The 288,358-nt window shown below is 40.2% G+C and overlaps 1 protein-coding gene across 1 annotated transcript; it reads left to right on the top strand.

The window, feature by feature from the left end:
* The first annotated feature begins 65,227 nt into the window (after window positions 1-65,227).
* On the top strand, window positions 65,228-251,719 carry EXOC2 (exocyst complex component 2). Its single transcript, XM_045006233.1, has 28 exons — window positions 65,228-65,322; window positions 87,204-87,363; window positions 94,282-94,458; window positions 95,916-96,042; window positions 106,932-107,045; window positions 111,080-111,204; window positions 131,390-131,470; window positions 135,380-135,525; window positions 135,636-135,717; window positions 136,698-136,800; window positions 140,774-140,892; window positions 162,842-162,967; window positions 173,378-173,502; window positions 181,431-181,499; window positions 182,247-182,404; window positions 185,585-185,706; window positions 190,199-190,260; window positions 193,334-193,414; window positions 194,612-194,671; window positions 195,685-195,746; window positions 197,085-197,151; window positions 199,536-199,652; window positions 206,404-206,545; window positions 237,074-237,129; window positions 241,024-241,146; window positions 244,933-244,994; window positions 245,995-246,054; window positions 249,935-251,719. Exons 2-28 carry the CDS (start codon window positions 87,246-87,248, stop codon window positions 250,023-250,025), a joined length of 2,775 nt encoding a protein of 924 aa, XP_044862168.1. The 5' UTR covers window positions 65,228-65,322; window positions 87,204-87,245; the 3' UTR covers window positions 250,026-251,719.
* Window positions 251,720-288,358: the final 36,639 nt, after the last annotated feature.

The raw sequence follows: 288,358 nt of genomic DNA, 5'->3' as shown, positions 1-288,358 counted from the left end.
CTATAGATGCGTTTCTTTCCCATTGTGTGACTATACAGGGTTGTTGTTGTAGAGTTGTGCTCCTGAGCACTGAGCAGCTGGGCTGGCTGTGTTTCTTTTTATTTTGAAGTTCACTGAACCATTTGATCTAAAACAAAACAATATAGAAAAGGATAAAACATATAGCCTGGGAGCAAACATTTTGAACTATAGAAAAACAAACCAAAAACAATGAAGTTACCAGTTTTTGGTACTGCTTCTGCTCTCACTTCAGTGGACACTGTATCAGGCCTTTAGAGAGAAGAAATTATCTGAAGTTGACTGGCTGTGTTTTGAAACTTCACTGAAATAGAAGATAAAATTTCCTGGGGACTCCTGTATCAGGTTGTGCATAAGATGAAATACTTACTCACAAAGGAAGAAGGTCCAACTGAGTAATCAACAATATGTCCATAAGATTTTTTTTATCCCATTTTACGGTGTGTCTGTGTGTCTACAGACATGAATGCCTCAAAAACTACCTGCATGGAAATGCTTACCAAATTTGCATAATTTTCAAGATCATTTACTGAAGCCACTTCAGTCTGAGCAGTTTGAGTCTGATCCTACAAACACATTATTTGTAGTAATACTTAGGGTCTTCATTGCACACAGCGGCGGCTCCAGGCACCAGCGCTCCAAGCGCGTTCCTGGGGCGGCAAGCCGCAAGGGGCAGACTGCCGGTCCCTGCGAGGGCAGCAGTCAGGCAGCCTTCGGCGGCATGCCTGCCGGAGGTCCGCCGGTCCCATGGATTCGGTGGCAATTCGGCGGCCGGTACGCTGAAGCTATTGGACCGATGGACCTCCCGCAGGCAAGCCGCCGAATCCGCGGGACTGGGGACCTCCCGCAGGTGTGCCGCCGAAGGCTGCCTGACTGCTGTGCTTGGGGCGGCAAAAAAACTAGAGCCGCCCCTGATTGCACAAGGTCCAGTGCAAAGTACCTACATGAGGAACAAATATTTCATAATGGGCCCTTCAATCTAGCAGAGAAGGTACAACGTGATCCAATGGCTGGAAGATCCAAAGTGATCCAAAGCTAGATACATTTAGACTGGAAACAATGCATAATTTTTTTTTACAGTGAGATTAATTAACCATTGCAGTAATTTACCAGTGGTCATGGTGGATTCTCCATCACTAGACATTTTTTAATTGGGTGTTTTTCTTAAAGCTATGATCTAGGAATTATTATGGGGAAGTTCTATGGCCTGTGTTACACAGGAAGTCAAACTAGATCATTACAATGGTCCCTTCTGGCTTTGGAATCTGAGTCTTTAAAATATTTATTACTTTAAAAAAACAACCGCTAGATTACTCATATGCACATGATTGCAGGATCAAGTCCTTAGTCAAAATAGGTTTATTCTCATACATACATACACGCATGCACACAGATTTGGAAAACATTGAAACAGACCCTGTGAAGAATCTGGAAACCTCTGATATTATTGAGTGTTCTTTTGTGACCCCTGCTGTTTGGATTTAAAACTGTACCTTCAAAAAATGTATCTGAAAGTGAGTGTTGGTTATAGTTTCATTCCCATCCCAGCAAAATCAGAGAAGGTACAAACACATATTTGTTTATATTATTTACTACATTGTTTATATCTGTATTTTATACTTCAGTTCAAGTGACCTCTCTTCTTGAATACAAAATACAAGATGTCACAATTCCCAGCTAAAATGACAATATAAAATATGTAGTCTATTTATTTGAACTTTTTTGTGTTCATGATTTCAAGTTTGTGTTCAACTAGTTGTTACTCTGATGAAAGAATAAGTGTTTAAAATAAAATATTTTCTATTTAAAAATATTAATGCATAAAAAGAACTGATGTTCTCAATGAGAGAAAAATCACTCTCTTTGTGCAGTTGGTGCTGTAGCATAAGCCATGTAGGTAAAGCCTATCCTCACCCCAACATTGTTATTAGGTCTTGGGGGGGGAGGGGGCGGGAAGAGTCTGGTTTTTGTATGGAAAATTGCCTTTCTATGAAATGGAAATTTTTGTGGAGGTGGGAAAAATCCTATTTTCACTGACTTTTTTGAGGTTTTAAAATATATATTTTTAAAAAACCTGAATGTCTTGATGTTTCAGAAAGTCAACAATTTTTGACAGCCAAAGACAAATAATTGTCAGTTTTTCAAAGGACAGTTTTTGAAAAAATAATTGTTATAACTGAAATTTTTTGTGGGAAAGAAAATCCTTTTTCAGGCAGATCTCTAATTATTATAAGTTCCTAGAGTAAGGGAGACATCAAGTACCCTAGAAAGAGAGAGAGCAAGAATTGCAGAAAGAAAAGAGTTTACAAATATTGGGTGTAGAGAAGGAAATAGAAGAAGAGGCTTTAGAAATGGAAAATCCCAGCTAAAATGTGGTGCTGTGTATATGAATTATTTAACCATTCTAAAGAGAATGCTAGGACTGATTCTGCTTTCACTTACCCCACTGTAGATCAGGAATTACTGATGTAAAATCCAGGATCAAACCTAGGGTAAATGAGGAAAAGCAGAATCACATCTAAAATTCTCTGCCCCTCTTCCAGGACTTAGTATTTTGGGATCTATTAAGTTTTATAGTACCTGTGCTTGCAGGTATCTTAATCATTGCTCGTGAAGCACCTGTGATTAATATGCAGCTTTAGGCATATTCTCACTACATAAGGCTTGGTTCCAATCTTGCTTATGCTGGTATAAATCAGAAGTAACTCCAATTAATTCAACAGAATTACAGTGGTATAAAGTGGATGTAAATGAAAAGAGAATTAGGCCCCATAGGGCCAAATTCTGTTTTCTTACACAGGTGTAAATCTAGAGTAACTCAACTGAAGCCAATGGAATAACTAAATCTATGTGGCTGCAAGCAACAGCAGCAGATGGTCCATATTGTGAACAGAGCCTCCCCTTTCTCTCTCATAATTAGTCTTTTCCATCATTGGCAATTGCTGATTGCCAAGATATGTCCTGTCTGTGTACATAAGTTGTCTCACTCTGTGAGATTGCGCATTTGTGACATCACAGTCATTTTCAAGGTTCTCTACTACTTTTGAGGAGGTTTGCGATAAAGGAGATCCCACAGTCTGGTCTCAAATGTAAAGATAATTAATATTCCTTCTGGACTCATGATCAAAGAACTGAATCCAGTTGCATTCCCACATTCTTATTTCCCCTTTCAATGTATTCCAAGCTCTTTTTTTAAACTCAAAGTGTTGTGTATTTTTTTCAGGGGACTTTCCTGACCCATTTCCAATAAATCAGGAGAATGAAGTGAATATCTCTGGCCATTCTACAATCCTCTCCTGGCTAGCCATTTGGAAAATGGCTGTGTCCTTTGTGTGACGCATATGATTGTTATTGCCAGGGAAGGACAGTGATTTCCTTTTTCCTTGCTGGTTTTACATTTAGTCATAAGACCTGGTTGACATGGTGACTATGGAACTGTACATATTTGGGTATAATATAGTAAAAGCAGAGAAGGGCTCAACCTGCAAATTCTGATTCAGACCCAAGCTTTCTCAAAGTCTGGGAGCATTTGATACAGGGTGAAATCTGGCCCCACTGAAGTCAAAGGGAGTTTTGCCATTGACTTCACTGGAGTCAGGATTTGAGCCCCCGTGTTTTGGTTCAAGCCTATCTCTGACTCAAATATTTCTAGATGTTGTTACTAGGCCCTTTCTAAATCAGGCAGTGGATTACTGAGAGCAGCATAAAAAGAAGATCCTATCAGGATGAAAGAGGAGCCATGTTGGGTCCTCTTGGCTTTTTTCCAGATATCCATCCACTATGGTTATTTGGCTTTTAGATGAAACACATGATAATTACCTCTACTTTAAAAAAATGGTCCATTCTGCAGATGAATGTATTAAGGCTGTACTTACATAATATACAAAGGGTCATATTTTTACTCTCAGTTTTGGCACAAAATTGCCATTGAACTTGAATAGGAGATCTGCTTCTGGAACTGAGGTAGGGCATGTCCCTCAAATAAGACAACACACAGAAGACTGTTCTTAATAAGATAGCAGGGCAGCTGATGATATATCAACAGATCCTCAACTAGTGTATACCAGGTTAGCTCTGTTGAAACCAAGGGAGCTACACTGATTTACACCAGCTGGGCATGAGGCCTGTTTGTAGTTGCAGGAATAGCAATGACACTTCCAGTATATTTGGTCTTCTCTAGTAGTCATGGGAAAAGTATGAAAGGTTACAAGAGTTTGTTCAGATACGCATCCAAAAGTCCGGGGGCCAGATCCTCAACTAACATTAACTGGTGGCAATCCATAGGGTCCAAAATGCTTGATTACTATTTCTGCCTCCCAAGCGCATTGTATTTCCATGAACCAAGCTCCTTTTCCTTGCTCCCACCTACAGAATTCCTCCTCCTCACCACCATTTATCTTCAGAACCCTCTAATAAGCCCTCTACTTTTGCTGATTCCATTACAAGGTCTGACGAGTCCAAGCACATGTTCTCCTTGCATGGGATGCTATTCATAGCTCATGTGTTCAGAGTATTCTCCAATCAGAGTTGCCCTAGAATGTTTTGTGTGCTCCTGAGGAAAAAGCCCCAATATGTACAATATTTTAATAGAACAATATGATGGGCCCAAGACAGAGTGGGACTGCCAGGTCTTGAAAATGGTTTGGGGGGGTGTGTGCTGGGAAACAGTAGGTAAGAAGGATGTTTTAAAGCAGAAGTGGGCAAATTGTGGCCCGCGGGCCACATCCTGCCCACGAGACTCTCTTGCCCAGCCCTTGAGCTACCAAGCAGGGAGGCTAGCCCCAGCCCCATCCGTGCTGTCCCCGCTCCTTGCAGCCTCAGCTCACCATGCCCACAGTGCTCTGGGCAGTGGGGCTGCGAGCTCCTGTCGGGCAGCGTAGCTGCAAGAGCCACCAGCCTGCCCTGGTGCTCTAGACTGTGTGGTGGCATGGCTGGCTCCAGCTGGGCGGCGTGGCTGCCAGTCCCGGTGCTCTGAGTGGCATGGTAAGGGGGCAGGGGGTTCCAGGGGGGCGGGCAGGGGACAGGGAGCAGAAGGCAGTTGGATGGGGTGTAGGTTTGGGGGAGGGGTGGTCAGGGGATGAGGAATGGGGGGGTTAGGCGTGGGAGTCGTGGGGGGCCTGTCTGGGGGCGAGGGTGTGGATAGGGGTTGGGGCAGTCAGGAGACAGGGAGCAGAGGGGGTTGGAGGTTCTGAGGGGAGCAGTCAGGGGGCAGGAAGTGGGAGGGGGTGGATAGGGAGTGTGGGGCAGGTGTGGGCCTTGGCGAAGCACAGCCTTCCCTATCCGGCCCTCCATACAGTTTCGGAACCCTGATGTGGCCCTCAGGCCAAAAAGTTTGCCCACCCCTCTTTTAAAGCATTCAGGTTCAGTTCAGGGGAAGAAACTGTAGTGTGAAACAGTACTTAATTTGCTAGATACAGTTCCTCCACTCCAAACTTTCTCTTTCAATCACTCCTCTGACCTTCCCATCTGTTACTTGTCAGTATCTTTGCAACAATATTTTTGAAAGCTTTCCTAGAGTAAAATGGGCCAAACCAGTGATGTCCAGGTGAAACACAACAGCATTTGTCCCAAGACCTGGACCATGAATAGCCATGTTAGAAAGGAGTTAGCTGTTCACTGATAAATATATTTATTTTATTTATTTTAAGTTTGAGATATTGGGCCAGATCCGCACCGGTGTAAATCATGTACCTCTGACATCAGTGGAGCATCTCTGATTTCCACCAGCTGAGGATGAGACCCATGGATCTGATTCTCTCCTGTCTTATGCCTTTTCTTATCCCTGTGCAAAGTGGATGCAAGCTGCTATCAAATCAATATTCTCGCCTCACTTTCAGTAGTGGTAGTGGTTTACATTCACTTTGCACAGGTGCAAATGACTGTGCAAGGCAATGAAGAATCTGCTTTTTGCATATGCTTGTTTATTGATTTTTAAGTCTGACTATATTCACTGATTTTTATTATAATTTTATTTGACTTTTTAAAGTTAAACAAAATAAAAATCCATAAGTCGGACCCTTAATTGGTGTTGCAGCTATGCAAATGTACAGGTGCTGAGCTTCTGTTTATTTAGCTTAAGTACTTTTAGGGACCCCTTTACTATAGTATCTGAGCACCTGAGAATCTGGCCTCATGCAATTAGGGCAAACTTCAGACCCTTACTGGTGTTCATAAACTCACATGTCGAAGCTCTACTTTGGGGAAGAGAGGGACTAAAGGCTTGATTCAAAGACAGTTAAACTCACTGGAAAGTATCAGAGGGGTAGCCGTGTTAGTCTGGATCTGTAAAAGCAGCAAAGAGTCCTGTGGCGCCTTATAGACTAACAGACGTTTTGGAGCATGAGCTTTTGTGGGTGAATACCCACTGGATCAGACCTCTAATCAGCCCTTACTGTGCCTTATTTGAGCTGATCTTCTTTATATGGTGAAACTGCTTTTCTAACTTGACCTTGTATGTAGAGCTGGGCAGGAAACATATTTCCTAGCCGGTGAAAAATTCTGAGATTTCAGAAAAACTGTCTGAGTCTCCCACATCCAAGGTGAATGCCTTAATCAATGGGCTTTGATTATTCTAAGGTGCATGGGTGGGTTTTTCTCTCTCTCCAGTTATGACCAGAGAGTCCATCTGGGATGCTTTATCCAGTGAAAGCTTCTTCTAAACTGATATGGTCCCATACAAAGTTTTGGGTTTGACAAATCAGCATTTTCTGACAAAAAATGGTTTTGACAAAAAATTCTTGACCAACTCTACTTATAAGTAGTACACATTTTTTGGATAATTTAAAAAAAATCTGAAAACCGATGCTGAAATTATAAGAATGGCCATACTGGGTCAGACCAATAGTTCATCTAGCTTAGTATCCTGTCTTCTGACAGTGGCTAATGTCAGGTGCCCCAGAGGTAATGAACAGAACAGGTAATCATAAAGTGATCCATTCCCTGACTTCCAGTCCCAGCTTCTGGCAAAACGGAGGGAGGGACACTCAGAGCATGGGGGTTCCATCTTTGACCATCTTGACTAATAGCCTATCCTCCATGATGGACCTATCCTCCATGAACTTATCAAGTTCTTTTTTGAACCCTGTTATAGTTTTGACCTTCACAACATCCCCTGGCAATGAGTTCCACAGGTTAACTGTGCAATGTGTGAAAAAGTACTTCCTTTTGTTTGTCTAAAACCTGCTGCCTATTAATTTCATTGGGTGACCCCTGTTTCCTGTGAAGGGGTAAGTAAAACTTCCTTATTCACTTTCTCCACATCAGTTGGGATTATGTTTTCCAATGTACATTACTTTGCATTTCTCAACATGCTATGCTGTAGGTCAAACTAGATTAACATAATCCAGCCTTAAAAATTTATGAAAAGTAGTAAATTCACATTGATCTAGAATAGCATTGAATAAAGTTAATAGAATTTTTATTAAGACACAACCACTAGAATGGAACTCAGTACTCTGATGAATTAAATATCTATTTCATTTTTACAGTCTACAAAGTGTTTGTTTAGTAGCCATAGCAATTTACAGGTGTTAAATTAGTCACAAAGGGGCTTCCCAGTTCCCTGATGCAACAGAAACATTTTGAAAACTACAATGAAAAAATAACTTTAAAAATTCAATATAAAGACTATAAAGTTGAAAAGCATGGTAAGTACAACCAAGATCTATGTGCCTTTGACATTTCATAAAATGAGACTTAATAGTGTGAAATACAAATTGCTGCTTCAATAAAAAGACTTGTTTCAATATTTTCATTCAATGTAGAGTGTTTTGGGATAGTAATGGTAATTAAATGTTGTAAATGCAATGATCAGTTATTGCTGAGCAAATAAAAGATATTTTAATAAAAAATGCATTCATCTTGGAACTTCAACCTGCCTCTTCTGTACTATATGGCAGATACTCTAACCATTAGACTACAAAGAATTGGGTTAACAAGAATGGGAATTTCAAGGAGTAAAATTAGCCCCAGGAAAGATCTTCTCTTATTGCATGAATGCAATAAAGACATGGCAAGACTTATGTGGAAAAATGTAATAAAATTTTGACTATAAAGGCTACAGAGTTCAAAGTCTGTTCCCAAGTTTGTACTCAAATCTAGGTGTGTGCAAAACCTCATGGAAATTGGACTTAATTTACTTTGTGTTTTGCTTCTTCAATAATAAAAAGTGAGATTAATAATTTTCCTTCATCTGTAAATAGCTCTAAATAGAATGATTAGGTCTTGGCAAAACCATAAAAGGGATACAGTCCAAATACTCAAATGTTTGATGATAAGAAGCCAACACCCCAGATTTCTAATAAATTTTGGCCTTCTACAGTCATAACTCTGTCAGTTTCCCATAAAAGCTTGTCTCTCTCACCAACAGAAGTTGATCCAATAAAAGATATTACCTCACCTACCTTGTCTCTCTAGTTTGCCATAGGCTATTTACCTTTATCCTCTCAGAGCTATTCCAATATTCCTATAGCAGACTGCACAAATGGTCCCTCAAACCCTACTGCCTTCTTTCTACACCTAACGAGCATATGAGAGACTTTCACTTTAAATTACTTTTATTTTATCTGAAGGAAATTGGAAGAAAATCCAAGTCTCCAGGAGACAGATCACACCATGTGTCTCCTCTTCAACAGTTAGCAGCCAGAGCTGGGTGGGAAATTGTTTTCTCATCCCAGGATTATATTCAAGTTTTTGAAAAGTTTTCCCATCCCAAATCAGGACAAAGTAAAAATCTCAAAAATGTTCATGAACCTAGAAATCAAAGAGAATTTCAGTTTGGATCAACTGAAACACTGTGTTGAAATGTCTTGTTTTTGATCATTGCAAAATTTTTCATTGTTTTTTGGATCATTTTTAATGTTTGGTTAAAACTTTAACTCAGCCTAAATTTCTCAATGAAGTCATTTTGAACCAGGAAAGCATTTTTTTTTTCATTTTAAAAAATCCTAATGAATGTTTCAACAATTTTAAAACTTTTTTCAACATTTTTTGAGTTAAGAAATTCATCAAACTGACCCATTCCCGTGACCAGTTTCAGTGTTGACAAATCCACATTTTTGCGTGTGGAAAGCACCTACAGCGGTGGGGATCTTTTGACAAGACAACTCTGAGAAGAAAATGGTTTCTGCTAAACTGCTCTTAAGCATGTAAAAAAGTAGTACATGGAAAACAGTTTCAAGCTACATCCACCACAAACTATGATTAACTGTATTTATATGCTGGTAATTTATATATTATACAGTATTGCTTTTCCTATTGTAATAACAGTGTTCAAACATCATCACTTGGACTGAATCTGATTCTGCAGAACTAATGTCATGAGCCTATACCACTTAAGGAAAGCAGGAGAAGTACCTCCTCTAGCTGGTAGCTGTAGTGGACTAATCCCCTTTGTGGACCAATCACTAGACGGGGAGACACTCTACACAGTGAACAATGGATTACTCTGTTATACACCTCCAGCCAACATTCTGTAGAGAATAGTAGATGTATACCTCCTGCTACTAACATAGAGGGACAGATTCATCCAAGTTTGCACAGGGAAGAGTGATTTACAGACTGGCCTCTCCATGGAAGATTCACTTCTTTTGCGGTCTTCTGCTATGTAGGAGCTTTTAGGTTATGACTACACAGCCTACTGGTTAAAACTCCTGCAGAGATGTACTGAATCATCTCATTGTCACTTGCCTTGACCACACCTCTTACTGGCCAGTGCTGTCCACTTTTAGCACTGCAGCCATTCCCTACTGATCAGAGGGTGCATTGTGACTAAGTCACTTCCTGAAGGAGTTTCCACCTCAGGGGACCTGCGTGTAAATGTATGCCAATATAAGCAGAATTTAGCTGACTGAATGGAAATTATATATATAATGGATGGCAGTAACAGAACGTTATTTCACAATCCAATCCTGAACTCCTTCCTCAGGCGTACCTCTCAGTGAAATCAATGGGAATTTTGCCCATGGAAGCAATTCAGTATAAGGCCTTTTGTCCTTAGTAGTTTACATAAGAACAGAGGAATCATAACTCAGAACAACGTGAAGCCGCTAATATACAGGATAGATTTGTTATTGTATGCGAAAACTCTTATTCACCTCTTATATTAATCTGCTGTTTGCCTGCACTGTTTCAATGCAAACCATGGTGGTCCATTAGAGTTTAGCCTATATCCCAAACTGCTTTGGAAAGGTAGTCACATTAACTTCAGAATCTGCAGTGTTGGGGGTGCCAGCTTTGTCAATGACTCAGACAGTGATTAAACACAGAAGTATTTTTTCCTATGTTTATGAAATGTAAAGATATTTGTTTTGATTCCATCACTGTCACCTCATTAGGCACCAGGCAAGTTAGGTTATACACTGAATCGGTTTTGCACTAGGTTTTGTTTACTTTTCAAAAATTAACATGGTAATTCTCTGTAATAAAATTCATGGTTTACATAGATATCAAAAGCCATCGTCCATTATTCTACTTAATGTTACAGCTTTAGAATGTGCACTAACTGCTCTGTTTATATAGCAGTTGGATGGAGCACTTAGACCACTGTGTGTCACATCCCAGATCCGCTCCATTTTAAGAAACAACATGGAATGCCAAAATTAAAAGACCTTTCCATTTAAAATTTCTCCCTGCTCACAGAAAGGTGAAACTGAAGAATTATTTCCCTAAACTCTCTCTTTCCTCATGCATTGGCTACAAAAGCCAATCTTGGTAAAAAGATAAGTGTTTCCTGCTGTAAAATCTGTAGAACTTATGAGGATTCATTATTCAGAGCTAGGTTGGTGAGGTTTCTTTCCTTAAAATTCAGCACATAGCAGCCTAGAGTAAATGATATACATAGATAAGAGGCCTATTTTGGAGGTAGGTAGGTCGCTATATATTTTATACTTCAAGGCTAGGTCCTGGCCACCAGTACAGGTCCTCTTGTTGCTCAATGCAAATGGGCCATAAAGCTGATCTAACCAGGCAATTTGGGATTCATCCAGCATAGAGGCTGTATCAGGGTGTTTCTGGAGGCATGGTCACAAAGCTGCTGTACTCTGGCAACCCTTCAGCTGGCGTAGTTGCTCCTTAGGGATCATTACCAGTCACGGAGTTTACAGCAGCCTTTGTGAGGCTCCTCTAACTTAGTCCTGGTCTGCACCTAAAACTTAAGTCAACCTAGCTACATTATTCAGGGGAGTGAAAAATTCTTTCCCCTGAAAGACATAGTAAAGCCAACCTAGGACTCATTGTAGACACCGCTAGATCATTGGAAGAATTCTTCCATTGACCTAGCTACCTCTTCCTAAGGGAATGGATTTACTACAGTGATGAAAAACTCCTTTCCCATGCTGTAGTGTCTACAGTGCAGCTCTGCCACTGTAGAGCTTGTAGATATACATACCCCTACACTGGGAGTCAAGCCAGCCCCTGGGTGGTGTTTAGACACTTTTTGCTCTCCCCATACCCTCACCTGGTCCTGCACAAAACACAGCTCAGGCAGACCTGAGGACTGGAGGTAGGATTAATTGATCTGCCTATATACTGATCCTTATCCTCATCTGAGTTAAACCAAAGTAAAACAGGAGTAACTCTACTGAAGACAATGGAGTTACACAGGTGTAAGTGAGAGAAGAACAAGGTCCACTAACTTCTGGGTGCAGAAAGCCTGTTCATAGTAGTTAGAGCAGGAAAAATCTGGTAAGGAAACCAGATTTTTGGACAGACCAAACAATGTTATCATTGGCAAATAACTGATCTCTCACAATGACATTGTAGGCGATGACGTGATTCCATAAGGCCAAGGCAGCTTTCAAATTCAGGGTTTAATCCCCTATTTCTCCAAATTACTTTGTCATGACCCACAAATCTATCTTCAGGGTTCATGGGAGGAGCCACACACCAACTGGCAGCCTGCTGACAATTGCTTACCTAAGACCCATGAAGCCAGTGCCCAGTGTGAGGCTCTGCCCCTGAGATCCGATTGGTGGAGTTCCAGAGCAGCTGATTGGCCCACTGGCCCTACATAAGCCAGCAGCAGAACAGGAAGCTGTCAGAACACGTAGGTTCCATCCTGTTTGGACTGTGTGCCTTGTTCCTTCTACTCCTGCTTCCTCAGCTTCATTTCCTAGCATCCCAACTGGGCATGACTCCTGGGATCTAACTTGTGGTTCTGCTCTCCAATTTGTCCTGCTTCTGATCCCTGGTATCCTGGCCCACACGACTCTTGAATCTTATTGCATGACAGTGAACACTGGCTCCTCCTACTAGATCTGGCTTCCTATGACCCAGACATGACAGCTTGTTTGGACCACAATAACCCTGAAGGGCCAAGCCCAGAGCAAGAAGGATGGACTCAGCAGCAGCACCACCACAGCCATCAGACAGAAGCATGGGACTTTTTCACTACTAGGGTGGTGAAGAAATGGAATAGGTTACCTAGGGAGGTGGTGGAATCTCCTTCCTTAGAGGTTTTTAAGGTCAGGCTTGACAAAGCCCTGGCTGGGATGATTTAGTTGGGTTTGGTCCTGCTTTGAGCAGGGGGTTGGACTAGATGACTTCCTGAGGTCCCTTCCAACCCTGAGATTCTATGATTCTATGACTTGCCCAAATGGGCTTCCCACCTCCAGGTAGAGGCCAAGTTGTGCAGCTGACCTTGGACAACCAGCAGCTGCAGGAGCAAGCAAGACAGCTCAGTGCCAAGAATACTACTCTGAACACAGTGCACAAAGACTTACCCCAAACAGGGGCCTGCATTACCCTTTGCCCAAATGGTTCAATGAGAACTGCAAGCGGTTCTGGGATTTCATGACCCAATGCTGCCTTCTGCTTCTGATGCATCCCTGGACCTATGCCTCTGACAGGACCAAGGTGGTCTTGATAATCAGGCTGCTGAGAGACGTGTTAGACTGTGTCACCCACTGCTGGAAGGCCATAGCCTGGTGCTGTTGAACTGGGATGCCTTTCTCCAATCAATGTCAGCCATCTTCGATGACCCACACCAAGTTGAACAGCTAAAGCCGCCCTGAGGGGACTCCAGCAGGGGCAAGGCACAGTGGCTTCTATGTAGTGCACTTCTAACTCATAGTGGGTACAGAATGAAGCATCACAGCTATACCAGTTCTGATGGGGCTTGGAGGAAGAAATTAAAGACTAACTGGCCAGTTTAGAGATGCCAACAGGCCCTTGTGCATCTTACCATCCACATAGATAATCAGCTGCAAGAATGAAGAGGGGTGAAAAGAGGTTCCCTTCAGCCCCCCCGCACCCCCAACCCCACACCTGCATACCATGATCTCAGCTTCTGTATCACTTGCCGAACTCATGCAAGCTGATCTGGCTCGTCAGTGACTCACACCCAAAGAACAGGAACGGTGCCGCCAGTGCCACATGTGCTTCTACTAAGGTGAACCTGGACACCCCATCTTGGCCCTGGGAGGCCATTTTCATGGAATTACCAGAAACCAGTAGTTTGACCATCCTGACAATGGTAGATCGCTTTTCTAAGATGGCTCACTTTATCTTCCATGGAGGAAGCCACCTGACTGGATAAACAACATAGGCCATCTTCATGGCCTCCCTGATCATGTGACTTCGATCTGGGGGCTTCAGTTTACAGCCTGCTTCTGGCATAAGGCCTTACTTTTCTTAGGAGTCCACACATACCTGTCATCTGTCCACCATCCTCAGTCAAACAACCAAATGGAAAGAATCAGCCAGCTCCTTGAACAATACTCTCAATGCTACATCAGCTATCACCAGGATGACTGATCTTCATTATTACCCTATGCAGAGTTCTCAAACAATAATGTGGACTTTGCATCCACAGTCCTTTCTTTATCAATTATGGGTACCACACCCAATTTCACCTGCATCTACCCTTGTACTCCCCCCAACCCATCTGCCTTGGACCTAGTACAACACATCTATCACATTTAAGAGAAGGTAAAGGGACACTTTGAAAAAACAAAGGACTACAAAACGCACATGGACGAGCATAGACTGCATGGCCTCGTACTCCATAGAACAAAAGGTATGGCTTTCAACACACACTTCTGCAAGGACAGACCCTCTTGGAAACTAGATTACCAGTTCCTTAGCCCATGTCGGATTTGGTGACAAATCAACCTGGTCACCTTTTGAGCTCCATCTCCCTCAATCCCTTGGAGTCTACCCCATATTCCACATCGCACTTATAAAACCATACGCCAAGAACACACTTCCCCTTAGCGGCCAAATACAGAGTCAGGAGGAATATTTTGTTCACAAAGGCCTCGACTCTAAATTCAAGCAGGGCAAATTGTGGTACCTGAGTGACTGGGAAGATTACAGCCTGGAGGAATGTACTTGGGAGCCAGCTGAAACATTCATGCTCCTATCCTGGTTTCTGCCTTCCAGAGCACACCCCTAGGGTGGGAAGGGTGTGATGCTAACCCTGAGGTCTCGATCCCAGGTCCACAGGAGCAGCCACGCTGACAGTTACCCAGGAAGCCCAGCCCTAGTGTGAGGCTTTGAGGTCTGATTGGTGGAGTCCCAGAGTGGCTGGCTGATTAAACCAGCAACAGGAAGAAGAAAACTGTCTGAATAACTGGGCTCCATCCTGCTCCCGCTCCCACACCCCTGGCTAGATTTGCTGGCATCCCAACCCAGAGTGACTCCTGACATCTGATTCGTGGGTCTGATCTCCAGTTTGTTTCCTGCCTCTGACTCCCTGGTATCTTGACCTGGCCTGACTCTGGTTCCTGACTCGTTCTGATCTGCTTTTGACCTCCCGATGTCCTGACCCAGCCAATTTCTGACTCCTGTCTTATTACTGCAGACTCTGGTTCTGACTACTCGGTCTGGCTGCCCATGACCTGGCTGTGACAATTTAGCCTCATGAGACAGAAGATGGTTTGTGCTGCATGTAACCTCTGATCCTATCTGGAGTTTCCCACTAGGATATTTCATCCTCATATTCAATTGGCACTAGAGTATCAGACTGTAGAAGAAATTATCCAGCTTATAGAGTCTTCACGGGGTGGGGACTCTGTAGTGTAAGCAGAGCAAAGTGTAGATTAAGCTTCTGTCTCCATTTTTTTCCGTTCCTCTTTTATTGTTGTCTGTCTGTTAACCCAAGAAAATAAAAATAGATGCATGGTTTATCTGTGTCTGCTCTTAATTTGCTTTTTAACATAAGTTGGTAGGAAAAGAAAGATTCCATGGGCCAGATCCCAGTTTTAGCAAATGGAAAATCCACAGGGGGGCAGAATCTATTGTAAATCCGGAGCAGCTACAATAAAGTAAGTGGGATTGGAATTTGGCCCATCATATGCATATTGTGCATACAATATGCCTTCTAAACAATTAAATGTATCTTGTTAATAATACTTTGCTTCTTCCTTCTAAGAAGCAGCACCTTCCTTCTAAAGTTCTCAAACATTTTACAGACTCTAATTTAGCCTACAGCATCACTGTGAGATGGGGAAGTATTATACTAACTTTACAAATAGTGAAACTGAGTCACGGAGATGGTAAGTGATGTACCTAATACAACACAGCAAGTTTTCTAGTAAAGGTGGGCCTTTCACTAAAAGTTGAAGAAATTTTTCACTCAGCTGGTTGAAAAATGGGGTAATTTAAAAAAAATTAAGACAGCACAAGTTTATTGAGCTTATCAAGAAGTAGGCCAGCTCTACTTTCTAGAGGCCTTGAGAGACACTTTCCATTAGAGATGGGGCACTTTGGAGGTGCTTCTCAGTTCAGATTACACTGATTACACTGTAGCTGATTTTAAGTGACAAATTCATCGGAAAAGGCCTCTTTATAACAAAAAAAAATGGGTCAGATCCTGCCACTCTGAGGTCTGGTCTACACCTAAAACATAAATCAACCTAGTTACGTCCTTCGGGCTGTGGAAAATTTTCACAACTTGTGTGACGCAAATAGGTTGCCCTATCCCACTGTAGATGCAGTGAGGTAGAGAGAAGAATTCTTCTGTCAACCTAGCTGCTAACCCTTGGAGAGGTGGATTACCTAAATCAACAGAAACCCCCCTACCGTCAATAGCGAAAGTGTGTACTCTACGCTACAGCTGTGCTGCTGTAACTGCTGTAGTGTAGACTTACCCTTACTCACATTGTGTAGTGCCTTTATCAACAAGTTGTCCTACTGACATCAAGGCGGTACTCGGCATGAATAAGAGAGAGAGAATCTAGTCTTATATGATTGATTCATCATACCGCAGCAAATCAAAGTATTATAACAAACTGAACCAAACTGGTTTATCATCCACTTAAACTTCAGTCAGCGGTAATACTTTTTTACTATTTTTTTAAAGGATTAGTCAGATGAGTGGGATATATCCAGCTGCCATGTGAGCACAAAGGGCCTGATTTGCAAGACACACAGCACCTTGAACTTCACTTGGTTTTAATGGGAGCTGAGGTGTTCGTCACTTCTTATTAGTGCACAGTATGTTATATAGCTAGGCCCAAGGTTCCTGGGACCTGTATAAACCAGCTATCATGCAAGGAACAAAAACAAGAGGCAAACACAGTAGCTAATAGGAAAAATTCTCTAGCACACAAGACCAATTTTCAGATAAACATAGAAATAATCAAAATGAACTCAGCACTCATCCTCCAAATGTAAAATACTAAAGTACAATAGTTCCCTACCCTACTTTTCTAAAGAGGCAGACTGCTAGGGCTAGTACAAAGTGGACAAACCTGACTTCTCTAAAAGAGAAATCATGTGACTATTGCCCATAACAACTCTGAACTCTGAAATCATTTATTAATCCACCAAATCTTATTCTCCTGTCAGACAATTCTTTTATCCCGTGAAGTACCGTCTCAGGTCACATAGCCACTCCATCCAGCATTATGTCCTGCATTCAGATATAACACGCAGTTTAGATTTTGATCTAAATCTCAGTTAAGTCAGTGGAAATATTCTGATTGACTTTCAAAGGTGTTGGATCAGGTCGTCAGGGCGGCAGAGCTGTCCTCTGGGTATGGCAAATTGGGGCAACTGCTCCGGGCCCCGCGCTTCAGCGTGCATGTGTCATGCAGGGGGCGCTAGGCCAGTCCAGTGGGGGTGGGGTTAGGAGTGCCTGGGAACCCAGGGAGTGGGATTAGGGTTTGGGGGGGCAGGCTGGCCCGGAGGGTTAGCATTGTATTTCCTTTTGTTGCTCGGCATTGCAGGGCTTGTGGTCAGTCTCTGACAGCGGCAGCAGTGACCCCAGCCAACCCTGCTCTGCCCCTCCCCGCCGGCTCCCAGCGTCGCCTGCCACCACACAGCCACCAGCATCTTAGTGCTGCCGGAACACGCCAGAGCCAGGCTGACCCCATCCATTGCCCTCCCACCCCAGACCCCACCCTCTTCCGGAACCCCCAAGCACAGGGGGCCCCCTCACCCCTAGCACAGGTGCCACCCTGTGACTCTCCATCATCCCCCCCCCTACCCCTCCAGCACTGGTGTCCCCGCTCCACTCCAGAGTTCACCTGTATAAAAATGTTAAGGGAGGCCCATACGGGCTGCTTTGTCCCAGGCCCTGCACCCCCCTAGGGACAGTCCTGCAGGGAGGATACTGTTCAAGTATTTTAAATTAGCAAAGGACAGATCCTGCCAACCGTAGTCACATCGGGTAACACTGTACTCAGCAAATAGGAATCTGACCCTAAGTGAAACAAATGAACGTATACTGTAGAAGCATATAATTAAATCATACAAGTGCCATTTTTAGGATTTAATAATAAACAATGTAGTAGATAGACTAGGGTAATAAACTGACCCTGGGCTATGCAGTGGCCAAAAACTGCCCACGGATGGATGATCTGACAGTTAACAATTGAATATTATTAACATTAAGATTATCACATATTCAGGACAAATGTTAAGAAGTAAACTACATTCAAGAAATCAACAAGTTGTAGAATGAGTTACCACAGAGGTTTCCAAAATGTGGTCTGTGGAGAACTTGCTGTTGGTCTGCAGAGAGCCAGCAGGGAACCATGGGCACTGGTGCCTTATTTCCAGCTGCTAAATTTCATTACAGTTACAGATACATTCCTAACCTTACTTCTCACGTAGGCAATTTCTGTACCTACCACAGTGGTGTTACGCAACTTCTGTTGGCTGTGGAGGAGGGTGATTCCATTGCGAATGGGAGTGGAGGTAGTCTGCAAAATCATCATCCTGTGAAGAAGGTGCACACTATGAAAAAGTCTGAGAACCCCAGCTTTACCAGGAAAATGATAGAGGTGGGAATATTTGGGATATTATTTAAGAAACACACATAGGACCCTCTCCTATTCGGAGGGCCAATTCCAAGGAAACAATGCCCAGCCAAAGTATTAGGTTGTGTTTTGGCTATCCCCGCAGAGGGGCGACAGCTGGAAGGAACTTTCCACCTTAGCACTGAATAGCTTTTCTTTCAGTGGCTTTGGGTCAGAATCATTGTGCATGATTCTAAGGACTAGAGGATCAGACCCTCGTCTCCATGTGGGAGGCTAATGATGGTGTCAGGGGAGAATGATGATAGAAATGAGAATGAGTTTATATGGCCAGAATGGCTTTAATTCATTTTCCACCACCCCCTCCCAAAATCTTAGAACTTTTATGGAAAACACATTTGTAATGTATTCAATTGCATCTATGCAGGGAAGAATAAGATTGGCATAAAGGTAAACAACTGGCAAATTATTCATAACTCAAAATCTGCCCAGTAGTTTTTCTTTCCAAAACTTTAGAAATTAGAGACTGCGCACCAGATGTTATAAAAGAAATTACTAATTTAACTGCTAAACTGCTAAAAGGTTCACTCTAGTAATATTTTCTTGCCGAAAATGCCTGTGTCCTGTTAAATGTTTATTGAATACTATAATTATATTACATTTGCTGTTAAACAATAGTGACGTTTATGAATAAAAAAAAGTTGGGGGTTTTGGGGTTTTTTTTTAAGCCAGGCAGGATGTAAAGTGAACATCTGGTAGTAACCTTATGTGTGGTATTTGGGGGGAGGAGGCGGGGAGAAGAGCTTTCTTCCCATTTTTTTCTTTTTTTTGCGGTGTGCTTTTTTAAAACCATGTAGCCTTTGTAACAGAAAGTATGATTAAGCACTAGACTTTCTCACTATCAGTGAAATGTTTAAAGACAAGCCACCAGCAAATCCTCAGCGAGCTGGTGAAGTAAGGAAATATTTAACTATGAAACAGCTGTTTTTTGAGCAATAACCCAGCTGTTTGGCTTGGAGGATGCTTGTTAGAGTTGATTGATCATTATATTAAAAATAGAAAAAATAAACATCTTTGGAGAGCACAAAACAGGTTTTAAAAGAAATCAGTAATTCCATTTTTACAAAGAATGCAACAATAACAGAAAGGAATTTCACTTTTAGCGACACAAGTGCATTAGTTAATAGCACAGAAGTGGCTGAACAGTGCAAAACTAATATCACTGCAATTGATTGAGTTTCCTTTCGCCATTCAATGCTTGTAAAGCATTTTGCAATTGTTTGTGGTACAGAGTTTTTCATATCCTCTCCCTCCCCTAGCCTAGACCTTTTGTTGATTTGCTGTGAAGAGGCACAGTGGGTTTGTGTGGGCTGTTGGCTGACTGCCCCAGTAAGGCACTTTTTTTTTCTCCTTTTCCCATTGGGTAATGAAAGAGGACAGGATGGCAGGTATTTGGCTCTCTTTCCAGCCTTGGGCATTAGCCATAACTCAAAGATTTTGATTTGTGTTGGAGGCTGGAGCAGGGAATGCATATAGTACTGTACCATTTAGTTGGGATTTTAAAACAATCTTTCTTCTATAGGATTTCCCTGTCATGAAATAGATTTAATCAAGAGAATCAGTCAATTATAATACGTGACATTTAAAAGATCTTTTACTTATAACTTGACTCTTTTTAAATTGTAACTCACTGTTCAGAAAGTAATTTCTGCCAGGGAATGTTGTCAAAAACCAAAGCTTCTTTCTCTATACGTGGGGCTGAATCCTGGTTGCTTTACCCCCATACAAGCAGTACCGTTGACTCCATTGCAACTCCAGATGGCCCTCAATTCAACAAGGTACTTAAGCACATGCCTAACTTGAAGCATACAAGTAATCCCATTGACTAAAATTAAGCATATGCTGAAGTACCCTATTGAATCAGGGTCCATATGAGTAAGGCGAATAGGGTTTTGCCAACGTTAACTATTAAAAATTTGGAAAAGCCCCCTTCTTCTGGCTAGTTTGCTTTTTAAAAAAAATAAAAATAGAATAAAAACAGCTTGTTTAAAATTATTTTAAATCTGATCTATTTTTCTTTTTAAATTTATTTCTTTGGAATCCAAATAGAATGTCCAAAGACTCTATTATGATATAATGCATCTACCAGAATGAGGAAAATACTAGCTGAGGCAGAACATTGCTAAGAAAAGAGTCCTAGTAATAGCCTTTCAAATTATTATTAATAAAATTATATATTAGCCTAATACATGGTCATATGTGTATTTACCCCACACTCTGTAATTCTGGGGAATGCTTAATGACTCCTGATGCAGGTGTCTGTAAAATTGAATTTTCCTTTCATGAGACATTTTGACACTTCAAAAGTAATATTCTAATCCAAATCAGGACAAAATGAAATACTGAAATTTTTCATGAAATGAAAAAAATATGAAAATAATAAAATGTTGAAATCGATTTTAAAAAATTCAATCACAATGCAATGTTTTGACCTATCAAATGAATCTTTTTCATTTAGATTCTCCCAATTAGAAGATTTTAATAAAATGTAGTTGAAAGCTACATTTCCCCCATGAAAAATGTCACTTTAAACAAAACTATATTTTCCAACAGGAATATATTTTGGTTTAAAAAAATGAACTAGCTCTAGCTCCTACAGCAGAGTAAAATTATGCATTGAAAAATATATGTAGTTGTTCAGCCTGATTCTCATTTACCCTGGGGTAAATCATCAGTAACTCCACTGAAACCAGTGGATTTACCCCTGAGTAAAACCAGTCTAAAATCACATAATCTATCTGGGATGCTGAACACTGCACCCATGTCTGTGTTCACACACATGGACACTGCCCATGATACCAAACATCAACAAGAATACCATGAACATAGATCACCATTTCAAAAATGAATTAATCATTCATAATTTTCAATAATTTTTTATAATTTTCATAGTATTCCGTGAGAATGACAGTCAGGCTCACTTTTCAGTTGTATTGCCAGTTCAGACTACTTTAGTTTTTATTTTAAAGTGATAAATATAAAATCCCATCTAACTCTGTCTCCTTGAAGACAATGGAAAGACTCCCATTGACTTCAATAGGGGAGTTAAATCAGGCCCTTAGTGCTGCTGAAAAGTGTCACATATTCAGTACAGAATATTTAAGAGCCACTATTTATCCACAGAACAGCTACACCACATAGTCCTGCAATAAGCTCTTCACAGGGACAGGGATTTGCCTGTAGAGAGCTCATTACAGGATCTGGGCCATAATCTGGCCCTTACAATTCCTTTGTTTCTACTGTGGTTACTAATAAGAAGGCCAAGTGGTCCCAATTGCAAAGGTGGCATCAGGATATCTTCAGTAGCAATGGAATGAGAAGGTTTTGCTGTTTCCCAATCTGTCCTCCGTTAGCAACAGATTTAAACACTGGGAGTTAATTCAAACATGTACATGTGGGTTTGTTCCTAAAAGGAACAAGAGACATTAAGTGGCATTATAGTACTGTTATTCTTTGCTCTATAGATAAAGGTCTATGAGCATTTACACTATAAGCTACTTTTCTTGCATTTTTTAAAATTTATTTAATTGCAAAAATGGGCTCCAGACTAAAAATTGTCACACAGGCTCTCAACTATATAAAATTTAATATTTTTATTATTAAAGTGATATTTGAGCTATTAGAGTTCAAAAATATTACTTCCAAAGGGTTTTATTTATAGTCTCAGAATAGAAAACTCTCGCCAATCCAGGATTGAATCTAACCTAAATAATAAAAATAAGAATTGTTTTTCTAGTAATAACACCTATTATTAACTAAAATTGGTGCAGGAGATTCACAAAGAACAATCTAGAGTGGGTCTAGTGCCTATCAGCAGGCAGAGAGACAAATTAAATTTGTGGAGATGATACAGGATAAGAATAAGGAGTCATCAAGAACCTCTCAGCCAGCAGAATATTTCCTTAGTGGTCATTTGATGAATTAGACTAAGAAAGAAGACAAAACTCCCATCCTCCAAAGGATCCCTGGGGTTGTATCCTGTTGCCAGCTTGTGGTCTAAAAAAAAAAGCTACGTTAAAAAGAGCAGAAATTTATGAAGTGTAACAGAATTACTGCTTTCCTTATGTGTAAAATATCATCCTTCCTGAAATTAAATATATCAGCAAATCAACAGTTGTGGGAGAGCAGAGGGAGCGAGGGAGCTGTCTGCAGGAGAGGTGAAGCCTGGAGCAGGGTTGCAAAATGAGCCAACCAGAGATAGCTGGCATGCAGAAGGAACCTCAAGCAGCTGGTTCCTTGTAAGACAGCTGAAGCAATTCTCTTAAAGGGTTGACTGGGAAGTCTACAAGGATGTCAGCTTGGAGCAGGGCATTACCAAGCTAAACCCCACAGAGGGTCACCTCCTAAGAACCAATTTAAAAAATAAAGACTTAGAAGGAACTATTTTGCGCATCCATGTTCTGAGGTAAGAGCCAGGCCCCAGGACGGATTCAGGATTTTGAGTTTTACTTTTGAGTTTATTTTGTCTGAATAAACCCAGACCCTAATAAGGGTGGTGATTGGATGAGCAAGTCTGTGAAGCCTGTATAAAAGGGCCAGGAAGAGGGAAAATAAATAGAGAGCAGGGCAGTACAGAGGCACCCTGGTCATGGAGGATGGCCCACTTGTTTACAACAGTATACTATTCTATAGGAATAATTCATTTTGATCATTTCAATCACTGCTATGCACAGTGAATATCCACAAGCAGATTGTGATTTCCTCATATTTGTCATTTGGAATTATTTGAATGTTTTTGCAAAGCTTTTTAACTCTGAATTGTTAGTTAACGATTCTGAATATTCACTATTCAAATTGCATGGGTTAGTTTTGATTAGTCAGGTAAGTCACATGGTATTGGGAAGGGACAGCTCAGTGGTTTGAGGATTGGCCTGCTAAACCCCGGGTTGTGAGTTCAATTATTGAGGGGGTCACTTAGGGATCTGGGGTAAAAATCTGTCTAGGGATTGGTTCTACTTTGAGCAGGGGGTTGAACTAGATGACCTCCTGGGGTCCCTTTTAACCCTGATAGTCTAATCATGTTTCTGTGTATGAGTGCTTCTGCTGAAATATCTGTGAGTGCAAATTTAAAATTTGTTTTTCTGTAATATTTCCACATGCAACTTTGAAATTTGGACTCTGTGAACTTTCTCCTGGATTACTCACATGTCAACAAAATGCAAAGACAAGAGTCCCTCCAGAGGAACTCAACTGATCCATGAGCTGACCAAGAGCACCAACAGTACTTAAATATGATAATAATAACAATAATTGCTGTCAAGTCCAATCAATGTTTTCTTTTGTCAGGACTGTAATTTCCAAGTATCTTGAGCTAGTTATCTGCTCCTGGAACCATTTCAGTGCAAAAAGATGCAGCCACTGATATTTTCACATTGTATCTTTTTATACGGTTCGTCTACTTCCAAAGCAAATTCAGAAACAAGAACACATTTCTGCTCTCCAAATTAATGACATTTATTTAAGGCAGAGCCTCTCACCTTGACCATATTCCTTGAACACGTCTATCTGAGAGGTCCTACCCTACTCCCTTTTTAAAGACTAACATCCCTGAGAATGGTCTTACCTAGTGGTCTGCCACTTAAAAAGTTCCTGCCCCTTTTTTTTAGCATGACTACAAGGTTTTAACCATCGCAGTTACAGTTGCTGCAGTGCAGTAATGTTGACTTCTGCTCCTAAATTAAATTAAGGAATCTCTGCAAAAAGCACAAGATGATGTTTTCCCATCAGTCATTGAGTGAGAAATTAACATGATCTTCAACTTTTCTTTTTGATGTAAACAGTGGCACACAATAGATATCCATTGATCAGGGTATCAGTAGTAGTGCTTGCATTATGAAGCTGGAAAAAGACCCTCTGCCTCCTGGAAAAGTATAATTATTTATATTGCTGTAGCACCTAGAAGCCCCAGCCATGGACCAGGACCCCATTGTGCTAGGCACTGTACAAACACAGCGGGTTTCTTAACCTATCTACTGAGAAGGGATCATATTTCAGGAGGTCTCTTTTAAACTTCTCTATGTTAGCAACTCTGATACACTGATCAATATATTTATCCAGTTATGGATGAAAGTGTGGACTCTGCTTCTGAAAATGACCTGTTAGTACCATCAATCCTAAGTAACTATTGTGAACCTATCCAGTTAGAAGTGCGTGGGAACAGATTAAAGATGATACATTGCAGCCACAACTTCCTACACTCCATTTATATCAGTGGTTCTCAAACTTTTGTACTGGTGACCCCCTTTCACATAGCAAGCCTCTGAGTGCAACTCCCCCTTATCAATTAAAAACACTTGTTTATATATTTAACACCATTATAAATGCTGGAGGCAAAGCGGGGTTTGGGGTGGAGGCTGACAGCTCACGACCCCCCCATGTAATAACCGTGCAACCCCCTGAGGGGTCCCGACCCCCAGTTTGAGAACCCCTGATTTATATTCAAGTCTGGAATCTGAGCTATGCAAAATTTTGGCTTAAGCATTGTGTTTTTCCAAATAGGTGCCTTGTGATTTTTCAGTACACCACTTCCTCAGTTCTAAAAGATGCTCAACCCTAGAACCAGCTTCCTGATTTCCCTTGAGATTCTCTGAGTTTATCCATCCAATTCCATATAATCCTTGGTCATATTTTTGGTCTAGTTGGGGGTGGGGGAAGGGTTCTTTTTATACTTGAAAACTTTTTTTGAGAAAATAAGTCTGAAAGTACCTGTTTGGCAAGAACAGCAAAAGATTGGTTGAATATTAAGAAAGATTTATATTAAACGGGTCTTCAGAAGTTTGCGATGTTAACTATGTGTTCAGTTCTACCTGCCTGAAAAATGTGCTTTTTTTCCAGTCAGCATTTCTGTCATGCTCAGAGCTCTGCTCACTAGTTAACATTTGCATCTTGAATTCTTCATAAATTATACCCCTCACTTTCAAGTGTGTATGAAACAAAGTAACTCATCTGTAAATCTTCGTTGTTTCTTAATTGGTCTCCAGACTGTGGGCCATTGTAAATTGAAATAAATGCACTCTAGTAGCATTTAATCCTACTAACAGCCTTTCATTAGTGCTTTTATTTATTTATTTACTCTTACAGAGCAAGAATTAGGCATCAGTGCCCTGAAGCTTTATTTTATGTAACATTCATAAAGGCAGTTGAATCCAAGAAAATTATACTAGAAAGTGGAGGGAGCCAAAAATGTTACAAGCCTTTCTGTTTGATACTTCAGGATTAAACAAAGACTGTGAATGGCTTGCCAACTACAAAACCAGTTTCTCCTCTCTTGGTTTTCACACCTCAGCTACTAGAAGAGGGCCTCATCCTCCCTGATTGAACTAACCTCGTTATCTCTAGCCTGCTTCTTGCTTGCTTATATATACCTGCCCCTGGAAATTTCCACTACATGCATCCGACGAAGTGGGTATTCACCCACGAAAGCTCATGCTCCAAAACGTCTGTTAGTCTATAAGGTGCCACAAGACTCTTTGCTGCTTTTACAGATCCAGACTAACATGGCTACCCCTCTGATGTATGATACTTGTTAGTGTTAAAAAGATTTTGCTTTTAACATAGAATGCAAATTACCTAGCCTGGAGAATGACATCTGCAGGATTTCCAAGGGCATTGTTTTTACTATTCTGAGCCCTGATCCTGCAAAGACTTACCCATGTGCTTAATCTTACACACTGTAAGTAACCCCATTGGCTCACAGTATGTAAAGGTAAGCCTACGCATAATTTTTTGCCGGATCAGAGCCTTAGGGAGTAAAATGGAAACAGCTACCTGAAAATCAGAGTTCTTAACAAATCTTCTAGCTACATTTCAATACAAATTAAGCATGTAGGCCCAAATCCTCAACAACAGGAGTTAGGCACCTAAATACCTTTTGAGCTCTGGGCTACAGGTCCTGATCTTGCAATGAGATCTATGCAGGAGAATGCTTGCACCTGCGTGAAGTCCATTGACTCTAACAGAGCTGTGTGTGAGAGCAAAGGTTTGGGACCTAAAATGGAAAAAAAATCCTTTAGTCTGCCATCCATCACAACTGTATGCATTAGGATAGTATAATGTGCTACACAAATATGCAACTGCCAGTAACACATCACTCTGTGTGGCATCCTCCAATCTACTGCAAAGGCAAACAAAATACTCTAAATTAATCTTATCTGTTCTTTAAAAGCAAAATTTAGCCTTGCTAAAGCAGGACTGCCACTCATGTTGAATTGCAATGTGGTTTGTGATAAGAAAAAAATATAGCATTGGGAACTAGGATGAGATCACTGAAACTCAATGGCCCAAAATGTGGCATTTAGCCATGGGTCCCTGCTAAGGTTAGCAGGAAGCTGCACCTACCCAAGATGAGTGGAGTGCAGGAACTTCACAGGTGAGTGGCCCTTCTGTGGAAGAGGCAAGGAAGGAGGCTCCGGCCCCTTTCTCCCTGCATTGCAGCACAAGAGCCGCTCCCAATATGGTCCAGATTCACTTATGGCCAGCAGCAGGCTGGGTTTAAATCTAAGTCTCTAGAGTGGTTGTCTTGTGAATGAAACCTCCTTGTGTAGCTCAGCTTCTTTCGATTCTTTAGTTTGATGCAGTTAAAAATATAAAATATGTTCAATGCATTTTTTAAAAAAAAATACATCCATTAACACCACAGTAATTTTCTTATAAGGTTGAGGGGAAATGTCAACATTTTTACAGTCCCTGACCGAATCAAGGAGGTCGAAGTGCCAGTGGTCTGCTCTCTCATAGGTTTAGAGGGCAGTAAAGAGAGCGTGTTTCTTTTAAGAAGCTGTAGTGACTTTTTTTTTAACTCGGTGTTCTCGCATTACATTATTGATAGCTCTGATTTTGTTTGGTCCCTTGGGAGGGTCCGTATTTGGCTTCATGTCTTCAGAGCCTTTTTTTTTTTTTTTAAAGTATCAGCCCATTTTTGGAATAATGTTTTTTTTACACACTCGCATGCAAAGTGAAAAATTAAAGCCAATTACTCTTTCCTAATTAACACTCTCAGCTGTTGGGTCTGTGTATTTTGATGAGGACAAAGTCATCAGTGAAACAAGTATTGGTGGCATGAAGTAATCAAATATGCCCTTACAAGCCAATCTGTAGTATAAGCTGTTAGTACACCAGTGTTGATGTTAAAAATAACCCAAAAGGAGGTTAATAGGTTCTATTTTGAAAATACACATCAGGGGCAGCAGAAATCTAACTAGCAGTGCTGGCCAGAACAAAACCAAAAAAAATAGGTATTCCCCCACTTTTCAATTCAAAATTAACAACATTTCAACCAGCTCCATGGTTAATTAAAAATACTAAAATGGAGAGAGCTTCTGTAAAAATGGCACTAATTTTTCTCTTTTTAAAAATTAAAAACTGTATTGATGTAATTTTTTTTTAATTGCTGGTTCTACTAGTCGTTCATTAATGATGTGTATTGTCCTAGTGCCTACTTGGGGCTTCTTGGGGAGAGGTGCTGTTCATACAAAGAGCTTACAATATAAATGTATAACTAGAGACACCAGGTGGCTACAGGAAACAAAACGGGGGAGCACAAGTTAACGGTGAGATGTCTATGGCTATTGCAATAAAGGGGGACACACACTAGAAGCCAGTTCCAAAGATGATTAAAGTCAGCAGAGACTCCCATTGACTTCAGTGGAGTTTAGATCAGGCCCAGCTGCACAGCTATTTTCAAATGTTTTGTAGGCATTGTGACAGAGATGAGTAGGGCTGTGACAATAATATACCTGAAACCCTCAACAGTAAATGTTTTTGGAACATACTTTGTGGATCTGACATGATATGGATTTTTGAGAAACATATTTAGAAACCATTTTTTCTGCTAGCTGGCCTGCCACAGAGCCAGCTGAAGGGGAAATGGCTTCCCACCCCCTCAGACTCAGGAAGAGAATTGCTTATCTCAACATAGAGGTGTTTGTTTTAAGGAAGGAGAAGTGCAATGTTTCTAGGCAGTTCTGGAAATGCTGGGGGATAGGTGAGGAACATTCCCATGGAGGATGGAGTTCAGAGAACTCCAGAATCCAGGCGAACATGCAGGTGTTGATTCGCTGCCAACCTCTTTTGAACCAAACCGCAGAGTTTGCACAGATGTGTCCGCCAGCCTTTAAATTGACTTGCCTTTGTGAATTTAAAGCCACGAGTAATCTTCCTTTCACAACTCACCTTGAAATAATCCACCGTTTGGATGGTTTGAATGGGCTAAATCAAATGAAGTAAGAGGAAGGACTCCATGGCAGTGGGCTTTGGACCAGCCACCTGTGCAATAGTAGGCACAGAAGATTAAACTAAGGATAGACTTTTGATATAACTGTGTCTTTTGGTGGGGGGGTGACTTAATTCAGGCTAATGTTAACTGGCTTATATACTGTAGTGCTTTTTGCATTACTAAAGTTATCAGTATAAGAAACATACAGCTCAGTAAAGGGACAAGGGATGCAACAGCCTACACAATCATGGCTTGAACTACGCTTGTCAAATCTCATTTCATTATGCCTGGATACACATTTCCTCTTACAAAGTGCTTTTTAAGCTTTGGGACTCCAAGGAACTGTTTCTGCAGCTTCTCTCCTCATCCTTTCTCTTAATACAGCTCTCTAGGTACTGTATATATACAAAGCTAGCACCACTTCCAGTATCTCTCTGCTAATGTCGTCTTTCTGTAGACATCTATCCATCATTTATGCCCTTCCTCTATAGAGACATAATTGTTGTCTTTAGAAAGCTAATGTTAAGCCTCATTTCTTTCTTTCAGCACTTGGCTGGACTCATAAATCATCATGATGGAAGCTACTAAAGACTTAGTAAGAATAACATCATCCTGATGTCAGCCTTTGCTAGGTTCGCCCCCCCACCATTATGTCTACAATGAATGACAAGATGCAGACCAGTCAGTTGCCAGACTTTTATCATAGTGACTTATATGGAAGAAGGATGGTCTTTCAATTAAAGTACTGGGCTAGGACTCAGGAGAGCAGCATTCAAATCCCACTTCTGCCACAGACTTCCTGTGTGACTGGAAAGTCATATAATCTCTGTTGCAGGATAATGATACTTGGAATACACCTGTGAAGTAGCTGAGAATAAATTCACTGATACTGCATAATAGGTACCTATATAGATTTTTCTCCATATTGTCAGTGAAGTTCTCAGCAACTCTAGACCCATCTTTCCATAATTAATTGTGTTGTCTGGCTCAGTAACTAAATGAAAGGGGGCCTTTTTCTAACAAAAAGAGTAGGCACCCAGAGAGTTAAAATGGCTGAGGTCACCCAACTAGTATTTCATCATTGACACAAAACACCCAAAGGAGAAGGACATTCTCACAATTAGTCACTGCTGATGCTCTCACAATTATATACAGGTCCATTTTTTGCTGCTTTACAATCTTAAATCTCCGAATTATGTTGATTTCTTCTGCTGAGAGATTTAATTATTGGTATATGTTCACCACAGGAATGATGAAAGCAAGCTAGAATTACTACTGAGTGGTCTAAAGAAATCTAGGAGTATGATGAAAGTGAGTAGTAATTGATCACTGACTGATGTAAACAAAAGATTATTGGGCTTGAAACATTTGTAATTACAGGGCTATGATTCTTCAACTGAACATTTTCTTGTCAAACATAGGACAAACACTGTATTTGTCTTGTAAAACTGAAAGCTTTTGAGTGAGAAATTAGTCAGAAGATGACTTGAATATCTTACTGTGTAAGTTACACAGGGGGCTAAATCACTTCTCGTTAACTCTTTTAACTTTAGTGGAATTGTGCCTATCTGCAACAAGGCTGCATCTGACCTATGATGTGAAATGTTCCTACAAAACTCAAAATGAGCGTTCCCATGAGTTTCTATTTCATTACATACTAGAAACCCAGAGTTTGAACTGGGCCTTGAGAAGAGCCAAAGTTCTCAAGAAACTATAGTCTATAGCCATTTAGCATCACTGTGGGCTCTGGATCCCACCTCTCAAACCAACTACCTGAACTTTTGCCAGTAAAACAGGAAAGAGTGTCCGCAGTGGTGTTATCAAAGCCTAGAATGTCTCACTTCCTGAAGCAGATGTTGCCTTCCAAAGGCTAAGGAAAAAAGGCTCTAATCAGATTCATAGCTCTTTTAGTTATTGAACATTTGATAATTCATATTATAAATTAATGATAGCTTGCTTAGCAGTCCAGAAAATGAGCTTCTTGTCCAGCAGCTCCCTATACCGTTTAGTAACCCAAACTGATGATACTTCAGGAACATGGAATATTCAGTAATATGGATATTATTACTCTGTGCTTTGAAAGCTGCCTAAGGATAACTTTTTTGGCTGCCTGTATCCCAAACACTAGTTCATTATTTTAGGTTGCTTTGCCCAATGAAAGGCATGACTCTCACACTAAAGTATCTATTTCAATGTGCAGATATGCCAGAGCAGCAGTAGAAGACTCTCTTCTTGGAAAGTTGGAAACCTGTTCTGTCGAAAATGGCTTAAAACACCCTCCAAAGCTGCTGACAATGCCCAGAATTATATGATTTTTAAACAGGAAATCATGGAGATCATGGCCCCTATTTTTTTTATTTTTATTTTTCATAACACATTTCGGAAAGAACTCAAGGACTCTAAGCCAATACACAAAACTGAGCATGAGCATGTGTGTATAATAACAGTACATCCCTTCAAAGGTGAAACCAAGCATCTCACAGTAATTGGGTGCCCTGGCAAGTGAAGGAAAGCAGATTGGATGTCGCTGTTTGAAAGCTAAGCAGTAGGATCCCAGTTCTTTACCAGCTGTACAGCATGGTCAAAGAACTAATAGCACAGAGTAAATCTCGGAGTCAACTGAAACTTTTACTGAGATTCTTTTAATGTAAGAGAGGTGAGTTGCAAGACAGTATTCAATGGGGATATTTCAAGATGCTATTTAAAGAAGCTTAAGAGAAATAAAGCAGCATGTTAAAGTGCTGGGCCAGCTATTCTTTTGTGGCCACAGATGCTGTTCAATAACATCTGGAGAACAGAGTCAGTCCCATCCAAATGGCAAAAAAGCATTATTTGGACACACAAAGGCAACAAATAAGACTGTTGTAACTATCATGGAATTACTTTCTATCCATCCCAGGGAAAGTTTTGTCTTCTGTCTTCTTGGCTAGAGCCACTGAAATCTTCTATGGGTCATCTTAATTATCACTTCAAAGGTTTTTTTCTCCTGCTGATGATAGCTTATCTCAATTGATTAGATTCTTCCTGTTGGTATGCATACTTCCACCTTTTCATGTTCTCTGTATGTATAAATATCTCCTGTCTGTGTGTTCCATTCTATGCATCTGAAGAAGTGAGCTGTAGCTCACGAAAGTTCATGCTGAAATAAATTTGTTAGTCTCTAAGGTGCCACAAGTACTCCTGTTCTTTTTTTGAAATCTTAAGGAGCAAGATAAGACCAAAAAAATGGCCATTTCATGATGGAGCAAATCTTCACAGTGTGAGCTTATCGAGAAGGTATGAGAATTGAAGTGCCCTGTTCTCATTTCATTGGATATCAAGACTGTGTTTGACTCTGACACAGAATTGCTCTGCCTGATCTTGAAATTCACAGGCTTCCTGCACAAGCTCTGCAGATGACTCCTCCTCACACTATGTTCTTGTAAGTGGGAAAATAATCAACTTCTTCTGAGTTAGGTCAAGTGTTTCATAAAGATGTGTTGCCACCCCAGGACTCTTCAATGCCATCATTGACTATGTGCTTGGCCAGATACTAAGCAAATACATTTTAGGCATATGACCTAGGAACCTCACTGATGTCGATTTTGCTGATGACATTGTGCTAGCTGTTGAGTCAATGCAGCACTTAAAGCCCTGGACAGCTCAGTGGCAAAAACTGCCCTGAACATTAATTGGGGTAAAGAAAATTTTTTCCCACTTGGTGATTTTGAACACTGTGGGCTCTAGCATCTATCATCAGCTACCCAACTGAGTATGTCTGTCAGTAATTTCACCTCCCTCAGCTCTGTCAACAACATGGGTGACATTGAGAAAGAACTTAAAGCCTGCACTGTATAAGTATTGTCAGTAATGAGGCACCTCAAAAATATATTTCACAAACCGAACACTTAAATGATATGAACCTTTTTCTAACTAAATGGGTCATGTTCTCTCAAATGGTTGCCCAGTGCTCTCAAGGAGATATGGTCATCTGCTCCAAATGCCTACCAACTTTTCTCTGAAAATCACCTTTGACTTTGACCCAGTGAATACAGGATGAAAAGACCCTCCAAAAGACCTAAAACATGATGACTGGATGGCATCAACAGACATCTGTGCTTCACAAGCATCCCACTCTGTAGCATGCCAGATTTGGCTCATGACTGAACATAATGGAGGTACATAACACATTTGGTGGCGTATACACTGTTCAAGCAACAGCATATGAACTAACTGATATTTCAAGACCACACTAAGCAAGGATGTTTTAAAATACAGTAGGAACAAGGAAAAGTTCAGCAATTTGAATATTAGTGGCCCAGTTCAACCAGGAGAAACTGTATGTGGGACAACAAACTAGTCCCAGTACCAAATTAGTTCTGTGTGCATGGACTGGTGTTAACTATAGAAATACAGTGCAACCTGTGTTAAGCAACCACCCAGCTGGCAAAAAATATATGGTTGCTCCAATAGAAGTCATCTTACAACAAAATTTTACTGGAAACTTTGGGGGAATATCTTTAAATGGGTACTTGTAGGAACACCAACTTGAAATCTAGTCAATTTTTAAAAAAAAAGAAGTTAAAATTAATTTCAGGCACTACGCTAACCACTTGTGAAAAATTTGGTTTAAGTGATTTGCCCAGATCACATAGGAATTCTGTGGCAGGAATAGAATCTAGTACTCCAAGGCAGCATTCAATTGCCTTCACCATGAGATCTTCCTTTCTCTTTCTGCAATCCCGTGCCTCATTCACTACACTCCTTCCAGCTTCTGCAACAAACAACACTGGGGTGCCACAGACAAGTCTCTTTCTCTACACAACTTTGATTCATCCCCATCCTTTGAACTTAATGATGTGGGGGTCCTGTACAAAAAACTAGTATGTGATAATATAATTAAAGACTGTATCCTAATGCATACACCTAAGGGGGTCAGATTCAGATTGCACAAACATCCTTAATTTCTGGCACTTCCTGATCTTTGATTATTTGACTTTTGTGATCTTTAATGTTCTCTTAGTGTCATTTTTGTGTGTGCGATAAGGATATAAACTGACAAAATAAGAAGGGCTATCAAATGAATAAAATAAACAGAAAAATAAGGAAATATAACTTCCTCTAATTTCTTTCAGTTCTGATACTCTTAGGTGTTACTTGTAACAAGAGTAGGTAAAACAAGTTCAGACAGAAGAGTGATATTTTTTTTTCAAGTCGATGGTGTCCCTTTAAGAAAAGGGATTGGCTATTGGAGGTGGTGTTCAAGGCAGGTTTCACTACTTGTGTTTTTCTTTGTTTCTTTAAAGAAACATAGAACAAGGCCAACATGCTGTATGTTTTAGCAGGTTAACATACTGGACTATACTGACACTTTTTATCATAAATGTTTTTGGTACTACTTCAAAGTCAATGTTTACACTGAGTATTTTCTTAGTGCACACATGTGGAAATAACAGGTGGAACTTGCCAAAATGTATCATTCAATGCTGTGTATATATAGTAGCTTTAAAACTAACACAGGTGTCCTAGATCCCTTACAGAGAATAAACAGAATTACCTGATCAAGAGGGTGTGTAACTCCTCTCCTCTTGAAATAACTCATCCCTTCTTGCAATACTAGTTCTAAAATTGAGTCATCTCTGCTTTTCAAAGGAGAAGACCCTTGGCCTTTACAAACATAAAATGCTATTGATTCCTGCACACCCACCCTACCTGTGTGTTTTTAAATGCACATTTATGATTATAACTCTGTACTATTGCTTCCTAGAATTTGGATTTTTTTTTTCTAAATGAAGGGCAAGCAATAAATAGTCAATGAGTTTATTTTTTGAATAAAGTTCATCCCTGGATCACACCAGCAAGAGCATCAGGTCTCCGGCTTTGGAAAAAACACACAGAGGCAGGGATGGAGCAATTGACTTGCAAGGAGGATAGCTAGAAGCCAGTCCCCGCTAACGGGTCTCCTATGGAGCCCCAGCCACAAATTAAAGCTGGCTCCCTGGGCAAGAAAAACCTAGTGCACAAACATTTTGCCTGTCATCCTTCAGTGTAAATCTATCTGCCCTGAAACATAGCTGCCCTATTGCCAGCAGAGCTGAATCAACCCCAGTACATCTAAGCTAATATTTCCCTTTAAAATAAATACAGCAACCTCTTTGTCTTTCTTGAATCTTTATTTAGCTGTTTAGTAGGCTTGTTTGCTTTTTCTTTACCTGGAGGATAAATAATACAGAAAATGTAAGAGGACTGTTAGTGTACATTTAGGAGTATGTTTCAATGGGTTTGCACAGCTGTAACTGACTGGAAATTAAACATTAAAACAATCCTATTGATAATGCACAAGAAGGAATGGAATCTTGCTCCCTCTCCATCGCTGTGTGGGCTGTAGCTCTTCAAGAGTAACAGACTTCCTGTTATGCTCTTATTAAACTAGAATAAATATGACAGAATAACTCCCTCTATAGACACAGCAGTGGTGTCCAAGAGGTGAATGGAAAAGCCTTTCCTGCTACACCTTCTTTGCTAGCATAGGGGGCAATAATTTTAACATGGAGGAACATGTTGTTGGTTGATTTTTTTTTTAAATGCCTCTCATCCATTTCCAGTTAAACTACACGCATGATAATTTTTTGAATAAAGAGAAGCTACATAGCATCATGTCATGTGATTTGGAGGCATGTGTGTAGAGAAAATTCCAATGCTGATGAGGCAAAATATACAGAGGATGCAGTCCTGTAAAAGGAGGATGACACATGGAAGTCTGCACATATAGTTTTTCTCCATGCACCTTTTGAGTTTGGGCCATAAAAAAATTAAGATGCTTGAAAGTGGAAAAATATTATTTATGTAATGTCTTTCAACACTGCATTGATTTGCGCGCTTAATTTAAGTACTTAATTTATGTGCCAGATGGCACAATCAACATGCACTGTTGAAAGACTGTAATTTCACTGTTATAGAAAAGTCTGGTGTTATTTTTTTTTATATATCCTTGGCCTTATGATAAGATTTGTGGGCCAGATCCTCAGCTGGTGTAAATCTGCATAGCTCTACTGTCAGTGCAGCCACCCTGATTTACACCAGCTGAGAAACTGTATAAGGTCTTACAGACAAATTTTAATGTTTTATGTAGCAGAAAATAGCATAAATTTAAGCCAGGTTGCTGGGGAGTGGAGCGGGAGAAGAGTGGCAAAACAAATTGCTATGACGAATGAAGGAAAAATCCTTTTCTCTGGTATTTTGAAGTGAGCTAACAACTTCTTTTCTGTTTAACCACACAGAAGCAGATTCTGCTTTCAGCACTCGCATTGACTAGTATCCTGCCTTGTGAGTTGACCTTATAGTCTCACAAAGGAGCAGACCAGAGAACAAACTGTGATTTGAGTGACAATTCTTGGCATGTCCCCTCACCCTCTCACCCCTGTCATGCTTTGATGAAGAATGAGTTACTTCATCCTTTTCCTGCCAGGAATAATCACAGGTCTGATGCTATTTGGTGATTATTATTTTTTAAAGCCCACCTCCTGTCATCATGTGATTAGGTGACAATCTCAGCTTTCATTTTCAAGAAACAGTATGTTTCTAAACCTTGTTTGCTGAGAAAAGCCTGAAAACATGAACCCCAAAGGCACATAAAAAGAACCTCTGTTTTAAAAAACCTCATGATTTTTAAACGAATCACAATGTTTTGGGGCCTCACTCATGATTTCTGGACAGTCTGGGGTTGGCAATACTGTGGAGTAGCTCAACCACCCCTCTCCAACCCCCAGACATTGGGCAGCTACTCTGGCCAACAAGTGGGTGGAGCAAAGTCTGGGCTCCTCCTGCTCTCTGCCCCTCTCCACTCCCTTCCTGCCCATTTGCTGATGGGGAGTATTAAGCAAGCAGTCCCCGCAGTCCCCCCTGTGGCTGGAGTCTAGTCAGGGCTGAGAAGTAAGACACCAGTGTGACTCTGCATGAGCAAATGGGGCACAATCAGACTCCTAATTAATACCTTTTTGTTTAGTGGCATCAAAGGAAAACAAATGATATTTTCCAACCCTCTTTTATTGGTAGCTCTGAACCTTAATGCACGGTTTCAGAAAATGCTTTACTGAAAGGATCAGTCATGCTCTAAAGAGAAAAAGTGGGGGCTTAGAAGAAGATACGACTCATGGGCTCAAAGAGAAACAGGGACTAAGTTCCACACAAATGACCCCTCCACTGTGCAGAGTGGTGGGAACGGGGGTGAGAATGGAGTCCATGACTGGAGGAGCCCAAAGAACAGATGGGAGAGGTAGGTGGATATTAAGATTTTGCAAAAAATATTTGGAATAACTTTGCCATTTTAAATAGGTTTACTAGTATTATTATTAAAGAGAGAATTCTTCACAGGACTATGAAGTATGGGTGAAATTCTGCCTTGTGCAGAGGGCATAAAAACATCCTGTACACTAGTTAAGCCCGATTTTGGAAGGCTCAGGTTCGACTTCACTAGGTATAGAGGCCTCTCACTGGCTTTCTGCACAGGGATGAATTTTATCACACACAGTGCCTTAAAGCCCTGTTATATCTTACTGATTAACAAGCTTTTTTTCTACGTCTTCCTCTTCAGGATAATCTTAAATCAAGAATATAGCTTGTGTATTTCTTTTTGGACAGCTTGAATTTTATGAGTATTTGTGAAACTACACCTAGTCAGAATCCCACTTCTCTTCTAATTTATGAGGTGGTATTACATAAGCCATTTCTTCTCTCTTTGCCTCAGTTTTCCTGTCTGTAAAATAGGGATCATGATATTGATCTTTGTAAGCCACTTTGAGATCTACTGATGAAAAGCCCTGTATAAGAGCTAAGTAGCAGTATTATCATCATCATATATCCTTAACAAGAGGATACCTGGCAATCCCCTCAGTTACACAAAACATATTACATAATTCTCAAAATGTATTTCTTAATACTAGTACTGTAGGTGCCAATCAAGGTGCTAAGAACACTGGGAAAGATTCAGATTGAAAGTTATACCTGTGTAAATTGGAGAAACACCACTGACCTCAGTGGTCTTAGTTGGGATTTACACCGGTATAACTGAGATCAGAATCTGGCCAGATACATTTTAATCTATTTTTTCCCCCAATGAAGAAGCCGTAATGATCGGGACTTTGTGAAACTTTAACTGGGAGTTTCTGGGATTTCAAACTCTTTTTTCCCTCCCCGCCTCCCCCTAATTACAATGTTCTAATAATGTAGTTTAATTGATGGGCACTCTAAAAATAGGCTTGCATCTGAAGAAGTGGGTATTCACCCACGAAAGCTCATGCTGCAAAACGTCTGTTAGTCTATAAGGTGCCACAGGATTCTTTGTTGCTTTTACAGATCCAGACTAACACGGCTACCCCTCTGATACTTAAAAATAGGATGGATGAATAGACTAGCTGAGATTCTGGCCTGTGCCTCCTGGAGGGATTGGCACCTACATCTTTGCATCCTCTCTATTCTAAGCTACTCCAAGGGCCACATAATTTAGAGAAGCAAGGAGTAATTAATCATGTTCTGTATTTTGTATTTTTTTTGCTAAGATCAAAAGTACTGTAGGTACTTTCATTTGCACCTATTTTCAATATGCACTTTAGGGGTAGTTCCCATTCAAATACTATAAGAATATTTTTTTCCTTTGTATTAATTAATAGCCCATTTTTCAACGTACATTAATCAAGCATCCAAAGCTTAAGTATTGTACCTGTCATGTAAAACAACTCCCCAGAGAAATATGCAACACAGATTGAACAAATGGGAAAAAACCTACTTTATATATTGGTGGTGATGCAATTTTGGGGTTACAGCACACACTAACTTTCAGTGTGAAAACAGAAAATAGAAAGATAAGCACTACTGTAGTAGCATTAGGTAATATCACTTAATGCCCACCTCAAAAAACTAAATCACATAGACAGCTTATGACATATGGGTACAGCCAAATATGAACCTCATGTTGTAGTTTATTTTGAATATAGTTTTCAATACAGGTGATAACTATACCAGAGTGGAGATGACACACTTTTAAGCTCCTGGGGATAGCAAACTGTACCTTTCTGCTATGTTTGGAAAACACCTAGCACATTGTGGACACTATCGGACTCATGTAATGACAATTAGTATGGATTGAGACTCGTAATTCTTGGTTCTGGTTTCTCTGAACTTATTTTGCTTGGCTCTATTTTTACAATGAAAAGAAGCCAACACATCACAACCAAGAATGTCTACTGCTGTGTAATCTTATCAATCACCTGTCTTATCTATCTTCAGGCTTTGCTCTACCTTAAGATTTTCATATTGACTCAGACCTACATAACAAAGACTCTTATGGAAATCATATATAATATTTAAATTCAGATCCTGAGAAACTGAGTTCTTTCAGAACTCACTGAAGTCAATGATATTTAAGACAGCTAAGGATCTTATGGAAGGGACTGAGCATTCTGTAGGATTGTGTTCATACCTTTATCCAAAGAATCTAAATTTCTCTACTAGTTACTATGGCCCAATGTGACAATTTACAACCTGTAGATAGACCCCTACACCTATATGGAGTCCCCATTGTTGTCTTGTTAAAAAATGGCAGGACTGGGGCTTAAACCTGCTTCATTGTAATGAGCTCACACTGGGAAGTACAATTCTCAAGACACATAAAAGCAGCTTTCTTGAATGTTGTTATATATATACATATATATCATAAACCAACAATTCCAGACTGTTGAAAGATTAATAAATCATGATAGGGTGACCAGATGTCCCAATTTTATAGGGACAGTCCCGATTTTTCTTATATAAGTTTCTGTTACCCCCCGTCCCAATTTTTCACACTTGCTGTCTGGTCACTCTAAATCATGATGACTTCAAACATTCATCAGTTCATCTTCATTTATGGTAGATTACGTTCTAACACACCAGAACTTTATTATTTAATTAGCTGTGCATTCAGAGCCAGAATTTCAAATGGTTTCCTAAAATGCATCTGTTTGCGTATGCAAAACTCCACAGCTGACTGCATTTTTGTTTTCTATCCAGATCTACTTGCTTTGACATCACTCTCCAAAACAAAAGCAATACATATATAATTTTTTAAAAGGAATGCTAGTTATGGCAAAATATATAACCAAAAAGTATGGGACTTTAAAAAAAAATTGTTTTAGCAGCATAATGTGCAGTCAGCTTTGTCATTTTCTAGAAACTCTGCAGCTATGTAGATCTTGGTGTGCACTAAAGAAAATAGATTATTGTTTCTCTGCAGCCCTTGTGTTCCATTTTTTTAATTTAGATTTTTCTTGTCAATTTCAATGTGCCTCTGTTACTTATGTTCATGAGCGTTTATGGGCTCCCTCTGGTGGCCATTTGAAAACCTGAAAATTACTGAGGAGGAGGAGTAGTAGTATTTATTATTATTATTTTAACATACATCTCTACCAATAATAATAATCCTAAAACCTGGTAAATAAACAATCTTTGATATACTTGTAGATGACTGTATGGTTAACCCCTTCTCTGCTCACCACTATTCTGTAGCAGATTTACTTGGAGAAGTTTCTTAACCATTACACTGAAATGTTGTATTTCTAAGGTGACGTATCCACTAAATGAAGAAGTGCTTAAAGTGCACATTGATGCATTAAGAAGCAGCAGTGCATTTTAATCTACTTGGGGGCTGCGCTTTCATTAAAATGTGTACCATTAGTATCTGTGTTACGCTGTTTGACTTGTGGTTCTCTCACACTTGATGCACCATCGAACTGATTTTGCTTTCATGCTGATTTTATACCAGTGTAACTCTATTGAGCTTAATGGGGCTATTCCTGATTTACACTGTCGGAGAAAAACTCAGTTCTCGCTTTTTGTTTGGGTGCAGCAAAATCAAATACTTTATTATTTCTCCAGTAATTACAATGGAGGGAGAGAGTGCCATAGGACACAGGGTCGCCCCAGTCCTGGACAGGTCTCTCAACTGGTAAACAATTACAGCAAGCCTTTATACTTTTGTTACAGACAATAACTAACAATAATACAGACAATAAAGAGCAACAACTACATTTTGTTTATACATAAGCCATTCTGCTATCTTATTTGTCTCACTCCAAAGAAAAGCAAGCCTGCATATTTGGTTATCAGTTACAAGGTTGTAATAACTTTGTACACAGTTCTTGTCCTCTCGCCTCGCACTATCCTTGCTTCTACAAGTCTCACGTCATTAGGGTTACAGTATGGCCTGACTCTTGCTAACTGACTGACATGTATTAAAATCCCCTTCAAATCCTTGTTAATTATTTCCCTGCTTCCACAACACAGATATAAGGGAAAGGACAACCAGGCCCCATATGTTTAAATAAAATGTAGACTGTTTTAAACCTATTGCTGACTTGCATTGAATTATATTTAATTTTCTGACTAAAAACCATGGCCAACATTTTCAAACCAGGGAACTGTTGCATTAATTGAGAAGGACTATGTGGACCAAAGGTGTTAACATAACTCAGTCACTGCCCAACATTAAAAGGAGTTAAACAAGATCTGGGGTTTTGTATACAGAGACCTCAGCCTGCTTATACTATGGCAAACACATCATTAAAAATCCTTTTAACCTTTTATTAAAGATACTGAAAAAAGGAAAAATAGTTAAAGCATTTGAAATGTAAAGTATTAAGTAAGGCTTTCTTTTTAACAACATCCCTTGTTCCCTTTCCCTTTAGCTGGAGAGAGCTTTTAGAAGAAAAACCCCTTGTCTCACAGTCTCCTAGATAGTATTAAAGATGGTAATAATTGTCCTTTTGGGGAAAAGAGAAGAAGTTTGTTGAGAAGTTGTTGTTGTTGTTGTTGCAGTCTGACCCTGCTTTATCCCAGGTGATGTTTGGGATTCAGTTGGAGCTGATAGAAGTAGTGATATAATCTGTATCCCTCTTTTTTGGTCCAATCTGGTCAGGACATCTCTCAGGATCAGGGTGACAAAGGCCCTGGGTTCCCGGAAACAGTGAGAGTGGCAGCCATGATAGTGAAGCTTGCTCCAGTAGCCCCCATCTGTTCTTCTCTCTTTCCCCTACAAAGTGTTTTTCTCTAAAGACCCAAAAAGAGAGTCATGCGTGGAATAGTTCATGCCCTCATTATTTGATCCACCAATTAGGCCTAGTTTCCCACACACCAGTTTTGGTTCCGGACTCACATTTTCTTCTGCTCAAGAGCCTGGTTTTAGGCACCCTGGTTTCAAAATGTTAGCCCCTAGTCTTGGCTGAAAGATGTGTGAAATGTAGTTGATATAAGAAACTACCAATTCACTGTGGGCCATATACTCTTGTCCTAAGCACAGCACTCCCATTGACTCTACTGGATGGCCTCACAAAGCTTGTGGTTAGAACATGCCCCTTTACTGAAGGCTGTATTTGGAAGAAGACTGGGGAGGAAGAATGGCCCTGTTGTTGGTACATTAGCCTAGGTCCTAGGAGATATAGGTTCAAACCCCTCCTCTACCATGGACTTCCTATGCAACCTGGGGTGGTCACTTAGTCTCTCTCTATGCCTCAGTTCCCCATCTTTAAGGGTGCCCGGAGAGGAGATGGTGGCTACTAGTGGCATATTTAAAAAAAAAACAACAACCCACCACCCATTGAAATGATGCTGCCTTTGGCTGAGTTGGTCACAGGATACATAGTATATGGAAATAATTATATTTAAGAAATGTATTTCAGATACCTCCATTACAAAAGGTAGACTATCACCACCCCGTGCATAGGTAAGGCTATTGATCACATTACCCTCCAGGCTCACACACTTGAGGAAACTTAAACATAGGTTTAGACCTACAGAGCTATGCTAAATCCATCTTTAGCAGACAGCAGAATGCCAACCAAGCAAAAATTTAACAGCTAGGCTGCTGCTAGCCCTTCAGACATCAAGATTATTCCACGTATTGTGATCTGTGTTCGTATGTCTGAAGATAGGGCCATATCTTGACTGGCTAATTCTCAGTGCATTTATGAAAAGCTGTCCAGATATTGAAGTTTCAAAGCCAAGAGCTTTATACTGGAAGCCTAAAGGGGTTAGCATGCCATGGAATGATTTAACAAATATGCTTGCTCTAGTGGAAATATGATGATTGATCTTTGGTTTTTGTTTTTTCAATGAAAAGGCAGTACTGATTAATCAAGGATTGTGTTTAAAGCTTGCATGAACTATGCAGTGGTTTCCTAATGGCCTTTTTAAATTCTGAACTATACTTTAAATTACCTCGTAATGTCCTGTTACAGAATATATCACTGAAGATTTTTTTCCCCTCCTAGTAGGTAATCACATCACATATGGAGAGTCAGACTTTTCACTTCAAACAGCCATTACAGTCAATGTAGCCTCAGACAATAGAGAGTGAAGGGAGCATAAGAGAAAGTGTGAAACTCAGCAACAAGTTTCTATCTCCCCAGCTATGCCTTTTTGCAGGTGAAAACAGAGCTCATGTAGAAATGTGCCATATCCCTTTTTGGTCAAATATACATAATATAAAATGTGAAACAGAGAGGATGGTGGGAAATGGTTTTCCTAGCCTACAAATATTTCTGAGCGATCAAAAAAATGTTCCCATCCTGAATCAGGACAAAAAGTCAAAAGCTTGTAAACTTTCATGAACAGAAAAAAAATCTGTCAGTTCAAACATTTTGTTTCAATATTTGTTTTTTAACCTTTCTTTCTGTCAAATTAACTTAAATTTCTAAATGAAATCTTGTTTAGAACCAGAAAACCAGAATTTTTTGAGTCAGGAAATTTGTTGAAACGGACCTTGTTTCACAACCAGTTTCAGTTTTGACAAATTGGCATTTTTCAACTGAAAAATGTTTTGCTGAAAAAATTCCTGCCAATCCTGATCCTGCTTCCATTGAAGTCAATGGGTAGAATTCTAAGAGCACAAAGCCTGACTAAACAGGATGTGTGTTCAGTCATATGCATGTGAAGCTGAAGATCAGAATCTTGCCTCGACTTGTAGTTGCTAGCGTGCATCTGCTCCATGACTGCTATTGGAGTGTTTAGCCTGCAAGTTGATGATCCTTTCCCACCTGCCACCACACACTCAAATATAAATGTCTGGGGGCAATGCACCCTCTGTCTGTGATCAGATCCTACCCCATCGTGATTTTTTCCATGTATCTGTGTCCATGAGCAGAAAGAGACATGGGGGCATAAGTTCTACAGCATGTAGGATATTCCTGAGTCCCTTTATCTGTAGCTCTTCCATCTTGCAAAGTGGAAATGTATCATTTCCATCGTATTTTGGACATCTAATGACTTGGGGAGGGAAGGTGGGAAGAATTATTAGGTAAGTGAGTTTTATCTGAGCAGAGGCTGCAGGATTGTGCCCATAATGCCTACCAATTATTACCATGTAGTGCCTGGTTAATTTGATCCTTTTGTCCCATTTGACTATAGCTCAGGAAACAAATCCATTTATATTAACATAACATGATTTCCACCATTTATCTTGATTGCATTAAGCAGATATTATTGGATAATTTGGACACTGGCTATAGGAAATTGTCACTTAAGCCAAATTATGAATTAGAAGAAGAGTCTATATAAAACCTATTATATAATAAAGTACGATGAAATCCTGACTTCATTGAAATCAATGGCAAAATTGCCATTGACTTCAATGAGGTCAGGATTTTACCTAATACCTTCTAGTTAAAAGTTCTGTTGTTCAGATACTGCTCTGAGCTGTATACATACAATTGTCATTCTAAAATCATGTGCCGTTTCCTGAAACATAGCCAGACACTTCAATTTCTGTTCCAGTAAATGGCAATTGTAGAACACACTTTTTAAAAAAAAAATGCTTATTTCTGTTTTAGATGGATATGTATAGGTAACTCAATGATAAATGTACACAAGTATATAGATTTTAGGTGTGGCATGCATATGTAAATAAGTATTTTGTGTATTGTTTTTCTCCATAACAATATATACCGGTAAAATCTTTATGTGGGATATTACAGTATTGCTGCATACAAGTGTATGTGCAGGTATCTGGGGCAATATTGTCATATACAGTTATGTCTACAGATAGCTGGTATGTGAAATGTTAGTACTAATTATATGTATCATAGCACCAAGGTGTTGTAGTCATTAATCAGGGCCTTATTATGCTAAGCACTGTACAAACTCAGAACAAAAAGTCATTCCTTGCCCCAAAGAGCTTACAATGTAAGCATAAGAGAAGGGTGGCTACAGACAGACCAACAGGGGAGTACAAGAAGATAGTACTGATTGGCATGATAGACAGTGGTCTCAGCACACCAGCAGCCTAATGCACCATTGTTAAGTAAGTTTTGAGGAGGGTTTTGAAGGATAATAATTAGGTACTTTTGTGGATGTTTATGGGGCTGCTCCCGAGCATGAGGGACAACATGGCAGAAAGCACGAAGGTGCTTGTTTAACATGTGGGTGATGAAAGCTGGCATCATGGGCTGATTGGAGGCACAAGTCAACATTTCAATAGCAAATGAGAGGTAGGGTGGGGATAGACTCTGGAGGGCCTTAAAAGTGAGCCAATGGAGGGATGCAAAGAGAGGGATGACATGGTCAAAATGATGGGCTAGGAAGATGACCTTGCAAAAGCTTTCTGAATGGATATTAATGGGGTAAGGTTGCATTTATCACAGCCAGAGCAAAGGGTGGTGCTGTAATTGAGATGTGAGATGGTGAGAGCCTGGATGAGAGTTTTAGCTGAGTGGATGGACAGGAAAGGCTGTATCTTAGAGATGTTACGCAGAAAAAGGGCTGTAGTCGAACATCTACATTTGAGTTGGGAGGTGTTATTCACACTAGCTGCCCCCAATCTTCTGGGTATGTACTCAGACAGCTAGCCCGAACCACCACCCCTGCAGCTGTGGACACACTGCTATTTTAGGCACTAGCTCGAGCAGACCTAGCGTGGGTATATCTACACAAGCTGGGAATTAGACCTCCCACACCTCAAATGTGGGCACACCCAATGGTAAAGCCAGTTTACAGGCCTGAGTGACAAATAGTGTGGTGGAGTTGTCCACACTGATCAAGAAAGGAGGTAGCAGGTAGGCCCTGGAGGGAAGATTAAGAAGTCTGTTTTAGCCATGCCGACCTTGAGGTATTTAATACTTTCGAAGTCTGTATGCTTAGAGTGCCAGCAAAGGACTTAATCCTGGAAGGTACTGAACACTCTGGCTTCAGTCCAGCAAAGCATTGAAGCACATGCTTGACTTTAAGCACATTAGTACTCCCATTGAAACAGGTATTTAAGTGCTTTGCTGGATCAGAGCCACAGTGTTTAGGACTTTGGAGGATCAAGCCCTAAGAGTCTTTCAGAAGATTCTGTTTTCCTCAGATTGGTCATTTGCTGAATTCAGAGGGGTGGAAGCACCCTGCAAATGAGGGATAGGAGGAGGAGGAGCAAGGGGATATACTGAGACTCTGTGGTGGGAAAGGGGGCATCTGGCTTCAAGCTGGGAAGGAGAGTTTCAAGGGTTCCTACCTGCTCCCCGGCCTCATCCCGGGCCCCAGGGTGTGCACTCCAGCCCTCTAGGTCCCACTCTCACCTCCCCTAACTCCCCCAGGCACACATGAATTTATATAGGGGTGGAGCCCCCACAATATTTCCATTGCAGGGGGCACTAGGCCTCCTTGTCCCCCTGGTTCCACTGCCCCTGGCCGAGTTTGTAAGATTGCATAGTTTTGTTATAGAAATATGGTTAGAATTAAGCCAGTGGTATTCAAAGTATTGTTTTTAAAATGTTGGACAGTCCTGTACAGTAGATCAGATTTCAAACCAGGAAAATTAGGGGGTTTGGGGGGGGGTGATTTATAAAATATTTTCTTCCAGCTTCAGTTTCTTAATTCTAATTCTACAATAGGGAACACTACAGTAATTCCATCTAAAACAAATGTCACTTTGGCTTGCTAATATTTTATTTGATTTTTATATTGTATCATTGTGATGATTCTTTAAAGTTTTTTTTAATGTTTTTAATGGCTATACTGTACATTAAGAATCTTGGTGGAGAGGGACTTCTATTTTTTTTTATCATGGTTCTTCTGTTCAAACACAAAGGTAATGAATGTCTTTAAACCCTATCAGCAATCAGAAACATTTACCTTTTCATAAAAATTGTGCAATCAATTTAGGAAAACATCTTAATTCAAGATAGCCCTAAATCACATGCAAAGTTAAGCATGTGCTTGAATCCCATTATTAATGTCAATGGGAGTCATGCAAGTGCCTAAATTTAAGCATGTGTTCAAGTGCTTTCCTGAATTGATGCCTGTTCCATTTTGTTACCCTTAGGCCACTTGAATAAACATACTGTTCAGAACGTACGGCATGCATCTCACAGGAACAAGAATACAGACAAGTAAACTATCCCTGTGTCATCCAATGGCTTTGTTTGCTCTGCAATGATTGGCAACTCCTTTTATTTTCTTGATGTGATGTGAGTTACCACAAGGCAAATTACGTTTGATTAAATAATTATCATGTGTAACCAAAAACTGTATAATTAAATGTGAAAACAAATTAAATCGCACAAAATTCCCACCACTTCCTTCCTTGCTCAACTAATTGCTCTGGCAATTTAGACTGTAATATAATTATTTTTTTAAAAATCCAGTGTATGACACACTACCGAAAATATTCAAAGCTTTTCAGAATTTAAAAATTTGAAAAGCTTATTTAATAACATCTTTCCCTAGGAGGGGTGGAAGGCCCTTTACTATCCAGCTAAAATGTTTTGGATTCTTACTCTCAGAACACTCAACTCCATGTTATTGTTTTTTGGGAGCGATTGGGATTCAGGGTAGTTTTTTTTTTTCTGGTTAGGCTTGACAAACTTTGTCTTAAATGCAGAGCAGCTAGGTCAATATTGCTGAACCCCTGTGTGATGGGTTCGGCCACAGAGACCCCCTAGGGGTCTGTCACCTGACATGCTGACTTTATCTCTGAGCCCATTTTCCCCACCAGCTTGGGACTCCAGAACCCAGCCTTGTTGAGCCAGACACGCTAGCCTGCTGCAACACAGACCCAGGTCTGGTCCACGCCCACAAAGCTACAGACTTTAACCAAAAATTGCTCAGAAGATCACCTATCTCCAGCACCCAGACACCCAGTTCCCAGTGGAATCCAAACCGCAAATAAATCCGTTTTACTCTGTATAAAGCTTATACAGGGTAAATTCATAAATTGTCCGCCCTCTATAACACTGATAGAGAGATGTGCACAGCTGTTTGCTCCCCCAGATATTAATCACTTACTCTGGGTTGATTAATAAAAGTGATTTTATTAAGTATAAAAAATAGGATTTAAGTGGTTTCAAGTAATAACAGACACAACAAAGTAAGTTACCAAGCAAAATAAAACAAAACACACAAGTCTAAGCCCAATATATTAAGAAACTGAATACAGGTAAATCTGACCCTCAGAGATGTTCCAATAAGCTTCTTTCACAGACTAGACTCCTTCCTAGTCTGGGCCCAATCCTTTCCCCGGTACAATCCTTGTTAGTTCCAGCAGGCATCCCCTTTGTTCTGTTCCACCCCCTTTTATAGTTTTGGCACAAGGCAGGAATCTTTTGTCTCTCTGGGTCCCCACCCCTCCTTCTAAAAGGAAAACCACCAGGTTTAAGATGGATTCCAGTTCAGTTGACACGATCACATGTCACTGTAAGACCTCCTTCTTCATTACCTAGGAGCTGGCCTACATGTACACAGGAAGGCTTGCAGGTAAACAAACCCGTTCACAGTTCATTGATTCTGAAGTACCCTTAATGGCTTCCACTTAATATGTTTACATCAGTAATACAAGTTTATATCTCATTCTTCTAACATCAGACATAGAAATAATACATGCAAACAAATAGGATGACCACACTCAATAGATCATAAGCTTTGTAATGATAATTTACAAGAGACCTTTTGCGTTAAGCATATTCCAGTTACATCATATTTACACTCATAAGCATATTTCCATAAAACATTATGGAGTGCAATGTCACATCCTGATTTCATTTTGGGTAAAGAGCTTGCACAGCTTCTATTTTTTTCTTTGTATAAAGGTAACTATGGACCCAATTTTTCCAGGCCCCATATGGGCCAAACTGCCATTGACTGAAGTGCAATTTTGCCTGCTTGAGGACTTGCAGACTAAAGCCCCATTGTTCTAATGGCAAAAGACAATGTAATGGTGTAACCCTCCTAAAATAAATAGAGATAATGATATTAACATAGACAGATTGGGTGAAATCCTGGCCCCACTGAAGTCAATGGCAAAACTCCCAATTACTTTATTAGGTCTAGGATTCCATTCATTGTTGCACCGGTTTTGTAAATTTGTACGTCAACAGCTATTTGCAGTATCCTGTGAATCCATTACTCCTATAATGCAATGCTGCAGTGTAGGCCCAAGTTGATAAACACAGCATAAATGGGCTATGATAACGTAAGAGTGAATACGGTAGAGCGCGACCAATTAGATCTGTGAGTTCACTGCCTCTTTCTTTCCATTTAAATTCCTTTCCATATTCATTTACTCTTTCAGCGTAAGCCTGTTTCGTTCAGGGATATGGTCCGGTCCAGATCCCACTGAAGCCAGCGGGAATCTTTCATCTTTCCAATCATTTTCATTGGGAGTGCTTAACTCTTCACATGCTTAGTTTTGCATGTGCTTAAATATTTTGCTGGATTAGGTTGTTCCATACCAATATCCCTTAAAAGATATAGACCGATTTTTTAATTGAAATAATAAAACTACATTTAGTTCAGATGTGCTGGTGTGTAGCTTTTGCTAAAAGTAAAATGCTAGATTTCTACTTCTCTGACTGTATATTTGGGTTCTGCCTCTATCCATCTACTGTGGCAGAATGGTCCTTAAAGTGGCATGGCCCCATATTGGTCAATACTTACTGACAATATGCTTTCAATCAAGCCTGACGTTGAAATGTAACATTGTTCCTTATTTTTCACAAACTAGCCAGGCTGTTGCTATTTCAGGTGGCTCAAAAATATGTGCACAGTTTGTACTTTGAATGTTTAATAAGCTTAAAACATAAAATATATAATGCAGCTTGAACTTTCTAGTGTTATTTCATCACCAAAAAAGCAAAGTCTTGAGGATCAGCAATTGCCTTTGTCAGAATGTAAATTCCAGCTTGTAATACCCAGGCTGTATGTTTCAGGAAATCAGTATTAACCTATTAGCATGCAGTTTTCCTTGGAGAAGAGCCATCTTCACACTGAGCCTGTATTCCTGCTGCAAACCTTCCTGTCACTGTTCCGTATCCACGACCCAGCCTAAGGCAGCCTTTGAGGGTTCTCTAGCCATTTCCTGCATTCTGCACTAACACTAATTGAAAATTTGGGTGGCCTTGCTTATTTATTTTCATGGAATGCAGTGGGTTATATTTTCATGGCACTTTCTCAGCAGTGCAACGTTTCAATTTCAAAACCTGCAACATGATAAAAAGCACCCCAAAAAAATAAAAATAAAAAAAGAAGACAGCATTCCTTTGATTAATTTTTGTAGTAATCCTTTTATAAAATATAATGGAAAATAAGTAATTGGTATTTTGTTTGTTTTGCAAGATCACACTAACTTAAATGTGCATAGATCATTATCATTTACTATCGCTACAGACATAGTAGTTTAAATGTACAGATGCCATGGAAATGAAAAGATAATATTCAGTGTATTCTTTGCAAGTTTTGTAGAGTTCAATAGCTACATAGTTGGGATTTTGATTGAAAAAACAATGTCTGTATATGCCACTGGCAATGGTCCTAGTCCTGGACTCTGCCTCCATGGATTTCTGCAAGAATGTAATTCCACAAAAGCCAACTTCAATGCCATTGCTACTTTAGGTTTGCTTTTGTGTGTGTTAGATTTCAAGTAACCCCACTTCTACTTTTCCCAAAACAAAAAACCTATCCATTTTTTTATTTTGCGTGTGTCTTTGTTACTTAACCACATTCTTTCTGCCTATTGTTTTGTTGTATCTTTATTGTTCCTTGATTTTTATGCAAAAATAAAATGTTAATGTGGTTAAATTGACATTTAATGTAACCCCCCACCAGTTAGCAGTTCACTGATAGATTTTTTTTTAAATAGACTAACTGAAATATTTGAAATTAAACAACCTTTTGAGAATCATGCTTTCTTCATTAGCCGATGAACACAAAGAAAAGATGAGCAACGAGTATACCATTAAGATGTTGATTTATCTCTCACAATTTACTTGGCGGTGGATTGAGTCAAAAATGTCTGGTACGAGGCAGAGGCTAAAATCTGTTCTTACATTTATGCTCAATTCTAAATGTAGTTTCCATCAACTGGAGTTATGCATGTGTGTGACACCAAATAATAGATCCCTCCATCTGAATTTAGGTATTTCAGAATTGATGAAAAAAGGCTATGCATAAAAAAAATTAAAAATGGAAACTTCCCCGCCCCCACAGAATTATTAGTGGCATGTCACTCTGGAATTTTACCCATAACTGAAATGTGTTGATTTGAATCAGACACTGACCATTATTTTTACATAGTGCTGGTAACGAAACAAAATTTAATATAGATTTTTTACTAGAGATGGATTTGAACCAAAACTCCAGATCCAACCTCCTCTCCACTCCCAGGTTAGAAAGTTCAAATCTTTATCAGATCCAACTCCACTGCATTTACATATCTTTATAATGAGCCTGAATGGAAATCTGGGATCTGAGCATCCCCACACTGGGGGAAGTTCAGATTTGGAACTAAACTGCCAATTCTATTTTAAAACAAACTCGATATACCTTAAGGCATGCCTTCCAGAGAAGGGGCAGATTGTGGCAGTTAATGATTGCTCTGAGGTGGGGTTGGAAGAAACCACCTTCACAGGTGTATCCTACTTTATATTACTGAGTCAAATTTGTGAATATTCTGTATGCTACAGTTAATATTCTTTTACAATTCAGTCGGAAGTTGCAAACTACATAACAGACATGAGAAAAGATACATTTTTTCACTGTGATTTCCATATATCGTATACTTTTTTTTTTTTAAATGCAAGATATCAAGAGTTAAAAACTATCAGAATCTTTTATTTTTAAAGGGCAGCTGATGCCTCCTCAAAATGATTCCAGTTAGAAATGATTCTTCTAATGCTGCATATCATCTGTTTTCTTCATTATTATCGGGGACACTTGCAACTCACCAGGAGATTGTTCTCATGAATTAATCTGCACCTGCTACTTATTCATCACCTGAAGCATGAGCCTCCTCATAGTAATGGCCACAGCAACCATCTGTGATTGGTACCAATGGAGTTTCATGATATTAGATTGATTATAAGCAGCAGAAGCCCAATACAACTCTTTCAAATTTTAATCGAAAGACTCCCATTTATTTCAATGGGCCTTGGAAGTGGATGAACCTCTGAAAAACAAAGTCCAGTTATTAGGCAAAAGTCCTGTAATAATAACTGGGAATACAAACAACGCAGAAAATATGGCATAATTGTTTCCAAATAATGGCCAGGATTCTTTTTTAAAAATGTGTAAGTAATTTTAGGCTCCTAAGTGGGATTTGATGGACACTCAGCATCTTTGAAAATCAGGTCACTTAGGCTGTGATCTTGCAAACACTTAAGCAGATGCATAAATTTACTCACTGAGTAGTCACATTGTCTGCAACTGGATTACTCTTGTGAGTAAAGTTATATACATGCTTAAACATTTGCAGGACAGTGGCCTTATTTGAGGCTATGATCCAGCAAATCACTTAAGGACATGCTTAACTTTAAGCATTGGAGTAATCCTGTTGAAGTCAATGGTCGGACTACTCATGTTTAAAATTAAGCATGTGTATGAATACCTTCGCTAATCAGGGCCAGAGTGCTCAGCACTTTCCAGGACCCAGAACTAAATAGGGACTTAGCAGTCTATATTTAAACACGCATTTAAAAAAAAAATCTTGGAATTTTTAAAAAAGAATATTGTCTATGGAAATTTCTGTGGCTCTTTAAAGAGATTGGGTCAAATTGATCTCCCACTGACTTCAATGGAGTTACAACTGGGATGAGTTTGTCACATCGAGTTTTGGGAAAAGTTGATGGAGAAATACATTTTGAAAACAGTCTGTTCTATGTTTAGAATTCAATAGTAAGTCATATTTAACCTACAATTAATTATTACATTACAAAATCCTGCACCCATAATGCAGGAGCTGTCCTACTATCATTTCTAATTTTGGGCCCAATCCTATAATCTTTAATTTAGGAAAAACTTCCATTGAAGTAAAACTTTAAATAATGCTTGAGTGACCTGAAGTTCTGGTGAAATTAAATTTGCTTTAAAGCAAAGTTTATTACATTGATGATTACAACTGGTCTAGTATTTAAATCATATTAATCATAATAATATTAAGAGCGTGATTCAAAGCTTATTAAAGTCAAACATTCCCTTTTACTTTAAGGGCTTCAGATCAGGCACTACATGTAATAATTCCAGATCAGAAATTATTTCAGTTTCACATTTTAATGTTAAATGTGTTCTATTTTTTTTTCATAAACCTACTCTGTAATTATACAAATGATCCCTGATTACAATATGTACCAGTTTGGTATAACCTCCTCTAAATACTGTGCAATTATAAAATTCATTTGAGAATGATGGTTATATGAGAGTTGTTTGAAAAATGTTCAGCTAAATATTTTTTGAAGAAAAATTACTTTTCAACCAAAGTGAATATTTTCATTCCCTCCCCCACTCCTTTTTCCTCCTTTTTTAAGGGAGGGAGGGGAGAAATGAAAAACCAAATTCCCAAAAATTTTCAGTACTAAACAACATTTTTATTTCATTTAGTCAACAACATTAAAATGTTGTTGTGGAAAATTTTCAAAATACAAAATCTTTTTTTTCTTTTGCATTTATTTATTTATTTATTTTGTGGAAAACACTTAATTTTTTGACAAGTTCGGTCCTAAATATTTATTATTTGTATTGTGATAGCACAAACAGACCAACAATTAAAGTTCAGGGCTCCATTGCATATGTATAATCTAAAACAGACCGTGCCCAAAAGAGTTTGCAACCTAAGGTCCAGATTCTGCAAAGACTTACACACATACTTAATTTTATGAACTCTGAGTAGTTAATGAAGTCCATGGAAACTATTCAAAGGGTGTAGAGTGAAGCATGAGCAAGATTAAGGCCTAATCAAACTGGCTCAGTTTTAAAGCATGAGGTTCCTGAGATGCTGATGTTGCACTGTAATAACCATTAAAATTATTTGATGAAAGAATCCTGATTAGGAAAGACAAATCTGAGACACACAGTAATTTGACAGTATGTTCGTAAATGGTATGCTATGCAGAGCAAGTTATTTTTTGCTATTAAGATGTTACCCAATTCTACTTACATTATTTTCTAAAGGAAGAATGTAAAATGTGACGCACATAGTCATGTTAACATCACTTGTGCGAAACGCAGCCACTATTGCACCACTCTAAAACTAATGCTGTGGCCTGTAGATCTACAGTATATAGACTAATTGGCCTCCACTCTACTCCCATTCTGTGCATAATCCTCCCTATGCAAGTACTTTCAGAGAGCTACCACCTAGCACAGCTTTATAGTGCACAAAAGGTTGTTATGTTCTCCTTCCCTGGCTTATTCCTGTAAGAGTGGAACCCAGGGCAGTTCCGCTACTGTTTGGCCTTGCATACCAGGAAGGGAGAAGGAGCACATTTTACCCTGAGGTCCAGTGTCACAAAATGTGAAATGTTTTTTTGGTAGGGAGGAAAGAATATGGGACATTTCTAAGTATTTGCAGCTCTATATGTCTACTTTGTTCTTTAAAAATAAAGGCTGCAGATGAAAGTTGCTTCCAAGAAGTAGCATTAGAGCTGATGAAACCTAGTTTACATAGACTAATGACATTCTTGACTGAGCTGTAGTATACAGAATTCAGTATTTTTAGCTGCACAAAGTAAATGAACAATTTGTTTTGTTGATGCTGTTTAGAGAAACAATGCCTCTGGGTCAGTAGTGCACAGATTCCTTGGATAGGTCTTTAAAGGAAAGAATTAGTATACTGCAAACCAAGAAAGGAAAGTGGTGTGAGAATTTTGTATACTATTAAAGATCATTTAAAAATGCAAAGGCTACACTTTCTGTTTGATGTGGAGAAACTGACTACTTGTTCAGGAAAAGAATTCAAAATGTCTTGTGCATTAATTTACATTCTGTTTCTTTTAAAACATGCCAGAAATCATTTGGGGGGGGGGGGAAGCACTGATCAGTAATGCTTCTTTTTCTCTTCTCTTTAAACTAGCATAAATATATTTTACTTTACAATTAGAGTTGCTGGCCTAAATTGATATTTACTGGGAAAAGCACTGCCAAGGTCAAAGAATTTAACAGTACGTATTTGTTTAAAAAAAGAAATAAAACCAGATTTTTTTTTAAATCTCATCCTTGATATCAGCTTTATGCCTTACATCTAGTCAATTTTCTGTTACAAAGACTCACAAGGCAGATAATCTCTAGGAAACATAATATAACATACAGAGGTGGGGGGGAGTCTAAAAATTTTGACTTTGGAGAAATATTCCATGAATTTTCCAGCAAATATATGCCAGTATCTGAAAGCCCCATTTACAAAAATAAAGAACACTGGTTTTAGGCCTCCATATTTGATCCTGAGAAAAAGCAGAGAGGTAGAACCAGTGAGACCACAAAATGTTTGAACAGTAAGTCTGGATATCTTAGAGCAGGCAACTAGGAGTTAGGGCTCCTTGGTTCCATTCCTGCTTCTACCATTTTGACCTTTGACAAATTACCTAGGCCCTGATTCACAAGGTACTTGTTAGGCATGTGCCTAACTTTAAGCATGTGGTTTTAATGGTCTAAGTACCTTGCCAGATTGGGGCCTTCGGGGGCCTTTCTCTATGCCTCAGTTTTCTCTATCTGAAAATTGTCTAGTAATATTGAATAGAAGTAGGCAGGTGGTATCACTTCTGTAAACAGCATTCGCAAGACTATTCCTAGAATACTGTTCAGATGTCTGCACTTCAAACAGGGATGTTGACCTATTGGAAAGGGTTTGGAAAAGAGCTACAAGAATGATCTGAGGTCTGGGAAGCTTGTTTTACAGTAAGAGACTGAAGAAGTTCAATCTGTTTAGTTTCTCTTAGGCCTGGTCTACACTGGGAGGGGGATCAATCTAAGTTATGCAACTTCAGCTACGTGAATAACGTAGCTGAAGTCGACGTACTTAGATCTACTTACTGCGGTGTCTCCACCACGGTAAGTTGATGGCTGATGCTCTCCTGTTGACTCCGCCTGTGCCTCTTGCCCTGGTGGAGTACCATAGTTGACGGGAGAGTGCTTGGCGGTCGATTTATTGCGTCTAGACTAGACGTGATAAATTGACCCCCGCTGGATCGATCACTGTCCGTCGATCCAGCGAATAATGTAGACAAGTGCAAAGAGAAGGTTAAGAGAGGACTCGATCACAGTCTACAAGTACCTACATGGGGAAAAGATTTCTGATAGGCTAGTAGCATAATAAGATCAAATCATTCAAAGCTGAAGCTAGATAAATTCATTTTAGAAATAAGGTGCAATTTTTAACAGAGTAGTTGGAACAATTTTCTAAGCATTGTGGTGGATCATTTGAAGCCTTCAGATTAGGATTGGATGTTTTTCTAAGAAACAGGTTCTAGCTCTACTTACAAGATATGAGTTTGATGCAGGAATACTTGTTGAAATTCTATGACTTGTGTTATGCAGGAGGTCAGACTACATTATCATAACGGTCCCTTCTGGCCTTAAAATCTTAGGAATGCTTACCTAACTCTCAGAAGTGTTGTGTTATTTAATCTACAGAAACAGACTAGAAAACTGTAAGTGCAAACTTTTGTTCTATGTAACCCTTATTAGGGGTAAGACTTCACTGTTCAGCAGGATATAGTGCATTAAAGTTGCCCCTTTTCCATCCCATTCTTAAGAACAAGGATTCATCTCTTTATACTATCTTGAGTATTTTTAATAATTTAAATGTTATAGTCAATATTACTGTTTTACTCCACTTGTCCTGGAAGCATGTACGTGTGATGTGGGTTCTTGTGCCCAACAGGCCCTATCTACATTCCATTGCTGTTTTGCTTAGGAGCTCTTGGATGGGTGCTTACAAGATGGCCACTTTAAGTTCCTCTGGGTATAACTATTACCTGGGAAAACAACATGTGATGGAGTCAGAAATGCACTGTGCATGAACAGAGCTTCACTGACATACTTTCAGGTCACCCGAGTGGGTCAGAGTAATAAATTCCACCCTGGGGAGCAAGAGAAGTTGCATGTCTGAGAGAAAGCCACATGCCTGTTAGGAAGCATAGCATGTACCCTTTTAGGACCTAGCATTGGGTTGTGTTGTTGCAGAGCTCAACCTGGCTCTGCAGTTTGGACTGGATTCCATGTTGCTGTCACACCAGGACATGGATTTGGCCATAACTGCTGCTAATGTTATTTTATTGGCAAATTTTAGTATAAACCTTAATATGAAGATGACATTGGATCTTATTTTCAGAGGCTCCACGTTTCTGTAGTTTTCATAGAATTCATCTGGTGTTAAGTGCTCGACACTTCTGAAATTCAGTTCCTTTCCCTTTTTAAATAAAAAACAACTTTTTGTGGATACAGACTAACACGGCTACCCCGTGATACTTTTTAAATCAGTTACTTTTATAATGATTGTATTGCCAGTAAAGATGCAGATCCAGATCCAGATCCAAACAACTCTGAGAGAATTTGGATCCATTTCCAAAGTTTGCAGCTTGATTCAATTCTAAATTGCCAAATGTTCTGCATGGACAAACCCTTGCATTGAGCCCTACTGAAGTCCTTGGGGGCTCTCTGTGGGCACAGGCATCCACTTGCATGGAGCAGTTTATGGGATCAGGGCTCAAGTGCTGTCTACTGGGTAGGGGCCCTCTTGGATTAATTAATCCTTGGTTTGCTTGAAAATAGTGGTATTGTTGGATAACTTCCTTTTAAACAAGCAAAATGTACTGATGAACAGTCTGAAAATAAGGTGATACTCTCATGGGTGACAAAACTTAAAAAAAGAAAAAATCCAAAAGTTACATTACATCATCAGAGGGATCTGTCTTGCTCAGGTACCAAAGAGCACACCATAGCTTTCCGATAGCGAAAGAAATTATTGAATCAATTATTGAACATCATTGGAGAATAATACTAAAAAATTAGACTAAAGCAGATACAGTACAGGACTTCAAATGAGCAAAAAGACGAAATAAGGAATTTATCAGCCAATTAATTTTAACTTCATTGTTGGGTGAATTATTGTGGCCCAATCCTCTAATAGGGTTAAATGCCCTCAAGTCTAACTAATAACTATGGAACTACTTGTAGGAATTATTATGCCTGATAGCATCTGAGGCCAAGGTTTTGTAAAAAGGTGATTTTTTACAAAACAAATTTTTGGGCCTTATTTGACAGTAGTATAACTTTAAGTAGTTTCCCACTTTTCCAGTTCTTCCTGTTTTTCTTTCTAGTTTAATTTCTTCTCTGTTTAGGTTTAATTCTATTTAGGCTTTTGTAACCACGTGCCAAATTAAAATCCCAGCAAAATAAAGAAAATAACATTACCCTCCTATCTCACCCCCAAAAAATGTTCTTTATTTTTAGATCTCTCAAGTAGGCAAATCCTAGATGGTAAGATGGGTTCCATCATCTCCTTCTTTGTTTTATGTGGCATGAGACAGACACCTAACTTTTACTCCCTCAAGAAGCAGCTTAGGCATCTAAGCTGTCCAACTCCAGGTAGCAGGCCCCTGTTCATGGATCACAGAGCTAGGCACCTCCATGCAGCCCAGACTTAAAAGACTATTTCAGTGAAATGGGCAGGGCTTAACAAACACCTCTATCATCAGCATCTTCCAATGCGTAGCTTAGGGTGCTCTGTGCCTAGCATGCTGGCTTTTGCAAATCCCATTCTAAGGCAAATCCCTATTCATTGTATAGGGATCCTAGGAGCCTAACTTGGCTTTATTGTTTCTGTGATTTTCTAGTTAGGCACTGTGACACTCAACATTGCAATGCTTAAATCCCTTTGTGGATCCCACCACAGGCCCTGATCCTGAAAATTTGTAGGCCTATGATTAACTTTAGACACCTTGGAGGTTATATGGGACCCTTCAAGTGCAAAAAGTTAAGCATTATGCCTGTGGGCTGCTGTGTTCTGTAGCAGTTTCAGTTCTTGCATGAATGTAAAGATAACCTGGAAAGGTGAATATAAACCATACAAAACCCTTGAACCTATGTCCTTTTTCACTCCTTTATGATATAGGAAAAAATGCCTGAAGATGTGTTTTTTTTCTTTGTACTTTTAACAGTAGAAATTCAGATCCTGTCTAAGTGGACAACTAATGCAATGATGACCTCATAAAAGCTAATAGATGGAAAGCTAAATTATTAAAAAGGGGAAGGATTTTTACTCAGACTGCTTAAAACTGCTTTTGTTCTCTTTTAACTGCTATTTAACTTAACTGGCTAATATTTGGGATAAAGGAAGCTTTTGTTAAGGATTCAATAGCCTGGTCCCTTCTGTTAAGATGTGAAAATATTTATTCACTGAGACCTTCACCAGTGGAAGCCCAGAAATGACACTTCCAAGGTCTTGTCTATACATACTGGTTTAATTAAAGATGCATCATAAATCTAGTTACTTAAACTGATGCAAATCCCTGTGTGAACACTTAAATGGACTGAAATCTGGTTTATATCTATTTAGTTTATTCAGTAAGATTTAAGATAAATAGCTATAAACCAGGTTAAAATCAATTTAAGGGCTTGTCTGCATGAGAAAATTGCAGTGGTTTAACTGTGGGTGTGATTTTTAAACTAATTTAGTTAAATGAGCGTGGACACTTAGAGTATGTCTACACTGGCAAAGTTACATTGCCAGCAGTTACATCGCTGCTCAGAGAGCGCTGAAGGGAAACCCCTGTTGTGTGTTCACACAGTCAGCTGCTTGCGCAATAGCGTGTTCACACTTGCAGCACTTGCAGCGGTATTCAGAGCGGTGCACTCTGGGCAGCTATCCCACAGAGCATCTTTTCCACTTCCGCCGCTAAGAGTTGTGGGAAGGCGGAGGGAGTTGCAGGCCATCCTGGGTCCTGTCTCAATGCTCTGTGATGCATTGCTTTGCATCCCAGCAATCCCTGTGCGCATTTGGCGCCATCCTTCAACAGTTTGTGTACTGCACATTCTGCCTCTTCGGTCTGCAGGAATGGATCCCGCACTGTTGACCAATATGCTGCTCACTCTCACTAACATGTCACGAGTTATTCCTTAAACTACAAAGGAGGAGTTTGACACTGATCTTGCTACATGTAGTAGCTACAACACGAGATTGCTTGTGGCATTCACGGAGGTGCTGACCACAGTGAAATATTGCTTTTGGGCTCAGGAAACAAGCACTGAGTGGTGGGATCACATTGTCATGCACGTCTGGGATGATGAGCAGTGGCTGCAGAACTTTCAGATGAGGAAATCCACATTCATGGGACTGTGTGATGAGCTTGTTCCAGCCCTGTGGCGCAAGGACACGAGAATGAGACCTGTCCTGTCGTTGGAGAAGTGCGTGGCAATTACACTGTGGAAGCTGGCTACTCCAGACTGCTACCGATTGGTCGCTAACCAGTTCAGAGTGGGAAAGTTGACCACTGGACTCGTGTTGACAGAAGTGTGCAGGGCCATTAATCGCATCCTGCTTCGAAAGACCATGACTCTGGGCAATGTGCATGACATTGTGGATGGCTTTGCACAAATGGGCTTCCCTAACTGCAGGGGAGTGATAGATGGCGCGCATATTCCAATTCGAGCAGCAGACCTCATAGCACATTAATCGGAAGAGGTATTTTTCTATGGTTCTCCAGGCACTTGCATGCATCTTTCGGAACACTGGCCTGTTCAGGAACCTGCAAGAAGAGACTTTCTTCCTGAACCAGATGATCACCGTAGTGTAGGCTGACCAGATAGCAAGTGTGAAAATTCAGGACAAGGGATGGGGGGTAATAGGCACCTATATAAACAAAAGCCCCAGATATTGAGACTGTCCCTATAAAATCGGGACATCTGGTCACCCTGCTGTAGCGGAAGTCGAAATGCCCATTATGATCCTGGGAGATCCTGCCTACCCCTTAATGCTGTGGCTTATGAAGCCATACATGGGGAACCTCGACAGCAGCAAGGAGCAGTTCAACAACAGGCTGACCAAGAGCAGAATGACTGTTGAGTGTGCTTTTGGATGTTTAAAGGCCTGCTGGCACTGCCTATATGGGAGGCTGGACGTGGCCGATGACAATATTCCTATGCTTATAGCTGAGTGCTGTATGTTCCATAATATTTGTGAAGGGAAGGGTGAAAGCTTCACTCAGGGCTGGGCCGCTGAGGCTCCACTCCTGGAGGCTGAATTTGAACAGCCAGAGTCCAGGGCTATTAGAGGGGTGCACTGCGGGGCCATAAGGATCAGGGATGCCTTGAGGCAGCAATTTGAAACTGAAAGACAATAATATTTGTTGCTCTGCTCCACAATATTTGTGCAGTGGTTGTAATGCTAGGAAGTGATTGTGATTGGTGCAGATGATGCACTATGAAGGTTTAAGAAAACTGCCTGTTGCTTTGCAGGGCTCCATTTGCTTTCAATTAATGGAATAAAGATTGCTTTCAAACCAAAACATTTTTTTTTATTAAAAAACAACCACCAGAGGATAGAGACAAACAAAAAACCACAGCAGCACTATGGAGGATGGGGGGAAGAGAAGGTCCCAGGAGGAGGAGGGATCCCAGGACAGTTAAAGATTTGTGTATGTCCAGGTATCATATGCAATGCTTGTCCTTTGGAGTACAGTACAGCAGGTACTGTACTTCAGCAGGGCTAAACTTCAGAGGGACAGATGTTGAGTGCAATGGGAACTGGGAGTCCGCAGGGCTGGACGGTGACGGGGCAGGAGTAGAATGCCGCAGGTACAGACTAGATCCAGGAGATTGATAAGTGTGGGGAGGGCACATCGGAAAGAGTTTTGCGACAGCAGCTGCAGGAGAGGGCGGGCACAGAGCTGCTCAGTTTGGTGTACTAGTAGTGTCACACCCCAATGGCCCCATCCCTCAAGGAGTCCCCGGGGAAGGCAGATCAGCACTGTATGTGGCTAATGCTGCTTCGAGCATCGCAAAGCATTTTGGGGAGGGTCAAAGGCGTATCAGTGGGGAATGGAAGATTCCTTTGCAGGAGTATGAGAGGCTAAGGTGGTGGGGGGGGGGGGGGGGGGGGGGGGGGGGGGGGTGGGGGGGGGGGGGGGGGGGGGGGGGGGGGGGGGGGGGGGGGGGGGGGGAGAAGAAAGAAAAAGCAGAGAACGGGTTAACTCAGCACTTTAGTTAGCTCCATGTGAAGATAAGACGCTGGCCCCAGCCTAAGGTCATGGGCTCAACGAGAAATCTACAGACGAGAAATCTACAGCTGCCCAGTCGTGAGAAGAGGAGAACTAAATGGACCAAAGTTGCAAAGATAGCAGCAAAAACAGAGCAAATGAGGTGGAGCCAGTGAAGGCCAACAGAAGGGAAAACAAATTATCTGGAGCCAGTGTGTTTTGGGCAGCCAAGAAGGCCACACAGCAAGCTGATTGGGACTGGTACAAAGAGCACCAGACACAGAGGGTCCTGGAAGACAACACCCCCAAATGAACCAGGACTTAAAACCCTTCCAAGAGCTGGAGCAATTAGGAGATTACAGCAGATTGCCCGGATGACCTGGGCCCAGGGCAAGAACTCCTGTCCACCTCTCCCCCTCCTCTTCTTACGTTACACTCAGGCCTGGCCAATTTTGGGTAGTGCGTATGTGAATACGAAAGTGGGTTAGGGCTTGGGGCTCTAATGCTTTCTTTCTTCCCCTGAGTGACACGGGAGCATTCCCAGCACTCTCTGCTGTATTTTATTATTTTATTAATAAAACTTTAAAACTTAGACCCTTGGTGTGCTTTGTCATCTCCTCCTTGAAAAGATCCTGTGGCCCAGCCTGATCAACTGTGGCCCAGGCAGATTGTCACAGTAGCACCTGGAGCGTGTCTGCTTGGCACTCCATAACCTTTAAGAGCCGCTTTGTGTCTTCATTCTGGCATGCCACATTCTCCTTTGTCCCTCTTCTTGCTGTCCCGCCACTCCTTCAATTCTTGTTTTTCGGCCGTGGAGTGCATCATGACATCACGCAGAAAGTTCTTCGTGGCCACTTTCTAATTCTGCATATCCGTTCAGCCAGCGATAACAAAGAGGGAGGCTGGGCTCCCAAGGTCATATCTGTGAAGCCAAAATGCAATATTTTACAGAAGCAGTATTGTTTGCAACACACAGACCACTGATTCAATGATTTAAAACACAGCCACTATTCACATACCTGTCACTAACTGGATGACCCCAGGCAAGTACACAGGAGCCATAAGACCCCTAAAATGGTGAGTAACTGCAGTGGCAGGAGCAATCAGTGTTCCAGGACCATATCGTACACTAGGCATGTGGCTCCTGGGGAGAGACAGCACTGTAGGGGGAGCCTTATAATCATTAATGTCCCTGCATTTTCCAGAGGCTATGTTCAATACTGAAGATATCTCGCTGCTGAGGGTGAGCAGGGACTCAAGGGAAGGGTCTTTTCCAACACTACGGCTTCTGCTCTGGCCTTTATGCAGCTTGCCTATGTGCAGCAATGGTCCCCCCCGCCCCCCAGTGATGGCAGAGTGGCGCGGGAAAGTTACCCTTAATGGGGCAAGAAACAAAGCAGCTCTGCCAAAGAACTTGTGTCAACAGATTGCCCAGTATCTCCATGACAGTTTCATGGAGATCTCTAAGGCAGATTACCATGAAGTGAGGGAGTCAATCAACACCCTGTTCCGCCACTCAGACTAAGCATGTAGAGGTACGTGCATCATACAGACACAAGTTTGCTTTCTGCAACCCTTCCGCCCCCCAACAACTCGTTTCAGCGATTCCCAAAATCAAAGCCACTTACTAGGGGCCTCCTCTCCTGTTTGCGCTTCACCAAGCTCCGGCAGCTGTGACTGGCTAGCCTCCTCTGGGGTAGAGAAGAGCTCCTGGCCGCATGCATCTCTGACCTCCGAGCCCTCCTCTGCCTCTGGGTCCCCTCCTCCTCCTCTACATCCTCATCCAAGATTTCCTCCTCCTGGCTTGGTCCACTCTCAACTGGCACATGAGCCACTGAAGTATCCACAGTGGTCTTTGCAGTGGAGGTGGGATCGCCACCGAATATCGTGTCCAGCTCTTTGTAGAACCGGCAGATTGTGGGCACGGCACCAGAGCAGCAGTTTGCCTCCTGCACCTTCTGGTAGGTGTTCTGCAGCGCCTTTAGTTTGATCCTGCACTGCAGTGTGTCCCGGTTATGGCCACTTTCTGTCATGCATTGTGAAATCTGTCCATAGATGGTATAATTCCTATGGCTGGACCACAGCTGGGACTGGACAGCCTCCTCTCCCAAAATGCTGATGAGGTCCAGCAGCTTGGCACTGCTCCAAGCTGGGGATTGCCTGGTAGGTGGAACAGGCGTGGTCACCTAGAAAGATGCGCTGAGACCGCTGCACGCGTCACCGAGCAAACAGGAAGGGGACTTTCAAAATTCCCAAGGAATTTAAGCAGTGGGGCTCACAGTTAGTCACCTGAGGGCAGGGCAGTAGAGTTCAAACAGATGACTGGAGAGGCGAGAACAGGCATTGTGGGACACCTCCTGGAGGCCCACTGCAGCGCTGTAATCAACCAGGGTGTCTACACTGACACCACAGCGCTATAGCTCCGGTGCAGAAAGCCTGTGCACTAAGTGGCTTGGCAGTGTGTACACCTCGGGAATTACACCACAGAATCTTACCAGTGTAGAGAAGGCCTTATTTTATTTAGAATAAATTAATTAAAATAATGTAAACTAAATCACAATAAGCCCCTCTTAAACCAAACTAAGTGTTCATAGCAGGGTTTATATCAGATTAATGAGAGTGGGTTAAAAACTGATTTAAGTTAAACCAATATAACTTTCTCAGGTTGAGAACCTCTTCCCAACAGGGACTTGCCCGGGCTCATCTAAAACTGTTTTAAAAAATGAATAAATTAGGCGCAACTTTTGATGAAAACTAGGACATGGGAAAACAAAAATCCAACCTCCTGCCTCCCCACCAGGACCCTTATCAGACCTTGATTTATACAAATCAAGCCAGACGCCCAGTTTGAAACAGAAAAATATACTCAGTTTTAGGTTGCCCGTGCGCTGCACCCCCCTGGCAGAGCTTTGCAGGAGCGGGGCCCGGGTCCTATTTTGTTTCTTTCTCTTACTTTATTCCGGCTCTAAGCAGCATTTCCTCACTCATCCCCGGTGGGTTTTTTCCTCGAAGAGCCTTCAGTGGGGCTGGACAGCGCCTGGCCCATAGGGGCCCGCCCGCCCTGCTGGCCCCAGCTCCCTGGCCCCCGGCACTGTCTCAAACCCGGGAATCCCAATGGCCTCGCCCTGCACTTGAGGGCGGAGGGACCGAACGCCCAGGCCCTGGGCTGGCGGGAGGGGGAAGGAGGAGGAGGAGGAGAACAAGCGCAGGGGCGGGGCCGGGAGGAGGAAGCCGCGGCACGAGCGGGAGGGGCGGGGCTGCCGCTCGATTGCTCTGGCTCCGCCTCTCGGGCGATCGATTCATCCTGGCTCCACTGCGGCGGGCTGGCCGCGCGAGAGGCGGAGGCGCTGCCGGGAGGGAAGCTGCCCAGTGCTGGTTACAAACACCGCGGCGGCCGGTGAGTGACGCGCCCCCCCCCAAGTCAGCGCGAGCCGGCTCTGACCTGCCCCCGAGCTGCCGAGCAGCCCCCCCCCCCCCGCGCCTCTGCGGCTCCTGCCCCCCCACCCCCCGCGGGGGGGGGTCTCACTGCCGATCATAATAACGATCCGGATCGGGCCGTTGGGACCCGCCCGTTATCCTGCCCCCGCTGGGCGCTGGCTCTGTGCGGGGGAGGCGCCCCCCCCCCACGCTGTGACGGGGGCGCTGGGGCTGCCGGAGGCTCCGCCTCTCGCTGCCCGGCACAGCTGCGGCCGGCCACGCCTGTGCTGCGAAGGGCCGGCGGAGCGCAGGCTGCTGCGGCACGCGGGGCCCGGGTCAGAGCGTGTTCGGCTCCAAGCCGCTGTCCCCTGCAGTGTGGGCGCGGCCCAAGCCGCAGGCCCGACTCGGGAGGTCTGTGTAGGGCATCCGTGAGCACGGCCGCGCGGCCTGGGTCTGGCTGTGGGACCCACCTTGGCAGCGAGCGCTGGCTTGGGAACACTGCTGGGTATGTCTGCACGGCAGTTAGGCATCTGTGGCTGGCCCTTGCCAGCTGACTCATGCTGGGGGGGCTCCTGCTAAGGGGCTGTTTAATTGTGTTGTAGATGCTTGGGCTGAGGTCTGGGACCCTCACAGCTTGCAATGTCCTAGAGCCTGGGTTGCAGCCCAAGCCCAAATGTCTACACTGCAATTAGACAGCTCTTAGCCTGAGCCCTGTGAGTATGAGTCAACTGGCAGGGGCCAGCCACAGGTGTCTAATTGCAGTATAGACATACCCACTGAGTTCATAAGCCCAGGTCCCAGAGACCTGGGTTTACAATGCAGTGTAGACATACCCTTATAGCTGGCCACATAATCATTGATATTTTGTCAACTTGGCCACTGACCAATGTGTTGGAGAAGCAACCTGAAGGATGCAGCTGAGGCTGCAATGTGCTGTCATTTCTGTGACGCTTTCAACACTTTTTTGTTCACCTACTTGATCTCAAATCTTGGAGGTTGATATTAAAAAAAACATGTTTTTCAATTAAATGGAAGCTCTTGTTCAGTTTTTATTACGTCTGTGTCACTACAGATATATTCTTCACTGAAGAGTGAAATCATTGATACTACAAAGACTTTACATTCTAGAGGCCCCATAAATATCGTAAACGGGCAAGTAGTGGTGTTTGTTCTTCATTGTAAGCTACAGTTGAGGAGTACTTGACTGTACTTCCACACTTCGGGCAGTGGCATGGAGAGCCTGGAAACCTTCAGAGCCCTGTAGCAGGGAGCCTGGAAGCTCTGAAAACTCCAGCTCTCAGGGCTTCCAGACTCCCTGGCCAGCTGGCTGCCTGACCCTCAAGGGATCTGACTTCTTATGCTGGGAGAGCTGGGCAGCCCAGTGAGCCAGCTGGTCCAGGAGTTTTGAAGCCCTGAGATTCCTAGCCCTTGGGCAGTCTGCATCCAGGCCAGGGTCTCCAGCAGCTGCTGATATAATTCATGTCAGTTTCACGGCTGCCCACCCTTGAATAGCAGTGGTGAAACAACCAGGTCCCTTTCACTGAGCATCTGTGGGGATCAGGGAGTATATTTTGTTTGGGAAACACCATTTTTCAGGGGAAAAAAAATTGGTTTCAGTCTGAAGTGGACCAAAACCAAATTTTGAAATGATGGCATTTCCAGTGAAGCACAATTTCAATGAGCTCTGCTGTAAAGGGGTGTGTGTGTGAATTTTTTTGGATCAAGCTGTCAAGATAAACATGGTAGTAGCCCTGTATATTCTTTACCAAATGTATTAATTAGATTATATCCTTGATGACAGGTGAGTTAATTAGCATATTTGCTTGCTCTAATATCATTTAAACATGCAGACTTTTTAAGAGTCCTTCAAACTTGGCTGTTTCATGGTGTTGGTAAATACTTTTTCTTTTGCAAGCTTTATAAAAGAAGCTGGGGAGCTCATAGACTTTTGAGAAGCTTAGAAGAATGTAGTAAATAACTAAAATTAACCATCCATTCATCCAGAAAACATGTTTAGGAAATAGTTTTCAGTGAATTAGATGAGTCTTTTAGGCCAGATTATCTTTTGATATAACCCCCCTTACCTAGTTTACAATTCTTCAAAACTTAAGTGGCTTCTTGTCAAAGTACTGCATTTCTAAAATGCTATATCTAATTAACTCCAGATTTCCACACCAAAAAATGATGTTGACAGGAGATCATACATGACAGATTTCAGGCAGAAAGCTACTTATCTAGCCAGATTGCTCCCTTATTTTGTGTTATAGATGCCTGTATGATTTGAAGAGCTTATCTTCTACTAGTTAAGCAGGGTTGTATCTCCTCTTCCCTTTCCAACCACCAATTCACTCCTTGTTACTAATCTTCATTAAAACCTTGTAAAGCTTTTAATGTTTTGTATTAAATCATGAAATATTCAGAACATTGTGATCTGAAAAGAATATAATACAAATATTGTTCCTCTAATATATGTAGTAGTGTTCATAAAGTTCTTGTCATTTAGGTTACTCCTACACATGAAATGAAGGTGTACTTTTAATCTAACTAGTGCAGGTATCAATAGCAATAAAGATGTGGTGACATGGCTTTCAGTGCTGGCTACTTGCCACTGTATAACCCTGGTGGGACCCTGGGTAAGCTAGCCCTTGCTGAAGTCTGTGCTGTCATGTCTTTACTACTATTGGTACTCATGCTAGCTAGATTAAAGCTAGGGTGGGTATGTTTACTTGCTTTACAGCCATGTCTTCATTTGCTGTGTAGAAATAACCTCAGAATGTTTTGGGCTTTAAGATTTCTCATGGTTTTAAAACATGTTTACAGAACAGCATTGACGGTAGCTAAGGCAAAAGCAAACACTAAAGTAGGGGTAAGCAACCTATGGCACGCGTGCCGAAGGCGGCACGCAAGCTGATTTTCAGCGGCGCACTCACTGCCTGGGACCTGGCCACTGGTCCGGGGGGCTCTGCATTTTAATTTAATTTTAAATGAAGCTTCTTAAACATTTTAAAAACCTTATTTACTTTACATTCAACAATAATTTAGTTATATATTATAGACTTATAGAAAGAGACCTTCTAAAAATGTTAAAATGTATTACCGGCACGCGAAACCTTAGATTAGAATGAACAAATGAAGACTCGGCACAGCACTTCTGAAAGGTTGCTGACCCCTGCACTAAAGGTTTTCAGATTTAAAATATACTGACAGTCTTGCCATATTCCAGATTTAGAAATTTCTTTATCTGGTTGTATTTATATATTCCTTTATGTGTTGGACCACTCAGCATAGTGAATATGATCCAAAGTAGTAAATAAAATAGGTGATTAGATGAGAGAGTCTATATCATGAATCCTATCATGATGAAAATTGCAAAAAATAAGCAGTATGTAACACATTCAACTAATTTTTAAACATTTATTTAAATAGTTATGAAGTCGGAGTTTAAGGAAGCATATTTTCAAAAAACATAAATCAGATTTAATTTCAATCTTATTTTAAATATATTTCTACTTATGCAGAAATCTGAAAATATCAAAAATCCTGGTTTATCGCTAAAATTCTAAATGTAAAGTTCAGAATATCTGACAAAGATAGAGGGTTGAATGTGAGAGATGTTTTTAAAGTTGCATTATTTCAACTGCTAAATTATGTCAATTTATGTAAAGCAGCCTGGATGATAATTTACCCTGCATTTCTGTTTCCAGCAAAAACAAGCCTGTAAAGCAAAAAGATTGATATTGCCCAGAGCTACAAACTCTGAAAGGCTCTAGCATGTATATATATTTAGTAAGTTTTCTCTAAATGTATGTTGCTCACAGACTGAGTGACTTCATATCTGTGCTTCTGCTCTCCTAGTCGTTATATGGGAATAATGATAATGACTGCCCTGAAAAGCATGTTGAGATATATTGATGAAAACTGCTGTGTAAAAGCTAGTTGTTGTTGTTATGCAGCCTTTATCCAGATGCTTTTTCTAAAAATTGGTTGTTTGATCCAATGGACTGGTTCTTAGATGAGGTTTGTCATCATACGATGATATGTCCAACAGTGTCATGTAGCGACAATGGGCAGTCATTATCATTATTCCCATATAACGACTAGGAGAGCAGAAGCACAGATATGAAGTCACTCAGTCTGTGAGCAACATCAGACCACTCCCATGATAAACCCTGTGAGAGGAGATCCTGAGGAAGAAATTTTCTTGAGGATCCCTTCACTGTTGGGAGGAGGTGACTTTTTTCTTCCTCAAGAAAAAGCTCTTGTGCCCACCTTCCTCAAATCTACTGGATCCCCGGGGCCATCTGTTTGGAGGTCCAGAGTTTCAGGCACTACCTGACTCAACTCTAAATATACTGGTGGATATGGAGAGAAATTATGTTCATCCACCACTAGTCTTGCCTCTGGTCCATCCACACTTTCCTCCTCCATTCTGGTCTATCTACTTCTGTCCCCACTTACAGTGTGCATTGTGGGCTCATGGATTGCCTTCCACAGTGAAAGCAAAATGGTGCTGTGGGAGAAAGAACTGCCCTGGGAGGGTTCCCTTTACATGTTGATTGTGGGGGATGATCTGGGCAGTGATTTTAATATCATATAAAGTAAGTGTGATTAAAAATAAAAAATGTTTTTTTTCCTTGGATATTAGGTAGTGCATATGCATAGTGGTAACTTTTCCAAGTTAAAGACTTCACATTCCAGCCTCCTAACCTTAATGTAGCCAAAGGCACTAGTCTGTGTTTACAGCTGATAAACTATCAGTTGCAAAAATAAAACTGATTTCAAATTGAGTATAAAAGCAATCTCAAAATTAATCGGTTTGTTTACATTTCTATATCTCTGTATAGCTTGATAGAGGCAAAACCACCTGTCTTCTGGGATCTCATGCCAAAAGTCAGCCTTGGATACACTTTTTAATGCAAGATTACAAATTCCTGAAATTAGAGGTTTATAATGGGAAGGCTCAATTTACCTATAGAATCTTAACATCCTAGACTGCATATCAGTAACACGCTTAAAACAAACAAAATAAAACAAACAACACTATATTCCTCACCACTATATTTGACATATATATAAAATACAGATTTTTAGACTATTAATGGATGAGTCTAAGGCATCTTCTTCAGTAGGAAACTGAATAATTTAAACTTTTTTTTAACAATAGAGGTAATGATATGATGCTGACTGTTCAGTGTAGACAAAAACAAGTTGTGGTCAGCATTGTCAGGTAGTCATGGTAACCCTTCTGGCACTTGGGACCATACACAATTGTGTTTATAAAAAAAAAACCAAAAAAGTAAATCTCTCTTTCACCCACCCACCCCCCGGTTTTAAATATGATTGAGCTTCCTAGTGAAGTAAAGCCCTAAAGAGGTCTATATTCTATCAACATCCAAGGAAACTGACAATAAAATAGGGTCCTGACCTCCCAATCAGATTCATATAGCCAGACCTTGTGCATGTGCAGAACTGCAGAGTCAGTGGGACTCTGCGCTATACTGTATACAAGAATCAGATTGCATTGTATTAGGGGCCTGGATCTGACTGCAGTATTGGGACCTAAATGAATGTATAGGCCCCTAGAAGTGTGCTCAGGTATATATTTTAACCCTTTTTGGTTGAGCTTTACTGACTCTGTCATAATGTCTGTAACAATGTATTCTATATCGGTGGTCTCCAACCTTTTTACGCCAAAGATAACTTTTTGAATTTAGGGGCAACCCAGGATCTACCCTGTCCCTTCCCCAAAGCCCCGCCCCCCCTCACTCCATCACTCCCTCCCCCTTGCTCACTTTCCCCCACCCTCGCTGGGAGGGGGTGCGGGTTTTGAGCTAGGGCTGAAGGGCTTGGAGTGTGGGAGGGGGCTCCAGGGTGAGCCTGGGGCAGGGTGTTGGGATGCAAGAGGGGGTGAGGGGTGCAAGCTCTGGGAGGGAGTTTGGGTGCAGGAGGGGGCTCTGGGCTGGGGCAGAGTGTTGGGGTGCGGGAAGGGTACAGGGTGATGGCTCTGGGAGGGGGCTCAGGGCTGGGGTTTGGGGTGCAGGAGTGGGTATGAGGTGCTGGCTCTGAGAGGGAGTCAGTGCTGGGGTGAGTTTTGGGGTGCAGGGTGCTGGCTCTGGGAAGGGCCTGGAGGTTGGGGTGCAGGAGAGGATTCAGAGTACAAGAGGGGGTATGGGGTGCTGGCTCTGGGAGGTGGCTCAGGGCTGGGGTTCGGGGTTCAGGGTTCAGAAGGGGGTTCAGGGTGCAGGAAGGGGTATGGGGTGCTGGCCCTGGGAGGGGGCTGGGGTTTGGGGTGCAGAAGGGGGTTTGGGGTGCAGGAAGAGGTATGGGGTGCTGGCCCTGGGAGGGGGCTGGGGGTTGGGGTGCGGCCTCCTGCTGGGCAACACTTACTTTGGGCATCTCCTGGTTGGCGGCACAGTAAGGCTAAGGCAGGCTCCCTGCCTGCCCCAGCCCCACGCTGCTCCCGAAAGGGACCAACATGCCCCTGTGGCCCCCCGGGGAGGGGGTCACGCAGCTCCATGCGCTGCCTCTCTGTGTAAGCACCACCCCCATTGGCCAATGGGAACTGCGGGGCCGGTGTTTGCAAGCAGAAGCAGCGCGCGAGGAAAACCCTTGCTTCCCCGCCCCCGGGGCTGTGCTGGCTACTTCCCGGAGCAGTGTGGGGCGGCGGCAGGCAGGGGGCCTGCCTTAGCAACAGCCACACTATACCGCCGAAGATCATGATCGGCTGGTTGGTGATCATTGCTCTATATCTAAAGAGGCTGATAGCAGCTCCAAAGTCAAGGTTAGACTTTTCACGTAAAAGTTAAATCTCTAAATGAAACAAAAACTTCCCACTGGTGAGTACCTAATGGTGAATACAGACACACTGAATTTTCAAAAAAAAAAATTTGAAGACCAGAGTCTCTCTTTAAAAATCTAACTACTTTAAAATTGCTATTATTGAAAATTTTCAAATGCCTGGTGGTGTGTGTGACTGAAATGGTTCTCAACATTGATACATTGCTTCATGCTGCAAAAATGAACATTATGTTCTTGACAAATAATCTTAAAGAACTATAAAGAAAGGTGGTATGCTTTTGTTATCATAACATAGTCCCTTTTCATCATCACGGAAGGCGACAAACTTTAATTCTTTACAGACAGCTTCAGTTCTCCATAACCACACGAGAGACAGGCTTTTAGACAGAAGATCCAGGCTACAGATTGGGAGCACACAGGCCACCTCCAATATTAATACAGACATATTGCTTGTGTTAAACTGAGGGAAACATATTATTTGCATATCTGTGCATACAGGCCCACATTCAGGAAAGCATTTAAGCACATATTGCATAGGAACTACTCGTGCTTAAAAGTCAGGCACATGCCTAAGTACTTTGCTGAATCAGGGTCGGTAGCAAGCATGGGGTATTGGGGGAGTGCAGAATACTTTGGGTACGTCTTTACTACCCGCCATATCGGCGGGTAGCAATCAATTTCTCGGGGATTGATATATCGTGTCTCATCTAGACGCGATATATTGATCCCCGAATCAGCTCCTGTCGACTCCGGAACTCCACCAACCTGAACGGCGGTAGCGGAGTCGACATGGGGAGCCATGGACATCGATCCCGCGCAGTGAGGACGGTAGGTAATCCGATTTAAGATATTTCGACTTCAGCTACGTTATTCACATAGCTGAAGTTGCGTATCTTAGATCGATTTCCCCCCGTAGTGTAGACCAGCCCTTTGAGTTATAGTGGCACAAGAGCATTTCCCTCCAATGCAAACAGTAAAACCAAGGAACCAACGATGACACACTGCAAACATCACTTTACTTTATCAACCTCCCAGTCACTTATATCCTCACCAACAAACACAAGGTTTACTCCAGCCATATTAATTGTATAGATGTGGCTATTTTATGACTAATAATGCTTGGCTGAAGAATAGAGTATGTAGATACATGAGGTTATGAAAAACCTCTGGTGTTTTATTTTTTTCTCTAGTAAAACAAACAAAAACCCACCCCAGTGGGATTTATTTAGTTAGTTTTTTTAACTTCTTAATATATTTACATAAACATGTTTGAAAGTTTTTTGATGCTCAAAACATCGGGCTCCAATTTCAGTCTGTGAATAAGAACTTTTAACTAATTTAAGAAGTTGAAAGGAGATTGTTGAGAACACTAACATTCTTGTAAAGACTGTTAGGTTTATTAGGAAACAGTAAGAAAGTTACAGAATTGTAGAAGCCTTGAATCGAAGGGGATATGTGGTCAGAATCACTGGTGATTGGAGACTGGAAGGCTCGTGGATGGAATAAGCTTTCAATGGATGTTGGAGAGAGAAGTAGGTGGAGTCTTAAATTAGGAGAGGGTTTGATTTGCTAGTCTGGAAATTTATAGAAAGCTTGTGAGCTATCTGACAGTATGGCTGGCAAGGTCATTTTTGGTCTTCATGTTATTGAATTTACTATGTAAATTCATCTAATTAGTAAATGCCAAAGCTGTTGATTAGTATTTTTCAATCAAATGGGTGATTAGTATTTTTAGGGATTACCAAATATCAGTACATGTATTTTGACATGTTAAATCAGCCAAATTAAAGGAAGCGATAAGAAACAACTTATTTAATGGACTAATGTCCATTGAAAATAGGCTGTTCTAAAGTAAAACATAAACTGTCAGGAATAGTGTGACTGTCTTGATTTGAGGTGGTAATCCTTTCTGTGTTTGTGAAAGAGATTGTTTCACAGTTTGTGGCATCAACATGGTAGAAATTTGTGGAAGTCAAATAGTAGATTATGGGGCACCTGAATTCAGAATTTGACCAGTTTTAAAAGACCTTTACTCCTCTCAAGCCTGTTCAGCATCAGTGAAGGATGCCTTAAAGAAAATTTGGATTGGTTTGGTTGAAATGTTATAATAGGTTAGGAGTAGTGAAAGTGTTTCTTTATCTAAGGGCAGATACAAAACAGTGAAAAGTAGATTGGGATTCATGTATTTATGTTTTTTGTATAATATTTGTAGAATTGAAAGTTTTAAGTCTTGGACAATATGAATTTAAGGAATTAAGCATGCTTATGAAGTAAATAGTATGTTTTGTGTTACATTTCATAAAATCTTGGTGAGTGTTTCTGGTTATTTTGTATGCTAGGGCAAACCATAATAACCCTGGTTTATGAAACTGAGTTTGTTTTGTCATATAGGAATTACTGTAGTGTGGAAAGAAAGTAAGAGTATGAGCTTTAGTTTTTTGTGGGTGATTTTGCTGAATGAACGGGTGAAGTATGTAGGTTGTGATTTAGACAGATGGGTGATTGAGATAGGGCCAAAGTGTGATTGAGTGGATATGGGATGTTGGATTGTGTGTATGGGCAAAGTTAAGGTTGTGTGTTTCTTAGTGAGTTTGAGGGAGGAGGAATATATGGTGTGGGTGGTGGATAGGAGGCAGAGTGAGGGGTGAAGTGGGGTTAATTACGGTGAAGTGTGCCCAGGGTAGAAAGGTATTAAAGGTTTTTAAATGGTCTCATTTCAATTTTTTTCTGTTTTGACAGATATTGCTTTTAGTGGTATCCCCCACATCTTAAAAATAATAGTGGGTATTCCTAAAGTGGTCAAATCTTTCACAACAAAAGACACTTTCTATGTGTGACCACTGAAAGGGTAATTTCCTTGGTTTCAGTAGTTTATGTTGGTGGGCTATGCCCTGGTGCAGTCTTAACTCAAAGGGCCAGATTGAGATACTCTTACACTGAGTGGCATCTTGTATGACAGGTAATCCCAATGACTTCGATGAGACTGCTTGTGTTGTAAGGTACTATTCAAAGTGAGGCTTGGTCTAAGTACAAAATTGGACCAATTTAGTTAAAGGTGTGATTCGAAACTGATTTAATTTAAATCTGTGCATCTCTTCTGTGTGTGGACAAGCCCTGAATAAGGGTAACGTAATCTGGCCCTTAGTTAATGGGGTTTGTTTTGTGATAATCTTTTTCAAATATAAAACATGTCAAGTACTTTATTTGAATATTTGACACATGTTCTCCAGGTAGATCTGTTGCACATACTGCAGTCATTTAGTATTTACAATTTAGTATTTGATACAAGCGTAAGATTTTTTTGACATGTGACAGATAGGAGGTTAATTGATGTTAACCCTTCATCAGCTACTAAAATGCTACAAGAGGAGTGCAAGTCATTACTACAAAAGGCCATTACCGGTATGTTTTCTCAGCAAGGATTATGGATTTCTTCTTTCTCCTTTCCTTCCTCCCCAAACCTCACAACACAAAAGCCAGCTGCAAGGATAGGAGGAGAAGGCAAGCAGCTTTCTTAAACACACACACCCCACTCCGTTTCCCCCCCCCCTTTCATCTTTCCTCTTCATACCTCAGTAGAGTGACAGCTCCTAGATGTTGCGTGCGAGTGAGTTCAGCTGGTGCTGTGTGGTCTGGGTGTGTGGTCTCCAGCTCGGCAGAGAGGCTGCTAACAGGGTGGATGAGAGAGAGCAACACTGTTTACTTTAATTTATTTCGGATGCCGGAACTATGCCCGGAGTTTCTCCTGAGCTTGATTCCACAGTTAGCGGCGTCAATCCCTTGCAGCTGCAGTGCAGTCTGAAATATGCACTGAACCCCTCTACCAAGTGTTTTCACAGCATCTGCTTCAGGTCCAGACTTCTAATCCCTTGTGACTCAGAAATCTTAGTGACATTGCTAAATACTGTGATTATTTTGCTTTCACTGTGTCAAGATATATTGCCTGGAAGATATACCTTTTTTGGGTTAAGTAAAGCTAGAGTTTTAAGATATACAGGTACAGTCACTGTGAAAACAAAACTATTGAATGGGCATTACTCGGCTACCCTAAAAGATAATATAACAAACATATAGACCCGTTGGCTGACTAGATCATGTGACCAAAACATGTTCCTTTAACAACAGAATAAGGCATCACATCAGGTCATTTAATATAAAATCGCATTTTTGTTTTCCATAATTTGTCCCCCCATCTCCCACAAATTTATACTTTCAAATTCTAAATTGATTTTGGCATGTGACACTGGCCTGTAAATTTAACATGTTTGTCAATGTTAATATTGGCTTGACTCAATGTGCCAGATATGACAAGCTAAGACAAACGAGGCTTTACTAGTTCCATGTAATGGTGATATTACCCTTTATTTTATACTTGTTCATCTTTTCATTATAAGTAGCTTAGTGGTGTTTTGAAGACTTTTTTTCCACAAAATATAACATTCATGAGCATTTCTTGTTTAAGTTGACAAGTCTTTTTTTATTATATAAATAAACGTGCATGGACTCTTAATATCACTTGGAATTTCAGCATTGTTTAGCTTAGTCACTTCCCAGTCTTTTCTGGCAGGCTTGCGGGATTAGACTTTGTATTATTGATGCAGTGTTGAAGGCTGTGGAAATTGTAGGGCACTGAAGATCTCCAGAGGGGTTAATAAATGTCAGTTATTTTCATTGTTTCTTTTTGGCTACTTTTAAATCTTGGTTTGTATAGCATGTCTGTCTGAATTTATATTTCTGGGAAGATAAAGCACAGAAAAGGGTGCAGTAGTGGTTTTCATTGGTTTGCAGTGGCTTTGAATTAAAAATCTAAGGAACTTCTTAGTAAATCATCTCATTGTCCTCCTCTGGGTCATTTGCCATGCTTCTTCATTGACTCTGTTGTATCACAGTGTTCTCCAAGAAACACTTGGCGTTTTCTGTATTAAACAAATACATTAGATTTGTGTGGTGGAAAAAGTATGTTTCATAGTTAACCAGGATGATAGACTCTTCAATTTATGGAATCTGTTAAGGTTTTTTGGCTTGTATTTTTTAAAGTGTGTTTCAAAAGTCTGCCTTTGTTGAGAGCATGTAACTGCTAATTGATTTCAGTGGGCCTGGGGTCCCTAACATATCACTTCCAAATTAGCAGTTCCTTATATATTAGAAGGCAGTTAATGGAACTAATTCTCTGATGAATACTCTGGAAAATGAAGCATGCCATGCTGGGCATTCCTGCTGTGCCTTGCACCACAACTGGTTGAACAATAATATTTTTATGAATGTTGGAGTTTTTTCTTTAGGTATTTTGTGACTAAAACACATTCAGGAGCATGTACTGGTCTTGACATAGCTTATGCGGTAGATATGCTCGTTCCACCACAATGATGGCAAATAAGTCTTATTTTTAATTTCCTCTTTTGAATTCAGATTCCCTCTGCTGGATGACTGCAGCAATGCATTGTGACCCCAGCATTACTCTTTCATCTGAGAGAGAATCTTTCAGGTTGACTGCTTGTCAGAAATTTCATCTTGCAAAGTGCTGGGGACTTTAATTTAACTGGGTTTTCAGTAATTGGAACCAAGTGACTTTACTGTTTCCAAAGCCTGGAACTCATCTTTATGACATGTTAACTGGTGTTTTCTCTATTGACAAAACTCCAAAAAATCTAATTGTTAATCCTCCTCTGTTACCTGGGGTTCTTTCAACCCAAAGCTCTTGGTAACTTTTACTCTGTGTGAGGTGGTGTCAGGAGATGAATCAAGGGAGACACGGCCATCCAACCAATAGGTGGCTGGCACAAACAGGACAACACAGGAGTGCTTTCACTTAAAGCTAAACTTAGTCTCAAGCACTTACACACGTCCGCAACAGGTTAGTAAAACACCCCCAACCCTCAATAATTACCGAAGCTGAGTGTGGCTCTCCCCGTACACCTCTTCCAATGTTTGGTGCAGAAAGTTGCCTCCTAATGTCTGCAGTCATTCTCATGATAGCCTTGTCCAAACGTGAATCCAATGGACATCATCATACATCGAAGTCCTGAACAACTGTGACTAAATTATTTCAGATTCTGGTAATGTCAGCAATATCCTGCTTCACAAAACTGGTCTGATCAGTTATGACAATTCCTTTATCCTCTCTCATCCCTTGCCATTTGGCCACCCAGCTTGTCCTAGAAAGTGAATCAGAATTCTCAGAGTAGTCCCAAAGGTTAAATAGCTTTCTTAGCAGATTTGATAGCCTCTGCTGTTTCTGCGTGGTTTGCCAGATCCATATGTGTGATCAGAAAACTTACTTGAGAAATTCATTTAAAGAGAAAAGGATTGTGCTCATCTTGCAAGATGTCTCCAATAGTTTTGTTTGTAGTGGATACTTCTCAGCTCCTTGCACTTCACACCAAGAATTATGATAACCAACATGATATCAAAAAGACTTATCTGGAAACAGTCATGGAACGCAATCAAGCAACTGATGTGTATGCCAGATTACACCTTTTTTGTGACTTTGTTTTCTCAAGATACTAAAAAAGAGACAACTACTATAATAAAGGAATATGGTCCAAAGCAAACAAAGAAGAAAGGTCCTAAGGAAATTTCTTCAATAAGACTAACTTCTCAGAAAAAAACATTGCTGAGAAACCTGTCTTTCCGCATCCAATCTGTCTATGAATAACACTCCTCAGAGAAGTACGACAGCAGTTTTGTAAAAGTTTTTTTTAATAATGGAGACAACGGGAAATTAACTAATTAAACTTCAAAGTGATGATTATTACTGGAAAAAGCCTATCTGAACATTCTTTATAGTCAGATAGGTGTTTTGTAGCGGATATATTTTTCAAGCTTCACTTTGGGTGCTCACTGGAAAGAACAATGGTCTTTAATGGCTCTGAGTTTGTTGCTGAGAGACTACCAGATGCACAAAAGCTCAGAAGATGACAAAACTGGGAAATGTCTCTCTTCCACTTGCTGGCAGCACGGTGTTGGGCACATATAATAAAAAGAGAGAGAATTGTACTATTTCAACCAGTGTTTATAAACCTGGTGAACAGTCAGTTTTTGTGCCGGGTTTCCTATTTGAGGCTACATTTATAATTATAACCCTAGATATGTACTCTGGCTATGATTTAGTATTTTCCTAATGTGCTTCTTCCTAGAATTATAAAAGTCATGTTTAATTTCCAGTTTACACTTCTTTAAAAATAAGTTAAAGGAAGTAGAAAATTAGAAACTAGCATTTTGGGGACACCTGTAATCTTTTGGGTCTTTTATCTATAGGTCAGTATTTCAAATTTGATGACTACTGAGTTAGAATCATTTTTAGCTAATGGCTTTTTTGAACTATGTGACATGAATGGGTGGTCTCAATCTAGTTCCTGTTGGACTGGTTGCATCATACACATTGCATCATACATACAAACCATCCTTGAGCGTCTTAGCAAGGATGCCAGTGACCAAATGGATTGAACTATTGTATCTTCTTTCCCCTTCTAGCCAGTAGAAGTGGTCCCTATGTGTAACAATCAAGACACATTGTCAGGGCAGTGTGGGGAAACTTGCCTTGTTCTCGCTCATGTTGTTCTAGTTTTTATGGATAACTAGAATACCGTGGTACTTTCTGTTCAGGACCTTCTGACAAGTTCTTTTATACTTTACACAGAAGAACTTAGGATCTCAAATATAGCTGTGTTAGAGCTTTATTGTTTACTGAATTTGGGTGGGAAATTTCTGACACTGAAGATTAGTGGGTATTGAGTTGGTTTTTTGTTCGTGATTTTTTAGTGCTGATTTGACTATATTAGGGGCTCGATCCTACAATTGGATCTATGTCTGATGACCTTTACAACACAGTGCTCCACTGAGACTAGCTGTACTACTTTAGTCAGTTGGGCTGTACACGGAACAAGGGCCTTCCTGTGAGGAAATGCTGACAGAAAAATACCATTCAGTATATTATGTGTTATGTTAATGGTCAGTGTTATAAGTTCCAATCCATGGTCTTTACATTTGCAATAATGCTAGAAAGCCTGAAAATATTGCTTTTTTAAATATAATTAATGCAAATATTTTTATTCTTTGTTCATTTCTGACAATCCGTTGTGTCCTCCTTCATTGAGTCTCCTTTTTAAAAAGTGCCAGTCTTACCTTTCCCTACTTGATTATCACTTCTTCCATCCTAGAAATATGCAGAAGGAATCAATTAGAATATAAAAGCCCGGGGTCAGGGCAGACTTATAAATAGTCAGGTAAATATTGGGTATTGGCAAATAGTCACTGCAAGTGAGGGGATGGGAAGTAAAACCAGAATTTTACTTTCTAGTAAAACCATGAATTAGAAAAGCACGGTGTAAGCTCCAGGTAGCAGAATGGAGAGAATAATTTCTATATTATTTTCACGAGTCAAGTTTACTGGAAGGTTAACTGCAATGATAACTATTATTTGTAGAGATTTGGCAAATTGATTATAATGTTGTATGTGGTATTTCTAGTAGATATCTGTGCAGTAGTTGGGATCCTTGAAGCATACTGTTTAACATTTTATTTTACATTGTCCCTTCTACACCAGTGTTAACAAACCCATACAATTCTGCATCTTTCTGTTTGTTTATATAAGTGCCCTAAGACCTAGGTACGTACATTCTCTCTCTCTCACGCGTGTGCACTCTCTCTCTCTCTCTCTCATGCTCTGTTTAATATTATACATCTAAATACAGAACAAAACTTCTTTAGCAGAATGGTCCCAAGCACTTGCTCACTCTTTGTAGCTAGGAGAGGATATATATAGAATTCCTTTACCTATTCTGTGAAATAATGAAGCCAATTGTTGTAAATAAAAACTCAACTGCTCTAGACAGTCTGAATGCTATAGTCCAGCTGTAACATTTTGAGATTTATTTCAGGCTCTCTATTCCAGTGAAATATTTTTAAAGCAGTTCTGCAATAAATATAGAAATATTTTAGAAAAAATATTAGACTTCAGAAGGCTCAACATCTTTATTACATATATTCAGCTCATCATGGAAAGAGATCAAGTGCTAGTTTCTGAAATCCAGCAAAATATGTTTTAATATTACTTTTGAGTTAAGTCTTAATTCCAACACATTACCTGTATGCCCAGATATTTTGAAAGATTCACTATCCCCAGTAAAAAGAAACTGAAAAATTTTCTGGTGAAGAAAAATCAAGCAATAACAAAATAGTTTTTTTTCTGTTTCATTTTGTCTTCTAGAGATTTCCCCCACATTACTAGTGAGGCTCCTCTATTTTGACCTGTGTTTTGGTCTTTGTTTTAAAATTCTATATAAATCTCTCTAAATGTGTCCAATGAATATAATGGTCCAGATGATCTCACTCAGATCCATGCATCTGTCTTCCAATTCCTGTGGAAGTGGGGTGCTTAGCAACCTCCATGGCACTGCCATACCCCTCTACTTTCTGTGGAGATCTCTCCACACTGATGGAGGGGATAGAGACTAGGTGGGTAGGCTACTGGAGAATGCACAGTATTTTCCTTCTGGCCCTGTGGAAATCACTCAAAGAGAATAATACAGTTGTAGGCTGCAAGATCTCTTCTATCCTGTCTCAGCATAGGGAGCTGGACTAGGTGACCTCTCAAGATCCTTACATTTCAAGGATTCTTTGATTCTGGGGAAATCTCTGTAGGTCTCTAGTGGAGTCATCAAACTCTGGACCTGAGAAGGCATGGGGAGTCTGTCAGGAACCAGAGAGACATGACGTGTTCACAGATGGCCCTGTTATCCTTCAAGTTTCAGAGTAGTCTCCAAAGCCAGCTTTTTGGAGGAAGGAAGACCATCGCCTCTGCTGACAATATTGTCTTCTCCCTGGATCTGTTTCCACAGGAAGGGATGAATCTGGGCCTATGATAACTGCTACCTTTGATCCATGTGGGAAATGCAGTCAAAATTTCCAAAAAAACAGTATTTTTAAACTTGGCAATAGGCACAAAACTTGTGAGGAGGGATACACATGTACTTAATCTTTGAACATCTTATTTATTAGAGGCAGAGCTCCTATTATTAAGGTTGCTTTACATTTCACATTATGAGATGATATTTTCATTTGGTACTTGGTTATAAGTTTGCAAAATTGTAACTATTTTGGCTGAAATTATGAATGTCTGGTGCCTGCCTCAGGCTGTTTTTGGAAAATGTCATTCAAAACATTTCAGCCACTTTTGAGAATGAGGCTAGTGACATTTGCCCATGTTAATAACAATTCTTACAGCTTTTTTACTGAGAAGTTCTAGCTACTGTTGTTTGGTGCAGGGATTTGAAATTTGGCAGGAGAATTTCTCAGGATGTGCTTTTTGCTGTCCCTGTGAAAATCCACCTAAATTTGGGCAAGTTGTAAAAAATAAAATAAAATAAAATAAAAAATCACAGTTCGCACATGCTCAGAGACTTGCTACAGCCTAGCAATTTAATTCTCTGAAGATTCTGTCCTCACTGAGCATAATGCAACCTGGGTCTGAGCAAGACTTTCACTGAAACCGCAGTTCCCAGCTGGCCTGGGCACAGGAACTAAGAGCAAAGAGCCTGTCTCTTCTGTGCTCTCAATGCCCTCTTCTAATGATGCCCAGGCATTGAAGAAGAGGAAGCTATCTGAATGGAATGCCGAGGGGACAAGAGCTGAACCAGAAAGTGGGCGGAGAGGGAATAGATGTGAACAATGCACTTAGGGGTGGAAGACTGGAACTGGGGGATGGAGAGGGAGTTGGAATTGTAGTGAGACTGGGACTGGCTAGGCAAGGAGACTGGGGATAGGAGAGTGGGGAGATAGTTAGGACAGAGAGCCCAGGGTGAGGGGAGAACTGTCACTTTTTTACAAAAACACACTGGGGGAAAAAGAAGCAGTGGTGCGGTGACACACACTGAGATAAGGCGGAGCAGGCAAATGGAGGCCAGGGTGGGGAAGAGAGACATCGGATGATCAAGGAAGGGGAAACTGGGACTGCATGGCCTGAGAGCCTGGGGAAGAGGATACGGTGTGGGCACTTGAATTGCAGGGCTAGGAGACTGAGACTGTGGGAAAGACTGGGATAAGCTGTTGGGATGGGTGAGACGAGGACTTGCTGGGCAAGGAAACGGGGACTAGGATTTTGGATGAGAAGACTGAAGAGTGGAGGCTAGGAATGGCTAGTAGTGGGGAAGGGGATTAGTACAGGGACAGTTTGGAAGGGATGGTGCAAAGGGGTCAAACTAAGGGGGAATGGACAGAGAAGTCTGTGCCCCCTTCACACTCCACTTCAGAGCCTGGAATGGAGCCCAAGATTCCAGAGTCTCGCCATTCCTCTGCTATCAACAAATAACTATGAAATCCTCTGGCAAAGTGTCTCATCCCACCTCTAGTGCCGGTCCACAGAGGATGACTACTGCTATGAGTCCACTAGATCAAGTGACTGAGGTCTGCGCAGTGGATATAAAGGGTTCCAACCCTGCTGCTGATCCATGTGGGTGTCAATATGATGACACATGATAGAATTTATGTTTTTTCAGTTGGCTACAGGGAGTCCTCAGACTTATGACACCTGACTTACCATGGACGCCACTTATGATGCTTTTCAATTGAGTGCCCATTTCTCCCCTACGACGCTTGGTTTGCCCTTACGATGCTCAATTTGCCTAAAGTTCACTTGAAATCACTTCCTGGTTGCGTTATACTGGTATGGAGCTGGAAGGTGTCACTTCTGATTGGCTTTGAGGCAGCAGGGCAGCTTGTTGCTGGGTACGGTTGCTGCTTGTTTTTGATTGGCTGAGCCCGGGGTGGAGAGCCAATCAGAAAGCTTGAGCAGTGATTGTCTGAAGCTCAACATGTGTGCCATTCTCCCTGGCTTTCTGAGCCTGTGTTGCCAGCATCTGAGCAGCATATGTGAGTTTATATGTTTACAAAATACAGTGTAGAGTAAATACATTGACGTTGCAACATTACTTATCTATAATTCATTTAATACATAGTGTATCAGACCTTGGTTCAGGAACCAATCCCCACTTCATACTATTGATTCCTATGGGAAAACAGTTTCGACTTACAACACAATTCTGAGGAACGAATTGTGTCCTAAGGTCAGAGGACTCCCTGTATTTCAAAAATGTAGGAAATTACACACTAAAAAATTGTGTTAAAAGAACATTATTAAGTTGCAATACCAAGCCCCCAAAAGCCAGGAAATGCCAGAATTAAGATTATACATTTGATTTAATTCGGCCCCCTTGTTCATATGTATTATGATACAGTTTCTGTGCCATGATTACAAAGTATTTTTTGCACAGACCCCCTGCCTCATTCAGTGCATAGGATGGGCCTGCTCGGGGAATTAAACAGGGTTATATAGTGAAGGAGACTTGTCTGTAGGACCCTGCGTCATTTGTGCAGAAAATGGGTGGTGTGTCGTGAATGAGGCATAGGATGCAAAGAGAGAGGGTGGTCTCATGATTAAGGCAGTTGATTGCTGCCCTGGAAAATTGGATTCTATTCCTGTCTCTACCATAGTTTTGTTATATGATGCTCGACAAGTCATTTGACCAAACTTTTCATGGTGGTCACTAATTTTGTGTTCCTTATTTTCTGGGTGCCTGAGTTGAGATCTTGGTGTCTGATCTGCAGAAGTGTGAAGCATTCACAGTTACAACTCAAGCGAATGGGAGCTGTACTTAGTATTATATAGCACTTCATATGACAGAGTACTCTGAAAAATCATGTCCTAGTCATCTCAAATTGGTTACCAAAATTACTTTTGACCTTAATCTCTTTGAACCTCAGTTCTTCATCTGTAAAATGGGAATGATAATACCCCCTTCTCATTTGGGTGTTGTGAAAGTTAGTTAATGTTTATGAATCACTCAGACTGTAGTGATGAGCACCATAGAAAAGGCCTGGAGGAAATTAATAATCCTGTCTTCAGAATAGGGTTTGAGTAGCGTGTAATAAGCACAGCTTGGGGTCATGCATTGAACAGTGAAGGGAAAACAAAATATTGAATAGGTGCTCATTAAGTGAGCCCTGCCCATCCTGTGCATTGAGTGAGGTAGGAATCCCATCCAAAAAATAGTCTGTGAGTGGATAAACTATTGCCTTCAGAGCTGGGCGGCTGGAGAGTGGCGACTGTTGGTCAGGTGCCCAGCTCTGAAAGCAGTGCCCCGCCAGCAGCAGTGCAGAAGTAAAGGTGGCAATACCATGCTTTGCCGGCCTTAATTCTCCACTGTTTCTGTCAGAGCTGGGCGGCCAGAGAGTGGCGGCTGCTGACTGAAGGCCCAGCTCTGCAGGCAATAGCGCAATTCCATATCATGCCATCTTTACTTCTGCACTGTTGGTGGTAGCGGCTCTGCCTTCAGAGCCGGGATCCCGGCCAGCAGCCACTGCTCTCCAACTGCCCAGCTCTGAAGGCAATGCCACTGCCAGCAGCAGTACAGAAGTAAGGGTAGCAGTACCACAACCCCACCCGCCGCAATAACCTTGTTAACCCCACCCCCCCACAACTCCTTTTTCGGTCAGGACCCCTACAATTACACCCTGTGAAATTTCAGATTTAAATAGCTGAAATCATGAAATTTATTATTTTTAAAGTCCTGTGACCAGAAAATTGACCAAAATGGACAGTGAATTTGGTAGGGCCCCACTCATAATGCATATGCACAAAGAGGTTAAATTAAGGTTGCACAGATAGCTTTAATCCATTTTGGACAGCCACCAGGCCTGACTTTTATATTGTACAGTACCTGTACTTTTGTTACTTTCATAATATATTATCTTGTACCATAAACCAATATATTTTTGGACTACTCAGAAGTCATTTGTCATGGATCACATCCTGTCATGTTCTCACTAGCATCTATTTAAGTTGTGCTGAAAGGTTTTGGCCATTTTTTTTTTCAGGTGTCATATTTGGTTATCGGCTTGCCTGGACTAGAGGAGTTCCTGTTATAAATACATGATGACAGATCATCTTCTCCTCAAGAGCCACTGGTGGAAGGCTGTGCAGAGGGGACTAAATGCTGTGAGGTCCCCCCTCAGAGTTTTTTTTGTAAAAAATTGTCCTGCCTGGCAAGATTAGGGGGTCACAGAATAGATGAAGTGATCCATATATCCCTTGACACAGGAGTCATCATATGTGGATTGCTGTCCCCGAACCCAGCTATGCTTGCCCCTTTCTTTACTGTTAAAGTTACTACAGGACCTATTTGCTTCTTTGGACTGAATCCCTGTGCAGCAGCTGCAGAAAGAACCCAGTGGGAGATAATGTTGCTTCAAGCCCTATGCATCTGCTTTGTGGCTTGCAAAGCTTCACAAATGAAAGTTACTAATAAACAGCAAGAAGTTTAGTATCAGAATTAATTAGGGAGTAAGTATGAGTTGCATGACACAGTGTAGTGTTTATGACTGCTGGGATAACTGAAATGATTCAGGCAGGCTCCTGATTTGAAATGCAAAATGATTCTGGAAATGGTTCTCAAATAATTTCACATGCTGTTTGAATACGTATTCAAAACATATATTGTCCTGGGCCAGATAGGATTTTTTTATATTGTTGTCGATAATATTGATTTCTCCTTTATGTTGGTATTGGGAGCTGTCTCTTACTTGCAGAGTAAGAGTGGTTTCCATTTTGGATAAACGCTCATCATTTATCTAAACTACTCCTGAGGAATCCTTTCCCTCTCCAGGAAGGGGGGTGTTGTGGTTGTGAACATACGTAATCATACCTCTGATCTAAGCCAAGGATGGACTTGACTGAGTAGATTCTTCCTAATTCTTACTACTATAACCTTATACAGGTGTCCTCTGACTTACCATTATGAATGTTAATGGATTTGTTTCTAATGTATCTTTTTGGGGATTTTTACTTTCCATACTTAATGCAGAACTGGAGTTATTGAATATACATATGTGTAAATGCAAGGACATCTAGTAATTAATATAAAAAGTTTAAAATGTGTGGTGAAAACTCTGTTTTTTATAAAAACATTTTAAAAAGATGTTTAGTTTTACAATTTTAATGTTTTCAGTTTTTGGTATAATTATTTTGTAAATACTTACATACTGTATTTATTGTTCCTTATTGAACAGATTGCTGAGTAACTGGATTTCCAACCACAGAAGGAAAATATCATGTCTCGATCACGCCAGCCCCCTCTTGTAACTGGTATCTCTCCCAATGAAGGGATTTCATGGACAAAAGTCACAATTAGAGGAGAAAACTTGGGAACTGGGCCAACAGACCTCATAGGTAAATTCAGAGAAATGGTTTGATGCATTCCACATTTTTAGACTGCAAGAAGCTGCTTGGTGACAGATTCTGATATCTTTACATTCAGAGGAAATACACAATGTGTAGTATGATAATATACAGTTATCCCCATGAGTTTGGAAAGATGGTTTTGAATTGGTAATATACACGTTAAATATATGTGTAACTTATTACTTCTGCCAGAGGTGGTTTGTCTTGTAGTTGGGTGAAATCTGGCTGTAGTGAAGCCAATGAGAGTTTTGTCCTTGGTTTCAATGGAACCAGGATTTTACCCCATGATTGTAGAACAGAACGCCCAAGTTCTGTTCCCTACTCTGCCAGTGATTTCTGTGTCTGTGTTCAAATTGTTTAACTTTACTGTGTTTCAGTTTGCCATCTAAAAAAAGAGTATAACAACATTTTCTTGCTCTGACCAGGATGTTGAAGCTTAGTGAATATTTGTTTAAAAACACAACCAAACCAAACAAAAAAAACCCTTTTATATATGTAGGTAAAAGGCACTATATATACACAATTTTTGTTGTACTTTTTAGCACTCCAGCTAATTCACCTGGACTCTGTGTTGCCACTTGAAGTCACGCTATGCCACACCACAGCCCCTCCAATAATACACCTGGGCAATTGTGCATTATTTTACAGTGTAAATAAGTCTTCTTTCAAATCTTTGCTGCTAATCATCTTCTGTGTTGATGTAGGAGAGTTGAAAGTCACTGTAATTTTTATCTTAGCTTATTTAACATTTAGCTTATTCTGGGGAGTGTCTAAAGGTACATCTACACGTCTGTGGCTGGCCCGGGTCAGCTGACTTGGGCTTGTGGGGCTCAAGCTGTGGAGCTCTAAAATTGCAGTGTAGAAGTTCTGGCTTCCACTGGAGCCCAGGCTTTGAGACCCTGTGAGTGGGGAGGGTCTCAGAGCTCGGGCTCCATCCTGAGCCCAAACGTCTACACTGCTATTTTTAGCCCCTCAGCCGAGTCCTGTGATCCCATGTCAGCTGACCTGAACTCTGAGGCCTGGTCTACACTACGCGTTTAAACCGAACTTAGCAGCGTTAAACCGATTTAACCCTGCACCCGTCCACACAATGAGGCCCTTTATATTGATATAAAGGGCTCTTTAAACCGATTTCTGTACTCCTCCCCGACGAGAGACGTAGCGCTGAAATCGGTATTGCCATGTCGGATTAGGGTTTGTGTGGCCGCAAATCGACGGTATTGGCCTCCAGGCAGTATCCCACAGTGCACCACTGTGACCGCTCTGGAAAGCAATCTGAACTCAGATGCACTGGCCAGGTAGACAGGAAAAGCCCCACAAACTTTTGAATTTCATTTCCTGTTTGCCCAGCGTGGAGAGCTGATCAGCACGGGTGGCAAATCCAAAAAGAGCTCCAGCATGGACCGTACGGGAGATACTGGATCTGATTGCTGTACGGGGAGACAAATCTGTTCTATCAGAGCTCCGTTACAGAAGACAAAATGATAAAGCATTTGAAAAAATCTCCTGGCTATGATAGACAGAGGCCACAGCACAGTGCTGCGTGAGAAGCGTAACGGAAAGCCAGAGAATCAAATGGACGCTCATGGAGGGAGGGTGGGGGTACTGAGGACTCCAGCTATCCTACAGTCCCCGCAGTCTCTGGAAAGCATTTGCATTCTTGACTGGGCTCCAAATGCCTGAAGGGTCAAAAACATTTTCCCGGGTGTTCAGGGTATATGTCGTCAATTCTCACTCTCACTCTCACTCTCACTCTCACACACACACACACACACACACACACACACACCCCGAAAGAAAAGGGAAAAAAATATTTTCTCACCTTTTTTCAATGTCACCCTATGTCTACTGCATGCTGCTGGTAGATGGGGTGCTGCAGCGCTAAACCGCAGCATCCTCTCCCCTCCCCTCCCCGGTGGCAGACGGTACAGTGCAAAAGAACTGATAGCCGTCCTCGTCGTCATCCTGTGAGTGCTCCTGGCTGGCCTCGGTGAGGTCAGCTGAGGGCGCCTGGGTAAAAATAGGAATGACTCCTGGTCATTCCCAGCAGATGGTACAGAATGGCTGGTAACCGTCCTCATCATAGCAACTGGGAGCTGAGCTCCATCAGCCCTCCCCCCCCCCCCCACTTTCATGTGTAAAGAAAAGATTCTGTCCTGCCTGGACTATCATAGCAGCTGGAGGCTTCCTCCCCCTCATTTTATCTCACTAAAAAGTCTGTGTTTCTTATTCCTGCATTCTTTATTACTTCATCACACAAATGGGGGGACACTGCCACGGTAGCCCAGGAGGGTTGGGGGAGGAGGGAAGCAACAGGTGGGGTTGTTGCAGGGGCACCCCCTAGAATGGCATGCAGCTCATCATTTCTGCGGGATCTCTGGGGCTCTGACACGGAGCGGCTGTGCTCTCTGGTTCTCTAGTACACTTGCCCCATATTCTAGGCTGGACTGACTCTATTTTTAGACAAAACATAGGAAGGGAATGACCCGGGGAGTCATTCCCATTTTTGCCTATGCGCCCCCGGCCAACCTCAGCGAGGCCAGCCAGGAGCACCCATGATAGCAGCAGACGGTATAGAACGACTGATAACCGTCATCTCATCGCCAATTTACAATGGCAGATGGTGCAATATGACTGGTAACCGTCTCTGCTATCTTGCAAAGGCAAATGAATGCTGCTGTGTAGCAGTGCAGTACCGCGTCTGTCAGCAGCATCCAGTACACATATGGTGACAGTGACAAAAGGCAAAATGGGCTCCATGATTGACATGCTATGGCATCTGCCAGAGCAATCCAGGGAAAAAGGGCGCGAAATGATTGTCTGCCGTTGCTTTCCTGGAGGAAGGATTGAGTGACGATATTTACCCAGAATCACCTGCGACACTGTTTTTGCATTGGGATTTCAACCCAGAATTCCAATGGGCAGGGGAGACTGCGGGAACTATGGGATAGCTACGGGATAGCTACCCACAGTGCAACGCTCCGGAAATCGACGCTAGCCTCGGTACATGGACGCACACCGCCGAATTAATGTGCTTAGTGTGGCCACATGCACTCGACTTTATACAATCTGTTTTACAAAACCGATTTATGTAAAATCGGAATAATCCCGTAGTGTAGACATACCCTGAGACTCAGTGCCATGGGTTTTTTATTGCAGCATAGACATTCCCTAAGATCCCAGTCTTGCAAAGAGTTACACACGATGGGAGTACTCACACTTGCAAGTCTTTGTTGGATTCAGGCCTAATATTTTTATAAACCTCAGTTAAACTCTCCTTACCACCTGCTGCCAAAAAGCATTATAATACAATAAAAAGTAGAAAATGTTATGTGCTTGGGAACAAACTGAATGCCACATGTATGAAGAAAGAAAATGTGCCTTTTTACATCATTCTGTTAAAGACAACCAGGTTGTAAGTCACTTGCGACTTTGAAACTTATGAAACTGTAAAAACACTTGCAAAAAATTTAAGGAAATACTTTTCATTTATAAGGAGGTTCTGTCATTTGGGAACAAGTTTGTTTCTGGATTCAAATATGCATTGAGGGAGATCTTTTGTCAGTTGTAAAGTTTTAGCCCTGTGCCGTTACTATATTTAGTGTGGTATGCAAAACATTAATGAAGAGCACATACATTACAGTGCCATGTCATTTATTATTCTGTGAGGTGAAGCCGATCATAGCAAATTTTTAAGTTAGTGGACTTCTTAAGTCCCATGTTCCCTGAGTAGTAATATTTATTTAAGAAATAAAATTGAAGGCAGGAAAAAAACTCTTAAATAATGTAGAAATCTTCAAACGATTTTCCACAAGTATAAACATTTCCTACATTTTTTTAGTTAAAATCCAAGTTAAATTATTCCATCAAGTTAAATTAAATAGTAATGAAATGAATCTTATTGAGTGAACCTTAAAACTGACCTACAAAGGAGGAAACAGGCTGCTCTTTTTTGCTTCTTTTGATGTATAAAGACATTCTGAATGTTGTTATAATTTAAAAAAAAATGCTTTTTCCCCCTTGCTAGTCTTAACACTAGAAAAGTCTGGTGTTGTCTACCCTGGTTTTGTGGGATGACTTTATGTATACTTGACAGACTAGTGGCAATTATATCATAAGACAAGAGTCTTTAAACAGTGACTAAAAATCACTTTCCCTCTCAATTGCCCAGATTTCAAAGTCTGATTTCTTTATTTCTTTATTATTTTTTTAGCACCTACTTAATTCAAACTCCTATCACACACTTGGGAAAAAGTTCTTTGTTAAAGAACTCACCTTTTCAGTTGGGGCTGAGAAAAGTTTCACTCCAGCCTCTTATTTTTGTCCTTCCAAAAATTCTGGGCAAAAGCCAGAAAAGACAGGGTTTGATATTTCATACATTCTGAAGGCAAAATGCAAACATAAAACCTTTCCTTTCCTTCCTTCCTAATTTATCACAAAAAAGCAACCTCCCTATTTCCCCCCCCCCCCCAAAAAACCACCACAACAACAACAAAAACACCACAACCCAGTAACACACAACTGCACAGAGACCAGATTTATTTCTTTGCTGGTCACCTTTACTTTAGATCTTAGTTCCTCTGGTACCACTGACACATCTGGGAGTCCAGTTCCTCCATTGATTACAGTCACTCACTAATTTTGTAGTACTTCAGGTGATGCCAGCACATTCAGTTTACTATGTCACTGTCTTCTGCCAGTTTTTCCTTGGTCTTCCTCACTTTTTCCTTCCTCCCACAGGTACAATGCTTGCTTAACACTTGCTCCAATCTTCCATATGTTGTACATGTCCAAATCACCCAAGCCTTTTTTTGTTTTTGATATTTTCTAACATGTCCTGCTCTGTCAAGTTCCTTACTCTTGCATTTGTTGTTTTGTCTTTCCATGAAATGTGTAATATCTTCCTCAGCCATCTCTGGAGATTACCCATCAATCGCCTTGTTTTAGCCATTGTCTCTGCTCTGTACAGTAGTGAGTTCAGTACAGTCACATGGTATAGTCATGGTTTAGTTTAATGTGAAAGACCTCTGTTTGCTTTTCCTAATCTTGTATCAATATCTTTCACAGTCCCCTTCAAATGTCATCACATTCCCCAGATAGCTGAACTCTTCTACCTGTGTGATTTCTTTTCCATTCCCATTCATCTTTGAATCTGTTGTCCAGTTTCTGACCTTCATAACTTTTTACTTTCAATCCAATTTTTGCTGCTTCCTGTTTTACATCTGATATGAGGGGAATCATTCAGTGCCATATCATACTTAGTAAGGCAATTTCATCAGCAAAGTCAAAGTCATGTAACTTATCTCCGCTAATCTATTTTACACCATCCATAGTGCCTTTTGTTGCCCTCTTCATCACCCAGTCTGGTGCTAATTCAAAGAGAATTGTTAAATAACACAGATCCTTGCCCAACTCCAGTCACAGTATCACAATAGTCACCCAGGCCTATATGTGACCTCACTGCACATCTGCTTCCATCATATAAACTCCCTTATTATGTTGATCAGCTTAGTTTCCCATAGCTTCTAGTAATATTCCACAAATGGTGTCATTGTGTCATTGCCAGAAAAGGGTGCTCTCATTCAATGCATTAACTGGAGAGGTACTGCAATCAGTATTGGATACCATTCTGTTGGTTGAATAGAATGAAGAAGGCTGTGGATGGTCACTGTCAAAAAATACATAATTTATCTACCATCCCTGTACATTTTAAAAAGAATTATTTCTGAATATTCCACTCTCTTGTAAAAAGCATTTTAGTCCCCTTAAAAAAAATGAATTTGGCCAGGTAGAGATGTGCTATCTGACTCAAACCTGCCAAATTTGTCTGCTGTGTACGGTCAAAGAATTAAATTATGACAAAAGAAAGTGTGAAATATTTGGGGCTGTGCAACACATGCGGACCTTTTTCATGTAAGTATCTGTTAAATTGGTAAGAGCTTTCTAGAAATTGAAAATACAAACCAACCCAATTTAAAAAAAAAACCCTGGCATTGTCTGATTACAGTGATGTACCATCTGTACTGGGGCAGGAGCTAATCTAGACACCTATACCTGAAAACTGAATAATTAATATTTGTGCAGTGTTTTGAAGATATAGAGGCTGATCAGCAATGTACTTAGTACGTAGGGAGAAACAGTTTCTAAAGTACCTAAATGATTAGGAGCTTAAGTCCTATTTTCAAAAGTGCCTACCTCCCACTGAAAATCAATAGGACTTAAGTTCTTAAGTGACCTGTGTGCTTTTGAAAAATATACCCATGATTTCCTTACTGTATTGGATCTACAAAGTACTATAAAAGAGGTACAATATTAGTAGATGAGAGTATCTCAATTATCTCTAACTAGGCTTGGAAGGATTAGATTTTTATCAGTAGTTGTCAGTAAACATTGATTTCATTGTACATACACAAACCCGCAACAAATACTTAACATTGATGGTAATCAAAATGTAAAGACAGGCCAAGTACAAAAAATGCTGCTTGAGAACTTCTTAGTTGTTTACATTTTTGAATTAGACTTATTACAAATGGATTAGGGAATGAATAGTAACAACGGGTCTGATTTGTTGATTTAAGGATATTTACTTTGTATATTTTGACACATGATGACAGTTTGTGTTTTAACAGTTTATAACGCTTAATAGTTTGAATCTGTCTATTTGTCATTAAATAATTGTCTGACCTCCCCCACCCATAATTTTCCACAACTGTGAAAGTTTAAATGCATAAAAATAGGAAAAAATACTTAAATGTAAACATCAATATTATCCATCTAAATTATAAAAGACAGGATTGGCAGAATTCTTTTATTTGTTTATAACATGTCTAGATAAACAGAAAACTAACTATTATAAGACAGACTGTATTTCATCAGTTTTATTCACAATAAGTCTTTGATTTTCAGGTTTAACAATCTGCGGACACAACTGTCTGCTGACTGCTGAATGGATGTCTGCCAGTAAAATAGTGTGTCGAGTGGGACAAGCTAAAAATGATAAGGGGGACATTATTGTCACTACAAAATCAGGTGGCAGAGGAACTTCGACTGTTTCCTTCAAACTCCTGAAACCTGAGAAAATAGGTATTTTGCCTCATTCAAACTTAGTTATTTTTGCTAAATAATGAAAATTGACTAGCTGTCTTTGGTTTTGTAAATAACAGTTATTTATAAAATTTAACCCACTGATAGTTGTTCCTTAGTTACTCTTTACTTGTTTAGTACTTGCAAAGTATATACTAACAATACAAATTTTGGGTTGAAATCTACCTTTTAGGTATACTTATACATTGGTCATTAAAGGCATCTGTTCTTCTGAAAGCGAAAACTCTTCGGTTTCCTTCACACACTCCTACCCTTTAGAATGGATATTAATACTTGCAAAAACAACAGTCCCAGTAATCAAGTTCTTTAATGGGCTGTTAAGCCTAATGAATCAGTAGAAGACACAAAAGGAAGGTGTGGACAGTACACCTATGGTTCCTTCTGACTGTTAGCCTTTTGAAAAAGGAGTTGAATATTGGATGCTGTTATGATTAAGCAACATTAGCAACTAATACCTGGTCAGACAGACAGACACACACACACACACACACACCTATCTACCTACCCACCCACCCACCTACCTTTCGTTCGTTCTTTCTTTTTGGGGTATTTCTAGTATGTTGTTTAATAATTAAGAATGTTGTCAAGTAGTCTAACCCCAAATTTCATCTGCAATCCTGTCAAAAATGTCCTTTGAATAAAAAAAAAAATTAGAATCCAATCTAGATCATTGAGAAATTAAGACAGGCACTGTTTATATAAAGGCTACACAAAAGCAACAGTTTAGGTTCTTGTTTTCTGTGGTTTCAATGGCAGTTAAATAACACATACTTTCTCCAGAGCTGTTCTAATGTTTTACAATCCAAATATTAATATTTCAAACTTTATTAGAAACTCGTGGGAGGGGGAAGTCTTGGGGGAGGAAGAAATCTGTGTTTTGCCAAAAGACTGAGGGCCTTGACATGTTCCCTATGCTTGAACTGTTGGGAGGAAGCCAGTTCTCTCTGCTCTACAGTCATTGAGGACTGCCACATACTGGGGGACTTGCTAGCTAAGGGGCTTGTGACCAGAGTTAACTTTTATTCTGGCTGAGTGGTGAATCTTCCCCAAAATTTATGAAAAGAGAGAGACTACCACATTAGCAGCTGGTATCTTTGGCGGGTGACAGGGTTGGAGGTGATGAGTAAAAGACTTGGAAAAGTGCTATTTTATTATTTTCTGTTAACTTGTCCGTGTTGGTACTTTGTATCTTAAACAGAACAGTGCAGTCTGTGAGATGTAAGGTGTGATGCCCTGCCATTGATACCTTTCCAGCTACTCTAAGCGAATAGTTTAGCATAATTGTATCCAGGTTGTTTTGTTCTGTATCTTCCAAAATATTACCTAGGCACGCATTTTATATTTTTCAGTCTTTTTCAAATTACTTCAGTATGGCCGAAGTTGATGGTGCTGGACAGCCTTTGTTGTTTTAAGGATATGTGCTTTGTTTTCTCTAGGTATCTTGGATCAGTCTGCTGTCTGGGTTGATGAAATGAACTATTATGACATGCGCACTGACAGGAACAAAGGGATTCCCCCCTTGTCTCTACGCCCAGCTAATCCGCTTGGTATTGAGATAGACAAGTGAGTACCAAATGCCTTTAATCCACTTTCTTAGTGGTTTTTTCTATATATCATTATATGAATTCCAGAAAAGTTTAACAGCTTAAAGGGTGGGGAAAGACAAGAAAATTCAATTAGCTGATGGCACAATACCTAGTATTCAGTGGTGTTTGGTAATCCTAATTTTTGTCTATATTACTGGGTGATCGATAAGAAAGTCAGATAATCTGAGAGCCTAGTTCATTGAACCTTGTGATGTTTACAGTTTTGGGATTGACAAATAACTTAGGGTCTAAGGGTTTATACGTTGCAGTTATAGAACTCTCAGTGTTGTGCTTGAGTTCTGTGGAGCTTTTAAGCACGTTTAGATAGATACCTTTTGCTAGTATTGCAATGTGAAATATGTTTTATGTATCCATCAACTAGTTTACTTTTATTGAAACATTAATATGGGTTTCTAACCACAAACCCCTTGGCTTGTGTTCACAACTATTGTAGACTTTATAAAATTGCTCTGTAATAAACTTACTCCCTTATTATAAATCTGTCATAGGGCTTTAAAGGGATACTACCAGTGCCCAAAACATAATGGAACCTAAAATAGCATTTAGAAATAAAATTCCTCGGAAGTAAGATATCAGCCCCTTCAAAAACAAAGGCTGTGTAAAATTAGACTATTTTACTATGGGATCCATTCTGTCTGGAGTGCATGGCTTGTTTGTGATCTCTCTGTCCATTTCTTCAGAGTAGCGACGGAGAAACTATTTCGGTATCTTCTCCTTTGCACAAGAATGGGGCAGCATGACGCACACTTGTGAATCAAGAAAGCTGAAAGTTCTAATTTTTGGCCTCTCTCAGATTTGACAGTGTACCTTTTGAAATGGTTATCATAACTATGTATGCATTTGGGATTTAATTAGGATATTGTCCCTTTATTCTTGCCACAATGGATAAAATCTTCTGTTAAATAATTATCATCATTCAAGTTTGAATATCTTCATTTCCACAATTATTTCTGTAAAATACTTGAATTCTTACCACCCTAAATCCAGGCAATTACTGTTCTCTCAAAGTCTGAATCCTATCCATAGTAAAATATGGAGAGAGCAATCATGTCTAGAAAATCCAAATCTGTTACATTGTCTGCTTTCCATTCATCTGTCAATTTTGTAACTGTATCCAAACAAATGTTTGTCAGGCAAGATCTAGTCTTCATAAACCAGTGCTGCTTATTGCTCATGACTTGGTTATTTTTAAGATTGGCTTTATTTTGATAAACCCTTGGATACAGTCTCAGAACTGTCAAAATGAATTCAGATCAGCTTAACTATGATTAATGTCACATGACTGACAACTGCCTGAAGGGAATGTAAAAAAAGGATTTAATTTAACAAATGTTAAATTGAAAGAGGAGTCTAGAAGGTACAGATGAGTTTACTATTGGATCCAGTCTTACTTAATATCTTCTTTAATTTAATAATAGTAGGTAGCATGTTATAAAATGTACAGTTACTAGTGTGCAGGGAGTGGTACAAAAATAATACAAAAGGTTGTGGAAAGATCTCAAAAATCTGGGCAGAAAACAACAAGAGGTGAATTATCTTAGAAAAATGCAAGGTACGTCTGGGAAATTATAATCCCAAACACAGATATGTAATGGGGAGGAGGAATCTGGGAAGTAATAATGCTGGGAAAGACTTAGCTTTAGGTTTGACTGAGGAGAGGGAATTCAAAACAAATTAGTAGTGAGACATCTGAGCAAAAAGGACCAATAAAAATTTTGGCTGCATGTGCTGAGGTACTCCATGATACAGCAGTGAGGTAATAACCAGGACTGTAATTGGAATATTCTGTGGTTAATATTGAGCATCTCTTACTAGAAAGTTTTTGTTTGTTTTTTATGTATTTCTTTTTACAAATTGGAGGAAGTTCAAAGGACAACAGAAATAGTTGTGAGACTGAAAAGATTGGCTTGTAAGGATGTTTTAAAAGCTATATGGGTATAGCTTAGCTAACCATTGATTAAGTGGGGACACAAGTCTGCAAATAGGGGAAGTGCATAACCATCGAGGGAGAAGAGGTGGCACAATTAGGATTAATGCAATTAAATTAAGAAAGGTAAAACTTAGACCAACTAGTTATAAGCATAACACTTTCTAATGATAAACTTTACTAGGCTTTGGAATCCCAGTGAAAGTGGTGTAAGCTGCCCCATTGCTTGGCATATTTAAAACTGGACTAGAAGTAAGCCTAATACAATAAAGAACAATCCCACATTACCACAAAGATGAACTAGGTGACACAACATCTTTGACTCGCTTAAATTATTTAAACATGCACACAAGTTAGGATGCATTTCTCAGGGTTAATTTCAAGCTTTAGGAGTGTGCCATGGGCGTGCAGCACTGGTCTGACTTTGTGGAATTTGCATCCTCTGTGGGCAACTTGGTTTGCTGCCTGATAGAGATGGGGAGAAATGTCAGCATACTAGCCTTGCTAATAATGGTAGACAATAGAAGCTGTGGAAGGGAAGGGGTTAAAGAAAAGAGAGAGAAAATGGGATGTGGCAGGGTAACAGGAGGTGAAGAGGGACCAGTAAGCACAAGGCCTAGAGTAAAGACACAGGAGAAAAAAGGATCATGCCAGAATAGCATGTAAGACAGAAAAGCTGGTTCCATGATGTGAAATGACTAAATCACCTGCCCTGTGTGCTGTGTTTTTAAAAAAACAGGCATAATGCTTTCTTCTTTTTAAACAGAAAGTTGCCTCATGTGGTTTTCTAAATATTATTTATGGGACCATGTCCAATGCAAATGCATTTTGAAATGAATCATGCATTGTGAATCATACAGACTGGTATTTCCAAGATGGCTCCAAATATGTTACTCAGGTTTTAATGATAAAACATCTTAAGCCTTAGGAATGCCTTTAGTTTAAAAAAAAACAACCCCAAAACCAATGTTTAACCGTTTGTATGAATAGGGAAAATGTATTTGATTTTGTGTATATAATCAGCAGATAGGAAAAAGTGGAATTTGATTAATAGAAATAATATGGGAATTGTTACGGCTTATGTGAAAATGGCCTTTGAATAATGAATTACTTGGTAATAGTGGTGGGAATGCCTTCCGAAGGTGGATGAGTCTGCTGCCAGTGATTTCAATGAGTCACTGTTTTTTTTCAGCAGTACATGTAATGTACATGTAAGTAGGAGTTTAATGTTGTCTTCATGACCAGTCTGTCTGAATGCAGAAAAGAAAGTGAGAGTTGTTGCTGCTTTTGCATGAGTCAGGATTTAATAAATATTTTATGAGTGTACCCAGCATGCAAGCTGTCATCTTTCAACCTGCAAGTTTAATAATTGGTATTTATTGGCAGTCTTTGACTGTTAGGTCCTTCATATTTTTAAAGTCCTAACTGCTGTTTTTGTACACACGGTGCCTTAGTAGTTATAAAAATGCAACTAAGTGCCTACAAAAAAATTAAGTTAATTTTGCAAGGAGACCGGGACTTGGTGATAAAAATTTACAGTCATGACTTTATTATGCTGATTCAATATTTACAAACAAATATACATTCCTAAGACAATTTCTTCTCTGCCATTGTCAGGTCTTTTTTTATAACTTCAAATATAAAAGCAGGTTCAAATTAGAAGGGGCTTTGTTACCCAGCTTTGGAACTCAAGTGCACGCTAGTGTGTTTTCTTCACCAGGTTTTGTTGTTTGTTCAAAATATTGAGTCTGCTTGTTGAATTCTAGCTTTGTAGTGTAGCCATCAGCTTGTAAATGTAAAGCAAGAATTCAACAGAAATTGAGTTGTCTTCTACTTTTATTTGAGGGCTTGAAATTTAAAGTAGATCTGATTTTTTTCCAAGGTGTGTTGCTGGCTATGATATTATTGAAATGCAGCCAGAAAGCCAGCAGAAGAAGAGGTACCAAGTAGTGACCTAGAGCTGGAAAACGGGGAAAAGTAAAACAAAAATATTAATTAAAAAGGGATGGTGGCTAAGTATGTTTGATTTTACCATTTAGAATTTTTACAAGAACAGATTGGTATGTTAATGATTTAATGCCTAGAATTTTAAAACAGAAAAAGAAAAGAATTTGCAATATCTACTTCATGATAGCAGTGGGAGAAATGTTAATGAAATTCAGGCCTACAGACAACTTTTTTTGAATGATTACTTGCTATATCAATAGATCTGCCTAGTCAAAATAGCTGAACAAGGTAGTGTGTACTACAGTTTTTTCCTTGTAACCTTTGCCAGACCATGAAAATGAATGCAACTGCAAAGCAACAACTGCAATCAGACCTATCTGTATCTACTGTGGTTAGAAATTCTCTTGGAATAATGTTTGTTGTTTTGCATGCTGCATGGGTCATCATTGTGGATCAGTCTTGTACATGAAAGCAATTGTTGACATGCTAAGTACATTCCACATTAGCTCTGTATCCACCCACTCAATACAGATAGTTGCATCTTCCCACGGCCAGCTTCTGAAACTTTTCAGCCAGAAAGATGTAACAGACCGATCTTACACTGCCACCTAATGGAGTATGTCAGTTTTCTATTGTGATATGAGAGAAGACTGTTTCAGTGGATAACTTCAACCTTGAACTTGGCTATTTGAAATTTACAGCAGCAGATAGACGATGGAAGTTTAAATTTTTCTACTGTCCATTTTGTAAACTGCCGCATTCAGATATACAAGTTATGAGATCTACAGATGAAAAGTGCTATATAAGTGGCCACGCATTATTATGCCGTAAAAATTACAGTTTGTGATATTGAGCCATCAGTTTTAGCAAGCGCAGTCTTCCACTGAGTCTCTCTTACAGCATTCTCCTATGATTAGAAGCTGTTCTGACGTTTCAGTATCTTGTCTCTGCTGGGACCATCCCTATGTCAAATTTTGCTAGAGTGAGTCATTGCCTCTCTCCTGCTATTGCAGAGGTCCTTGTTAACACTTTGGATTTGTCCTGTTTAGTCTACTCCAGTGTCCTTTTTGCTGGTCTCTCTGCATGCACGATTAACAGAGTACAGCTGGTACAAAATCCTGCTTCTAGGAGTCTGACTGATACCAGACAGAGCAAGCTCATACAATAACTCTAGTTTTAGCTTGTTTATGCTGGTTGACATTCAGAATCTGTGTTTATTTTAAGTTGCTCCTCTTGACCTATAAAGTCCTCTGGAATCTAGTTCAAGTTACCTTTTGGTGACTGTATCCAGTTTTCGGGCTTGATTTTAGTCTCTAAATGGGTTTATATTGTTGTGTACACTGAAAAATCTACGACTGGATAGCTAATACTTTGTAAAAAAATATCTTTGTCATTTTTAGAGGGTTTATTATAAAGAAGCGATGTTCATTAGTACACATTGCCACCTATTGTTGTTCCACTTACTTGTTGTGTCTTTGTTTAAGTTAGTGGCAGTGACTGTTACTTGTTATATTTACAGTCTGATCTTGACTGACTTCTGTGATTATTATTAATAATAATAGTCTGTGTGTCTGTGCATGCACAAACCTGGTAACAGAATTTGCAAGAAGAGTTTGTATAGGCCTAGGTACATGAAATTAGAATACAATTAGGTGGGCATTGTTCTTGCAGTATGCAATAACATTGGGATTGCTTGGCAGATGCGGCATAAGTGACGTTAACTGTATTTGACATATTTTCAATCTTGAATGTATGAATATACATTTTAACAGGGAGCAAGGACCTGTACAGCACTATGAGAAGTTAGGAGCATGCTTCCAGCACACTTGAGGAAAGTGGGGTATAGACTTGGATTTGAGTCATCATCTATCTTTTGTTGTAGTTAAGATATAAATATAAACTGTGTGAAATTGTAATGATTTTATTTTTAAAACACTTCAACCCAAGCAGTCCAGCCACTGCAATAAAAAAGACTATTTTCAAAAGGTAACAAGGCTGTAATACCAAAACCAGCGATGTTACTCCATTTCCTCCAAAAAGTTTTGTTAGATGTTACTATGAAACTCTGCTTATTACAAAGATAGGTGTTTCAATAGGAATAAAGAGCCTTGATAGCAACATCTTTACCTTCATTGAAGGACTTTGATGTCTATCAAGGGGGAGAAAATCCTAAAGTTGTGGGTCATCAAAGAAGGTTGACCTGCCTCCCATCTTCTATAATGACAAAGTCCAACAGGCCCAATCCTAGTGATCTCCTCTACAATGGTGTGTGGATGTTAATTAAGTCATTACAGCTGCCCAATGACCAAAGCATTAGAAGTTATTTCTCACTGTCTCTCTTTTTATATAGATTTAATGGTAAATTAGATGCATAATGGTGTTTGACGCTTTCATATGGGGCCAACATGATCTCACTTTATGTTCCTATGTGATGTTCTCCACACAATGTGCTGCTGTCATCACCGCTACTTTCTTCTCTTAGGAAAGAAAGAAATATCCCATTCCCAGTACAGATAGCCCCTGTTGCCTGGCCAGGGTGTTTTGAAGTAGTAAGCAAGTCCTTAGAAACCAGTTTCAGTGGAATGTAATGAAAACATACACAGTATGTTTGCAGAGCCAGTTTCTTTGGATACTTCTATCCAGACATTTTTAAAGATCAGATATACTCTCACTTTGATAAGATGCCTTTCTCTTTGATTCTCCTGAGTTCTATTTGGATTATCAATTTTTCTATCATAGCAAGTCATGAAGACGGGAGTGTTACTAATTCTCACTTCTTCACTAATCTACAAATTTGGTAGTTCTTAAAAAACAAAAAAAAACAAAAAAAACCCAACCAGTGATGTTACTCCATTTCCCCAAAAAAGTTTTGTTAGACGTTACTATGGCATTCTGCTCATTACAAAGATATAAAATATTTTGAAAAACATGCTACTACGATGTATTAAACTCTACTTAATAATATTAGTGGACAAAATACTCCATGATGTAGTCTTATTTTAATATGCAAAATTTGTTAATCTACTATGCATCGCCAATTCATTTCTGTGGTTCTATTATATGTAGTGTCTATGTCTTATCCATACTTGTGTAGTGTTGTCTTTGTATGTATCTAATTTATAATCCAAAATAAGTAAATATTTCAAACAAAAAATCCTTTAGAATTTTTCAAAGTGGCCAAATGTCACACTAAAATAAACTAAAATACAACTAACTTTTAGAGTTTTTTCAGGCTCTTTGACTATTGAGTGTACAAACCAATTTGCGGGACTTGGTTTTTTTAAGGCTGGACAGACTAACTGGAGGGAGTACAGTACATTGAAATAAAAGCTAAGAGTTATATTAGCAGTATTTATGTTTGTTTGGTTTTGTGTAAGATATAAAGAGAGATGTTGGTAATATTTTGCAGTAATAAGTATTGTCTCTTAGAGGTTTTTTTGGTTCATTTTTAGTCAGATATCTGTCTCTGATACACTCTCAGAAGCTGTGCATCTACTCTGATGCACATGAATAAATCCTGTTTTCCCTATGTGTTGTTAAATGCATGCATTAAGAGATGATACCATACTTGAATGTCTAGTTTGACTCATCTTTCAATGCCAGGAAAAAGAATCTTTAGCTAGATTGTTTACTGTTTGACCACAAGAGCTGTACATTTATGTATTTTGTGAGCACTATATTGTATTATAGTGATCCTATACATTTTGTGGGTTAATAGGCACTCAGTGATAATCCCACTGTAAAAATTCTTATCCTGATGTGTCCTTCCCATTTGAAGACTTATAACACTAACGCCTGGTCTACACGGGGGGGGGTATGTGTGTGTGTCGATCTAAGATATGCAACTTCAGCTACGAGAATAGCGTAGCTGAAGTCGACGTATCTTAGATTGACTTAGAATCACTTACTTGGCATCCTCGCGACTCAGGATCAATGGCCGCCGTTCCCCCGTCGACTTTGCTTCCTCCTCTTGCCGAGCCAGAGTTCAGCAGTCGACGGGAGAGCGATCAGGGATTGATTTATCGCGTCTACACTACACGCAATAAATCGATCCTTGATAGATAGATCGCTACCCGCCGGCGGGTAGTGTAGACATACCCTGAGCTACTGTCAAGTACACCTGACCATCAGCATTTCCCATATCAGTACTGTAATGATTCTCAGTGCATGCACATATGGATTTTTGTATTCCACATAATTCTTTCACCGAAGTTAGAGAAAACTAATTTGGACCATGTTGTATGCAGTCTCTACTTCTCACACATTTTCCCCCCCTTCTTTCCACTCCTCATGTTGTCTCTTTCCCTCACACCACTTAAATAAAAACAAATAATTTAGACAATCCTAGTTGTTTTAATTCAGTAGAGGGTTCCACTGGCAAAAAAATTCTGGGCCAAAAGGGTGGTGTCCTTTGCAACTCCTGGTGCTAATAATTCTCAGGATGTAAAGTGTGGTGGAGCAAAGATAACTTTGTTTCTTTGCAATTCTCAGCTCTTTCAAAAATACCTATCTTGGAGTCACAAGTTCATTTTAATCTGCATTTTGCTTTTCAGCATATTTTTAAAATAAATGTGTTAGAACAGTTCATCCTGGAAGCAGGTTTTATAGTCCTCCTTGCCTCTTTGAAATATGTTTACCAATAGTTTGTTTTTAAAATACCTTTCTCATGGTAATTTTAATTTCCAGTGAAATGGCTGTTGATACATATTTAATATCTTCTCCAACAGCCTGCCGTATATTCAGTGTCTTCTTCATTTTCCTTTTGGTCTTGCCAGTTTAATTTTAAGTGCAAGGTCCTGCAAGTTTGTTTTTTGTTTGTAGTGTGTGTTGCAGAGTCTGTTGCACAGTCCAACAGCAGTTTGTCTAGGTCATATGCCTCAGAGAGGATTTTATTTCAGGTTCTGTGTCTGCATTTATTACTTCATTTTTGGACAACAATTTTTAATTTTTTTGGCAGAGTTTGAATTAGTTTCTGATGGATGCAGCTGTGAGTAGAGAACTGGGAGTGGTGAATGTCTCAGGTGATTTTTTTTGATTTGGGAATTTTTGACAAATTGTGAACATGTCTTTTATGAATGGGAGAAAAATGGGTTTGATTTTAAAGTTATTTGATTTTAGAATAAATGATGTAAATATGCACTGAGCAGGGGGAAGGAGATGAATTGCAATAGTTTCTTGGCTACTGTAGCCCTAATGCTGTTGTGGAGCCATTTTGCTACTGTTTCATTGGCTGCCTACAGAGAGTTGTTCCATCCCTCTGCACCAATCTCCTTTATTTGGGTTGACATAGAGTCCAGGATTCACCTCTTAATAGATTAAGCCAACTTGAAAGATACTCAGTGTTCACAATTTTTCATGCAGCTGTGAGAATCGTAATATCAGGTCTGCGGTCTTTCTAGGACAATATACTATATTTAACAGTGGCCAGTACCAGATGCTTCAAAGGAAGGTTAACCTCCTCCCTAAAAACTAAACAAACAAAAAACCCCTCAAATGAAATAACCTGAATCTAAGGGACGTTTCTTTCTAACTTTCTACATTCTGTGTTTTTAAAAAATAAATAAATTGTGCATGAGACAACACACCCATGAATTTCAGATTTTTATACTACCAATCAGATATATTGAAACTTCTTTTTCCCATTGGTTCATAACTTTGAGAGTCTGTGTTCCCTTTAGGCTGAAACTTGTGACACAAAGTCTGGCCCTGTTTTGTAAATGAAAATAAATGAATTGAAATGTTTTGCATACAGATAAGATCAAGTAAATGGAGCACTTCTAACAAATGTGGTTGGTGGATGAAATGGAAAGATTTTTATGAAATTCAAAAGACATTATTTTACATATACAAAGGGAAATCTGTCCACCACTCACATTGAAAGTATGTTAGATTCTGGTGCAAACTTCAAGTCTAGAAATTCACTTTCTGGGGTTAAAAAGATCAGTGTAATTTCACAACTTTCACCATTTTGAATGCTACACAGTTTAGTCTCATGGTGCTTATTACCCATTGAAGGTTTTAACATTACGTATGAATTTTCCATACTTTTGTGGGTATAAGCAAAAGTCTTAATTTATTTTAAAATGAGTATAAAAAGGTTTTTTTCTACTTTATTTTTCTACATGAAGTAACATGTGAGATTGAATATCTTCAGTATATACTCATTCACTGTGTGTTTATACATACTGGACACACACAAGGAGTGAGAGAGAGACATTGCCATAGATTTAAATCGGAGTTAGATCAGGACCTTAGGGACCACCCATCACTGTATTATCTAAATACCCTATTGAAAAAAATAAAGGGCTTAAAAGACTTACAGCAAAAGGTGAGCTTTGCTCTCACTTTTCTGGGGGTTAGTTGATAAGTATTCATTTTGTATGTTTCTCATAATGCAATAAGAGTTTGAAATAAGTTGAAAATTTCTGCTTGCCTTCATAGCACACAGTCTTCATTTAATTTGAGTAATCCTTTTACTAAACATAAATATTTTAAAGGCCGTATAAATTGATGTATGCATTCTTTTTCAAGAAGGAGAAAAAAATATTTGCATCAACAAATGCACATAGATTTCTAAATGCAAATTATAGTATTCAGACATTTTAAAGTTAAAAAAGGAAGTAACAGCCTTCGTTGTAAAGAATGTTCATGGTGATACTATTTATTGTTAGAATTGCAGCTGTTGTGTGTAGCACCATTTTAATCTACTACGCCCATGTACGTTAGTAAAATCCAAAAATAATTTACCATTTTAATTTCAATTGCCTCTTTCCTAGATGTGTTGGGTTTACCCTCGAACCATTAGTACCAGATTTATTTTGTTAGGTTGTTACAGTTCTGTGTTTTTATTCTGTTACTACTTAGTGTCATGATTTGAAGAATGGAACATGGGCTGTTGTTTTATGTGGTAATTTTTCTTATAATCTTTTGGCAGTAAACACTTTATTTTATAAATTATTTGCCTTTTCCAGAGGCAGATTTCCCCAGAAGGATTTGGAGGCACTGTTTCCTGGGATGAGTGCCGATTTCACTAGTGAAAACTTCTCTGCTGCATGGTATTTGATAGAGAACCATTCAACAACAAGGTTTGTGGACAATAACAATGTTTTTAAAACATCCGACAGTATTCGTATTGTTACTGAATATCATAGATATCAATGGTGGTGGTAGTGCAAGAAATGTTGTTTGTACTACAGTAATGTCCAGAGGCCCTAGTCCGATTTGGGCCCCATTGTGGTAAGCAATGTACAGACACATAGTACAAAACAGTAGGGCTTTTAATCAGCAGGCATGTGAAATGCGGTAATAGAAAAAGGTAGGACCCTCCAGTGAGATTCATGGGGTGAAGTTTTGGAAATTTTGGCCAATGACTCCATCATAATGCTTAGGAAGAACAACTTCTAGCTTTTGCTTGTGTGCAAACCTTCAGAATTGTGTACACAGAACTTGCTCTCATAACCGCCTAATTCAAAGCCCATTGAAATGAGTGGAAAATTTTTCCTGATTTCAATAGAATTTTGGCCAGGCGTGGCATCGTGGTAGTTACATGGATACATTATGTACATACACTTTTGCATAAGCAGCTGAACATGCACAATTCTGCAATTTTTGACTACAGTAGATTTAATGGAGGATGGAGCACTGTTTAAAAAAATGTGAATTTTAATATTCTTGTAATGATATTAGCTTGAAACCAGGTATTGAAATAAAGACTTCATTTGGTGTAGTAATTTTCTCTTGCATTTGAGTGGTAGAACGTGTTCAGTTTACCAGGACCCAAGAAGGCTATGACCACTTTAAATGAAAAGCACACAGTTGTTTAGATGGGCATAGAATACTTTTCATTTACTCCTGAATCAAAACTATGACTGAAAGATCTCTAATTATAAGACAAAAGAGCTGCTCCAATAGCAAGGGAACAGTATGTTCCAATAAATGTGTAAGAAGAAGAGTGTATTTGAAATAAAAGTAGAGGGAGGAAAAATTACTAAAATGATTTTTCATTAGTTGTCTAAGCTCTCTGAGCTTGATTCTGGCATCTTTACTTACAGTGAATAGTAACTCAGTGGATTCACGCATTGTAAAGATTGCAGACTTGAGCCCTAAAATAGGTCTTTGTGGTTATCATTCAGGAACTGTTAACAGGACCAGGAATCTATCTTTTGGTTTACCAGGATTTAGCTGGAATGTAAGCAACAGAATAAATCCGCAATCAACTCTCCAGTAAAACAGTATGTCAATGTATAAAATACTGAAATTGTGTCCATGAGTTGAAAACAGAAATAACTACATAGACAACAACGTAGCTTGACATAGACTTACTTTCTTAACTGTTTCACATTGTTGTGTTGGATCAGTGCCTAGTGATGCATTCATGTGTGAAGCCTCATATTAAAATGGCATGTTGTTACATTTTTCTGCCCATATTATCTCAAGGCATGGAATCTGTCTTTGGAAAATAATTTGTCACAACTTTCTACAAAACTGTTCTTGTGAAGTACAAGTTATTGTTGTATAGCTTTCTTTATTTGCTTATCCCATTAAGCTGTTTTTTGCATTGGGTCCACTGCTCTGGACTGAAGCCGTAATTCATAGGTATTTCTGTTCAAGCCAATGGAATGGGGGCAGAGTGCACCTTTATTTTGTATTGATTTATTTTTAAATAGAAAGCACTTTGTTTGCATGTTTGCTGAACCAACTCATCGTAAGTATAAACCAGGAACCAAGGGTAGGGCAAAGTGAAGGAAAACTGAAAATTTAAAATGGCAAAGGTGCAAATATTCTTTCAGACTAGTAACAGCAAGGAAGACTTGAATGATAGATATGATTTAGTGATGTTTCAGAGGTGATTATAGATTAATAGACAAAGTTGCAGATTAAGAATAATTCTGAGTCTGCTGGATCTTTAACTATTTTCCCAAGGCTAGAAATTTCAGAAACATGGGACAAAGAAGACATTACGCAGGTGGAGCTGAACATCAGAGTTTCAGATATTTAGTAGCAGGAAGTTAGGGGGTGTTTTTGATAGAACAAGTACATAAATGAGAACTAGAAGACTTAAGAGTTAATTAAGAAGGGTAGACATAATCAAGGACAGATCCATGCCTTGAGCTAATACTGGAAGAAAAATGTAACAAGATTCCATTGAGTAGGCTTTCATCGACATAGAAACGATGGCGCACAAGGTTGGGATTTGGGACTCCTGACGCCTAACTTTGCTGCTACTTTATTGTGTAACCTTGGGCAAGCTAGTTAGGGTAAAATTTTCAAAAATGCCAAAGTGATGTTTAAGTCCCACTGAAAGTCAGTGGGATGTAAGTTGCCATGTCATTTAAGGTTTTTCAAAATTTTAGCCTTGTCCTCTCTGTACCTCAGTTTCTTCAGCTCTAAAGTGGAGAGAATACTCATCCCATTTTGTAAAATGCTTTAAAATTTATTGATGGAAAGCACTGTATAACTACTAGGTGGCATTATTTTGGCCCCCACGTACCTTACTTCTGCTGTTGTATTGTTTTTTTCAGAAGAGCACAGTATATCCTTAATGTCCCTACCCTTTATTTAACCCCAGGTAGCAGGAACTCTGAATGTGTGGAACTTTGATGTTTTGGTTAGCTTATGTATGTTTTTTCCTTGAAGGAAATTCAGATTTTTTTCACCCTAAAATTATTTTCCTGACAGAACATCATAACAAGTATAAACAAACTCTTCAGACTTCATATTAATTTATCAGATAACAGGGAAACATTAGTTAAAAGAGAGCGGAACTGATTTTGTTGAGCCCAGCACTCTGAAAGTGCTGCTAGTAAGAAGTTCTTATTGTACACCCAAATAGGCCATTTCAGAGAGTGAGTAATATGATTTCCGACCAGCAAATGGAAACGGGAAATAAAGCAAAACATTGTGACATCATCCCTGTATAAAGGGAAATGCCTTTGCACAGTGCACCAGTGCTTTCCTGTCTCACAGCAGGTGGGGATCACTTTCTGACTGACTGAGCTCAAATTAGTTTTTAGTTTGTTCTTTCAAGAAATCTTTTACTAACGCTTTTAAGCTGACAGAGTTTTTGGTACTATTGTGTTAGGTGTATCCGCATTGGTGGCTTTTTTAATTTCCATCCTTCACTGTCTTCTTCAGCAGTCATTGTTTAAAAAAAATTGAAATATCTTTGAAAAATCACACTTTTTTCTAATTATAATTGGTATTTCCATGCTTACTAATGGTGGCTAATTAAGTAACATAACATGTGATAACTTGCCCCTGAATACAAGAAACAAATAGTATATGTGTAGTGGTTAATCATGAATTACAGATATTATTACTTTGAAAATAATCAAAGCTAGTTGAAACTAAATTTCCAATTTAAAAATTTGACTAAAGCAAAAATGGATAAGAAATCCAGGCGTACTGGGGAGCAGTAATATGGAAATATATCTACTGTAGGAGGGACACTGGACAGCTAGTTAGACATGAATTTGCAACGCAGTATAGTAGCAAAAAAACCCAGTAGGCTGCATGTGCAAAAGCATAAAGGAATGGAGTAGGAATGTGTTTTTCTCGAAGGCTTTGTTGCAAAATTGCATTTAGTTTGGAACCTCATTGTCAAGAAGATGTTGGTAAATTTTGAGGGACTTCGGAAATTAAAAACAAAAAGTGAATGGGGTTAAGTTTAAAAGAGTTAAATGTACATTGTTTGGCTAAGTGTACTCAGAAGAAAAGAGATAAATGCAGGTAATTATGTAGAATGGTACAGTGCAAGCGGATATAACTTGGAGCAATAGAGTGAAATTTAGAAAGGGAAAACTTAGGACCAGTATCAGGCAAGACTTCCTGACTACAAAACATACTCAATGGAAAATCTCTTCTAAGAGAAGTGATGGATGCCCCTCGTTTGGGAAAACTAGATTGTTCAGAACTCTAGAAATGTAACATGAAGAACAGTTCTTCGTTGGCAGGAATATGTATTAGATAACCTAATAAATCTCTCCCTTGTCTAATACTCTATGATATGATATACTATAAATTACCATGTCCTGTGTGCTAAATTTTAATACATTACTTTTATTGTATCAATCCCTTTTCATTGTACCAATGACAATGTTTCTTCTTTGCTTAATTTCAGCTTTGATCAGCTCAAAATGGCAGTCATGAATCTGAAGAAGCAGGCAAACAAGAAAAATGAGGGGAGTCTAGCATATGTGAAAGGAGGTCTCAGCACTTTTTTTGAAGCACAAGATGCCCTGTCAGGTAAATTGATTAATGATCATCAGCAATATAAAAGAAAAATCAAATATTCATATAGAAAATCTATTTTAATTTACTCATTTCAAAGTAAAAAAGTATGAAGAAGGAAAATAGATTATGACTAACCTAAAATTCCAAATGATCAAGGTCGCAAGATAGAACTGGCCAGCTATATGTTCTAATCAGTGAAAGATGGGCACCAAAAAACCTGCTAGGTAACAAAGATATTCCAGGGAGATTGCATAATCCATAGTATGAAATAATCTAATGAAATCCAGAAGAGCAAGAAAACATACTAAACCAGAGCTGGCTGACAGAAGATAAATTTCAGACTTTAGGAAAATAGTCTTGGTGTTGTGATGTCTCATCCTGAATTTAGATTAAAATGGTTACCAGTGTACAGTAAGTTCTGACTTGAGAAATCAGGCCAAGAATTTCAAAAAGAACTCTAGTCTCTCAAATTTGGGGTGACCAATTTGATATAGAGGCGTTATTTTCGTTGAGCCCATTCACCCACCGAAAAGTAAGGGCCCTTTAAGGTGTTACAAGATGAGCATGCAGATCTGAGCACTCCCAAATCACTGTTCATTAGAAAATCTTGGCCTAAGGCTATTTTATTAAGAGATGAGAAATTTTGATGAGACAAAATCTTTTGGTGGCAGGTTTGAGTGATGTAACTAAGTAGAGTAAAGTAGAGTAGAAACACAGAATATCAGGGTTGGAAGGGACCTCAGGAGGTCATCTAGTCCAACCCCCTGCTCAAAGCAGGACCAATCCCCAGACAGATTTTTGCCCCAGATCCCTAAATGGCCCCCCTCAAGGATTGAACACACAACCTTGGGTTTAGCAGGCCAATGCTCAAACCACTGAGCTATCCCTCCTCCCAAATATGGTGACTACTATCGTTTTAAAGGATCCTAGTACTGCTGGTCAGGTTCTAGTTACTTTTGCCGTGGTTCTAATGACCACGGTTAAAGCTTTCAATAGCTTTTAGAGGTGGGGAGGGGTCTCGTTCTCTTTAGGAAGTGCATCACAGAAATGTGACACTGTGCTTGTGGAACATTTATAGTCTGTTACTGTGTTTATAGATCTAGTAACTGCCATAGATGTTTAATAGTTACAGACAAAAGTGGAATAGGAAAAATATGCTGAAATGTCATTTCTAGAGGGCTTGTTACTTCCAACATCTGTAACAGATATTTTCTTACATGAAAAATGCTGATAGATGATGGGTTTTTTGTTTTTTTTTCCTTCAGTAATCCGAAATCACCTGGGCAAATCTGAAATCCTAATTTGTAAATAATCCTAAATCTATGAGTTAATGTGAAAATTTGGGGGTAATCATAGGGATTTAAAGTCAAATTCTTTTTGCTGTAGAGATAATAGAATATCAACATATGTTCCACTACAGTTCATGACACACTTTTCCAACAACAACCAAAAAAAAGTAGCCCTGATGGATATGTGGTAACTGTGCATGTGACCTCTTGGAAAATTATTTTGGGAATTCTCTTTTCTCTGATTTATGAAGGCTGGGTGATTTGCAGAATAGTCAATGCATTATCATAAAGTGTGTGTCTTTTCAGTAAGACCAAAAAACTCATCTGCAGTTGTTTCTTTTGTCCCTTCCTTGTGAATCCATGCTCCGTAAAACCAGCCTCATAAGAGATTGAGGCCAGAGAGCCAGCCAAACTACAAGTTAATTTTACAAATTTTAACCTAACAAAAGAAAAATTGCAAAGCACCATTTATTTCATTTAAAAAAGTGTCTGCTTGAATACAAAAGTACACCTCTACCCCGATATAACGCTGTCCTCGGAAGCCAAAAAATCTTACCGCGTTATAAGTGAAACCGCGTTATATTGAATTTGCTTTGATCTGCCGGAGCGCGCAGCTTCCCCCCCCCCCCCCGGAGTGCTGCTTTACACCGTTATATCCGAATTCATGTTATATCAAGTCACATTATGTCGGGATAGAGGTGTAGTTGCTAGCATAATACCTTTCTGCATTTTTCAGCTGGTATCCTGCAGCTTTCCAGTAGCCTCATTCAGAGTGTTTTAGCTGAACTAATTCTGTGCTTTCATTTCTGTTCATTTTAGGGGCATATCCCCCCATCTAAAAAAAAGTCTTAGTGCACTTGCTTTTGTATTATAAGCACTATGAATTGAAAATAGAAGAGTACTGTAGATCTTGGTGTCACTATGTGCCTATGATCAGTGACATGATTTGAGTCTTCCTCCCAGAGACCCCTAATGAGCATTCAAAAGGAAACAGACTTGTAGTTTGTGCCAGTGTAAACGGTGAATTAAAAAAAAAAAGCATTGAGAGAAGAATGACCCTGATGCTGATACTGTTGAAAATTAACATCTTTAAGGCTTTGAATCTCCTCCTTGCATTCAGACCTGTAGCATTAGAATTGGAGGGAGTTTTGCATTTGATTTCTAAAACTAATTCTTGGGGAGGACACAATTAGAGCTATGGGAATAACTAGTTTTTGATTTGCTGGCATTTTCGAACAATCGAAAATAAATTTCACTTAGGGCAGAAAAAAACATTTCCTTTTGACAAAATAATTTAATTTTGATTTTGACTGTATGTAAACGTTTGATTTAAAAAAAAACGAAATTTTGAAACAAAGTTGTTTAGAAGCAAAAAAACCAAAACATTTTGTTTTAAAAATGTCAAAACTATTTTTTAAAATGTTTTTAGTCCCTACCCCATCCCCAGTCTAAACAATATGGTAAAACTGACACAAGTCTGCAGACTGTTTTGTGACATCAAATCTGCATTTTTCACTAAAAGATTTGGCTGAAAAATTCCATCCGGCATTAGTTACAGTCTGTTCTCTTTCCCCAGCGTTCAGCTACCCTCCCTCCCCATGTTTCCCGTCCCCATTGGCTCCTCATCCAGTCTGTCACTGTTCTGCTGCTGTTCCTTGACCCAGTCTCTTTATGCAGCCACTCCCAGTTCTTCCCCCTGCATCCTGGTTTCTCATCATATCTGTTTTGCCTCCATCTTTCTCCTTCCTCCAGCCTGGGTCCCAGTTTCATTGTCCCATCAGTACCAGTCTACCCCCATCCTAATGCCCAGTCTTACTCTCCCACCCCGATCAGCTTCCAGTTCCAGTCTCCTCCCTCCTTATCACACTCCTTGTGCCACTCTACTCCTGGCAGGTTTGGCTCTTGTCTCCCTGCATTCAAACCCGGCAGCTCCCTGTACACCACCTTGGCATCAGTAGGGGAGGGCATTCAGAGTTCAGGAGAGAGAGTCTCCCGGCTTTCAGTTCCATTTCCTGACCAGAATCCAAAACAGCCTGCAGCATCGCAGAGTTGCAATTGCAGGGATAATCCTGCTCAGCCCCCTGCTGGCCTGAGCAGGAGCATGCCAAGAATGGAAATTTTAGCTATTAAATTCTATCATGTATTTATGAGCATGTGCAAATTGCAGAATTTTCAAAGGCATATAACTTGGCCCAATTGTGGGTGGATTTAACAGGGATGGCAAAAGGCACATCTGTGACAGGCTACCCTTTGACCAAATTTCAAGTTCCTGTACCAAAGCATGGGGGCACTTGAGTTTCTCGAAGAGAAGGTTACCAGAATTTTTTAACATGGGCAAAACAATTTTTTTTCTCTTGGCTCATTCTCAGAAATGGCTGAAACTTTTGGCTGAAAGTTTCCAAAAACATTCAGCCTGAGTCAGAGACCTGGCATGGAACATTTCAACCCAATCTCTTCATCAGCGTTGTTTATATTCAGTTACAGAGCCCCATTGCACTTAAATGTAGGAGTTTATTATTATTTGTTGATGTTGTAGATTATACAGTATTAATTTGCATAGGGAGTTATACTGCTGGTGATGTCTTCCCATGCAAGTACAGTGGAATTTCCATGTAATATTTTTTCTCCTTTAAATTCTAGACACGTCTTTTTGTTTTTAAACTGCGCTACATCAGAAACAGCTGATATTTTAAAGCTGAATGTGGCTTCAACATAATCCTTAATAAAGAATATAAGCTTGATTCTGCAAACTGCTTCACTAAATAGCTGTTAAACTATACAGCTGTCAAAGTATCACATGAACTAGAGAGAGAAAATACATATTAGATCACATCTAGTCCATCTCTCCTGCCAATACAGTCTAAATGTCCTGTGTTTATTGAATTTCCTCCACTTCCTGACAGGAAATCCATTACATTGTGGAATAGCCTCCCCACAGGAGGCATTCCATGATAGCCTACGTTTTCCCTATCAGTTTTATCCCAATAGCCTTATATTTATCCCCAAACAATTTTCTTCCAGACTTTGTTTACTCCTCTCAATTAGTTGTGAACTATTACCATGTCCACCTTTTTTCTGTTTAACAAAGCAGCCTACTTCTCGTTCTTTTTAATCTTTCCTCTTAAATTGGTCTTTCCTAATCAATAGTCATTTTTGCTTCGTTTTCTTGAACTCTCTAATTTGTTGTGAAATCTACAGTATTAAGAAATCACCACATTTCATAGTGAAAATTTATTGAGAAATAGAATGCTATGTCACCTGACCCCAGGTGTTTTGTATTTTCATTTAACTATAAAGTGGAAGAACAAATATGTTTGTACATTTTTAAGCTTACATTTTAAATAATTTTTTTAAGATAAAGGGCCGGATCTTGCCTACAGTTACTCACAGATTTATGTGTGACTGCTCCTGTTAGTAAGGGCTTGAAAGATTGGACCCAGATTTATTAAGTAGACTGTCAAAACTGATGACATTTTTACATCCATTTTAATGTATCTTTACAAAAAATAAGTGAAAAAAGAGTTGGACCAAAAGATGCTCATTACATGGTGCAATTTGGAAAGTGTTTACTAAGAAAATAAGAGGTCAAGTAGGCCGGACATATTGTTATTTGGTTTAATTTCCTGGAAAATAAGATTGCCTTATCAGATCCCCATGTCTCTTTGTCCGTTAGCTTTGCTGACAGTTTGACAGTAACTTTGCTATAGAGGAGATGTTCAACAGGAAGTTTGGTTTGTCAGTGAAAGGAGGCTGTAAACTGAGCTGAGGGGAACTAGGCTCACCTCGACTTGACCCATTTGTTGGGATCAGTTATGTAGCTGGTTTATTTCCCATAATATTTATGGTAACCTAGAAAGTAGCATTCCAAACAGGGCTACTGTTCCTTTCATCGTAGAGAAATACACATTTGCATTTACTAAATTACCTGAATTTTCAAGTGTGTGACAGTCACATTACCAGTTATCTTTCTTCCTGCCTTTTGGATATGTTGAAAAATTCTAAAATAAGTTATAGTTTGAGATTATGACAATGAGTAGGGCAGCTTTGCACAGCTCATCTAGTGCAATTCTGCTGAAAAACTGGTTTAATTAGCTCTTGGAAGAACCCACTAGAGTAGAGGGATCCTTGGGTGGCATAATTTCCCCTTCTCCCATGGCTAAATCAGGGTGTGGCCAAGGGAAAGTGGGTGTGGCTGGGGCATCTCTGTGCCCTGGTGAAACCTGTTGTCCATAATGGATCCTTGGTTGCTGAACAAGTTAGAGCAGCATTTAGGCTACTTTAACTTGCACCTAGTGACAGGCCCAGAGCAGAATGATTCCAATCTCAGGTGAGTGCAAAGGCATGTTTGCAGACCACATCATGCCCTCCTTTGCTCTCCCCAACCTTGATTTGGAATGGACACAGCCACAACCCACCATTTGGCCCAGTGTCAGGAAACTTATGGTGTGGTATTTCTGCTGCTTAATCCAGTTTCTCCAAAACAAAAGAAACCACTTCATAGTCATTCAGTTCTGACTCAGTCTGGAGTCTTGGGAAACTAACAACTGATGTTTGCCTGCCATTTAAACTTCCTTCCTGTTGGACAGTCTGAAGCTATCCAAGTACGTTGTGCGTATTTTCACAGCACGCTAGTAATGCAACAGATGTGTTTGACATGGCACATTCATTTTAAAGTCTTGCATTTTCAATAGTTTTTATTCATCAATCCAATTTTGGGATGGAATTACACAATTAAGAGCTTAAAAACATATACTGGTTCTGCCTACTTGTCCATGGGTACCTAAACTTTCAAATTTGGTTGTCTTACAAGAAAACCCATTTGTCAAATTTTCATGCTGTGGTTTCATTCAGAAGTAAATTAAATATTGTTGCTGCTGTTATTGTCTAATGTCAGTAGCATTCTTTGCATTCTGCTTGTTTTGCTTTGGTCTACTGTCTCGGGTTACTCATTATTATTCTCTTGTTTTTCAGTGTGTCAGGCACTAGGTCTTATATATTAAGTTTTAGCCTCACTTTAATATAAATTCACACTGGTTGGGCAGAAGCATATTAGACTGACAGTCAGAAGTGAGACTGTATAATAATGCATTTTAAATCCAAATACATATCCTAGTACTTCAAATAATATTATGGACAATATCCATCTGACTTGAAATGTAGATCTGTTCATACAGAATAGCACTAGTCTAGTCCCTTCTGTTGAGTGCTCTTTGGGGTTATGTAAATGAATATTTTGTTCTTGGTCCCACACCAAGGTAGTAGAGAATAGCCTGGCAAGGGTATAAACCATCTTTTGTTGTTATTATTTATTTCTTATTATGGTAGCACTTAAAGGTCAACCAAGATTGGGGCCACATTGGGCTGTGCAGTGTACAAACAGAGTAAGAGGACACTTGGGCTGTTCACTAGGATCTACGTCAAGTATTGGAGTACTTTCTTGTGAGGGGAGATAGGTGGGCTTGATTTTATTAAATTAATTGCAGATTATCCATGCTCTATTACTGCTGTGCTACAGGACAACAAAAACAATATTTCTACCAAGAGCAGTGTATCCTGAAAGGAAGGTGGTCTGATAGTTAAAAGCCTTTAATTAAACATGCATATGCATTGTAATTTGTTGTGGATTTGATGGTAATCAGGTGTCATTTCAGATAAAACCAACATCTTGTACACTTTCCTCCTCTTCTTTGCACAATACCTAATAAAATAGCAGGTTGTCAATATATACATTTACATTTCCACAATGGGCCAATTCTTTTTGACTGTTAGGTCATCATGGTGAGTCAAAGGTTAAAACCATGTGAGTGGTGGTTGCTACAGCCTAGTGAATCTGGCATACATATATTCAAAAGCAGTTTCAAGATGATAGATCTGATTGACTGATTGATTTACTTAATGCAGCTTTGTCTTTAAAACCCCAGAAATGTTTATTCTGTCAAATGTACCATCCTAGAGTTAAGCTTCCTGACATATGGGACAGACTTGTTTTTCATTGCTGCAAGTCCAGCATAGCACTTTCTAGCTTTTGCAAAGTATCAAACAAGAGATTTCTCCTGTAAAAATAAGAGAGACTTCAGTTGGAATGGTGGTTGAGTCCATGCTGAAATACATGTGCCCAAAACTGTGCATGTCTTGAGCGCCTTAAGAATGATCCATATTTGATCTGCGTCAGTCTCTGATTTAATGTCTTCTAAACTGGTGACAGCCTTCAGAGCTCTGGCCTGATGATCAACCCTGAACACTTGGTCGATTCTTCCAAAATACCTGATAATTACCTTAAACTCACCAGAGACAGTTTGAAGTTACTGTCATGTTTTATGACTTAGAGTTTATTTTGAATCCCATTTTCATTTTTTATTTTTCAATTGTTTAAGCTATAGATAATCTTTTATTAGACTAGAATATAAGGCTGAAGGTTGTGGTTGGTGCTGTGCACAAAAAGAAACATATCTTATCTAACTGTAACCTACATGTCATTTGAAAGCCCATAGTCTCCACTACATAGTTTAAATTTGTTATTTCAATTTTGATTCAAACTCTTCTTGTCCTTATCTCCACAACTTGTAAAGCTGCTTTTATGCCTTATGTGATATCATGAGACGTCCAAGATCACTGGGTCACTAAAGAGAGTATAACTTTTCCTATCCTGTAAAACCCGACATAACCAGAATTGCTCAGCTGTGGATTTTTCAGTGGCTCATTCAGCGGAGTAATAAACCTAGTTTTTAATAACATTTCTGAGACACTTTCCTAAGGGCTTGGCTACACTTACGGTTTGCAGCGCTGGTAGTTTGCAGCGCTGGTCATCCAGCTGTGTAGGAGCAGCGCTGGTGTGTGGCCACACTCACAGCTACCAGCGCTGGTGTGTGGCCACATTTGCAGCATTTCCAGCGCTGTTGGGAGTGATGCATTATGGGCAGCTATCCCAGCATTCAAGTGGCCGCAACGTGCTTTTCAAAAGAGGGGGGTGGAGTGGGCTCTAGTGTGACAGGGAGCGGGGGGAGAGAGAGAGTGGATTTTTGGAGCCAACACTGTGTGTTAGCTTCCTGACTTGAAAAATCAGAACATTTTTCCGACCCCTTAGTCTTAACTCTTAATTGCAAACAGCCTGCAGGCAACAGGACTCCCCACTGTTTCCCTGCCTGCCTCTATTTGATTGTTTACAGCCAGGTACAGATGATCACAGCAAACAGGAGCTTTGTTTGTTTTTTAGATAGCAGCAGCGGCAACGGAGGAGCTCCACAGAGCTCGTTCACAACAGGGAGGAGGATCTCATTTGATTGTTCACAGATTGATCACAGCAAACAGGAGCTGATAAACAGCTCCGGTAGAAACGGAGCTCGGAGCTCCGGAGGTTCACAACAAAACAAAGAGAGGCTGCATAACAAAACAAAGGGAGTAATTTAGTTAAAAGCATTCTGGGATATCTCCTTATTCCCTGGAGGCCAATAAAAGCGCTGGTGTGTGTCCACACTTGATGAGCAGCGCTGGATCACCAGCGCTGCAATCGCTACACCCCAACCCGGCCAGGTGTACAGCCAGCGCTGCAGCCAGGGAGTTGCAGCGCTGGATGTGCCTTGCAGGTGTGGACGGTTACTAATTGCAGCGCTGGAAAGCCTCTACCAGCGCTGCAACTTGCAAGTGTAGCCAAGCCCTAAGAGACTTTGCGGCTGCTTATATAAAGTTTCTTCCTACATGGATGCATTGTTACCAAGTTTTGAAATTTTATTGTAAGTCTCACAGTAGTTTGTGTTTTTTCTTAAAACCCCAGCCCCTGCAGTCAGGTGATTATTTGAGACTCTATTTTCATAAATAAATATTTTTTTCTTCCCTTTGTGGTTGTGGGGAAAAGCATGAAAAAGTTCAAAAAAACAAAAGATATTTAAACACAATCCAACATTTATTATTTCAAAATCTCATGCTTTTTGAGGCCCAACATAGTTTTCAGTAGTTTGGCGATGTTAATGCAATATGATTCAAGATTAAGGCCATGTTTTTCCTTCAAGTTGCAAAATATTTCAAATATTTCAGTATTTCTGAAAATGAAATAATATTTAGTGACACTGTAAGTGACAGTCACCACGTTGCTAATTTTATAGATCTTTTAGCATTTTATGGAGCAATCTAGTAATAGCTTCTTGAGGACAAAGTGACACACTTCTGTACATTTCAAATGATCAGTAGAACAGTCATGTACATATCTGGGATCCATTCTGAAGACTTTACACCTCTCACATGGGGCATACCCTTATCAAAAGCTTTTCTGGTTTTCTCCAAATTATACAAATCATTTCATCTTTCTGACATGAAATCCATGGACATTTGGGTTTCCATTTATTCTGGAAAGTGTTTACATTTTAGTTTTTCCTATTCCTTAGTATACTTTGGTGCCAGAGGCTTAATGGATACTATGCCCAGGGCCTTCAGAACTATGTTCTGCTGAATCAGTCTGTCTTCCTTAGTTGTTTGTTTTTTGGTTTGATGTGTTCCAGACACTTAAAAAAAAATTAACTAAGTTTCTGTGCAAAAGCTCTCAGTTTTGGTCTACTTCTGCTTCCGTTGGAAACCAATGGTAAAACTTCTATTGACTTCAGTGGGAGCAGAGTGAGAGCAATGCTAAGCTGCTTTTGAAAATTTCACCCATAGTTTTTGAACAAATTGGTATTAAAAATAGTGTTCACATTAATGATTGACTTGCAAATTTAAATTGCCTGGTTCTGCAAAGCTGTAACAAAGTTTTAAACCATCTCTTTCCTAATATTAAATTGTTTTTAACACAAACAGCAACTAATCAAATTGTAGTTTAGATTACTAGAAAGCCTATTGCAGTGTAGTTGCCAGATTAAACTATCACTTGTTTTTCTGGCAAAGATAACTGCCTTTGAACTCTTCAGCTGTGGTTGAAATGCCTAGATTCAGTCTCTCCTTGCCCCAATAACTGCAAACTTTTTATCAGAGCACTAACAGTGTTCCAGCTGATACTCAGATATGGTAAGCCGTGGTCCTAACCAAGCATATGGTTTGTGTGGCTGAGTCTAGAGATATATAATTTCCAGATGTTTTGAAGGCATAGAAAAAAAACATATGGGGAGGGCGGTTGCAAAACAGAAATTTTGGAAAAAAATGAAATATCTGCAGTAGTTACTTGCTTATCAAAATGAAACTTTACTTCTTTAAGAGTGAGAAATGTATTATGTATCATTTAATTAGCACATAGAGATTACTGCTAGTTACATTTATGAAGTAAATAAGTATAAATTCTTTGCATTTGAATAATAACAAATATACGTAGTAGTAGAGATGGAGCTGCACACTGAGATATTTGTGTATTTTTTGCCTGTTTCTCTAAAATATGTGAGGGTGGGCGGGGGGGAGAAGAGAGGAATTAAAATATTGAAAAGAGAAAGCATGAACATTGTTAACTTTCCTTTTTGTGTACAAGTCATCTGTAGGATTCAGAAATAGTATGTAAATTGAGATCTGATGTTATAAAGCAGATACAAAAGAAACTCATGTTTCTAGAGAAAAAGTGCTAAAAATGAACATATTTATATTAGGGTTGTCCAGTGATTAAAAAATTTAATTGTGATTAATCACGCTGTTAATAATAGGATACCATTTATTTAAATATTTTTGGATGTTTTTTACATTTTCAAATATATTGATTTCATTTACAACACAATACAAAGTGTATAGTGCTCACTTTATTTTTTATTACAAATATTTGCACTGTAAAAAAACAAAAGAAATAGTTTTTTTCAGTTCACCTCATACAAGTACTGTAGTGCAATCGCTTTATCGTGAAAGTTGAACTTACAAATGTAGAATTATGTACAAAAATACCCTGCATTCAAAAATAAACTTTAGAGCTTACAAGTCCACTCAGTCCTACTTCTTGTTCAGCCAATCGCTCAGATAAACAAGTTTTTTACATTTGCAGAAGATAATGCTGCCTGCTTATTGTTTACAATGTCACTTGAAAGTGAGAACAGGCGTTTGCATGGCACTGTTGTAGTCGATGCCACAAGGTATTTACATGGCAGATGTGCTGAAGATTCAGACAACCCTTGATGCTTCAACCACCATTCCAGAGGACATGCATACATGCTGATGATGGGTTCTGCTTGGTAACAGTCCAGAGCAGCGTGGACCAACACATGTTCACTTTCATCATCTGACCCAGATGCCACCAGCAGAAGGTTGATTTTCTATTTTGGTGGGTCGGGTTCTGTACTTTCTGCATCAGTCTTGCCTTTTTAAGATTTGTGAAAGCATGCTCCATACCTCGTCCTGATTAGATTTTGGCAGGCACTTCAGTTTCTTAAATCTTGGGTCAAGTGCTGTAGCTATCTTAAAAATTTCACATTTGTATCTTCTTTGCATTTGTCAAATCTGCAGTGAAAGTGTTCTTAAAACGAACAACGTGTGCTGGGTCACCATCTGAGACTGCTATAACATGAAATATATGGCAGAATGCAGATAAAACAGCAGGGCACATACAATTCTCCCCCAAGTTGTTCAGTCACAAATTTAATTAACGCGTGTGTCATCAGCATGGAAGTATGTCCTCTGGAACAGTGGCCGAAGCATGAAGAGGCATATGAATCTTTAGTGTATCTGGCACGTAAATATCTTGTGACGCCAGCTACAACAGTGCCATGTGAATGCCTAGTCTCACTTTCAAGTGACATTATAATTGAGAAGTGGACAGCATTATCTCCCGTAAATGTAAACAAATTTGTTTCTCTTAGGGGTTGGCTGAACAAGAAGTAGGACTGAATGGACTTCTAGGCTCTAAAGCAGGGTTGGGAACCTATGGCACGGGTGCCGAAGGCGGCACGTGAGCTGATTTTCAATGGCACTCACACTGCCTGGGTCCTGGCCACCCATCTGGGGGCTCTGCATTTTAATTTAATTTTAAATGAAGCTTCTTAAACATTTTAAAAATCTTATTTACTTTACATACAGCAATAGTTTAGTTATATATTACAGACTTATAGAAAGAGACCTAAAAACGTTAAAATTATTACTGGCATGCGAAACCTTAAATCAGAGTGAATAAAGGAAGACTCGGCACAGCACTTCTGAAAGGTTGCCGACCCTTGCTCTAAAGTTTTACATTGGTTTGTTTTTTAGTGTAGTTATGTAACAAAAAAACCTACATTTGTAACTTGCATTTTCATGATAAAGAGATTGCACTCCAGTACTTGTATGAGGTGAATTGAAAAATACTATTTATTTTATCATTTTTACAGTGCAAATATTTGTAATAAAAATAATATAAAGTGAGCCCTGTACACTTTGTATTCTGTGTTGTGATTGAAATTGATATATTTGAAAATGTAGAAAAAATCCACACATTTTAATAAATTTCAATTGATATTGATATTAACAGTGTGATTAATTGCAATTAATTTTTTGAGTTAATCGCATGAGTTAACTGCGATTAATTGACAGCCCTAATTCATATATATTCATTATAGTGTGGTTAACATAGTAGAACATTAAGGACCAGCAGTAAATATGGGTATCTATCCAGATTTTATAGTGAATATCAGACTCTTCATTATATATAATGTCATATTAGTAGGCAAATCTAGCTATCATATAAATAAACAAATATAACTTAAACAGTTTAATTATCAATTTACTCTTGGAAATGCTACCATAGCTCAAGTTTTTTCTTGTGACTTTTCTAATCAGAATCTCTCTCTCAAAAATTAACAGCTTCTGATTCTGAACTTCCACTATGATCTTCATCTATTTCATTAAACTGAGGATATGCGTGGCGTGAAACAAACTCTTTCACATGTTGTCATGTTTCTTGAGTTTGTGTCTTTCTCATGCTTCAGAAGATGGAGGACTCTGAAGCAGATGAGAAGCAAAAGGAGTCAATGGTTGTGCTGTACAGAGGCCTTGCCACTGTGTTGTAGGAGCAATGTGCTTGGTGGATTCCCAGATTGTACTCTGGGATCAAATACCTGAAGAGGTTCTATATTCTGCAACATTTGAAAATGCTTCACACAGCACACAGTCAACCTGTGGAACTCCTTGCCTGGAGAGGTTGTGAAGGCTAGGATTATAACAGGGTTTAAAAGAGAACTAGATAAATTCATGGAGGTTAATTCCATTAATGGTTATTAACCAGGATGGGTAAGGAATGGTGTCCCTAGCCTCTGTTTGTCAGAGGATGGAGATGGATGGCAGGAGAGAGATCACTTGATCATTACCTGTTAGGTTCACAACCTCTGAGGCACCTGGCATTGGCCACTGTCGGCAGACAGGATACTGGGCTAGATGGACTTTTGGTCTGACCCAGTATGGCCATTCTTATGCTTTTCCAAAATCTAGTCCTAAAAGTGAAAAGCACTTTAGGATGTAGTTACTAAGTGTAATCCAAATACGTTGATTGATTTTTTTGGTACACTGTTCAATACACTGCAAACAAGCAATTTTAAACTTAGAATATAACTTTATCTATAGTACATTCCAAACTCATAGTGCTTGATTCTCATCTCCTACCAGTGTAAATCAGGAATAACTCCACTGAAGACAATAAAGGGCTTGTCTACACTGCCCCGCAGATCAGACTATGGGGGTGTGAATGGTAGTGCACACTGAAATGCTGTGCTTTAATGCCCCCATGTGGATACAATGGGTGTGAACTAAAAGGTTCCTAGGTTACATTAATGTAGTCCTCTTCAAACAGGACTGCATTACTGTGAACTAGGAACCTTGTAATTTGCGCTTGCAGCATCCACATGGGGGCATGATAGCACAGCGTTTTGGTGTGCAGGGCTATTCACACCGTTGTAGTCCAAACTGCAGGGCAGTGTAGACATAGCCAATGGTACACCAGTTTAAAGCTGACAAAGGAATGAGCAGGATCAAGTCTGCAATGTTCCAAAGCACTTAAAGAGTTAGAACCTGGTAGAGCAGTGACTCTAAAGGAAAATGTATCAGGAGTTAGACACTGGTCAGTAGTTCACACCCATTCTTTATTGGTGATACCATAATTGTCCAGTCTCATTTTGAAAAGCGGTTTAAGCATTTGGACTGATAATCTTTTTAGTAATTGTATCCCAAATATGCTAAAAGTTTAAATTTATACCATTTTTAGGTTGTCTCCTGAGTGTTCAGATAGCTAAAAGGTCACACACTTTGTTGCTTCTGTATGCCAAGCTCACCACTGCCCACACTACTGGTTCTTTGCATCCTTTCATTCTTCCTCACAAGCTTCCTGTATGCCACCTGTCCACCCCCTCTCTATTTCAGGAACTATTTGCAACTCCCCAAAGCCCCCAATACCAGGATCTTACATTCTCGCTCCCCCATGCCAAGAGTTGTGGGTATGCCCTATTCCAGTGGTTCTCAAACTATTGTATTGGTGACCCCCTTTCACATAGCAAGCCTCTGAGTGTGACCCCCCCTTATAAATTAAAAACATTTGTTTATATATTTAACACCGTTATAAATGCTGGTGGCAAAGTGGGGTTTGGGGTGGAGGCTGACAGCTTGCGACTCCCCATGTAATAACCTCACAACCCCCTGAGGGGTCCCGACCCCCAGTTTGAGAACCCCTGCCCTATTATCTTATCTCTTCTCTTCCCAACCCTTTCTTTTTTTTTTCTTTCTTTCTGTATGGGAGATAAGTCATTTAGCATGTCAACACTTTAAACTAATAGGAAGATGGGCTGAGCTGATGTGGGTTATTGTTATGCTGGAAGGAGTTAATGGCTGCCATCAACCAGTTCTTTCATCTTAAGATGGTTACAGAGGTGGTTGAAACTTTGGCTCTGCTAACTAGATGCCAGGCACTGTCACCCATTTCTCCCAACTGTTTCTCTAATTTCACAAAAATTAATAGCACTGTGCCCACTGATACTAGATATTTTGAAATCATTGGCAATATCGCACAGCAGCGTTTCACAGCTTGTTACACAGTTGAGGAACCCAAACAATCTTCTCTGCCCTGTAGTAACACAATTAGGGGAAAAACAGGTCTTTTAAAAATCGCTTTCATATAGTCTGGGACCAAAAACATCAAAACGTCTTAATTTTAATCAAATGGTTAATGCATGGTGTCACTGCAGGGCAGAGTTACAGTTGTATGGGTGCTCCAACTGTGCATTTGCATATCTTAACATGACGTTTGACTTTAACTCTGGATTTATAATGGACTTTGGGATAGTTCAGCATCTTTGTAATCTTTTATATCCTTAAATTACTGGCACATACTCTCAACCTTAACTCCCTTTTATTGTAGTTTTTTGTCTGGGAATATAGAGGATAATTCTCTCAAGGACTAGTAGTCAAAATGGTCAGGGATGCAACTCTATGCTTAGGGCGACTCTAAAGCTCTGACTACCAGAAGCTAGGAGGGGAAGATGATTGGATCACTCCAATAGCGCTGTTCTGTACACTACAGCTGAAGCTCTGGTACTAGCCACTGTCGGAGACAGGGAACTAGGCTTGGTCTGACCCAAAATAGCATTTTTTATGTTTTTAGGTACTATTTTAATTAGGGCTGTTGATTAATCTCAGTTAACTCTTGCAATTAATTTTAAAAAATCATGATTAAAAAAGTTAATCGCGATTAATCACAGTTTTAATCACACTGTTAAACACTAGACTGTTGAAACTGAAATTTATCAAATATAAATTTGTGGCATTTGCATGGTACTTTTGTAGCTGGCATTGCAAGGTATTTACATGCCAGATATGCTAAACATTCTTATGCCCCTTTATGCTATGGCCACCATTCTGGAGAACATGCTTCCATGTTGATGAAACGTGTTAAAAAAATGTGTTAATTAAATTTGTGACTGAACTACTTGCATCCGAAGAAGTGGGTATTCACCCACGAAAGCTCATGCTGCAAAACGTCTGTTAGTCTATAAGGTGCCACAGGATTCTTTGCTGCTTTTACAGAACCAGACTAACACGGCTACCCCTCTGATACTCAAATATTTTGGATATTTTTCTACATTTTCAAATATATTGATTTGAATTACAACAGAGAATACGAAGTGTACAGTGCTCACTTCATATTATTTTTATTACAAATATTTGCACTGTAAAATAATAAAAGAGATAGTATTTTTAATTCACCTCATACAAGTACTGTAGTGCAATCTCTTTGTCACAAAAGTGCATCTTACAAATGTATTTTTTTTTGCTACATAACTGCTCTCAAAAACAAAACAATGTAAAACTTTAGAGCCTACAGGTCCACTCAGTCCTACTTCATGTTCAGCCAATCGCCGCTAAGACAAACAAATTTGTTTACATTTACGGGAGATAATGCTGTACACTTCTTATTTACAATGTCACTTGAAAGTGAGAACAGGCATTTGCATGGTACTTTTGTAGCTGGCATTGCAAGGTATTTACATGCCAGATATGCTAAACATTCTTATGCCCCTTTATGCTATGGCCACCATTCTGGAGAACATGCTTCCATGTTGATGAAACGTGTTAAAAAAATGTGTTAATTAAATTTGTGACTGAACTCCTTGGTGGAGAATTGTATGTCTCCTGCTCTGTATTTTACCTGCATTATGCCATATATTTCATGTTATAGCAGTTTCGGATGATGACCCAGCATGTTGGTTGTTTTAAGAACACTTTCACTGCAGATTTCACAAAACGCAAAGAAGGTACCAATGTGAGATTTCTAAAGATAGCTAGGGCACTCGACCCAAGATTTAATAATCTGAAGTACCTTCTAAAATCTGAGAGGGACGAGATGTGGCGCACACTAGCAGAAGTCTTAAAGACTCTGATGCAAAAACTACAGAACCCGAACCACCAAAAAAGAAAAGCAACCATCTGCTGGTGGCATCTGACTCAGATAATGAACATGAACATGCATCAGTCTGTTCTGCTTTGGATCATTATTGAGCAGAACCCATCATCAGCATGGATGCATGTCCTCTGGAATTGTGGTTGAAGCATGAAGGGACACAGAAATCTTTAGCGCATCTGGCACGTTAATACACCTCTACCCCGCTATAACGCGGTCATCGGGAGCCAAAAAACCCTACCGCGTTATAGCAGAAATCCTGTTATATCGGGGTAGGGGCGGCAGGGCTCCGGCGGTGATTTGACGGGCCCGGGGCTCCCCGCAGCAGCCGGAGCCCCAGACCCTTTAAAGCGCCGCCAGAGCCCTGCTGCTACCACGCTATACGCAAACCCATGTTATATCAGGTTGCGTTATAGCGGGGTAGAGGTGTATTTTGCAACGCCATGCCAAACGTCTGTTCTCACTTTCAGGTGACATTGTAAACAAGAAGTGGGCAGCATTGTCTCCTGCACATGTAAACAAACTTGTTTGAGCAACTGGCTGAACAAGAAATAGGACTGAGTGGACTTGTAGGCTCTGAAGTTTTATATTTTTATTTTTGAATGCAGTTATTTTTTTGTACATAATGCTACATTTGTAAATTCAACTTTCATGATAAAGAGCTTGCACTATAGTACTTGTATTAAGTGAATTGAAAAATACTATTTCTTTTATTTTTACAGTGCAAATATTCATAATTAAAAATAAATATAAAATGAGCACTGTACACTTTGTATTTTGTGTTGAAATTAAAATCAATATATTTAAAAATGTGGCAAACATCCAAAAGTATTTAAATAAATGGTATTCTGTTATTGTTTAACAGTGCAATTAATCGCGATTATTTTTTTTAATCTCTTGACAGCCCTAATTATAATTAAGGCTACATTTATGACACAGAGGTCATGGAATCCAAATTCCAGAGACCTCCATGACATTTTTTGCTTCAGCCTCGGGGGCTGAAGGACTCTGGAGCTGACAGCCAGTGGGGCCCTGGTAGGGTTCCAGTGACAGGCGACAGCAGCAACAAGTGACAGGGGGCCCCCTGCAAAGTTCCAGTGACAGGTGACAGACTCCTGAGGGGGCCCTTCTCAGGGTTCCAGTGACAGGCAAAAGCCTTGCACGGGGAGAGGGGAACGCCTTGGGTGAGCGGCTGGGGTGTCCCATTTTCTCTTTGGGAAATATGGTCACCCCATAGCTCCCAGCCACCACAGTGATGGGGGAAACCATGGAGTCGAGCAGCAAAAGTCACAGACAGGTCACAGCTTCCGTGAATTTTTGTTTATTACCTGTGACCTGTCCGTGACTTTTACTAAAAATAACTATGACAAAATCTTAGCCTTAATTATAATATAACTGTGGCTTCTCTCTATTGTCATGTTCTGGGGTACAGTCCAGCCTACTGAATGGTTGTGTCTCCACAGCCTGTAAACCTGGGTGCCTTAAATGCTCTGCTGCTGTGCTCACAGCTAGAGTGACCAGATGTCCTGATTTTGAAAGAACAGTCCTGATATTCAGCACTTTGTCTTATATAGGCACCTATTACTAGTCATCCAACCTCAGAGCCCTGACACTAACGGCCAGGAGTCAAGCAAGCACTGAGTATCTGTGTGTTAAGCAGCTCTGGTCAGCTACTCTGATTCTAGCAGCCCACTTGTTACATCCTAGCCATGCTCTGGTATATGCCAGGCTTGGTTACACCTGGCAAGATGACCCCAACACCTCTCCAGACCTGAATTTTCCCAAACTGTACGCTTTGCAATGTCTAACCTCTTTCATGGATCATTCAGAGGAAAAATAAGGTTTGTTTGCTCCTCTGAAGAGACAGAATGCACATCTTATAACTTTAGTTGAAACACAGCACTGGGTTGATTTAGATTAAAAGTAAAACAACTTTATGAACAAAAGGAGATGGGATTTTAAATGAGTTCAGGTATAAAGGATAGAGTTAGAATTGGTTATAAGCAATTAGAAGTGCTTTCTAGAAACTTAACAAAACTACAGTCTTGGTTCAAGGTAAGACTCTTACCACACTTCTTTCCAGCAAGATGGCTGACCCCCCCCCCCCCCCCGTCAGAATCTAGCACAAAATACTTGGTTCCTTTGTCGTCTTAGGTGAAAGATAACTTGTGGTTCTTTGCTCCTCTCTTTTATAGTCCAATGAACCTTTGAAATTGATTCTTCTGAAGGTTACCCCTGCCACGTCCCCCACCCCCCAATAAAGTTTGTTCAAGCTCTGAGGAAGGAGACATGGAGTCTGGGGTGAAGGAAGTTCCATGCCGGTTTCTTCTCCTGCTGGTATTTGCTAAAATGCAAATTGATCTGTTCCTGCCCTCTCCAGTGCAAATGAATGTCCACTTGACATGTGATTGCTAATCACCTGTGGTGACACCTGACTGGAAGTGTTAGCCTGTCTTTTGTCTGAGAGAAACCTGTTTACCCTCGCCCCAGCCTTGTCTGGTAAACACATTTTAGTTCCACATTTCCTTCATATTTGTATGGTCCCTTAGGAACTTACCGTATATACACCACACAAGAATGTTAGTGATCAGTGTGTTGTTAGTTTTTACAAAACACACATGAGATACAGATTATAACATTAATGAATTGGGGTACTCTGAACTGGGCAGGCGAGCTGAAACTCATTACCAGATATCAGTGAGCCTCTTGCATTGGGATGCTGTTAGAGTCACACCTACAAACTACTTTCCAGTGTCATGATAACATATAGCATTTATGTGTTGTTTATATTTTCAAAATACTATACAAAATTAATACTGTTTTATAACATTATCCTTGGAGGGGAAAACTGAGACCCAGGAGATAAGTGATTTGTGCAACGTCACACAGTGGCAAAGTAACCATTAGAATTCCGGAGTGTCTGGCTCTTCGCCCTGTGGCCCACTAGACCATGGTGCCTCATAACATTTGAGCTGCTTATGTCTAGCAAGAAATATAGCACTTAATTAAAAAATTTTGAGAAGCTGTTTTAAAGTGTCACGTTGATATAATGTATTCCCATTGATTTAAATGGTCTGCATTTTAACTAGACATTTTATTCCAGCAATCCATCAAAAACTGGAAGCGGATGGAACGGAAAAAGTAGAAGGATCCATGACGCAAAAACTGGAGAATGTACTGAACAGTAAGTTTTGTCCTCCCACCAGTAACTATTTATGGACTTCAGACTTTATGAAAGCTTTAATATATTTCTTGGAATTTGTTACACAGTAGAAAACAGTAAGTTTTGTCCTGGCATTTATTCTTGCATAGTGATGATTTTTGAGACCTGATGCTGCATCCATTGAAATCCATGGGAACTTTGCCATGAACTTCAATAGGTACAGGATCAGATTTATGGTTAACAGTGGGGAAGAAGGGGAGACTTTTAAGGTAAATATTGTTTTCCTGCTTCTAAAGTGACAAATCTTGGTTTTAAAAAGTATACACAAAAACGTTCTGAAAAATAAATGTGTATCTAGGACAATGAGTGGAATTAAATGCAATACATTAAAGCAGTGGCAGAAAAAAAATAGAGAACTGCAACTGGAAATAGTGTTTACACTAGTAAGATTTATTTACAATACATTTTTTATTTGATATTTAGTCATTCAGACCACAGTGGGACTGGTACGCCTAAGTCATTTAGGCGCTTTTGAAAATTCCATAACCTCTTTCTGTTAAAGTATTCCTCATATTGTATGATTCAGTTGGGAGAGAGTATTTACATTTCTGTTGCTTGGTATATGCTTCACCAGATCACAAAAGTTACAGTTCCTAATTTTTGGACTTGTGCCAAGATAATTTTACTTTGTTTCATTGTGATTTTTTTCACAGAGGAAGGGATGTTTCCCTTCGTGCTATATCAATAAGCAGGGAATGACATCCAGATAACTGACTCAATGTCTGAGAGCCTGAATGTGCTGTATGAAATCAGAAAAGTGACATGGAAGCAGATTTTTTTGGGGGGGTTAGTATACGCTTGTGTGTGAATACACAATGATAGTGTGGGTAGGGGGAAAGGGAATAGTTTTTCAAAAGGGCCTCCACCCAGGCTCTGTAATAGCACATTTCATGTACACTGTTGTACGTGCAGTTTTGCAGGTAGTTTTTTTTTTTCTTTGCCATGCAAAACCTGGTATTTGCAATTTACTATCTGAACAGTTTGTGTTCACACATCTGTTTGGGTTTTTTTTAATACAGGCAAAATGATACACAGAGGACACAGAGGAAAACATACCTGTGCCAAAATTTTAGGCACAACCTACAATGCCATATATTTTACACCTAGCCACATATAAAGTCAGTGCAAGCTTTTTTTCTTTTGACCAAAGTAGATTTTTAAAATGTAAAAATAGTAAAAGAACACAGCAAAAGTATCCTGTATTTAGACTAATTCATGTATCCTCTCATGGACTGCTTGTGGCAGACCTCAGATTAACAATAGACTCTGTGATCATTCTCTGGTTTAGCAAGTGGAGTTGAAATCTGTATGCAAGTAATACAGTCCATCTTTTGCACACAAGCTTTTTAGAGTAGCTTGTGCCAGCCACTTCAGAATGGTATTGGCTTTTGCTTTCTTGTGGAAAAGAATTGGTGGCTTTTCTGTCCCTGTGAAGGTGAGCAAGTGATGATGGAAGACGCTGCATGGGCCAGGGCCTGGGCTTTAAAAAGAAAGAGAATAATAGCTTATTTGCAGAACATTATATTTACGTATAAAATCATGTATTATACTGTGCAAAGGGATGGGTTTAATCAAGAATGATAGCTTAAAAGAATTAAGTATATTTTTAAAAGTTGGTTTCCTTTTATTGGTATGGTATCTACCTGATTGTCATTTTCTTCTGTCCACATATGGTTTTTTATTTCCCAATTTGTCAGAGAAGAAAAACTGATAAGTAGTCAGTACATTACTGTTTGGTAAGAAGCACTTATGGACAGAGTATCTGATAGACCTTTCTTCAGTACATTTCTTCAGTATAGGGCTTTATTCAGCACCCATTGAAGTCAGTGACAAAAATCCCATTGACTTCAGCATTACAGGCATAGGTCTTTATTCAGAGGTCAAGATGTGAGGATTGTTTGACGCTTAACCCTTTGGAGAAAAAAATGTGTTTATAAGGTACACCAACTCCTTTTAAACATGAGTCTGCCAAGCAGTCTGAAATATGCCAGTGTTTTTAATGGTTAAGAACACCAGGGGTCTAACGTAACGTTGGAGGTGATGCACTCTTAAGTATTACAGGAGATTTTGTAATAGGTCATAAGCAAAGGACAATGATTAACTTTTCAGTTTGTGTAACTAAAAAGATAAACTTTTTCTTGCATGGAAATTTGATATTTCTCAAAAATTAATTAAAAATAATCCACTGAAAAGAAATGCAAGTACATTAAAATTGTGCTGAGGATTAATAAAGCATATTATTTCTTCAAGGAATTGAGTTATGGATTCTTTTAAACTAAAGACCAATATCCATGTGCAATTCTGCAGTTGTTAGTCACCTTTTAAAGAAGCTTCCTTATGTGTAAGGGAAAAATGCCTTGTGATTATAACTATAATTACCAGAAAATAATAAATGACTTGTTGCTTAACTATTAAATGAATGTATAAGTAAGTTGTGATTTAAAATAAAAGAGTGATTCTCTTTATATATATAAAAATATAACAGATAGGCATTTGGAAAAAATCAAACTTTATCCAGAGTCAGTATTTAAATGTCCAGTTAGATAGTATGTCGTGGCTTTTTCTTAATGAATTAAACTATTTTACATTAAATCACATGTAGTAGAAACGGCTATCCTGACAAAACAAAGATTTTTACGTCAGGGCTTCAAAATTTCAACAGTTTAAACATTTAGATTTAACAATTATTTTACAAAGACTACTTTTAACTTGAGCTGGCCACCCACAGTGTTGACTAGAGAAAATGGCATGCAAGCCACCCAGCGAGACTGATGTAATTTTTTCATCTTTGCTTAAAGTATAGTCACTAGACCAGATAATGTAGACACTTTTTACAGGCAGCGATATAAAAGGCTAAAACAGTTCTTCTTTTTCCTTTTGCCTAATTAAAAATAAGTCACAAGTTGAAAAATGTAACTGTTTCACATCCCATACTAATCTTCCTTCGTGTAACAGAAATTTAATTATTTTGTGCCAAATAATTATGAGAAACGTTTTAGTAGAAAATGATATAACACTTTGTAGTCTGGGGAAAAAATAATTTTATTCTCTTTAGAATGTATTTTGATTTTAAAATAAATATGAATAGAACAATGTAGACATTCTTATTCCCATAAAATTGTTAACATAGGGCTTGATCTTGCATCCAGTGAAGGGAATGAGAATTTTACTGTTGACTGCAATGCAAACAGGATCAGACCCTTATATAATGGTGGTCCAATAATGAGCTCTGTATAATTGCTTAAATGTGTTTCTAGTTAGTATATAGATTCATTTTTTAAAATGAAGCATTTTAATGCCAAAGATCTAAGGATATCCATCGTAAAAAAAATTCTTACTGGAATTCAGAAAAGCCCCAACTTGCTTTATATAGCTGTAAAGAAAAAAAGAAAGAAACCTCCTCCTCGCCCCTCCCTCCATGCTAGGGAGTTCAACAAAACAATTTCATTATATTCTGTTCTAAAAAAAAACCCAGTCTCTGATGATCGAATAGCCTAAAAGGCATAGATTAACTGTAAAATTTAGATTGGTGGCCAAAACAAGCTATAAAATCACCACAGTGAAGTTAAGCACTTGAACTAGGAAAATGTGGTTGTTTTTAATTGTACGGAGGGCTCACCACATTAAAAGGCTAAGTGATCAGCACCGAAATAGTATTTCAGTAAATTGTGATGTGTGCTTAATATAGCTGAACAGAAATCATTAAAGTGTTAATTGGAGTTTATAGAATCAGCAGTAATTATTCACTACTTTATAATTAACATCCAGTATTATTTGATAAATAAAATTAGCAATTGAGGAATATATAGTGATCTTATTCTGCAATGATTACTTTACTTATTTCCTTTTTTTCTCACTCCTTTAAAATAGGGGCAAGTAACACTGCAGATACCTTATTCCAAGAAGTGTTGGGTCGTAAAGACAAGGCAGATTCAACAAGAAATGCACTCAATGTCCTTCAGCGTTTTAAGTTTCTTTTTAACCTTCCTCTTAATATTGAAAGGAATATCCAAAAGGTAAAGTCCATTTAAAGAATAAAGTACAAATGTGTTTTTCCCACTGAAATCAATCTGTGATTATTTTTTTTTTTATTGTGACAAATCTCCAATGTTCTTTTATTTTAAAGGGTGATTACGATGTGGTCATTAATGACTATGAAAAAGCCAAGTCACTGTTTGGGAAGACCGAGGTTCAAGTGTTCAAAAAATGTAAGATTTGGGTTCAGTTACTTTGACTCTCTGCTGTGTTTTAACAGGAAAGATAAAGAACATGTAGCACCGTGAGAAGCCTTATGTGGGCTTCAGCTTCTGTTTATATGGAGCCCTCTTTAGAATTTGGAACAATTACTTTAAACAATATTTCTGGCAAGTTTTCCATCTGAGAGATGCATATTACTTTGTAGTATATATAATAGGAGCTTGCAGCCAGTTTTTTTTACAAGGCTTAGTATTACTAGACATAAAACAGGTTTCAGTAACTACAGGATACAGCTTAGGGTGTCCCTCGCTTGGCATACTTGTGAAAAAGCTTCAAAGCCAAGGCTTGTATTTTTGTAAAATTATTGTTTACAGAACTCTTTCAGATGTAAATTACAGTAAAGAGTACATATACCTTGCTTGAGTACACAAAGTGATTGTTTTGAATAGCTAATTCGAAATTACCAAGTCTAGAAATTTATTAAGAACAAAGATCCAATTCTATATAAACCCCGCTTAATAACCCTTTTTAATTCTTAAAAAAAAAATCCATTTGAGAAGAAAATGAACAGAGAGCATTGCCACCCATGTGGTGAAATTAGTGACATTGCAAAAACAAAACTAATCCAAATTGAACACAACGGTGAAGTTGTTAAGGAAATATTATATATGGTAGTTAGGGGGGGCAGTGGCTACATATGTAAAAAGACAAGAAATCTAGGTTTTGACTCCTATGTACAGAGAAGATAGTGCAGGCTAGAGTACTGAACGTGGAGCTAACAAAGCAACTTTTAAATTTAATGCTCCAAAGAAAACATAATAGTTTGGTGATATTTGAAGATTCATCTTGTAAGAACTGATGCAATTTAAAAACTTGTTAAAATTAATCAGTTTTATCCTAAATCCATGAGATTTTGCTGAGGAAAATATTAAAAGTTGACACTTCAGGCAAAGAAAGGTGTATTGGAATTCTGCATTCCTTTTTTTCATAGATTATGCTGAAGTTGAAACACGAATTGAAGCCTTAAGAGAACTTCTTCTGAATAAATTGCTTGAGACTCCATCAACATTACATGATCAAAAACGTTATATAAGGTGATCTTTTACCTAATATCTTTGTCAGATATAGTCTACGTCAGATTCATGTCTGTGCATTTCCCAGATAATGCAATGAATATTTTATTACATTTTAAACACTGAATTTTTTTCTTACAGAATTTGAGATTATTATTTTCAGCCCAGAACTCAAGTCTATGTAAATAATGGCACTAATAAATGACTCCTCTAGAATGAGAAATTTAATCCCAATTATCGTTCATTAAATGGTTATTAAAAAGCTTTGAAACAAACTTGTATCTATATCAAGATTCTGATAAAAACTATCACTGTATGAATCCAAACTGATACAGTCACTGATCTTAAAATGGACTCCATATTCATTAATAATAATCCATCTTGATTCGGCATGAAAAGGAAATGGTCTTGAATTTAGAAATACTAAAAAGTGTTAATTTTGATTTCTGTTCAAAAAATTTTACTCTTCAGATTATCGTTTTGGTTCTTTTGCCACTGGTTCATATTCAAAGGAGTAATATTACATGGGCAGATAGATTGATTTGCTTAGAAATTCCAAGGGTCAGTGACATTTTCTACAATAGCATTTCCAAAGGGGGGAGGATATGCACAAGCTGATGTTGTTGTGTATGCTAGCATGAAAGTGTTTTTGAACTCCTCACACCTGCAACTTTTTGTCAGTGCTACCCTATTTTGGGTAGGCTCTTAAAGCCTCAGAAAAGGACTTGGGAAGAGCAACAGGCCCTATTCCCCTACTCCAAACCCACTGACTCCTAGACACTGTGAGTACCGCTACGCAGTCTGCGGAAGCGAGCCTCCCAGCTCAGTTCGACACATTTGGGCTCACGCTACCATGCTAAAAACATGGTGACATTGTGGCTTGGGCTGGAACTCGGACTTTGAAGAGGAGGGAGTGGGGTGGACTTCAGAGCCCATGCTACAGATTCAAAACACTGTCTACATAGCTATTTTTAGTGCAGTAGTAATAGCCTAAGTCTGTCAACCCCGGCTGGAAGACTTGCTGCCGTGAGCCGTGTAGATATACCCTCCTCCTTGATACATAGGACAAACGCCTCACCAGCCGCTTCTTGAGACAGTCTCAAAACCCAAGGACACTCACTGAAGAGAGCTCTGTGTGCACAGAACAAATTGCATGATTGGACTTTTAGGCCCCGATTTAGAAAAATACTTAAGGAAGTGTTTGACTTTAATCATATGAGCCATTGAAGTCAATAGAACTACTTATGAGCTCAGAGTTAGGCATTAGTTTAAATACATTGCTGAATTGGATCATTAGATTGTAAGTTCTCTCTTACAGTGACCAGCCTTCTTATATCTGAATTGTACCAACACACTTTTTGGGTGCTATATGGATAGTATGTAATTGCTGTGTCAATGTTTAAAGGAAGGGTCATGGAGCAAAGAAGTATGTTCCCCCTCCCCTTTTTTTTAAATGATATGTAAAATAGTCTTGAAAGTTTAAAAAAAGTCTTTCCTTAGAAAAAGGAAAGTCATGTTGTTCCCTTTTTGGAGTTCTTCTTTGGAAGATACAGAAATGTGTGTTAGGAGGTTTTTTCATGCCTTCATTGAAAGGACGGAAGTGTTGAATCCTTAAGAATGGCCCCGCCTACATTAAGGAAACTTATATAAGCATGTCTACACTGATTGTAGTTACACATGTGGATACACTGCATCAGTGCAAAATGGGGCTTACTTAAGTCCTGGTTAATGTGATGTGTTACTAGCTGAAGCTGCACCGATGCCAGCCCTGCTTGACCACATGTTTATGTTAGGGGTTTACATAGGTGTAACTATAATGATATTGTTATACCAGTGCAAATTTCCTTAATGTAGATGGAGTAAAAGAGTTTTTTTTCCCTCCCAAGTGGTTTTAGTCACATAGATATTTAAAAAAATAAATAAATAAAAACCCCTAAGACTTTAAAATAGTCTGAATAAAAATCACTTATCCTTAGTAAATCGTTGATACTTTTGATGTTCTCTACATCCTGAGTATTTCAGAGAATGCAGGAATAAGACACAGTGACTTGTTAGTGAGAAATGAGTGGAATGGGTGGGGGGGTGCGTAAATTGCCGAGCTATGCCCTGACCCACCGCGGACACGGTGTTTGACCCTAGAAGCATTTGGAGCTCAGCCAAGAATGCAAATGCTTTTCGGAGACTGCAGGAACTGTGGGATAGCTTGAGTCCTCCAGTCCATGAGCGTCCATTTGATTCTTTGGCTTTCCGTTACGCTTGTCACGCAGCAGTGTGCTGAGCCCCTGCTATGGCGTCTGTCTTAAGATTTTAAAAAAATGATTTTGAATTTTGTCTTCTGTAACGGAGCGCTGATAGAACAGATTTGCCTGCCCTTACAGCGATCACGTCCGCATGGTCCATGCGGGAGCTCTTTCTTTATTTTGATTTTTAACTGCATCGCCACACGTGCTGATCGGAGCTCCATGCTGGGCAAACAGGAAATATTCAAAAGTTCGCGGGGCTTTGATATGGTAATACCGATACTAGCAAGGTGCCTCCTAGTGTGGACGGTTGTGGCGTTAAATCGGTTTTACGCTCCTAAAACCGATTTAAACGCCTAGTGTAGACCAGGCTTCAGTGTCAATGAGCTCTGAAACACTGCAAATTATTCCTTCCTCCCCACCCCCCCCCAAAAAAAGTCTTAATCAAAAAGACGCTAAAAGTGTGTCAACCCATTTTTATCTCTTTTTGTTGGTCATGTTTTAGACTAATATCTGCATCATACTGTTCAAAATTCCCTCATCCAGTTAATTAAACATTTTTTCCCAAAGCCAGCAAAAGCTTTTTTAAAGTAGAAATGAGTCAAATGCAGATTCAAGTCCTTTTGAAAACTGATGAAGTTGAGCTCATGATTTATAAATCTTACACAACTGCTCATTTTTAAAGAGTATCTCATCTATCCAAATGATGAGCATGCTTTGACAAAAACAATTTGTTCTACATGTCTCAAGTACCACAGACAGTTCTTAAGAAAGTTGGAATTTTGCAATCATATCAATTAGCATTACTCAGATGTAATAATTTAGCTTTTGTGAAAGGGTTATGCACTTTTCAGTACTTCTTATGATCTTAAATCAGTGTATTATTTCATCTTGGGTATCTTGCATTGCTAAATCCATTCTGTGTTTAGGTAGTACAAGACACTTTTTGTGGTATACAAAATAGTAGATTTGCTAATACTTAAGCACTTACCTTGAAGCACTTTCAGGCTCAGTTATTGAACATGCTGTTGTTGTCGTCACATACATTCAAAGGCCTGTACTTTAGTTTCAGGATTGCCGGGCATGAACTTCTAGAGTCTCTATTTGTGCACATGCATATGTGAGCACAGCAGCTGATTTTTTTTTCCTAAATACCTATTGATGTGCACCGTCTTTTCTAGAAATTTAAGGCCTTATTTTCAAAGGAACCTCATCTAGTCTCTGTCACACTACACACACATTATCTCAATCCAACCCCTCCCCCCATAATAGTTCCTTCTTTAATCTTGAATGTGAATATTAATGATGAGTAAAGAGATGATAGTACAATCAGATAATAACTAGTGCAGGAAAATACAGTAGATTGGTGCTTATGATGTCAACAATGGTTGCAACAGAAACACTAAGCATTGAACTAAGATCTTGACAGATAATTAAAGAAATAACTTGGTTTCAGTTACTTTATTGGAGGAATAACTAAAGCTACATATTAATGTTTTGTTAACTATATATATTCTGCCTATTTCTGTTCTTTTCTTTGGTCAGATAAGGCTCTGCCTCCACTAAATTAGGAAGGGAAACTGCAAAGCTTGTTCTAGTTTTCAGTGTAAATATCTCTCATTTAAAATTCTACTAGTTCTTTAGTTTTTTCCCCCTAAGAAGTACAGAAAAGGTTCTTTATGATTAAACTTTGCTGTATTTTAAGTTTTTAGTGTGTCAGGTCTGAGCTGCAATCTCTGGATTTGGTTTTACAGATATCTTTCTGATCTCCATGCTTCTGGGGACCCTGCGTGGCAGTGTATTGGTGCCCAGCACAAATGGATTCTTCAACTCATGCACAACTGCAAAGAGAGCTACGTTAAAGATCAAAAAGGCAAGAATGTTTTTCCAGTTTACAGAAAGTCTTTGGTTTGACACTTAAGGGTTTGACATGGTTTCTTATATTTTATCTGACACAAAAGCAACGGTTAGAATTAATTATTATAACAACTTTTTACTTTACATTAATGGCATTAAATAGTGAAAATATTATTAGGTTTTATCCATTCACCTAAAGTTAGATCCAACCCTTGAAATATTTCTCCATGTTGGGTTTAATTCATATTGATTTTTAATTGCTGAATACAGATATCTGTTGTCAGAGTATATGCCAATAATGCATGGATATGTAGGAGACCGGAGCATTGTAGAATACTGAATTTGCACATATATTTTTATTGAGACTCAGTTTAGAGATCAGGAGGTTGGCTGCAACCTGCTACAGTGTCTAAATATCCCACTTATTCAGTCTTACCAACAGGTTCATCAACTACTCAGTGATCTTCATTTTCACTGGTGTTGCTACTGGAAGTATTGCTTGTATATATAGTGCTTCCAGGAGTTTCATCACCACAACTGCCAATTAACATGGTCTGTTTATAATAATATTCTTTCCAGAAAAACTAGTCATAAGGCTGGTATTTCAGGGTGTGAAGCCAAAGGAAATGGTACCACACTTTGATTTGACTTGGAAAATTAACTATTGTCCAAATTTTAGTATCCATATAGTCATTTGGATCCATCCAACTATTGAATAGCATCTTTTTTCACTTGAAGAGTAAATAAGATACTAATCAAGGTAAGTGCATCAACATCTGTCCCTCTTCTGGGCAGAAAGATAACTCCCATATTAATGTTACTCCATGTGTATCCCAAACCAAAAGTATCTCTTCTTTGGAACCACAAGAATTCCATTGAACTGTATCCGTTGTAGAAGTGCTCCACAGAACTGGTATAGGACTCTTAGACGTGTTTCTTCTTTCAAAGAGGTTACCAGGCGAGATATAGGGTTCAGCAGGTACTTAAAGTATTGAACATGGTGAAGATAGTAGAACCATGAATTTATGAGATCTGGTTAGAACATGCACAGCATATACCTTTAGCATTGGTCCACCCTAGCAGATGATACTGTGTGCCACTATGCCAGCAGTGATAGCAGAGGAGATTTTCATTCAGGAATACACCAATTTAGGTGCAAAAAAATAAACAAAGTAACAAGATCCACATAAAAAAATATCTGTAGGCTTTCTTTTTCTCATCTCACCTGAGGGCTTATTGAGAGTAATCATCCCATAGCGTCTTACCCAGAGAAATAAAACAGAAAGATAATATGAGGTTGAGACTATTTTTTTCTGATGCTGTCTAGAACAGTGTTTCTCAATGATCGGCCTTTGGACCTGAGATCTCTCCTGACACAGTTTAGGAATTCAGCAAGCCGATCCCTGGTGTCAAAAAGGCTAAGAAACACTGGCCTGGAAGACATAAAGACATGTTTAATTAAAATTAATAGAAGTGTGTGTCCACAATTTTTCTAGCTTGCCTCAACAATCTCAACCTATGTCTAACACTTCTCCTTACTCCTTATTATCTGAATTGTTAAGGTGTGGGACTTACAGCAATTCACCCCCATCCCAATGTTAATATTAAAGAGTTTATTGTGTTAGCAGCCTTTCTGGGAACCAAACAGGAGGAATTTATGTAACTTTAGTCTGCAGAGCACATACATTTATATATAGATGGAACAAGCGATACATATATACCTCCATATATTAAATGAGCTTCAATGAATGTGATTAGAGATGTAAAATAGATTAAAACACACTATAATAAATATGTCTTTCGAGCAGGAAGTGTGTCTTTCCATTCTAGGTGTAAAATTGGTATGAAACTGAGAAATCTAATTAGCCTATAGAAATAGAAATAAGGCTTTTGACAGAAGAAAGTTATTTATATTTATACTTCATTCAGAGGCCATTTCGTAAGTGAAGTTGGTAACAGATTTGCAGACTGCAGGCTTCTATTAAAAGCTCCCTTTTCCAAGAAAGATTCTTTTGTATATCAAGTATTTGGCAGCAGAGGTGGGTCATAAGGTTGATATTCTCTTGAACACTGTATTAGATCTTTCTCAAGGTTTCAGTTTTTAACAGGCATAGCATGCACTTATCCTAGCAGATGGTGCTCTTCATATTGTAAACATTGGGATACAGAGCTGAAGATTACTGCTGCACCTTAAGCACACCAGCATTAATCACTGGATATTCCAGACTGTTCTCCCACTGACTGATTATACAACACAAATTTGATACGTAGATTTAAATTGAACCAGGACTGACTATGTTAAAACTCCAATAAAGATACCTCAAATACCAGTAGGAGGTGGACAAAGAAACAGTGTGTGTATGATGTATTTCCCAACTTTTTAGTGACTTAGTGTCACAAGCAATTTGCAGCTAAACTGTATCTGTTTCAAAGCAGACCAGTGCTCTGAATTGTTACACATGAAGAATTTTCTATTGCCTTAATAGAAGTCTAATTCATCTCTTAAATTCCTGTGAAACAGGTCCAAAATTAGACCAAAGTCTTTGCTTTTCCTGCCAGGAAAGCCTTTGGTTAACGCCCCACTGGCATCCCCAAACAGGATTTTTAGAGGTGATCATCAAAGCTGGTTGGTTTTTTTTCTTTGTTTGTTTGTTGTGGTTTTTTTGGCAAGTTGTGGTGTATGTGGGGGAAATAGTTTAACACTACAATTAATTGCTAAATGCCCCATTTAACAAGGATGATCAAGACATTTAGCATGTCAGTTATTCTACGACCTGCCCACAATGGGGATTTTTCCTATTTCTACTATTGGTGATCAACCACAAGTGTATCTGAGCCAGTAAAAACCTGTAGGGCATGGACAGTGTCACCTGCTATAAGAGCTTCTCATGTGTAAATACTGGATTTGCCTGTCAGCACTAGGGAATTCAGTGGTGCAGCTACACCAGCCAGGCCACTGGTGGCTGTAATCAGGACAAGGATTATATTTACTTCCCCACTATGCATGTTTTTTTCTTTTTAAATTTCCCTAGAGTTGCCCTGACAGTCTACCCTGCTGTCAATTATCTGACTCTCAAAGCCTCTACTAAGCATAATTGGAGAAGGAAGTTAGTCAGTATAGATGCTCATGTAGTTGACTTTTTTATTGTATGCTGTAGTTTAAATAGATATTTAAATATTATTTTGTATCCCAAATGAGAGTGGAGGATTCGCAACAGTACCATCATCAGAAAAAAAATTCTCTTTACTTGGGCCACTGCTGGACAAGCTGCATCCTATAGTAATGGTTAGTGGTAGCTAGCATGTGCTAGAATTCTGAGCCACCACAGCAGAGCACAGAGCTTGCAAATGCAACTTGGAAGTGCTGAAAGAGAGAAAAGATGGCAAGCTTAGAATACTAATAGGTCCTGAAGTTTACTCCTGGAATTTGTAAGTAGGACTAATTAGAAGTCCTATATATTTCAAAATGTTCTCTCCTCTGTGCTCAAATTGTGAATCTATGTATTTTACTGTCCCATTGAAATTGACAGTTATGTCAGGATCTGAACTGTGTAAAACTACACCTCTACCCCAATATAACGCTGTCCTCGGGAGCCAAAAAATCTTACCATGTTATAGGTGAAACCACGTTATATCGAACTTGCTTTGATCCACCAGAGCACGCAGCCCCCCCCCCCCCCCGGAGCACTGCTTTACTGTGTTATATCCGAATTTGTGTTATATCGGGTTGCGTTATATCGGGGTAGAGGTGTATTTGTCAGCCTGACATGGATGAAGAAGCTGACAACTGAAATAGCAAATCAGTTGTAATAATTAAAGAAATCTTTTGATGGGAGAGTCCAGGCTCCATACAAACTACACAAATCTGGTGATTAGATAAGTGGTTATGTTTATTTTCTGAGGGTGGAGATAAGGGGAACAATGAGGGAAAGAGAATCTTAACAAAATATGTGGGGGAGGGGAGATTTCTAAAGTACTTGGGTGCATTTTTGAGTTCATTTCTCAGAAATGATATTCAGATGGAGAACAAGAATATAAATAAATCCATGAAAATTAATGGACTAATCTTTCATGGCTGGCAGCAGCACCAGTGCAACCTTCACAGCAGCTTTTACAGAGCTGGGAAGCAGATTACAGGAGGAGAGTCTCTGCTCCCTCTCCAACACTTAAAGACCAGAACCGGTGCCCTCTATCTCAGTTGAGGAACAATTCTAGATGCACGAGACAATGATCCTTATCCCAAACTGAACCCAACAATGATATTCACTCCCACCAGCTGATAGACCATTGTGTCTACTACCAACAGGTAAGACAGTTCTTGGAGATCAGAACTTCCCCTTTGCTCTTTCAAACCAAAGTGAGCTTGCCAACCACTCATCCTTCTATTTCAAGGAACCACAATTCTCATCATCCTGTGTTCCCCCAACACTGATCAGATGATAATCTTCAGGCATAATTGATGGAGTGGATAACAGACATCGCATTAAGTCCAGACACATCTCCGGCCACATCACCAATGTTCACGGAAGACCTGTGTTTGATGAAGTATGCAGGCAGAAGCTAGCGTAGGTAGTACAAGAAAATATTAGAATCCAACATAAAAGCTTAACAGTGTAACAGTGGCTGAGACCAAGAGACTACCCTCCTCTTCACCACGCACTCTGAAAATTACTAGGCCATGGAACTTTTCCAGATGGTGAACTGTATACTCCAGGTTATCTTTGTCCAACTGCAGACCCTGGTACAATTACAAGGGCCCAAGACTCTCATTAACAGAGTTTTGTACAGCTGTGGAAACAGAGTTTCTGAAAGCTCAGAGAGATGTCCACATCATCAGGTATAAGGTGTACCCATGTTTTTAATGACTAGTGGATTGAAGTGAAAGTCACTTTTTGCTTACTGCTGAACTGAGACTGTCAGTGCCTCCATCAGAAGAGGAAAATCTACTGATCACCTTGAAAATGTGGAATAACCCAGTTTGGTACTCAAGAATCCAACAAGTGAATAGGAGGATAGATACTAGGCACTTTTGAAAATTTCCCTAGGCATTTTTAGGCACCTAAAGACCATTGACAATCTGGCCCTAAGTGACTTGCCTATCATCATGAGGCAAGTGTGTCGCAGAGCACTTACTTGAACCCAGCTCTCACAGATCCTGGGTTAATGGCATAACCACTGGAGTGTCCTCCTTCTCACCTAATGCCCAAAAACAAATTCAACCTCTTCCAATACGTTTCAGAGATGAGATGTAAACATGGAACTATGCTCCTGCTAATACCTTCTAGACTCATTAGGAACTTTTGGCCCAGTTGCCCATCAAGGTCGACTTATCTGCTTGTGAAGTCACTTATTCCTCTGACAGATTTGAACTTAAATTAACCTTCTGGGCAGTCAAAGCCCATATATTTTCCTAGGCTTTTGGGAAGGGGTGATGGTTGGAGATGGTTGAATTTTTTTGTTATCTTCATGATATTTGCTAGTGAAAAATTCTCTCTCTGAAGGTGGGATGAGCAGTCCTTTATATTTGTATTTTTTTATTTTACATTTATGGAACAATTGCCCAGAGCATTGGATGGACCCCTTTTATAAATCTAAACAAATACTTGCAGCACTGCATCCAGCCAGTGATTTGTCGAAAGACTGATTGTAGGTAGAGCCAAAGTCCTTTCCCTCAATTAGTTCATAGGCTCATCCTCCCCAAAGAAGAGTCTCCAAAATAGAGAGAAATAGAATTATGGGAGGCTTTTAATTGCTATTTGAATTTAAAGCCTGTCTTGTGAAAAGCACTGTGATATCTTAATGTCTGCTCAAAGCAGACAGGACTTGAACGGCACCTGAACGGTAAACTGTATAGTACTCAAATTTTCACTTTGGGATGGATGGTCTGAGTTGATCCTGCTGTGATTTGGAGGAGTCTAGGTATTTTCAAACCTGATGCTTAGACACCTTAGTTATCCCCCACAGCTAAAACAATTTATTTAAATGTATTTGGCCACTCCTTTACCATTTGGCACTTTTTTGTTTTTTCGATACTCTTTTAGGCTTCTCACAGTCAGATTCACTGTAGTACAGGAAACATAAGGGATATAATGAAGTAAAGTGGCAGGCAAATAAATGCAAATAAATAAGCTTTAGTTTAAAATTTGCCATGGGGCACCAGGAGCAGTGCCAAAATACAGTGAGTACTGGGATTTCTAAAGTGAATATGAGGGAAAGAAACCGTAGAGATTAAGAATGTTTTCTACGTGTCTGCTAGTTATTGCTGAAGCTTTGCTATTGGTTATGTGGGTCTTGTGATCCTGTGTGCTAAAACAGGGAAGGAACCTAATGTTATTTTAAATGACTGTAGCTAATATCTTCGTTTATCAAAATATCTTCACATAAGTTGTTGTCCAGTATTGGAGCAAAGATATAATCATTTTTCAAACCCCTAAAATAGAGTCTTATGGAAATGCTAAGACAATTCTATCGTGAACTGCCTGCTGCAAAATATGGGGGGCATGGTTGGTATGTAGATCCTGTCTACATTGTGTTATTTTTTTTAACAAAGTAAACACATGTATCTATATTAAAACAGAATAATGTATCACATTTAGCCAATTTTTTAATGCTAAAATTGTATCATTTTGGCAGCACTTTTAGTATGGTGCTCAACTGTGGATGCTGTCTTAAGGATATATGTTTTCTTTTGATGCCAGAATAACAGCAGCTGTACATAGTGTGAAGGAAGGAGGCAGATGCTTAGACCACTTTGCTCTTTCTTCTGTACCATGCTAGAATTCTATTCACCTTGCAATGAATGATCTATCTTTGTTAGAGCAGACAGGCCAGCAAGGCTTGTGTCAAAAGGGCCTTTTCAATTTGTTATCCTAGCAGCTGGTTCTCTTCTATTGCCTTCACTTACTGTACATCTGGAAGAAGACTTCTTGCAGCTGGGAGCCATTTCATGTCTAAACCACATCCCCTGTCCGTCGCAGAAATACTCTTTTCACAGTGAATGACCAGCAAAACTCATAATGAGCTATTAATTAAGAAATTAAAATATTAATCATTACAGAGCTTGACATTGGGCTGGTTTTTTTTGTTTTATATGTTTTTGTTTTGTTTTTATTATTACCTGTTAGTCTGCTGTTCACACTTGCTGTGGACATCTTGCGGGGGGAGGGGAGTGTTCCTTTATATGTCAGTTTTTAAATTGTTTAAACCTATGTCACAGGCAGTAAAGGTCTGACAATAAAAAGAATTACAAACTGGGGTGAAATGCTGGCTACATTGAAATCAATGGTAAAAGTCCCATTGGCTTCAGTTGCTAAATTTCCCACAGTGCCAAAATTAGTCTCCTAAATCCTTATTTAGGTGACTAAATAAAAGTGGGCTGACTGTCAAGGATGCCGAAAACTTGAGCTCCACTAAAATAGACCAGTAAAAACAAAGTCACTTTTATGTAGGTGCCTAACTTTCTAGGTACTGAGTTTTGAAAATGAAAAATATTTGTCAAGTTCTTATTTGTTATGCCAAATCTGTTTTCTTTCTGTATACAAATTGCTATTTTAAATATAAAAGCTTTTTGCACCATTTGTTTTTAAACATATTCTAGAAGTATCAGTGAGTGTGATGTAGGAGAACCTGAGTCTACTAACTGCTAGGTTTTCTTGTTTTGTTTGAATGGAATGTTTTGTATTTTTACTTACTGACCATGTGAAATCTGTCATAGTTCTAAATATATATGAGAGAGTATTGAGAGCAAACAAAACAGAGTAACTTATCTCTGGAAACAGGTTAATTTTAAGGGAATTTGTAGTACTCCCTTAATTTCTTGCCTCAGCAAATTGAAATTCTTCTATGCGGTGTGCTTGAAAGGAATCCTATCCTGGTTGTGTCAGTGCAGGCTCCAGGCACTGCATGTTTGGTCAACAAGCAACAGTGGGTGGTCGGGCTGTAGCACAGGACAAGGGCCCGCTGTGCACAGGAAAAAATGTTCAAAGGTGTTTAAGGGTGGTAAGGAAGTCTGCCGCCCTTCAGAGAGTCCTGAGGCTATAGATCAGTATACCCTCACACTGTTGTGGCCTGTGAGAAAGCTCGCTATAAGAGACATAAAGGATGAGAAAATACAGTAACTATATTCACCTAGTTACACATGTGCAGAGCCCTCTTAAATTTTACACATATGCATACCATATATACAGTAGTCTGTTGTTTAAGTATAGTCTGGCATTTTGGCTTATAAAGGAAAATTGTAATTCTTCAGATTGAAAAATTACTAAAACTGAGCTGTAACATCTCTCATTAGAAGTTGCTTTTTCAATTCAAGGAGAAATAATAATCCTCAATAGAGCCAAACTTCAATCAATACCTCTTCTGAAATCCTTTTAAAGAATTTTAATTGAATTTTACTTGAATGACATGCCACGTACAGTTTGATGCAGAAATGAGACCCCATTTAAAGGTGGCTCAGAGACAAAATCTCATTGTTATAAAGAAAAATATCTCATTGTTATAAAGAAAAATAAAGTCAAGGTATAGAGAATTTTACAGAACAGATGTATGCTGCAGAATAGTTTCACAAATAAGTTTTAAAATACGGAAATTAAGTCATTGTTTACAGGGTTTAAATTGTTGACCAGTTTGTAAACTACAGCAAAACTACTTTTTAAGTATATTGCATCTGAAGCTTCAATTAATTTACACATAGTGACATGCTGGATATATAGTATATATGCATAATCCATAGTGCATACTGTATGTAAATATGTTTATATAGCATATGTATATGTTAATTTAGAGAGAGAAAATTCTAGTCCCAGTTATAGGAGCATGCACAGAAAAATATATTCATAATTACTTACTATACAGTAAGTGTATGCCTAAGTGTAGTAGATGTCCTCACAAGACATACAGTTGCTTTATATGCAAGGGCCTGATTTTGAGAGGTGCTGAGCACAGACAAAGAGTGTGTGTAAATCTCAAATGTAATTATTCTAATATTAATATTTTATGCCACTTTATCACTGTAAATATATGTGATGTAAAATACATATTACAGTATATTTTATATTAAAATAGTATAGGAAAATATTAAAAAGTGACTTTAAAATCCTGGAGTAATGAATATAAAAATCTTCAGTTACAAATTCTGCTTTATTTGATCTTTTCATGGTTTTACAGTTGTAGATATAAAAAGGCTTTAATTACATTTGCAGTCTGTTAGCGTGGTTGGGGAGAATGTAGTAAATTTTAATTTAAATCTTTATTTTTCTGGTTCCTTTAGTTAAATATACACTTTGGCACTGTAGTCACTGACAAATATGCTCTACACAGATACTGTGTTTGGGAACAAAATATTTCTGTGCCATCAAATATGTGATTGTATGTCAGGAGTGTGTATTTATGCTGCATATACGCTATCTTAAAAGCTGTTCCTGCAATGTGAAGCCCTTAATTTCTTGAAACTCAAACATAAGATACTAAGAATCTCAAGTTAAAAATTCTAGAATGTGTGTGAAAAAAGTAAACTTGTAATCACAGTAATTTCTTTTGGGGTTTTAAATATTTACTGAACATTAATATCTCCATTCCATAGTTTGCTCTTAAAATAATCTATTGTGTTATATTCCATGGCTAGCCTAGTACTTGTGCTCCTAGAGAGAAGGAGTTGAATATGTGAGAAAATTTGTTTGTAAGTTAACTTCCACTTTTCAAGATTTATGTTTAGTATGCAGTCTTCAAGCGCTATCTTCTGGTCAGTTCAGAGCAAGATTGGCTTTGCTAATGTACTCCAGATGTTTATAGTCCTGGAGGGTATATGTGCTGCTGTTGTTCCCTGCTGCTCTGTTATACTTGCTTATAATGTCAGACAACCAATTAAGAAATTAGTTCATGTTAAATTTTCTTTTTCTGGCACCACCGCAACCTGATGATGTGGTTTCTAGTGGAACAAGAGAGTATTCTTTACACTGTCTTCTGTTGGTGAATAAATAAATTGTTTGGGTTTTTGTAGTGTATCAGTGGCAATAGAATTTTACAACTTTCAGCCACATCTGTGTAATATTGGGCACGCTATTTTAAGTGAACTTACCTAAAGATCATTTTGTAAATGGTCTATTTTTCTTAAATAATTATGCCAATTGAATAGGCGCTGTCTCACATTTACAAGGTATGTGAATGGTGAGTGCAGGAAATCTATTTCAATATGTTAAAAGATGATATTTTCACTTTCCCCTGTATGTGAAAAAGTGGTTTATGTGTTAGAGAAAACAGTGCTAATTTTTAAAATATATTAAAAAGCACATTTAATTGGAAATATTTATGCCAACTAAATAACTTTAAATTGTCTTACCACCTTCTTCTTGACCTTACAGAAAATTTGCATTTTATTTGTTTGAATCCTAGAAGTAGAGTCAATGGAAAAGCTTATATTGATACCAAAGAATTATGTTAAGCTTTTAGAATTTCACAGCGTCTTCTGTGCTATAGCCTTCCTCCTTTGGCCTTGGGGAAAAATGTATTACATAATTTGTACTTATCCCTTTGTATTGTTTGGGTTTTCATTCTGTGTGAGAGAGTAAATTTACCCCATTCAGATTATTTAATTCCACAACTGTTGCTAAAATGTTATTACAGATGTTAAGGTATTCTAAAATTAGAACATTTGAGTATGCCTTTTAAAAAAAATAATAGACATATAAGTTGTGAATGCAAAAAATTGCATATCCAGGCACAGATCTCTTTTGCCTGTGCAATTGCATATTTTACATGCACGATTAACTGTTTGCATTTACATTGTACGTGCCTATTTTTTAAATCTTTGCCCTTGTACATTTTCCTTGCCAATTATTCCATATATTGTGATGAATTTTTTTAAACAAACTCTCATATTCAAATGTACCATGGAACTATAGATTTTACTACTATATGTAACACACCTGTATCACTGCTACAATGTCTATATTGTTGAAAGTGGATAAATTAGGTTAAAGTATCCACAAAGTTGAATTAATCTAAGTGAAATACAAATTAAATGCAAAACAGTATAATAAAGCAATGTGGAGGTACCATAGGTAAGATCACAAAGTCAGGGAATGTAAAAAGTTTAATGTTCCATTACCAATGTAAATCTTCTGTGTAGCAAATGCTATTCATGTTTAGGTATACATTTTATCACTAAACAGCAATATATTACCTTTTTGTGTTTAGCATGGGATCCTGCAATGAGCTTTGCACCCAATGCACAGCCTCATTGAAGATACCGAGGAGTTCTCTCCTTTCAGAGCTCATTGCAGGATTAGATCCCTAATCACTAAATAAATAAATACCAGGAATCTGTGTTGCCAACTCTACTGATTTTTATCATGAGTTATACTTGATTTTGTGTCTGTCTTAAAGCTGCAGCTTCTGGAGTCAAGTGATTATATGAGAATCTCAGGACAGGACACTGGACTTGTTGGATCCCTCACTTGAACAGATATGGCAATTTACATGTGCCTATGTAATTCTTGAGAATCTGAAAGTGAAAAGGGTTTTGAAATTGCATATGAAGCTGATTCTTATTTTCATTGTCCAAGCTGAGAGAAACGGGCAAAAAGTTACCAAAGAGCAATAAAAGTAAAAAATAGATTAAATTTTTTTGCAGTCTTATAATATATTAAGATGATGCTAGTAAGATTGGGTATGGCTACACTGCAGTTAGGAAACGTGATTCCCAGTTTGGGTAGACAAACTAGCGTTAACTCCACTTAACCAAGCATGCTAAAAATAGCAGTGTGGATGTTGCAGTTTGGATGGCCGCTAATGCTAGCTGTCTGAATCCCTTCAGTCTGAGCTTGAGTGGTTAGCCTCAGCCATCCCCCATGCTATAATGTCCATACAGCTATTCAAATCTTGAGCTTGAGCAGCGCTAGCACTGGTCTCTCTACTTGCGCTGGGAATCGCACCTTTCAGCTGCAGTGTAGATATACCTATACTGTTCTTCTTTAAGTGCTGGTCCATATATATTCCATTGTTAGTGCCCTGTGCACTTCAGTTTGGATTTTTTTGGCCAGCAGTGTCCTTCGGGGGCTGCACTTCCTCCATGGCAGTCCTCCTGCCATGGGCATATAGGGGAGGATGACCTCAACCGCCTCATAGTTCCTTTTCACCCCACCCATAGCTTCAGTTTGGAATTATGCTGCATCTGACCTCTCACCCACTGTGTGGCCCTCTCTTTGTTTGTAAATAGCTATGGATAGTGGTATTCGTTCATTAGTTGAGTGATTCATTTCCTTTTCATTAAGGAATTTGTTTTTCCCTGTTAGACTTCCCCTGTACTGGTTCCTTCCTATATGGTAGGTCAGAAGTCTCCATGCTTTAAGAATTGCTTTTCATGAGAGGTCCTCAATGGTGGGCATTCTAGGTGCTTAGTGTACTTGGGAGAAGGGCAGTTGTTGACAGATGCTCTGTTCATAAGTTGTTCCGAAAGAGAACACAAAAAGCTAAGGAGGCACATAGGAAGATGTACTTCATGGAGAAATCAGAGTTCTCTCCTGGGCTCTAGATGCCATATACCTCTGATAGGGAGTCTAGGTCTTGTTACCAATATCCTAGCTCTAAAACTGACAGCAGTGCTTCCCCTGACTATCCTCCACCATGGCCTTCTGTTCCTTTATACATACCAGCAGCTTGCCCTTATTATGCTCCAATGAGGTTTTTAGTCTGCAAGGAGATCAGCTTCCGTGACCCATATTTCCATCACCACCACCATATAGAGTAGCATTATGAACTACTAGGGAACCAGCTCCTACTTCCAAACATCTTACTTACGGTTTTGACAAAGAATTGCAAGTTGATGATCCCAGCACCCATTTCTTTGTCATTTCCTGATGAAGCTGTAGTTGCATCAACTTCGCAGCTAGATGATTACAGATCATTTCAGGAGTTACTCAGAAGAATAACTAACACGCTGGAGATCCCAGAGAAAGTTAGCAAGCTCCTGGACACCACTCATACCACCATGCTAGGTCATTTAGCAATGCCAATTAATGAAGGCTTACTGGATACTAAATAACTCCAGCAGACAGCTGCCTTTCTGGCACCAACATGGAAAAGTGCAGTGTAATACAGTGAGTAAACTTCTGCAGATCTTATACAATTTTATATGAATCCCGCTTCGGGATCCTGTGTGGTATCAGTGATCCATGAAGGAATGAAGCCTCAAGGTCCTAAATCTACCCCGATTTAGAGCCTAAGAAATCAGACATATTTGGATACAAGAATTACTCATCTACCAGGTCGCACATGAGAATAGCCAATTACCAAGCCATGCAGGAGAAATAAGACTAATTAAATTATGATAACATCTCTACATTTTCTGATAAAGTCTCACAGGTAGCATGGAAAGAAAGTACATGTTTGATTTCGGAGAAGCAACTTGTAGGACATACATCAAGAGTTGCCTGTTTAGAAGTATCTGAAACCGTCTCCAGGTCCATGACAAATTTTGTTGCCATGAGAACGTCTTACTGGCTACATGCATCCAGCATACCTGAGGATGTACAGGTTACCATAGAAGACCTGCATTTTGAGGGATGTGACCTGCCTTTTGAGAAATGTGATGTATTTACTTAGAAAACAGATGAGACCTTACTTTCCTAAAAGGGGTATGTACACCTTCTTTGACAAGAAAATTAGCTAAGCCTCAGTCTTACCCTAGGAAGTCTTATTGCCCTAAACCCAGACATTCTGTACCTCCAAGAAAGCATCAAAGGTTCCAGACGAAGAAAACACTAACTTCCCATTCTTAATCTTCACACCTTACAGCATCCTCAAGGCAGCAAATTTTACTCCTCAGTTGGGAGCTGTGAATGACTTCTAATAGATCGTCTTATTATTTCAGCCCCATTTGGAGGCCATCTCTTTCGTTTTCATGTGGTTTAGAGTACCGTAATGACAGTCTATTGGGCTACGGAGGTAGTAGAAGTGGGATATTCCATTCAGTTCCACACTTTCCTCATCCCTTGTCAGAGACCCCTTGTGACTTCTATTTCTTGGACCAGTAGAAGAAGTTTCACCAGAATTCTCAGGGAAGAGGTTACATTCCCACTATTTTCTGATACAAAAGAAAAATGGGAAATGGTGCCCAGTTTGAAGTGTGTTTGAAGACATCAGAGCAACTTCATCAGCAAATTCAGGATAAGGATGGTAATTCTAGCTTCTGTGATTCCCTCCCTAAATCCACATGACTGGTATGCAGCTCTCAACCTTCAGGATGCTTATTTCTATATAGCCATCCATCCTGCCCACAGAAGAGATCTAAAATTTCAACTTGGCAACTGCAATTACCAATTCAGAGTTCTGCCATTTGGACTATCAATGGCACTAGGGGTATTCACCAAATGTCTAGCTATAGTGGCATCTTACCTGACAAAGCAGGGAGTCATAGTTTAGCCATTCGTGGATGTCTGGCTTACTCAAGGGAAATATCATCAAGCTGCTGATTCCATTGAGCAGATTCTCTGTCTCTTTGCCTCTCTAGGACTTAGAGCCACTAAGGAGAAATTACTCTTAATTCCCACTCAAAGGGCATGTCTACAGTACTGGCCAGGATTGATGGACAGCTATCGATCCAGCAGGGGTTGATTTATCTTGTCTAGTATAGACGTGATAAATCGACCGCTGATCGCTCTAGCGTCGACTCCGGTACTCCACCTCAATGAGAAGCGCAAGGGGAATCAATGGGAGGGCGTCTCCCATGGACACACCGCAGTGAAGACGCCGCAGTAAGTAGATCTAAATACGTCAACTTCAACTACGTTAGTCACAAAGCTAAAGTTGCATAACTTAGATCGATTGCCCCCCACCCCCCAGTGTAGACCATCCCAAAGAATACAGTTTGTGGGGGGGGGTAGTCTTGGACTCAACCACAGCAAAAGCTTGCTTACCTCAAAGAAGATTCTGCAGCATAGTAGAGAGTCAACTGCAGGTACATCCTTCAACATCTGTGAGAACTTGCTTCAGGCTTCCAGGGCACATGATCTCCTGCACTTGCGTAACTCAGCATGCCAGACTTTGTTACGTGGAAGAACAGTTGAAGTCAGTATATCCGCTCATCTAATATCATCTAGAAAAGTTGTTGCAGGTCACCCTAGAAGTCCTATTGTCCTTCAACTGATGGAAGAATTCAAGGGAGTACGCTGCTCTGCACTGTTACCATCCAAGACTCTAGAAACAGATGTCTCTAATATAGGATGGGGAGCTAGACAACTTACAGACTCAAGTCCTCTCATCTCATCAGGAAGCTCATTTTCATATAAATGTTCTGAAACCTAGAGCAGTTAATCAGGATTGAACAGCATTCCTTAATAATAATAATTGGAGATACACCTATCTCCTAGAGCTGGAAGGGACCTTGAAAGGTCATTGAGTCCAGCCCCCTGCCTTCACTAGCAAGACCAATTACTGATTTTTGCCCCCGATCCCTAAGTGGCCCCCTCAAGGATTGAACAACCCTGGGTTTAGCAGGCCAGTGCTCAAACCACTGAGCTATCCCTACCCCCAGTTCCTTCCTTCCAGTTCTCAGAGGATTATCTATTTAGGTCTTCATATGCCCCCATGAGGCAAACCAGTTTTAAGGGCAGTCTGAGAAACCATGAGGATTTTAGAGCCCTTAGAAGATTTGAGCTTTAAACAGAAAATTGGTCTTAACCTTAACTATAGTAGACCTGGCAGTCTGCTATAATTTGGTAGCACCAACCTCTGTTAAATTAGTCACAGTGGAATATGTATGGACAAGCACTTGAAGAAGAAGAAACGGTTCCTTATCTTACAGTGACTGTGGTTCCTTGAGATGTTGTCCAGATATATTCCATGGCCTGCCCATCTTTCCCACTGCTACAGAGTCATAACACCTGGATTCTGTAATGGTAAAGGAATTGAAGGGAGGATTGAGATTGCCCCATCCTTTATTCCCTAGGCATGGTCCCCAACAGACACTGTGCTAGCCAAAAGAATCTGAACTAGATTGCACAGGGTGCATGCACACCAACAGTGGAATATATGTGGACAGCACATCTTGAAGAACCAATTACTGTAAGGTAAGTAATGGTTCTTCTTTGAGTAATGCCCCTATGGGTGCTCCATTCTAGGTGTACTAGCGCCCCCTACACCTTTGATCGGAGATTTCTCATAGCAATGTCCATTCATCCTGCATGTGTGTGCTAGTCAGCCTCCTGCCCCATGGCATTATTATATAGCAGTGCACAGGTGAACTGCCCCCAGTTCCTTCTCACTTGCCTCAGCCTGAGACGGAGCTCTGGCAGTTGTCCCTGTTGAGATTGCCTCAACTGCATCCCAATTTCTATTGTAGTGCTAAGTTTATAGTAGTTCTTAGTGTAATTAGCAGTAACATTAGTTTTCTAGTTTTTAAAAAGTATTAAAATTTTTAAAATAGAATATATATGATATATATAGATATTAGTAGATAGGGTTGTTCTTATTCACTGAGAGGTTATGCCTGGTTCTCCCAGTTTCAAACATTGTCTATTGTGCCTGGAGGCAATCCTGGTAAACAACCAACACTCTCAGTGCATCCGTTGCCTCGGGGAATCATACATTGCCCAGAAGTGTAACTGCTGTCACATATTGAAATCTAGAGCCAGAAAAAAACAGGGAGATCAAACTTTGTCTCTTCATGATGCAGAGCTCGCTATGCCCAGCTTCTGACCCAGCCAAGGGACCCCTCTTATACACCAGTCTCTGAGCAAGTCTCCTGCCTCCACTGTCTCTGAGCAACACTTCTCGAGGGCATCTAAGAGGAAGACCCAAGACTCCTCTCATAAGTCTTCCAAAGCCCATGTCCTGTGTTTACCAGGTATAGAATCTACCTCAAAAAACCCAAGGTTGTCGGTGTCTTCAGTTACTTCAGTGCTATCTCCTCTCCAGTCTGGTCCCCATGAAGCTGCTGCTTTATCAAGTACCAGTGGCACCGTTAGACTGAAAGAGAGCAAAGCCTTTGGTCCAGCGAGATCATCAGTACCATCAGTGGACTCAAGCATCAAGAGGAGCTCTTCCATTGCTTCATCAGTACTGAAGAAGCCTACTTGGGCTCCTACCATGTTTCCCTCAGAGTAGCTGAGATTCACAGTACCATCTGCTCCCTCGGCCACTATTATCTCTTTGCACACCATGGACTCAGTAATGACAGCACACTCGGTACCACAGGAGTTTCGTTTTCCCTGCGACCTGGCTGTAACTAAGATGCCCGATTCTCCACTGCTTGACTCCAACATATTTTCGGTACTGAGGGTATCAAGATTGCCATAAATTCACCTGGTACTTATGGTTTCACCCCAAATTTATGCTCCACCATTCTATAGTGAGTTTTAGGAGGAGGACTCTGATGAAGGCCTTGCCTCAGTTTCCCAAATATTGGTCTAAGGCTCTCATCCCTACAGAGGTCCCCTTTCCAGAAGTGTCTGATAAGCCTAGAACCACTTGTGACACAAGGGCGCAACCGCCAGCTCGCTGGTCTGAGCACCAGTGGGTGCTCCCTCCTGTGCCTTATGGACCACCACCTTGTCTACTGGGATCCTTGGGTGGCCTATTGCCATCAAGTTTTCAGGGTTTTGAGTACCACCCTCATAGATAGCTAGGCAGCCTTCATCATCTGCCCTCTCCAGGAGACATGATCCTCAAGAAGAAACCTTTGAGGAGAAGGAAGCTAGAGCTGATGGAGAGGTCTCTCCTTCAGCCATCATCTCCTCTTCATCTCCTAGATGAAGCAGTTATGCCTCCTCCACCTTTGCAAATGGTTTTAAGCAGTTTCAGAATCTGATTAGGAAAATTGCCAACTCCCTGCAGATCTCGCCCATTCATTCTCTACAGTGATAGTTATGAGATGGGCTTCCTGGCTCCAGCTCTCTGGATTTCCACAGGAGATCCAGAATACGGTGGAAGACCTCCCTTTTGATTAGTCTAAATTGTTTGCAGACAGCTTGGATGAATCTCTGCGCACAGTAAAGGACTCCAGATCTACTTTGCATTCTCTTGGGATCTATATATCTGCCTACAAGAGAAGGTTTAGCAACTCCCATATCGCTCAAAGATCTTGTCCTGCCCAATTCCCGACCTTCAAGAGGTCGTATGAGCCATATCAGAAGAGAGAGAAATTCCAGCGAAGGAAACCATCCATCTCTAAGTCTTCGACCTCATACCCTTCCACCTCCAAGCAGCAATTCTGACAAGCTGGTGGAGGGTCTGAATTACCATCCTCATCCTTACTAGATGCACCAATTCACCTGTATTCCTCCTTTCAGAAACTGTTTTTATCACTTCAGGTGAGCTTGAGAATCAGTCACTTCAGAGAAATAGGTTTTGGAGATCATCTCCACGATGTACACCATCCACTTTACTATTCGTCCACCAACTATCCTGACTTCCCCTTCCCTTTTCAGAGACCTCTCTCACAAGAGCTTGCTTTGTCAAGAAATAGACTCTCTCCTACGCGTGAGTGCTATAGAATCAATTCCCGTGCAGTACACAGAAAACATATTTTATTCCAGGTACTTCCTGGTACCAAAAAAGAATGGCGGGTGGAGACCAAGCCTAGATTTGAGGCTATTCATCACTTATGTGAAGACACAAAAATTCAAAATGGTGACACTTGAACCAATAATTCCGTCACTAGATCAAGGAGATTAGTTCTCGGCCCTCAACATTCAGGACGTATGTTTCCACATTGCGATCTGCCCGTCTCACAAACAATTCCTACATTTTACTGTAGGCCAGAGCCACTCTCAATACAGTGTGCTCCCTTTTGGTCTATCATCTGCCCCAAGGGTCTTTTCAAAGATCATGTCAATAGTAGTGGGGCAGCTCCACAGGCAAAGTATTTTAGTGTTCCCTTACCTAGATTATTCGCTACTGCAGTGTTGCTCCCTGGAACTAACTTCACAGGCTACTACTTCCAAAGCCATAAAACTCTTCCTCAAATTGGGCCTACAATTGAACATTCAAAAATCCCCTTTAACACCTGTGCAAAACTTAGAATTCATAGGAGCATATCTCGATTCAGTAATGGCAAGAGCCTACCTTCCCACTGCACAGGTTTGTGGCTCTTTCCAACATAACCAATAAAATCCAGTTCAGCCCTCAAACCCGGGTCAAGAACAGTCTTCAGTTGTTGGGGCATGTGGCAGCTGGTACCTTCGTCATAGATCACAAAAGACTACCTTCAAGGGTGGCTTGGGACTGTTTATTCATCAGACACAGTTTAAATATTCTACTTTCCATACCCACCTGCGTAAAGGAATCCCTCAATTGGTGGAAAGACCATCACAATGTTTGCACGTAAGTCCCCAAAGGTTGTATTAATGATGGATATGCCCTTGCTAAAGTGGGGAAAGCATCTGGACACTCTCACAGCCCAGGGCAAGTGAACATTGCAAGAAACCACGCTACACATCAATCTCCTGGAACTGAGAGTGATCAGATACACCTGTCTCCAGTTTCTACCACTAATCAGGGGCAAGTACATAAAGATCTTGACAGACAATGTGTCATGCATGTTTTATATCAACCAGCAAGGAGGAGCAAGATCCCCCCCACTGCGCCCAGGCTCTCAAGGTTTCGAATTCGTGCATATCCACCTGCATATGCAATCAGATCATCATCCCAGCTGCTTATCTTCCAGGGGTTCAGAGTGTGACCATGTATACACCCAGCAGGTACTTCTTTCAAGACCACAAGTGGGAAATAGATTTCAGCATGTTACTCCACATATACCAGCAATGCCCTGCCCCCCAATAGATTTATTCATCACAGCAATAAAGAAAAGATGTGCCCAGTTTTGCTCCAGAGGTGAGATGAGTCCCCAATACCTAGGGGATGCTTTTCACTTTCACTGGTCGTCGGATCTACTGTACAAATTTGCACTGACTCCTCTAATAACCAAAGTTCTATTCAAAATAAAAAAGGACAAAGCCAGAGTCATCCTATAGTTCCAGCCTGGCCCAGACAAACATGGCTTCCTTACCTGATACAGCTGGCCGTTTGCTCACCAGTCACTCTCCAGGCCTTTCCTCATCTCCTCTCTCAGGAAAGCGGGAAGATCCTTCACCCAAGTCTTGGAGTGCTTTGTCTCAAAGTGTGATTGGTTGATGGTTTATGGGGTTAGAGAGGTAAAGAGAGTACTATTACACAGCAGAAGACAGTCCACTCACTACATATACTCTCAAAAATGGACCAGATTTGTCTGTTGGTGTGACCTCAGCATAGTTCACTCATGACCTCATCACTACCAGATGTACTGGACTATATCCTGACACTAAAAAGTTTGGGGCTATCAATAAGCTCTGTTAGAGACCACCTGGCAGTCGTCATGACTTTCCATTCTCCAACAGAGAGTTATTCCACTTTTGCCCACCCAATGACAGTGAGGTTCCTCAGGGTGATCATAAATCTTTTTTCCCCCAGTCAAGCATCATTTTTCGGTTTAGGGCCTGAGTCTAGCCTTAAATGCCTTACATGACCACTGTTTGAACTGATGATTACATGCTCACTTCTCCATTTATCAATGAAAATGACATTCCTGATGGCCATCATGTCAGCGTGATGGGTTGGGGAAATAGGGGCCCGTATGTCATGCCCCCCCTTCACAGTATTTTTAAGGACAAAGTCATGTGATCACACCCCAAATGTTTACCTAAAGTCTCCTCCAAGTTCCATATTAACCAACCCATTCACCTGCCAGTGTTCCACCCTAAACCTCACCTAGATAAACAAGAGGCACTGTTGCACTCCTTGACATCAGAAGAACCCTGGCCTTCTATCTGGACTAAACCTTCAGAAAGACCCCCAAATTGTTTGCCTTGCGTGCAGATAGATCAAAAGGGTCTGCAATTTCTAATCAGATTTTCCATGTAGATAACTGATTGAATTAATCCTTGCAATGAATCTCATAATATTCAAGCATCTTCAGACATATGAACTCTCTCTACATGGTCCATTTCTGTCTGTATGGCATGTCTCAAAAACATGCCCATTATTACTGAAATATGTCAATCCACTACAATATATACATTTGCTGAATACTATGAAATAACTCACAACTCTGCTTCCGATACTGTGTTTGGTTCAGTTGTACTGTTTTGTACTGGACTCAACTACAAAGCCCTTCTCCTCCTTAAAGGAGAACTGCTTGGTAGTCACCGAGAGTGAAGCACTCATAGGGACACTACTTGAAGAAGAAGAAATGGTTGCTTACCCTGGGCAGTAACTGTAGTTCTTAGGGTAGGTCTATACTTACTGCACGGGTCGACGCAGAGAGTTCGACTTCTCGGAGTTCGAACTATCGCGTCTAATCAAGACGCGATAGTTCGAACTCCCCACGCGCTCCGGTCGACTCCGGAACTCCACCACCGCGAACGGCGGTGGCGGAGTCGACCTTGGAGCCGCGGACTTCGTTCCCGTGGCGTCTGGACTGGTGAGTAGCCCGAACTAAGGTACTTCGACTTCAGCTACGCTATTCGCGTAGCTGAAGTCGCGTACCTTAGTTCGACCCCACCCCCCCTTAGTGTAGACCAGGCCTTAGAGATATGTGTCCATATGGGTGCTCCACTATCTGCCCTATTTCCCCTCTGCTTTCAAGTTCTCTGCTATAGGGCTTCATGGTAGAGAAGGAACTGAGGGTGGTTCACCCCCTAGTGCTATATAACAACGGCACGGGGCTGACTAGCACACATGCGCAGGCTGAATGAACACTGCGATGAGAAATCTCCGATCAGATGCGCAAGGAGTGCAAGCACACCTAGAGTGGATACCCATAGGGACACACATCTCGAAGAACTGTACTTACTGCACAGGATGAACAACCATTTCTTTCTTTTGTTGAAGACATATTTTTATTACATAATTTTGAACCTGACAGTCCCTCTGCAAATAAAATTGGAGTTCCATAAGAAAATGAATATATTAATAACTGTGTCCCTGTCTTTCAGGCAATTCGTTGCTACATAGCCCCATGCTAGACCTGGACAGTGATGTGCGTCCGTCTCCACTTGGTCATCTCAGTCAGACTGCTTCGCTGAAAAGGGGCAGCAGCTTTCAGTCGGGTCGTGATGACAGTAAGCATCAGTTTCATTTATAAAATAAAAATCTACTTCTGACAAATCCCTAGGCCTGTGTATTTTACTGTGTATTCCCCAAATATTAAAATTTGACTTAGGGTAATCATATTCATTGTTTTAGTGTGTTGACAGAAAATGAGCCACCAGTCCATAACAGAATAATATATGTGTATGAAAGTTATTTGCATATTCTGCCTCTACTACCCTATAAAGACATAGAAGTTTCTTAAAGGTAAATTGCAAAGCGAAAAGGGTGTGTGTGCTTATTACATGATGGGATCAGTCAAGGAGGAGCCCACAAAACTGGACAGTTATCCTCCCCTTATAGATAAAATCCTAAATAAAAATCCCCCTCCTACTGAAGCAAAAAAACATCATACCAAAGCAGTTCTCCCCTTGCTGAGATAAAAACTGGGTCCAAATCCAAGTCTCCTTTTCCAAGTTACAGTCAAGGCAACAAAGTCTCTTTCCATGTTGCGTTTCCCTACACATTAGGAACTACTTTCTTAGTTTTATCATATCAGTCTGTTGATCTCTGTAATATGAACCCCAGCTGCATTTAAATGTTCCTCTGTTACTTAACGGCTCCAGGCCTGCTTCTGTGATCCTATAAACCCAACAGGGAAAATAAGATTGCATGCCTTGATTTTACCTGGCTGTCCATAGCCTAGCTCCCTGTTATCTTCCAGGAACTGGATGGGCACATGAAAACCTATTTTTTTTTAAGTTCCCATGATGTAGGAATCTAAAGGTATGTCTACACTTACCTCCGGAGCAATCGATTCAGCAGGGGTCGATTTATCGTGTCTAGTGAAGGTGCGATAAATTGACTGCTGAGCACTCTCCTGTTGACTCTGGTACTCCACTGGAGCAAGAAGCGTAGGCAGAGTCAATGGGGGACTGGCAGCAGTCGACCTACTGCAGTGAAGACACCACAGTAAGTACACCACAGTAAGTAGCTCTAAGTACGTCGACTTCAGCTACAAAAATAGCATACCTGAAGTTGTGTAACTTAGACTGACTTAGCTCACCCTCCTGCCCCCCCACCCCTCAGTATAGACCAGGCCTAAGTCCCATTGAGCCCTGAGTAGTGAGATCACTGGTGGTTGAAACTTGAATTTGTATCTTTGTATCCAAGCCTTCCTTATAGGGAAGAGAACTTTTAGTCGGCCAGTAAAACTTTGTAGTAGGGTTGGGGAGTTGTTTTGGTTTTTGTGTAAGGGCAAATTCTGACGAACAGTTGGTATAAAAATTCAACATCCACACCCTTTCCTTAGAAGCTGAGGAAGCTACAGCTAAGGTTTCGTTCTATTGTGGTGTTAGTATCCCGTTTAGCTATCCAACAAAAGCAGAGACATAAAGTCTTGCTGTTTCTGAGTTTAAAAACAAGCCAGGTAGGGAACAAACTTTGAATCTATCTTTTATACATCATAAAGAGGTATAAAGGAAGAATCATTTTTTACTAGGGCTGTCTATTAATTGCAGTTAACTCGTGATTAACTCAAAAAAATTAATCCAGTTAAAAAAAATTAAACACAATCAATCGCAGTTTTAATTGCACTGTTAAATAATAAAATACCAATTGAAATTTATTAAATATTTTGGATGGTATTCTAAATTTTCATATATATTGTATTCTGTGTTTTAATTGAAATCAAAGTGTATATTATTTTTGCTTACAAATATCTGCACTGTAAAAATGGTAAACAAAAGAAACAGTATTTTTCAATTCACCTCAAACAAGTACTGTAGTGCAATCTCTTTGTTGTGAAAGTGCAACTTACAAATGTAGATTTATTTTTTTTTACATGACTGAATTCAAAAACAAAACAATGTAAAACTTCAGCGCCTACAAGTACACTCAGTCCTACTTCTTGTTCAGCCAGTCGCTAAGACAAACAAGTTTGTTTACATCTAAGGGAGATAATGCTGCCCTCTTCTTATTTACAATGTCACCAGAAAGTGAGAACAGGTATTTGCATGGCACTTTTGTAGCTGGCATTGAAAGGTCTTTATGTGCCAGATATGCTAAACATTCGTATGCCCCTTCATGCTTCAGGCACCATTCCAGAGGACATACTTCCATGCTGATGACACTCATTTAAAAAAAAAGTGTTAATTAAATATCTGACTGAACACCTTTGGGGAGAATTGTCTCTGTTTTACCCATATACTGCCATATATTTCCTGTGGTCTGGGTACACCGCAAGAAGGACAAGAGACACTTGTTATGGATTTTAATCAAGCCGCAACTTTATTATACAGATGTCTGGGACTACCCGGCAGATAACGTGTACAGTGCAGGCAAATCCATGCTTCTTCTTCAGGTGATTTTTCATGTCCATTCCAAGCAGGTGTGTGCGTGCCGCATGCACGCCAGCCAGAAGATTTTCCATTAGCAGCATCCGTAGGGTCAGCCTTGGCGCCCCCTGGAGTGGCGCCTCCATGGCGCCCTATATAGGGGCCCACCGACCCTCCACCCCCTCAGTTCCTTCTTACCACCGGTGACGGCTAGCTGGAACTTTTGCTCACTCTTACAGCAAGCATAGCAGTGTCCCGTTTAAGTGTATATAGTTGTTTCCTCTCTCATAGTTTATACCATAGTTAGAGTTAGTATTAGATAATTAATAGTTTGGGGGAGGTTCCCCCAACGTACACGTCGCCCCGCTGGGGCATGCCCGGGTCCCCAGGGTTTAAACTCTGCAAGGACTGCGGGAAGCTTATGCTGAAGAGTGACCCACATTCTTCCTGCTTAAGGTACCTCGGAGAGAGCCACCAAAGAGACTGGTGCAGTATCTGCAGGGGATTTCGTCCCAGGACTCTTAAGGACAGAGAGCAGAGACTCAAAGTGCTCCTGATGGGGAGGCAGTCTTACGGCCACACTCGGACCCCGAGCTGCCCGACCCAGCGCCCAGCACCTCTTCCACAGCACCCCGGCACCGCTAACAAGTCAGGAGGCCCTGTCTAAGACTTCTAAGCCCCAGCACCGGGGAGAATCAGGACATAGAAAATCGGCCTCTGTGAGGCACCGATCACCATCTTCGGTGCCCGCAAAGAAAAAGAGGCCAGTGAGGGGCCGATCACCCCACCAGGACCTTAAAAGGCCAGCGGCGTCCACGAGTGCGGTGGGACAAGCCGTGCCACAACTGCATCCCTCCACGGTTCCGTCGACTCCTGTCCCAGTGGGGGGTGCAGTCGAGTCCAGACCAGTCGAGATTCCCCAGACCTCAACAAGGATGTGTGTCTTCCATCGACGCTAGAGGCGTTTGAGGCAGCCTCTGACTTATTAAGCCTCCAGGTGCCGGCCTCCCCACACCGGTGGAAGGAGCCACAGAACATGGCCCGACCTCCAGTCCAATCAAGGGGCAAGCCAGCCATGATGTTGCCCCAGTCCTCGCCCTGCCCCTGCGGTACCAGTGCAGAGAGAGCATTCCCTGGCCCCGTGGCACCACCCTCCAGCGGCAGTGGATACTGCTCCCCCTCGATCCTCCTATTCGGAGACCTCAGACTCAGAGGCAGAATCCTACCAATCCAGTAGATCGAGGAGCAGGAGGTCAGCTTCGCAGGCGAGCCAACAACCTTACCTGGTACAGTGGCGGGAGCAGCAGTGGCAACAGCCCTCCCAGTGGTTGTTCTGGACTCTCTGGGCTTACCATCAGAGCATGGGACAGGTGCACGGCCCACGCTCCAGGTCTACATCTGTCTCCTCGACGTCAGAGGCCCCGGCGCAAATGCCTCAACCACTGGCACCGCTGTCAGACAGGAGTGTGCCACATCAAAGCCCAGCACCCCCTAGCAAGACACCAGCACCAGCGGGAACCATGGTCCCGACACTGCAGGCACCGCACAGCACACCGTCGTTCAGTGTCGACCCCGGTACTGGCCGCGGTGCTGCATCTCACATCCACACCGGCCACGCAGCCACAGTACCATGTGCCCCAGGCCCCTGCAGAGATGAGGGTACAGAAGAAGGCCCTTTGCAGGTAATCTCCTCCTTTTCCTCTCCGGATAAGGCGGTTGCGGGAACTTCAGCGGCACTGGCCCTAGAGGACAACCGGGTGCTTCAGCAGTTCCTTAAGCGTGCAGTTCAGAGCCTGGCGATCCAAGCGGAGGAGATCGAGGCAGATGTGGATCCGGTAGTGGACATCCTGGCCCCTTGAGCCCATCTAGGGTTGCCCTACCGTTGATAAAAACAATAGCCTGAGACTCAGAAAACTTTCCAACACCCTCAAGTCTGCCTTCATCTCTCTAGTGACTTGTATGTAATGCTATGGCCTGGCTATGCTGGCCATTGCCGCTGCCAGCTGGGCACAAAATGCCTGCCCCAGGGCAACAACCCTGCAAGCAAAGTCCAGGTGCCCCAGAATAGATTACAGTTCCTGCAGCATGAGTTTTTTAGCCCCGACTGCTCTCTGGAGCAACCCCAATAGCTCCTGAAGCTAATCCTGAGAGAGTCGAGATACACCTTCCCTGATGTCCACCTCAATGCCCAGGTAGGTCAATGTAGGACTACCTTGCCCTCCTTTAATTCTTGTGCAATCTTTTTTTTTAACAAAATGTCCCATCCCAGCTACTGACTTTAAATTTTTTGACATCAGATGAGTCCTATTTCCCACAAATGGGATCCAAAATCCTGCTGTATAACCCTCCCACAAATATGCCCCATCTGCCCTGTTAGGGTAATCCCGTAGGAGAATCCTTAACACATCCAGCCTATCTGGCGTTGGAACCCGTGCCCATTGCACCACCCCCAGCTTGTCCCCCTCCCAAGCTTGTGCTCTGTGTTCCAGACCCTGTTCCATCCACGCCAAACCTGCGATTGGCGCTTGTGCCACCCCCATTCTTGTTTTCTCCCTGTGATCTTCCCTTCCCGCTCTGGCAGGAATGGGCTGAATGGGTCCCAAAACATGTCTATATCTACAGGTGCTTTGAAGAAAACCACCATCATTAAATGCCCAGCAAATATTATTATGTGCCTCGGGCCCCTCCCGAGCTTGCTGCAGTATGAACAAATCACTGTCTATGTGAACTCCTGGCCCCTTGGGTGTCATCCACTCCAACCACTGTGTGTGATGAGGTATGTCCCACTTTATCCCAGTTTGTGTTGCTGCCCTTAATTGAAATGGCTCATCATAATTAAACCAGGACATGCCCCACATTGTGTGCCAGCCTACTTATGCCCATATACTTAACCAAGGCCGGGCTCTTCTTTGGGTAGGCCTGTACTATAACACCTGCACAGATGAGGAAGGTATCCTTCCAATTTTCCCATGTTCTAGGCACCCTTGGTCTCTTGGGCAGCTCGCTGTTTTGCTTGCCTTGCCCATGTTTACTGTCTGTTAACACCTCCCTGTGAAATTGAGGTAATATATCCATGTATTCGCCTCTCAGGATTTTGTCGTTAGTTGTACTGAGTAGGCAAACTCCCATCAGGTCAGCCACCCTGGCAGAACCGTACTCAGGACTGCATGGACGGAGTTCTGCAGAGCCCTGCTCCCGCATAGGCCCCCCAGGAGTCTCTACTCTGTCCCATGAGGTTACATTCCCTGATGGCCAATGAGTCCCCATGTGCCCAGGGGCATCATTCCCAACATGGGCTTCGCTACCCTTGCTGGGAGCCTGTCCCTATCCTGCTGCCCAAACTTGAGCCCACGCTGGGCCTACCCTGTGACCCTGTGCAGACCCCTCACATCTAGCTGCCTGAAGCTGCTGCAGTAAATGCAAATTAGTTTGCAGCAACTATTTAATACCATCAGTGCCCCCACTGAAGGTGTCACCTCTAGGTATGTCTTCCCAGGCTTCTGGACCTCCAACTCCTGGGCCCAGAATATTTACTACCCCAGTAGGCTCACTCCTATCCCCCTCAGGTGAACATCCTGAGGGACTGATTGAGCACAGTCCCTGCACCTCACTGTGGCCCCTGCAACTGCCACCTCTTGCCAGTCTGGAAGGCCGGATACCACCTCTGCCACCCATCCACCCAACCTCTGTCTGGTTCAGATCACACTCACCCCTGGGATCAGCATTACTGCCATCCCTCATGTTCAGTGGAGGAGAACATCCTGGTTCTGGGTGACCTTGTGCTCTTTGGAAGCGCTTTAATGCTGTGGAGAAAACCTCAGAAACAATTTCACTGACCATTTGCTGCACAGCTCCGCTGACTACCTCATTAATCCACACAGCCTGCCCACCTGCATGCGTGGACACTTCCCCTCTGTCATTTCCCTCCCTCAGTCCATGAGGTTACCCTGGGTTATTAAATATACCACCCTGAGCATTAGCAGCCGCTATACTGGTGAGCACCCCCTGCCCCTGCTGCAGTACTGTCTCCCTTGGGTCTCCCTCCAGCCATTGGGCTCCATTGGGACTGCCCTGTGCTGCAGCTGTTGCCTCTGCTTGTCCCCTTTCTGGCAAAGGTACAGACACCTGAGCAGCACCCTGCTCCCAGCCAGAAAGAATTGCAGACTGATAGCCCATACATTTACTTGCAGCACAGCTGGTACATGAAACAGTTAAATTCCCTTGTCTCCCTCTTCCCCTCCCCCATCCCCTTCCAATGCAGATTGATTGTTTCAGACACTGACAAGCTTCGCTTGCCAATTCACCCTCCCCAGTTGCGACTTCTAGCCTGCCTATGGATGGAAGTACCTGGGGCAGAGGGATGCTAGTTCCCCTTCTTTCCATCCTCCCCTTCCTGCGTGAGCCTGAAGCCACGCCGTCTACTGCAGCAGCCACCTAGCAGCAGCTTCACTTGCTAAATCACACCCCTTGTGTCCTACTTGTAATTTGCCTCTGCTTGCCCTCTGGGGCCAGGGGGGTAACAGTCACCTTTTTCCCAAGCTCACCCTTCTCCGTGCCCCTGGAGCCATGCTGCTTCTCGATCCTGTTTCCTGGCTTACTCGCTGTGTGGAACAGAGAGACTTGCCCCACCCAGGTTTCATTCCTTTATGCCCTTCGGAGCTTGCATTCTGTGGGAGAGGAGGGGTGAGTCATTGCTGCAAAGCTGACCACCAAGCACCTTTTTTACAGCAGTTTCTGACCTCCTTCTCCCCTTTCCCGGCCACTATAAAGCAGAACTGTCCTCCTCAGGTAAGCCCCAGACAAACTCTGCCCCACCTTAGTTGTGGTGCAGTAATTATAGCAGTCTTGGATGATGACCCTGCACATGTTGTTCATTTTAAGAACACTTTCACTGCAGATTTCACTAAACGCAAAGAAGGTACCAATGTGAGATTTCTAAAGATAGCTACAGCACTTGACCCAAGGTTTAAGAATCTGAAGTGCCTTCTAAAATCTGAGAGGGATGAGGTATGGAGCATGCTTTTAGAAGACTTAAAAGAGCAACACACTGATGCAGAAACTACAGAACCCAAACCACCAAAAAAGAAAATCAACCTTCTGCTGGTGGCATCTGACTCAGATGATGAAAATGAACATGCGTTGGTCCACACTGTTTTGGTTTGTTATCGAGCTGAACCCGTCGTCAGCATAGACGTGTGTCTTCTGGAATGGTGTTTGAAGCATGAAGGGACATGTGAATCTTTAGCGCATCTGGCACATAAATATCTTGTGACACTGGCTCTAACAGTGCCATGAGAACACCTGTTCTCACTTTCAGGTGACATTGTAAACAAGAAGCAGGTAGCATTATCTCTTCTGCAGATGTAAACAAATTTGTTTCTCTGAGCGATTGGCTGAACAAGAAGTAGGGCTGAGCGGACTTGTTTTTTTACAGTGCAAATACTTGTAATCAAAAATAAATACTAAGTGAGCACTGTACACTTTGTATTCTGTGTTGTAATTGAAATCAATATATTTGAAAATGTAGAAAACATCCAAAAATATTTAAATAAATGGTATTCTATTATTAACAATGTGATTAATCATGATTAATTTTTTAATTGCTTGACAGCCCTATTTTTTTACCATTGTCATTTATCTTTATTCTTTAAATGCAAGTTTATAACATTGTTTTATATTCTTTTTGTGCTGAATATTCACAGGAAAAATATAAATTAAACAGAACCACCAAAATATCCACATGCTAAAATGGAGTAAGCGCATGACTTTATTGCTGTCACCGTTGTCCTTTCTCACTCCATCTCCATGATTAAAATTAGTTTTCAAGCAATGTGGGATAAGGCAATGCATTCTTTCTTTTTTTTTTTTGCAAAATGTCTAGCACACTCTTGGTTACTATAAAAATAGTAATAAATTCTGCAAGATAAAAGTCAAGATGCTATCGTTGCTTACATATTTTGCAAAGGACAGTCTGTATGGTGGACTGGTCCCATCAAGCCCCTTGTAAATCTCATATAAACGCAAGAGGAAAAGCCTAAACTTCTTTTTGACTTTGTTACCAATATGAACTAAAACATTTTCCAGACATGCTATGAAACTGCCAAAAATTCTTCCATAAGAATTCTAGAATAATCTTACCCATTCCTTTTAGTTTTGTTTGCCTGTGCTACCTGATGTTCTTAGAGAATAGGCTTTTGATTTATTTTATTTCTCTGCACTTTGAGATCCTGAAATGGAGGCACTAAGGACTATTATACTTTTCTTTGCTTATTTGCCTTGGTTACACGTAATTTATCTACATTTACATCATAGAAAGTTTGATATTAAAGAGCATATTTAGGCCAAAACTTGATGTCATTGCTCAGAGGATTCATTGATCCATGTTATTCACTAGCATGATGCATCATTATGGCTGCAGTGAATTCTGGAACAAATTCAAAGAAAGCTGAATACAAAATAGCAAATTCAAATTACATTGACTCTGGTTTGAACATAGATTTGCAAGGAGTATGGCTTCAGTTACAGCTTTAATTCCATAATATCTAGGTCCCACAGCATGCATAAAGGACATCATGCACTGATCGTGGACAGATGCAGTGTTTTAGGCACTAAAGAGAGATTTGGAGAATTAATAGTCAGAATATTACTAAATGTATGGTTTGAGAAGAGTGCGACTAGTTTAAAGTATCGCATATTGTACAGCCACAGTAATGACTACTTAAGGTTTTTTCTATTATAAGGTAGACTTTTGAGCCTTCTAACTTCCCACACCAGAAGTCCCCACCTGAAATGTTGCATCTTTCATCCCTTGGCAGCGGAGCTAATCAAACAGTTTTATATGGGCTCATGTTTGTCTAATTGGTGACTTTCTATGCTATATGACCAATATTTATGTAATAGATTAAAGACAAATACCATAAGCTGTCCAGTAGTCTTCCATGCTCCCATGGAATCATGTAAACTAGTTTCACACTCTTTAACGGTGTAATTTGTGAAAGACCTAAGACTATACAAGAAAATCTCAGGTCCCCTTTGTAATCAGTTTGAAGGTCTTTGACTTCTTTGTGCCCACATAGTTCGCAGGGATCTAATTCTTGATGTAAAAAAGCATGCAACATTTATTTATTGATGCAGAATAGTTTGCTAAGAAACAGCTCTGATAATCAAATGGAGAACGTCAACATGGGGAAGACAAACATGATTGGAGATGGAAGTTTCCTATCTCACCTCCACTTTCCATGCTCGTCCACCCTCTCCTGTATTTCCTCTCTCCCATCTCTCACCTGACAAGAAAATGGGAGAAGATCCACCTCTTCCCCTATATTCCCAAAGTTGTGACTTTATTGATGTCTAGTGATGGGTAAGGTGCCAAGATTGTATAGAGGTTTATACAACTTCAGATAATTTTTCTCTTATTTTTTGGTCTCATGTCCCAAGTGAGAAATGCTATACTTACTTTTATTATGATTTTTGGAACTTCTAATAGTACTGGTCATCCAAGAGTCTCAAATTGCTTTACAAATATTAATGAATTTAGCCTCCCACCTACAATGTCAGTAGCCATCCCCATTTTACAGAGAAGGAAACTTCGCTAATGAAATTGTGGAGAGGTTGATGAGTGTGATCACACTGGAAGTCTGTGGATGATCTGGAAATAAAACTCAGATCTCCCATTTCCCAGTCTTTTGTCTTAATCTCAAGACAATTGTACTGCCTACATTCCAACCTTCTCCCACCCTATATTTTAATGGTTAAGCCTCTGATCCTCCCTGTTCAGTTATCATTTAGCCTGGTTTAAAGACAGATTTATGCGAGTGGATTGTTAGGATGTACAATATAATTCAGTGGGGCCATACAAGCACCTCTACATAAAAGACATATTATACTTACAATACCAACCCCCTCAAAAGAATATATGGAAATAAATCTTGCACGTACACAAGCTGTATGCCATATGGACCAAGTCGTAAAATGTTGCCATTCACACCTGAGAGATTATAAATATGCATGATAGATCCATTATTTTTAGATCACACTCTAGCAGCATGTTAAAAATAGCTTTTATTATCAATTCAAAGTTATTTATTCTTTCTCTTTTCCTCTTAGCTTGGCGTTGTAAAGCTCCTCAACAAGTTGCGTTTGTTGAAAAGTTGACAAAACTTGTTGTAATTCAGCTCCCCAACTTCTGGAAGCTCTGGATTTCTTACGTGAATGGAAGCCTTTTCAGTGAGGTATGGGTTCATGCATACACATAACCTAAATGTCTTCAGATACACAAAGCTCATAGGAATGATTTTGTGTTTGAAACTGCAGAAGTATAGTACCTCAGCGGAGAAGATGCCTGACTAAGATGTCTTTGCAGCTTTTGGATTACAGAGATTTGTAGAACGACATAAGTAATTGTACATCTACTGATTGGTGCTTGGTTTGGCATGAAGCAATTGGACCCACTTTGTATGTTATGAATGTTAACATATGTCAGCCCAACATATATGTAAGGATGCTATTTTAAAAAAACCCTGAAGGCTTCATAATAGGAACTATTTTATACTGTAGTATAGTTCTCTGAGTGACCGCTTCCTAACCATTTAAATGTACATCATTTCAGTCCTGCCTGTCAAGATCATCAGCCAACTGTTCCATGTTGGAGCTTACATTTAGCAACATCTAAGGAAGGAGACAAGATGTTTGGTAATCTTAAGAAATGATAAACTAGATGAATCTTAAAGATATGAGAGACAAAGCTAGAGGGATAGTGTTTGACTCTGGAATGGTCATACATATTTTGTGACTTTGAAGAATTTGGATTTGTGGATAGATTTAACCCCAGAGTTTCAAAATGACAGAAGCCTAGAATTGTGTGTACACACCCACCCCCACACACACTAGTGTGCCCAATCTATGTGCAAGATAACTGTAGTGGCATGTGTCACAATTGTATGCGCCCCTCATCCTGTCTTGTGTTAAGTAAATCTGGCCCATTAATTGTGTAGCATTACTGTATCATGCCCAGAGCAACAGAAAATATTTATCATAATATCAAAATATCATCAAAAGGAATGTAACTCAAACCAGTGATCATACAAAATGACAGTGTTAATAACTTTAGTAATTACTCAGATATACATAGCATACAGCATACTGCCATATAACCTTTATAACTAGAGAGTATAATGATATCTTTTGATTCGTATAATTGCTAGTCACCAGTTTACAAAACTACAGTGTATTTGGCAGAAAAGGTGAGGCTGAAAATGGCCTGGCCATTTCTCTATTTTTCCAGTAGCAGGATACTAAGGGTGGGGCATCCCTAGAAGAGGAAGTATAATTATGCCATTTTCCAATGACGATGAAAGGCATTATCTGGTAATAGAATAGGGAACCTTCAATTGCTAGGTCATCTTACCAATATGAAGGTTGATTTCAGTCTAATTCCTAGAAAAATGTTATGTGCCATATTTTTGGAGTTTAATGTACCACCCTACACACCTATATTAGATATCATTTGAAAGCTTATTTTAAGTGCATTTAGATGAGGTATGATTTGGAACTGTCAAGTTGTGCTGTAAACCTGTAGGTGAGGTGAAACAGTAATACCCAAAATGATAAAGTGTCAGATTTGCACAGTTGTGGAAACACTGCAACGTGACTATGACCACAGTTCTTACTGTTTAAATTAATTTCAAAACCTTCATGGGGTGTTTATTGGTCAAAGCTACCAAATGACTGTATTAAAAGATTGTATTGGTTTTGTATGGACAAATTTTGTTTTTTTGTTTTATTTACAGGAATGATGAAGCTGTTTAGCATGTGACAAAAATGTCAAATATCAATATTTTGCAATCTACTAACATGAAAGGTTTTCACATTGCATATTCTTAATTGGCAAAGTATCTCACAAGTGATTATAATAGTTTTTTATATATTCAGTTGAAATGTGCTGATCAGATCAGTCTCACGCTGAAGGTTATGCACCAGTAGCCGTAGATTGCATTCTCATAGTTTGTACAGCATAGTGGATAGATATAACTATACGTGAATTCGTAATGTAATGCTTCCCCATTTGTAAGCGTTTGTACAAAACAATGTAGCATCTAGTCTGCCTGGTAGAAGATTTTAATTTGTACTGCCTATGCATGAAGTACTAAGCTTTGAAATATTCTAGAAACTAGCTTTTTAATTCAGTGACACTTATGCATGGGTCAGTACTAGTGTTAGAGATGATGGTACAGAGCTTCATATTATGAATATGCAAAAGCTATTAGAGAAAGAAGGGACCTAACAAGAAGTAGTGAAGACAAAGTCCACAATTAAGTTCTTGCCTCTGTAATGAAAAGGGATGAAGAGCATGTTATAGCTCTTATCAATCATGTCATCAACAATATGAGAAACCGATTTGACCCTGACTCACACCCAGAGGCACTTATCAACACATCTACAGGATTGCACATAGCGTCAGTTGTACAAGAGTCTCTACTGAAAATAGCAGATGGTGGTGAAGAACAAATGGAGAGATTTGTGAGAGGTGCACTTGATTCTGATGGCACATGAAGCTTCTTCAGCCCAGTCTAGAAATTTGGCATCAAAACACTTGCTGACATAGCCAAGAAGACTAAATTTAAGTCTGGCAAGGAGGGACAATCATAACAGCTGTCAGTCTCAAAATTGTTTTCCCTGAGACCTCTGTCCTTAGCAAGATGGAGAGATGATGTTTCAATCTCAGCTGTTCCTAGGGCTGGTCTATACTGAAAACTTGTATCGGCACTGCTGTGTCTCTTAGGGGTTTGAAAAATCCACCCCCCTGAGACAGACAGCTGTGCTGACCTAATCCCCAGTGTAGACATTGCTAGGTTGACAGAATAATTCTTCCATCGACCTAGCTACTTCTTATGGGGCGGTGGATTAACTATAGTGACAGGACAATTTCTCTCATTGTGGTGAGTGGCTACACTGAAGTGTTACAGCAGCGCAGCTGAAGCACTGCAGCTTTACTGCTGTAGCCTTTTCAGTATAGACATACCCTCAGTCACCCAATAGGATCTGTGCCTATGTCCCTTTTTCATGGTGATAGAACAATAAGAACAACAGACAAAGCTGAATTAGGGCATCCGTTGAAAGCTCAAGCTGAAAAAAGCCATGAGCTAAAAGCATTCAACAAAGAAACTATAGTGTACCTCTCAGATGCCAAAGCTGTCATACAAATGATAGCTGGAGACAAAGTCTACACATTTGATGAATTGGCTACTGAGTACTTGAGGCAGGTCCTAAAAGGATTTGAAGCTAATTCTTTAATTGGAATCTTTGATGAGTGTGACAATAGTAACTCTGAAAACTTCAGAAAGATAGCTCTGAACAGGGTCTAAGGTTGGATGCAAGAAATACCAGGTGATTGGTGGACGCCCTGTGCCTCCATGGGAAAATGTTTTAAAACGGGGCATCCAGCAAACACTCGGTTGCAAAATTCCTCTGTGAATGTATGGTTCAAAATGCACCTGCATGTAGGAGCACACCCAACACAAACACCACCTTTCCAGTGGTGAAGCAGCAAAGTTCATCACCAGTTGAGCTGTTAAAGAAGCCCAAGACCTGTACAGTATTCAAGAGAAAGCTGATACAAGGATGCTTCTGTATGTTGTATGTGCCAATATGGCTTTTGGTGTCAAAGGAACCATTGTAATTAGGTCACCTGATACAGATGTTTTGGTCGTTGCTGTTCAGTACTTTCCAAAAATGGAACACGTAGATAACGTGGATTGAAACAGCTATTATTACCAGCACAACTAACAAGTCTCTTTTCATGTCTGTGCATGAAATTTGTGATGCACTCACTCTGGATGTCTGCAACATGCTTCCTGCTCTACATGCTTTAACAGCATGTGACTCTGTGACATACCTATTTGGTATAGGAGAAAAAAATCTGCTTAATGTTGTTGAAACAAAGTGATCGTACCTCTTCAGAGCCTCCCAAATTGGGAGATTGTGATGGACAAGCTGCAGATTCTGCAGCAAGGAAGTTGATAGCAGTCCTGTATGACCAGAGTGAGAAAGAAAAGGAGACCCACAAAGACCTGACTTGCTTGCACCTCAATCTAGCCATCAAGAAGGATAAGTCACTGGCCAGAATCCCACCATGTAAGGAGAGTTTTGAAGAGCATGTCACATCAGCATCTTGGCAAACAAAGGTTTGGATGTCTTTGTACATAGGTAAAGCAAATCATGGATCACCATTACAACATGGAAGGAAAAATTAGGATGATGAACAGCTTCCTGTATTCTTCAAAGGCCCAGTGGCATCTGCGCTTCTACAAGACCTTATTTGTGCCTGTACCAGTAAGGTTGCTGACCAATCAACTGTGTCTGTAGTCATAACGTTCTTGCGTGCACAGAACTGTGTACGTGCCAAAGCAACAAAGATAGTGGTAGCCCACTCACTCTCGACAGAGATCATAATAATATACAAGATGATGATAAATGTCCAGAAATGTCACCAGCGTTATCACATTTCAGTTATACCAATACAAATGTATTGCTAGATTTTGTTTTAGATTGTTTAGATCAGCTGCTCTCAAAGTTTAGCAACCAGAAGACCCCCATTTTGATTTTAAAAAATTTGGGGACCCCCCAAGCCTCCCGCTCAGTCCCTGCCCCCACTCTTTTGAGGCCATGTACCCTGCTTATTCCATCCATCCTCCCTCTGTTGCTCGCTCTCCCCACCCTCATTCACTTTCACCAGGCTGGGGCAGGGGGCTGGGGTACAGGAGAGGGTGAGGGGTGTGGGCTCTGGGAGGGAGTTTGGGTGTGGGCTCTGGGTTGGGGCACGGGGTTCAGATGCAGGAGGAGGTTAGGGCTCCATCTAGACGGTACTTACCCCAGGTGGCTCCCGAAAGCGACCGGCACATCTCTCTGGCAGCAGCTCCTAGGCGGGGGAGCCAGGGGGTCTCTGCGTGCTGCCCCTGCCCACAGGCACCACCCCACAGCTCCCATTGGCTGCAGTTCCTGGCCAGTGGGAGCTCTGGAGTCGGCGCTTGGGGTAGAGGCAGCGCACAGAGACCATCTCCCCGCAACCACCCTGGGCCCTCAGGAGTGTGGCCGCTTCCAGAAGCAGCACAGAGCTGGGGTAGGTAGGAAGCCTGCCTTCACCCCGCTGCGCCAGCAGACTTTTAATGTACCTGAGGCACTGAGAGGGAGGAGGAGTTGATCAGCGGGGCCTGCGGACCCTCTGGGGTAGCCTCAGGGACCCCCTCCCCCAGTGTCCACGGACCCCAGTTTAAGAAATGCTGGTTCAGATTGTTGCAGTGGTGCTTTGAGGTCACACAGAAATCCAATTTTATGTCTTTGAATAAAACTTAGTGTCATTAAACTAAAAAAAAAAATGCAAATTATTTCAAAGTGATCATTTTAACATATTTATGGTGTCGTTTTTATCCCTCATTTCTATTGTAATAGCACCATATGATGGCTCCATATCATACCTCATTTACAAGTAGACCTAATAAGCTTCCAAATGATGTATGATGTGCATGTGTGTACAAAGGGTACATTAAGTCGACCAAATCGGTCGTGTCTGCCACTCAACTAAAATCCTCAGAAGTGGATGCATTTTGTTGACCCCATTTCACAAATGGAAATCCGAGGGAAAGAGAGAACATGCATTTGCCAATGCCATACAGTGATCCAGAAGTAAAGGCAGTATTAAAATGTAGGAGTTTGACTCCTACCCAGTGTTTTTTCTTAGAGAATCATGCCATAATTCTCTAGTGAAAGTGATGAGAATCCTCCTGAAGCTTTTAATTTGAAAATAACTTCAGTTTTGGTAATAATACATTTCTGGTTATTAGAGATTGGATTTGGACTTTAAAACCTCGACTGTAAGTTAATGTAGTTTTCTGTCTGTGAGAAATTTCAAGAGACACTGACACGGTGTTTACAGTTGTACACAAAGTTGAGCAGTTCTGCTTGTGAGAGTAAGTGCAAGAGAAAATGCAGCAATCTTGTATAATGCCTGGTCAGAACATTGTTTCCATTGCAAAAAAGTTGGAGTTAATTTGCATGTTATACTGTTGAGGTACCTATACTGTACTTTCATAGGGCCAGTTTCTGACTGCACAAGCAACTCATCCTCATCCCTTTGTTCCTTTTTTGCCCATATGTAGGAAATGGCCAAAATCCTGTGGACAGTGCAGGCTCTTGTTGCCACTAGCTATCCGAAAATGGATGAGGGCCTAGGAAACCTCATTAGGAGCTCCTGAGGAGAGCTTCAACCACAAGCTGTAGAATTTTGCCACTAGTACGGATTTTAGGCATCACTGAAGGTGTCCTTACTACATTTCCTTGCAGTTTACTGACGTGAGAAACAAAGTGTTGTTCACCATAATTTTGGAGACAGAGAGAGAAAATCATGAAAACAATGTACAGAGAACCATTTGAGTGAAATCCAGAAGCCTGAAATAGATTAACTCTAATACAAAAGAAAAACCCAGTGATAAATAACAAGCTGGTTCTATTTTCTGTTGTGAAGTTATATATATTTTTCTAGACATAAAGGTAGGCTGTTCATCTTAGAATAGTGACAGTTAAAGATTTATGTGCTATTTCTAACAGCTTAAAAAGTTTGCAGCTCTTTGAACCACTCAGATCCATATGAAGTAGCATATGTGAAGTCAAAACAGTGAAATATAACCGTTGGTCTTACCACAAAGTAGTTTTGGTCTGTCTGTGCAGGAAAGGGTTAAGATTTTTATTCAACGAAATCACTAAGGGCAAAAGTATCTTTTATATTTTTTCTTTATAATATAATATAACTTCATATCAGGGCTTTAAGGGAGCAATCAAAACTGTTTAAAAACTTTAGTTGAGTAACATTTTAAAAGGTACCTGCAGTATAGAGAAGTTTATTCAATATGATAGATTTTTTTATCAGAAAAAAGGATAAAAAAGAGGACAGTACATATAAGATTCATCAGTAATATGCAGGAATTGTTCTAATTAATATGAGATGGTACAGTTCAGAATAATAAAGGAAAACAGAGAATTTAAAAACTCTAAAGTGTTTTTTATGAAAAACTGCTTTCTATTCGAATTTCTTGTTGGTAATTTTATGCTAACTGCAAAATTTACTTGGCATTCATAAAAATAATCTGAAGAACTTCTAAAAAATGATGAATTATAAAAAAACAAACATGAAACTTCTTTAGTCATTTAAAAAATATATTGATTATATACTGTTTTAAGGACAGTTTTAAGAATATCTTTTCCAAACTACGATTATGCTAATATACTTTTGTCCAGTAGGTGTCACAGTGCATACATTAAATTAGCAAGTGTTCTTAGCTAAACAATTCCACCTACTTCTCTAATCCAGTCTTTTAAACTGCTTTTTCTATGAAACGTGCTTTGTGTTATGGCACACTTCACACGCAAATATATAATTATCACTTGCATTTGAAAACTACTAACAGTAAGAGCAATGTTCAAGCCATATTCTTTTCTTCACACAACTGTAACCAAAGTTGCTTGTACAGATGTGCTTTCGTGCTTCTAAATTTTCAGATATGTGAATTGTCCAGCAAGATGATGATAAATCTTCATAGCAAGTCCATTACAGATGATTTAGTTCTTCACTTTGGAGAATAATGGCCTCTTGTCTTCTGAAACAAAGTACTAAGCCAAAAGAAAAAGGGGAACACACAGTACTTCTGCACTATCCATCATTACAAAGAATGTACTTTATTTTAGACCCAAATTTTCCTCCATGCACCTCTCACCTAGTGGGGACTTGAAGATTCTTTTCCTGCAGACTTACTGCAGGATCGAGCCATTGATTTTAGAGCTCTTTTAGCAAAATTAATGCAAAATCATAATAAGAAAATATTGCTTGACTTCAATAAAGCTTATACTACTTACACTGTTATTTTACTTCCACCTTTTATTTTAGGTTGTTATGGCACATTGTGCCCCACACTTAAACACTAGCAGCTTGATAGCTACTATAAGTAAATACTTGTTGACTTTGCTTGTAGTCACATCTTTTATCTCATTGTAAACTCACTAATCATTTTTGACCCCTTTGCCTTGATGCATCTTTTTTAGAATGGTTTTAAAATTGAAAGCCGTGGTTACCAGACACTGTTACTTTTCAATTGTTTCTCATTTTTACAAGACTGCTGAAAAATCTGGTCAAATGGAAAGATCAAAGAAGAATGCTAGGCAAAGACAAAATGATTTCAAGGTAAGGTTGGTGTGCAGACTTATTTTTGGTTAGGTGGTCCTTCAGATTAAGACACCTGAAGAAGGCTTCATTTTCAAATAGTGGTGAGCGTTGACCCTGTAATAATCAGGCCCCTTTAAGCTGTTTTAGGTTCGGCACCCAAAAAACAATAGTCACTTTCCCCAAAAAAAAAAAAAAAAAAAAAAGCCCTGTTCCTTGCTCTACAAGAGACTACAATCTAAGTAAAAGGCAGATATCTTGTACCAGCAAGTATGCTCACACATCACTGGCCATTTAAGAACCTGCCATCACATCTGAAGCCTCTACAGACAATCACGCTTTGGCTGTGGTTGGCCCTGCATCTTGGAACTCACTTTCTTTATGTCCAACCCCTGAAAGCTATTTTATTTTATCCCTCCTTTTAAAAAACAAATCTTAAATCTTTATTTTTCACAGTTGTTTTTTGCAGTGACCCTCATTAGCCTTATGTTTATTGCCTTCCCTGTCCTAATTTGGACCCTGTTGTTTGTGTTTATGTTAAAGTGATTTTTTTGTTTTATAAATTATATTTGTTTTAATTATATTGTACAGAGCTGTAGTGTTTGTTATGTAGGTGTTTGCTATGTAAGTAAAATTATATTCCTTAATGAAATTTGAAATGTATGCCTGCCATTTCAGACTGATTATGTGATGAATACATAACTGGTTAAAAATAGTGGTGCAGTTTCTGAGTATTTATTTTTATGATGTTCTTTTATGCTGTAACAGAAAATGATTCAGGAGGTGATGCAGTCCCTGGCAAAACTGATCCGTGGAGCTTTGCTTCCATTCAGCCTCAGAGAAGGAGAATTGAGACAGTATGGTGGCTGGGAGATGAAATCTGAACTCTCTGGACAGTGGCTAACACATGTCATCCAGACTGTAAGGTAATTGGGGCTATTGGTCTGTGTAGTATGAGTCTTTAGTATATATAATATAGTCTAAACTGTGCCTTATTTTTTTATTTATTTTGTGTTCAACTGAAAGATCGTTAATGTTGCAAAGTCAAGGACACAAGTTAGGAAATGTCAAAATTAAGATTGCCTGTGCAAGATTAATTCAACCTACTTGTGCATATATGCATTATGATACAGTCTCTAATTACATGATCACTTGCTATATTTTTTCCTCGGGACTCTTGTCTCAGTGCACAGGATGGACAGTGCTCTGTAGATGAATCAGGGTTGTGTAGTGAAAGAGGCTGTTGCCTATAGGACCTCTTTTTCATTTGTTTTAGAAGTTGAAAGGTGTGTAGTAAATGAGGCAGGAGATTGCAGGAAGAGAAGGGATGGCCTCATAAATAGGGAAAATGAATGTCATCTTGGAGAATTGGTTTCTGTCCTTGCCGCTCCTTAAATTCTGATGTAATGTTGGGTTAGTCACTTAAACCAGAGTTTTCACAGGTGACCACTGCTCATATTACTCATTTCCTAGATGGTTAAGTGAACTAACGATGGCTTATAATCAGCTAATTAAGTGGCCATGCTGAGCAGACAATAGTAGTGGTGTGAACAAAGTTGTTGATAGTTACCAGATGACATTCCAGAATCACAGGGCAGTGATAGTGGCACACAGAGTGATGGCTGCTCTCAGTGCCTGCACTCTGCTCAGAAAGAGGAGCAGGAAAGATGATGGCTTTGCAACCCCACAAAAGTCCTGGTTGTTGGTGGAGGGTTATCAAGTGCCCACACTTGGAGCCTGGTTCCTGCTGCTAGCTATTCCCGATACCTATGCCCTGCTCAAGATCAGGGGTAGGGAGTATGGCAGTGACTCCATTTGCCTAGTTCTTGCCCAATGCGGAAACATTAAGGAGATGCAACCAGTGTAGTGTCTTTGATAGGCAGAAGGTTTAAAACAAATAAAAGGAAGTATTTCTTCTCACAGGGCACAATCAACCTTTAGAACTCATTGCCAGGGGATGTTGTGAAGGCCAAAACTATAACTGGGTAAAAAAAGAATTAGATAAATTTATTGACGATAGTAATGCAAAATATTGCACATTGGGAAACAAATCCCAAGTATAAATATAAAATGATAGAGTCTTAATTAGCTGTTATCACTCAAGAAAGAGATCTTGGAGTCGTGGATAATTCTCTGAAAACATCCACTCAATGTGCAGTAGCAGTCAATAAAGCAAACAGAACGTTGGGAATCATTAAGAAGGGATAGATAATAAGACAGAAAATATATTGCCTCTATATAAATCCATAGAACCACCCACATGTTGAATACTGCGTGCAGATGTGGTCGCCTCATCTCAAAAAAGATATATTGGAATTGGAAAAGGTTCAGAAAAGGGCAACAAAAATTATTAGGGGTATGGAACGGCTACCGTAAGAGGAGAGATTAATAAGACTGGGACTTTTCAGCTTGGAAAAGAGACAACTAAGGGGCAATATGATTGAGGTCTATAAAATCATGACTGGTGTGGAGAAAGTAAATAAGGAAGTGTTATTTATTCCTTCTCATAACATAAGAACTAGGGGGCCACCAAATGAAATTAATAGGCAGCAGGTTTAAAACAAAATATTTTTTCACACAATGCACAGTCAACCAGTGGAAGTCCTTGCCAAAGGATGTTGTGGAGACCAAGACTATATAATAGGGTTCAAAAAATAACTAGATAAATTAATGGAGGATTGGTCCATCAATGGTTATTAGCCAGGATGGGCAGGGATGGTGTCCCTAGCCTCTGTTTGCCAGAAGTTGGGATTGGGCAACAGGATGGATCACTTGATGATTACCTGTTCTGTTCATTCCCTCTGGAGCACTTGGCATTGGCCACTGTCAGAAGACAGGATACTGGGCTAGATGAAGCTTTAGTCTGACTCAGTATGGCCGTTTTTATAGGTCCATCAATGGCTATTAGCGAAAATGGCCATGGCTGCAACCCCATGCTCTGGGTGTCCCTGAGCCTCTGATTGCCAGATGCTGGGACTGGAGGACAGGGGATGGATAATTGATAATTGGCCTGTTCTGTTCATTCCCTTTGAAGCATCTGGTATTGGCCACTGTCGGAAGACAAGATATCAGGCTAGATGGACCATTGGTCTAACCTAGGATGGCCATTCTTATATTCTTAACTCTTCTCCGGTCTTCCTTTGTGTCCCTGTGTAAAGATTTGGCACAATTGCAGCCCTCCAGTTAAGACTGCAAATGCTGCCCCTTACAAGTATATAGGGTGCTACAGTCCTCATAGGGAGAATAAGGCATGGCCCCACCCTCTTCCACACCAGTCAGTGGTGCTGGGCTGATGGAAATTAAGTGGTGTTGGTTGAGTCTATGCTGCACTGTCTTTAAACGTGGCACAGTAAGTGTGTTCCCTATTGGCACGTCAAACCATTATGCCCCGCTAAGGTGGTATACCTTCACGTTACCCTTCACTGCAGGCTCTGTTCACTGCAGGCTATTTATTTTATGATCACCCCTAGGACTGCCGATCATGGACCAAAACACCATTGTGCAACATGCTGCACAAACACAGAACAAAAGGACGGTCCTTGCCCCAAAGAGCCTTCAATCTAAGTATAAAACAAGAGACAACAGGTGGATACAGACAGATGGAGAATTACAAAGAACCGACAAGACAATATTGGTCATTGTGATATGGAGTGGTATTAGCACACCAGTGGTCTAAACTTTGTCAAGTTTATACAGTACAACAATGAATCTCTATATTGATATGGTTTCAACAAATGAATGAACCAGATAGTAAAACATACCTATGGCAGCAAAGAGTCCTGTGGCACCTTATAGACTAACAGTCTAACTCGACGAAGTGGGTATTCACCCACGAAAGCTCATGCTCCAATACGACTGTTAGTCTGTAAGGTGCCACAGGACTCTTTTTGCTGCTTTTACAGATCCAGACTAACACGGCTACCCCTCTGATACTTGATACCTATGGTATTATGGATGATCACACCGTTTAAAAAGCTTACTGTTGAGGGCACTAATATTATCCATAAGCAAAAGAAACTCCTAAGTAACTTTGTGATATTTAGCAGTATTGTCTAGAAAACTGTAGGTTTAAACCAAACCTTCATTTTATTTTCTTCTCTTTCCAGGCTTAGTTATGAGTCCCTTACTGCACTTGAAATACCAAATGATATGCTTCATATCATCCAGGATCTTATTTTGGATCTTCGAGTACGTTGTATAATGGTCACCTTACAACACACAGCTGAAGGTAATAAAAAAAAAGAAATGTGCAGACCTACATGCATATGGTTAGGATTTTTTATTTTCTCTTTGGTTAAATCAGACTGCATTCTAGAATAGATTGTGTTCACTTTAGGTACTTGAATCAATAATAAGGTCACCTGTAATTCAGAGTCACAACATACAAGACCTATTAGGTTATTCTATCATTTTCCTGACCATACTTGCTTGTTCCCTGTATTATGAGCCTTTTTTCCCCCTTTAATATAAGGCAGACACTTTTTTCATTAGGTTACAGTCTTTTTTCCAAACCAAGCAAGCTTTAATTTATTTGTACTTTTTGTCATGACACAGCTATTCCATGCAGTGAATCAGCATTATTATTACTCTGTTCTGTAATTTTAGCTCAAGCTTGGATATTCTTTTTTAAGTTAGCAAATCTTAAAAACTTTACACAATATTTTAGTTGCAATTTTATCAGGGATACTCATTGTTTGTCTCTAGAGTCCTACTTAGCTCTTTAGGGTCATAGATTCATAGATTTTTAAGGCCAAAAGGGACCATTAGTTTATCTAGTCTAACCTGTATAATAGGGGGTCATAGAATTTCAATGAGTTATCCCTGTATTTAAGTTCAATAACTTGTTTAACTAAAGCATGTTTTCCAAAAAGAAATCCAGTCTTGATTTGAAGATTTCAAGAGATGATGCATTGGCAATATCCTTTGTTAGTTTGTTCCAATAGTTAATCATCCTCACTGTTTTTAAAAAAAAAAATTGTGCCATATTTCTAATTAGATTTTGTCTGGCTTTTAACTTCCAGCTTTGGGTTTTTGTTATGCCTTACTCCACTAGATTAAAGGGCCCTTTATTACCCAGTGTTTTCTTCCTTTTCCTCTTCAAGTCTCTTCTTGACCCTTTTTTATAAGTTAAACACATTGAGCTTCTTCAGTCTCTCACTGTAAGGCATTTTTTCCAGCCTTCAAATCACTTTTGTGTTCTTGTCTGTACACTCTCCAATTTTTGACATCTTGTTTTAAATCTGGTCACCAGAACTGGATGCATTATTTCTGTATTGGTATCACCAGAGGTAAAATCATTTTCCTGCCCATACTCGCTACTTCCCTTTTTATGCATCTAGCGATCGCATTTTGGCCAGAGCATCACACTGGGAGCTCATGTTCAGTTGTTTGTCCACTAAATCCTTATCAGTCACTGCTTTCCAGGATACAGTCCTACATTCTACAGGTATGAACTGCATTCTTTGGTGCTAGATGCATAACTTTGCATTTGGGTTAATTCAAACACATTTCATTTGAATGGGCCCTGCTTACCAAGCAACCCAGATCACTCTGTATGACTTCCCTCTCCTTATCAGTATTTACCACTCTGTCAGTCTTTGTCATCTGCAAATTTTATCCACAATGATTTTGTTTAATTCTAGATTACTCATAAAATATTGAATAGCATCAGACCCAAAACTGATCATTGCAGAACCCCACTAGAAATTCCCCCTATTCAATGATGATTCCCCTTTGACAACTACTTCTGTTAGCCAGTTCTTAATCCATTTATCATGTGCTTTACTAATATTGATTAGTGCTATTTTTTAAATGCAAATGTCAGGTGGTGCTAAATCAAATCCCTTATAAAAGTATAAGTATATTAGACACCTATGCAGTTACCTTTATCAACCAAACTTGTCAACTCATAAAAAAATGAAATTTGGTTTGCTTGACAAGATCTATTTTCCATAAAACCATGTATATTGGCATAGTTGTAGTCCCATCCTTGAATTCTTTTTTGATTGACTCCCATAAACATTTTTCCTTTATTTTGCCTGCAATTGATTTGAGGCTAGCAAGCCTTATAATTACCTGGGTCATCCCTTTTGTCCTTTTTAAATATTGGCACTCATCCAGTCCTCTGGAATTTTCCCAGTTTTTCAAGATGTATTAAAAATGAACACCAGTGGGCTAGAGATCTCTCTTCCCAGCTTTTTTCTTCCATATGAGGCTCATGGTGTCCACTGGTTTGATCAAACTTCTTTTATTCTGTGATGGGCAACATGCTAGACAATGTAATGATCCTCATGCTGACTGATATATGCAGAGCAGTGCAGGGACCATCGAGCAAACAAACTGGAGCAAGCAGGGTCTCTTCCTGTTCCTCTAAACAACCTTATTTCTGTTTGTTACTCGCTTTATGCCCCAGTTCAGAAAGGTACTTAAGCCTAACTTTAAGAACATGAGTAATCGTATGTGAGAAGTCAGTAGAACTACGCACTTGCTTAAAGTTAGGCATGTGCTTCAGTGCTTTACTGACTCTGGACCTCTGCGAGAAGAACACCAATGATCGTATCTGATATTTATACTGTATAATATTTTTCATTTTCAGAATATTTTGCAAATATTAATGATCATTTACAGCCCTTAACTAACTCTTGATTTCTCCTGCTACATTCACATTGTTGCCTATATTTGTTAACTCTCACTAACTGTCCATTTAGTGCCTCTGAAATCCAACCAGAACACTTCCCTTGTCATGCCTTCATTGATTACTCTTTCATATTCTTGTAAAAAAAAAATCCTATTTATTAGATTTAATGGCTTTAATCTATTCGTTTTTCTAATCACCAGCCCTGTAAACTCAACCTGGGCTCTGAGAGTCAAGCTGGTTTCTTTCCTTCTCATGCATCATCACTGGCAATAGAGGTCATGCAAACTAAATTATGCTAATACCAAATTAAACAGTGATGGTTGAACAAGTGTAACTGACTAGAAATTAGTAAACAATTCTTTTGAAAATGCACAAGAAGGAATGTAATTCAGCTCCCTCTTTTACAATATGCATTAAAAAGAACTATTTCTATTTCACGACAATCATAATTTTATTCAATTGATGCGTCTGCATTAAAGAGAGAACATTAACTGCAACTCTGACATTTTCTTGCTTGGATTATACTGTGCCTCGTCTTTGTGTGAATAATTTTTAGTTTATTCATCTTCATGGGCGAAAGTGCTTATACAGTGCTGCTTAATTTTCAATTCTATAATTTAAAAAAATGAATTTTTTTGAAAGAATGTATCCACATGATATAGTGGTAATGGAGTTCTCTTCTTATGTAAGCTGTCTCACAGCACTAAGCTGTACATTTATTTTTTTATTGACTTGCAAACAAAATTTCAGCAGTAAATGCAATTTAAACAGCAATCTAATGGTTTAAAAAATCAGTTTTGAAGATACTTTTACCTTGTATTGTAGCTCTTACTTTCAGGGATACAGCCTATGATTATTTTGCAACTAGATTTTTGCTGGAATCAGGTTTTGTCAAACTGGAAATGACTGTGGGATGCTTATTTTCTTTCAGTGATAAACGTATTCAGTTTACAAGTAAATGGAAGAGGGATTTTCTAGTTGACAGCTCTGTAAACTCAGCCTGGGCCCTGAGAGTCAAGCTGGTTTCTTTCCTTCTCATGCATCATCACTGGCGGCAAAGGTCATGCAAACTAATTTATGCTAATGCCAAATAAGGCAGTGAGGGTTGTACAAGTGTAACTTACTGGAATTTAGTAATCAGTTCTTTTGATGATGAATAAGAAGGAATGTAATTCAGCTCCCTCCTTTATATCTGTGTTGGATCTAAAGGTCTGAAGGGAATAAACCAGCAGTAAAAACAAATATAAAGTTGGCAGATTCAGGAGAAGATCTGTTGGTAACAAGTTGCTACTTTTGCATAGTCACTTTTCAGAGTATAGTGCTTCTTGAATGTACTTCAGGATGCTCCTCTGCTACAACACATGTCAATCAATCAATCAGTCAGATCTACCAATTAATGATGACTAGGTTGAGGTGTAAATGGGCAACCTGCAAATGTTTACAGGTACCTAAATTGTGTATAACTGATTGTTATACTCCTCTTCTTCCCCTCCCCTTTCCTACACTTCTTATGTCACTTTCCTCTTCTAAGCTCTCCAGAACTTTGGTGTTTGAGCAACACCTAGCACAATGGAGTCCTGATCCTGATTGAGGACTCTCAACCCAAACATATTAGAAATATTTAATATAATTATGAGAGTCTTAGCACTTGTCCTGATCTCAGCTTAAGTTATGTACTTGAGGGTTTGTTCGTTTTTAACTGCGTTGAGCAAGGAATAATAAAAACATTTGAATTCCCAAATATAGTGCCTATATTATGGGCACACAGCCATGATATGTCTGTTTTTTTTAAAAACAGAGGACTGTAAGAATTTTTCTTTAACCTCAAGATTTCCAGTAAAAGGTGGGCTTTATGCAACTATTGCCATGCACCATAAATTTTACTTCTGTAGGAGAAAGCAGCAGCAAACTATGTGTGTGTGCCATTCTTAGTCATTTGAAAAGTGGCTGAAATCTTGTAAGTATTGCCAATGTACTTGTATGCCTATTCATCACACTAAGGTGCCTGCGGTTTTCTCTCTTGTTAAGTTCAAGGAGTTTTTTAGAATGAAACCTAGCATTTTAACACCTTTTCTTTTTACAGATGTGAAGAGGTTAGCTGAAAAGGAAGACTGGCTGGTTGATAATGAAGGTTTAACATCTCTGGTGGGTACACTTTGTGTGTTTCTGGGCACCCATTTTTTTGTGCATGACTTGTATTAATTTCATTTTTCTTTTCGTAAATATTAAAAGTTTTGCAGCATGTTATACATTTACTTATATTTACACATGTGTGTGCACATGCATTTATAAAAGAATTAAAATATGGTACAAAATAAAGCTAATCAGTTCCCATCTAAAGTGGGTTAGAATTTAGATGGAGGAGAGATTATACTCCTATGTGAATTCTTTCTGCCCTCTGTCTGCTCACTTTCTCAAATATTCATGGTGGTATACATCCTATCACAAAATCAAAAGCTACTTTTTCTCTTCTTTCACCATTTCCCTCTTTCAAGAGTTATTTTTCTTCTGATGGATTTTCTTACATGTGTCAGTGAGCATAAGCACAGTTGAAAGTAGTACTAAAAACTAAATAAATTTCAGCTTATGGATGGGGGTTTTCAAAAGCAGTGTCTTTGGTCCCAGTACAGCAGAGCCATATGTGAATAATCTTTATTTATGTGAGTAGCAATTCACATCAGTGGGACTACTACCATGAGTAAGGACTACTCATGTAAGTAAAGCTTTGCTGGATTCGGTCCTTTAATATGAGTAGAATGTAAAGAAGCACATGGAGAAGAGGGTAGCATGTCTATAAATTTAGAGGGTTGGGAGAGGGGTGGTTAATGTGCTCCCATAAAGTTTTTACTGATCTTCCTTAGTAAGATTGTATAGAGATTTTAAAAAGGGGGGGGGGTTCTTTTTTAGCTATGGATGTTCTGCTAACATACAGTTTGTTTTCTCAGGTTGTGACAAGTTCAGTCCACGTCACAGTGCTTCATAACTTAATGGGTTCATTACCATGGAAGCTGGACTGTAGTAGATATAAAAAGTTGCTTTTCTGGTATAATGAGAAATTTAACTGAGAGCCAACTAATTTAGGAAGTTGCTCACAGACAAACAGTAAACGACTTGAAACCATATTAAAATAAATTAGTGAGGTGCTTTCGGGAAAGAAATAGCAATGGCTAAAAGATGACAAGCACATTGTAGGCATGACTTAAAAACAATCTGAGAAAGCAGAAATGGCTGTGGGAGGATTAAGCGTTGTGTGTATTATATAAGAGACTACTCGGTAGGCCATCTGTCTGAAGTTATGCTTGTTTGTTACTATAAATACATTTGAATGAAGTTGAGTAGGAGGGCGTGAAGCATTCCAGATACACATAATGTGGGAAGGAGTGTTGTCTGGTTATTAAATATTGAGTACTGGGAGTCATGACTTCTGGGTTTTATTTTCAATTGCAACGTACTCTGGTCATTTCAGTCCAGACCAGAGCCCCATTTCCTTCTTCCATCTAGGTTTGCATACATGGTCATTCTTTTGTAGAACTAGTAAATCTAAACAAAATCTTATTAGTGCTTCATTACCATGCTCCAAAGCTATATCTACCCTAGGATTTTTTGCAAAAATTTCCCACCAGTTTAGCTCTGCCAGCAGCAGAAACAGTGGGTGTATTGCTAGTGTATATGAGTCTTTAGGGAGCTGCCACCGTGTTAAGTATGGTGTCATCTAATCCTGCTGAGATCATGACATGGTGCTTAAAATACTGGCAACTGGTGATGCCTTATCTATATGAATAATCCCAATTTTACCACCACCGATGGATCTGAATCAGTTGTCGTAATGGTGGGAAACTTTAGCAAAATTTCTGAGAGTAAACAAGGCCAGAGAGGCCCTTTGGAGACAGCTTAAGCTTAAACTATATGTGTAAAATGCATGCAAGAATATTAGTTATTAACATCCTTGATATTTATACAGCTGTTAAAACATATATTGGGATACTGTTGTCAGAAACCTACAGCCATGGGGCCTGTAATGCACAAAGGTTAATGTACAGAGAAGCATTATTATTTTCTTCTCAGGCAATAAAAATCTACATGAGAACAAAAATAAAAGGAAGAGCGTTTTACTTTTCCACTGAAAGTATGCCCTTTTTTCTGCCTATTTAGCGCTTTCTCTGCTGTATGTCTTTAGGAGCTTGTTCTAAAAATGAATAAATAGCATTTAATATAGTGCTTTAGATTTTCAAATTGCTCTACAGACATGAATCAATCCTCATGACACCTATGTGAGGTGGATACGCTTTATCCTAATATCATAGGTTGGGGAAACGGAAGTGAAGTGACTTACCCTAAGCTACACAAAGGGTAAAGGGCAGAATGAGGAGTTGAACTTCAAAGTTTCTGGCTCCCATTTTTGAGCCAAATCAACTGGATTGGTGTCCCTTTTTCTAGCATGGAGATAATTTTCGCACTTTCATGTTCCCCTCTGGAAACACAGTTTCCCCCCTAGTGCCATCAGATGGTCTCTAACCAGATTGGCACAATATCGAGCAAGAAAGGATGGATAAGGGGAGATTGGCTAACAGGGATAATGCTACAAATTCGTTTGCATCTAGATTTATACACCTTAAGACCTATGTAACTTTATTTTTTTGGCATGTTTCCATGCCATTTTTTTTTTTGCAAAGTATCAAAGCAATTTCTGAATAGACAAGGTTGCCTTACTTCCAAACCAATCCACTCCTACTTGTTCTTGTTGATTTCATGATAGTGAAATCATAATGGTGAATTTGGGATATCCTAGAATGGCCCTATTAAATTTAAATCCTGGTCCTGCTAGTCAATGGGACTTCTGCTATTGACTACAATGGGGACAGGATTTTACCCCTAGACTTTTCTTGAGTAGCCATGCGTGCAATCACAAACAAGGTATAAGAACTTCACTACAGGCTTAAGGCGAAGAAACCGTTCAGTGGAAGAACCCCTCATTCAGACACTTGCAAATAAAATTGATCTGTGTAATTATTTTTGTTTGCTTCAGTATGAAATTACATCATTAAAACAAGGGCTTTCTGTAGTATATGTATCATGAAATTTGCGTGGGGCGGGTTCCATTTTGGATCAGTAAAAAATGAGTATCTTCTCTGTTACTGTAAAAAAATGTGTATATTAATAGTTTGTATAGTATACATTGCACATTCATTTAGGAACTCAAAAATCTTTTTACTTTCAGCCATCCCAGTTTGAACAATGCATTGTGCATTCCTTGCAGTCACTCAAGAGTGTTCTGGACTGCAAACCTGGAGAAGCCAGTGTAAGTCCTGTTACATACTTTATTTTCTTTCCTTGTATGTAAATTGTTGTTAATTTTAAAAGTAATTACTGTATAAATATGTTTTATGTAGTATTAGTGTTAGTGGATAATACAGAGATGCTGTTATAAAATGAATTAAGAAATTACTCGAGCTTCACAATATTTTTTCTTCACTTTGACCAAAAAAAGTCCTTGCAATACTGAGTCCGTTTTCAAATTGCACTCATATTACTATTTGTTTGGGAGGGGGCAAAAAGTGTACTGTATTTAAATGCAATTTTTTTGTAATAACGGCTATGACCTGTAGCTTTCAAGTGGTAACAGGTATGCTCTTCTGATGTAGGTACCCTGGAGAGCCAGTTACAGATACATATCACATGTAGACTTCATTCGGAACATAACTCAACCCTTTGTTTTCCCTACTCCAGTATGCCACATGATAAAGTGTTACCCCCATTCATTTACTGCATTGGGGATCTGATGCCATAAGGTATGAGCAACTTCCATTGACTTCAGGAAGACATGAGAGCATTCTTCAGGAGATGCTCAACATCTCATAGGATTGGGTACTGTTGCTGTTGCTCTCTTCTTCTTTGTCCCATGTATGACAAAGGTATCCTATTCCCCCAATGAGGGTTCCCCAGAAGACCCCAAAAGGGGATATTACTTCACGATTAATCCCTCCCCATGGATGAATTTCACATGCTAACAAAGTTGATCTTGAGAAGTCCTAAGAGCTTCTGCGATCGCCCTGTTCTCTTTTCAGCTTCACTTGGTTTCCCCCATCCTACATGTTGCTACAAACCTTTTTCTCTAAGTTTCTGTGGCATACAGGACGAAGGAAATCTAGCTACTACTTTCCCTTCCACTCACTTATTCTTTCTCCCACCTTTTTCTCATCACAGTTTCACTTTCATGGTATGGAGAACTGGAATTACCCACAGCTAGGTAGTGTCATGTGCCAGTATTGTTCCCATCATTGTTTCCACTTCACTATAGGATGCCCACACCCCCTATCCATTGTGTTTATACATAGGATTTGTTCTACCAGCCACTCTTCTTTCCCTGGGGAGTCTCACAAGAACAGTGTATACAGAGAAACTAGGTTTGATATTTATAACTCTTCCCTTTCCTCACTTCCTTTGGAAGAAGGTCTTCTGAAGCTATTCCACTGAAGTTATATGGTTGTTTCTTCAGGTTTTCCAGCAACAAAAAACACAGGAGGATGTGTGCCAGCTAAGCATTGGTATCATGCAGGTAATTTTAAACTGGAATTGGGGAGCATAAGTGAGTGATTAAGGGCTTACTTTGTATCCATTCCTCCCCAAAAAGTAATAAAAGGTGATAAGATGTCAGATACTGTTTAATTCAGATCATCCAGACATAAGTGTTATCTTAACTTCAAATGACAGTAACTCTTAAGGATAATGATGCTTAATGCTTCCTGGGGTTTCTAAGGCCCTAATTCATCAGAGCACCTAAACACTTCAAAAGTATACTTGAAGCACTAGCTTAACTTCAAGCATTTTCTGGGTTATTAATTATATATTTAAAAGATTAACTTAAAATTTGGTTTCAAAGAGCACCGGTTTCTAATACAAAACTAAGGGCAAGCGCTTGAGCTGGTATAAATTGGCATAGTTCAGTTGCAGTCAGTGGAGCTAAGCCAGTTTACAGCTGAGGATCTGGCCCTTAGTTTCCTATTAGTAACCAGTGATCTTTGCAACACATTTTTAAGGTAATATTTTAAATGTATAATAACCCAGAATTTTTTTTAAGATAATAAAGCAGCACCCAGCAGTTTTAACAATTGTTTGTATTGTGTTATCAAGTGAAATGTCACAAATCAGACCAAGGAAATGATGCATAGTGGCACTTAAAAGATGTTTGCGTTGGGGTCTCTGTTTAAGCACTTTCAAGCCAATAAAGATACGTTCCTTGTAAACCAGTGGACCCTCAGTCCTATGATTTCAACTCTGATTTGGGAGGTGATTTAGCAAGATGACAGATAGTACAAAGAAATAGCACAGATCTTTTTTTCCACAGGAAAACAAAGGCTAACAAGATAATGAAAACATTTGCCGGACTTAATTTAAAATGCTACTGTTTTCAATTATTTGAGGTTTAAGAAAATTGGGGTATTTGTGATTATTCTGCTTACGTGCTGCAGTTAAAAGTTCAGTTAAGAAAAATTAAAATATTTTACAGGTTTTGTACCAGTAGTTCAATGCTGATGGAAAATTCAGAATTTTTTTAAAATTATTTTATAGGTTTTTATAGATTGTCTGGAACAACTGAGCACTAAGCCTGATTGTGATGCAGATACCACACAGTAAGTAAAATAATACAGTTGGAATATTTGAAGTTGCAAATTTCAACAAGGTTTTCCTCACCAGTATTCCTGTGGTATTTCTATTAGATAGCTTTTGTGAACAATTTTGGCTTTGACCAATAATGCCATGGAGCCAAGTAGAACATTTCTACACCAAAAAAAAAAAAAAAAATGAAATACAGATTTGAATAAGATAATGAAATATGATGAATATTAAAAAGTTGTTTTCTTAGTAGCTATTGTAATGCTTAATGAAAGCTAGCTTATTCAAAATCTCTCTGCTTGATTCCCAAAGAGAATCATCTTTCTAAAGGTTGTAACTGTTACACCAGACTAGCCCATTTTTTATTCTAATGGTAATATCTGTGGCTGGTGGTTTTTGTCACAGCTATAGCTTCCTAGCAGTTTATATGAAAGAAGTTGCCACTGTCACTGAATAACATCTACCAATGGGGAATGGTATTTTCCTTGCTTTTCCCTCTGTCTTTGGCATGTTCCTAACTCTATCAACATATCTACTAAATTGTTGACAATTTTTGCTTTTATTCCATCAACCAGATCTGAGGAGTCATAAGAACCTGAATTTCTAAGGCAAATTAGATATTTACCTGAGTAAAACAGGGAACCAGAAAATATTGCATGGATTTGTCTGGAATTAAAACTGATTGACTGTATCCTGAAAGACTACCTTTGTTTTTCTCTTTACTTGGTTGGCCTTTTAGTTGGTGTATAAGAGAAGAAAACAGAAACTATTTTATTACAAATCAAAGAAAGTGCAGAAAGGTGCGACTCCACCTTCCGCCCTCTCCCAACATGATTGCTGGAATGGCAATTCCTGTTCCCAAAGCTTTTGATCAGTTTGTAGGTGATTTAGAAAAGCTCTACAGCTCATTCTGCCTTCTATTCCATGGTCTGAGACGCTCTGACACAGCACTCCAACTTTTTCTAGAGTCTTTTCAGCTGAACCCAGCACTACAGCCGGTCACAACATTTTCGACTAAATATTTTTCATCAAAGCCATATTGATTTTGACGAGTTTTTTGACAAGAAGGTCTCTGAGGTCCAGGGTGGGCTAACTCAGTCTCGGGGAGAGAGAGCCAAACTGAAGACCAGATATTTTTTATTTAAAAAATGGAATTTAAACCCAATTCCATTTTGCAAATATATTTGAAAGGTTTGGGGTTTGCTCTGTTTGGAACCTTGTTCCGCACGTTAAAACCTCGAAAGTTGTTGAGAAATAGAAATGTTGTTCTCCAGCAAGCACACATCATAGCTGATTTGTAAATGCTTAGAGTAAAAAGAATACTCTCCTATTCACCTTTTTCAAAATATTTTCAGTCTTTCAGTTGACGTTTCATCTCCTGATTTATTTGGAAGCATTCATGAAGACTCTAGTTTATCTTCCGTAAGTGTGGCGTCTAGTTAAAATGTCCTATTGGGGTCAAATTAAATGTTGAATAAGGCATTTATCTTTTACTGCGTGTCTTTTGTAATGCATTTGTGTATTCCTAAGTCACTTTTTTCAAAATAATATCAAACTTTACTAACTGCAAGATTATCAGAAAAGCTGCTAATATTAGTGGTATTTCAAGCTTTAGATTGTTCAGTATTCAGTGTATCTCCTACAGATTCTTACACCTGAATTTTATTTAAAAAAATAAGGGTTGGAGCCAGGTCCTCAATGGGTATAAACTGGCAAAGCTCTATTGACGTCAGTGAAGGTAGCACTAATTTATACCAATTCAGGGTCTGGCCCTTGATGTTTAGTTAAAACTCAAGTGCGAATAACCGTATTCCTAAAACAGATAATTAAGTTTCATTTATATATATTTTTTAAAACATAGAGATAAATGTGTAAAAATAATGTAGTTTGCCTTGGTGAGTCATATTCCTTACAGTAGAATGTGTTGTGATGAATGAGAGACTAGAAGAAGTTACTTTTCCATAAAATTCCTAATGTTACATTTTTTTTTGTGCAAGTTCTGCTCCCAGTTATTTGAACTAATGCATTCCCATAGAGTACATGCCGCCAGCACAAGGGCTGTCAAAACACACAAAGTTATGCCCCTCAAAGAATGAATTTGAAGCTCTTATTATGTTTGTAATAATCTATTTCCTGCAGAATTTAGAAACTTTTAAGGACCCAACCTATATCCCTTACTTTCATGAGTAGTCTAACTGCAATTAGTGAGCAAAGACTTGTAGGATTAGACCCAGAGTTCTAAATTCTGAAATTTAATAATAATTTAGTACTTATATAATTTTAATTCTCCAAGTACTGTATGAACGTTAATTAACTGCTATCAAACTGTTTTATTTTCCTGTGTTATTGAAGTTCATGTGACGTTTTGAGGGTTTTTTCCCTCCCAAACAAATGGTTCAGTGCTTTTTTTAGCCAAAAAAAATCATTGCCAGTAACCCAATACCTTTGACCAGCCATATGGCTTATACAATGGAAAAATAAATTTGGTTAAGAATTATTTTGAAGCTTCAAATGAGATATTAATAAACAAAAGTAGGAAAGAGTATTAATTTCTATATTTGGCACTTAAAAGAGTTTTAATCTGTAGATTTCAAAACACTACAAGTATCAGTAAGAATTATCCCCCATTTACAAATGGAGTAGCTGAGGCACACAGAGTATTAAGTGACTGGCCTAGGATTTTTCATTGTTTTTTGACAGTTTGTGTTTAATATTGTACATACAAATAATGATAAATTAATCAAAGTAGTAGGCAGGTTAATGGGTACACATTTCTTACACTAGTCGTTGTAGTTCATTACTGGTTGATAAGACTGCTGGGAATTTATCAGGAATTGCAAATCTCATTCTTAATAAGATATTGACTTCTTTCACACCGCACTATGGTAATTTATCCTCAGAAAGTTTTCATTTTTAAAGCACTTTGCAAATGATGGTCCTGAACTCTCTTCTGAGGTAGGAAAGTATTTTTCAGGTAGGGAAACTGAGGAATTTAAGTGACCTGCACACAGTTGCACCAAAAGTCACCACCAGAACTGAGTTTATAATTTGGAAGTTCCTATCTCCCAATTACCTCCTGAGGAAAAACTAAACCTTGCCTCTCTCCCAGGTATCATATTGTTGCACCAGTCTCATGGACCAACAGTCCTGATATAACCTAATTCAATATCTGTTTTGAACCATGTTTGATTTTTAAAACAAAATAATTGGAGAGCAGAAATGACTTACAGTGTTTCAAATTATATGCAGAAATGATTTAGAGTTCTGTCTGTCTTTGATTTAGTTTAATTTGGAGGATGGGAATGCATTTGTTTAATATCTGTTTTGCTTCCTTTGCTCGTATGTTAAAACCGAATTCTTCAGGCAGTTTCATATGAAAGTGAAGATTTTGGTTTTATTTTATGGTGGTCATCATTTTTAACAGGTTACTAGAAAAAAAACAGTAAAATGCAAAAACCACTTCTTGGAAAGCTGTTTGTGGCTTACTTTTTGGAATGGGATCTGAATCACAGATCTATATTAGTCACAATTATTCCAGTGAATACTTTCAGACATCAGAGCCCATAAGAAAAAGTGCTCTTATTGAATCATTGCACCCAGTGTTAACCAGTTCTTAGGATTTTGTTTACAAAACTATTTGTTACTATGTTTTATTTATCAGCATGCTCATCATATGACTGTTGTCATTCAAGTCAACAAAACATTTTCCATGATCAAAATGTGTATAAACTTAATAATAAATATTATTATAATGCACAGTTATCCTAGATATTTCCTAATTACTGTTCATTTTTCTCTTGATTTAGGAGCAAAGACTTTTAATTGTACTCAGTAATTGCTGCTACCTGGAACGTCATACTTTCATAAATATAGCTGAACACTTTGAGAAACATAGCTTCCAAGGAGTTGAAAAAATAACTCAAGTAAGCAATAATATTAAAATGAAATTGCTACAGATGTATCATTACTTTGGGTGGAAATATTTTTTTTTTCCTTTTCACAGGTATTAAATTACATATTTGTACAATCACCATGAATAAATATTACTTGACCCTCCTACAAGTGAGTGGGATTTTAAGCATCAGTTTAAAAAAACAATAATAATAATATGTCTGTGTGTTTGTATGTGGTTTAAATAAATAGTGTAGCAAAGTGGGCACTTGTTAGACTTGTATGTTCATAGGCAATGTTTATCTGATTTCTAAGTAAAGCTTTTTAATGTCACTGTGTTTTCTTGATGCAAAGAATAAAAAGATCATAATCTCAAAATATATTTGATAGATTAAATAATCTAGTAATCTCTACCACTTGACAGCTCTTGTTCATAAACTAGATCAGGGATTTTTTTTTTCAAAGAACGAAAATGTCAAGGTGGGCGGCTATAGATGTCTCATTTTCCTGCCTTTTTGTAATGATTAATCATTTTTTATGAGAAATGTTATGACTTAGAATCTTTATGGCCATATAGTTGGTTTATTTCCAGAAATGTTTGTTGTTTGAAAGTAAAATGTTATCTCTTCCAGTACAGAGTATTTCTCTACAAACTGATGCTTCTACTACACAATGAACTCTCATAGCCGTCCCAGTGAATGCGTTGAACTTTTGTGGCTGGAATAATTTTGAATATCATTCAAATGGGGTTGGAAATTATTTGCATTGTTAGTATAGTGTACAAAATTGCTCTAGATTTCTCCCTTCACACTCAACTATCCTGAAATGCTTAATAAAGTGCTGAGTTAGGTACTGGTAATGTGGTGACTATATAGGCAAATGAGGTGCCCATTATATATTCAGCAGTTGATCTTGAACAGCCACATGAAAGTATTGTTCTTAAAATCTGGTATTTTTATAAAGAACATAATTCAAACATTGAAGTCATTGAACAATTTAAAATCTATATTAACCCTTTAATGACCATGGACAATGCAGTACTGTACATACAGTACATATATACAGTACTAGATGTTATATATAGTACCAATAGTTTTGAAGAAACTCAGATGTGAAATTGCAGAACTAATAACTGTGGTATGTAACTCATTGCTTAAATCAGCCTCTGTACCAGGTGACTGGAAGATACATAATGAAACACTGATATTTTAAAAAGGCTCTGGAAATGATCCTGGCAATTACAGACCAGTAAGTGTAACTTCAGTACCAAGCAAACTGGCTAAAACTATAATAAAGAACAGACTTATCAGACACAATGATGAACACGATATGATGGGGAAGAATCAACACGGCTTTTGAAAAGGGAAATCCTGCCTTGCCAATCTATTAGAATTCTTTGAGGGTGTCAACAACACCAGAGATTCTTAAGTAAAGTAAGCAGTTGTGATAATAAGGAAGGTCCTCTTATGGATCAGTAACTGGTTAAAAGATTGAAGAAAAAGGGTAGGATTAAATGATGAGTTTTCACAATGGAAAGAGGTAAATATTGCGGTCCCCTGATGATCTGTACTGGGACCTGTGCTGTTCAACGTATTCATAAATTATCTTCAAAAGGGGGTAAACATAGAGGTAACAAAGTTGCAGACAGTACAAAATTACTGAAGACAGTTAGGTCCAAAGCTGACTGTGAAGATTTTCACAAAATTGGGTCACTGGGCAACAATATGGCAGATGAAGTTTAATGTTGATAAGTGCAAAGTAATTCACACTGGAAAAAATAATCCCAGCTATTCATATAAAATTATGGGCTCTAAATTAGCTGTTACCATTCAAGAAAGAGTTCTTAGAATCATCATGGATAGGTCTCTGAAAACACCAGGTCGATGTGCAGCAGGAGTCAAAAAAGCTAACAATATTAGGAAAGGGATAAATAATAAGAGAGAAAAAATCACAACGCCACTATATAACTCCATTGTACACCCACAGCTTGAATACTGCGTGCAGTTCCGGTTGTCTCATCTCAAAAAAGATATTAGAATTGGAAAAGGTATAGAGAAGGGCAACAAAAATGATTAGGGATATGGAACAGCTTCCATATGAGGAGAGCTCAAAAAAGATTACTTTAGAATACAGATTACTGAAGGGGGGGGTTATGATGAGGTCTACGAAATCATGAACGGTGTGGAAAAAGTCAATAGAGAAGTGTAATTTACCCCTTCTCAGCACAAGAACCAGAAGTCACTTGATGAAATTAATAGGCAGTAGGTCTGAAACAAACATAACAAAGTACTTCTTCACACGATGCATAGTCCACCTGTGGAATTTGTTGCCAAGAGCTCTTGTAAAGGCTAAAAGTATAACTGGGTTGAAAAAAGAATTAGGTAAGTTCATGGAGGATAGGTACATCAAAGTCTATAGCCAAGATGATCAGGTACACAACCCCATGCTTTTGGTGTCCCTGAACTTCTGATTGCCAGAAGCTGGGACTGGCTGAGAGGGGATGGATTATCCCATAATTGCCCTGTTTTGTTCATTCCTTCTGAAGCATCAGGTCCTGGCCATGGCCAGAAGACAGGATGCTGGGTTAGATGGATCATTGGTCTGACCCAGCCCAGCCGTTATATAAATGTTCATAGGGTGATCATGAGGGCTATATTAGTACCTAGATGGATAGTTAGATTATCCTTCTAAGAGTTCATTTGGCAGCCAGTTTAGAAAACAACAGTGTTTAAAACACACATTGAGTGCTAATTGAATAGCATTAATGTTTCATATTAAGTACTGAACAGATAACTGGTAAGAGGTCAGGCAACATGCTGCTATTGCACAAATACCATGAAAGAAAATAGAATAGTATTTTGGCTGCAGTTGTAGTTTTTGGGAGTTGCTGTGTCCACTGATTCCTCGTGGACAGATTAGAGGTCAGATTAGATGATCATGATGGTCCCTTCTGACCTTAAAGTCTATGAGTCTATGAACTGACTCATCTAGTCATATTTCCATGTGAATGCCATCAGGCACTCAACATTTATAGTCACTGTACTTTTTTCTGTTTATTCAAAGTACCTTCAGTCTTTCATATCTCTTGTAATAGGTTTACACAGATGCATTATCAGATTAAGTGTTATTTTCAGCCATTCAGGAGTGAGTTCAGATAAACGGAAGTGTAGGAAGTGACAGCTACTGTCTACTGACAAATCTCCTTTCTCCTATAGTTAAGTAGAATTACACTGTTGTGTTGCAGTATCACAGATAAGCGTAGACGGGGGAACCAAGAACCACAGCTCATAACCTTATTCTTGCACAATCTGTCTTTGCCAAATCAAGAGAATGCACCATACTGTATTGTAGATGCAATCAAGCAATTCCAGGGAGGAGTTTTACACATCTTGGAAACCTGCCAAAGCCCTGAAAGATTTTTTAACTTAACAGTTCTAGGAAGTACAGAGCAGATCCTGACTTCAGTCAGGAGTGTAAGATCTAACCTAATTAGCATTATCTTCTTGATTGACCCAGAAATATTTCATTTTAAGGTGGAAATAGTCTAAAACATTTCTGTCCAAAAGAAATCCTCCTTTTTTAATAAAAGACCAAAAGATTCACTAATTGCAGCCAGGGTGACCTCATCACTAAATGTTACCAGTTGGAATGATTTCAATATGCTTCTCTTTTTTATAGCTTAGTGGGAATATTAATGCTTCTTTCTGATGTTTGAGAGTCAGGGGAATTCCCTTGGGTATTAGATACTTAAGGAAACCTTGCCATTGAGTTCAGTGGGCATCAGAGAGGCCTTAAGTTACATGACGTTCATTGCCCATAGAATGACTAAAATCAAATTACTTGACCACTGTTTTAAAAACCTGGCTCTGCATCAGTGATGTGCAAATTTTATAGCACAGAGGGCCGAACTGGCAGCTTCCCAAGATCCTGAGTGCCACCATTAATTTGCATACATATATGATTTTAATTGAAGATAAATGCACACATCTCTTTCTTATGGAATCTTGTAACTGTACACAGTTCTTTCCAAATCACACAGACCCAGATTGAACTCTTGAGAACTCCAGAAGTAGGAGGGCATTTGTAATGGAGAATTCATGGCTGAAGAACCAAACATAGTCATATGGCTAAAAACAAACCAAAACTGTATTGGATGTGGAAAGGATAGAAGCAAACAAATAATATAAGGAGTCAGTTAAAGCTTGCAGAATGAAGATAAGGGTGAAATAAAAGGCAGAATGAACTAATGCTTGAGAAAGTAGGAATATAAGTTTGAGCTGTTGCTCCATAATTAAAATTACAAATGAGTTTCCATTATAACCTCCAACTCCACACACCTCCACCCTAAGATCCACACTAAAAAACGATAAAAAACACTAGTGGTTTGCAGTGTTGTTGTATCTATGTTACTCCCTGGATATGAGAGAGACAACGTGGGTGAGATAATGTCCTTCAGTATCGATATTTGGAGCTCTAAAGTTTCTCTCTTTCATCAACAGAAGTTGGTCCAATAAAAGGTATTACCTCACCTACCGTGTGTGTCTCATATTTAGTAGGTTAGATCTGGTGCTGAGGTAGAATTTTTCTATACAATATGAACTGAAGTGGAAAAGGGGCTAGGTAAGTATGCCATTTCGTAGCCCTCCCTCCCCTTGACCCCTCCCCCCCCCAAAAAAAACAGAAATCCAGAGAAATGTAAAACTATGGGTTTTATGCACAAGATCAAACTTTTGTTCTTTAGATTCTAAACTTCCTCGCTTTTGAATTGGAACATCAGTAGGAATGACTGGCTCATGGACATGAAAATAGAGACCTTAGCTTGTATTTTAAAATAAGTAAATCACTATCCCTTTTCCTTACAGAGAGAAAGCTGAAAATGTAACCTGTCACTAGGAGACTTGTCCATGCGGGTGGTGGGGGAGTTTTTTCTGTTAAAAGGCTCATGAGGGAGGTTGCCAATCTTAAGACTCACACAGGCAGAAGCAGGAAGAGGTGGGGTAGGTCTCTGTGAGGGTTCTTCCCTTTGCAGCCTTCAGAAATCCCACAGGAAGTGGGTGGTGGGGAGGGAAGGAATTGCATCCCTGACTTTTTCCTGAGGCCCACTTCTCACTGTCCTCATGAATGCTCCCCTCCTGCCAATCTCCTGAGCACCTTTTTATGGTCCTTTGTGATTCTCAGCTGTTGGACTCACTTCTGACACAGATCAGGAGGTTCACTAGGTGGAGAAAGCAGGAAAGTACTAGTGTATGCTGCTCCTGAGCACCAATTTCTCCCATTGGACTCCTCTGCTGCTGGGAGCCTCCATGCTTCCACCAATATACCTGCTTTCTCCCATACTCACATTCCCCTCCAGAACTCCTGTTTCTCTCTCCATATCTAGCTCAAGAGGCCTTCTCTCACCATCTACACCACCATCAGGACCCAGTGATTTGTGATTAGAGTGCTCAGGAACAGATAAGGGGTGTAGTAGGAGAAGGCAGGGCAACAGAAGCATCAAAGATTTCCTTCTTGCTTCATTCAGTGAATCTTCAAGTGGTTTTCAGCGCAGGGACTCCTATCTGATAAGTCTCCATGGGAAGAAGGCAGTGAAGTGCTAGGGCTTCCCCCCTCCCTTGCCGCCTTTTACTTCTGTTCTCCTGGGTTGGTCTTGAGCCTTCCAGGATGAGAGGTGGTCAGGTGAGAGGGGAAGTCTCTAAACCTCACAGTGACTGAGAAACGTGCTGAGTGACATTTAAAAAGTTTTATCTTGAAACCTGATAAGCTCATAAACATAAATATCTTTAACAAGTGATCCCATGTTATTTTCTGCATGACTTGTTTAATTAGCATTCATAGTAATATCAGGATGTTAACTTTCTACTACTTTTAGTATTGTCTACATTTCAGGTTTCACATTATGTTCTGGAATTGCTTTAGAAAATGTAGCTGTCTTGTGTAGTTATATTAAGAAGAAAATACTTGTACAGTATTGAAAGAGGTACAGTCTGTAAATATAGCGAGCAAGTGAAATGTACACATACATGTATCTCATTGACTAATCTTTTTGTAAGAGTGTTTCATGGTTTAGTTACTTTATTTGGAGGTTTCAGTAATTGTAGTGCTTGTATTTAGCTGTATTCACACAAAGGAAAGAAGAGCACATCCTTGCTCTGTACTGTACCCAAAAGAGCTGCAACTTATTGCTTTGTTGTACAAGGATACTTTAAAATAGTACTTGCAATGAACTTTGAATAAGCTGCTAAGAGGTCACAGATCTCTATGGTGAAACTGAATTTTTCAAAAGGATTAAACTCTATATACAATGAATAATAAAAATCCACAGTTACATTAGGTGGGTTAAAACTATTATAAGGATTTTAAGCCGTCATGTTTCAGAACATAAGCCAGCCACTAAAGGCTTGATCCTGCTCCCACTGAAGTCACTGGCAAAATTCCCATTGCCTTCAGTGATGCAGGATCAATACCTAAATGACAGAATTAGGAAGAAATTATGCTTATGGGAAGGTTATTCCATGATTCTCCACTATGGTGTTTCTTACGTCTTTCTGTGAAGCATCTGGTACTAGCCACAGTCAGAAAAGGGATACTGGACTAGTCTGCCCAGTGATGTGATCCAGTATGGAAATTCTTACAGTCAAAGAGATATTGTTTAAAATTATAAGGTTGTAAGCATATGGCATGTTTCCTAAAAATCAAAGAGAAGACAAACCATAAATTGTTGATTATTATTCTTGCTTTCATAATTAGTGGATAACTGTGCTTTTCGTTTTGCTTTGATTTTAGATTAGTATGGAATCCTTGAAGGAGTTGGATCAAAGACTGTTTGAAATTTACATTGAATTGAAGGCCGATCCTATAGTTGGCTCATTAGAACCTGGCATTTATGCAGGATATTTTGATTGGAAAGATTGTCTCATTCCAACAGGTAAATATCTGTGTAATAACTGTGTAATTATTCTAACAGAGGCTGAGTTGAATTGAGATTTAAAAATCTGATGTTTAATTGCAAACTGTTTTATCGTCTGGTTTTTCTTAACATTTACCAAGATTTCATTTAAAGTTGTTTTTCAGAGATTTTACTTTATAATTCCTAAATCTCTTTTCAAATGATTATAGCATCTTTTATCATTGATGTTTTAATGCTTGTTTTTCATGATTAGTTTGCTTCATTGCTAATATATAATGGAATGATTATGAAAGACTTCTTTGCCATTTTTTCTTTTGAAATTCATTGGGATTTTTTGGAATTCTTTTGTAAAAATCTGTTCACTTTTTAACAGCCCTAACTGCAATTCTGAAAAGGTGAAAGTTTTATAAGAAAATGTGTAGGTGTAACATTATCACAGTAGTTTAGCAACAAAAATTAAAATGTAGAAGGATTCATAGATTCCAAAGCCAAAAAGGGCCATTGTGATCATCTAGTCTGACCACCTTCCTGTATACATGGGACATCAAAGTTCCCCCTAAATAGTTCCTATAGCATATCTTTTAAACAAAAATCCAATCTTGATTTAAAAATTGCTAGAGATAGAGAATCTACCATGACCCTTGGTTCAACAATGCCAAACAATATAGAGAAATACTAGTCTAAGGACCTTCCCTTTTACTACTTACAAAGTATTTAATACTTTCCAGTTCATCTCCAGGTATGAGGTTTAAAAAAAACCTGCTTGATCAGAATAAAATAACAGTACCTAGTTGACTGGGAACTGGCAAGACACATCTTAGTGTGCAGTTCTGTGATACTGAATCATTTTAAAAAGTCCAGTTAATTAATCTGGTGATTCATGAGAGAAATGTATTTGTGAAGCCACCATGGTACTTTTTAATACCACATCTGGATGAAATTAATACCTGCTCTTAAAAGTAATCTTTTACTAATGCAGATTTAAAAATCTGATTTGAGTCATTGAACTGAATGTGTAGTTTTTAACTGTTTTACCCAAGATTGTCACAAAAGTTGATGCCATTGGAGGGGGGGGAGAAAAAAAACTTCAGCGATGCAGAATTGTCTGTCTCAGTAGGATCATGGGAAGAACTGGAAGTGTCATCTAGTTAAGGTTGCTCAACACTTCCCATTCATTCAAAATGATCCGGACAAACTGGAGAAATGGTCTGAAGTAAAGAGGATGAAATTCAATATGGACAAATGCAAAGTACTCCACTAAGGAAGGCACAATCAGTTGCACACATACAAAATGGGAAATGACTGCCTAGGAAGGAATACTGCTGAAAGGGATCTGGGGGTCGTAGTAGATCACAGGCTAAATACGAGTCAACAGTGTAACACTGTTGCAAAAAAAGAAAACATCATTCTGGGATGTATTAGCAGGAGTGCTGTAAGCAAGACATGAGAAGTAATTCTTCCTCTCTACTTCGCACTGATTAGCCCTGACTCAACTGGAGTATTGTGTCCAGTTCTGGGTGACACATTTCAGGAAAGATGTGAACAAATTGGAGAAAGTCCAAAGAAGCGCAACAAAAATTATTAGAGGTGTAGCAAATATGACCTGTGAGGAAAGATTGAAAAATGTGGGTTTGTTTAATCTGGAGAAGACTGAGAGGAGACATAACAGTTTTCAATACAAAAAAAGTTGCTACAAGAAGGAGGGGGAAGAGTTGTTCTCCTTAACCGCTGAGAATAGGCCAGGAAGCAATGGGCTTAAATTTCAACAAGGGCGGTTTAGGTTGGACATTAGGAAAAATTTCCCAACTGTCAGGGTGGTACTGGAATAAATTGCCTAGGGAGGTTGTGGAATCTCCATCATCGGAAATTTTTAAGAGCAGGTTAGACAAACATCTGTCAGGGATGGTCTAGATAATACTTAGTCCTGCCATGAGTGCAGGAGACTGGACTAGATCACTTCTTGAGGTCCTTTCCAGTCCTATGATTCTATTATATTGTATTATTATAAACTCTGTTTTCAGTTGCTTCTAATTTTGCCAAAATGTAATTGTTTGGGCTGAAATTTTCCATGCTTGCTTCAGGCTGATTTTTTTATATATATATATAAAATATAAGTTTCAACAAAAACAGTTCCGCTGGTTCCAAGAACTGGGTTTGTAGAAGTCAGTATGTGATGTCTTTTCAGATTTCTTTCATAAAATATCAAGGGAAGTTACACACACATCTAGATTAAAAGAATATTAAGGTTGCAAAGTCAAGCCGTCAAAAGTTTAGGAAATTCCAGAATTAAGATCGCCTGTTCAACATTAATTCAGTCACTTTGTGCACATGCATTATGATACGGCCTCTAATTATATGATCACATGCTATTTCCTCCCCCTCCCCCCATACCAAGGTTCCTGTCTTATTCATTGTACAGGATAGATGATGTTCTGCGGAAGAATCAGGGTTTTGTAGTGAAGAAGGCTGTTGTCTGTAGGATGCCTGCCTCATTTGTTGCAGAAATTGGAAGGTACACGGTGAATGAGGCAGGGGGTTGCGGGAGTAGGAAGGACAGTCTCATGGCTAAGACAGCTGAGTGTTGCCCTGGAGAACTGGATTCTGTCCCTGCCTCTTGCACAGTGTTCCTATGTGATTCTGGGAAAGTCACTTAAACCAAACATTTTGCAAGTGGCTACTAATCGTGTGTTCCTTTTTCTTTCTTGGTGTTCTGCTTGAGATCCAGGGGCTAAGTACTCACAACTGCAACTGAAGTCACTGGAAACAGTGCTTTGAGTATATAAAGTTGTATAAAATGCAAAGCATTCTGAAAAAAATCAGGCCTTAGGCATCTCAAATTGGGCATCCAGTGTACACTTTTGATCTTTATCTCTCTGAACTTCAGTTTCCCATCTGTAAAATGGAGATAATGCAGCTTTATCTCAAAGAAGGTTGTGAAAATAAATTCATTAATATTTGTCAAATACTCATAGTATTAGCTTCATAGAAGCGTGCAGGAGGAAATTAATAATTCAGAGCAGGGTTTGAATAATGTGCAGAAAATAAGGCCTGGGACCACACATTGAACAGTGAGGAGAAAGCAAAATATTGAATAGCTGCACATTCAGTGAGCACCATCCATTCTGTGCACTGAATGAGACAGGGATACTGTGTTTAAAAATAGCAAGTGATCATGTAATTAAAGACTGTGTCATAATGTATATGTACAGGAAGGCGGATTGGAGGATTAAGGTTGCACAGGCAATCTTAATTCTGGCATATCTTAAATTTTGTGTCTTGATTTTGCAACCTTAACAGTCTTTTAACTGTAGAGGGCTTTTTAAGTGTAATTAAGTAAAATTGCACACAAAAAAATAACTACATATTAACATACTCATTTTGATTACACTGATGGCATGATCAACCTTCTTTATGATGTAAATTATAGCTAGTTTTTCAGTATGAAGTAAATCTTATTAAATTGACAGGATTTATTTACAGATTTACTGTTAATTTAATGATTAATTCAAAAGCTTTATATTATTATGCAGACTCGAAGGACAGAGTTTTCTAATTGACGCTGAATATTGAAATTGAATACAATATCGTAGAAAAGACTGGCTTCTACTGCGGCAATATTGCTGCCAGTTTAATCTAATGGCGTTTAGATCTTTACATAGGGCACTCTAGAATTGATTGTCCTAACAGATATTTAATCTAATGCAGTTGCAGAAGGAATAAAAAGATAAACATATGAACTGGGGGGGGGAGAATATGAATGTTCAGCAGTTGCTATCTGTGATTAAATATATTTTATTCTCAATGTTCTCCATCTACACCATGGAATCCTGGCTAATCCATCAGTTTGCTTGGATTTTCACTTGAGGCTAAAATGTTTTTCCTGTCTTGATAAAGAATCCTATCAAATTTGTTAAACTTACCTTGTGTATCGTTTATCTAATCATTAATACTAGGTTCCATACTCTGGATTCCAAATTCTTCTAAGAAGCTAATCATGGTTACATGAACATTGAAATTGTAAAGTAGGAGCACAAATAATTTGTTACAAAATAACAGACTTCATAGTGGACTAGTGTGAACAGGTTAGAGGCCTGAATATATGAAACACGTGGGCAGTGTTTGATCAGTAGCTAGTCGTCTCTCTGTTTCTTGTGATGTGTTTATGGCTTCCGAACACATAATAGATTTCTTGACCATTTTGTTACTTTAAACTAACGTGGTCATCATCTTAACTGGCAATAGCATTGTCTGATGCCCAATTACACATATATTGATGGTTTAGATGATAAACCAGTCATTTAAAATTTAATTACTCAATGGATCATCCCTTCTGATTAATACTGAGAAAGTAGGGCAGTCAGCTAGTTATCTTAGGTGCCTGTACACGAACGCAAGAAGCCTGGGAAACAAGCAGGAAGAATTGGAAGTCCTGGCACGGTCAAGGAACTATGATGTGTTTGGAATAACAGAGACTTGGTGGGGTAACTCACATGACTGGAGCACTGTCATGGATGGGTATAAACTGTTCAGGAAGGACAGGCAGGGGAGAAAAGTTGGAGGAGTTGCACTGTATGTAAGAGAGTGGTATGATTGCACAGAGCTCCAGTATGAAACTGGAGAAAAGTCTGTTGAGAGTCTTTGGGTTAAGTGTTGAAGCACTGGAATGGGTTACCTAGGGAGGTGGTGGAATCTCCATCCTTAGAGGTTTTTAAGGCCTGCCTGACAAAGCCCTGTCTGGGATGATTTAGTTGGGGTTGGTCCTGCTTTGAGCAGGAGGTTGGACTAGATGACCTCCGGATGTCTGTTCCAACCCTAATGTATGATTCTATGAAACAACCATACAAAAATGCTACATCACATATTGTGATCATCTAACATAATTCCTTTGCTTTGGAACCTACATTAGTTTATGGTTACTCTCACAAAGATGTCGGATTCCAATAAGATGATAGCACATGCTGAAACATGAGGTGGTATGTAGCGTGCATGTCATTTGAGTGCATGTCACTGTATTTAATTTTCTTGGAAACCATGCTATATACAGTATGTCAGATGGAAATAGGGCCAGTTACATTTGTGCTGTAATTAATTAGCCTCTTTCCAGCCTGAGGGGGACAGACTAATGAGGGTCAGGTGATAGAGTAACGGACACCTTATAAAAAGCCTGAGAGTGAGCTCACTCTGGAGTGGGAACCATGGGAAGCGTGCAGGACCCTGAGCCAGGTACTCCAGGGGAACCATCTTGGGAACCCAGAATGTATACCAGATCCTGGAAAGACATAAGAGTCTGAGAACAGTAATCCGGGAGAACCAGCCTGTGGGCCAAGAGCTCTGTACCAGAACAGGGGAAGAGACTCCCAAAGGCAGCCTAGGAAAAAGGGGCTGGGAACAAGGCCTCAGTGGCCAGGCTGAAGAGAATCCCTGAAGGGCACAGGAAAATGTTTATTTGGGAATTTTTAGTTGGACTTTTGCTACCCTGCAAGGGATTATGTTGGTTTATCACTTGCCTGGAGGCTTAAGCCACGTCTCCAGTAGTGATGTGTATGGAGAGAGCTAAGGAGCTCCATCTTTGGGAGGGAAAATGAGGCAAGCAATGTCATGCTCAGCCAACAGAGATGGTACAGGGCAGCCATTCCCCATGGCACAGTACCACAGAATGCTACAACTACCTCCCATATTCTCTTGTACTCTCACACGTGGCATTCTCACTACGTGCAAAAAAAAGGGGTTTTAATTCATACTTGTAACTAGTATTATATCATACTTTAATAATTACATTAATATTATGTCATTACATTGAAGAATTATCTCTTTTCTGTAAGATGCAATTAAAAATAGTGTTGGAATGAGTTTAACTGAATAATTAGTTTAAGATTTCCAGATTCACCAATGAACATGGCCATGCATTGTCTGAGTGCTAGATTTTGCATTTGGGTCACCGCCTGCAGTACCTTGCAGAAAAGACCTCTTCAAGTGTGTGAATGTTGTACAATATCTTTTTAAGTAATTATTTTTAATTTGATTCAATTTTCTGAGTGAATTTGCTTTTAAAAAACACAAGCACAGATTTCTCAAAAGAAGGAAAGACTGTATGAGATGATATTTTGACTAGAATGTACAAAAGAATACTATTCAGCTTAATGATACCATGACTGTGACACAGCGAACACCATCTGTTGGACTTGCCCTATCACTAAGTAGCAGTTCTTGAGGCTTTTGTTACCTGATCAGCTTTACAAAATGTACCATGTGAACCATTACTTCCACTTCTCTGCAACTAAAAGCATTCATCCTGTGCATCAAAATAGCTCTCTTTGGTTAATTTCACTTTAACCTCAAGTTCTCTTTCTCTAACTTCACTTTCAAACTTGTTTTAGAAGATATGACATAATTTTCTAATATCTTTCATTTCTAATAACAAGGCAACATGGAAATGTTGTATCTGCATTAGTGGATAATTAATGTATAATATATTAATGCAATAACATATGTACTATCTGAGCAATAAACATTATGAACTGGATTCACTCCAGCAGCTGCAGAGAGATGTACGTTGTACCCTCTTTGCCTACAGGGGAAGCAGTTTCAAAGAGGGGGAGAGGGGTTTCAGATTCAAGGGAGGGCACAAGGTACTGCCATGATGCTCTCCTGTAGGTTCTGCCAGGAGGACGGTTTTAAAATCTGGTGGAGCACCACAGGAGTCCCAGCAGAAACTGTCCTCGAGAGGCACTTCATTATCATATTTTCCAGGTCTCCTGTCCCTCTCTATCCAGCCCCATCCATTTCAAAGGCTTCATTGACTAGCTAAAGAGTCTTAGCAGAACAGAGCTTGTGGCCAGCTTACTCTTTTACACTCCACCAATTTCCATGCAGAGTTTCTGCCACCAAGAGCTTTGAGCCTGATTTTTGTTAGTTTGTGCTTCCAGAACCTATGCCCTAAGTACAGCTATTAACTGGCATTTCATTGCCACTTGGGAATCTTCTTCCACATCATTTCTTATGGCTGGAATAGTCTTCTACTTCTTGTGCACCTGTCCATCTTCATTCAAGACCCTTCTTGAAACATACTTTGACATCAAGCCTATCAGCGATAATCCACTAGAGAAGGTCACCCATACCCCTGCTAACTTACATTTTCTCTGTGGCCCTTCAGCTTTCCCCCTGTATTCGCCTGCCACGGCCCACAGGCAAAATATCTTCTTAAGAGAGGATGCGTCTGTCCATGTCTTTTGGCAAACACTGTGTTGTAAGTCAGGCTCCTGGAACTCTTTCCAATTCAGCACCTCTCCTTAGAAGCTGAAGAACTTTGCTTTCTTTGGAGGCAGTCTGTGCGAAGTAACCTAGTCTGTGAGTCATATAATCACATTTTAAAAACAAGATTCATTAAAAATGGTAGCAAAACAAAATAAACTGTTTTCTTCCCTGAAAACTTCACAAAGCCTAGTGAGGCAGGCTTCCTTTATATTAGTTACAGAAAGGGAAAATCTCACATCTCTAAAAAGCGAGTCCCTCTGATAACCCGTCCCTTCTCAGCTTGGCCCAGACATTCTTTCTGTGTCCAGAGATGATCTACCTCTTCCAGCCTACTTATCAAGTCGTTGGTATAGAGTTCATTGTCATATCAGGGTGAGGTTACCTTAACATTTTCACAGGAGTGTTTTATCAGGAGTACCATCTGGAAGGAATACAGAAGTCTTATTTTGTCCCCCATGCAAGAACTATTGTCCCCTAATCACTTTTGGGATGTTCCCCTACTTCTTGACTCCAAGTTTAAAATGTCACAGGCCATCTTGACCTTCCTGTATTTCCTGGACTCTCCTCACAGTCAAGATGATTGACTTGAGATTTGCATGTCTTTTTCTTATTTATAGTAGTTGAATCACCCTTCTGCCTCTTAAAATCTCTGTTGTCAGTTTTCCATTTCCAAGAAATTGTCAGAACTCCAGCCCTCTGTCACAGTGAGAAATTTAAATGATATAAAAACAAAAGAAAATTATAAAATTCAACTCACAAACACATTCAAAATATGATCTGTACATTCCTGAAAACAATGCTGCCGTCCCAGAGCCAGCTCGGGACTTGCACCTGTGCTGGTACATGGAGAAGCGGGGGCAAGGAGCCTCCACCCTTCTCCCAACCCCAGTTCCACCTCTGCACTAGGACAGGCACAATAGTATTTACGTTCTACTGAAAGCAGGCTTCTAGATGTTCCCCTTTCATGGCATCCCTGGGAGAACAAATAATTCTCAGGGAGCCAAGACCATGATGGAACTGGCAGGATGTAGAGTGGGTAACATACTTCATCATCCTAAAGGATTGTTCTAGTTCTCTATAGCTTCTCCCCTGAGTGGTGTAACTATCTGGCACAATGTAGACCCCAGCACTTACTGTTTTTCTCCCCATATGACTTCCCCTGTATTTGTCTGCCACAGCTGATCGCAAGATGTCGTATGCACGCGTTTTTATTGGTTCTTTGTTTAAATATAATTTAGGCCCTGATCCTGCAGACTCTTATGCTTTATTGCCATAAGTCACCCCCCTTAAAATCAATAGGATCAATCACATCTGTAAAGTTAAACACATGCATAATTGTTTGCAAGATCAGGGCCTTAGATTGCAATCGTCTTATGTCTTTTTGTTTTTCTGTAAAGCACCCTGCACACTTACAGGGCTATATAAATAATAGTTAGCAGTATGGTAGATCTGCATCTAATCAAACAGTTCAAAGCTGTTTCTAATAAGGTGAGCTTACTACAAAGCCAGGGTTATTCACGTTTGTGTAACTGAAATCCCCAAAAAAGGTTTTGCTTTTGGAAGGCAGGGGTTTTCTTTAGTGTTACGGCTACTATTTACAACCAGAGAGTCAATTTTCCATGTTTCATCTAGAAGACTTTTGTTGCTCAGAAATCTAATTTGTGTTATTTAGTCATATGCTTTCTTCAAGAACAAATGCTTGTGGTAGATTTTCACCAAAGTGATACACCTGCTTTCCAGAGCAGAAAGAAGAGCTTTGTTGTGCTAAGCCTAGGCTTCAGTGTATTACTGCACCACAACTACGTAATATCCAAATAAACTCGAAGGAGACTTTGATGGATACATTTTCAAACAACCTAAAGAACTCATGCATTTATCGCTGGGGGAAGGCAAACCTCCTTCACGGAACCTGATTTTTTTAGGGTCTTAAAATGAGATGGATATTTAACCGTGTTCTTTGGAGCTATATTTTCCACTTGCAGTGCTTTTTAATCATTTAATATTTGGAATCAATGCAATGATGATGGTGCTATGACTGTTGAGACCCATTTGGTTATAATTTATTTGTTTGTAAAAAGATTTTGATTAAATAAAGCAGAGTTTAGCATTGTATGTTCTTAAATGTTATGTTTATTAGCCTTCAGATAAATCCTGGGTTCTGTGCAGATTATGTGCTGGAGCCTCTTAAAACAAAATAAAACAAAATACCTGACTCCAGGTTGCCATTATGACAATGTGTGTGCTTGTTACCTTGAGCCTCTTTTATACTCTGTTCTTATATGTAGTTGTTAGGCATCTCTCATGCATCATGTGGGAGGATCACATCCCTGTAAAAGACAAGGCCACTAAGTCCACATTCTTTTAGACTAAGAATTGTGAGTGAGTGATTGCCTGAAAACATCACTTGATATACCCTTCAGATAGGTTTGATCTCTTTCACCCTCTTCCTCAAGTTCCCCTCTCACACAGATATTTACACGTGTGCTCTGAGGATGATCTGATTGTTTATCATGTAATGTTCCTGGTATATTTCCCAAATCCTTTCAAGATTGTGGTTACTGCTTAGGATAAACAATTTGAGATTACGGTTTCTTCTGCTCCCTTTATACAGCTTAAAAAATTCCTTTCCTTGTATATCCACATGTTAGCAGTCTCTGCTCATGTTCTCCCATTCCAAGGGCTGTTTTCTGTTCTGTGCTCTAAGCTGATGATCATGTCATTCTGGCTCTGTCAGTCTGAATCCTGCTCACTGTCTGCCTTTATAGAGACAGGACTTATTTTCTTATAGTCCCCTCTTAGAATATAAATAAATGTATCAAATGTAAATTATTGACAGACTAAAGTTATTTTATCACAATGTACTGTCATTTCTGTTGAATGCCATTGCATTCTTTCATATTGAATCAGCTAATGGCATATATTATTCAGGTCCCAGACTGCATGTGTAAAGTTCTATTGAAATCAAGGCACAAAGATACACGTTCATGGGTCCATTTGTGGGTTTGGGGTCAACTGTGCCTACTAAAGAACTTTATGGAATTTTAATTGAAAAGTAGTTTGTTGGGTATTGAAATCATAGTGGCAATTTTAGAAGTGAGTATTTACACTGGAAGTCTGTGAAGCCATGAGCCATTTATGGAGCATAACCCATTTTGGAAAAATGCTATGTGTCATTGTAAGCCATCTTAAAAGAACGTGGGTCTTCGTTCCCTTGTAGTAATTGGTGTACATTGGAGGTTTGTGTCTGCTAGTGCTTCTGGCTACAGACATATGCCCTGGTCTTCAGAGGTATTTAGTATCTTAATTTTCACGGAAACCAATGGAAGTTGGGAACCTAAATACCTTTGAGAAGCTGGGCCACAGTCTTTTAGCTCAAAAGGTAGATGCTCATGCTTTTAGCATGGAAGATCCTGCTAAAATCCTGCTGATCTTTGCAGAGGCAGAAAATGAGGAACAGGGAGGCTGGGATTTACCCAAGACCACAAAGCAGGGCAGTGTGGAGCCTTATTAAAACCTAGCAAACTTGATATCCCTACTCAAACCACTAGACAATTCACTTCCTGGGCAATAACTGTGATATGACAAACACAGGATCAAGCAGAAAGCAAAACCTGGGCTATCAGTGGGAATAAGCTCTCATTCGAGCACAAATATTTTATCTACAAAACTGCTGACCATGTATGGTAGCAACTTAATGTTAAAGATAGTTTGTTTTTAAATACTCAAAGACACTAATCAAAGTATCAGTATAAAAATATGAAAGTTAGTTATTGGTTGGCGGGTGGGGGCATATGGATAATCACTAATGTCTGTCTTAGTACTTTAACATTTTCTGATCCATATTTTTTGGGTTGAAATTTTTGGCTAAAAACTTTGGCTGGGAACTGTTATGCAAAGTTCAATCTAGAATGTGTTCTTTTTATAGCCAAGTTGTAAACTCTTTAAAAATAAGGGTTTAAATCGGAAAATCTGATAGACCCTAAACAATACAGCAGGCCTATTGTAATAAGTGTTATATTAATTTAAAATTTCTTTACACTGTGCAATTTAAATTTAATGAAACACTTAAAAATTTTATTAGTGTTTGGATGGGATTAGAATGCTGAACTTGTTCAGAGAATCAGAGTAATTCAACATTATTAAAACATTTTTCTTTGAACTGTGAAAAATCTTAAGCTTTCCAGTTACTTTAGATCTCTCCTAAGCTCAGATCGTTTCCAAATGTTAAATTTTGGCTTTAATAATTTTTAAGGCTTCCTTGTATAGTTTGTGCTAAGAAACCCCGGTCACTTTCAAAACCATACCACTCAAAATATAAAGGGCTGCAGTGGAGGTTCTCTGAAACTAGGAAGTGGGGGAAAATTTTTTTAACCTCTGTCTAATTATGCAAAATAAATGTGTAACTTCAATGAATACTGCACACCTAGCAACTCTGTCTTTTTTTTATTTTTTGAGAAGGTGGTGAGGAGGGTGTAAAGGATCATCTGTTTACTCCAGTAATATAATACAGGTCTACAAAACTGCCACAATCTGCCTATTGTTGTCTGTCATAAAGTCATTGTTGTCTTTTCTTAGGCACATGGACAAAATTGAGAGCTGTTTTTATGAAGCTGTTTCACAAAATATAAAGCCTGCACACTCGAGAATAATTATTACTGGTACGCCTTCTACCTGGTACCATACATTTGATTGCAACACAGATTCTACATTTTAAAAATATCATATGGGGAAATCTGGAATAAAAATGGCTGTCAATAGTGGGTGAAAGTCAGAATAATTGTTATCCTTCTGGTCATTGCAGTAGGGATCATGTTTATGTACAAAGAAGTTAGGTTTTACCAGAGAAAGTTAAAATGTTAAATGCTCCAATCTGATAAACAAAGGAAAAGAGGGTGTATGTGTGACGTTCCCCTCTGGTGTTATCTGGACCGGAGATCTGCTAGGTCACTCAAATCCTCGACTCTGGGAGCCAGTCTTACCCTGCTCTGCTGTGAGAACCCCCACTCCTGGGCTGTTCATGCACAGCCTCTGGCATGTAAGCTGGTCCTTGGATTGTGCAGCCGAACGACACCAGCCAACATCTACGGTCCCAGACACAACCCTAGGAACCTCCGTCTTGCAGTGTCCAGTTATGCCCACTGGACACCGCAAGCTTATATGAGTTCATCAATTTAACAAAGAAATTGATTTGTACCAGGCTTGTTATCCTCTTCAAACTAAGCGCACTGCTTCAGGGAGAATAAACAAACAAATTTATTAACTCTAAAAGATAGATTTTAAATTATTATAAGTCAAAGCATAACAAGTCGGATTTGGTCAAATGAAATAAAAGTAAAACGCATTCTAAGCTGACCTTAACACTTTTAGTGCCCTTACAAACTTAGATGCGTCTCACCACAGGCTAGCTGGTTGCCCTTCAGCCAGGCTCTCCCCTTTGATCAGCGCTTCAGTCGCTTGGTGGTGATGTCTGTAGATGGAGGTGAAAGAGAGAGGAAGAGCATGGCAAACATCTGTCCCTTTTATCAAAGGAAGGAGGGTGATTCACTCGAGAGTCCAACAGATCCTTTTGTTGCTGCCTAGGCCAGCGTCCTTTGTTCCTGTGAGGCTGGGCTGGGTTTGTCCCATACATGCCTTGATGAGGTGTGAACTGCCCCTGTGCTCTTACAGAGTTTTTGCCTGGCCTTATTTTAAGCCATGAATACACATTTTCAGCCTAATAAATATAAACATGAAATTACAACCTATAATATTACCATAACAACAATTACTATAACATCACCATAACAACAATGCTCAGTACTTCATGAGCCTTCCGAAGACACCCGACATGACAAACTTTGTATTAGGTACCACACAATCATATTATAAGGATGAACATGTGGGTGTAGGGTGTTCCCACGAGGTACAGCACATCACAGTATGGACTTCTGCTGCAGTTGCCAGGGGACCCAAATTCAAGACCAGGATCCTTATCTTCCTTCAGATTCTCCCTAAGACTCCATTCTTCCTTAATACATACAGAACACTACTAACTGATAATGGCTATACTGCTAGTGAACTGAGACTATTGACACTGATCTGGTCACTTGTCTCCAGTAACAAACAAAATAAATCTAGAAATTGTGCACAGATCCAGTCTGTGAAAAAATATGTTTACTGTTGTCTCCCTTTCCTTTGTTTACTTGCTTCAGCTCAGGGAGGCTGCTAATGTTATTAAAGTTAAGCACATGCATAAGCCATTGTAGAATTGGGGCCCAAGATTGTAAATTCTCGGGGCAAGAATTGGACTATTTTTACTACATGTGTATGCAGCACCTAACATGAAGGAGCCTTGACCTGTTCTAGACCTTTAAGTGCTACTGTAATAATGAAATGCCTTCAGCACAGCCTTCAGAAAGTGTGTGGGATTGTTCAAATGGGATATTACTTAGACTACCCAGTAAAAGACAGAACAAGCTGTAGATGCACACCTTGCAATTGCTGGAAAACCTTGCTTCTCAAGAAGAGACAACTTTAATGTTGCATATTTCATAAATAAACTAAAAGAAACCCTTCAAGAAATCCAGATGGCTCTCCTCCATTTCCTTTTTTGAGATCACCCCTATTTCTTCGCCACGTGGACTGTGTATCTTAAGTCATGACAGTGAGTTTAGCCAAAAGCAAGTTTATCCAAATGTCTTGGATAGTTTGAAGGTCAGATGTTGGGGTGGCCTCGTATGCAGGACACCCATTGTTAGTTCCATATTGTTCCAAACAGCTTCTCTATCATGTAGGTCTTTTTGCATCATTTGGCTTCAATTTTCTGATAATCTCTTATAGTAATATTCATAATGTTTGAGTGACAACCCAAGTAAATTCATAAACATGGTATATCTCTAAACTTGTTTTTCATTTTTGAAATTGCTGTCATTTCATCTTACAAAGGCTATGACAGGTTGTTATTACTTTAACGATGACTTGGGGAATTGTAAGTAGAATACATACCACTTTTGAGCTGTTTTGTGTATTGAAGGGTTTTAATAATATTAGGTTTTATAAAATCATGAAAAGACACCTTCAGGGTGATTTAAAAAACTGATGGAATTGAAAGAAATAAATGAATATTCTTGTAGTCTATGGTTAGTTTGTGTTAATGAAAGGAAACATTGGTATAGATTTCTGGATTCTTGAGTATTTTTGTTTTTTTGGTAGGGAAAGATGATGGTTTTTAATGTAGTTTTTAAATAAAGAAATTGGGATTTTTTTTATGTTGCGCCTCCAGTATCTTCTAGTTATGTGTGTCTATAGCTACTCTCTTTTGTCTGTGAAGTGCTTTTGAAAAAGTGACAGGGTTTACATTGCACTGAATCCGTTTGCATTTTGTAGAAATTTTTTTCATCGGGGCAGATTTGGGCATGGGGGTGGGGGATCCTGCACCATTAATTTAGTTGGAGTTTGCCACTGATATCAGTAGGCGCATGATTGGGCCTTAAGTCTTCATTTTCCAAAGTGGTGTTGGGATGGGAGAGAGGTACGGAAGATGTGCAAATTAAAAAGTGCAGGCCGTTGATAACGCATGGGAGAGCTGAAGTGAGGGGTGAAATTAGCTTCATTTTCCTGAACAGGGGATCAGCTTTGAAAAGTTTGGGAGACGCTGTCCTAGGTAATTGAACAACAGAAACACAGTAGCGGCAGAAACCATATTTGACTCCTAAGCTCTCTGAAGCTAGGAGTCTACTACTACATTTCCTATTTCCATTTTCATTAAAATCCACACAAATGCAATAGTACAAAGGGATTGCAACACTTTGTACTGAGGGAGAGTCTGAAATTATAGCACTTTTCCTTATACCTTCTAAAATCTATGACAGGACTTTTGAGTATCAGTGCTTTTAAAAAGCAGCTAGCACAACAGAAAATAAAATTGGAAGCCCCTATTTCTTGTGTCTTAAGCAGTGCATTCAAGAGAGATGGATTATTAATAGGGTAAGTGGTGCTTTTGATAGGGAATTGGGGCTCACATATCTAACTTACATGTTAGGATGAGAATTGGTTACATGTAACTATAAACTTGAAATTGTGAAATTATTTGAAGAATATATTGTTGCATATAAATGCATATTTTCCCCAAGGGCATTCCTTGTTGCCATGTTAATGGACTGAAATTTGGTTTATTCTTGGTAAGTGTGGGGGGGGGGAGGGGAGAGAGAGCGCTCTGTGAGGTAGAGTGTCCTCAACTCATATTGACTTCAATTCACTGTTAGAGTGTCCTCCATTGTCAAGGCCTTTGCAATTTCCCTCCTGCCCAAACAGATGGAAATAAACCTCCTTAAACAAAACACAATTCTCTCATAACTACTGCCCATTCAAGTGCCTTGGCCTCCTCCCACCCTCAGTGCTTTTCAGATTCCTACTCCAGTAACCTCATTCCCTGCCCAGAACTCCCATACATAGTCTCCCAATGCTGCTTTTCACTTCAAATTGTAGCACCCTCGTGGTGCTGCTCCTACCTCACTCTATCTAGTGCTGCTTCTCCTACCCCTTCAGTGGCAGGAGCAGGTCTCAGTCTGGTGGTTCTCTTGGTGACTAGTCAGGATCTGGTAGTGGCCCATCTTGCATCCGACGAAGTGGGTATTCACCCACGAAAGCTCATGCTGCAAAACGTCTGTTAGTCTATAAGGTGCCACAGGATTCTTTGGTGGTTCTCTTGGTGACTAGTCAGGATCTGTAGTGGCAGCTGGTCTGGCTCACTGTGACTCCTCCAGCTCTCTCTTGCAGCATTCATGAGTTAGATTTGAGGAGTAGGAGGCAAAGCCTTTTATGAAGCAGCCTCAGCAGCAGATCCTGAATAGTTCCAGGTCCAAGTTTTACGGCTTCGTGGTTTGGGCTATGCACTAGGAAACAGAGCCAGCACTTTAACACAGCTCCCTGGCTCTCTCCACAATTTGGAACCTCTGCTCTAGACTTAAGCACATGTTCAGATTAGACCATTAGCTGCAACAATGTCACCACTTACTGTTCCCTGGTGCTGCTAGCCAATTCAAGCACAGAAATATGCAGACTCTAGTTTGTGCACCCTGAAATAGTCGTCTGTTCAATTATTGAACTCAGAGTACAACGAAGCACATACTTAATAATAGTTTTCATTTTTATGTGTTTTTAAAACAATTATTGTGATAATGAGGTGGTAAATCTCACCAGCTGATGTCCACAAGGTGTATACATATTACATCAATACAATGTGTCATAGCTTAAAAAAAGGGGAGTGGGGGAGAACTAGTTCAGGGATATAGCACTCTCGACTTCAGTTCTGGAAATCCTTGGCCATCAGAAAGATTGGAAGGAATCTATTCCCCTTTTCCTAATAACTCTCTGCAATCTGATTGTCTTAAAAAAGCCTTTCCCAAGCAAGATACCCTTCAACCTTTCAGCTAGTAAGTGTATAGGTCCTTTTATGTCATCATTATTTCCGATGGCTTTTTTGCTTTCATTTGTGAGGAGACAGCATTTCTTCGTGTTAACTGTCAATTATGTGAGAAGAATTTAAAGGAAACAAAGTACAGATCCTCAGAACATATGCAGAGATCACCCATGATTCTCTTGGCCTCTATTGCAAATGCATTCTGAATCTCTGATCTTTGAGTTATCATCTTTTGTTTCCCCAAATTATGGCAAAAACCAGTGCACCACCAGCAGTTTATGTACCTTCCATAACATTAATCAGTGTGCTATTTAATGTGGACCTGCTGTGAACAAAAAATTGATAGATTTATCAGACTGTTTTCAGTTTTACAAAGACAATTGCTAATGAGCTATTTATAGCACATTGTTATATCTATTTTTTGTCAGTAGACTAGGGACTGATTTAGGACAAATGGGTTAAAAACAGGAAGTGTGGTTAGATAAGTAGGTAGTCTCTCCAAAGAGTTTCCAGAGCTTACCCACACATTCACATTTTCTTCTGAAACTACTATCAAAACAACATTGGGTACAGTACCTTGAAATCCATCTCTGTTTAAAGGAGGAATATTTTTCAGCAGTAGCAGGAAATGGCTCATAGAAAAGTTTTACATTCTTGTAAAAGAAAGTTCAAATGATGATCTGGAGTCATTGTCTGTAAATGTTTTCTCTCTGCTTTAATCAAATTGCAGCACTAACGGCATTTTAGTTGATTCAGGTGTCTCTTATGAATTCCTACAAGCATATAAATAGTACAATTATGTATAAAGTAGTTGTATTTTCAAACCCAGATTAGTTGTGAGCAGTGAATTTCTTCCAGCACTGCCTTTCCTTTTAAATGAAACTATGCTTATTTATGGATAGTGCTATCGTAATTATATTTTAATGAATTGCTGTCACAATTGCAGGAGGCAAAATGAGTAGACTAACAATACTATTTATAGAAGAAATTTTATACACCATAAATCTATGGAGTACTGTGTCTGCTGAAGACACTGAATACGATGCTTCTATGGTGCTCTAGACTTGTAGTAGTTTCATTGGTAATACAGGAACAACATAATCCATTGCTTGTTAGCTGTCTTTCTGTGGTATAATGGTCCTGGGACCTCAGATTTTTCCACCTAAAACTATATGGTGGAATTTTCAAAAGCACCTAAGTGATTTAGGGGCATACACCTTATGCTTATAGTTTAAGTATATTTTTGTATGTCATTGAATAAAGAAAATGCATTTTTTCTAATAATTTGTAATAGAACTATGTTTGTCCATCATTAACCAGGCACTATTGTCCTGTTTAAAAATTTTCAATCTCTGAGTAAGGGAACAGAAATAATAATGTATGACTAGGGTGACCAACCACAGAATGCAACATAGTGAATAGTCAAAGCAAACAAATAAGTGAAAATTATTCATCTAAAGTATTTGGTGAGTGCTTGTAATTAGCATATTTTAAAAATAACTGGGTCAGTTTGCAAATAATGAATCTAAAAGGAGTCAAAGCAACCAACAAAATTAACAAATAGTTTCAGCAGTTTTAGTTAGAGTAAAGTAGGTCCCTTGGTTGAGAGTCCTGTGTTACTTTTAGAGTCACTATCACATGTAATTATGCCGTTTTAGGCTTCTCACATCCCTCTTGCTTCAAATGCATGGTTCTAGAAGCATTTATGTCCCAAGAAACTAATTAGAGAGAAAGTCAAAAAGCATGATGACAAAATGGATTTTAAGTACTGTAATTAGAATGAAGCAGGCCTATCTATCAGGGGTAAGAAAATAGGCCACTGCTGGTTACATATTGATTGAAGCAGATTTCCCATTAGCCCACTTTGGAGGGAGAAACCTGCATGTTGTTGTGGAGAACAGAGGTGAGTTGCTTTGTTGTGTCCATGGGGAATTTCCAAGTCAGAACTCTTAATTTTTTTTTAAATCAAGCTGCTAGGCTAGCGGGTTAGATGATATCACTGTGTGGGTGGGGACACTTCAGTCAAATATCACATACTCATGTGCAGGTACTGTAGTTCAGGAAAGGCTTATGACTGCAAACATTTAGGGCTCATTCTTTTCTCACGTTTGTAGAATACCTTGAAAGGTTATGGGGTTTTAGAAGAAAAAGTTATTTTAAAATAAAACATATGTTAACATTTTTAAAAATCTACCAGATCCCTCCTTGAGAAATTATAAACAAGTTTCTTGGAACTTGAGCTGTAATTTTTCTGAAAGAGGGCATCAGAAGAAAAATAATCTCACAGTCAGTAATGTAATAGGAAATGGTAACTCTCTTTACATTTAATCTCCTAAAATATCATACTTAAATATTTGAAGCCAATATATGCTAAAATTTCTTTGAAAAGTTAATATAGATTTCTGAAATGTACTAGTAACAAGAAATTAAATCCCTTTCAACTAATACTTTAATTTGCATAAAATGGATATATACAGATCAGACACATTAGACAGATATTGATGCAAGCGATGGAGCTCTAAACAGCACTCTGGTACACCCTCATCCTTCCCAGCAGCTTTTGCGGGCAGCGTGTCTGGTCCTCTTGCAAGGACTTTGCCCCTGGACTTCACTGATAAAGAATCCCACCCTCATCTTTCACATCTGCCTTTATCTGATTCGTTTAATCCCCCAATGAAGCTAGTTTTCAAACCTTGGTATAGTGCTATGAAAGAGGTAAGAATAAAACAAATTTTACTGAATGATATTATCACAAATGATTTCTTACACTTTTTATACAACCTTTGCAACACATATAACGTCTAGTAGTTCTGTATACTGAGTCCACAAAGGTCATTTACATGAAAAGTACACTAAACCAGATTTGCTCAGCATGAAATGAAATGGAAACATGGTGGCATATATAATATGCCCCAAAATTATGTCAGTAGTTAGCCACTTCATCCCATGGAGTGAACCAAAGGTTGGCTGTGCTGCTGATTGAAAAGAAAATGCATAGCATAGTGTTGAAAAAAATTATTAAAATAAATACCTCAGAGAGAAGAGGTCTTACGATATACACAGTGTGTCAAAACAGATATTGTAAAATGTTGGCAATGAAATTAGTGTATGAGAAGTGTATATGAATGAAAATAATATTACAGGATGCTGTCCAGACTCTAAAATTATAGGAAAGGTTTTACATGGCATTTTAGAAATATGTGATCATTCAGTTAAAGAGTAATATAATACACAAGCATTTGGGAGCAGAGTACTTTAGTTGTATAAGCAACTTTAATTGTGGCATTTTCTGATTTTTCGGTGTCTAACAGTGCAACTTAATTTTCTCTGAACGTAGGAAGTTTTGGGAAGGTATTTGGAATCATATGCAAACACAGAGAGAAAATATATTGAGTAATTATAATGTAATCTTAATAAACCACAAAAGTTAACTTCACAATTTTGTGGTGTTAAAAAGGACCTCCAAAAGAACTAGATGCATTTATAGTCATGTTAATTTTGTTACTTTATTACAATAGACAAATGGTTACTCTTCTCCCACTCTGACTTTATTCTCATGAAGTTCTGCCATCCCCAGTCAACGTCTCCAGCTACCCTTATTTTCAGCATTAAACCATTGTTAGTCCTTGTAATGTATGGATGTGATAGCAATGCCAGAAATTACACATCCTGTATGAGAAGTGACTGTAAACTACAAGACTTTAATAACATTGAGGGATTTTTGGTAATAACATCAACCATGAGAGTGAACTTCAAAGAATTTTGATGCCACCAGAAACTCCAACGTGACAATATAGTCTTGGGCGTTTTCTGTTTTTTTTTCTTTTGGATAATATAAACAGCCAATTTTTTTAAAGTATCTAATGAAAAACTTTGCTTTCCCTATCAGTGCCATAGCCATCAGCCCACTCCTCCTTTCCTGCTCTTCTTTCTTTTCCTGCTCTTTACACTTTCTCCTTTATAGTGGCACCTGATTTTTTTGCCTTTGATCATGACAGGACTGGCTTTAATTTAAACATTGCTTTGAATCACAGCAGATTCATACACAAATTCTGAAACATGTATGTGAGGCCACTCTATGAAGTGAAATATTTTGTATAACAGTGTGTCTTTACCATGTATTGTGTTTTTCACAACATTACCTGTCATTCATTTATGAGTAAATCTATGTTTATTACCTTTTATGAATAGGCAGAAGTGTTAAAGTGTATTGAATTATATAAACACATAACTGACTATTAGTATTTTGGTATAAAGGACAGAAGTCTAATGTTAATATTGTAGAATTCAGTTGGTTTTGAATTTCCTTTATCATAAAATGAATGAAAAATGTTTAAATAAAAAAACTGTTTTGTTGATATCCATGCAATCTAGTTTCAAAGAGATTCAGATGCAAAGAATTTCAAAGCAAGTTGTGCTTTATAGTTTTGGAAGATGTCTAAGTATCAGTATGAGCCTATTCACTGCTTTGTGGCGTTGTTCTGTAATGCTTGATCATTCTTTATGAAGCAGTTGTGTGGAGATGGCTGAAAATTAGATACCCTAACATGCCCACATTGTGATTAAAATTGTACTATCAACCTCTGTATTCAAACACTGTTGACTATCTGCTGACCTGCTGTGACCTAAGATGTCATTTTAATTTTCTGTGCCTCTGTTTCCCCTCCCACATTTTGTCTGTCTTAACCTGGTAGATTATAAGTTTTCTAAAAGAGATGCTCTAGCTGAGCCAAAATGTAAGGGCTTGATATAGGAATACTGAGTGAAATTCTACAGCCTGTGTTATGCGGGAGGTCAGACTTATCATAAATGGTTCCACCTGGCCTTAGACTCTATGAATAACCGATCTGGGGTAGGGACTGTCTCTCAGTATGCACACTGCCTCATACAGTGGGTGCTGATCTCAGTTGGGGCCTCAAGGCACTACTTTAATACAAATAATAAATAGTAGTCTGCCATGCTACCGACTAGCCTATAGTACAGTTTTATATTAAGGAAAACAAAATGCCCTGGCCACAGTGATCAGGCAAATGATACCAGCAGCAACCATTTTTTAAGCATTCATTAGATAATTCACTAGATAATACTTAGTCCTGCCTTGAGTGCAGGGGACTGGACTAGATGACCTCTCGAGGTCCCTTCCAGTTCTATGATTCTATGAATCTACGATTACTATCACCATGTGAACTGTGAAGCAAACAGCATCTAAAGGAAATTCAGCTCCTTTAAACAGTCTGATCTTAACTGTTACATGGCTTGTGGATATCGTGTGTTTCTATTTAAATGTCAACTACACAGCAGTGCTTAACGACTTTAATATATATGTGCATTTTTTCCAACGGCTACTTAATAGTTAATACTATATAACACATTGCAAATGCTTAGAGCAGGGGTACAAAATCTTGAGTGACAAAAAGCTATCTGTGGCTTGTTATAAAGTTACAGAACTGTACATCTGAAATTTGGTATGAGAATTTTTCATGGCACTAATATGAGTTAGTTAAAAGTTCTTTGGAATTTTTTGAAAGAGTTGTCATACCTACATCAGATCAGCACAAAGAACAGGTGACTTTCTTAAGACAGAACTAATTATGACATGCATTCTGTCCTCCTTTCATACGTTCAGACACAAAATACAGGACTACCATACCAGGACAGCATATGAACCCACCAAGGACAGTCAAGTATAAGAGCAGTGCAACTACACGTGGATCGCATTCTTCTAGAGCATCTCCGCTCCCTTCCTGCCCTTCTACATAAGCTAGGCTTTGGGAGCATCTGCAGCAAGGTCACCATTGTCCCTCAACCGGGACCATGCAGGGGAAGCTACATGCACAATACTGCCTTTCATCCTGTCAGCAGCCCCTTGTGTATTCACAAAAATGCATGGTTGTAGTAGAGACATTCCTGTGAAGGTCATGAATCCATGTGTTTTCCTACCTAGATGATGGGCTAGTGAGAAGCTGGTCCAGATCTCAGATACTGTCCAGTGTAGCTACTGTTCAGTCCACTTTTGACAAGTGGGGGCTCCTAATCGATACAGAGAAATCTTTCCTGATGCCTGTGCAAAGAATTCATTGGGGCAGACCTGGATTCTACAAAGGCCAGGGCCTTCCTGGTGGAGCAGAGGTTCCAAATAATGCAGGTCATTGCTCTACGTCTAAAGGGGCACCCTGTCACTACCGTTTGGAATTGCCTCAAACTTCTAGGACAGGTGAGGGACGTGCACTTACATGGTGCAGCATACTAGGCTACGCCTCAGAGAACTACAGGGTTGGCTAGCCTTGATGTACTCACTGGCCCACCATCATATGGACATGGCCAGTGAGTACATGGTGGTTCAAGCACCTGTTCAGCTGTTGTCCTCCCTGGACTGATGGGTAGAACCTGCAGGTGTTTGTGACAGTCACTCTAGACACAAATGAATCAGATCTAGGTTGGGGAGCTCATTTAAATGTCCCTCAGGGTCTTTGGTATTCTCAGGATCTAAGTGTCCATAAAAAAATATCAGGGAGTTTCAGCTCCATTTAGTTTGTGTGGCATTCCTTCTGCACATCAACACAGCAGCCACATTCTGTGTAAATAAATGGGGTGGGGAGGGGAGCATTCCTCAAAGTTATGCCAGGAGGTGAACCTCCTTTGGAATTTCTGCATCACCAGTTCCATCAACCTGAAAGCTGCTTACCTTCTGGAAGTTCAAAAAAACACTCTGGCAGACCACCTGAACAAGTTGTTCACAGGTCACCACAAATGGTTTATTCACCAAGATGTGTCCAGGTCCATTTTCCAGCGGTGGGGAACACCCCAAGTGGACCTGTTTGCAACACCAAACAAGAAATGTCGTCTTTTTTGTTCCTAAGAGGGTCACAGCCCAGGTTCACTGACAGATGCTTTCCTCCTGCTGTGATCAAAAGGCCAGCTGTATGCTTTTCCTCCAGTTCCACTCCTGCCCAAAGTTTTGTTCCAAAGTCAAGGAAGATTCCACCCACCTTATTCTAATAGACCCAGCGTGGCCCCATCAACATTGATTTTCGACTTTACTAGCCCTATTGGTCAGATCTCCGCTACTGCTCCCAGGAGACGTGGATATGATCTCCCAGAACCACTGCTGCCTCTTTCATCCCAACCTTCAGGCCATCCACCTGACAGCATGAATGCTTCATGGCTGATAACTTGGGAATGAGTTCTGTTTAAGACGGTGCAGGAAGTTCTGCTAAATAGTAGGAAGCCTTCAACTAAGTCTACTTACCTTGCTAAATGGAAGAGATTCTTCATTTGCTCCATACAAAGAGGCATCCCCCAACTCAAGCTCTGATTTTCCATATCTTGGATTATCTTTTATTTCTGAAACAACAAGGGCTAGCTCCTAGCCACCAAATGGACTCTGATGGAAGTATCTCAGCTTTCCACTCTCCCGCGGATAACCGATTTGTTTTTTGAAACCCTATGTCCATTTTAAAAGGTTTGCTCAGATTACATCCTCAGATCCACAGCCCAACTCCACGGTGAAGTTTAAATTTAGTTCTAGCAAAGCTGAGTTTCTCTCCCCTCCTCTCCCCCTCCAATGAGCTGCTAGTGACTGTTCTCTGTTATACTTGTCTATGAAAGTAGCCTTCTTGGTTACTATAACCTTGGCCAGGAGAGTAGAGGAGCGGCAACCTTCAGTATCAGAGCCTTCTTATACAATTTTCTCTAGGACCAAGTTTTCCTTTGACCTCACCCAAAATTTCTGTTGAAAGTGGTTTCCGATTTTCACATTAATCAAGCAGTTTAGTTTATTTGTTGACTTTTTTTCCAAAGCCCCATTTGAGTAAAGGGGAAGAAATGCTCCACACTCTAGACTTTAAAAGAGCTTTGGCTTTTTGTCTGGATTGGACTAGGTCTTTCAGATCTTTTTTTCAGCTCTTCGATGCAGTTTCAGACAGAGTAAAGGGCCATCCGGAGGATCTCTTCCTGGATTTCTAGCTGTGTTTGTGCTACCAATTGGCTGATATTGCACTTCCAGTAAAATGGTGGCTCGCTCATCCAGGTTGCAGGCAAACTTCTGTAGCTTTTCTGGCTCATGTAACCATACCAGATGTTTGTAGGACAGCAAATTGGTTGTCAGTCCATATGTTTGCCTCTCACTATGTCATCTCTCATCAATCTAAACACGATGCCAGATTTGGACAGGTGGTCCTTCAATCCCTGTTTAAGTAGATTCCACATCCACCTCCAGTTCAAACTGCCTGGGAATCATCTATAGTAGAATGGACATGTGCAATCACCGAAGAAGAAAAAATGCTTATCTATCTTTCTGTAACTGTTCTTCGAGATGTGCTGCACATATCCATTCCCCAACCTGCGCTCCTTCCGCTCTCTTGGAGTCTTTCCAGAAGGAACTGAGGGTTTTTTTGCGGGGGAGCATGGTCCTTTATACCACTCATGCAGTGCTCACACTACCCCGACAGTTATTGCTGAGGGGGAAAATTTATAGCACCTCTGCACAGGATGCGCACACATCTACAGCAGAATGTATGTGCGCATTCAGTAAATTACGGAAAAGTCGTTTTTTTTCCCCCTAGGGTCCTTCTCTACTGCTTCTCTTTCTTCTCTATCTTCCTTCCTAAAGTTTTGACATTACATCAGCCTTCATCACTGGTATGGTTTACTACCTGTGAACAAAACTATTTAAGGATGCCACCCACTTTTTCTTAAAACTTGTTCACCTTAATCCCTTCTTTACTCACACCACTTGACCCACAGCATACAATCTGACTGGCTCATTTGGCAAGAGACAACGAAAATGAGAGTTAAAACTCCTAATTGTGCCAGTATTCTACATCATTTCTAAAGCAACTCAAATCTTAAAACATTTAAAATATGTTAAATCTAGGCTGAGTTAAAAAAATTCCTGTATGTTCCTGCTGTCCTAGCTGAATTCAAAGTTCTTTGAGCTTTGAGTTTTCTAGGCTGTGGAAGAGGTTAAAATGTTTGATGTTCACATCCTCTTTCTGTATCAGTTTACTCTTGAATATCTTTGAGCACTTGAACTAGCTTGCTGCATGCAGATAGAGAAAATATCCTGACGAGTTCATACATACTCTGTGTGTTCAGATGCATGCAGATTTTTGTTGCTTTCTTTTTAAAATGTGTTAAACTTGCACATACAAAGGTAGAAAAGTTTCAACATTTTCATGTTTATTTGATCACTTTAAAACTTTGCACAACTTGTAGACACACATGCATTCCACACAAATTCTACCTTTCAGCAGTTTTTTGTGGAAAACTTACACTAGCTGAATACTTTTGGAAAACTCAACTCTCAGAACCCAATTAATTTGATATGCAATATTGTGTGTGTTTTATGGTTGGTTGTGGAGGATTCAGTGGTATGGTTCTACTACAGATAAACCTGTATACCCAAGTGCAGTACATTTGGTAGAATAATACTGTATCTGACCCTCTCCTGAACTACTACGCCATTGAGTGTGACTGCAAGCTTAGTTTCTGTTACTTCTCAGAACCACAAATCTTTCCCTTCTGTTTTTCACATAGTTTGTACAAGTCATTGCAAAAGCTTTACATTCTTTGTTAAACTTTCTTCTAAAAAGTGAACTTTCTGGGGGTTTTTGTTTGCCACAAACTAAACTATTTAAGACATAAAATGGAAAATTGTATTTAACAGATAATAGATTGTCTTCCCAAATGTTTCATCAGTACAAAACTGCTGTGGTTGGCCCAAAATGGGAAGATTTTTTTTTTAAGTTTCTATCAGCCAAAGTACAGTTGAAACTGTCCTACGTGTCTGTTTAAATCTTCCCAACTAGCTTTTCTCTACATGTCTTTAGAACATTATCAGGAATGTGTGTTTTTTATTAAGTAATTGTACCAATAATTGCTTGTGGCAGTTAGGATTCTGGCAAGACAGATTTTGCAGTTTAAAGGCACTGGGAGTGGAATGTAGAGTATTTGTACAATAGGGTTTATTTGATTATTCTTTAACACATTTCCTTCAGAAGCTGTGGAAAGGTACTGTGTTATCATAGAATCATAGGACTCGAAGGGACCTTGAGAGGTCATCTAGTCCAGTCCCCTGCACTCATGGCTGGACTAATTATTATCTAGACCATTCCTGACAGGTGTTTGTCTAACCTGCTCTTAAAAATCTTCAATGATGGAGATTCCACAACCTCCCTAGGCAATTTATTCCAGTGCTTAACCACCCTGACAGGAAGTTTTTCCTAATGTCCCTCGCTGCAATTTAAGCCCATTGCTTCTTGTCCTATTCTCAGAGGTTAAGAAAAACAATTTTTCTCCCTCTTCCTTGTAACATTCTTTTACGTACTTGAAAACTGTTATCATGTCCCCTCAGTGTTCTCTTTTCCAAACTAAACAAACCCAATTTTTTCAATCTTCCCTCATAGGTCATGTTTTCCAGACCTTTAATCATTTTTGTTGCTCTTCTCTGGACTTTCTCCAATTTGTCCACATCCTTCCTGAAATGTGGTGCCCAGTCTTGACACAATACTCCAATTGAGGCCTAGTCAGCGCAGAGTAGAGTGGAAGAATTACTTCCCATGTCTTGCTTACAACACTCCTGCTAATACATCCCAGAATGATGTTTTCTTTTTTTGCAACAGTGTTACACTGTTGACTCGTATTTAGCCTGTGATCTACTACGACCCCCAGATCCCTTTCCGCAGTACTCCTTCCTAGGCAGTCATTTCCCATTTTGTATGTGTGCAACTGATTGTGTCTTCCTAAGTGGAGTACTTTTGCATTTGTTCTTATTGAATTTCATCCTATTTACTTCAGACCATTTATCCAGTTTGTCCAGATCATTTTGAATTTTAATCCTATCCTCCAAAGCACTTGCAACTAAAACCTCTCCAGCACATCATCAAGGATCTACAACCTATCCTGTAGGATGATCCATCACTCTCACAGATCTTGGGAGACAGGCCAGTCCTTGCTTACAGATAGCCCCCAAACCTGAAGCAAATACTCACCAGCAACCACACACCACAAAACAAAAACACTAACCCAGGAACCTATCCTTGCAACAAAGCCTGTTGGCAACTCTGTCCACATATCTATTCAGGAGATACCATCATAGTTTGGCTGATGTGATTACGTCCTATCAGAGGTTTGTTCACCTGCACATCTACCAATGTGATATATGCCATCATGTGCCAGCAATGCCCCTCTGCCATGTACATTGGCCAAACCGGACAGTCTCTACGTAAAAGACTAAATGGACACAAATCAGACATCAAGAATTATAACATTCAAAAACCAGTTGAAGAACACTTCAACCTCCCTGGCCACTCGATTACCGACCTAAAAGTCGCAATATTACAACAACAAAAACTTCAAAAACAGACTCCAAAAAGAGACTGCTGAATTGGAATTAATTTGCAAATTGGACACCATTAAATTAGGTTTGAATAAAGACTGGGAGTGGATGGGCCATTACAAAAAGTAAAACTATTTCCCCATGCTTATTCTTCCCCTCCCCCCCGCCCTTAGTTCCTCACATCTCCTTGTCAATTGCTGGAAATGAGCCATTTTCATTACCACTACAAACAGTTCTTTTTCTCTCCTGGTGACAACAGCTCACCTTAACTAATCACTCTCCTTATAATGTGTATGGTAACACCCATTGTTCCATGTTCCCTGTGTGTGTGTGTGTATATATATATCTTCCTTCTGTATTTTCCACTACATGCATCCGATGAAGTGAGCTGTAGCCCACGAAAGCTTATGCTACAATAAATTTGTTAGTCTCTAAGGTGCCACAAGTACTCCTGTTCTTTTTGCGGATACAGACTAACACGGCTGCTGCTCTGAAACAAAGAGTGATTGTTCTTTCCAGTGCCCAGTTAACACAATTGTCTCCTAAGTTTTGATTATAGAAGTTATTGATTACTTTATTCTGGTGCAAATACATTAAGAGCGATGGTATTGCACACGTGTGATTCAAAGCATAATTTGAAGACCGTGGAGTTATACAGATGTGACTAAAGGTCATAATTAAGGGTACAGTTTAGTCAGGGGTATTTTTAGTAAAAGTCATGGACAGGTCACAGACCATAAATACACCTGACTAAGGGCTAGTCCACACTGGCAACACTAAAGCGCTGCCGCGGCAGTACTTTAACGTGCCTTGTGTGGTTGTGGCACAGCGCTGGGAGAGAGTTCTCCCAACGCTCTTAAAAAAAAAAAAAAAAACACCTCCAGGAGGGGAATAACTACCAGCACTGGGCGCATGGCTCCCAGCGCTGGGGCACTGTCTACACTGGTGCTTTACAAGTTGCAACTTGCTGCACCCAGGGGGGTGTTTTTTCACCCTCCTGAGTGAGTAAGTTGCAGCGCTGTTAATTGCCAGTGTAGACAAATCTTAACAGGGGAGCCGCTGCTCTAGGGTGAGCCCCAGGAGGCAATTGCTTCTTCTCTTAGTCTTCCAACCTTCCTGTATCTGCCTCCTCTGAGCCTTTCAGCTCAGTCCATCTGTGAATAATGGAGAAAATTTATAGATTTGTAAATATACACAAAATACATATTTAATAATAAGCTGTGAGTGATAAGGATTACAGGGGTGAGTGCCAGTGGGACTCTAGGTGTGTTTGGACTAGCTTTGATTGGAAGGAAAGAGTGCAGCCTGACTTTTAAATCTCAAGCTGGATTTGCAAATAAAATAAACACACAAATATATTTTTATAAACTGAGTACACTTGAAATGACAGTTGAGAGACAATGCACTTTGATTCCCTCAATGTCATTTTTAGAGTCACTTTTCAAAGTAGAACTGTGCTAGAACGACTGAGGTAGCTAAGAAAGATGGAGTAAATGAGACAAACTGATTACAAGTGTATCTTTGATGTAACTTTTATAATAGCAATATTAATATCCATTGTAACTCACAATCTGTAGAGCCTCAGTATTCTCCAAGATTCTAATCTCGGTTACATTTGGAGTATGTACAAAGAAGTTGGTGTGGGCTCAATGTACTCTGGATTTATGCTAGTGTAACAAGATCAGAATCTGGCCAATCATGTACATCTGCCCCTTCTCTCGCTCTACTGCTTTTGTGCTTTCAACAATTCTGCTTGCCTTTATGTTGCAAATTAACTACCCTTAAAAAAAAAAGTCCCTATGTTGTCATTGCTTGCAAAGCAACATATACAAAGAGCCAGATTTGTTCTGTTACTCTAGATTTACTGAACAAATATTTTATATGCTACTGTAAAAGTTTTGTTAGAAAATAAACTGCTTGCTTGAACTTTTTTCCCAAAAGAAACTTCTCCTATATAAGCATAACATATGCTATAAATTGTCATGAGTAATATCTTCTAAAACCACTTCCATAGAAACAAGAATTCTTATTTCCATTTATGATAATATTTCACAATCAAAGAAGCTGCAAAAGAAATAGGAATGAGATCTTCTGGTTGCAAGCTATGTAATCCTGTTGTCTATGTTCGCTTCTTAAAACATCCCTTGCCTGTTATACATGTAATATACCATACTGTATGTGTATCATCAGGACCTTTAGATTAAGAGGGTTTTCTCTTTTTTTTTTAATATTGGATCTGTGGTAATCTGAAAGGTTATCAGAGTCAGGCTGTCACACAGAAGAAGAAGAATACTGAAACAGGAACCTACTGGCTTCTTTAACCTTTTGCTGTAAGGAAATGTTCCTTTCTCCATTTGATTTTGAAAAAGGAAATAGATTGTGGTGGTGTGGCTGTGGAACTTTCTCTTTCTGCCTCTATCATTGCAAATGTGTTAGTTAAAGAAATGAAATGAAAAAGTCTACTATTAAACAGTAGAATCGAATAGTAGAATATCTTAACTCTGTCAAGATAACACAGTGAAAGTGATTGACTACCCTTTTTGTTTTGTTTTAGGTGTCAGAAACTATTTGAAAGAAGCATTAGTGAATATCATTGCTGTGCACGCAGAGGTGAGGTAACTTTAGATTATTCACATTATTACAAGCGTCAAACAAAATAAGTTGGCTGACTTCATTGGAAATGAGCACCTCTGAAAATCAGGCCACTTTTATTTACGTGTTTAAATACAAATTTTATTAAAGAGGTGGGGGTGGTTAAAAATTGTATAAACTTCCATAAGTAACACCATATATCAAATTTTAGGGCTTGTTTGCCCTGAAAAAGAATCCAGAATAAAGTAGCATGTGAATTTAAAGTAGATTAACTATTCCTGATTAATTCTAGGTGTAGACACTCTTATTCCAGAATAAGAGTGCCTTATTCTGAATTAGTATGGATTAAACTTGGTTTACCTATGTGAACAGTTAGTACACAGCAAGCTGGGAAGTAAATCTACACACCTTCTCTAAATCCAGCCATGTAGTAGAAATTGCATATCTAATCTAATTGTGACATCAGTGGCAGATCAATACTGAAACTTGATGGACACAAATGTGCTGAATCCAGCTTCACACAAATAGGTGCTCATGAATGGCACCATCAGTTTCAGTGCATGTGTTGAGAGTGCAGAATATTCATTCTTGACGTGAACCCACAATTCTGGGAGAGAAAATTGGGCATATGTTCCTCCCAAGAATCAATCACAGGAAATGTTGACGAGCTGTTCAGTTTCAGCTACTGGCAAATCCATGGCATGATGCTTGCAAACAGGTTTCACACCCAGTCATACTTTATAATGTTCCAAGGTCAAGGAAAAAGGATGCAAACCATTATTACTCCATCTGGTTGAGATGCTCAGTCATCACGTGTCTGGGAGGCCAAATAATGTCATTGTCAGCCGGTAACTTACAGCACAGAGACAGCAATTTACAACGATTCTTTATTGAGTACTAACAGGATACTTAGGGTGGCACAAAAGAAGATATGAGCCCTGCCTTAAGGAGCTTACAAGCCACTGCAGATTCCCATCTCAGAAAAAGCTAGCACAGACTCCTACTGGCTCAAGCAGAGAGGATGCTCTTGTGGTAAAACTGCTGCCCATAGATAAATATCTTCTAGATTCAAATCTCCCTCCCCTGGATGCTGGCATGGCCAGATGGTGCAAATGGTTAAATGGCATCCATACAACCACCTCCGTACAGCCAATGTGTCTGGACCTGCTCCACAAATACTGTGCCAGGAAGTTGCTGTTTTACAAAATGGTGATCTCTGCACAGAGTGACCTTGCACACACCGTAGGTCTAAGGTCACACTTTGTGGAGGTCACCATTTTGTAGATCAAAATAACGGTCTCTTGGTGTGGCACTTGTGGAGCAAGTCCAGACGTGTTTGGGGGCAGACAGCGTCAGATTGCGAGCCGATTCTGTCCTGTTGGACCCACGACCCCATCTGCAGAGTGCACTGTCCCCAGGTTGGGAACCGTGGATATGTAGCACCTGGACTCCCAAAATGGGCCATAGCTTGCAACAGAGAGGAGGAAGGTATGTTAAAAAAGTAAGCATGAAATAATGATGAAAATTGAAATAATTATTTGCAGAGCTGCACACTTGCAGATGCATACCTAAGTGTAAATAGACTATTGCAGGAATTTTCTACAGTACTTAAGCTATAGCGCCTGTTCTAAATAATCCCATCCCTTGCCATCACAAAATGTATTTTCTCATTAGTATTACCAAAACCATTCTTTCACATAGCACACATAACATTGTTCTGTCTTTAGACCCCCTTTTACTTGCTTAAAATTGGCTTTTGAGTATTTTAGGCTCCTTTTAATATTTTCTTTAATTAGAGACACTAATGCTAATTGAAATATTTTCATGGCTTTTGGAATTCCAATAAAAACAGATTTTTGCTTTGATGCAGGTGTTTACCTTCAGTGTATGTAGCACAAATACTGCAGCATTGTGCCAGTACCTGAGAATGAAGGAGTTAACATAACTATAAACCACAGTGAAAATGATTAGTCTGTTTTCATTTTCCAGGATGAGTAAATTACATGAAAGGAACAAACAAAATAAGTTAGATTTTTCTTTTAAATTCAGTTAAAATAATCTAAATTGTTTTTAATAAACACAAGTAAGGACATCTTAAAAATGATTTTTAACTTGGCTGTGTCCTTTTAAGTAGGTATGATGATTTAAAGTCCTGATTCAGCCAGGGAGTTATGCATATGACTAACTTAAAAAAGTTTGTTGTCTCATTGACTTCAATTGGACTACTCGTGCTTAAAATTAGGGCACATGCATAAATACCCTATTGAATTGGATGCTAGTTGGTTTTCCCGTGTTAAGTTTTGCCTCATGAATTTCTATGTGTGAAATGACATTTTCACAAGTACTTGCAGAAGTATGTGAATTTGATCATTGGTGTGAAATTTTACAATTTCCACAAGAGTAACACTGTTTTCTGCTGAAATTTTGCCAATCTGGCTCAGTCTTAGATTTTGCTAGCAACGCTGCTGATTTTTGTGGTTTAAACAACACTAGTTAACCATCAGCTGTGCAATAGGCAGGTTCTGAGGTGAAAAAAATTGTTACTTTAACTAAAAAGTCAAATTTGAACTGAAACCAAAATAAGTATAGTTTTTGAAAAAATGTGGTAATCTACTATGGCTGAGAATTTTTTTCCTGAGTTCTATCAAGTAACGTTGAGAATGGCCATTGTGGGTACAAATACTTTCTTCTTAGTAGAAGGCTTTGACCGTTTTCTTGGTATGCTTGTGTTGTATTGCTCAGCAGCACCCATTTTGCTTTTACCGTTTTTCTCTGTATGTGACCAAAATTGTTGGCTTTTGTGGGTCAAAGCAGTTAAAAGCAAGATGATTATTTGAAGTAGCAGTTGAGTGACTGATAGCCAGCATATGTGTGGTCAATATGCCTTGTCTGTAGTGCAAATCTGTTATTTTACTGTTTGTCTAGTCTGTGAGATCCATGACACGTCACTCTCACATATATTGTGAAAAATAGGGTACGGTTCCTAAATTCATATTTGAGTTTTACTCATCCACATACTGGTGTTTCTTTAAATATTTTCCACTGATTATGCATTTCTATAAAGCAGTTTTTCATTGTCAAATCAGACACGCTCCTGACTTTCACATAAAGCAAAGGTCCTGTAGCAAAAGTGTGTCCCAATCATTTGTTGTTGCTTGCTTGCTTGTTTTTTTTAAGAAATCTGAATAAATTACTAATGAAATTTCTAGCCAAAATCATCATCTTTCCCCATGACTCTGATCACATCACTTCCTCCTCAAATCAACATCCCTTTTTCTTTCCCCTCTCTTTCTTTTCCACATGTAATCCACACTGCTCCTCATTTTCATCATCAAGGCTTAACACAACTCTGCTCTACCTATAAGGGCCAATCTCATTTCCTCTTACCCACCTCTTGCCCAGTGTTCCGCCCAATTTTCTCTCCTAATTATCTGAGACATTATCCCTCTTCCGGTGCACTAACAGTCTCTTGCTGTCTTTAAATCTCTCCTTAAACCCGGCTTTTTTGCCAAGCTTCAGGTCTCTGACACTGTTTGATCTCATTTCGGCGCCTGACTATCTATTTGTTTTATTACTCTACTATTTTGTAAGCTTCTTAGGAGGTGGATCTTGTGTTATTATTAAATTGAATTATGGCAGCAACTATGGACCCTAATTGGGAATCCAGGCACTGTTGGTCTCAGTGTTATACAAGCATGTAATAAAAAAGACAGTCCAAGAGAGTTTTCAGTCTAGGTTTATGACAAGCCATAACAGGTGGAACAAACTGGCTGAGCAGTGAGAAGAAGATAAGGTGCTTCTGGGAAAAGCAAAGAAACATGCAATCAAGGTTAACTCTCCATGTCCTTACTAAGGTGCAATATAAATATTAATGCAGATACCCAATTCATAACTCTGATTGAAAACCTGCAGGTATTCACCATCTCTAAGGAATTAGTGCCTCGAGTACTGTCAAGGATTGTGGAATCTGTTGCTGAAGAACTAAGTCGACTGATGCAGTGTGTGTCATCATTCAGTAAAAATGGAGCTTTACAGGTAGATAAAGGCTCTGAGTTTCTGTTTCTGAGTTGAGAAAATTGGAAATACTGTAGCTAGAAAGTGAGAGAGAGAGATTTCCCCATTGTTATTGGACTGTAGCGTAATAGCCTGTTTGTATTCAAATGCAACCAACAGCTGTTGTAGAAGTTATATTTTTACCCATTATTTTACAGCAGCCAATTCAATATTTTGATTGTGTTCTTATTTTTGTCCACAAAGATTTTGGTTTTAATAATGTTTTTAATTGTATTTTATAGCTTGTTTTTAAATCTGTTGGTATTAGTGTGGAAAGGCTAGTGTAGCGATGTGTCATCTTGGTATATTATTCCACTGTTTGGAGAGAGAATAAAAACATTTCCTGTATTGTACGACTCCAAAGGAAGGCATAGCTGCAAAATATCTGCAAAATGACATCACTACAGAAACACTTGCAAAAATTACCAAGACTTAAAGATCCATTTATCAAAAGTCATGCCATTCCCATTTCAGATTAGATGAACCAGTACTAACAACGAGCAAATGAATTGTGACCAGAGTACAGTATTTTAATAAACAGAGGTGGGCAGGAATGTGTGCTGGCCCATTGTTTCTAACAATTTATTTTGAGTGCTTTGCTTGTGAAATTAAGTTTCCCAACAAGCTTCAAGGAAGGGTAAGTTCTTAGGGTTTTGTAAATAACTATAACCCTGGTGCTTCATTAGTAAAATATTTATAGAATACATGGTTTAATCACATTCTTCATAGAATCAGATCCAATAGTTCTTACTCAGACAAAACTCTTAAGTCAATGCTTTTGAATCTTTTGACTGAGGAATACCAATAGGCTATATATGGTCTGTGAAGTGTTTGTAGTCCAGTCAGTTAATTGTACATCTTAAAATATCTTCATATTCAGGTTTTACTTCAATTCTTCCATGTCTTGTATTTAAAAAGCATGTTTAGCTTTTAAAACCCATGCTTAATAATGCAGATAAAAGAAAAAGAAATCTGCAGCCAACACCCATCTTACTGTTTTTTCAGATTCATTTTAGAATTCTAAAGCACTGAAAATCTAAACTAAAATTGGTTTATTTTTAAAAATATATTACACTCTTTGTGTTGAAGATACAATGTAGAGTATTATCAACTTAATGTTTAAAGAGGAGGTCCATAGACTATTTATGCTTTTTAGTTAGCAATTAAACTTAATTGGAGCAGAAGACTCCATAGCCTAGTGAAATTACAAGGGTGGAATTAACTAGTGAATATTTAAAATGTAATTACATGTAAATGTGTTAAATACATATGGTATTTCACAAATGTGACAAGGAGAGAAGGAAAATATTTGAGACCGAAATGTGATATGATGTAATCCACAGTGGTCTGATACAAAGGAGCTTTGTGTTCCATATTGGCATACATGAGCATTCTGGTAGTTTACCTACCATTAATTGTGCATATTTTCCAAAAGGGATTTTGGAGGGATGAGGAGTTTACTCACAATAGTTGTATAATTTTGTTAAAGGCAAAATCTCAAGACTATATTCAAATATTTGATTTTTGTTTTTAAATCAAGCTTATGATTTTTTTAAACAAATGACCTATACCATGTGGCAGGGTCTTTCAGATTGTGGCAGTGCCTGATTTGAACTCATACCATGGAAGAGGTGGCACTTTACCAATCTGTGGGTAAAACAGATATTTTAACACTGCCCTGCTCACTTCTGATTGCTCCATTACTTTGAACTAGTTCTAGAAAAGTCTAAAGAAAAAAGAAAGCTCCCTTTGACTCAACAGGCACTTTCTCTGACATACTGCCTCTCTAAGACTTGCAGGAACTACCAGCTGCCATTTGATATTCTCTCCAGCAGTCTTGGCATCTGGTGTGGGGAAATGTAAATATTAAATCCCACCATATTATAAACCTTATGTACAGTTTTGATTTTAAATATATTTGTAATACTTCCCAAGTACTGTTAGTAGAGTAGCATTTGAGGGAGAATTCATGTGGGAAGGACATCTTGTCACAACCACGTAAGGTTGGTAAATAAAGGCTCTGCACAATTAACTTTTGATTTGAATAAGTAGCCCACCTTTTACTGAACTCACTCCCTGAACCCATAACTGAAAGAATTGTCTCTCCCAGCAGAAAAATTTGTCAGTTGCATTCCCTTTCTACCATTCTGGCCATAATCAACCCTCACTATTGATAGATTGATTGTACCGAAACCGGTAGGATATGGACCATACTAAACTGCTCAAAAATACCCATTCCCTGTGGAAAGAACTGAGCTTTGACAAGAGATGCCTCAATCTGTATTTAACAGCCATTCCCCTGTTCCAGACACTCTCTACATATCCAGGCTTCACTCACTCCCCAGCCTTGTGCTTGATGTTAGGCATAAACTATGGCTTCTGATAATGTGCCACTACCACAGTGGGCTTTTGCCTCTTAAAACTGAAACAAAACTACACAACTTAGTGTTGCATTAAAACCCAAGAACTCAAAATTTTATTGGTGGCAGAACCAGGGTCTAAAAGCGCCTAAGGCACCCAGCTCTCAAAAATCCTAACCCATTCATCCTGAAAGAACCTACAAGATGTTCAAGAAAGTTGAGACGGCCCATCTATGCTTGCCATTTTCCTACAAGAGAAACATTTCTCCTTAACATAAAATTGGTGGTCAGCTAAATCTTAATGCTTACCGGGAAGTCCTGCACCCTTAACGCACAAATCTATGCTGGCTGCCTATATAGCAGCGCCTATATAGCAGGGAAAAATAAAAACTCTGTATGTATGATATATGTATAAGATATTCCCAAACAAAAGCCTTCATTACAGTTGAAAATAAAAATGTATGTTAGAGTTTAAAAACCTTAATTAGAAAGTTGACGTGGTTATATTAACTTTGGTTAAGTTTGGATCAGTCTCTGCATTTCATGGTTAGATCCACCAGAATCTCTGTAATGGGCTGAACAAAAGCTGATTGTGAATTATGATGAAGTTTGTGGCTTTAATCCATTTCTAGAAAGAAATGTGTAAATGGGATTTTTAAGTATTGATCAAATTCATGGTGTTACCATCTTCACATAAAATCCATGGTGGAAATTATTTCAATGAGAACAAAGAAGATCTCTTAAACCCTGCTTGATTCACTTTTACCTCAGAAATGTACCCAAACTTCATTTTCCATCATAGCCTGCTTAGCTGGAAATTGACACACAGGTACATTGCAGAGGTAAAATCCCCAAGCCTGTATACCCAGCAAAGTGACAGATGAGACAAGTGGAGCAGAACCATCTACTTCCTCATCCGAAGAAGAAAATTAATTCAGCAGCAAAACCCAGACTAAAATGTGTATTAACCGATTTTTGTTCTCTTGTGTTTTCTTCCTCTCTGGCCAAACTGTGCTGTAAGGTGCTGGTCTTGCCCTGTAGAAAGCAATAGCTAAAGGTAGAAAAGCATGGAAATGCTATCTCAGAGCAGAAAAAGAGCACCAGAGTTCATGCTTTGGCACTGTTACTGGGAGACCGCTCTTTGTTTGGAGACAACTACATAGTGATTGGATAAACAATTTGACTTCAATTTCACAAATATGTAATAGTTCCTGTAGCACTTCCTAACTGACATGGCAGAGTGGTAACCAGAAATACAGGAAACAAGTTATTGAAGTTAAGGCTGCTTAAAGTTGCAGTGTGCAGTAATATTTTGCTTCTGAAAACAGGCGAGAGGCTTTGTGACATATATGTTTAATTAACCAAAGAATGTTTTAAATTTGTAACAATGGTTACATTCTGTCTCTAGGCAAGGCTTGAAATTTGTGCATTGAGAGATGCTGTGGCCGTATACCTAACGCCAGAAAGCAAGTAAGATGCTAAGTAGCTTGTGCTCTTGATTTAAAATGAAATGCCTGATAAATATGAAACAACCACTAAATACAGTTTAAATATTTGTTTAAAGAAATTTTATTTCAAATTAATTTCAAACAATGGCATACTTTGAATACTCCGTTGTTAAGCTCATCTCTGATAATGGGAAATATTGTTACTTTTATGATCAGATTTTGAGCAGTATCTTTTCATCTAATTTGGGGAGTATTGCTTCCCCGCTCTCCAAGTGTCTGGCAGAGATAGGGATCTGGATGAAAACAGTTTGGCATAAACACAGATGGGATAAGATGAAAATGCTGCTTGTTGCAATCAAAACAAAGTGATTCACAGTCTCTGGGTCTCATTAGGCTCCTCCTGGTTCCTGGACTCCCCACTACAAGTAATGGCCAGGAATACCTTCATTCATCTTCTATTGGCCAAAATGTACCCTTCCCACTTGAATGCAGATTTTGACACTGTTACCTACAGCTCTGTCAACCTAGCACTTGACTACTGTAACACCCTCTATGTAGGACTCTTGGAATGGCCTGTCTTTTAAGTACAGCAAGCCAGTGAGAACATATACATCTGTACTTCGTACTCTTCATTTCATTCCTGTTCACTTCTGGGTGGAATTCAGATTGTTAACTATTATCTATAGGACCATAAATGACTAAGACCGGTTATTTCGGAGACTGCCTCTTCCTCTGTGGCCCCTCACAGCGACTGTGTTCAGCATGAATATTTTTCCTGTCAGTCTCCAGGGTTTATCTGGTATCAGGTATTTTCAGTGGCTGTGGAATTTCTTCAGGCGAGAAGTCTACCTGAGCCTATGGCTGGCTGTGTTCAAATTATACATAAGCCTGAGGTGTTGAGTTGATAATGTGTTAATTTAGCTCAATCAAAACATTTCATAAATTGAAGTATGTATTCATGGAGATACGGAGGGAGGCTGTGAGAGAGAGTTAAATTAAAATTAAATATGTTTGCATTACAGCTCAAGTTTTAAGCAAGCTTTGGAAGCCCTGCCGCAACTCTTAAGTGGAGCAGACAAAAAGTAAGTGTACTTGTACTTGTACTTTCTTTAACATTTATAATACCACTCGCAAGAGCACTGGTTTTTTTTTAGTGCAGTAGCAAGATAGTGGTGCTGAAGAATAAGTTATGGCATTTGACTTTTGTGAGTCACAGAATGGCAGCCCTGATTCAGGACAAAGCCCTGATGTTAGACCTAAATTTTACAGCAGAAACTTTGGCTTTGTTACACTGCTCTGTTCCCTAGTCCAGTGTAATCAATAAAGTATCATTTTTGAATTACAGTCAATTATAGCTTTTCACGCTAATTTTCAAGTTTTAGTGTGCTGTATTGTCTTATTCTGTTGAATACCAATAACTGCATTGAAGAAATAGCCAGGGAGGAAAACTGAAGCTTTGACAATTGGTGTTTTGGGGAACTTGGAAGACAGTTTTGTTCGGTTTTGTAATCCAAAGGCTTTAAATAAGAGGGGAATGTAGCGCTCCTTTAAATTCAGAAGAAGAGGAAATTTAATTCCTCTTTCCCCATCCCAGCAGCCCTTGACAAAGGCATTCTGCCATGCTACATCTAAACCAGTATCTATACAGTGGTGGATAAGCACGTTAGCTTGATGTTTAGACTAAAATCAGAAATAGTCCCGACATTTAAATTGTCATAATTAACTTTCAAAGTTAACATCCGTTGCAGTGAATGGACAGATTCATGTTTCCAGACCTATTGTTTCAGGCGGTCAGCAAATTCAAGCAAATGTTGCTGTGTTCATTTCCACTGTTTTTTCACAACTGTAAGGGCTAGAAACTTCATTTTTTTCCTAAATGAGAGCTTAGATTCTGGAATATAATTAAAAACTAATAACTTCTTTAAAAATAGCCACTTATACCATCATCTAATTGTATTATACAAGGGCCCTTGATACTGGCCCAGAAGGATTCAGATATGAAGATGATGGCCACTGTGACCCCAGTCTAGCAAAGAATTTAAGTATGCACTTAGACTAAAGCATGCTAGTAATGCCATGTGATAAATGGGCCTACTCACACATTTAAAGTGAAGTATGTTATTAGTGCTTTGCTGGGTTGGGGCCAGAGTGCTCAGCACTTTACAATGTTGAGCCCATAACGAATGTATTTACACACACAAACACACGCGCACACATCTCAGAAAAACAAACCTGGTATTGGTTTGTGTTCTATGAAACTGAAACCAAAGATGTGTGAAACATTTGCACAGAATCCATTCAGACATCACCTTAGTTCAATATTCTGTTGACACAAGCAAAAGATGCTTACACAGCTACAAAATTTGTGAACCCTGCCTCCCTGCAATGGGCCTCCATCCATTTAGCCAACAATTACTCCTTGCTCCTGCCATCCACAAGCCTCAAGACCTCTCCTCACCTTTTAGAGCTCTCCAGGAGGGTCTGAAGATAAAAAAGAAGCCTCTTTGGGGTTAAGGAACATTCCCCTTTGCAATTGGAGTTCATCGAAATTAAACTTTCAGACAAACCCATAGGGCTTGGTATGTTTTCAACCACTGTGCACTGAACTACAGAGGGCGGTTCACAAACAAAGCACTGTACAGTTTTTACAGCTCTGCCTCCACCCAGAGGGCAGCTCTGAGGACCAGAGAGCTAAGGATGTGTTCTATACCTTACATTATTTCCCAGGTATGTTACCGCTACATCTGTAAACTCCCCACACCATTGATGACACAATTAGAAATAATTATGTTAAATGTATTTTTTATGGAATAATTTAGAGCTGCTGGTGTTACCAATAACACACTCTATGTAATATTGAAATATAGCCTGCATGTGAATGATGGATGTCCTCAGTAGCCTTTCCCAGAGGGGCTGTTGGGGAAGTGGGTATTAATTTGTGCTTTCACTCGCTGACCCTAGGATAGACACGCACCTGTTAATTTTACAGCACACAACGTATTATTTGGTTTTGGAAGGAAATGATTGGCAGCTGCTTAAAGGAAACCTGCAATGGATTTTAGAAAATTGTGTGGGCTGCCCTTTCTTGCGGCTTTTGATGTAGACCTCCAAGTTTGGGGGTTTCCCCCTCCCCCAAAAACGCTTAATTTTACCTTAGAAATAGGAATTCTGATTTTCCCTGGTTTGCTGGAGGAATTTCTTGTCACGCTGAGATGTTCAGTGTGATCTAGTTAAAACTATGGGAGCACTGAATCTTTAACAAAGACACCCTGTCACAAATACTCCATATGCATTGTAGCTGAAGAGGAAAGATGGTCTGTGGTTAAGGCACTCGACTATTGTTCAGGAGATCTGGTTTCGATTCCCAGCTCTACCACAGACTTCCTGTGTGACTTGGGACAAGGCACTTAACCTTTCTGTGTCTCAGTTCCGTATCTGTAAAATGGGGGTGATGGTACTTCCTTTCTCCCATCCTTTCTCTAATGTTAGACTGCAAATTCTTTGATGCAGGAACTGTCTCTTATTACATGTATGTACGGTGCCTAGTGCAGTGAGATCCCTAGTCTCATCTGAGGCCTCTAGCCATGCCTGTGACACAAATAATTACCTTGAGATCAATAGGTGCTAACATAAACAATAAAGCATTTTAAATAGCCTGATGGAAAATCTCATTACTTTGCATTTGCTCAGCTTTCAATCTCTTGACTTTTTTGATCTTGCCATTTCACTAGTTCTCCAGGCATCATAGAGTCTTCCTAAGTAGCAAACCAGGGTTTAAAAAAAAAAAAAAAAAAAAGTTCAGACCACATTATTATGTGCTGCTTCTCTGAAACCTGAAATTATTTTGTTTGTTTGTTTGTTTTCAGGGTGATAGGCACTATACAGACACAGAGAAAGAAACATTTTCTGTCCAAAAGAGTTCACAGTCTAACTAGACCTAGACCATAAGGAGGGGAAAAAAGGGGGGAGACTGGGAGAAACAAGCCTACTTTTTCTTTTGCAGGTCACCTTTTCAATGAAAAATTATTTTTGAAGATAGCATTTATATGAAGGCAAAAGCATACAACCTCTGAGGCTATGTTCTTCCATGAGCACATAATTTTTACTGTCCCATTATGCAGCAGGTTAAATATAACATGTGCTTGTTGTACATCTAAACATCAGCTATATATGTATTTGTAAACCAGTGCCAGCATTTGATCTGATTTAAGTTGACCATGTATTTGAGAACACAGAAATAACTGCTAAAGCTTTAAGTAGGGTTTTCCTTTATCATCCTATTCAGCCACATAAAAACAGGCTCCTTGTGATACGTTCTAAAAGAACAAGCTTGTGGGACTATAAGAAAAAGTGGCAAGTTAACACAAGCTGATCCTAATATTCCCGATGCTCCGCTACTGATTCCTTGAAAGCTGCTGCTTCCAGTATGTGTCTGTTAGTGTCACTGCAGTGGAATTTGTCATTTTCCTGTTGTATTGTGAAAAATTATAAGAATTTTCATACTAAAACGAATCAGAAGTCTCTGTGTTCAAGTATCTGGTCTCTAACAGTGGTTTATACAGGATCTGTTACCAAAAGATGTAAAACTACTTCAGAGCACTCAGTTGTCTGACATGATACTGTGGGAGGGTAAGAAAGTACTAGAGGAACTTGAACACAAAAGAATAAGATTTTCCTTGCATTACCCACAATAAGTAGTTTAAAAAAAAGATTAAAAATAGGTGTACATCTACAGTACCTGCTTTTGTAGTAGTGCATATTTGTTCCTGGTATGCTATATTGGAGAAACTTAACTATTTAATGTATACAAAAATATTACTTCCTTAATGTGTCCAAGGTCAGAGAGCTTGGGATATATGCCACATTAATTACCTTCTAAATAAATGGATAAACCTAACTTGCAACACCCCAAATCTGTAAACTCCAAACCGCCAAAGTTATACAATGCTTTCTTTTTTACAGGTTATTAGAAGAGCTACTAAACAAATTTAAAAGTAGTATGCACCTGCAGCTCACCTGCTTTCAAGCTTCTTCGGCAATGATGAAAACATAGACAACAGCAAAATACAAGCAATCCCACAAAAGAACACAGATAAACATACTCCCATTACTCCAGACTGTTTTCATTTCCTTTGAACACTTAGCAGAATACTTACTCATTGGAGTGGTGTTTCAATTTACTGGCAAGCAATGGTGTGATTCATGTGATGTAGCCTTCAAAATAAGACAGATTATTAGAAATGCCACCGTAAAAAAAATTATCTATTGTTTTTCATCATATCAAGGCGGTTAGACGGACTTTGCTCTAATATCCTCTTCACAGCTGTATGTTTATAGAGAAATCTTCATTTGTGTGCTGCAAAGTATATTTCATTTGTTAGAAATATATTTTGAAAATGGGGCATGTTAGACATTTCTGAATATCTTTGTGTATCAGTTTGAAACTCCCTGGACACACAGGAATGCTGATGAGAAAGGATTTGTATATTGGCATGTTGTATAAACTATCCAGATGCATACTACAAATGTTACTACCTGCAGATGGCTCTAATACACATTCAAATATAGTATGCTGGAGAAGGAGCTGCATGTTTAAAAAATTTAGCACTTTAGGTAATTTCTCTGCCATTGTCTTTAAGTGCTCACAAATCTGACTTCTTGGTGGTTTTTTAAATTCAGCTGATCTCCTGGGCAGGGCAATACTGTGTTGTCTATTCCAGTTCAGTCAGAAAGTCAAGATTAAATATATAGCCAAAATATAGCAGTATGGTTACCTTTTCAGTGGCCGCTTAACAGTTAGTGACTACTCTGCATTGTAAATGCAAGCACTGCAGTATTTTAAATAATCTAAATCTTCACTAAATCAAATTTTCTTTATTGGTTAAAGTCCAGAAGAGCAAACAACTTCTCAGATAGTCAAAAATAAGCTACCAATAGTGTAGTGTAGGCCACTGGATTTTGCTGCTTCCTTCCCACTTCCTCTCCTGCCTTTTCTTCTTTTAGACTTACTCCCTCTGTCTGCCATCCCTCCCTGGTTGTAGCATTCTCATCAGGAAATACTGAATTCCTGTTGTGAGTGGGTGGAGATTAAGCAGACCAAAGACAAATTCTGCTGTTACTGCCATAGGTGTGTAATCCTAGAAGCTGTGTATGTATTGTTGCTTCTCTACTGACCCTAAGGACTCACATGCTGTGACTTAATGTAAAGTACAGGAAATAAAGATGCCATAAACTAAAACAAATATTAGTTAGTATAGGCTGTTAGTTTGGGGGGTGTGTTTTTTTTAACTGATCTACTAAACAAATAATGGCCAATAATTATCTGCTGTTTATATATTTAAAGTTATTTTGGCCTGGTTTACAGAAGCTGTCATTTGAATTCACAAAACATTTTTAATGAATCACCAGAAATTCTTTATTTTGCCAGTACGGTTAAATGCTTTAATAATAAAATATAGAGCTTCAATAATAAACTATGAAATATTGTAAGAAACAATTTGATGCCTATATAGGTGGCTAAATAAGCATTAAGAGCATTTTAATGAAAATCTGAAACTTTTTAAGTGCATATGCTTATTGAGGGAGTATTAAACAGTTACCTGGACCACTGTTGCTTTCCTAAATATGTTATCTAACCTAAGCTGAGTATGTACATTTATAGTCACAGTTTCTGGTATGATTGTACAGTTTGTTAGACCTGTAAAGGCACTAACTTCAGAATAATAAAGTGGTGTTTAAGCAAGATGACCATTAACTTTTTGTGAATTCATTATTTTCGAAGAATTTATGACCTTCTTTACATAATATCTGAGGTTTTATATTTGCATCAGCTGGGTTGCAACATTTATGAAGCTTTTATGCTCAAGTAAGAAACATCCCTCAGAGTGTCATTATATGGGTCACTTTATGTAACAAGAGATTGGTTGTTCTCTTCAAAACCTAAGCCAAGCCATTTACTTTTAGTTGAGTCTTTCTACAAGAATGCTGAATGTTACTGACAGAGAGGCTAAGAATAATGGGAAAGGGATTGCATGCTACTTGAATTAAACATGGTGAGGAAAGGGGTCATGAACCAGTGTAGTACAAGAGTATTAGATTTCTAGAAAGCAGATTTGGGGAAAATGAAGAAACCTAATGAACAAGGTGCAATGGAAGAAATTATTAAAATCCACTTGTGTGGAAGAGGGGTTAGGAATGCTACAATACCATAATTAAGGTACAACAGACTACAGTTCCTCTGAAAAAGAAGATTATGAGGAACAAGAAGTGGTCAATGTGGCTTCAGAAGGACCTGTTCACAGATACAGTGAGTACAAAAAAAACTTTACTGGAAATGGAAAAGCATTGTGGGGACCACACCCGAATATATAGTCAGATAAGACTTGAAGAGAGCACATATGCAGATGCGCGCACACACCCTTCATGATAGCAAAAAGTGTTTTAAGGGTTAAGAGTATTTATAAGGATGTATGGGTTAATGGCAATACTAGAGAAAAATTCAGCCAATTAGTAAATGGACCTAGATACTACCCTGAGAGGCCTCTATAAGGCCAAAAAATCAGCAAGGTACTTAAGAACATGCCTGACTTCAAGGCCTGGTCTACACTACGTGTTTAAACCGATTTTAGCAGCGTTAAACCGATTTAATGCTGCACCCGTCCACACAACGAGGCCCTTTATGTCGATATAAAGGGCTCCTTAAACCGGTTTCTGTACTCCTTCTCGACAAGAGGAGCAGCGCTGAAATCGGTATTACCATATCGGATTAGGGTTAGTGTGGCCGCAAATCGACGGTATTGGCCTCCGGGTGGTATCCCACAGTGCACCATTGTGACAGCTCTGGACAGCAATCTGAACTCGGATGCACTGGCCAGGTAGACAGGAAAAGCCCCGCGAACTTTTCAATTTCATTTCCTGTTTGCCCAGCGTAGAGCTCTGATCAGCACAGGTGGCCATGCAGTCCCAAAAAGAGCTCCAGCATGGACCGTACGGGAGATACTGGATCTGATCGCTGTATGGGAAGACAAATCTGTTCTATCACAGCTCCGTTACAGAAGACGAAATGCCAAAGCATTTGAAAAAAATCTCCAGACAGAGGCCACAGCAGGGACTCAGCACAGTGGAGGGAGGGAGGGGGTACTGAGGACTCCAGCTATCCCACAGTCTCAGCAGTCTCCGAAAAGCATTTGCATTCTTGGCTGAGCTCCCAATGTCTGTAGGGTCAAACACATTGTCCGGGGTGGTTCAGGGTATAGCTCGTCAATTTACCCCCACCCACCCACCCCCGGAAAGAAAAGGGAAAAAAATCGTTTCTTGACTTTTTTCAATGTCACCCTATGTCTACTGAATGCTGCTGGTAGACGCAATGCTGCGGCGCTGAACAGCAACATCCTCTTCCCCCCACTCCCAGGTGGCAGATGGTACAATATGACTGCTATCCATCGTCATCATCAGCCCGTGAGTGCTCCTGGCTGGCCTCAGGTGAGGTCGGCCGGGGGCGCCTAGGTAAAAATAGGAATGACTCCCGGTCATTCCCAATAGATGGTACAGAACGGCTGGTAACCGTCTTCATCATAGCAACTGGGGGCTGAGCTCCATCAGCCCCCGCACTTCATGTCTAAAGAAAAGATTCTGTACTGCCTGGACTATCATAGCAGCGGGATGCTGGGCTCCTCTCCCCCGCACTGCTTAATGTCCTGTCTGGACTATCATAGCAGCTGGAGGCTGCCTCACCCTCATTTTATCTCACAAGTCTGTGTTTCTTATTCCTGCATTCTTTATTACTTCATCACAGAAATGGGGGGACACTGCAACGTAGCCGAGGAAGGTTGGGGGAGGAGGGAAGCAACAGGTGGGGTTGTTGCAGGGGCACCCCCTGTGAATGGCATGCAGCTCATCATTTCTGCGGGATCTGACATGGAGCGGCTGTGCTCTCTGGTTCTCTGATACACTGGTTCTCTAGTACACTTGCCCCATATTCTAGACAGGACTGACTCTATTTTTAGATACCATAAAGGAGGGATTGACTCGGGGAGTTATTCCCATTTTTGTCTTTGCGCCCCCAGCTGACCTCAGCCAGGGGCACCCATGACAGCAGCAGACAGTACAGAACGACAGATAACCATCATCTCATTGCCAATTTACAATGGCAGCAGACGGTACAGAACAGCTGATAACAGTCTCTGCTATCATGCAAAAGCAAATGAATGCTGCTGTGTAGCTCTGCAGTATCACCTCTGTCAGCGGCATCTAGTACACATACAGTGACAAAAGGCAAAACAGGCTCCACAGTTGCCATGCTATGGCATCTGCAAGGGCAATCCAGGGGAAAAGGGCATGAAATGATTGTCTGCCGTTGCTTTCCCAGAGGAAGGAATGAGTGACTACATTTACCCAGAACCACCCGCGACAATGATTTTTGCCCCATCAGGCACTGGGATCTCAACCCAGAATTCCAAGGGGCAGGGGAGACTGCGGGAACTATGGGATAGCTATGGAATAGCTACCCACAGTGCAACGCTCCAGAAATCGACGCTAGCCTCGGACCATGGACGCACACCGCCGAATTAATGTGCTTAGTGTGACCGCGTGCACTCGACTTTATACAATCTGTTTTACAAAACCGGTTTATGTAAAATCGGAATAATCCTGTAGTGTAGACGTACCCCAAGTGTCATTGGGACTGCTCACGTTCTTAAAGTTATCTATGTGCATATATACATCCCTTCTGAATCAGCATCTAGATGCCTAAGAAAGATTAATGAGGACTCTAAAAGAATGGGCTGGGATTGTTGGGGGTCTTTTCATCTACCATTTAAAAGAAAAATAAACTTGGGAAATGAGGAAGTGACAAGAAGCATGTACAAGTAGATCTTCATTAAAAATAACAGGTGCAGGACACCTTGAAAAATTCAAATACACATCTCAGTGCGTCCAGATGTTATGCATCTTGAGGTGTTAAGGAATTAGCTCACAAAGGGGTTGTCCATGCGAGAGGGGTGTAAATTCCAGCACATGTTAGGGTGTTTTGCATTACCTGGTCCTTGTGGACCCTGCTGGTGCACAATGAAAAATCCGTAGTGCGTATTAATGCAGTCCTGTTTCAAACAGTACTATGTTAATGCACACTAGGGAGTTTTTATTGTGTGCCAGCAGGGCCCCCACATCATACCAGCTAGCGTGCCCCAAACTAGTGCCCGCTAGAATTTACGCCACTCTAGTGCGAACTAGTGCACTGGGTTGATGAGCCCTAATTTACTGAACTACTGAGAATTACTTTTTTGAAAAGTCACTGTTGATTGGGGAGGTACCTAAAGATTGGAAGAAAGCAAATGGGGTACCGAAGTTAAAAAGGAAAAAAAACATAATCGGGGAGGAGTGACTCAGTTAAATTGAACGTCAGTCCTTAGTAAAATAATGAAACAAATAGGGAGACAATCCATAAACATACAGAGGATAGTGTCATCAAAAGAAACAAGCAATGTGTGAGACTGAAGAACAAATCCTGGCAAACAAACCTGAGTTTTAAAACATCTTAATTAATAGGCTGTGGAAGGTCTAGAGTACGTCAATGAAATTTGCAGATAATACCTGATAGAGAGTTGTTGAACACTCTTGAGGCAGAGAAATAATACAGACGAACCTAGAAGATTGGAAACATGGATCAAAATCCTGCAAGCGTTTACACACACTCTTAACTTTATGACTAGGCAGGGAACTACTCGTTCTTAAAGTGAAACATGTGTAAGACTTTGCAGAATCAGGGCCGTGATTTGTGGATCAAGGATGTCGAGCAAATTCTGCCCACCCACATGCATCAAAAGCCTTAAATATACCAGAACCAGTACAAATTCGCTATCTGACAGCAAGAAGGAGGTGAGACGCTTGTGCTGTGGGGGCCGGGGCTGGACATTTTGTAGCTCTGTGAGGCTCTCTGCTGTAGCACAAGGGGAGGGGGAATGACTGTGGGATTGAATTTACCCACTTACCAAACCATTGTCAAGCCTACTGCATCCCTGAGGAGAAGTGTACTAAAGGTGATATTTTTATTCACATACCCTATTGCCATGCAACTATTGAACCATTTATTTCTGGGTACATCCATTACCAGAGAGACAGAGAGGCGGGAAATCAAAGAAGTGACAGAAAATGACTAAAGTACAACACAGATTAATCTATAAGGCAAAAACCTAGAAAAAAAATATAGCTAAGGTGAGCAACAAGTCTGGGGGAACAGAATGCATGCCTGCAGACACTTGGAAAGTCTAAACACCAAGGGGGGGAGGGGCATTGTGCAGAGTGATGCAAAACTAGGTGAAATGGGGATTAATGAAAAAGAAAAACTGGATTAACACAGAAAATGTCCTGACTCAGAGGTCTGTGACTTGCCAGGAACTTGCTGGAAGTCCCCTGCCTGCACACATTTAACACTTGACTGGTTAAAGCATTAGAAAATTTATTTTAGAAACTATTTCTGAACTGACCCCTGGGGTTTTGAATTAAGTGGTTCAAGTGTTTTCCTTAAATGTGATTTTGTGACATCATGCAAAAATGACATGTCCTAGAGATTAGTCTGGCCTTGTGAGAAAGGCAACATCAAGACAAGAATTTGGCTGTTACCATGGTTACATGTGATCTTCAGTTCCTTTTAGAAAAGACAACATACAAATATATCAAAATTCCTGTTAGATTGGGCCTCACCTAAAGCCCACTGTAATCAATAGAAAAACTCATTGACTTCAGTGGGGTTTGGATTAGTCCCATTGATAATTGTACATGAAAACCCAGGTGCCTGCAGAAAATTTACTTCCAAAGAGACAGTTAACGTCTGTCCCAATCTGGGGTCTCACTAGGGAATGAGTGGGCCCTACAGCTTTTGTATTTGCTATAAGTGTGGAACCATTTTGCTCCAGCGGTGATTTAAAGGGCATGTGGCTCCCCGCAGCAGCTGGAGCCTGGAGCTCTTTAAATCACCGCCAGAGCCCTGCCACCGCTACCCTGGGGCTGCAGCAGCAGGGCTCACCAGCGATTTAAAGGGCCTGGGGCTCCGGCTGCTCCGGGGAGCCCCAGGCCCTTTAAATCACCACTGGAGCCCTGCCGCCCCTACCCCGGGGCTGCGGCAGCGGGGCTCCACTGGTGGCCTGGGGCTCCCCACAGCGGCTGGAGCCCAGAGCTCTTTAAATCACTGCCGGAGCCCTGCCGCTCCTACCCCGATATAATGGGGTTTCAGCTATAACGCGGTAGGGATTTTTGGCTCCCCACAACCACGTTATAGTGGGGTAGAGGTGTAGTTGTGAGAAACTTAAATGAAGTAGCTAACTGCCTCCTTCCATTAGTAACAAAAGATCTTGCTATTTTGGGACTAATGAAATTAACAGGGTAAAACACACTTTTTTCTAAATGCAGCTGTTTGTCGGTTGTCAAAGTGAACCTTTTCTGATCAGAATATATAGGCAAAATGTGTTTTCTTTTCCTCATGTTCTCATTACATAAAATAGTGTAATCAATTCTGCTGAAACTTTCTTCTTGTATAGAAAATTCTCAAACAAATTCCTTTTGAGTTGGATGGTTTTGAAAAACTTGAAAGAGGAGGATCAGAATAGAAAGTGGAATTCAGCTTTATCTGTAGCAGATCTTGGTGCATACTATATACTTATGATCGGCTTTTAGACTGTTTGGCATCTTTCTGGATGAAACATCTGTAAATACTCATTGTCAATAACAGATTGAGAGAACAACAAGGTGAGAGATATTATTTGAATTTGGTCTTAAATGGAACCTCCTTGCTTGTTTCTAAATATTTGGATGATCTAGGAACAACTGGGAGGTCCTGGTCTGTCTCAATTTCAGTGCCATGGGGGGTTTGTGCGTTAACATTTCTGTTAATTCAACAAAAGTATGTGGTAGAAGATCCTGCTTCAGCAAAAAGAGCACTTTCCTCATTTTTTTTATTTTTATTTAATTTAATTTGGTAATAAGCAGATTTTCAGCATATACTATCAAATCAGATCGCATATAATGCAAAACTAGCAAGATGAGAAAATCCTCATCACTGCTCATTACTCACATTTTTCTGATGAATTTTGTTCATTGAAGTGGCTTGCATTTTTTATATTGACAAAGAGGTGATTTCCCCTTTCAGCTAATCTTTTAGATATTCAGTAGATAATTATAAAATTGAAATGCTAATGTGCTTCTTAGCATTTTTGGGTTGTGAGCTAAATAAGTAGGTAGGTTCACAGAGAGATTTGGGAATGAGTTAGTAAAGCCAGGACAGCTCTGAAACGTTATAAGGTAAATGTTTGAATGCAACTTTTCTAATCACAAAAGCATGCATGCCTGGGGAGACAATCTCTAAATTTTTCTGTTCAGGCATTTGAACGTCAGACTTTCAAAGTGGCAGAAGGTGATCCTTCCATCCAAATTGCACAATGACATGTTAGCTATGATCATCTGAGTTTATAAAATGCCACCAGCCAAAAGATAGAAGTAAACCTCAATAAAATCCTGCCGGTTGTAAGAAGAAAATCTATCATGCATTCTGAAAGCTGGCAAAGTAGTAATGTCCTTGAGGCGAACACCTTAAATTCTTCAGCACAAAGAGAGGGGTAATGGATCAGACCCGTGGTCTATTTACTATCCTGTCTCTGACACTGGCAAATACCTGCTGCTTTAATAGGTTATGTGCTAGCAACTGTGGTCAACTGCTTATACCCTGAATCACCAGAACTTTTATCCCTTCTTTAAAAAAAAGTGGGGGAAGGGGGGTATGCTATCTAATTTAACTGGATACTCTCCTTACCTATATAAACGCTGAATACTTTTTTTGATTCTTACTAAGCTGTTGTCCTCGATGATACCTTTTGACAATTAAATTCCACAGGTTAAGGAGGTGCTGCATATATTTTTTGAAGTATCATCATAAAAGAATGGCAGTATTATACCTAAATTGTGTACTGTGATGTGACAGCTGGGGTCAGGGTGCGGGCACTGGCTGATGCTGGTGCCCTGTGCCGTACAGGAGGTCTGACTAGATGACTTGGGGGTCCCTTTTGGCCTTAAACCCTATGAAAATACCTCTGAATTATTTTCAAAAGCACGGCCCTAGCTCTCGATTTTAGGTATTTAGGCCCCGATTAGCATAGTATCTGGGCACCTGACAATCTATAATGTATTTTCCATCACAGAAGCTCTGTGAGGCAACGTACTATTATCCTCATTGTCCAGGCCTGGAGTTAAGACACGGAGGGGGGGGAGGACTAGCCCAATGTCATTTTAAAAGTTGGTGGCAGAGCACTGACTTGAACCTAGGTAGCCTAAGTACTAGGTTAGTTGAAGGGTGGCTGTACTAAAGTGTCAGCTTGTTGACACACGTTCACATCATAAGCTATGCCTGTGTGTATAAAGACATGCTCTTCATAGTGCAACATCCATTGAGACTAATGGGAGATCTGTCTGCTTGCAAAATAAAGGGAGAATGCCTCTTTGAAAAGACTCTCTTTTCTGTGTGGCCATTGACTGAAATCTGCAAGTGCTTTGTATTAAGAATAAGTCTTGGATGTTACTAATAAACCAGACACGTTAAACTCAACTTCCTATCTCTTGCAGCTGGTTCAATGACATGTCTTTTGGCAACATTAGACTTTCTGAGATTACGATTTGGAAACATTTCGGATTGTCTGATGTCTTGCAGCTTTATGTGATTCCATTGCTGGCGCTGTATTAAACTTGGCAATGTAGGGTTTTCTGGACTCTTATTGAAATCAACATATCAGAGTAGTGCTGGTGGTGTCCTTTCTCAAGTGGAAAGTCTGGGAGGCCCGGTTATGTAGAAAAACCTTGACATCCATCCATCAGTTTTGGTATTTGTAATAGATAAATGTATAATGAATATTTGGAGAACTAATGAGGGCTCAGAAAAATGTGGTGGTCTTGTATGGATGGTTGGGTGTCTTTCCTCTGTGTTGCTGCAAAAAGGCACGTGTGCCAAGAGAACTTCCTGCCAGAAACTGCCTCCTCAGGAAGCCTGAAGAATCTGCAATTTCTCTTCATACATAGTTTCTCACTAAATCTGCCCATAACTTTCTGTGGGAACCTGAATCCCTCAGTTCTTTGAAGAGTGTCCCTGTGGGTGCTCCTGTTTAGGTGATTGCTTGTAATCGGAGATCTGTAGTAGCAGTGCCTGGTTGGGTCGCACATGTGCTGTCCCCGTCTCACGCCGCTTCAGGTGGCTACATAGTGCTGTGTAACCCCCACCCCCACCCCGTTCCTTCTCTACTACCTTTGGCTTGAGTCGAAGCACTTAGCAGCACCTCTGTACTTTAACCTAGCTAGTCTAGTTATTTAGTGAATAGTTCATTGTTGGCTAGTTTATAATTACCTCTCCTTCATCGTTTATTTCTCTTTAAAAAATCCCTTTTTTCTCTATTAGGATATTAAGTTTCAGTTGTTAGTGAACTTTTAGATTAGCATATTGGCCTCCCTCATGGGAGAAAACCCTTCTCTGAGGGGCATGCCCGGCTCCCTGGGTTTTAAACACTGCCTTACATGCAGACTCTCTACCCCAGTCTCTGATGGGCATTCACAGTGTGTCCACTGCCTTGGCAAGACATCCATCCAGCAGAAGTGCTCACACTGGCATAACCTGAAAGCCTGAGCCAGGAAGGCAAGAGACCTGCAATTGAAACTCCTTATGATGGAGGAGTCTCTGCACCTCGCATCTGATCCTGGATGCCAGTCTCTCATGGCAGCCTCCGACAGAGACTCCCTTTCACAGGCTCAGGCAAAAGAGGACTCCACCAAGAAGGCAACTAAAAAGAGGGCTCCTCGGGAATCCACCAAGAAACACCATTCTCCAACTTAGCAGACCCTATCGGTACCAACTGCACCGGGACCTTCCACCTCTGAGGGACCATCCAGTATTGTGGGCACTTCACAAGCAAAGACCCTAAGCAGGCTAGCTCGGACAAGCGCAGCAATGGGAAAGCGAAACCCTCTGGCTCAGTACCATTGGAGCTGATGAGGCACTCGGCACCAAGCAGCTCGACATCACTTTAGGCTATGGTGCCACCTTCTGTCTCCACAGTGCGCAGAGCCCTATCCCTTGCACCAACAACTGCACCCCAGATGTCGGTACCACCACCAACACCTTCGTTGATACCATTGCTCTTGGTACCGCTGCCATTCCTTTGCCACAAGAATTTCCTAGTCTCCTCGATGCTGGACTCTCCTCTCCTCGGTATTGACCTCACTCCAGCAGGCTCCATACAAACCATCTAGATTTGCTCCTCCCTTTTCAAGTGATGAGGACGATGAGGATGAAGGAGAAATATAGTCCTCCCATCATTCTTCACCTCCCCATACATCTGCCAGAGCAGATCCATTGTTACAAAGGGACTATCACCTGGGACCTGAAACTCAGAAGTGGTACAGACATCCCTGGATGCCACCACCCATGCCTTTCCCACCACAGTGGCTATACTGGGACCATTGACAGCGTACCACTGCAGATGCACTAAGCAGAACATTTTCCCAAGACTGGAGTACTATGGAATATATTCAAACAGTGCGAGTCCCCAACTATAGACCTCTTTGTGACAACTCAAAACGACAAGTGCCCACATTTCTGCTCCAGAGTGGGATTGGGTCCCTGTTCCCTGGGCAATGCTTTTCTCATCAAATGGGACACCTTCCCTCTGGCCTCTCCTCTAGCATGGGTCATACACAAGATCAGGACAGACAACTCTAGAGTCATTTTAATAGCCCCCACATGGCCCAGGCAAATGTGGTTTCCTTATCTCCTAAAGATGGCCATGTTCTCATCATGCACTCTTCCTCCTACCTCCTCTCCTCTCCCAGTATGCGGACCAGGTTCACCACCCCAATCTGGCAAGACTTCACCTCCAGGGATAGCTACTCCATGGCTCTGAGAAGCCAAAATGACCTGTTCAGAGTAAGTAAGAGACATTCTGTTAAATAGTCATAGACCAACTACTCAACTCAGACCTGCACAAATGGAGGCACTTCAATACATGGTGCAAAAATAGACAAATCGTGGTGGTTTCCTCTCCTTTACTATAGGTACTGGCCTATATATTGGAATTTAAGAAATCAGGCCTCTCCTTGAGTTCAGTCAAAGTACATCTCGCAGCTATCACAACGTTCCACCACAAGATGGATGCGTTCTCAATTTTCACTCACCCAATCACCAAGCATTTTCTCATTGGCCTTTGTAACATCTACCCCAAAATACGAACCCCTACTCCATCATGGGATATCACTCTGGTGTTACAAGGCCTTACCCGACTCCCATCTGAACCACTAGCAACATGTTCACTACTCCACCTTTCAATGAAGGTGGCCTTCCTCATCACCATCATGTCCCCTCAATGGGTAGGGAACTGAGATCCCTCACAGTAGCCCCCCCTCCCATATAACATTCTTCAAAAATAAGGTTACCTTAAAACTGCATCTCAAGTTCTTACCTAAGGTTGTCTCCTCATTCCATCTTAATCAGCCCATTCATCTCCCATTGTTCTTCCCAAATCCCCATAGGAATAAATGAGAACCAACACTCCATACCCTAGACATCCGAAGGGCACTAGATTTTTACATCGAGAGAACAGAGACTTTCAGAAAGTCACCACAATTATTCCTTTCCATCACAGAATGATCAAAAGGAGATGCCAAATCTAGACAGAGGCTATCTAAATGGATCTCCGGGTGCATTAACTTTTGTTATCAACAACAACAGCTGCAGCATTACAGCTGTGCCATTGTAAGGTCCATAGTGTAGATGTAGCCTAAAAACCCCACCGGGGACCCACACACATTCCACCAGTGTTCTGTCTGCTTTGATAGCCTTCCTTAACAATGTCCCAACTATGGACATTAGCAAAGCAGCAACCTGGGCATCAGCCCACACCTTCACACAACATTATGCCATAGCAGTGGTTCTCAAACTTTTTTTTTTCCCACGGACCAGTTGAAAATTGGTGTGGGTCTCGGCAGACCACTTAATGATCTTTCCAAATGTTGTTTGTACCATTAACTAACTATTGTAAAGTGCTTCAGATAAAAACACTATATAAAAAAAATCTTAATAATAATTAACTTTTTTTGTTCTACAATTAAAAGCACACAATTCATATTTTCATATCAATAGTTTTACCTTTCTAATGCGATGGATGTGCCCTCTCTACCCCACCGTGGCAGCCCCCAAGCTGAGGCTGGGAAGGAGGGCCATCTCTCCTCAGCAGCCACAGCCCTGGAGCTGGAGAAAGTCGACGCTTTCTCTGGCTGCCACAGCCCTGCACACCCCAAATTCTCCCCACTCCCTCTTCTCACCCCATTGCCCCCTCCCATCTACCCCTTATTCCCCCCAATGCCACCACCTCACTTTACATGTGTGTCTTCTCCAGAGTCCAGGCACCTAATTAGTGGAGCCAGGCCTGTGTGCATCTTAGAGGGAACTATCCGCGGACCACCTAAATGGAGCTCGCGGACTACTTGTGCTCCACAGACCACAGTTTGAGAACATCTGCCATAGAGCATTCATCATCAGATGCTCTGTTTGGACTAATGGTTTTATCATCCGCCACGACTGCAACTCTGAAGCCCCTCCCTTCCACTGAGGGGTGCTGTTCCACAGTCACCTAAAAGTGAAGCACCCATAGGGACACTTGTTGAAGAAGAAGACAAAGAGAAGGTTACTCGTGCAGTAACTGAGGTTCTTTGAAATGGTTGTCCCTCTGGGTGCTCCACTACCCTCCCCTACTTTGGAGTTTTCACACTAGATACTTTGAGGTACAGAAGGAACCCCGGGGGGAGTGGGTGTCGCACGGTGCTATATAACCGCCTGAAGCAGCATGAAATGGTGACAGCAACCCAACCAGGCACTGCTACTACAAATCTCCAGTTACAAGCACAGGGGCACTCCATCACCTCAAGTGGAGCACCCACAGGGACAACCATCTTGAAGCACCTCAGTTACTGCACAAGGTGAGTAACCTTCTCTTCTCTGCACCTGTAGAAAACACCTAGAGCAGTGAGCATTGTGTGTCGTATGTAGGCTTGGAAAATTAGATTTTTATCAGTAAATGTCGGTAAACGATTTCACCGTACTCAGTCTGATTAAAAAAAAAATTCCATTGATAATTACTGACATTTATATATAGGCAAAGAAAAAAAATGCTGCTTGAAAACATTAGAGTTTGAATTAATGATATATACTTTGTATATTTTGGTGTGTGATGCTGACAATTTGTGTTTTAATAGTTATTAACTTCTCGAATCCCAATGGCTATTGTCATTAAATAATTATTGTCTGGCCCACTTGCCCCATAAAATTTAAATAGATAAAAATCAGGGGGGGAAATGCTTAAAAATAAACATTGATATTATCTGCCAAGATTCTATATAAAAAATTGAATACTGCCAAACCCAATCATACGCCACCTTCATCTAGTGGATTTATATTTCAGGGCTGTAAATGAGAACTTTCTACAGCTCCTCATACGCTTGAAGAGTAGCAACAACTGGCCCCAGTCCATATATTAACATCACAACTGGTCAGGACTGTCTATCCCTGCCCTATCTTGTACGTTGCAATAAATCACTTCTGAAAAGTTGAAATAATTTCTGCAAAATGCCGTTATAGAATCTCCAGTTTTCTTTCTCTTCACCACGTTTCATTGTCCTAGACACGTTAATAATAGCATCACTCATGTACGTGCATAGTGTAGCCGGGAAGGGTAAAGTCAGACCACCAGCACCCTCCATAGTAGACTCCATGTCCATGTACCAATCAGGGGTCTGAGGAACATTTCAACAAATCTGACCTTTTGTGTTTGTGAGGCTGCATCCTGCTACTTATATGGGACCTAAACCTACGTTTCTCTCTCCACTCCCAGTAACAGAACGATATTTAAACAACTTGACACTTCTGCTCATGGCCCACCATAGTGAAGGTCACAGAACTCAGTCTATTTTGCTCGGGGAGGGGAGCAGGAAGTTGGGAACTGAGTGGTCCTTTTGAATACAGAAGATGTGGGACAGGCTGTTGTCCAGTCACAGCACGATGTAGATGAGAGTGTAGCTGAAAAGAAATTTTCTTTCTTCTAAGAGAAAAGGGGAGACGGTTACGATAGCATGATGCCTGTTACACTTGAAGAGAGAGAGCAAGCATGAAAGGAGTAGAAGGGAGGGTTGCAGCAGGGAAGAACAGGGTCTAGGAGCCCCAGTCACAGCCTAGGACGCCGCTGCGCTAGGTGTTTACAAACACAGAACAAAAAGACAATCACTGCCCCCAGAGAGCTTACAAATCTTAGGCTACATCTACACTACACACCACTGGTGGCAGTGCATAGGGTACGTGTAGCTACACGCCACAGTGAAAAACAGGCTATGTCCACACTGCAGCGTGTAGCTACAGGTGTCAATGAAAGGCTCTGGCTGGGGGGAGGCAGCAGAGACAGGATCTCCACTGCATCCCCCGCTGGAGCCTTTCCCCACTGCCAGTCTCTCTCTGTGCCATGGGGGAAGGCTCCAGCAGTGGAAGCCTGCTGTGGTGGGGAAGGACCCCAGGATCAGGGAGCTGACAGAGCCTTTCTCTGCTGCCTCTTCACTGCTTCAGTGGGGAAAGGCTCCAGCAGTGGGGAGCTGGGTGGAGCCTCTCCCCGCTGCCCAAGTCTTGCCTTGCAGCTGGGAAATGCTCCAGCAGCTGAGAGGTAGCGAAGACACTACATGGCTAAAAATAGCAGTGTAGACAGGAAGGCATGGCTTGGGCAAGTAGAGAACCAGGTAGAGCAGTGGTTCTCAACCAGGGGTACATGTACCCTTGTGGTACGCAGAGGTCTTCCAGGGGTACATCAACTGGTCAAGATATGGGCTTAGTTTTACAACAGGCTACATAAAAAGCACTAGTGAAGGCAGTCCAAGCTAAAATTTCATACAGTGACTTGTTTATATTGCTCTATATACAATACACTGAAATGTAAATACATTATTTATATTCCAATTGATTTCTTTTATAATTCTATGGTAAAAATGAGAATGTAGGCAATTTTTCAGCAGTTGTGAGCTGGGCCACTGTTGTATGTTTGATTTTGCAAGCAAGTAGATGTTAAGTGAAGTGAAACTTGGGGTGCGCAAAGCAAATCGCACTCCTGAAAGGGGTTGCAGTAGTCTGGAAAGATGAGAGCCACTAGTGTAGAATATGCACATGGGTACATCTTCGCATCATTCAGGCATGTCTATACTCTGCTTGTGTGTACTTAAGCACGTGCAGGGAGAGTGGGGGGACTACCTGAGTACACACTCTACACACCACTGAAAGAAGCATGCAGCATAGACATAGCCGTAGCATAAGCCACAAGAGAACCGATGACATAGAAGGGGAAGAGAACATGGAGGGATATTTTGAATACTAAGAACTTGTACAGCATAGTCAGAACTGTTCAGTATTTTTTGTTTTTTGGGTTTTTTTTTTGTTGTTTTTTTTTTTTACAAAAATGAAAGTTGTTCATGTTCATTGAAATATTTCTTGGAAATTTTTCAGATTTTTATGAAAAGCAGAAAAAAACTTTGTTTCTGACAAACGCTGACATTTTAAAACAGAAGTTTTGATGGAAAAAATTCAGTCAGCCCTAATGGTAATACGTTCCGTGCAAAAAAACCTGTCTTTACTTGGAAAGCCTATGTCACCTTCTGGCTAGAGACCATTTGACTTTAGTTAGTTGCTAAGTGGAGGGAGCACTGACATAACAGGTTTTGAGAGAGCCCAATGGTGCTATGCTTAGTAATTGGAGCTGGTTTTTGGATAGACAATCTAAGCAGTCTAGCTTGATTTTAAGAATGCTCATAGTTCCCCTTATTTCAGTGGAGCTACTTATATGCTTAAAACTATACACATGCATAAGTGGAGGCAGGGCTGTAGTTCCAAACATATGGGCTATACTAGAGACAGTATTGCTGATGTATTTGGTCACATGCTACATTAAATGTGTATCCGTGTACCTTGTCCTCCCATGTAGCTCTAGAGCATCTATTTTGACTTTAAAGTTTGCATTTTTTCCTCTAACCTTTGCTTATTGTTCCTCCTCTAAAATTGCATGGTTTGGACTTGTATGGAAAGAATGGCAAATACCACAGATGAGCATTATACTCTGAGTTATAAACGACCATGTATGACCAGGACTTGGTCAGCATTCTGAGAAATCACCACCATGCTAGTTAAACAATACCCTAACATGAAATCTATTTCCATGTGAAAAAAACTAGTTTACAAATTCAGAGAAATAGAATTATGCCAAATGAGGCCTTTCAACTCAGGACCTCAAAATGCTTACTTGGGTGAACACCTGATCTCATAGAAGTCAGTGACAAAACTCACATGTGTTTATCAATTAAAAGAGACAACTCTCCATGTCAGCATTATTGGCCTCATTTTATAGAAGTATCACTTGAGACATGGAGAAATTAAGTGACTCATCCAAGGTCACACAGTGAATCAGTGGCACAGTTGGGGATAGAACTAAGAAATGCAAATTCCCAGTTCTGTGTTCTAACCACTAGACATACATCCTCCCAAGTTTCCCTTAAGCAGCAAATCATGTCAAATATCAGATATAAACCCAGTCATTTTTGTTATCCTGTGAAAATGAGCATTTAGATTTTAAAATCACCTTCTTTGACTGCAGTTTTCTCAATGCCACCAGGATTAAGTGTCACTATAGTAAATCAAGAAACATGTGTTCTTTGTTTTTATTATCTTAAACCTTAATATCTTGCTTTCAATAAAGATATTCATTTGAAAAACATGCTTCAGATCCTCAGACAGCCTTTCTAGTCTTGTGGCCAGTTCATGCTGAATAGGTTATATATTTTATTATAATGATGAGTATGTGTCCACTGCAAAAAATAAAATAAATAAAAGGTGTATTTTTAATTCTGGTTAGCTAGCCTATGCTAGCTAACTCTGGTTAAAGTAGCAGTTAATAGTTAACTTGGATTAGCAACTCAAGTTAAAATAGTAGTCAAGGGTAGATATGAGTAAATGGAGTTTAGCCACTTCTCATTTGGAGAATATGGAGTTTAGATTAGTTTACCCACTTCTATTTTTACCACTATACCATTGAGTTAAAGCCTATAGGGCCCCCTTAGGTTGAACCTGAGTTAACAGCTGAATTGTCATATCTTCGCTGCTGTTTTAATCCAAGTTAGCTAACATGGGTTAGCTAGCCTGAGTTAAGAGCACACCTTTTTTGGCAGTGTAGACACGCCCCAGGAGAGCGCCATATGACTCCTATAACTGTTCTGAAGTCATAAAATGAAGATTTAATGTTTAAAAAAAAAAGTTTGTTTTAAAATTATATTTTCTACTAAATGACACTATAGACGTGACAATCAGACTTGCATACAATTTGGTCAGCCTCTACTGACCACATAGTAGTAAATACTCATTTGGAAATCAGCTCGCTGTGTGCTGCTTGCTGTTGGGTGTTGCCTGAATTCATACACTATACACACAACATTTCCCATCAACAAAGTCTAAGATGAAGCACGTATGCCAAGATTGTACTGGCTGTGTTAAGTACTTTGTTCCTTTTTTATCTGGGCTTATACGAGTATGAGTGAATCTCGCTAAATGACTCTTAGGTTCCTTCCCTTTGAAAATTGGGTTATTTTTATTTTTTTTTAATTTCTGTGGCTGGTACTTTAACATCCTTCCTGCTCTTTATCAAGCCGCTTAGCGTGGGGAGGGGAGAGTGAGGCAGTTCAACTACAATCCCAAACTAACTGAACTTCCTTGCTGTTAAATGTTAGACTGGTTGGAATACTAACCTTCATGTCTCAATTCCTAGCTTCTTTCAGTGTTGAGGTTTGCTTTGGTTTTCTTTTCAGAAGCTTACACCTTTCTCGAACCGTGAGTCTGATTTGGGTTTTTTGGACATGCCAGTGTTTTTTTTTTTAATAAAACCCTTTAACACGCTAATCACTGATACATGATTTCAACCTTGACTCCAGCTTGACAAAGGTTTTGTTCATTTTGTCACAGGAAAGTGCTTTGTGTTTTGAAAAGGTAACATGGTGTAATAGAATAAGGTAGACAGGGGAAAGTCATTTTATGTTTGGGAGCCAAATTGTGCCATTTGGACCCCAGCCTAGGTGGGGTAAAGTTCGGCTTGCCCCACCCCAGTCCAGGCTCAGGGAAGCATTGCCCCTCAAGGAAGCACAATAGCATGCAAGCTATACTGTCCTTTAAAGTAGTGCAGCCTGCTCCTGCCCTGCAACCAGCCCACTCCAAGGGTCATGGGGAAGCGCAGCACCATGGTCCCACCTGCTCCCCACAGCATTTGAGGTGATATGCATTGCGGTATAGTTTCTGTGGTGTGCTGAAACAGAGAAAGTGTATGGGGCAGGAGGACAGAGTGGTGGATGAATAATTTTATAGATAGTAGTCGGTGATTGGCTTGTGCCCTGAAGCTCAAGGTTTTACATTAGTTGCCCATTTTTATCCTATCTAACTGTGGATAGTCTCATTATCCATATAAATGTCTAGACCATTTTTATTCTACTAAACTGTCGGCCTCAATAATACCTTGTGGCATTGAGTTCCACAGGTTAATATAAACAACTGTTTCCTTTTAGCATTGTCTGCCTTTATGTATGTATGCCATAGAGCCTGTTTTGAGTACTACCACAAGATACATGAAGAATAACCATAATTATTATTAATAATTTATCATTAATAAACATGTTATTTACTTTGAGACAGAGTCCTGATGGTCCATAAATGATCTAGCCAGCACTAGATAATCTAATCTGTCTTTTCCAATTTAGACCAAGTCCACAGGTGGTGGAAATCAGCTAGATTGATTAAAAGCAATTGAGGATCTGGCCCAAAGTCTCCATGAGTGCCTGGAACTCTCCTATGTGACCCGTTTGACTTGTGGATCTTATAAAATGTGAAGTATTTTTGAAGGCTCTTGTGCTGTCTGTTCCAATGGGAAAAAAAATTCTGTAGCTTTTCCTTATTATTCTCTAGACATCTCACCTCTGCCACAGGCAACAGAGGCCTGGCCACAGAGAGATGTCATCAAAGGAGAGAGAGCGAGAAGACCCAGAGAAAGGAGCAAGCATGTGGCTTCTGGGAGTATGCTGCTGGGGAGAGAAATCGTGCAAGTCGGAAAGAAAATTAATGGCAAAGATCATCAGCAATAAGCAATCCTGGGAGATCATCTCAGCCAAGGGATTGTAAGGCTTGTGATATGATAATCATTTACACCCAGATCCTCAAAGGTATTTAGGTGCTGGACTCTGGCCCATATGCCCTGATCTAACCACATGTAGCTTGTGTGGACTGGTGTGCCCATTTAGACTTCCACTGAAACTAGCGCCCCATGTGACTGCAGTGGGTCTCCCTACTTATTGTAGGATGCGGGCTTTACACTTTTTAAATTTTCATTTTCGTTAAGAAGCAGCCAATTAAAAGTACAAAAAGGTAAATGACCTATAGCTTGTGTCTGTTTCCAAATACCGCACACTTCACAGAATGGCTAACAGAATTGTGGAATTAAGCAGTTTTGCAACTTGACAAAGCTACTCAAAGAATGCCAGACCTCCATACCACCTAACCCCTCCTCTTTTTCCTTCTCCCACTCCTCCTCTCCCTATTCATGCATGTCTTCTTTTATTACTATTACCTCTCACCTTAAGTCTATCTAGTATTTTCTGGATTTGTATTGTCTGATCTTGCAGCTTTGACACTTCTTTTAGTTCCACAAAATGTACCATACAGTGTTTGCTATTAATTTGGAGAGGGGAAAGAAATGCTGGGGAAGAAGGAAGTGATTAAAATGGTTTCACTTGTTTCCTTATAACCATCTAGAACTTCTTGACAAGTTTTAGAAAGTACTTGAAATTCAGATCTTTTTGCTACGAAACCCAAAGACCAATGACTCACTTGCAAAGCTGATTTGGACAGTCTCTTGTTCCTCCATAACAATTTCAGTGATAAGAGTAAGACGTTCTCATGCACACTTCATGGAAGCCAGCTCAGAATAAAAGACAGCTCTTCATTTCAGGAAACCTCATTGTTCATTTGTAAAATGGAGCAGTAGACACTTCCATTCACTTCCAGTCAAAAAAAAAGTTTGTTTGGGTTTTTTTTAAGAAAGAGGGTTAGTTCTTCACTGTCATGGCAAATAAACTGCAGACAATAGCTTTAATGCTTTGAAAATGTAAAGACTGTATTATAGCCAGAGCTGATTGCACTACCTATTATTAAGGTTGCTTGACACTTCCCATTATAAGATCCTGTTTTCAGTTGATTATAACTTGCTAAACATTAATTCTTAGGCATGAAATTTTCCATCCTGATTGTCTGTCTCAGGCTGAATTTTTTTTTCTCAAGATTTCAGCCAAAATCATTCAGCTGCTTCCAAGAATGTAGCTAAGAAAAAGTACTTGGTTTCATGTTAAATCGTTCTGGTGACCTTTTCTTTGCAGCAGTGACTTGAAATTTGATGGGGAAGAAGTGGTGAGCTTTATGTCAGGGATGTGTGTTTTATCATTGCAGTGAAAATCTGCTTAAATTTGCCCAAGTTATAAACCTGTGAAAAATCAGGTTCCACATGCTCAGTGAAGATTATCTAGAGCTTAACAACTAAAATTTCCAAAGTTTCTATCATCACTGACCATGTTCTATCTCCTCACAGCTCTTACATGTGGCCAGACTGTGCATACACCACCACCACCTACCCCCTCCAGAGCAACTGAACATGCTGCACCCAGAAGCTGGATTTTCATTGTAATAGCTGCTGTCAGCTATTCCAGACTGGGATGGGATCAGGCACTGGATCTAAGAGTGGGAAGCCTGTCCCTGCAGTGCTACGTGTATACACACACACACACTCTCTCTCTCTCTCTCTCTCTCTCTCTCTCTCTCTCTCTCTGCTGCCACCCAAGCAGCATGGAGGCGGAAGCCATCTGATTTGAATGCATAAGGGACAAGAGCCTAAACAGGGGGAGGGACAGGATTAGATCAGGTCAAAGATTCTGGGTCGAGTGGGATTGGAAGGGAGAGGAGATGCTGACTGAGAATGGGGGGAAGATTTAAGATCGGTTGGTCAAGGAGACTGTAAATCATGTGATGGGGAGACTGGGAGTTGGTGAGGGAAACGGGGGGTGTGGGTGGGGGGACACTGAGATTGGACAAGGTGCTGGGGAGAAGTGGCTAGACAATGAGACTGGAGACAGAAGGGAGGACAGGGATCCAGGGAGGGGGTAGGAAGGACTGAGATTATCTGAGGGAGGGAGATTACAACTGGGAGCTAGAGGCAGAATTGGGGAGAAACAGATTGGATGAGGGGTTGGGGAGGGGGAACTAGGATTAGCCGCGCAAGGAGACTTGAACTCAGTGTGAGAAGGGGGAGACTGGGACTCGGACACTGAGCACAGAGGACTGGCTGGGCATGGAGCCTGAGACCGGGATGAGGATCCTGATGATTGGAGAGGCAGGGATCCAGGCATGGACAAGAGACAAGACTATGACAGGCTGGAGAAGAATTGGGGAGAAGTGATCATGATTGTGGGAGAATGGGCAGAAGAGTCTGTGCCCATTAGACCACTCTCCCCTCCCGAGCCTGGAATGGAACTCAAGATTCCTGACTCTCATCATTCCTCTGCTGTCAGCAAATAGTCTTGAAACTTAATGGCATCTCATCCCCAGCAAATGCAGGGGATGACAACCTGCTACTGCTACCAGTCACTCTGTTAGCTCAAGTGACAGAGGTCTGTGCAGCGGATCTAAAGGTTCCATCCCTGCTGCTGATGAATGTGTACATCAATATGATGCTACCTGAGGGAATTTCAGGTTTTTTAGATTGCTTTTTTTTAAAAACTAGGAAATTATGGACATGCACGCACAATGAGGCAACCTTAATTCTGGCATTTCCTAACTTCTGAGCACTTGAATTTGCAACTTTCATATTGCTCTTTTAATATCGTTTTCATGTGCAATACCATGTATAAAGTAAGAAAAAAAAGCAAATAAGAGATCTGAAACTTGTGTGATTAGAGACTTCCTATGAGAGTTCAAGTTATTGCACTAACTTTTCAGCAACAGCGTGGGTTTGTAAATAAGGGTTGGTTTGTTTATCTGAAGGACTGAACACCCACGTGTTCAGTCAATTGCTGCTCCAAGTGCCCAGTGCCTCTGAAAGTCAGGCCCTAACATCTGGAACCTCTTGCTCACTGGTATCATATCCCTGCTACTCTTTCCTAATTAAGCACTGCAGAGTTTTGTGAACATGTGACTGAATTTCTCCTCACTCCCACCCTTCAGCTGCATCTGTTGATTCAATCTGTCTCTTTAGTATTTCTTAGACCAGGGCTCCCCATTCTTTTGGGGGCAACTGTGCCCATTCCTCAGGCTAAGGTCCTGATGCTGCACTGCTTTTAAGCAAACAGGCCTCCCCCGTGCAGATTCCTGACTGAAGTCAATGGGGGGTCCCTGTGTCTGCCTGGCACTTAATGTAAGAACCTTGGCATAGATCCTTAAAGTAGACAGATGCCTAACTCCCATGTTAGGCACCTAAATACCTGGGCCCTTATGCTTAAGGCACTGGATTGGGACTCAGGAAATGTGGGATTTATTTACAGCTCTGCACCAGGTTCCCCATATGGCCTTGGGCTAGTCATGGGGCTAAATCCCCAAAGGAACTTAGGTATTGCATTGCCTAACCCCTCAAGGCCAAGGGGTACTTAAGATGAGTATTGCACTAGCTAACTGCTAGGCAGCCTGCCCTCAGGAGGAAATCACAGCTCCGAGTTAGGTGCCCAGGCCCCGTCTACAAAGGGAAGAGAGAGGTGCCCACGAAAGGAAGCATCAGAAGCCAGCAAGCTAAGCTAAGCTAACCCATAGGAAATGCTGAGGGGAGGACTGTGACCTAAGCACCACCTCTCAAAGGAAGATAAACACCAAGGCCTGGCTCCACTTTTAGGCATCTTGAAAATCTTTGGAGTCCACAAAGCCTGAGAAGGCACCTGGGTTCCCAGCACCATGCATAGGGAGAGGTGGGCATGGGATCCACAAAAGCTAGAATGCTAGGTGGGGAGCTGCCTAAGCTAGCCAATGAGAGAGGTGTGGCTTAAGCCCTGCCCCTAAATCCAGACTAGAGGGAGATACCACTCTCTGCCAGCACTCTACAGCTGAGAATCATCTCCTGGAGTCAGCCAGCTTAGGTGCCTAAACTGTTCTTGCAAGAGAACAGAGGACGTGATACTTCCTCCCTGCTCACTTTGATCCTATGGTTAGGGCACTCGGCTGAGATGGGGGAGAGCCAGATTCAAGTCCCCATATCTGCCTGATAGGGAGAAAGGCTTTGAATAGGGGCCCCATTCTCAGAAGAGTGCTGTAACTACAGAACTATGGGGTATTCTGGTGAGGGGTGGGCACCTCATCCTCACCTGTTGAGGCTGTTCCACTTTGTATTAATAATGAAAGAGGGATTGGAGCAGGACTCCCGGACCTTGGGGATCCCACCTCCATGCTCTCACCACTGGACTAGAATCATTTTTTGTCCTCTCGTTCTCACCAATGGCTATTTGTTCAAAGGGGAACAGCTTCAGTAGGAAAGAATGAGGGAGCCCTACCTCAGACTAGCCCATAGCTCTTAGGAGAGTGTGCTATCCTTATTCAAATCCTTTCTCCCCATCGAGCAGAGAAGGGAATCGTTGGTTGCCATTATGTCTGCTTTGTACTGTTGTGAGAGGCAGACGAGTGGCTTCACCAGACCAGGAAGCCCCTGTGAGCATTTGCAAGCTCAGGTTGTGCAGCGTTGATATGGCCATCTCTAACTCAAGCCTCGAGGGGGCAGGTCAGGGAAAGGGGTGTGGCTGGAATGCTGCAACAGAGTGGAGTGGTGGCAGATAAGAACACCTTAGTGCAGGCCAGGGGCTGCTCTAAATTGCCCCCCCTCCCACCCAAGTCAAGGGGCATAAGCCTGTCTGTGAGCCATCATTGCCCCTGCCCCTGCACCCCCTTACACCTGCAACTGTGTGAAGCCTGGCAGTGAGGACTGGCCTCAATGATGTCATCATAAACTGGTTATGGTGTACTCCAACAATGAAGAGGGATAGCCCGGCATCAAACAGCCCAAAACCTTAGGATAGGAGGGACTTCAGTTTTTGCAGCTTGAGCATGTCGCTGAAAAGCAGGCAGGCACACAATAATGAAAATAATAGCACTATGGTCCCTGCGAGAATGGAGCTGTGGGTTAAATGTAAAAAAAAAAATCAAGCTCATTTCAATGGGTGCAGGTTAGTCTTTGAACTGTAACCATTTGAAAAAGGGACCTCCCCAAGCATGACCACCCCACTGCTATTAACTTCATTTTACCAAATGAACACACATTCATCCCCCCTGCTAGATTCAATTCATACAATAACTACATAAGTAAAATCAGTACACCTCAGGGACTAACGAGGCTGGAGCAAATGGAGGTGTCTCCTCCTGGTCCATATCTGACTCAGTGTTCTGTTTTTAGAACAATGGGGTCACGCATTAAAACACTTAGCTGTATCTAGAACCTCCCTGTGCTGCTTTCCACAATCCTTTCAGACCCGAAGGCGGAGAGGAGGTCAGGGGGTCTGCAGCATGTGGGGTTTTTTTTCCCTGCCCCAGACATTATACAGGTGGCAGAATTGTCCACACGCTCCAGTTAAAACTGAACTCCTCCTGAATAATGTAACACAAACATTGGGTCCCAACAGCTGCACTCAGAGGCGCACAGTTCAAGTCAAACATATAGCAGAGCCCCTTGCGCTGAGTAATAGTGGTATTCACCAAATGGTTTTACACCTGCGCTAACACAGCACCCAAACAGTAGAACTGGAAGAGGTGATACAAGTCAACCCCATGTTGCCTCAGCAAACCCAAGGAATCCCACCTCCCAGGAAATTGGTTAACACTCTTGAGCTCCATGCTTGCTGGTTGAGGGGGACAGGTTTGTGAGATTTAGTGGCACTTGATTCTTTAATTTGTACCTCAGTCTCAACCTGGTCCTGTCTGTCTGCTTATCTGCCCACAGCTCATTGTCCTGCCTTAGCAGAATATGGTTGAATTGCTTTGGCCCGGCCTACTCCTAGCGCTCAGCTTACTCCTCCCACCCTAGCTATCCCCTGCCACCAGTGTTGGCTTGGCTGTGGAGTCCATCCCCCTCCTAGTGCATCTGCCTGTTACATGGCGCCTGTACAGAGAACAGAGACAGCCCATCACCACACAGTTGTTTGGTGGGTGACCCATAGCGCCCAGAGACAGAAGGCTGGAAGAATGGGGCTCCCTTGAGATCTAAGACAGACCCGTGACAGCAATGGAAAAAGCTGTCCCTCCCACAACATCCAGTAAGGCCTGGATGCACCCAGATTCCCATGATGCTGCTGTTGAAGATGAAAACAGGCTAAGACCACAGGCTGTAAGAGTCGGACTCATCCCACCTAGCTGTAAGTTAATAAACCAGTTGAACAAACCACAGACAAGTCACTGACGGGCAACTGTGGGTGGTGCTCAGTTTCAAAACCTTGCTCCCCCTCCCCCCACCCAAAAAAATAATAAATTGGCACGTACAACGCAAATATTAGGCTTGAAAGTTTGGTTTCACTTGTTAATGCCCAACTAGTATAGTATAGTACTGATTGTCCTTGTGGTGCCTGCTGTTACTGCAGACCATGTCAGCAACACTCGATTCAGAGCAAAAGGGAGGAAAAAGCAGTAACAGGCAATTAACAGTAGATTTTTTTTTTCTTTATGAGCTAGGAAATAGGCACTAGAATGCAGTGGTCTCGTGCTGGCTCAGCGTGCGGTGTCATAGTTCCGTACAGCCTCAGTTAAATGTCACACTCTAAATGTCGGGGCAGTCACTGCAGCATCATCCCGCTCAGCAGCTAGGCTAAGCAGCCCTAGTGAGGAGCTCTTCCTTGGCTGAGGGTGGGGTACGCCTAATGCTACATGTTGGTGCCGCTCAGATCTGAGGCGTTTCAGCATTGGTGGCTAGCCTTTCTTCGCCACCCACGTAGCAGAAGAGCTGCCCCTGTGACTGGCTCTGAGACACAGCCTTTAGCTGGACTGAGCCCCTTGCTTTCCCTCTCCCTCCAACCCCTCATTTAATAGACTAGGTTGGGGGGGGGGTTTAGCATCATCCCAGTAGCTTATGCAGCTGCAGCAAACAGGCCAATGTGAGCCCAAAGCCTCAAAGGTCTTTAGGCACCTAACGCCCAGTAAAACGAATGGCAGTTAGACACTGGCAAGGCACTGGGCCATGGGCCTTATGACCAAAGCAGGCTGCTATCGTGCTGCATGGAAGGGCCTGGATCTCCCCGTCTCGCACCCTGTGCAGTCATTTATGCCCACACACATTCCACCAGCTCAGACTCCTAGCACTGTACACCCACTTTGCTCAGGTGTGAATGTGAAGTGGCGACTCAAGCCAGAAGTGGTTGGTGAATACCTGGAAAGATTTGCTTGGCAGTGGCCCACTCTGGTGAGAAGGCTGCTTTATCAGCGCCAGTTCCTGATAGCTGAGAGCATAAGGTGACACCCCTGAGCACATCTTTGTACTGAGTAGTACCAAGGGACCTGAATTTTTTTTCCCCCTTTCATTTACAGTGCTGTAAAGGAGGAGCAATGCCTTTCTGGCAATGGCATTACAGTACCATACACTCGGCTCAGAACCATGCTGACACTCTTTTGCAGCACAGACCATATGTAACGCCATTTTTCACTAGCTAGCTAGGGCAAGGACTATTCATCCCATTTCATAGCTGAGCACTGAGGCGCAGTGAGCCTACAGGTGAGAGGACACGAGGGTGACAGCTACATGTGAGCTGAGAGGTGTGATGCCCAGCTTCTGTAGATGTACCCAGGCTAGTGCTGCTTAAGCTAGCAGCTAAAAGAGTTATGTAGCCAGCGTACCACGTGCGCCAGCTCTGCCTAGCTAGCGCACTGCAAGCCGCCCCCCCCCACCCCCTCCCTGGGTTCATACTACCCAAGCTATACTGCTATTTTTTAGGCACCAGCTGGAACAAAGCTAGCACAGGTATGGCCACACAAGTGGGAAATCACACCCCAGCATAAGTGTCACCAGGCCCAGGGGTGATTTTCAGTGAGACGAAGGCTATGTCTGCACCTGGAGCGGGGAAAGGGTGTCGTGGTGGGGGGGGGGGAATTCCTGGCTCAACGCAACAAACTCACGCTAGTTCTAACTGAGCTAGAGTGCTAAAAATAGAATGTAGAACAAGTAATGGGAGGGGCTAGCCACCCCAAATACATACCTAGGATCCCTGACGGGCATAAACTCAGGCTGGCTTTTGCTTCTGTGGATACACCCTATTTATGGTGCACTAGCTCAATGAGAGCTGGCTTACGTCTGTCGTCTCAAGTTGGAAAGCACCTTCCCAGCTCAGCGCGGAGCCAGACCCTAAGGCACGGGCTTGCAGCCGGCATAGACATACCCGCGCTAGCTTTACTTTACTAGCAGTGCAAGCTTGGCAGCATGGGCAACAGAGAGGATTAGCCATCTAAATAATTACCCAGGATCCCAGGCAGGCTTGTACAGCCCATTCAGAAGCCTGTTCTGCAGCTTCACTGCTCTGGTAGCTGGATTACCACTAGTTTGGGTCAAGGGCAGCAGAGCCTTCCCAAAAGTGGGGGCAGGGGCCCCTGCTCCTTCTCTTCCCCATGAGGCCCCTCCCCCAGCCAAGCCAGAAGCTGGAGCCAGCCCCTCCCCTGCCCAGGGGCCGAAAGCCGCTCCCTGCCAATATTCCCCAACCCACAGCCCCTCGCCCCCCCTCCCCCGGATCCCCATAGCTCTTACCCCAATCCAGCTCTGACCAGGGGAGCGGGGCCTCAGCGCCGCGTGGACAGCTGTGGGAAGTAGCGTAGCCAACCCTCTAGGATTGGCGTGGCATCTCCAGGAATTAAAGATTAAGCTTTAATTAAAGCTTGTGTCATAGGACTACAGCTCCAGGAATACAACCAAACACACTTGGCAACCCTAGTGGGTAGCTGCGGCATGGAGCCTCCACCTACCCTGGATGGGGACCTCTGGAGGGCTGGGACATGGGCCAGGGGCTGCTTGCCCCCCCGCACCGTTGTGGCCCAGCTGGCGCGGTCACACTTTGTGATTGCAGTGCAGACAAACCCTTCGGCTTCTAAGGGCTAGAACCAGACAGGGATTTACTTAGGCTGTGCGGCACTTAGAAGGGCTATCTGGTACCTAAGCCCTGGCAGGATTCCCCTAACTTGCCTATCTTATCTGTGGGGCCCAATCCAGTAGATGTGCACAGCGCATATCTAACCCTCACAAAACACTGTGTGTGTGTGTGTGCGTGCGTGCGCACGCGTAGGCCCCCCTGATAGCCCATAGCCCAGTGGCTAGGTACTCACCTGGGATGTAAGGGGCCTATTTTCCTCTGCCTGAATTGACTTGAACCCAGGTGGCTGCCCTAACCACTGGTTTTTCAGGCAAAAGGGCTGCCTTGGCTTAGGTGCCTAGCTCCAAGAGGCAGTTCAGGGCTGGGAATCGCTAACAGAGAATTAATGACCTGTGAGGGGTGAGCCCTAATCCCCACCCTTGTCCTCAGCATTTCCTATTGGCTGCTGTGAAGCCCTTTCTTAGGCTCCTAACGCTCCCTATACAATGCATGCGCTGCCGGGGTGCTTTGCTCAGGGCTGTGAATTCCACTGTGTAGCAGGGTGCCAAAAAGTCTGGCACTGCAATACCTAAGGCCCGTTGGTGATTCTAGTCCTTATGCACATTTGAAAATGGTTCCCTCAGCGTTGTCTAAGGTCATCCAGAACAGGGATTTGAACACCGGATGCCCTGAGTTCCAGCATCCTGAGTAGTGGACCATCTCCTTCCCTAGCTGAAAGGAAGGCTCTTGTTCCAGGGCCATTAAAGCACTGTTTAAAGTTACAAGGGAAATGTAAAAACTTCCTCTATTTTCCCTTTCCTCTTAAAAGTCAACCATCACCTACCCAGCTAAGCCAATGACACTACAAATATGCAACTAATGCAAACCATCTAACTCCCCTCAGCAAACATTTTTGCATATGAAAGAGACAAAACAGTAAGGGGGGGAGTAGTGGGGATGAGGAAGCTAGTTAAGTCAAACATGATAAAACAGAAAATCACTAGCGTGGAGTTCCTGATGCCAACCGCAGGAGAAAAGACACTCGTGTTTACATAAGTAAATGTGGTCAAGCATGGTGCTGTTTGCGTAACAGAGAAATGCATAACATTTTTACCTTGAGTTAAAAGTATAAAGTAATCCTTATTGATAGTATTACAAAGCAGTCGTGGATGCCACATTCCAGAGACTGCATGTCCCAGATACACATCGTTACAAAGAAATCAGTGACTTGATATGAAAACAGTAGTAGTAGCATCTAACAAAACCAGTAACAGTTGTTCATTGTTTGTGGTTTTTACAGAAGGGCTGAGTGCAACGATTTGTATTAAATAAAGATTGACCTGAAGCGTACCCGACAGCTTCACACCAACACGACCCTTGCTTGAAAAAGGTTGGTTCACTTTTTTTTGCTATTCAGTTTGGCTTGCACACGCACAGGAGCTGAGATTTTGAAAGCTGCCAAAGGGATCTAGATGTCCAATTAATTTTAATGGGACTAGGGCATCCAAATCACCTCAGTAACTGAAAACTCTCGGCCCACCTGTTTTCTGAAAAAGTCCTTTTGGACCAAAGAATGAGCTGGTTACTTTGGGAAGCTTCAGAGAGATGTAGCTTTCAGGAGAGTAAATACGACAATTATGATGGTGCTTTCTGCATACTCTGCTGCTATTGTGATGGCTGGTTTCCAGCCGATCACTCTGTAAGTGTGTTTCCTTTCTGAATGTGTTTGTTGTACATACCCTGCCTTCTCCACTTACTATTATTCTTCTTTGACTGTACTATGGTAGCCCAGTCAGGATCAGAGCCCCGTGTTGGTAGATACAGCACATACACATATGCCTCAAAAAGTTTACAAAATTTGAAATGTGACTTAACAAGCAAGTGTAACAAACCCTAGAAGACAGGGTGGGGAGAGAGAGACAGGACAGGAATAACCACAATAAGATTCTGTGCTTATGCAAACTAATTATTGCACAACTTGATGGTTCCAAATAATGTGAAAGGTTCTGTTAGAATTAAATAATCAAATAAATAAAATAATCTCTCCCCAACTACTGCTTAGCCTAAGTATCGCCAATGGACTGATTCCTTGGTGGCATAATGGCCAAAGTGGTTCTTGAGGGAGGAAATGATAGTATTGATTTTAAATGTAACTGTAAAAAATGCTCTTTGGCCCAATGTGGTTTTTCAGATTTACACTGCTGCAATTGAGGTACTTGGCCTACATTTGACTGACGCAAATTCAAAGCTAACCACGGGTATAATGGGAACACTGAGATAAGTTCAAGACTCCTGACCTCTGATGACATTTCCAGAATAATATTTCTAGGGATTCTGTGCTGCCAGTTTATTCCTACTATTATGAATACAGAATGTCTTGGACTCCAAGGATTGACACTCTTTGATGGCTTGTGTTCAAGCAAGCAGTGATGGTTTTAGGACTAAGCTAAGGACTACAGTTGGCTACTTAGGAAGTCATGTATAAGGAGGAGCCAGTGTGTTACTACTCAATCCAGGGCCGGCTCCAGACCCCAGCACGCCAAGCGCGCGCTTGGGGCGGCATTTTGCCGGCAGGGCGGCAGGCGGCTCCGGCGGACCTCCCACAGGCATGACTGCGGAGGGTCCGCTGGTCCCGCGGCTCCGGTGGACCATCCGCAGGCACGTCTGCAAGAGGTCCCCCGGAGCCGCGGGACCGGCGACCGCCAGAGCGCGCCACGCGGCACACCGCTCTGCTTGGGGTGGTGGAATTCCTAGAGCCGCCCCTGACTCAATCCACTCTGGTTACTCAGCAACAGGCTATTCACCATTGAGGCCAATCCAGTTCTTCTTTGATGGGAAGTTTCTGGCCAAATAATCCCCTCTAAAGAGATGTCCTTGATTCTCCTCAGTTGTGTGTAGTAGGCACCTTTGGGCCTCAGATATGTCCCAGAATCCTTTGCGCTGTTTTCCACAGCATCTGTCTTTAAACCCCACAGCAGGTGGTACAGAAGATTTTGGCATCTTCAGATTTTGGCATCTTCAGGCTCTCCACACGCAAAATTTAAAACACGAGCAATAATCTGAGAATGTGACAGAAGGAAATGTAAAAGACTCTACCTAAAAGGTGCCATGAATTTTAAAACAAATAACTGTCTTCTCATCTACGCTGTAGCCCCATCAACCCTCAAGGAAACTAGAAAAACGTAAATATTGCAGCATTCCCAAAAGGTCACCAAATACATCTTCTGGCAGATCAAGATGAGCTGTAATGAAAGACCCTTCACTAAGAATGCCCTGCCACTGGTCCCTCCACCTTCTAAAACAGTGGGGCTGTAAGCTTGAGCAGCCCTGTTGGTTACAACTGCAGTGGTATCACATGGGAATTAATATAGCCCTTCAAGCAGCTAGGCCTCAAAGCTTTTGGGAAAGAAACTTCTCCATAATGAACACCCGAGGAAGGACAGGGACTGACTCCCTTGGGGACTATAGAGTGGATGAGCTGGGTAGGTTTGTAGGATGAAGTGATCAGGGAGTGACTGGAGTGAAGAGAAGAACGTGATAATATTTAGATGACCCCTCCTCTCCTGCCCAAGTAAATTATGAGATGAGCCCTTAGTTTTACAGCAAATTCATCAACTCTCCTTCCAATACAGTGCCTAATCCCCCTCCAGCTCCACTCCACACGCATAGTCACTCATTAATCCGTCATCATGGACCCTTAAAATAATTGCATCAATCTCCTAACAAAGTCCCTCAGGAAAAAAAAATCCATCTATAGCCTCCCTGCCTCCCCCACAGATATACACAACCATCTCCACTCCACCCAGTTCTAGCTCTCCCCAGATCCTAGGAGGGGAGATGCCAAACTCCTCACTCACCTATGATGATAATGCACCTGTGGGTGCTTCTGATAATGTGGCAGATAATTCTCTTAAAGTTGCTAGTTATAGCAGTCATTGTCACTCTCAGTCTTTCGCCAGAGACTGACTGAAAGATTAACTCACTGAAAATACTGAAATTAGGTATCTACAGCCAACTTTCTTTTAAAGTGCATTGCTTTAGTGTCTCTTGGGCAAAGTCATCCATTGACTTGGCAATGTGGTCAGAAGGCGAACTAGGGAATTAACACCTTCCAAGCCCTGCAATCAGCTCACAATTGCCATAAGGTCTCTTTAGTTTAGACACACGGCAAAAATTATATAGGCATACATGCAGGATTATACGCTGTTGGGTTATTTGTCTAATAAGCATTCACATTGCGAGTAATGGGACTGATTCATCTCTGGGTTACTTCAGTTTTATGCCAGGATAATGCTATGGAAATCAATGGAGTTACACTAGTGTGAAACTGGTGAGGAATCTGCCTCATTGTTGTCATTCTGCTTTTAGGTATAACAACAAGGCAGTTCACTAGGGTACTGCAATGAGTACTGTGGCTCACAGTGCTTCAATACTCCCGACAGATGCAGTAGCATCACCAGTACCCCGTGCATTTGAGCTTTTTTTCTGTTTCACCCACAAGCACTTACAACACAAACACATTTGTCCTGGCTGTCAACAAGAGCCAGGCACTCAGAATAGTTCCAGTGGAGGCTGCTTGGCTTTTCTTGTAAAAGGAGAGATTCAAGTAAGTTCTGACGCTTACATTCCCACCTTTACTTGACAAACAGAACAGGGAAATGCCATCAACACGCAAGCTGTTCCTCAAACCACCTTGTTTTTAGCTAGTCGTACTTTGCTGCCAGTCACAATGGAAACACACCACTTCCTCCCACATGCTCTGAAATGCCTAGACTGTTGCTCTTCTTTTCAATTCAACCAGATTAGTGCTTGTCTGTTATCCTAACCAAGTGCTTATGTACTAGTGACTGCAAATACCCTGCTGCAGTGACTAAATCAGACAGTGAGATAATTATTTCCATGGCAAACCCCCCCACCCCCACCCCCCCGATCCTGCAAACACTTTCACTTTACTCCCATTGACTTCAATGGGAGAACTCACACTAATAAAGTGAAACACAGACATAACTTGTCTGCAGGATTGGGGCCATATGTGGTATTACGTTGCTTCACATACAATTATGGCTTCCCAACCTGTCACGGGCACATCGTAAAATCCCAGTTATCATTGCTTAAATAGTTATAAACACTAGCTTGAAGAAGCTAATGAATATTTCATTTGGACAAATGTATTAAATGACTTGATTCAAATCTATTTAGAATCATGACTAAACCAACAGCCCTGTACTGTACCCCGCTAGTGCAGAGCAATGTGAGTCGAGGAAGGATGGTCTTGTGGTTAACATGCTGGATTGGGATGCCTGAAATTATAAAATCTGGTTTTCATTCCTGGCTCTGCCACAGACTTTCTGTGTGACCCTGGGAAAATCTCTCCATCTCTCTGCATCTCAGTTTCTCTCCCATCTTGTGTAGATAGACTGTAAGCTCTTATTACATGCTTAGGGTGCCCAGCAAAGTAGGGCCTTGCTCTCAGCCAGTGTTTCTAGGTGCTACTGGCATTCTACTAACAAGTCATTCACGTTTTAAAGTACTATGTAGCACTCCACTAACAACACTCCACTGGGATTTTTTCTGTCTGCCAATTTAAACAAATCACAGGGCAACCTGTGAAGCAGCTGGAAGGAGACAAAGCAAAAGAGGCAGCTACTCAGCATTCAGGTCGAGTCACTACATATGAAAAGGGAAGGAGCAAGGATACTGGAAATGGCTGATTCAAAACAATACTGTAGATCCAGGGCTCAGTCATGCACTTCCTTTGCTTGCAAAACCGACTTTGACTTCAGCAAAATAAATTATTCTTTTGAGCTAGTTAAACAGGTTGTGACTTTTTAGAATGTGTAGCTTCCCAGCAAAATCAGTGCGGGACCAGCATCTGACATATGATTTGAAATAAGATCAGTGATGGCGCAATGGGCCCAGAGGAGACTATCTCTGCAAAGAGCAGGAATTCCATTGGAGGAGAATAGGCTACATCCCTAACTGGCTTACACTGGCAGAGTTCCACTGAAGTCAGCAGAGCTACATCAGTTTAAACTAGCTGGGGATCAGGCCCAGGAGCTTTAGTTTTCACCAGTCACTTCCTGAGATTCCTGCTGGTGGAGGGAGCAGGAGGGATGTTCTCACCTCAGCCCAAACCAGGCTCTATATCGGGCCATTTGGGGGGGAGGGAGGATGCAGGGAGGAGAGGGCAGCGCTGGCCCCCTGAAGAATCTCTATGTCAGAAGAAGTTGCAGTTTCTTTCAGCTACGGCTACATACCCCACCCCCTCTGGGGCCTGAGAGGAATTTAACCCAGTGTTCCTTTTGATCTGAAACCTCTTTTAAAAATATTTCTGACACAGAAGTTGCTTCACAGGCATTTTCTTTCTCCTGAATTGTTGCAATCAATTGACAAACTTGTATTCTTGGGACATGAGCCTGATTTCACTCATTCGGATGTCAGCAATTTTACATCTAGACAGTTAAAATCCCTTCTGATTTGAAGTAGAACCAAAAGGGTATTTGTTAAAAATTGATCCCATAAGTTAAAAAGAAATTCAGATGTCACTTTACACATGTAGATGCAGATGGCCGTGTCTGCATCGTGTGTATGAACATGTGTGTGGTTGTGGGCAATTCTTACATGAAGCCCAAGGAAGCTTTGCTCAACTTTGGTGAGGAACTGAGGAATTATTCAACATCCCAGTTTCACTAGGGCTTCACCACATGAAGACCACTTGTTAACTTTCACTCTCCTTTAAAAAGTTCTCAGTCTAAACATTGTTCTTTATCTGATCTCTGGTATCTCAGTTCCCTCTCTCTCACCATCTTCTCATCTATCTCCACACCACCCTCGTGCCTCTCCACCCGGCCCTTTCATGACCTCTACACCTTCATTGTCCATAATTTCTCTGCTGTTTTCTCTAACAGACTCTGCTATTGAATTCATTCACTCCATTCTCTCTTCCAGTTTTGGCTGTCTTGCTGCTGTCTCAGGCACAAAGTCCACCCCCCCTAAACCCAATCTTGGTGCAACCCCAACATCTGATTCCTCCACTCCTCCCCAGTGCCTTCTGGCAAAAGTCCTAAGTACACAGAGACTTTCTCTGGCAGTAATTAATTCTCCGTCCTTGTTTACTTCTGTCATATTCCTTGCCAAACCACATTACTTTCCCTCCCTTATTGCTTCCCATGCGTGTAACCCCCTTGCTCATTTATGACCATCAGCTCCCACCTAAAAACCTCTCCTCTGTCCTGAGGCCTCCTCCTTTTCTTCACAGGACCTGCCACTGCAACCTTATCACTTCCTGCCTTCTGTCTCTCCTTGTCCCAGCATTTCCCCCTCCCACATCTCCTCCTTAGTTTCTCACTCTCCTCTGGCTCTTTCCCCTCACAGTAGAAGCATGGGTGGGTCCCATTATGCTAGGTTCTGTACAAATGCATAATCAATGACAACCCCTGACTCACAGACCATTGCAATGCGTCATCTGGAATTTATGATATCTCTTCGCAGATCTCATCAATGCTGAATGCCTCCTTTCCCCTTGGCCAATGGTGACATTCAGCAAGGATATCCGGTGCTTAGCTGCATTCTCATTGAGAAGTTCACCTTCTGGAAGACATAGTTTATTCAGCCTCTAAAATCAGATTGGTAAGAGCACAGCTCACAGACTGGCAACAAACCCAGAGGACTGGGTTCATTCATGAAGGTGGACATATGTGCACATATTATTGGTGGTGCCAATGGCTCCTTCCAATTGACTGCCCAGGGAGATCTCTTCGTGCTGAGTTCTGTTCTGCTGATTTTGAACTTTGCAAGAATCCTTATCACAAGACCAAAAAAATGTTAGTTTCATTATTTTTATTTTAGTCATTATTACAATGTCCAAAATTACACTCAGCATGTTGCAGAAGAAATAGCCCCTTTTCCAAAGAGCTTACAGACTAAATACAGACATGGCTTATCAAATTGATGCAGGAGAAACAAAGAAAGTGGGGCGGATGATAGGCAGTCAAAGGTTGCTTAGAAATGAATTCCCACATCTCCCCAACAGACTAGGTGCACTTCATTTGGTGGTTATTCAGCACATTATACTAAGCTAAGTGATTTGATTTGTTGTAGTTTATATTTATCGGGTCACTTTTAAATAGAGAAGGGGAAGAGCAGGAGTGGAGAGGTAGATGTATGAATTATCTGCATAGAAATGCTAGAGCCGTGTGAATGGGTCACGTGCTCCTAGAACAGGGTGTAGGGGGAGAGAAGAGGAGGGAGCTGTAGGCTAGGACAGTGAGGGCTCCTCTGTGGAAAATGGGGGAGTGGAGATGAACCCACAAAAAGGGAAGTTGAAGAAATGGCTGGAAATGCAGGAAGTTGCTCAAGACTCCTGAATCCCGAATAAGTATCACAAATGCCAAGAGAGAGCAAGATGTCAAGCTGGAGGGAATCATCAACAATGTCAAAATCAGCAGCGCTCAAGGAGGAGGAGGAGGATGGAGTAGAGGTTCTGAGATTGGCTCAGGAACATTTGGTCCCTTGGTGAGCAAGTTATGTGGAGTGAAGGGGGAGGAAGCTAAATGAAAGGTGATCCAAGATGGAGATGCAGGAGAGGACCGGGAGACAATGGTTATAAATGGCACAGCCTATGAATGTAGTGGTGAAGGGCAATGGGATGCTAGCTTAACAGGTAAGTGAAGGTCAAGGGAGAGCTTTTTGAAGATGACAGACTTTCTTTGTTTCTCCTGCATCAATTTGATAAGCCATGTCTGTATTTAGTCTGTAAGCTCTTTGGGAAAGGGGCTATTTCTTCTGCAACATGCTGAGTGTAATTTTGGACATTGTAATAATGACTAAAATAAAAATAATGAAACTAACATTTTTTTGGTCTTGTGATAAGGATTCTTGCAAAGTTCAAAATCAGCAGAACAGAACTCAGCACGAAGAGATCTCCCTGGGCAGTCAATTGGAAAGAGCCATTGGCACCACCAATCCTATGTGCACATATGTCCACCTTCATGAATGAACCCAGTCCTCTGGGTTTGTTGCCAGTCTGTGAGCTGTGATCTTACCAATCTGATTTTAGAGGCTGAATAAAATATGTCTTCCAGAAGGTGAACTTCTCAATGAGAATGCAGCTAAGCACCGGATATCCTTGCTGAATGTCACCATTGGCCAAGGGGAAAGGAGGCATTCAGCATTGATGAGATCTGCGAAGAGATA

Source organism: Mauremys mutica, chromosome 2 (assembly GCF_020497125.1).
Source record: "Mauremys mutica isolate MM-2020 ecotype Southern chromosome 2, ASM2049712v1, whole genome shotgun sequence".
NCBI classification, from domain to species: Eukaryota; Metazoa; Chordata; order Testudines; family Geoemydidae; genus Mauremys; species Mauremys mutica.
Note: the sequence above shows the minus strand (reverse complement) of the source record. Positions and strands in the feature narration are given on the sequence as shown.

Excerpts from the sequence above, each read along its gene's own strand:
- EXOC2 (XM_045006233.1), top strand. The coding sequence starts at position 87,246 with ATGTCTCGATCACGCCAGCCCCCTCTTGTAACTGGTATCTCTCCCAAT. Across the intron at positions 96,043-106,931 it reads CTTGGTATTGAGATAGACAA|AGGCAGATTTCCCCAGAAGG; the intron begins GTGAGTACCAAA and ends TGCCTTTTCCAG. Across the intron at positions 206,546-237,073 it reads AGATTGTCTCATTCCAACAG|GTGTCAGAAACTATTTGAAA; the intron begins GTAAATATCTGT and ends GTTTTGTTTTAG.